This window comes from Syngnathoides biaculeatus, chromosome 14, assembly GCF_019802595.1.
Source record: "Syngnathoides biaculeatus isolate LvHL_M chromosome 14, ASM1980259v1, whole genome shotgun sequence".
NCBI lineage: Eukaryota > Metazoa > Chordata > Actinopteri > Syngnathiformes > Syngnathidae > Syngnathoides > Syngnathoides biaculeatus.
The window spans coordinates 1477886-1740245 of NC_084653.1; the positions used below are offsets into that span (position 1 = coordinate 1477886).

General features: G+C 44.3%; 3 protein-coding genes and 1 long non-coding RNA gene across 23 annotated transcripts; all 4 read left to right on the top strand.

The window, feature by feature from the left end:
* The first annotated feature begins 6593 nt into the window (after positions 1-6593).
* On the top strand, positions 6594-81578 carry LOC133512212 (interferon alpha/beta receptor 2-like). 7 transcript variants are annotated; one of them, XR_009798128.1, is made up of 10 exons: positions 6602-7088; positions 7255-7348; positions 11371-11491; positions 17889-18055; positions 20266-20331; positions 21656-21822; positions 32553-32709; positions 55931-56073; positions 78443-80664; positions 81272-81376. XR_009798128.1 is itself a non-coding variant. In XM_061841609.1 (9 exons), exons 2-9 carry the CDS (start codon positions 7300-7302, stop codon positions 81443-81445), a joined length of 1056 nt encoding a protein of 351 aa, XP_061697593.1. In that variant the 5' UTR covers positions 6594-7088; positions 7255-7299; the 3' UTR covers positions 81446-81578. The 7 variants fall into 7 exon arrangements, 6 of the variants coding, with proteins under 6 accessions (XP_061697593.1, XP_061697588.1, XP_061697589.1 ...); XM_061841609.1 differs by lacking the exon at positions 78443-80664 and having other exon boundaries at positions 6594-7088; positions 81260-81578; XM_061841604.1 differs by lacking the exon at positions 81272-81376 and having other exon boundaries at positions 78443-80835.
* A 150-nt stretch (positions 81579-81728) lies between these two features.
* Positions 81729-238971, top strand: LOC133512214 (interferon alpha/beta receptor 2-like). Of its 14 annotated transcripts, none has more exons than XM_061841619.1 (10): positions 97995-98429; positions 98624-98771; positions 110373-110502; positions 122205-122380; positions 134159-134307; positions 140504-140663; positions 146874-146989; positions 232640-232688; positions 232769-232912; positions 233529-238971. In XM_061841619.1, the coding sequence occupies exons 2-8, from the start codon at positions 98723-98725 to the stop codon at positions 232685-232687; spliced, it is 828 nt and encodes a 275-aa protein (XP_061697603.1). In that variant the 5' UTR covers positions 97995-98429; positions 98624-98722; the 3' UTR covers position 232688; positions 232769-232912; positions 233529-238971. The 14 variants fall into 14 exon arrangements, with proteins under 14 accessions (XP_061697596.1, XP_061697600.1, XP_061697598.1 ...); XM_061841618.1 differs by having other exon boundaries at positions 232808-232912; XM_061841621.1 differs by having other exon boundaries at positions 232808-232912; positions 238085-238955.
* Positions 126226-130660, top strand: LOC133512216 (uncharacterized). Its single transcript, XR_009798129.1, has 3 exons — positions 126226-129324; positions 129388-129488; positions 130405-130660. It is a non-coding gene; the product is annotated as an uncharacterized LOC133512216 (long non-coding RNA).
* On the top strand, positions 182100-187248 carry LOC133512687 (uncharacterized). Its single transcript, XM_061842536.1, has 2 exons — positions 182100-185944; positions 186027-187248. The coding sequence occupies exon 1, from the start codon at positions 184552-184554 to the stop codon at positions 185827-185829; it is 1278 nt and encodes a 425-aa protein (XP_061698520.1). The 5' UTR covers positions 182100-184551; the 3' UTR covers positions 185830-185944; positions 186027-187248.
* Positions 238972-262360: the final 23389 nt, after the last annotated feature.

The window sequence follows — 262360 nt, forward strand, 5'->3', positions numbered from 1 at the left end:
GCTACGCTGATGTCGCAACGGCGACGGACTCGCTGCTGACGCAGGTTCACGTGGCAGTTGGAACTGACCCGCTCCCGAGACACGCCCACGTGTCAGTTTCGACTGACTCTCCGCCTACTCAGGCTCACGTTGCCGTGGAAACCGACCCGCCCCCTTGCCAAGTGCACGCCGCAGTGGGAACAGACTCGCCACCTCAAGTGCACGTCGCAGTGTTGGCTGTTCCGAGCAGAGTTCACGCGGCAGTCGGAACTGACCCGCTCCCGAGACACGCCCACGTGTCAGTTTCGACTGACTCTCTGCCGACTCTCGTTCACGTTGCCCTGGAAACGGATTCGCCACCGCGCCACGCCCACGTTGCTGTTTCAACGGATGCACTGCAAGCTCACGTGGCAGGGGGGACCGACCCGATGCCGCCTCACGTTGCTGTCCAGGAGGTGGCGACGTCTCCACAGCCACTTCTCGTCCGTGCTCTGGAGTACCAGTGGCGACCGGCCCTCGGACGCTCCACACTCCTGCTTCGTCGGCGACCGGCCCTCGGACGCTCCACACTCCTGCTTCGTCGGCGACCGGCCCTCGGACGCTCCACACTCCTGCTTCGTAGGCGACCGGCCCTCGGACGCTCCACACTCCTGCTTCGTCGGCGACCGGCCCGCGGACGCTCCACACTCCTGCTTCGTCGGCGACAAGCACGTCCATACGTTCCCGTGCAGGAGGTGGCGACGGTGACACTGACGCTGCCTTCTCACGTTCCCGTCCAGGAGGCGGCGCCGGGGTCGCTGCCTTCTCACGTTGCTGTCCAGGAGGCTGCGGTACTGGGGTTGCTGCCTTCTCACGTTGCTGTCCAGGAGGCGGCGGTACTGGGGTCGCTGCCTTCTCACGTTGCTGTCCAGGAGGGGGCGGTACTGGGGTCGCTGCCTTCTCACGTTGCTGTCCAGGAGGGGGCAGTACTGGGGTCGCTGCCTTCTCACGTTGCTGTCCAGGAGGGGGCGGTACTGGGGCCGCCTTCACACGTTGCTGTCCAGGAGGGGGCGGTACTGGGGCCGCCTTCTCACGTTGCTGTCCAGGAGGGGGCGACGGTGGCGCTGCCTTCTCACGTTGCTGTCCAGGAGGGGGCGACGGTGGCGCTGCCTTCTCACGTTGCTGTCCAGGAGGGGGCGGTACTGGCGCCGCCTTCTCACGTTGCTGTCCAGGAGGGGGCGGTACTGGCGCCGCCTTCTCACGTTGCTGTCCAGGAGGGGGCGGTACTGGCGCCGCCTTCTCACGTTGCTGTCCAGGAGGGGGCGGTACTGGCGCCGCCTTCTCACGTTGCTGTCCTGGAGGGGGCGGTACTGGCGCCGCCGCCTTCTCACGTTGCTGTCCAGGAGGGGGCGATGGCGTCGCCGCCTTCTCACGTTGCTGTCCAGGTGGGGGCGATGGCGTCGCCGCCTTCTCACGTTGCTGTCCGACAAGAGCTGGGGAGTTCTGATGAGCCACCCCGGAGCTGGAGAGACTTCGGGATGGTAATGGTGGCGGTCATGGCTCTGGTCCTTCTCTCCATCATCCTATTCGCTCCAGATGGCTCCCAGCCGCTTCATGACTTGGCCTCATTGGTGACCAATCCACGGCTGCCTACTGACCAAGCCTCGGTGGCGACCAATCCCTGGTTGTTTGGCAACTACGGCGTGGGAGGTTCTCGTCCGGAGCAGTGGCCTGCCTCGTTCTGGTGCCTCCGTCTTCGTTTGATTCCTCACAGAGGTCGTCCGCCCGAATCGCCCCGTGGGGACCCTGGTGCTTGGCGTCCGGGTCGTCCTCCTGACCTGTCCACCCGGACGCCTCGTGTTTGATGGCCTGGATGGGTGTCCGCGCAGGTGCGCTGATTGGAAGGTGCACACCTGCGCCTCATGCAGCCTGATTGTGCCATGGATTTATATGACCGCGATGACAACTGGCCGGTGCCAGTTCGTAATGATCTTCATGTCCCATTCGTGTGCTCCGGTATCCCTGATTGAACCTGTGTGTACCGACTTTCGTCCGTTCTCCGACCAACCTTGTAAGCCTGACTCCTTTGATACTTCTGCCTGCGTTCATTGTTCCCCTGTGTACCAACTCCTGCCTGTCCGCTCATCTGCTCTCTTCGCCCGACGTCACAACTACCGCTGCTGTTCTGCCTGTTCGATCCCCTACCTCTGCATACAATGAACGTGTCTCTTCTTGAACTACCTTGCGTCTTCCGAGTTCCTGCATTTGGGTCCAACTCTCGTTCCGATGGGACGTGACAAAGTGAAAATAAAAATACCCATTCAATTGTAATAAACAATTACGATTACTATTATTTAACAATGTAAATCTTCCAGCATTAAGTAGCTCAATGATATCATCCATTTTAAGGACAAAATCTACAAAACGTCACGACACATTTACAACCACAAACGCTTACAGTTAAGCAACACGTAATATTGCATCATGTAAATGAGCAGGTGCAACATGATACATTTTTTATTGATTACTTAGATATACACAATAAGAGACCAGTTACATACATGCTTGTATTGTCCCCCCCGCCCCCCCAAAAAATTATGGGATCGTAGTCTTCTTGAGCAGCTTCAAATGCCTGTCCAAAGTCCTCTTCTCTGAATTGTTCAGAACAAACATCATATACTGAAGGCACCCATTGCTTCTTCGTCACTGCATCAATGTGATTGATGGCACGCACCCATAATTGCCTACAATGCTTATCTGATGGTATTCTGGAGTAATATAAAAAGTTCTCAAGATATAATTTCTGTAGCAATGTTGCATACATCAATCTATTAGTACTATCCAATAACTGTTACGAGTTACACTGGGGCTAAAAATAAAGCTGGGGCTAATAATAAAAAGTAGTCATTCACAAATTTCAGGATAAGTGATGTCACCTAAGCTTCAAGTTCAAGCCTACGGCCTAATGAAGGTTAAAGTCAAATACACTCACTGGTGAAAAGTTACTTCTTTGCGACGGTTTTGACAGCCAACAGTGCAACATGAATTAACCATATTGACACCAAAAAAGCTAAACCTAACATATTCCGTATACGTTATATTCCAACAAAATTTTATGTTATTATGTTTCACAATGTACAATTGTAAGGATGTCAAAGGATGTCAACCACTGATCTAAAAAAATAACACTGGCTGGCTCATGGGCCACCAAAACTGAAGTCACCATCTGCCATCTTGATACTCCCAAAACAACCATGCCGACCTGTGCAGTGACAGCGATTAACAATGTTAATCGCCAGTTTCGTGGCTGTGAGACAACATTCCACAGGTAATTTAGAAAGATTTACTTTGACACTGTTAAAGTTTGTTTGTAAAGGAATTTATTTTCTGATTAGCTTAATTCACTGCAAGTTTTGTTTATGGTTGTTGTTGTTCACTGTTCACTCTTTGCTTCACCTTGATAAGATGGTGTTTTTTTCATGAAAAAGCGATGTACAGTGAAGAAAGTAAGTATTTGAGCACCCTGTTATATTGCATGTTCTCCCACTTAGAAATCATGGAGGGGTCTGAAATTTTCATCGTAGGTGCATGTCTACTGTGAGAGATAATCTAAAAAGAAAAATTAGAAATCACAATGTATGATTTTTTTAACAATTTATTTGTGTGCTACAGCTGCAAATACGTATTTGAATACCTCTCTATCAGGTAGAATTCTGACCCTCAAAGACCTGTTAGTCCGCCTTTAAAAGTCCACCGCCACTACATGTATTATCCTGAATCAGATGCACCTGTGTGAGGTCGTTAGCTGCAGATAGACACATGTCCACCCCATACAATCAGTAAGACTCAAGACCATGGCCAAGACCAAAGAACTCTCCAAAGACACCAGAGACAAAATTGTACAACTCCCCACGACTGGAAAGGGCTACGGAGAAATTGCCAAACAGCTTGGTCAAAAAAGCTCCACTGTTGGACCAATCATTAGAAAATAGAAGAAGCTAAACATAATGGTCAATCTCAATTGGAGTCGAGCCCCATGCAAGACATCACCTCGTGGGGTCTCAATGATCCTTAGAAAGGTGTGGAGGAGTGGGCCAAAATCCCTCCTGCAGTGTGTGCAAACCTGGTGAACAACTACAGAAAACATTTGACCTTTGTAATTGCAAACAAAGGCTACTGTACCAAATGTTAACATTGGTTTTCTCAGGTGTTCAAATACTTTTTTGCAGTTGTATCACACAAATAAATTAAAAAGTCATACACTGAGATTTCTGGATTTTCCTTTTTAGATTATCTGTCTCACAGTGGACATGCACCTACAATGAAAATTTCAGACCCCTCTATGATTTCTAAGTGGGAGAACTTGCAATATAGCAGGGTGTTCAAATACTTATTTTCTTCAATGTAAATATTTTCCCAAACTTTATCAATCGATAAGCAAGAAAACACATTTTCTTTAAATTTTTGATAAATTGCATAATACAGAACTCTGCAAATTGAATTTGATTTCCAAATGCGAGGAAACAAGTTTAAATTTTCTGTCTAAAATAGGACGTCACAAAGACAACAAATGAACAATGCGTAGAGCATGTATTTTCCCATTGCAAGTCCTTATTTCTAAAAATATATCTAACTGATTGACTCAAAATGTAACGTTTTTATGAAAAAAAAAATGCTTAGTTTTTTGCTTTGTTATGATGATCGTGCTTCACAGCGTAATTTGGGAAAAGTTAACGTCACGGAAATCGGGCCCGAGGTAATATGCGAGGGTTTCTTGGTAGTCACAGTGTTATATGTCTTTCCTTTGCACTTAGCCTAAATTGGCTTACCTCGTTAAATCAAAAATCCTTCATGGTACCAGAACTGAAAAAATATCAAGCTCACATGACCAGTTTTAATTATACAGACCAAACTTTGAGAAAAACCCTGCCATAATCCAGCCTGTGAACTGTGTCCTCTATGCGTTTTGGGAGTACCAAGATAGTACCAAGATGGCGGCCGACTGGCTTCAACCAATTGACATACTGCTCGATGTCTGTGAGATATCTAGTCTTTTTAGGTCAGTGCCCACAGCCTCCCATACCACACTGAATTGAGATGGTTAAGCAGAGACGCTGTGCTGAGGCATTTCTATGATCTTCAAGAGGAAATCGGACAGTTCATAAAGAAAAAAGGAAAACCGGTGTTGGAATTAATATCTCAGGAATGGCTACAAGACCTTGCATTTTTGGTGGATATTACAGAACACTTGAACAATCTGAAGAAAATTTTGCAAGGCTTATTAAAGCCTTTATTAAAATTAAAAATCCTTCATGTTACCAGAACTGAAAAAATGTCAAACTCACACGACCAGTTTTAATCCTACATTGTCGATGTGTACGCGCTATACAGTCTTTTTTTTTTTTTTTTTTTAGATCAGTGATACCAACTCTATAGTGCTCGTGCACCTATGTCATAAAACCACGTTACTTGTTTACCTCGCCATATTGCCGATCAAGCTCAACATTGCTCAATGCTAAGTCGGTTGGAGATGACACAGAAATATGTCTTGTAGCACGACGCCAAGAGTCTTGTCCGAAACTCTAACGCATAGAGGACCCGTATTTAATGCCGAAATCGATGTTTTCACCGATAAGAAATTGGACTGTTAATTTGCTTCTGCTTGTCTTGGACAACTAAATATACACATGGATCTGGTGAGTAAGTCGTCGAGATTTACACGGAAAAGTTTGAAAACGTATAAAAGTCTGGATGCATACGAATACTTTGTTGGTGGATCTGTTATCATCAGGAATAAACCCCACATAGTGACGGTTTTGACAACTTGTGAAAGCGGAAGTGTGTTCGGCGACATGTTAATCTTTGCCGGAATCCATCGATCTTTTCAGCTAGTATTCAATACAAATAACAATATTTAAATAAATAACCCCAGGTTTTACACAAACTCGCATTCATTAACTATGATTGGAAAAAAAGAGTCGTATCCATGGAATGTACATGGAAGCGATTGCGGTCACACTTAACCTCCGTAAACCTCTGCAACAGACAGTTTTTTTTTTTTTAAAAACACGTGTTTTTCCTCAAATGAGCCAACTTGGCATTATAAATACTTTTGGTCATTTGAGATTGAGAAGAATAATTCCTATCTGAAATGAAGTAATCGCTACACAGGCAGACCAATGCATCATGTTTAACTGCCGAAATCCATTGATACTTTCTGGTCTTATAAACTGGAATTCCATTGAATGATCTCTTTAAATATCTGTCTCGTCTGTCATGACAACCAACAGCACAACAGGTCTCGGGTATTGTAAATATTCTCCTCCGGTTCAATGTGTCCCACAATGTCAAGCAGCTCTGTTTGACCGCCAATATGGCGCCGTAAAAATGGTGCCGTCACATGGAAGAGTTCTATTCTATTCTATTCTATTCTATTCTATTCTATTCTATTCTATTCTATTCTATTCTATTCTATTCAAAGCAATGGTTTGCCCTGACCGGAAGTTCAAGCCGAATTAAAACGTGAAAGGGGGCTGTGCGCGGTCAAGTTTTTATTCCGTGTCATTGGACACGACCGAATGCCGCATGAAAAATTCGCTGATCACCAAACCGGAAACGGGAGGGAGGGGGAAAGCAAGAGACAGTGAGCGAGAGAAAAAGAGAGATGAGATCAGACGTCTTGGGTTTTGTTTGCTTCAGTTATTGACACATTGTACCGTCCCTGTGAGCTTTTAATCATAAATGTTATATTATTTTAAAAAAGTACAATACAATTGATGTCAATAACATTGATTGCCTACCATTAAAAGAAATAGCATGAAATAAACTTTTACTTTGACCGTGTCAGAGGAAATGGTTATTTGGGACTTAATCGTCGGTTTCATTACGTAGACATTCAGTGACAAAACGTGAACACAGTTTTGCTTCTCGGAAATGACGAGATCACAAAACGGGGGTTTTCGGGCAGTGGTGACCTGCAGCTGTTATTTTCGTGAAGGTTTGTTGTCTGTTTGTCTTTAAGATAAATTGAACGGTAAAAATTCTTGAATAGTCGGAAAAGTGGTGAAGAGCAAGTTGGTGATCATGAAATTGAGCGAGTGGATATTGCTTGGATTTTAACAGACGAACAGGTATGCTTAATCTTTTAACACGTTTGGAGTTGTATTTGCAGTAATTAATAATAATACGTTATTGTTTCATTGTATGTACATAAGGAAAGTAATGCATGGCTGCTATATTCAATATCGTGGTTTACATCTAACACACACACACATTTTTTGTTTTACACGTGGAAAGTGCATTCCTTAAAGACTAACGACGATACCCTCAGCGTATGGCAGAATGAAATGGGTGTCTCGTTATCTAAATGTGATGTTCCTGCTTCACTCCGGTGAGTAAAATTTTGTTGAAGGTAATGTACCATAATTTTTACGTTATATTTCTATCCATCCATTTTCGGAGCCGGTTATGCTTTCGTGGGTCGCGGGAGTGCTGGAGCCAGCTGTCATCAGGCGGAAGTAATGTTCTTTATGTATTTGTAGCCAACTTAGTCATTTTGATAGTAGCCTAATATAGCTACATATAGCATGTGTTACCTTCCTGATGAGGCTTATACATTATTAGGTATATAGGTATTCTTTTCCTTTCGGCTTGTCCCGTTAGGGGTCGCCATAGCGTGTCATCTTTTTCCATCTAAGCCTATCTCGTGCATCTTCCTGTCTTAACACCCACTGTCCTCATGGCTTCCCTCACAACATCCATCAACCTTTTCTTTGGTCTTTCTCTTGCTCTTTTGCCTGGCAGCTCCATCCTCAGCATCCTTCTTCCAATATACCCACTCTCGCCTCAGGACATGTCCCAAACCATTGAAGTCTGCTCTCCCAAACCTTGTCACCAAAACATCCAACTTTGGCTGTCCTTCTAATTAGCTCATTTCTAATCTTATCCAACCTGCTCATGTCGAACGAGAACCTCAACATCTTCATTTCTGCCACCTCCAGTTCTGCTTCCTGTTGTCACCTTCAGTGCCACCGTCTCCAATATGTACATCATGGCCGGCCTCACCACTGTTTTATAAACTTTGCCCTTCATCCGAGCAGAGACTCTTCTGTCACATAACACACCAGACACCTTCTGCCAGCTGTCCCAACCTGCTGGGACCCGTTTCTTCACTTCCTTACCACACTCACCATTGCTCTGGATTGTTGAGTATTTGAAGTTGTCCATCCTCGCTAGCTCTTCTCCCTGGAGCCTCACTCTTTCCTCCTCCACCCCTCTCATTCATGCACATGTATTCTGTTTTACTTCGGCTAATCTTCATTCCTTTCCTTTCCAGTGCATGCCTCCATCTTTCTAATTGTTCCTCCACCTGCTTCCTGTTTTCACTGCATATCACAATATCTGCGAACATCATGGTCCATGGGGATTCTAGTCTAACCTTATCTGTCAGCCTATCCATTACCTCAGCGAACAGGAAGGGGCTCAGAGCTGATCTCTGATGCAATCCCACCTTCACCTTAAATTCTTCTGTTACGGCTATGGTAAACCTCACCAGTGTTCTCTGCCTTCATACATGTCCTGTACTATTCTAACATATTTCTCTGTCACACCAGACTTCTGCATACAGTACCACAGATCCTCTCTTGGCACTCTGTCATAGACTTTGTCTAGATCCACAAAGACACATCGTCGCTCCTTCTGACCTTCTCTGTACTTTTCAATTAGCATCCACATGGCAAATAATACATCTGTGGTACTCTTTCTAGGCATGAAACCATACTGTTGCACGCAGATAATGACTTCTGTCCTGAGTCTACCCTCACTACTCTTTCCCATAACTTCATTGTGTGTCAACTTTATTCCTCTATAGTTGCCACAGCTCTGCAAGTCCCCTTTGTTATTAAAAATGGGAACTAGCACACAAATTGCTTCCATACCTCCACCGGTTTGTCATCAGGACCAACTGCCTTTCCTTTATGTAGAGTCTCGAATTAATCAATGTTTTTTGGGATGTATGAGGAAACCGGACTGCCCGGAGAAAACCCACGCAGGCACGGGGAGAACATGCAAACTCTACACAGGCTGGGCTGGGATTTGAACCCCGGTCCTCAGAACTGTGAGGCTAATGCTCTTCAGCTGTTCCACTGTTCCACCTACTTTATGATATATCCATCCATCCACCCATTTTCTTAGATGCTTATCCTCACAAGGGTCACAGGAGTGCTGGAGCCTATCCCAGCTGTCAATGAGCCGGAGGCAGGGTACACCCTTAACTGTTTTCCAGCCAATCACAGGGCACATAGAGACAAACAGCTGCACTCACAATCACACCTAGGGGCAATTTAAAGTGTCCAATTAATGTTGCATGTTTTTTGGGTGTGGGGGGAAACCAGAGTGCCCAGAGAAAACCACCGCAGGCACGAGGAGAACATGTAAACTCCACACAGGCAGTGCTGGGATTGAATCCCAGCCATCGTGGCGGGATGGTGGAACAGCTAGAAAGCCTTGACCTCACACTTCTGAGGTCCCGGGTTCAATCCCGTACGGACTTGCCTGTATAGAGTTTGCATGTTCTCCCCGTGGCTGCGTGGGTTTTCTCTGGGCACTCTGGTTTCCTCTCACATCCCAAAAACATGGAACATTAATTGGACTCTCTAAATTGCCCCTAGGTGTGATTGTGAGTGCTGCTGTTTGTCCTTTTGTGCCCTGCGATTGGCTGGCAAACAGTTAAGGGTGTACCCTGCCTCCTGCTCATTGACAGCTGGGATAGGCTCCAGCACTCCCATGACCCTTGTGAAGATAAGCGGCTAAGAAAATGGATGGATGGATGGATATATATGTGTCTGATGTTCTTTTGCAAGATAATTTGGGTGTAAAATACCAAGAATGTCAAATTCAAACTACACTTGTTGGTCTTTACGGTTTTTAGTTGAGACAGCCTGATTTCTCAGAACAGTTTTATTCTTATTCACTATTGGACATTTCTTTCCAACCACATGTTTATCGCAATCTCACGTTTGGATCATCTGATGTCTTCGTATCATGAACCAGAATTCACAAAGTCGTGGATCGTTCATCCACTACTCAGAGAGGTTGTGAGTTAACAGAGGACAGGAAGATATTGTGATCTCGTATGTGTGTCACATTCAATCACTTTAATGTAACGGCGTGCATCTTTCGCACACATTTTGGCAACAGTATTTGCAAGCTTGACTATTTCATCCACAATCACAATCAACATTTTGAATACAGTGGAACCTTGATTGGATGTAATGGCGCGACTGGTTAGATCATTTGCATCACAATTCTTGGGACCGGGTTCCAAATCCCAATCCGGCCTGTGTGCCCCCGTGCCTTCATGGACAGTCTGGTTTCCTCCTACATCCCCAAAACATGCATTAATTGGAGACTCTAAAATGCCCTTCAGTGTGATTAGGAGTGTGACAGGTTGTTTGTCTCTATGTACCCGGTGATTGGCTGGCAATCAGTTCAGGGTGTATCCCACCTCCTGCCCGTAGATAACTGGGGTAGGCTCCAGCTCTCCCGCGCCCCTTGTGAGGATAAGCGGATCAGAAAATGGATGGATGTAACAAACATAAAGCATGTCCACAAAGTGTCAATTTCACTGTAACCGTTGTTTACAAAGTCAGTTAGTTCCAAAGTGGCCATTGTTTTATTAGCTACCGTGAATTTCAATGACCGAGCGGGCTGGCGTCACGCATTTCTTGTTTGGTACTCTTGCACAGTATGAAGACTGCATGGTCTCCATGTTGGATGTAGTGAGGTTTCATGAAAGACCATGAATGGAAATTAGCTTACCATTGCCATAGGTTTTTGGGGTTGGAAGAATTTATCCACTATTAGAATCGATTTCCAAATTCCAATGGAAAAAAGAATCTAATGAACATTTTCACACTCAGTTGAAATTATGACTGTAGTTGGAATTAAGTCATCTGACCACATCGTTGTTTACTTCAGTGTATTTGACTTAATGCGCATGTGCTGTTGTACAGTACCTGCTGCAAGTTTTGAAAGTCATATACATCTTCCTATATATCTTCTCTATGTTTTGCATTGAAACAACAAATGGCATGTAAAGGTATGTAAAAACTTAAACCAGGTCACAGGCTCATTTTGACTTGTTATGCATTTGCTTTTATTGCTTAATGACTGTGTTCTTGTTTTTATGAAGCAAAGTATATGTCTGTTGTCATACTAGAGCACCTCCAACTATCACAGACAATTTCCTTGTGCGTTATTGGAAAAACTTGTCAAACAAAGGATTCTAGTTTTTCTCATTATGAAAAGATGATTGCAATGATGCTGTAACAACAATTTAAATCAATCTGGTGCTTTGCGTGTGTGTCTGTTTCTGTAACCTGTTTGACACTGCCATTATGACGTTTTGCACAGTGGTTGGTGTAGTTCCTGTGCCATCGAATCTGTCTGTTAGCTCAGTGAACTTCCTTCACATCCTGCGTTGGGATGCTGGGCCTGCCGCCCCACCAGGAGTACAGTACAAAGTCTATTCCAGGTAAATTTCCCAATCGCCTTATTTTATCACAACTAAGAATTAGATCTTCAATGGAATGAAAATTGCTGCTTCTACTTTCCATTAGGAGGCTTTGAAACTCATTCATACATTTCAGGCACTCTCTCGCTTCCTATTGCCATTGGGAGGATTTGATGTAGCAAGTTGTTGTTTGGACGTTGTATCTTCTTCCCCCCATTCTCTTTAACTTAAATACTTTGAACATACAGTACTTTGAGAAGGATGTTAACCTTATTGTGGAACAAAAAGTTTTGTGTCTGAAAACCACATTTATGATGAAGCAACTTTGATGCAGTAGACTGCAGGAAAATATCTTATGGCTGTCAGTAACATTTATTTTAATAATTTATTAACCCTCCCCCATCCCATCCCAATCGGCTCCAACACAGCATAATTCTGGTTTTAAATGCTCAGGAATGTCTCCCAAAAATAAATGGAAGCCATTTATTCCTCAAGTCTTTTTTCTGAGTTTGGCAGGTGATCCAAAACTTTACACGTAATGCAAATGGTGGTGTCACTAGCCATTATTTCTGAGATAAGGGGACATGCATTGATATGAATACTATTACTACTAATAATAATAATTACGTCAATGCCCTGTAGCATCCTGCCATAACTGACGTTGCTATCTGGTGGCCATACTTGGGAGGTTGTGGTTTCAGTAGAAGGCAATGCATGTGGACCCTGAAATGAATTTGACAGTTCCTCATTTCTTAACCCATTTTCATGAGGGTTACTGTTGCATATGCAATCACAATATAAAATTTGGGGAAAACATTAAAGGCTAAGAGTGGGCAACCTACAAAAACTACCCCAAGACGACATTGTTGACTCATCCAGGAGGTAACAATGGAACCCAAGACAACATATAAAGAGCTGCCATCCCTGTCTCAGTTAATGGCAATGGTTGTGTATATTTATATATTTATGTATATCAGAGACTGGCCTGAAGTGGAATCAATAGTGAAAACCACTGACACCCACCTCCCCAAAATAAAACAAACAAAACGGAAAAAAAAAAGCAAAGGGCCTATCTATCTTACTTTTGCCCTCCAAAAATTCTCAAGATTTTGGGAGATTAGATGGACTGATCAGATGAAAGATGCACTTTTTGGGCAGTGTGCGTCTTGTTTCATCTTGTGAAACTGTAGCACAATATTTCAGGTGAACAACATACCAACAGTTAAATGTGTTGGTGGTCGATGTGATTATCTTGGGTGTCTTAGCTTCTTCAGGATCTGGACCACTAACTGATTGATGGAATGATTAATTTTCCTCTTTACCAGAAAGTCCTGAAGGAGAATATTCAACCATCAATTTTTGACCTCAGTCTAAAGCAGACTTGGATTCTACACCAGGATAACGATCCAAAACACACCAACATGTCAACTTTTGAATGGCTAAAAAAAAAAAAAAACCAGAATGAAGGTTTTTGGAGTGGTCTTGCCAAAGTACAGACTTTAACCAAAGTGAAATGCATTGGAATGACCTGAAAAAGAAAGTTCTTGCTCGAAAACCCTCCATTTTTGGGGAATTCAATTATTCTTCAACGAGTGGGTTAAAAGTTCTCGACAGACAATGTTTGACTTCAATTGTTCAATGAATGAATTAATGCATACCAGTGTACACCGAGACAGGAGAACTTCATATCAATGTATACATAAAAGCAAGGTAAAAATAACAATAAAAATAAATAAGTAAAAATTGGCAGCACTGTGGCACAGCTGTAGAGCGTTGGCCTCACAGTTCTGAACACCGGGTTTCAAATCCCGGCCCTGCCTGTGTCGAGTTTGTATGTTCTCCCCATGCCTGCGTGGGTTTTCTCTGGGCACTCCGGTTTCCACATCCAAAAAAATCATGGATTAATTGGAACCTCTAAATTGCCTCTCGGTATGATTGCATATGTGACTGTTGTCTGTATAAATGTGCCCTGCGATTGGCTGGCAAAAAGTTCTGGGTGTTACTTGCCCTATGACAGCTAGGATTGGCTTAAGCACTTCTGCGACCCTCGTGAGGATAAGCGGTTCAGAAAATGGATGGATGGAAATAAAAATGTGTAAAACTGAATGCATAAGATGTTGAAAATCAACGTGCCTTCACATGAATAACACAGTGAGAGGAAAAATCAGAGTTCAGGGTGGTGATGGCTTTCGGAACAAAACTAATCCTCACTCTGTTGGTCCTTGTTTTTGCGTTTCTGTACTGCCATCCAAATGGCAAGAACTCATATGCTTGAGAACTAGGGTGTGTAGTGTCCTTAATAAGGTTCTGAGCTCTGTTGAGGCATGAGTGGAGTAAATGTCTACTGTAGAGGTGAGAAGGCAACCTGGCAATATTCTGTGCTGGTTTGATTATCTAGCCATTCTCTGTCTGCCTCAGTGCAGCTCCCATACAAGATGGAGACATAGTAGATCAGCAGGCTCTCAATGGATGAGTGGTAGAAGGCCAGCCCCAACTATGCGTCCAGGTTGTTTGTCCTGAGGACTCTCACAAAGTAGAGATATTGTTGTACCTTCATGATGGCCGCTGAGATGTTGTTATTCCAGAGAGGTCCTCAGAGATCAGGACTCAATCCCAGCTGTCATCAGACAGGAGGCAGGGTACACCCTGGACTGGTTGCTAGCAGATTGCAGGGCACATGGAGACAGCCAACAGTCACACTTATAATCATATCTAGGGGCAATTTAGAGTGTCCAATTAATGCAAGATTTTTTGAATGTGGGAGGAAACCAGAGTCCCGAGAGAAAACCCACGCAGGCAGAGGTAAAACATCCAAACTCCACACAGGTGGGGCCGGGATTTGAACCTCACAACTATGATGCCAACGTTGTAGATCGGCACCACCATTCGTTTTTTTTGTCTGAGCAAACACACTAAGTCCCTGAGCAATCCCTTTGACCACTATGAGCAACATTAGATGCGTAACACGTATTACAATATTAAATAAATAATTTAACACTGTTTAACTTAAAGTTTGTGCATAAAACCTTTGTGCATAGTCCAGTTTATCCACTACATTACACAAGCTTTGCCTAAGGTTCAAAAGAAGCACCTGACCCATATCAAATCTGAAAAAGATCCATTGGTGCATTGTTGTGGAACCCATCATTGATGACTTGGTCCAGTTCCGGTGCCTCCTGCATTGCATCATGAACAGTGATCCCAGCATGTCATGCTCTGCACTATCCATGGCGTTTGTGAGGAAACGTTTTTGGAATCCCAAGAGTCATGGTTCCCTTTATTCCTCATCAATCAGGCTAGCAAATTCTCCCACTTAGAAATCATGGAGGGGTCTAAAATTGTCATCATTGGTGCATGTCCACTATGAGAGAGGTAATCTAAAAAGAAAAATCCAGAAATCACAATCCATGTTTTTTTTTAACAATTTATTTGTGTGATACAGCTGCAAATAAGTATTGGAACACCTGCGAAAACCAATGTAAATATTTGGTACAAAAGCCTTTGTTTGCAATTACAGGTTTCCTGTAGTTGTTCACCAGGTTTGCACACACTGCAGGAGGGATTCCGCCACACAGATCTTCTCTTGATAAGACAGGTTTCTGGGCTGTCGCTGAGAAACATGGAATTTCAGCACCCTCCAAAGATTTTCTTTTGGGTTTAGGTCTGAAGACTGTCTAGTCCACGCCAGAACTTATATATACTTATAGATATGCTTCTTACAGAGCCACTCCTTGGTTTTCCTGGCTGTGTGCTTCGGGTCATTGTCATGTTGAAAGACCCAGTCACGGCCCATCTTCAATGCTCTGACTGAGGGAAAGAGGTTGTTCCCTAAAATCTGACAATACATGGCCACGGTCATACTCTCCTTAATACAGTGCAGTCGTCCTGTCCCATGTGCAGAAAAAAACCCCAAAGGATGATGCTACCACCCCCTTGCTTCACAGTAGGGATGGTGTTCTTGGTATGGAAGTTATTATTCATCTTCCTCCAAACATGATGAGCGGAATTATGACTAAAACGTTCCATTTTGGTCTCATCTGACAACAAAACTTTCTCCCATGACTCCTCTGTATCATCCAAATGGTCACTGGCAAACTAACGACCTCATCCAGGGGCACTTGATTCAGGATAATACATGGAGTGGAGGTGGACTTTTAAAGGCGGACTAACAGGTCTTTGAGGGTGAGAATTCTAGCTGATAAACAGGTGCTCAAATACTTATATTTTTAGATTATCGCTCTCAGAGTGGACATGCACCTACGATGAAAATTTCAGACCCCTCCATGATTTCAAAGTGAAAGAACTTGCAATATAGCAGGGTGGTCAAATTCTTATTTTCTTCATTGTATTTACAAGATAGCTACTGGCAAGCTAATTTTTTCTATAGGAAAGCAGGGTGCATTTTGTTAGGAGTGGATTGTTCAATATTTCTGCTCTTTACACTGCGTATGTTGTTACAGTTTCACACTAGTCATATAAAAACAAAGTCCTGCCCTATCCTGGCGTCAGTGACTTATTGTGTGGAGGTGTTTTTCTCACTGGATTGCGGAAGGGTTAGTGAGGCAAGTACAAATGGTGAATGTTTAAGAATCATTGACGATTGACAGGGTGGTACCATCTCGAGTAGGGTTCTCAAACTCAATTTACATTGGGGCTACTGGAGCCAGAATCTGAATCACTTGTTTGCCCGCACAATTTAAATTAGAAATCTTTTTTAAAAATCCAATCTTCTCAAATGTGTTTCTTTTTTTTTTTTCAACACAAAATAATATGAGCAAGGACACTTCTGTAAACCACTTGTGAACAAAACTACTAATAAAATGCTCCGTTGTAGCGCTGCTGTAAATTTCACTCACTGAAACACATTTCTTTTCTTGTATCAAGACCGGTCTGTCAGGGGCGTGTCCGGGCCACTGCCCTGTGCACAGCTGGCTACGGCAACAGCTCCTCACCTGTGCTTTATTGACACTCATTAGGCCAGGCATATAAGCCTTGTGTTTGTCATTGACAGTGGAGAGTTCGTTCTGGTTGACACTGCAATATTGTGTGTGAGTATGCAAGCTTCTTGTTAGAGTACCTCCCTGGTTACAGCGTTTCTGTGCCACCTAGTCAAGTCTTGTTTATGTTTCAAGTTGTGCCTCGTAGTTATCGGACCTCATTTCTGATTTTTGGACTTTGCCTTTTTGCTATGTGTTTTTTGTGCTTCTGCCTTTTTGGATTGCTCACCTTTGCATGACCTCCCCCATAATTAAACTACCCTTGAAAATCTTGCATCAGAGTCATTCATGTGGGTCCTACCCCATGTCGCTTGCTCGGGACATGGTTGATGTTACGCCCCCGAGAGCCATTTACCCCCACCGTGATCCGTAGGTTCGTCAGCTCCCCACACAACACTGTATAAGTACCATTCGTATAAAAACCTGAGGGCCACACGAACAATAAACTTTCATATTAAGGTGGGGTCAACAGAATATTGTCTCGCGGGGCTGCAAATGGCCCCTGGGCTGCCAGTTTGAGACTCCTGATTTAGGAGCTTTTAAGGCAAGCATCGCCACTGATGGCAGGTTAATGACTTAACAGAGCACTGTCACTTGTGTGACATAACGCATTTGCAATTAAAGGACAAATCCAAACAAATTTATAATCCTTTCCACAATATTTTCTACCAGCTGCTTCACTCCTCCAGCCACTGTGACTTAGAACCATTGTAAAAATCATTTAAAACAGGCTCACACCTAAAAAATGTGAAATTAAGCACTTTTCTTCAGTATCCCATCTTACTGATGGTTATTATTCACTTTTTAAAATTCTTTATGCCTGTTTGCTGGCATGATCTTTTTTGGTGTTGTCAGGTTCACCAATCAGACATTCATTAAACAGGACAAAAAAGGAAGCAAAGACACCAGTTTAAGTCTCGCGAGGAGAGAGGAGAGGAACTGTCTCGTATAATTCACCACTGCACTCTCTGATTATCCTCTCCTCAGCAACTCTATTTAGTTTTGAGACGGCCCTTATTTACATGGATGTTACAATAAGGAGACGACAAGCAAAACGGTTTGAAACAAGGCGTACATGTTTGTTCATGTGCGTGTGCATGTGTGGAAGATTGCTGAATACATGTGTGGTCATCATTTCTTTAACAGGCAGCAGTTTTAACAGTTCTGATGATAAGATGTTTTTGTTCTTGCTATCTCCTGCTAAGAGGCTGCCACGTTATCTAGGGCAGGGCAAAGCATTTCTTTTTTGGAAGCAAATGTATGATAATTATGATCACAATTATTCCTACAGATGTTGTCCTACACTCAAGTAAAATTTCTAGCTGAGAAAGAATAAAAATTAATTTGACTCTGCCATGAATCAAAAAACTAACCCTAACCCTACCAGTACGAAGTAATATGTTGAACATGTCTTTGTGCAGATTAAGCGGAAAAAAGGAGAAACAAATGCAACGTGCCTACACAACAAATGCAACATCTTTACAGCTGAAGTTGGACAAATATAAGTATTATTTGACTGTGCAAGCATTCTATAATGGAACTTGGTCTCCAGAGTCTGAAGAAGTCCCATTCACTCCTTTTGAACAAAGTAAGTCTGCATGAATGTTTTTTGCATGTACATTTTTGCTACTCAAATCAATTGAAAAAGAACTATTCATTGAATTACTTCGTCATTATCTGAATACATTATAATTAATATAAGATAAATAATCAACAATAGTCAGGGCTTTTCTAAATCATTAAATCTATCCTCATTCGCTCATTCAGGTTAATTTAAATCTAAACCAATGGATTATGTCAGTGGTTCCCAAACTTTTTTGGAGCGCCGCCTTTTTGGAGATTAAATTATTTTAAGTGTGTGGATGGGCCTGCCTTCAGTCCAGACTTCTCTCCCATTGAAAATGTGTGGTGCTGTATGAAGCGTAAGATACGACAACAGAGGGCCCCGGACTGTTGAATAGCGGAAGCTCTATGTCAGGGGTGTCAAACTCATTCTGGCTAAGGGGCCACATGGAGGAAAATCTATTCCAAGAAGGCCGGATCAGTAAATCATGGCCTTTATACAGTGATGAAAGTCATCCGGATTTTCCCGGAATTCCAGATTTTTAAATTTTCATGAAAATTGCTCCGGAAAATTGAGGAAAAATTGCCTAAAATTAATCCGGATATTAGTTGACGGCATTGAACAAACATCCGTTTCAGTTCGTTGTTTTGCTTTCACGAGTGTAGCCATGTTGAGGCACTATCACTAGTAACAATAACGCCTCTCTCCTCGCATTCTCTCAAGACGTCGCTCATTTTGTGTGGTCTTGACATTAATTTACGTGTTTATTTCATAAACATTAACTAAACGAGCATGCTCCAAAACAACCGTTATTCACCCGGAAACAGGAAATGCAAGTTAACCGTACGGAGCATGTACGAAAGCGCGTGTTCAGAACTGCTTCACGTAATGCGAGCACATTTACGTCGAAAGTCATCAACATCATGTGCCATGTCAAAGGAAATTCAGTTACACCAAGGGTGCTCATTGCGTCGATCGCGAGGCAGTGTGACGGCGTTAAAAAAATAAAATAAATAAACGTTAAGACTATCATCCACCTCGTCGCTTGATTCAGGTGTGGTCAATACGTCGAGCGCGTGCACATAAAGGCACGTTCTAGCAAGCCGGCCTCCGATTTACGGCAGTCCCGTGATGCGTGCCCCCCCCAACAATACGTCACGATTGCCGACAGGAATGTTTGTTCCAATGTTGCCACGAACGCCGATTATGTTGAACTAAACTTTCAGCATTTTCAAAACATTGCGAGTATAGACAGTTTGTGTTAATACCTTAACAGGCCAGTGCATTTAACTTTTCTTCAGATAAAGTTTGTCAGATTTATTGATGAAAAATTTTAAATACCGTTTTATATTTCTAGTTCTATTTTAGTTATGTATTTTTTTAATTTAATTTACATTTATGTTGTATTAATCCAGTAAATTATTTTAAAGCCATCCCTAATCACACCCGCAACTTTATCTGCAAGCATGTCTGACCACACCAATACATTTTTCAAATGTGAGTGACTGTGTGTAAGTAAGTAAGTTTCTTTCGGCTTGTCCCGTTAGGGGTCACCACAGCGTGTCATCTCAGATGAAATGCTCATATTTGTTTGGCACAGTTTTTACCCCAGATGCTCTTCCTCTATATATATCTCAAAATATTAAAGGCAACTGATTATACGATTAGTATTACTAGATCTATATCTAAGATAGTGAGCAATGTGGTTGAGTGTATCAGTACAATGCGACGTAACAAGTTTGAGACTTAAACATGTTTTGCTGTACGGTGTAGAAATTCTAGGATATATTTTCATGTACATTCTATATCGATACTATAATATGTATAATGTGTGGAAAAGGACAATTTTAGATGTCTTTTTACTAAATAGTTCACTTAATTCATTTGTCTTGAGATAAACTGGCATATTTTAAGCATATTTTAATGACAAATGTGATTTTGTGCTATCCAGTGAGAGGGGGATGGGGGGCAAAAAAATCTGGGCTTGGCCCTTGGGAAATCTCTGCTCAATTTTTTTTTTTGGTCAGGACTTAGAAATTTTACTTTCAATTTTTGTCTAAATTTTGTTCACAGATATCACCAGAATGCACCACAGCCATCCATTTTTTCAAATATTTCCAAGGGGTGGGGGCATGCATTAATGCATTAATTGGAGACTCTAAATTGACCCTAGGTGTAATTGTGAATGTGACTGTTGTCTGTCTTCATGTATCCTGCGATTGACCGGCAACCAGTTCATGGTGTACATTGCCTCCTGCCCGAAGATAGATGGGATAGACTCAAGCACTCCTGCGACTCATGTGAGGATAAGTGGCTAAGAAAATGGATGGATGGATTGATTAAAACAAAAAACAAAAAAACAATTGAGTTTTTGATTTTAAGTTATAAAGTACATAACTTGTTATATAAAAGCCATGATACCGTCCGACACTCTTGGTAATAGGAAACGGTACAAAGACCATTCTCAGAGTTTGATCCGCATTGCCGGCAATAAGTCGGACTCGTTTCTGGTCAGAGTTGGACAAGGCCAAGGCTCCCCTTTGTCACCGATTTTGTTGATAACTTTTATGGACAGAATCTCTAGGCACAGCTGAGGTGTAGAGTGTGTCCGGTGTGGTGGCATCTCTTCTCTTTGCAGATGATGTGGTTTTGTCAGCTTCATGAAGGAGTGATCTCCGACTCTCACTGGAGCGGTTCACAGCTGAGTATGAAGCGGCTAGGATGAGAATGACCACTTCCAAATCTGAGACCATGTTCCTCAGTCAGAAAAGGGTGGCGTTCCCTCTCCGGGTCGGGGATGAGATCATGACCCAAGTGGAGGAGTTCAAGTATCTTGGGGTCTTGTTCACGGGTGAAGGAAGAATGGAGCGGGAGATCGACAGACGGATCGCTGCAGCGTCTGCACTGATGCGGACTTTGTATTGGTCCGTTGTGGTAAAGAGGGAGCTAAGTCGAAAGGCGAAGCTCTCAATTTACCAGTCGATCTACGTTTCTACCCTCACCAATGGGCAAGAGCTGTGGGTCGTGACCGAAGAACAAGATCCCGGATACAAGCGGCCGAAATGAGTTTCCTCCGCAGCGTGTCCGGGCTCTTCCCTTAGAGATAGGGTGAGAAGCTCGGTCATCCGGGAGGGGCTAAGTGTCGAGCCGCTGCTCCTCCGCATAGAAAGGAGCCAAATGAGGTGGCTGGGGCATCTGATTCGGATGCCTCCCGGACGCCTCCCTGGTGAGGTGTTCCGGGCAGGTCCCACCGGAAAGAGACCCCGGGGATGACCCATGACATGCTGGAGAGACTGTCTCTCAGCTGGCTTGGAAATACCTCGGGATCCCCTCTGGAAGAGCTGGAAGAAGTTGCTAGGGAAAGGGAAGACTAGACTGGGTATCCCTGCTGAAGCTACTTCCTCTGCGACCCAACCTGGAAAAGCGGTACAAAATGGATGGATAGAGGGAGGGAGGAAACCAGAGTTCCCCGAGAAAACCTACGCAGGCACAGGGAGAACATGCAACTTCTCACAGGCGAGACAGTGATTTGAACCACAGTCCTCAGAAATGTGGGGCCAACATTCTAAGAAGTTGCAACTTCGTGCCGCCCAACTAAAATATATGTTCTCTTATTGTTCACAGCTGTAATAGGTCCTCCAAAAGTAATTCTGACTGCATATGAAAATCGCATTCAAATCAACATATCACTTCCTGGGGCTGACAAAAGCTCAGGAATAACAAACAATGACATCCTGAGGTTCTACAAAGGCAAGTTCAGAATCTCGTGGAAGAAATCTAACAATAGTGAGGTAAGGGATCCAACTTACAAATTGTCAAATCTTTGCTGAGTAACTATACAGAAAATAACAGGCACAGTGAAGCTGTAACCTGTGTATGTTTTTTTTTTAATTATCCCTAAGACTGAAAAGATCAGATTGTTTAATGTAATGTGTAAACTGACGGCAGTTGTACTGGAATGGCGCATTGAGCAAAACTGTTTTTTGTAACTGTTTTTGAAAATTTGGGGGGGGGGGGGGGGGGCTTCAGGAAAACTCTGTGACTGTTCTTCAATGGCCCAATCATAGCCCTGACTTAAACCCAATTGACCATCTCTGGAAAGACCTGAAAATGGCAGTCCACCAACTTTCACCATCCTACCTGACAGAACTGGAGAGGATTCCTCAAAGAATGGTAGAGGATCCACAAATCCAGGTGTGAAAAACTTGTTGCATCATTCTCAGAAAAAAAACACCTTCAATGTTGGTGAGAATGACGTCAGGCAGGTTCTCCTGGAGTCCTTGACAAGCAAGAGCATGTGCTTCCCAGGTCACCCCCATCTTTATCAGGATTTTCAACCTCTCCATGGCACAGACAGTCATCCCACACTGAAATCTGGCAGAACCATCCCAGTACCGAAGAAAACTCCCACCACCTGCATGAATGGCTACCATCCGGTGGCCCTCGCTCTGATAATCATGAACACTTGGGAGAATGGATTTACCCGTCATAAGTTTGCAAGAGACCCGGTTCGTTGTGAAAAATGGATTGCATTGGTGCAGAGGACGGGTAGGTGTGTATCCAGCTACTAAAAAAAAATAATAGTTTGGGGTGGACCATGTAATCTGTTTCTCATAACGTAACAAAAGATCCGCGTACGAAACATGTCAATGTGCGCGTCGGACAGAGTCGGGCTGCTGCGAGGACGGCAGCGAATCTGAAGAACCCAGCCAAGAATGCCTCACTTAGCCGCGTGTAATGTAATGTGCCCTGGCTTGACGGTGTTCGAGTACTGCGGCGGCTATGAACATCCCCCTAAAAGCAGCACGGCTTGGCACCATTATATGCCACCACGGCGCCGAAAATCAGCCACACCGGCTGAGGCGCCGCGTTCGGCGTTCACCTCTTCTGCGAAGGCTGCGTGTCGGGCTTTACGGATGGGCGCGGCTCTGAAGAACCCAGCCGAGAATGCCTCACTCAGCCGTTTGCGCGCAGTAAAGCGCCCCGGCTCGACTGTGTTCTTCATTGCGTACTGCGGCGTCTTAAGAACAATCCCCAAAAGCAGCACCACTCGGCTCCATCATAAGCCACACCGGCCGGCTGCTCATCTCCGCCGCAGAAGTGGATCGGCGGTTTGACCGTGATCGCCTATCATCTGAATATGGCTCGAAACGATAGTGTAATATTGCCCTGAGGCCTTGAAACAATAGTGTAATATTGCCCCGGTAACTTCACTCAGTTGTGTGATGTTCTCCTTTTCGAAAAGTGCTTCTCTGTCAGAAGAGGCGCGTTTGTCTCCCATAGTAAGGGTGCACCGCGTGTTTTCATTGGCGAATGTCCGGGTAACATCACGGACGGAGGATGCAGCCAATATGGCGACCACTTGGATATCGTAGAATTAAACTTCTGCAACTTCGCGCAGGGATGACGTGCTCTCCGCTCACATTTTTTCGTATAGAGATTGAAGTGAATGTTATACAGTGCCCTCCAGAAATATTGGCACCCTCGATCAAGAAGTGTTAAAAGCCTTAAATTAAATTCAGTGTTTATTGCAGAAGAATACTGTCACACTGAAAATTTTAGGAAAATGTAACCTTCAACTCAAATGAATTGTACGAAAATAAAAAAATCCCTGACTAAAAAATAATTTTTTCATTAAATCACCTGTTCCACAATTATTGGCACCTTTAGCAATTCCCAGGAAATAAATATAATTGAATCATTTCTGTCATTTCTACAGTAGTTTACAAAGTTTACCAGAGTATATATGAACATTTAATTAGTAATTCACTTCCCGTTTCCCTGGGGTATAAATATGACGTGACACAGAGGCCATTTCTCTTATCCACTCTTAAACATGGGAAAGGCAAAGGAACACAGCATACAAGTGAGGCAGATGTGCGTCGACCTTCACAGGTCAGGCAGAGGCTATAAGAAGATTGCCACTCAACTGCAGCTCCCCATATCCATTGTGAGAGGAATAATTAAGAAGTTCAAAACAACTGGAACAGTGGTAAGCAAGGCTGGACGAGGACCCAAGTTTATTTTGCCACTACGCAAAGTGAGAAGGATGGTAAGAGAAATCAAAAGATCTCCAAAGCTCACTGTTACAGAATTACAACAAATGGTAGCATCCTGGGGTCACAAAGTCTCCAAATCAACCATCAGGCGCTGCCTACACGCCAACAAGCTGTTTGGGAGGCATGCACGGAGGAAACCTTTCCTCACTCACAATCATAAGCGCAAACGTCTGGAGTTCGCCAAGCGGTGTTGGGGCTTTAACTGGGACCATGTGCTGTGGTCAGAGGAGACCAAGATGGTGCTTTTTGGCAACAAACACTCTAAGTGGGTCTGGCGTGCCACGAAAGATGCTCATGCTGAAAAGAACCTCATACCCACTGTGAAGTATAGGCGTGGGTCAGTGATGCTTCCAAGGCACTGGGAACCTTGTTAGGGTGCACGGCATCATGAATGTTTTCAAATACCAGGATATTTTAAATCAAAATCTGTTGCCCTCTGCCCGAAAGCCGAAGGTGGGTCGTCACTGGGTCTTTCAGCAATTACAATGACCCTAAACATATGGTTAAATCTACACAGAAATGGTTCACCAGACACAAAATCAAGCTCCTCCCATGGCCATCTCAGTCCCCAGACCTCAACACCATTGAAAACCTGTGGGGTGAGTTGAAGAGGAGAGTACAGAGGAGAGGACCCAGGTCTCTGGATGATTTAGAGAGATTCTGCAAAGAGGAATGGCTGAAGATCCCTCTTTCTGTCTTGTGAAACATTGTATGAGATTAGGTGCTGTTTTGTTGGCAAAAGGGGGTTGTACAAAGTATTAACACCAGGGGTGCTAATAATTGTGACACACATTATTTGATGTCAAATAATTATTTCTTTATGTGGGATTTTTTTCCCCCACTGAATAAATGCACTTGTATTGAAGGTTGGATTTTTCTCTTTTTTTCCATTAAGGTCCTGTATTGTTTTGAAAAAAAAATATTAGAAGCTAAAAAACACATCTTAACCAGGGGTGCCAATAATCATGGAGGGCACTGTATGTATTTTTCATTACAATATGTATTTTAGAATGTTTATAGGGATGACACTTGGGCTTGAATGATTAAAGAACATTTGTTTGTTTTTTTTCAAAGCCATGATGGCAATGAATGCAAAGCACAACCGCTCCTGAACATCCCACAAGACACCTCTCTAACACCACTGTGGACGAGACATTTACGGGCCACGGGAGGGCTTTAAAAAAAAAAAAAAATGGACACCTTCAGATGGACTAACCGGTTGTTGGGACAAAGAAATGTTTATAGTAAGGAGGCAAAGTAATAGCAATTGGGGGACAAACTTTATAAATAAAAAAATAAATTGAAAAAACAGACAAAAAATATTTTAAAAAATCACCATCACCTTGAGATTTGGGTTACTTTTATGACACTTGAACAAAACGTATAGGATCGGAGAAGATCTGAGTAATTACAAACTATGGACTGTTCAGAATACCTAAAGGAGGCCCCTCTACAGTCTGCGACGTGTCAAGTATTCCCCTCTGAGCTGATAAAACATCACGGCTCCTACTCCTCCTCACTTGGTTGTGTGGTGTTGTCCTTTTCGAAAAGAGCTTCGGTGTCAGAAGGGGCGTCGGAAAAATCCGACTATCTCTGTTGTTCGGCTTCCATAGTAGCAGGCACTGCGCGGTTTCATCGGCGGAAGTGACGATGACGTCAAGGACAGAGGACGCGACTAATATGGTGAACACTTGGATGTCGAGGGACACTCAATTGCGCAACTTTGTGCATGGATGACGCGCTCTCCGCTCACATTTATTTTTTCGTATAGACATTGAAGTGAATACTGTTATGTATTTTTCATTACAATATCTATTTTAGAATTTTTATAGGGATGACTGTCCCACTTTAAGTCCATCATACCAAAGTTTCCATGGCATCCAATGACCCTCTCGATTGCATTGCAACACATTAGCAATGAAGCATTAAAAATAGAAAGCAAATATGAGATAACTTAATATCCAATTAATCCAACATTTCCCTCCTGTTTTTCTAAAATTTGCTTAAATTCTCACATCACCCAAAATAGACACTTTGCCAGATCACCTACTTTAATACACTCGGGAAAAATGCTTGTTTATGCATCGTCATAACAGCTGGGATCTTGAAACAGGTAAGGCAAATCAACCAGAATACACCCTCATGATTTGTCCTCAGCAAAGGATACAGCTACGCCATTCTGTTCTCCATAGGTGAGATTGCTGTGGTAATAATTCAGTTTAGGCAAGAGCGCAGACAGAATACAGCAACAACAACACAGTCAAAATAGCTGCGAAAACCACAATAGAATTAAAATAGATGAGACGAGTGCTTTGTATTTGCCGAACACACTCATCCATTTGTCCTACATGGAGGTGTCAACACAAGAGTGCTCATTCACCTTACCGCCGAGGACCCTAAAGCCTTCTATAGCCTTGGTCAGAGTACTGTCAGCAGCCATACGGTTCAGGATGAAGCTGGATCGCTTCCCAAAGAGAGCACAGACACCACCTTTTTCAGCCAGGCGCATGTCCATGGCTATTTGGTTTTGAAATGGCATTAAGTGGCTCCAAGTTGTTCATGCACAGCCTGAAAAACACTTTTGAGTCCATTTTCCTAATTTTGACATTGTGGTGGATGTACTTTATTCTCTTCATGTTCTTGTTGGTTGCACACCACCAACACAGGAAAGATTCAAATCCAGCTGCCACTTGGTCAGCCAATTTATACTCACTTGGAACACCACGGGAACGCCAATGCGCAGATGTATGTTGGATTGTTCAATCCTTGGCATTCAACTGCTCTCTTCTACGCCATTGTTCAAATAAAATTGCCTGTACAGTAGAAGTTGATTCAATAACAGACAGGATGAATAAAGTACAATAATGTTACATTCTTGGGCAACTTATTAAAAAGCCTGTCATCTCCGCACCAATACCAGATGTCACGATGTGACATTGGCTTCAATGAATTCTCAATCACCAAAATGATTTTACACATCATTACTGATAAACTTCCCAATATGTTTCCGCTTCCTGGCAAATGGACACAAGTGAAATACCCGGTGAGAATCAGAAAACAATGTTTTTCATTTTCAAAAAACTCAATAGATATACAGAATCCCATGTTTTGCATTCATTATCAGGTACTGTTTTTCCTCATAGCTTCACCGGTATAATCTGTAAAAGTGGTCTGGGATCCATGCAAATGACGCAATATTTTGATAAAGCTGTTGCTGCTTGTTCCACCAAAAAGAAGAATATTATTATTTTGTGCCAAAATGACTGTTATTGCATGAAACCACTCATCAACCTTTCGCTTTTGGATCACCCTTACCTTTTCCAATGTTGCTCTAGGAGAAAGGGTGCTAGCTGTTACCTCTGTACTTTTCGCAAAGCATCAAAGTGAAATGTGGATTGCCGGAGATGTAGACTCCATGGAAACAGCCCCAACATGGATTTGCTCCTTCATTATTTTCATCATTCACCAAAGTCTCCCAACTCGTCTGCATCTGATTATTCATCGTTTTCCACTTAATTTGACTAAACAATACTCCTTGTTCCCCAATCTGTCAGATTTGACCATGGGATTATTATAAATTAAAATTTGGAACATCATCACACGCATGAGAACCCATTTGTGGATCATTTAGGTCTTGGATTGCCATAGGTTTTTCGTGCATGGCATGACAACATTATGACAGCCCACAGATATCTCAAAAGCAGAAAGAATGTTACGATGGTTATGACCACTCCACAGCATCCCATTTCAGGACCTAAACACTATAGGGTGGGTATTTCATCTAGGTATTCCTATAGGTTCAGTGTCTTTAAATTTCTTCACTGGCCGTTGGCTATTTTGAGATACTATAAATTTCCACCCAGCTTGTTAAACAGTCTTTAGCTCAGCTCCCCAATCGGATCCCAGACTGAAATTACCTTTCTGGAATGTGCCAAATGAATCCAAGTCAACCTAATTTTTACGGCTGTGAATGTTCAACAAAACCTGAAATGGACATTCCCACTTAGGAAAATACCAGTGCTTCTTTTTGCTCCTCACCAAGATCCAGTCTCCTGGTTCCACCAATGTGATATCCTGCTGATGTCGATAAGTCAGGATGCTCTGTTGGAAAGAGTTCTACCCATTTTAAGAATGCATCTATTATGACCAAGCAATACTTTTTTTTCATATTGTGTCAGGTAAATTCAATTTGAAGTAATAAGGAGAGAATACCTTTTTTCTGTTACTTGAGCTCAAAGAGAACGAAGAAGAGTCAGGTACAATTCTTGAATGTTGTAAAGCAGTCTTCCTTGAAACCTCTCTTTTGATTAGATTTAGGCGATCCCTACCAACAGTTACAAATCTAAAGGGTGGGAGTGAGCAAAAACGTGTTTGTGTGACTATGTGTCTCCAAGTTGTTGGAAAGTTACGATATGTAAACTAACAAATATGTACGATAACGACATGTGCTGAGCAAAGCGTTCTTTGCAAGCAGAAACATTCTCTTCATTGCAGCAAATGTGTGATAAACATACAAATACATTTTGATTAATAAATCTCACTGGTTTAATTGAATAAAGTTCATGTGGACAATTTGGAGAGTGTTTATTTTAATTTTTAAATTTCTTTTGTGAATAATATTACACAACACACTTCACTTAAATTTTAACAAGACACCTTGAAATAATACTCCCAGATATTATTCAGTTGGATCAAACCGGTTGGTTTTATCAGAGGCAAACACAAGACAATATCAGGAGAACACTACAGGTAATTAATCAGATAAACAAGCCTATTGAATAAGTTGGTCAAAAACTCCACAGCCACCTCTCCAAATTGCTTGCATGCCTTCACTGGTATGTGATCAGGACCAACTGTCTTTACATTTTTCATTCCGTTCAGTGCCTTTCTAACTTCCCCTAACTAATCATTGCCACTCCCTGGTCATTCACACTTGCCTTTTCTACTCTTCTTTCTCTCCCATTTTCTTCATGCATGAACTTCTCAAAGTACTCTTTACATCTACTTAGCACACTACTGGCATCAGTCAACATATTTCCATTGCTCTCCTCAATCACCTTTACTTGCTGGACATCCCTTTCCATCTCTATATATCTCTGTCTGGCTAACCTGTAGAGATCCTTTACTCCTTCTTTCATATCCAACCTGGTGTACATGTCGTCATATGCCTTTTGTTTAGCCTTCGCCACCTCTACCTTTGTCCTCCATTATATCTCAATGTACTCCTTTCGCCTCTGTGTCCCACTTCTTCTTGGCTAATCTCTTTCCTTGAATGACTGACTGTATTTTGGGGTTCGACCACCAAGTTTCCTTCTCCCCTTTCCTACCAGAAGACACCCCAAGTACTCTCCTGCCTGCCTCTCTGAAAATCTTGGCAGTTGTATTCCAGTCTTCTGGGAGCTTTTCCTGTCCATCCAGTCTGTCTCACCTCTTTCCGAAAGGCCACACAACATTCTTCCCTTCTCAACTTTCACCACCTCATTCTCTGCTCTACCTTTGGCTTCTTAATTGTCCTACCCGCTACCAGAGTCATCCTACACACCACCATCTTATGCTGTCGAGCTACACTCTCCCCACTAAAACCTTACAGTCAGTAACTTCCTTCAAATTACATCATCTGCACAAAATATAATCCACCTGCGTGCTTCTACCTCACTTTTGTAGGTCACTCCTGTCTCTTCTGGAATAAGTGTTCACCACTGCTATTTCCATCCTTTTTGCGAAGTCCACCACCATCTGACCTTCAAAGTTTCTTTGCTGGATGCTGTACTAACCCATCACTTCTTCATCGCCCCTGTTTCCTTCGCCAACATGTCCATTGAAATCTGCACCAATCACAACTCTCTCTCTCTGACTGGGATGCTCAGGACTACTTCGTCTCGTTCCTTCCCGAATTTGTCTATCAACTTGCGGTCACATCCAACCTGTGGGGCATAGCCGCTAATCACATTATACATAATACCCTCAATTTCAAATTTCATCTTCATCACTCAATCTGATACTCTTTCACCATCATTTTTGCAGTCCTTGGAGGGGGGTGCTGGAGATCGCACCTGCTAGGGACTCCATTGTTCTGCTGGGGGACTTCAGTACTCACATGGGCAAAGACAGTGAGAGCTCACGTTCATTAAGTCCAAGTGGACCGTTTTCCACACTTCTTTTGCAGATGCAGCCAACCACAGATGTGGCCATAAGGTTGTCTGTGCCTTTCACGGCAGAAATCCCTGAACTCGTTGGTGGACAACAGCAGTGAGATATGGTGTCAAGGTGAAGAAAAAGGGAGGGATTCCTGGGGTAGCTGATGTGTACCGGCTGGCCAAGCAGAATGGAGCTTTGGTGATCACTGAAGCAAATACCCAAGCATGGGAGGAGTTTGGTGAGGCCATGGAAAAGGACTTCTCGATGGCTTTGAGCAAATTCTGGTCCACCATCCAGCATCTGAGGAGAGGGATCCAGTGCACCATCAACATTGTGTATACTGGAGATGGGGCTCTGTTGACTTCAATTCGGGATGTTGTGAGTAGGTGGGGAGAAACAAAGCAAAGTCTGGGGTCTCTGAGGCGGGCTATCCTATTTTTGCAATTGAGGTCACCAAAGTGGTTAAAAGCTCCTTGGTGGCAGGGCCCAGGGGCTGGCTGAGATTCGCCTGGAGTTCCTAAAGGCTCTGGATGGGTCGGGCTATCTTTGTGTAACGCGGATGGAATGAGAATCGGCACCTCTAAATCTGAGATCACGGTCCTCAGTCTGAGGGTGGAGTGCACTCTCCAGGTTGGAGGAGTTAGAATATCTTCGGGTGTTGTTCATGAGTGAGAGAAAAATGAAACCGGAGACCGAAAGGTGATTGGTGCTGCGTCGCAGGAATGCCGACTTCGTATCGGTGTAATGTGGTGAAGAAGGTGCTGAGACAAAAGACGAAGCTCTCTCGTTACCTGTCAATCTACATTCCTACCCTCCTATGATCACAAGCTGATGGTCATGACTGAAAAAACACAATCCCAGATGAATGTGGCCAAAATGAATTTCCTCCACAGGGTGTCTGGTCTTTTCCTTTGAGAGAGAGTGAGAAACTCAGTCACCCGGGAGGGGCTCAGAGTAGAAGCGTTGCTTTTCTGCATGGAGAAGAGCCAGATAAGATGGCCTGGGCATCTATTTAAAATGCCTCCTGGACACCATCCTGGTGAGGTGTAGTGGGCATGTCTCACCAGGAGGAGACCCCAGGGATGCCCCAGCACACACAAGAGAGACGATGTGTCTCTGTTTGTTGGGATCTCTCCAGAAAAACTGGAGGAAGTGGCTGTGGAGACTTAAGTCTGGGGTTCCCGACTAGAGTTACTGCCCCAACAACCCGACCTCAGATATGTGGAAGAAAATGGATGGATGGATGGATGGATGGATGGATGGGTGAGTGGTTGAACTTAAAATATTTTATCAAATGGCTACAATATAACGAAGAGTGAAATATTTAAGGGTGTCTGAATACTTTTTCATACCCACTGTATGTAATGTATATTTTTTAAATTCCGGATTTTGTACGTTTTATGAAATGGAAACCTAAATTATACAAACGTAAACATAAATACGTACATACATACATTTTCTTAGCCACTTATCCTCACGAGGGTCGCGGGAGTGCTGGAGCCTATCCCTGCTGTCATTGGGCAGGAGGCCGGGTACACCCTGAACTGGTTGCCAGCCAATCGCAGGGCACATCGAGACAAACAGCCGCACTCACAATGACACCTAGGGGCAATTTAGAGTGTCCAATTAATGTTGCATGTTTTTTGGGACGTGGGAGGAAACTCGAGTGCCCGGAGAAAACCCACGCAGGCACGGAGAGAGCATGCAAACTCCACACAGGCAGGGGCGGGATCAAACCCCGGACCTCAGAACTGTGAGGCCAACACTTTACAACTGAGCCCAGCGTGCCGCCATAAACAAACAAATTCTTCAAACTGTGGGCTGTGAATCTATATTTTGCTAATGTTTGTTTTCAATGGAATTATGGAAATAAACTTTCAAAATATTCATCCATCCATCCATTTTCTGAGCCGCTTATCCTCACAAGGGTGGGGGAAGTGCTGGAGCTTATACCAGCTATCTTCGGGCAGGAGTCAGGGTATACCCCGAATTCGTTATCAGCCAATCGCAGGGCACAAACACCCACAGCCACAATCACACCAAAGCCAATTTGGAGTCTACAATTAACGCATGTTTTGGCGATGTGGGAGGAAACCGGATTGGCACACAGGTACGGGGAGAACATGCAAGCTGCACACAGGTGGTTCCAGGATTCAAACCCCTAACATGATGCTCAAGCGGGCCACCTCAATATCTTTTTTTTTTTTTTGTGTATGTGAATGCTCTGCATATGACAAGCAATACAAAATTGTGCACACAGTACATCATATTATGACTAAATATGTCATTTGTACACTCATTCTATTTGTCTTTTTCATCTGCAGGACATTCACATAACTGAAGGCAGAAGTGTTACTTTTGACAACTTGGAGAAAGGGGAACAGTACTGTGTACAGATTCGAACCGAGATTACAATGAATAAAAATACTCCGCCATCAGCCTGGATATGCACCTTCACAAGAAGTGCTGATTCTCCCAGAGGTAATGTGAATAATGAAACAAAAATAAAAATCGGACATTATTTTTGTGACTGTTGCTGACCTAGTGGGACTTCCAGTCATACCCCTAAAAGTGATAAATTTTTAATGTCAAAGAACGTCAAACCTCAATTGTGTGTGACGGTAGGTGAGGTGTTGGCGTCAACATATATAAAACTTCAGTCATTTAGGATATACAGTGATGAAAGTCCTCCGGATTTCCCCGGAATTCCAGATTTAAAAATTTTCATGAAAATTGCTCCAGAAAAACTGCCTAAAATTAATCGGGATATTAGTTGACGACATTGAACGAACATGCGTTTGAGTTTGTTGTTTTGCTTTCACGAGTGTAGCCATGTTGAGGCTATTTCCAAAACAAAATACACCACTTTATAATTGCAGGACTTGTGAGGCCCTGTAGCTCAGCGGTAAGAGCACTGGTTTGATAAACCAGGGGTTGTGGGTTCGTATCCCACTGGGGCCTCCACTCCCTGAGAAGGGTTGCGTCAGGAAAGGCATCCGGCGTAAAAAAAATTATGCCAAACATAAATGTGCGTTCATCTGAGATGACACGCTGTGGCGACCCCGAAAGGGACAAGCCCAAAGATACTTACTTACTTACTTACTTTAGCCATGTTGAGGCATTATCACTAGTAACAATAACGCCCCTCCCCTCGCATTCTCTCAAGACGTCGCTGATTTTGTGTGGTCTTGACTTAAACTTACGTGTTTATTTCATAAACGTTAACTAAACGAGCATGCTCCAAAACAACAGTTATTCACCCGGAAACAGGAAATGGAAGCATGTACGGAGCATGTACGAAAGCGCATGTTCAGAACTGCTTCACGTAATGCGAGCGCATTTATGTCGAAAGTCATCAACATCATGAGCCATGTCAAAGAAAATTCAGTTACACCAGGGGTGCTCATTGCGTCGATCGCGAGGCAGTGTGATAGGGTTAAAAAAAAAAAAAAAAAGAATATTAGACTATCATCCACCTCGTTGCTTGATTCAGGTGTGGTCAATTCGTCGAGCGCGTGTATATAAAGGCACGTTCCAGCAAGCCGGCCTCCTATTTACGGCAGTCCCGTGATGCGTGACCCCCCCCCCCCCCAAACAGTACGTCATGATTGCCGACAGGGACGTTTGTTCCAATGTTGCCACGAACATCGATTATGTTGAACTAAACTTTCAGCATTTTCAAAACATTGCGAGTATAGACCGTGCATGTTTATTCCTTGACAGGCCAGTGCATTTAGCTTTTCTTTAGATAGTTTGTCAGATTTATTGATGAAAATTTTTAAATACCGTTTTATATCATGTTCTACTAATATCAGTTGAAATTGGAAATTATCATTTCTGAGTTTGAAATTTTAGTTTTCTCTTTTAGTTATGTATTTGTTTATTTAATTTTTAATTTACAGTCATGTTGTATTAATCCAGTCAGTTATTTTAAGGCCATCCCGAATCACACCCGCACCTTTATCTGCGAGCAAATTCGAGGATATATTTTTGTGTAGATTCTATATCTATAATATGTATAATGTGGGGAAAAGGACAATTTTAGATGTCTTTTTACTGAATAGTTTACTTAATTCATTTGTCTTGAGATACAATGGCATATTTTAATGACAAATGTGATTTTGTGCTATCCAGTGATAGGGGTATGGGGGGCAAAAAAATCTGGGTTTGGCCCTTGGGGAACTTCTGCCCAATTTTTTTTTTTTTTTTTTGTCTGGACTTACAAATTTTACTTTCTATTTTTGTCAGAATTTTGTTCACAGATATCACCAGAAAGCACCACAGCCATCCATTTTTTCAAACATTTCCGGGGGGGGGGCGTTTTTTTGTCCCCCCCCCGCCCACCACTCATACCTGGCTGATGTGTTTACACCAGAGTGCTCCTTCATCTTGTGGTTCAGGGTGCGGAGGCCTAGAATGGCCCTTGTGCGTGACCCATCAGGTGCTGTGATATTTGGAATAAACACTGGTCACCGAACATTGAGCAGTCGCCACCCTTCTCGGCCGGGAGCATGTCTGGAACGTCATGAGTTAGGTTGCAGCTGGTGTTTCCCTTATGGCAATAAAGCCTGCTTCCGTATAAATTACCTAGTTTCTGTACATTGTAATGTATGTAGTTGATTCTGTCAACGTTTTTATTCAGAGTTATCCATAACAAGATAGATTCCCATCCTGCAGCAATCTCGTTAACCAACTTATACTCATCTGGTATGCAGTTGGTATGCCATTTGCATCAATGTATGTCAGATCTCCATCTTTCCAAGAGGACCTTCGCCTTCGGTAGAACCCAAGGGGAGGTCCAAAGATGGATGCGGCCAATTGTATATCCTCTGCTTTGGATGGAAACACAGTCACAGATGAGAGCAGTGATACCAGTGTACACGTTCCTGCTGCATTTATTAGTGTGTCATACAACTTTTGACCAACACACCACCACAACAAATTGCTGCATGGGAGCAGTGGGGCAGTTTGTAGATGGATATCATGACACCATGTTTTGTTGAGACTTCCCACCTTAAAATCTGTCCCTGTAAAGCTAACACAGGAGAAATTAGCCAATGCAACATTAGTAGAAAATATCAGTTTATCATTTACTGCCTTAGTTGTTGGATAAACACTTTTCCATTTCTGACAAGTGGTGTTAGGAGTTGTTTTAGTCATTACCTCCAGGGTACATTGTGTTGGGATTTCTGTTGGAATTACACGCATTAGTGGCCCAGGGCCCATGCATGTGATGTAACTATAGTTTACCTTGTTAGCTGCATTCTTTAATAATAACAACCAGTTTTGTTTCCTATTTGTAAAAAATGATAATCATAATAATGAAAAAATGTTCCTCAGGCTTTTTCGGTTAAAATACTCCCTCCATAGTATATGTACTCTTTTGTATGGCATTCGGGTTTAAGGTAGCATTAAATTGGCAAATGGTGAGAAGAACGTGGGGTTTTTCATTCAGCATAAGCCCAAGGATGGAATCCCCAGCAATTAGACTCTGCCAAGGAATTGAAAAAGTGCTGAACTGATTCACTGGGAGGCACACATGGAGTCCTCCTCTCATGCCTCGGTGCCTCCCGCATAGTTGTTTACCAATGTTATTTGTCGTCCCAATCCAAATCTGGTTCTTTTTCTGTCCAATCAGGAACATTTCGTACTACCAAAACAAATTGTCCCAAACTCTCCCACACCTGTTGTAATGACGTGTGTGGTGGTGTCCATTCCTTGTGTAGTGCATTTAGTTTGTCAGTCAGTCTTGTTCCTGTCACCACGACTGATATACCATCTGAGTACAGATAATCATGATTTTGTCTGGTGTGGGCTGTTATAAGTTTACAGTATCTTATACTTCATAGTCACATGCAATGAGTCACTTCCTACGTCATTTTGTGGTTGTTCAATCACGTCTTGAGCTGTTTGCAGCAAGAAATCTCCTGTTCTTGTGGGAGGTTTGTTTGGAATATGTAAGGTGTAATAATAGAGCGCTGGGTTCCTATTTTGTAACTGTCGTCCCAGTAATTCCTTTTTTCTCTTTTTACTTCTATATTTCCTGTCAGAGAGGGAATTAAGCCCAGTCCTAGTTTCAGCAAGCCATCTCTTCCCAAAAAAAACGTATGGGACAAATTAAAAAGTTGCATTTTGGGAACATTAGTTGTGACATTTTTGATGGGGAGATGGCTGCTCTCTTCCTCATCTGCGGCCACAATTATTAAATGTTTCGCATAAAGCTCCATAAATTTCTCCTTTCTCTGACAGAAAGGTGTCCATTTTCTTTTCTCTTATTTTGTAGCACTCTTTCTGCGTGTAGTGCTTGGGTAACGTATGTTACAGGCTGCCAGTCGGTTTGTCAACCCAATGTTTTTCAATCCATTGTTTTGTAGGATTATTTGAATTTGCATGAAGAGCATTTTTTTAATTGCCCTTGATACACACTCCCTGGAGTGTGATCTTCAGGAATGCCACTGTTTTTTTAAAAACATGCATTTATTCCAAATCTGTATTCTTTAAATGGTTCATTGTTGTTTTAGTTTGCTCTTCCAATGGCAGAATATTTTTTTTTAATTTTAAATCTAGCAGAAGTGCGCGATATTAACCCTTGAACTCCTTGCTGTTGTGAGAAAGTACTCTGCTGTCATCCAAATTTGTTGTACTTCCACACTATTTAAGTGGTAAGATTTTTTTAAAGTCTTCCGTTCCCTGGACGAATTATGTTACATCAACTTTATGAGATGTGATACCTTTTATGGCCGTTTTCACATCATCTTGAGTCCAGCCTTTTTTTTTTTTTTTTTTTTTTGCGTGTGTGTGTGTGTTTCTCTTATTTTATCCTGCAGGTTAACTATATATATTTTTTGTGTGTATGTTGAGCTGGCCAGCAAAGTCATTGTCACGATGCGGGGCTCAAGGGTGGACCCAAATGCACGACTCCAGAGACAGCAGACAGTACAGAGGAAACCTTTATTCGGTCAGAGGTCTGAGATCAGGTAGACAGTCCAAACAATCCGTAGTACCAGTACGAATGGGCTTACGAGGGTGGTCAATGAACAGGCGTGGGTCGGTGCACGGAGGTCAGAAGTCGAGAAAGCAGGAATGCGGGAACGAGGCATGAAGAGCAACGATCTAGCGGAGTATCTGTTGTCCCCCGGGTCCTATATGTACTGGGTCTAATCAGTGGTCATGAGGCGCAGGTGTGCACCTTCAGATTAGCTGGCCACGCCCAGCCCTGGCTGGAATCCAGGAGCATGACAGTCATATTGTGTTATCCACAAATTTAGAGATATTTTGTTTTAGTAGGACATTTGCTTTCTACAAACTTCTAGTCCTTACACATCATTAGTATTATTTTTTTTCAGATGTTGTTTTGAAACTATTTTGCTATTTATCAACTATTTTGCTATTTGTTTTTCCCCTGTTGGAGTCAGTGGTTCACCTAGGGTGACTATACTGACTTCCCCCTGAACAGGGTGACAATTACGTTCCGTTTGAGTTAATTCTCAAGCTTCTACCACAAGTGGCGGAGAATTCTTACCTCTCCATCCTCAAACAGTTGTCAACTCAATTTCCTGTCCAAATGAGGTAGCGAACCTCCACTCACACTTTTACACATGCACATGTTTCACGGAGCTCACGTACAGGACACACCTTGCCCTTTTCTCAGTTTTATAGACTAATTAGTCTTCTCGATAGTGACTAGTATTCTTGAGGTTTGGTTCTGCCGCAGTCACCCAGATGCGCATTCACTCATTCCTCATGAGTGTGGGAGTTTCCTTCTCACCAGAGATGTCTTCACTTCCTTCGGCTTCTCGTCAACCCTCAGCCTCCAGGCGCAAAGTCGAGGCCCAGTCCCGGAAAGGGTCTCAAGTGCTGTGGCCACGGTCTTTGCCTGGACGTCGACTCGGCCCCTGGAAACCTCAGGTATCTTGAGATCCGGCTCGAAGGACCAAGTAAATGTCAGGTTCACCAATCAGACATTCATTAAACAGGACAAAAAAGGAAGCAAAGACACCAGTTCAAGTCTCGCGAGGAGAGAGGAGAGGAACTGTCTCGTACAATTCACCACTGCACTCTCTGATTATCCTCTCCTTGACACCTCTATTTATTTAGTTTTGAGACGCCCCTTATTTACATGGATGTTACAAAAAGGAGACAACAAGCAAAACAGTTTGAAACAAGGTGTAAATGTTTTTTCATGTGTGTGTGCATGTGTGGAAGATTGCTGAATACATGTGTGGTCATCATTTCTTTAACAGGCAGCAGTTCTAACAGTTCTGATGATTAGATGTTTTTGTTCTTGCTATCTCCTGCTAGGAGGCTGCCACGTTATCTAGTGCAGAGCAAAGCATTTCTTTCTTGGAAGCAAATGTATGATAATTATGATCACAATTATTCCTACAGTTATGTTGCTTCCTATATTTAAAATACAGAATTAGCTTTTTGTCCACTGTATTGTCTGTGCTATAATCCTCCATCAGGCTGTATCAAGGTGGGATTATTGACTAGTTTTGGAATCAGAAATCAAGGATAAAGGTTTTTTTAACTGTTGTTGATGTTTTGTAACATAGAAATGCTCGGATTATTTCAAAGTCATCACTTATGATATGACAGTTTGAAATTTTGGTTAAAATTTTAACAAAAATCACGGAAGTTGATACACATGATTTGCCTTCGCGGGCCATATAAAATCATGTGGCAGGCCGCATCTGACCCACGTGCCATGAGTTTGACACCTGTGCATTAAAGCATCATTACTTTTTTTTTTTTTTTTTTTTTTACTTTTACCATTATTATCGAGAGTCAACACAAGCAGCATGCTCTACGTAGCCCAGACTGTGTGGGTGGACGGTGTTTGTAATTGAGCGTGCCCCTTTAAGAGCTGAAGGGGGGCGGAGTCAGGTAAATGAGCAAGAGACCTGTGGTTCCTTGTTAAAAAAAGAGAAAAAAAGAGTCAGGCTATAGTTCACTGCGCTGGATTGGTTTTCATGTGTGCTGAGAATGTCTATGTGTCTCTACTCGTAACAAATTTTACGCACGTGATTTTTCGTGCTCGACTGTGCAGATTTGCGAAAGCACCTGAGCGCGATTGCGCTTGTCAAATGTGAGTGACTGTATAATAAACTGTTTTGTCTCTGTTGTTGAATTAAACATTGCTAAAGTGACAAAGCAAACAATGCACGAAGTGGTTTATGATGAGTCAAATTTCACTGTCACTGTCGGACGGCATCTTCGCATTGCCAAAGCTTATTTTTCAGAAAAAAACCCATCATATTTATGAGTTATTAAACATTGTATAAAAGAGAGGACAACCTATTTTCAACTCTTGCATTAGTTGATAATTAAAAAAATGGTAATTTAAAAAAAAAGATTGATTTATAAAGGGGAAAAAAATGAAACTGATCAAATTTGGACAGAGAAATGATTGTTTTTACAGTTAAAATGCATGGACAAATACAGATTGTGACCAAGTAAAGTAAAGATTTCCTAAAAGTATTTATTTGGACACAATTGTTGATTAGAGACTAAGTTAGAGGGCCCTGCCTGCATTTCACCTCAATGAGTCCATCACAGTAATGGGACAGCATGCTGTTCTGAGAACAGCTGTAAGAAACAAAATGGACCAACGGTGATTGTAAACCGCCAACAGGATAACGTAATGTTTTTAAGGAGATATGGCTGCTTCCCTCGATACAACATGGTATCCAATTACAGTATCCCTCGCTTTGTTGTGACTTGGTATTTTCTTGTTACCATTGATACCTGCCTGTCACAGACTTGTCCGAGAGACTTTGCCCCCACCGTCCCTGCTAGTCCTCCACTATCCCGCTTCTATCCCAACATAGAGTGAAGCCCCACCTCCTGAGGACACTGGCAAGGCACCAATCACCCACCCCTGTGAACATTCCCTCTAAATTTTTTATGTCTGAGCAAACACACGAAGCCGGTGAGCACTCCCTTTGAGCACTTTGAGCAACATAAGACGTGTGCGCTGTGATCAGATCAGCGTTCTCCATTGAATTTACATAGCTCATGATAAAATTCTGATTACATTTACAATCACATTAGAACACATTTAAGAACAATTGTTTGTTTTTGCAAACGTACAATGAAAATGTTTCCAAACCTGTTCTTTTAACTACACAAAAAATACATTGCTAACCAAACCAAGCCAAGTATGAACTTCAAATTTTAAAGGTCACTTCCAATTTGATTCACTGTTTTTAATTCACAATGATATCCATCCATCCATTATCTACCACTTTTCTGGTTCGGGTCACGGGGGAAGTAGCTTCAGCAGGGATACCCAGACTTCACTTTCCCCAGCCACATCTTCCAGCTCTTCCGGAGGGATCCCGAAGCGTTCCCAAGCCAGTCAGGATGTCCTGGGTCGTCCTCGGGGTCTCTTTCCGGTGGGACACACCCGGAACAGCTCACCACGGAGGCGTCCTGGAGGCATCCGAATCTTATGCCCCAGCCACCTCATCTGGCTCCTCTAAATGCGGAGGATAAGCAGCTCGACATTGAGCCCCTCCCACATGACCGAGCTTCTCACCCTATCTCTAAGGGAGAGCCCAGACACCCTGTGGAGCAAACTAATTTCGGCCGCTTGTATCTGGGATCTTGTTCTTTCGGTCAAGACCCACAGCTCATGCCCATAGGTGAGGGTAGCAACGTAGATGGACTGGTAAATTGAGAGCTTCGCCTTTCAACTTAGATCTCTCTTCACCGCAACGAACCGATACATCACTGCAGAGGCTGCACCAATCTGTCTGTCGATCTCCCGCTCCATTCTTCACTCACTCGTGAACAAGACCCCAAGATACTTAAACTCCTCCACTTGAGGAAAGATCTCCTCCCCGACCTGTAGGAGGCCATTTTCCGACTGAGGACCATAGTCTTGGATTTGGAGGTGCTGATTCTCATGCCAGCCACTTCACACTCTGCTGCGAATCACCCCAGTGAGAGCTGGAGATCACGGCTTAATGAAGCCAACAGAACCACATCTTCTGCAAAGAGCAGAGATGCGATGCTGAGGCCACCAAACCGGACACCATCTACGCTTCGGCTGCGCCTAGAAATTCTGTCCATAAAAAGTATGAACAAAATCGTTGACAAATGGCAGCCTTGGCGGAGTCCAACTCTGACCGGAAACGAGTCCGACTCGACGGTACCCCATACTCCTGAAGAACCCCCCAAAGGACTCCCCGAGGGACACAGTCGAGAATTTCCTCGAAGCCGTCCTGAAGCTGTTCTTCATGGCCTCACCAAACTCCTCCCATGCCTGGGTTTTTGCCTCAGTGACCACCGAAGCTGCATTCCGCTTGGCGAGCCGATACCTATCAGCTGCCTTGGGAGTCCCACGGGCCAGAAATGCCACATAGGAGTCCTTCTTCAGCCTGACAGCGTTCCTCACTGTAGGTGTCCACCAACGTGTTCCACCTTACAGCCACAGCTCTGGAACATTGTCCACTCGGATTCTATGTCCCCCACCTCCTCTGAGACGTGAGCAAAATTCTTTCGGTGGGAGTTGAAATTCCTTCTGACAGGGGAATCTGCCAGCTGTTCCCAGCAGACTCTCACAATACCTTTGGGCCTGCCACGTTGGACTAGTATCTTCCCCCACCATCGGAGCTAACTCACCACCAGGTGGTGATCAGTTGACAGCTCCGCCCCTCTCTTCACCCAAGTGTCCAAGACATGCGGTCACAAGTCCGATGACACCACCATAAAGTCGCACTGCGACCTAGGGTGTCCTGGTGCCAAGTTGACATGTGAACACCCTTATCCTTGAACATTGTGTTTGTTATGGACCATCCGTGATGAGCACAGAAGTCCAGTAACAGAACACCACTCGAGTTCTGATCGGGGGGGGGCGTTCTTCCCAATCACGCCCTTCCAGGTCTCACTGTCATTGCCCATGTGGGCATTGAAGTCCCCCAGCAGAATGGTGGTGTCGCCAGAGGGGGCGCTCTTCAGCATTCCCTCTAAGGACTCCAAAAAGGGTGTGTACTCTGCACTGGTGTATGGTGCATAAGCACAAACAAGAGTCAGGACCCGTCCCCCTACCTGCAGTCGGAGGGAGGCTACCGTCTCTTCCACTGCGCTAAACCCCAACGTACAGGCCCCGAGCCGGGGGGGCAATAAATATACCCACACCTGCTCGGCGTCTCTTCCTGTGGGCAACTCCAGAGTGGACCAGAGTCCAACCCCTTTCAAGAGGAGTGATGTCAGAGCCCAAGTGGTGCGTAGAGGCGAATCCGACTATATCTAGTCAGAACTTCTGGATCTCGCGCATCAACTCGGGCTCCTTCCCTGCCAAAGAGGTGACATTCCCTGTCCGTAGAGCTAGTTTCTGTAGCTGGGGATCGGATTTCCAAGGTCCCCGCCTTTGGGCACTGCCCAGCTCACATTGCACCCGACCCCTATGGCCCCTCTCACAGGTGGTGAGCCCATGGGAAGGGGTACCCATGTTACCCTTTTGGGCTGGGCCCGGCCGAGCTCGATGGGTGCAGGCCCGGCCACCAGGCGCTCGCCTTCGAGCCCTACATCCAGGCCTGCTTCCAGAGGGGGGCCCCGGTGACCTGCGTCCGGGGAAGGAAAACCAAGATCCAATTTTTGTAGTCATCATAGGGAGTTTTGGAGTTGTGCTTTGTCTGGTCCCTCACCTAGGACCTTCTTTGGCATGGGTGACCCAACCAGGGGCATGAGGCCCCAGACAATTTAGCTCCTAGGATCATCGGGACACATTATCTGTGGGTGGCGCATAAGGACGCTGTCATTGTAAAACCATTAATGGACTGTAACATCTTTAATTATGAGTGTACCCCTTGAAGAGTGGGGGGCGGGTGTAAGGTAATCTAGGCAGGAGAGTTTGTTGCTGAGCAGCAGCTCATTGTTGGAGAGAGTTCAGTGCGCTGCTGAAGTGTTCAATAAAAATCCGACAAAAATAACCCACTGGTGACTCCTTTTCCTTTTTTACAGTACGTGATGTCAATTGTGCCATTGGATGTAGCAGCGAGTCATCCCTCATTCATTGAATCACATTCCAAAATGCCACAAACTGAATAGGTGTGTGTTATACTTTAATTCAGGTTAGATTTTTTTCGTGTCCAATTAATGTTGCATGTTTTTGGGATGTGGGAGGAAACCGGACTGCCCGGAGGAATCCCAAGCAGTAACAGGCTGGGATTGAACCCGGGTCTTCAGAACTGTGAGGCCAACGCTTTCCACCTGCTCCACTGTGCCGCTTCACCTCTAACTGAAAAGCAGTTATTTAAAATACCTAAAAGCATCCAGTATATCTCTATGATGAACTTTCTGTCCCTTGTAATTACAGGGGGGAAAGATGCCATAGCTCCAAAAGTGTCTGAGTTATTCTGGAAAAGACCCTACATATATAAATCATATTCACAGTTAAAATTGTTCATTGGTGAATGAGGGCCCTGTTGCATCTTAGTGGGCAGTTGTTTCTGGTGAGGGCAGATAGGACGAGGATATTGGCATAGTGTGGCCTGGAGTCCTACATTGACAATAGTTTTCTCCCTATCCGTCAGTTTTTACAGTTTGATGCTGATTAGTGAGAATTTCCAGGATATTTTTGAGCGATATCAGACATAGTGTCCTTGGTTAAACAGTACTTTGATGTGTTTCTCACTGCAAAATCGTTTCACATCCTTGACAGCTCCATCACCAACAATTAACGTTTGGGGTCCCAATGTTTTCTTGTATGATTTAATTTCATACCTTTCAGCGGTGGTAGGAAATGAGCATTCCTGGCCAGCTATGTGTAGGTCTAATGTGAATATTTTGCAAGGACTAATGCATCATACCACGATCCAAAGAAATTCAATAAGAAATGAGGAAAATAGCCATTGAAACTCATTAGTCTGGAAAAGGTTACAAAACCATTTCCAAGGCTTTTGGGTTCCGGCGAACCACTGTCCGAGCCATTATCCTGAAATACAGAAAACTGGGAATCGTGACAAACCTTCCAAGGAGTGGATGACCAACTAAAATTACTCTAGAGAAAGAGTGCAATAGGAACCAAAGGCAGAAACCTTGGCGATCAGATCCCAGGCGACAGAAACCGGCTCTCGGGACATGGAATGTCACTTTTCTGGAAAGGGTGGAGCCCGAGCTGGTGTGTGTGAGGTCGAGATTTAGGTTTAATCTGGCTCGCCTCTATGCACTGCCTGGGCTTTGCTACCAGTCCTCTTAAGATGCGTCGAGAAGGTGTGGGTATAGTTATTGCCCCTGGCTCGGAGCCTGTAAATTGGGGTTCACCCCGGTGGATGAGAGGGTAACCTCCGCTGGGGGGATGGGTCCTGATTGTTGTTTGTGCCCATGCATCAAACAGTTCAGAGTCCTAACCCTCTTTTGAGTCCTTAGAGGTAGTGCTGGACAGCACTCCCTCTGGGGACTCCATCATTCTGGTGGGGTACTTCAAAGCTTACGTGGGCAAAAACAGTGAGGGAGTGCATGATTGGGAAGAACCCCCACCCTTGATCAGAACCAGAGTGGTGTTCTGTTATTGGACTTCTGTGATCATCACGGATTGTCCAAAACAAATACAATATTCAGGCATAAGTCTGGCTTTGTGCAAATGAAGAGGGCAAATTTTTCCAAACCCAGTCAGCAATCTGTCATAAACATGAACATTTCACCCCAGACTCTTTTACTGGAGGCCTCATGTCTGAGATGGGTTTTAAATGTAAAATAATGCTAAAACCTGGATCAGTCCCTACCATACATCCAGTTCCGACACCTGAACAGATCAGTGTTGCATAAGGGACCAAACCAGAACTTGGATCAACCACTGAACCTGGACAAGGTGCAACAAGCTCAGAGGCCCCCCCAGAGAAAGAACCAAAACTGAGAAGCTTTTGTTTAGACAAGTTGCAGAGGTATGTTTGTCATCTTTTGTGTCCTGAAAACTTTGAACACCGTCGACATGGTTGAGTTACAGCAGCATATGTCTTGGCAAAAAATACAAATTTTATTCCAGCAAAGGATTTGACCATTCTCAACTATAAAAACAGGAAAATCAATCCATTGTCTCAGATGCTTATCCTCACAAGGAGTGGCAGGAGTGCTGGACCCTATACCAGCTGTCAACAGGCAGGAGGCAGGGTACACCCTGAACTGGTTGCCAGCTGATGGCAGGGCACACAGAGCAGCACTCACAATCACACGTAAGGGCAATTTAGTGACCAATGTTGCATGTTTTTGGAATGTGGGAGGAAACCGGAGTGCCCGGAGAAAACCCACGAAATCGTGAGGAGAACATTCAAACTCCCCACTGGTGGGGCCGGGATCGAACCAGTGTCCTCACGGTGGTTCAGCTGTAAAGTGTTGGCCACACAGTTCTGAGGTCGCAGGTTTGATCCCGGACCTGCCTGTGTGGAGTTTGGATGTTCTACACGTGCCTGCATCGATTTTTTCCCGGCACTGTAAATTTTAACCAATTTTGAAAGTCCGATTACGGTTTCGGTTTTAAACAATCGAAAACTGGTTATAACCGATTAATTGTAACCGTTTGCGATCCCTAGTTCAGTCCTGTCTTCCGGATTTTCCCAGAATTCCGGATTTTCAAGTTTTCATGAAAATTCCTCCGGAAAATTGAGGAAAAATTTCCAAAAATTAATCCGGATATTAGTTGACAACATTGAACGAACATGCGTTTGAGTTTGTTGTTTTGCTTTCACGAGCAACAGTAACGCCCCTCACCTCGCATTCTCTCAAGTAAAAGTAAGTAAGTTTCTTTCGGCGTCGCCACAGCGTGTCATCTCAGATGAACGCACATATGTTTGGCACAATTTTTATGCCGGATGCCCTTCCTGACGCAACCCTTCTCAGGGAGTGGAGGCCCCAGTGGGATATGAACCCACAACCCCTGGTTTACCAAACAAGTGCTCTAAGCACTGAGCTAATGGGGCCTCGCATTCTCTCAAGACGTCCCTTATTTTGAGTAGTCTTGACATTAATTGACGTGTTTATTTCATAAACGTTAACTAAACAAGCCTGCTCCAAGTCAACCGGTATTCACCTGGAAAGAGTAAATGCAAGGTAACCGTACTGAGCATGTCCGGAAGTTAGGCTGAAAGCGCATGTTCAGAGCCGCTTCACGTAATGCGAGCGCATTTACGTCGAAAGTCATCAACATCATGAGCCACGTCAAAGAAAATTCAATTACACCAGGAGTGCTCATTGCGTCGATTGCGAGGCAGTGTGATGGCGTAAAAAAAAAAATTAAAAATTAAAAAACGTAAAGACGATCATCCACCTCGTCGCTTGAGTCAGGTGCGGCCATTACATCGCATGCACGCACATAAAGGAGCAATCTAGCAAGCTGGCCTCTTATTTACTGTTGTCCTGCGATTCATGCCCCCCCCCCCCCACACACACACACACATCACGACTGGCAACAGGAATGTTTGTTGCAACGTATCGCTAGCTTGTTGCCACAAACGCTGATGATGTTGAACTAAACTTTCAGCATTTTCAAAACATTGCGAGTATAGACCATGTTTATTCCTTGACAGGGCAGTGCATTTAACTTTTCTTCAGATATATAATATCAGTTGAAATTGGAAATTAGCATTTCTGAGTTTGAAATTTTAATTTTCTATTTTAGTTATCCATCCATCCATTTTCTTCACTGCTTATCCTCACGAGGGTCGGGGGGAGTGCTGGAGCCTATCCCAGCTGTCAATGGGCAGGAGGCGGGGTACACCCTGAACTGGTTGCCAGCCAATTGCAGGGCACATTGAGACAAACAGCCACACTCACAATCACACCTAGGGGCAATTTAGAGTGTCCAATTAATGTTGCATATTTTTGGAATGTGGGAGGAAACCGGAGGCCCTGGAGGAAACCCACAGGCACGGGGAGAACATGCAAACTCCACACAGGGGGGTCTGGGATTGAACCAGGGACCTCAGAACTGTGAGGCCAACGCTTTACCATCTGATTCACCATGCCGCCTGTAGGAATAATTGTGATCATAATTATCATACATATGCTTCCAATAAAGAAATGCTTTGCTCTGGTCGAGATAACGTGGCAGCCTCCTAGCAGGAGATAGCAAGAACAAAAACATCTAATCATTAGAACTGTTAGAACTGCTGCCTGTTAAAGAAATGATGACCGCATAGCGGTCGACATGCTCCTGGCCGAGAAGGGTGGTGACTCCTCAATGTTCAGTGACCAGTGTTGTTTATTCCAAATATCACAGCACCTGATGGGTCACACACAAGGGCCATTCAAGGCCTCCGCACCCTGAACCACAAGATGAAGGACCACTCTGGTGTAAACACATCAGGCAGGTCTGAGTGGTGGGGAAAAAAAAAAAATAATAAGTTTGGCAAATCTAAAAATTTGGTGTTCTCTGTCCTAGTTTCTATCGCTGTTTGCAGTTCTTGCATTGTGTGGATGTTGTTGTATTCCCTGCATAAAGGCATCACTTAACCAACTTATAACCACTGCGATTGCTCCGACAAATTCAAAATTGGCAGAAATATATCCACTATTGGCACAACAGAGGAATGACAGTGATATTGTTGACCACGATGATGACGTTATGACTTCTCTTCCAGACCTCTTCTCTTATCCAGAAGATTACAAGTAATTAGTGCTATATTTTCCTCCGAGTGTAAGCCGAAAGGGTGACCTATTGGATGATTTAAGGATTTGAGAAAATGTATGATAAACAGGAGGATAATGTAGAAATAATTGTAAATAGTATTAAGTAACTGCTTCTGACTGCAATGAAGAAATGCCTTGCTCTGCTCCCATTCAGTTACTGTTTCTGTCTGCAATGAAGAAATGCTTTCTTCTTCTTCTTTTCCTTTCGGCTTGTCCGGTTAGGGGTCGCCACAGCGTGTCATCTTTTGCCATCTTAGCCTATCTCCTGCATCTTCCTCTCTTACCCCAACTGCCCTCATGTCTTCCCTCACCATATCCATAAACCTTCTCTTTGATCTTCCTCTCACCTGGCAGCTCCATCCTCAGCACCCTTCTACCAATATACGCACTCTCTTGCCTCTGGACATGTCCAAACCACTGACGTCTGCTCTCTCGAACCTTGTCTCCATAACATCCAACTTTGGCTGTTCCTCTAGTTAGCTCATTTCTAATCCTATCCAACCTGCTCACTCTGAGCGAGAACCTCAACATCTTCATTTCTGCCACCTCCAGTTCTGCTTCCTGTTGTTTCTTCAGTGCCACCGTCTCTAATCCGTACATCCTGGCCGGCCTCACCACTGTTTTGTAAACTTTGCCCTTCGTCTTAGCAGAGACTCTTTTGTCACATAACACACCAGACACCTTTCGCCAGCTGTTCCAACCTGCTTGGACCCGTTTCTTCACTTCCTTATCAAACTCACCATTGCTCTGGATTGTTGACCCTAAATATTTGAAATCTTCCACCCTCGCTATCTCTTCTCCCTGTAGCCTCACTCTTCCCCCTCCACTTTTCTCATTGACGCACATATGTTCTGTTTTACATCGGCTAATCCTTTGTAGTGCCTTTCTGACTTCCCCCTTAGTAATCATTGCCACTTCCTGGTCCTTCACACTTGCCTCTTCAACTCTTCCTTCTCTCTCATTTTCTTCATTCATCAACTTCTCAAAGTATTCTTTCCATCTATTTAGCACACTACTGGAACCAGTCAACACATTTCCATCTCTATCCTTAATCACCCTTACCTGCTGCACATCCTTCCCATCTCTATCCCTCTGTCTGGCCAACCTGTAGAGATCCTTTACTCCTTCTTTCGTGTCCAACCTGGTGTACATGTCTTCATATGCCTCTTGTTTAGCCTTTGCCACCTCTACCTTTGGTCTACGTCACATCTCGATGTACTCCTTTGGCCTCTCCTCGGTCCTCTCAGTGTCCCATTTCTTCTTCGCTAATCTCTTTCCTTGTATAACTCCCTGTATTTTGGGGTTCCACCACCAAGTCTCCTTCTCCCCTTTCCTACCAAAAGACACACCAAGTACTCTCCTGCCTGTCTCTCTGATTACCTTGGCTGTTCTTGTCCAGTCTTCCGGGAGTTTCTGCTGTCCAATGAGAGCCAGTCTTACCTCTTTCCGAAAGGCCGCACAACATTCTTCCTTTCTCAGCTTCCACCACATGATTCTCTGCTCTACCTTTGTCTTCTTAATGTTCCTACCCACCACCAGAGTCATCCTACACACTACCATCCTATGCTGTCGAGCTACACTCTCCCCTACCACTACTTTACAGTCAGTAACGTCCTTCAGATTACATCGTCTGCACAAAATATAATCCACCTGCGTGCTTCTACCTCCGCTCTTGTAGGTCACTATATGTTCCTCGCGCTTCTGGAAATATGTGTTCACTACAGCCATCTCCATCCTTTTTGCAAAGTCCACCACCATCTGTCTCTCAAAGTTCCTTTCCTGGATGCCCTACTTACCCATCACTTCTTCATCGCCCCTGTTTCCTTTACCAATATGTCCATTACAATCTGCACCAATCACAACTCTCTCGCTGTCTGGGATGCTCAGAATTTCTCTTTCAACTCTAGGTCACATCCTACCTGTGGGGCATAGCCGCTAACCACATTATACATAACACCCTTAATTTCAAATTTTAGTCTCATCACTCGATCTGATACTCTTTTCACCTCCAAGACATTCGTAGCCAGCTCTCCCTTTAAATAACCCCTACTCCATTCCTCTTCCCATCTACTCTGTGGTAGAATGAATGAAGAAATGCTTTGCTCTGCTCCAATTCAGTTACTGTCTCTGCCTTCAATGAAGAATGCTTTGCTCTGCTCAAGAAAACGTGGTCGCAAATGAAGGATAAACAGGGGGGAAATGTAGGAATAATTGTGATCAGAATTATCATACATCTGCTTCCAATAAAGAAATGCTTTGCTCTACTCTAGATAACATGACAGCCTCCTAGCAGGAGATAGCAAGAACAAAAACATCTAATCATCACAACTGTTAGAACTGCTGCCTGTTAAAGAAATGATGACCACACATTCAGCAATCTTCCACACATGCACACGCACATGAACAAACATGTACACCTTGTTTCAAACTGTTTTGCTTGTCGTCTCCTTTTAGTAACATCCATGTAAATAAGGGGCGTCTTAAAACTAAATAAATAGAAGTGCTGAGGAGAGGATAATCAGAGAGTGCAGTGGTGAATTGTACGAGACAGTTCCGCTCCTCTCTCCTCACGAGACTTGAACTGGTGTCTTTGCTTCCTTTTTTGTCCTGTTTAATGAATGTCTGATTGGTGAACCTGACACCGCCCTATTTTAGTTATGTATTTGTTTGTCTTATTTTTAATTTACAGTTATGTTATATTAATCCAGTAAGTTATTGTAAGGCATCCCTAATCACACCCGCAACTTTATCTGCGAGCATGCCTGACCACACCCGTACATTTTTCAAACGTGAGTGACTGTATATGTGTGTGTGTGTGTGTGTGTGTATATATTCTTCTTTTCCTTTCGGCTTGTCCCGTTAGGGGTCGCCACAGCGTGTCATCTTTTTCCATCGTAGCCTATCTCCTGCATCTTCCTCTCTTACCCCAACTGCCATCATGTCTTCCCTCACCACATCCATAAACCTTCTCTTTGGTCTTCCTCTCGCTCTTTTGCCTGGCAGCTCCATCCTCAGCACCCTTCCACCAATATACTCACTCTCTCGCCTCTGTATATGTCCAAACCATTGAAGTCTGCTCTCTCTAACCTTGTCTCCAAAACATCCAACTTTGGCTGTCCCTCTCATGAGCTCATTTCTCATCCCATCCAACCCGCTCACTCCGAGCGAGAACCTCAACATCTTCATTTCTGCTACCTCCAGTTCTGCTTCCTGTTGTTTCTTCAGTGCCAATGTCTCTAAACCATACATCATGGCCGGACTCACCACCGTTTTATAAACTTTGCCCTTCATTCTAGCAGAGACTCTTCTGTCACATAAGACACCAGACACCTTCCGCCAGCGGTTCCAACTGCTTGGATCCGTTTCTTCACTTCCTTACAACACTCACCATTGCTCTGGATTGTTGACCCGAAATATTTGAAGTTGTCCACCGGTGCTATCTCTTCTCCCTGTAGCCTCACTCTTCCCCCTCCGCCCCTCTCATTCACACACACATATTCTGTTTTACTTCGGCTAATCTTCATTCCTCTCCTTTCCAGTGGATGTCTCCATCTTTCTAATTGTTCCTCCGCCTGCTAACTGCTTTCACTGCATATCACAATATCATCTGCGAACATCTGGTCCAAGGGGATTCCAGTCTAACCTCGTCTGTCAGCCTATCCATTATGACTGCAAACAGGAAGGGGCTCAGAGCTGATCCATGATGCAGTCCCACCTCCACCTTAAATTCTTCTGACACACCAACAACACACCTCACCATTTTTCTGCTGCCATCATACATGTCCTGTACTATTCTAACATATTTCTCTGCCACACCAGACTTATGCATGCAGTAACACAGTTCCTCTCTTGATACTCTGTCATAGGCATTCTCTAGATCCACGAAGACGCAATGTAGCTCCTTCTGACATATATATATATATATAAAAATGTTAAAAATATTAAAGGCAACTCATTATACTATAAGTATTACTAGATCTATATCTAAGATAGTGAGCAATGTGGTCGACTGTATCAGTACAACATGACGTAAGAAGTTTGGGACTTAAACCTTAATAGTAATTACTACAGATCAACTTCTTTAACATGTTTTGTTGTACAGTGTAGAAATTCTATGATATATTTTTGTATATATTCTATATCTATACTATAATATGAATAATGTGGGGGAAAGGACAATTTTAGATGTCTTTTTACTGAATAGTTCACTTAATTCATTTGTCTTGAGATATTTTAAGCATATTTTAATGAGAAATGCGATTTTGTGCTATCCAGTGATAGCGGGATGGGGGGCAAAAAAATCTGGGCTTGGCACTTGGGGAACTTCTGCCCAATTTTTTTTTTTTTTTCTCAGGACTCAGAAATTTTGTTTTCAATTTTTGTCTGGATTTTGTTCACAGATATCGCCAGAATGCACCACTGCCATCCATTTTTTCCCAAATTTTCCGGGGAGCATGCCCCCGGATACCTGTACCAGGTCATCACACCTTCAGTGCTTGCATTTGTACTTTCAGGAATTTTGACGAAAGTCCACTTACATCTCTAGTCAAGAACCAACAAGAAGTGGGCCACAATCATGAAGTGTAGTGAAATTTATTGGATGTTTAAAACCTTTTTTAACAAATAACATGAAAAGTAGGGCTTGCAATGTTATTCGGCCCCCTTGCATTAATACTTTGTAGCACCACCTTTTGCTGTTATTACAGCTGCCAGACGCTTGGGGTATGTCTCTATCAGTTTTGCACATTGGAGGACTGAAATTCTTGCCAATTTTTCCTTGCAAAACAGCACCACCTGGAGTGGAAAAGAGTCCAACCCCTCTCAAGAAGAGTGCTACCAAAGCACAAGCAGTGTGTGGAAGTGAGGTTTTATAATGAGTGATTTAACTAGACACTTGTACTGTTGTAATTTTTGTTTCAAGGATGCAAAGTATATTTGCTGTACTGTTGACATATTTTAAACATTCTGGTAGGGTTTAGTGTTAGGTTCTGGTCAGTTGAAACCAAAATCGAACATTTTGGCCACAAAGCAAAAAGATATGTTTGGCGTAAAAGCAACACAGCTCATCACCCTGAACACTCCAGCCCTACTGTCAAACATGATGATGGCAGCCTTATGGTTTGGGCCTGCTTTTCTTCAGCAGGGAGAGGGAAGATAGTTAAAATTGATGGTAAGATGAATGGAGCCAAATACAGGACTATTCTGGAAGAAAACCTGTTGGAGTCTGCAAAAGACCTGAGAGTGGGACTGAGATTTATCTTCCAAAAGGACAGTGATCCATTTTTCACTGACAAAAAGAATAAAACGTAGACATACAGTAAAGAAAATAAGTATCTGAACACCCTGCTATATTGCAAGTCCTCCCACTTAGAAATCACGGAGGGGTCTGACATTTTCATCGTAGGTGCACTGTGAGAGAGATAATCTAAAAAGTAAAATCCAGAAATCACAAAATATGATTTTTTTAAATGATTTATTTGTGTGATACAGCTGCAAAAGATGTATTTGAATTCCTGTCTATCAGCTAGAATTCTGACCCTCAAAGACCTGTTAGTCTGCCTTTAAAAATCAACCTCCACTCCATGTATTATCCTGAATCAGATGCACCTGTGTGAGGTCATTAGCTGCACAAAGACACCTGTCCACCCCATACAATCAGTAAGACTCAAACTTGTAACAAGGCCAAGACCAAAGAGCTGTCCAAAGACACCAGAGACAAAATTGTACTAGAAAATGGAGAGGCGAAACGTGACGGTCAATCTCAATCGGAGTGGAGCCCCATGCAAGCTATCACCTCGTGGGGTCTCAATGATCTTTAGAAAGGTGAGGAATCAGCTCAGGACTACACGACAGGACTTGGTCAATGACCTGAAAAGAGCTGGGACATCCCTATCCAAGGTGACTTGGTAATACGCAAAGACGTCATGATGTGAAATCATGCATGGCATGGAAGGTTCTCCTGCTTAAACCAGCACATGTCAAGGCCCGTCTTAAGTTTGCTGATAACCATTTGGATGATACAGAGGAGGCATGGGAGTAGGTTTTGTGGTCAGATGAGACCAAAATTGAACTTTTTGGTCATAATTCAACTCACTGTGTTTGGAGGAAGGCGAATGATGAGTTCCATCCCAAGAACACCATCCATACTGTGACGCATGGGGGTGGTAGCATCATGCTTTTGGGTTTTTTCTCCACATGGGACAGGACGACTGCACTGTATTAAGGAGAGGATGACCGTGGCCATGTATTGTCAGATTTTAGGGAACAACCTCTTTCCCTCAGTCAGAGCATTGAATATTGGCCGTGACTGGGTCTTTCAACATGACAATGACCCGAAGCACACAGCCAGGAAAACCAAGGAGTGGCTCTGTAAGAAGAATATCAAGGTTCAAGCATGGCCTAGCCAGTCTCCAGGCCTAAACCCAATAGAAAATCTTTGGAGGGAGCTGAAACTCCGTGTTTCTCAGCAACAGCCCAGAAACCTGTCTGATCTAGAGAAGATCTGTGTAGAGGAGTTGGCTATAATCCCTCCTGTAGTGTGTGCAAACCTGGTGAACAACTACAGGAAAGGTTTGACCACTTTCAAATATTAACATTGGTTTTCTCAGATGTTCAAATTCTTATTTGCAGCTGTATGACACAGATAAATCGTTAAAAAAAATCATATATTGTGATTTCTGGATTTTTCTTTTTAGATTATCTCTCTCACAGTGGACCTGTTCCTACGATGAAAATTTCAGACCCTCCATGATTTCTAAGTGGGAGAACTTGCAATATAGCAGGGTGTTCAGATACTTATTTTCTTTACTGTATGTCTACGTTTTATTCTTTTTGTCAGTGAAAAATGGAAAATAATTTCCCACACTCTCATAGAAAATGAATTTAGAACTATAGTTGTTTCAAATTAATCCCAAGTCATTCATTTGTCAGTCACCAGTGTTGTTCCAGGTTGTTCTGTCAGACTCCTTATCTGATGGCACAGCTGTAATACCCAAGGACCAGAGACAAATCCAGTCCGTCACATCATTATATTTTGGCCGTAAAAAACAATAGTCTGTGTTAAAATATCAGAATTGCAAATTGACTGAACACTGAATGTTGAAATATTATTTTATTACCAAATTTCCCTGTAGATTTAACCGAATAATGGTTAAATATTTTTTTTTAGTGGCTTTTGATTTCAAAAGTAATTATCCATCAATTTTTTTGTGTAAATGTTAATTTATGAGGTGACCGTTCATTTACAGTGAAGAAAATAAGTATTTGACCACCCTGCTATATTGCAAGTTTCCCCTACTTAGAAATCATGGAAGGGTCTAAAATTTTCATCGTAGGTGCATGTCCACTGTGAGAGAGAGAGAAGCTATAAAGAAAAATCCAGAAATCACAACGTATGATTTTTTTTTTTAACAATTTATTGTGTGATACAGCTGCAAATTAATCTTTGAACACCTGAGAAAACCAATGTTAATATTTGGTACAGTAGGCTTTCTTTGCAATTACAGAGGTCAAACGTTTCCAGTAGTTGTTCACCAGGTTTGCACACACTGCAGGAGGGATTTTGGCCCACTTCTCAAGACAGATCTTCTCTAGATCAGACAGGTTTCTGGGCTATCGCTAAGAAACAGGGAATTTCAATTACCTCCAAAGATTTTCTATTGGGCTTAGGACTGGAGACTGGCTCGGTCACGCCAGAACCTTGATATGCTTCTTACGGAGCCACTCCTCAGTTTTCATGTGCAGAAAAACACCCCCAAAGCATTATGCAACCACCGCCACCCCTCTTCACAGTAGGGATGGTGTTTTTGGGATGGAACTCATCATTCATCTCCCTCCAAACACAGTGTTCAAATGCCTATTTTCTTCACTGTATATGCACTCGCAGTCATAATGGGCCTCCGAGGTTAACCGAGGTAATTACGATGTGGCTCACTTAAAAAAAAAGAATTTGACACCTCAGGTCGATGGACTGGGATTCCAGAGCCAATCAAGAATTAATATTTTGATGTGCGTGCGTGTGTGTGTCTGCATGTGCCTGTGCGTGTGTGTGTGTGTGTGTTTGTGTGTACAGATTTTTCCACAGTACCTGTTTTTCTTGGGACAACTGTTGGTCTTCTGATTTTTTGCATTGGTACCCTGATGACATTGACTTATTGTCTCTACTACACTGGTCTGCTTTGCAAACTTCGAGCAACTCTCCCAAGAGCACTAATTGTAAGTATAGTATGTATTGTAAGTATGTTATCCAGTTTTTGTATCGAACAAAAATGAAACAACAAATAACACATTGGATCGATGAACAATAGACGTTATGTCAGAATCAGCTTTAATGGCCACGTATGTAACAACACAAGTAATTTGTCTCCGGCAGTCGGTGGTGCCCTCGTATGACATTCAGTGTCAGGTTTAAACAGCCTAGGACATTTAAAGTAACATTATCAAGGAAGGAACACAAGGGGAACTTCTGGCTCGCGAGGAGAACGTGGGATGTGTCTCTTTCACAATCTCCAACCTGTTGCAATCACATCTCCACTTTTTTATTCCTTGGCGTGGTCCGCATCACACAAAGCAAATTGTGACAAAGCAACGGTCAAAAATAGTCCATGTGAGTCTTTGTGATGTCTTCACCACAGCACCCAATGTAAATTAATTGCATCACATTGTTAAAGTACATCATAGCAAAGTTTCCATGGCACCTAATGTGCCCCTCGATTGCATTGCATCACATAAGCATTAAAAACCCAAGAAAGCAAATATGAGAAGTTTTTATCCAATTAATCCAACATTCAGAACAGAGAACAAACAAACTAACAAGAACAAAGAACAAGAGGCATTCAGCTAATAGGAACGATTCCTTATAAGAGTCACAGTTGTGCAAGATGCAGAGTCTTCTTCATTTAGAGCAGTTAAGAGTGCGTCAGTGCCCCACATTACGTTAAGCTTATAGAGAGTGCCCTTCGTGGTTCACGGTTCACCGTTATGACAATTGTATATATTACTAAAACTAATACTGAATGGACCACCAGGATGTGAGGGTGTTTCCCAACAACGGCACAAGGCAGAAATTAGTAGTTCGCTGATCAATAATTTAATGACTTAATTGCTAGAGGGAAAATACTGTTTATATGCTTGCTGGTTTTAATTTGCATTGATTCGTAGCGCCTACCCTGACGGAGGGAGCTGGTGTCCAGGACGTGGAGGGTCCGAAAGGATCCTGCCCGCTCTGGGCCTAGTTTCAATGGCATGCAAGTCTTCAAGGGTGGGTAGGTTGGTGCCGACAATCCGTTTAGCAGTTTTGATTGTCCGTTGTAGTCTGAGTTTTTGTGGCAGCCCCAAACCGGACTGTAATAGAGGTACACTATATTGAGTGGATGACCGCTGTGGAGAACTATCTCAGTAGCTCTTGTGACAGGCCGTGCTTCCTCAGAAGCCAGAAGAAGTACCGTATTGTTTGCACTATAAGGCGCACCTTCAATGAATGGTTTATTTTAAAATGTTTTTCATATATAAGGTGCACCGCATCATAAGGCACATAGAATAGACGGCACAGTCGAGGCTGGGGTTACGTTATGCATTCGATAGAGCTTAAGGGAATGTCAACAAAACAGTCAGATAGCTCAGTCAAACTTTATCAGTAGATTACAAACCTGCGGTCTGACAATCCCGTTCACTCCCAAAAGGTAGAGTAAGAGACGCAGTATTTTTGTGACAGTGTATCTTTTAATCACAGCAAGGTATAACGTAGTGCAACATTTATATCACATAGTGAAGGGGAACCTTTCCTCGATTCAGTAAAAATGTAAAAAAAAAAGTCTGATACTGGTCTGGTAAATCAAACAGTACAATCACAATATAGTAACACTCGAAATAGTGCAAAGCAATAACAATATAGCAATAAGTCAATATTGTTCAAATGTTAACATCCATATTCAAAATATGACCAACCTTGTTCAGCTGTAAACACACAAAAGAAACGTAAAGCTCACTTTATCAGTTCATTCCTCATCCACGAATCCCTCGAATTCTTCTTCTTATGTGTCCGAATTGAACAGTTGGGTGAATACACCATCCGCCATGCCCCCGGGTCCGTCTCGTCAAAGTCGTCATTTATTAAGTCAGCTGCTGTTGTCTGGCAGTTCAGTGACATTACCTGCCTTCCTGAAAGCTCAGACCACAGTTGAGACTGATATGTCAGCCCAGACATTTATGCTCCACTGGCAAATAGTGGTGCAGTCTCCCCGTATTGGTGAACGTGTGTTCGCCTTTTGTCATGCACTGCTGCCACGCAGCTCTCTGTCTAGCTTTGAATGCCCTTTTGACACCAATATCTAGCAGCTGGAGTTCTTTTGTCAATCCACCCACAATGATGGCGAGCATTGAATTAGTGTGCTTCACATGTTTTTTTTTTTTTATCCCATCTGTGATAGGGGAGCGCATGGATTTGTAGATCATCAGGACAGAGCTGTGTGAAAAAAGCCACCCGGTAACGTCACGTAAATTTCTCTAAACCACTCACTCATCTTTTCTTCATCCATCCGTCCATCCCTTCGAGTTAGCTTTGATGATGGCGTTGGCTGGAAGGTTTTCTTTTGGCAAGGTCTTCCTCTTGAAAATAAATGGGTGGAATACCATTAGCCTCGCAGGCGAGAATTACAGTGAAGGATGACTTCTCATTCCCTGTGGGTCGAACATTTACCATACGCGCTCCCTTTTTATCCACAGTGCGGTTTACGAAAATATCAAACGTGAGTGGAACCTCGTCCATGTTGATTATGTGTTCTGGCAGGATCTTTTTTTCCAGTAATCTTGTTTTTGCAGTATGCATGGAAAGTGGCCAGCTCTTATTGGTAGTCTTTTTGCTATTGCTGTGAAATTGTAGTTCGTGTGTGGATGGAAAGATGACGTCTTTGAATAAACTGAAAGCACCAGGAATTCTAAATTCATTGATATTAAGTTCGCATGCTAGTGCTGTTGCCTTCATTCGAATAGTGATTGTAATGACACTTCTACTTGCTGCTCTCTGTTCAGCAACCCACTGTTTGAGTTTGTCCTCCAACTGTAGCCATCTCGCTTTGTTCCCTCAGAAACTGTTTAGTCTTTTTTTACTTGGCGCAGATCATTATGTAGCTTCCTCCACTTCCGCACCATTGATTCATTCATGTTAAATTCTTTCGTTGCTGCTCTATTCCCGTGTTCCACTATGTGACTGATCGTCTTGAGTTTAAACTCTGCGCCGTAAACGTGTCTCTTAATAGGAGCCATTTTGGGGTTTTTACACAAACATACAAATGGAACTGAAACGGCACGCTTCGCGCAGTCATATATCCCAGTACGCGCTGTGCGCTACATCTTCTACAGGGGAAAATGGAACCAGCGGCTGCTTACCGTAGTTGCGAGACCTGTTGCGGCTCAATGTTAATTCATATATAAGGCGCACCGTCGGCTTTTGAGAAAATTAAAGGCTCTGAGATGCGGAAAATACGGTACATCCTTTGCTGGGCTTTTTTGAGAATCGAGTTTATGTTTGTCCCCCACATCAGGTCCTTTGAGACTGTAATGCCCAAGAACTTGAAGGTCTCGATGGTTGACACAAGACGGTTGGACAGGGTGAGGGGCAGCTGTGGTGAAGGATGACTCGTGAAGTCCACAAACATTTCTACATTATTTAGAGTGTTCAATGCCAGGTTGTGTTAGTTACAAAAGCTCAAGTGTCGCCACTTCCTGTCGATACGCAAACTTGTAGCAGTGTTTGATGAGGCCGATGACCGTGGTGTCATCTGCGAATTTCAGGAGTTTGACAGTCGAATCCCACGAGGTGCAGTCATTCATATAGAGCGAAAAGAGGAAAAGGGAGAGGATACAACCTTGGGGTGCCCTGGTGATGTAGTACACGTGGATGAGCTTGTGTCCCCCAGCTTCACCTGCTGTGTCCGGCCCGTCAAGAAGTTGTAGATCCACTGGAAGATGGCAAGCGAGACGCTGAGTTGGAGAAGTTTAATGGGAGACTTTAATTTGCTCCCTAAGTGTGATTGTGAGTGTGACTGTTGTCTGTCCCCATGTGCCCTGTGATTGACTGGCAACCAGTTCAGGGTGTACTCTGCCTCCTGCTCGATAACAGCTGGGAAAGACGCCAGCACTCCCGCGACCCCCATGAGGATAAGCAACTCAGAAAATGGATGGATGGATTTATCATACGTATCTGTTAAGGCTTTATACTCGCACATATGGTGACTGTGATGAAATTACTGTAGCTCTCCCGCGCATAGTTTAACTTTATCCTCAAGCACAACTCGTGTAGTTTTGAAAATGTGCTTCAGTTCTTCTCCAAGTTAGAAGTGTCATTTTGGCTTGGATTGGCTAGGATGTCACAGTGTGGAGTTTGCACAGTACATTTTAGTCGTTTCCAGTAGACTTTTTATTTTCCTTTCTGTAATAAGGAACAAAGCAACAACAGTGATGACTGTGGAAGAGTTTCTGCTTGAACAAATGGATCTAAAAGACCAGATGATACATTGAATTAAGATGCAAAATCGTTTGAGAAGGTGGCTGTGCTAGTGCTATGTGGACGCGGGAGGAACGGTGAGTACAGGGGTTGCCACAGTCGTCATCTTTTTCCATCTAAACCAACCTCCTGCATCTTCCTCTCTCACATCAACTGCCCTCATGTCTTCCCTCACAACATTCATCAACCTTCTCTTTGGTCTTCCTCACTCTTTTGCTTGGCAGCTCCATCCTTAGCACCCTTCTACCAATATACTCACTCTCTCGCCTCTGGACATGTCCAAACAATCGAAGTCTGCTCTCTTGTACCTTGTCTCCAAAACATCTGACTTTGGCTGTCCCTCCAATGAGCTCATTTCTAATCCTATCCAACCTGGTCACTCAGAGAAAACCTCAACATTTTCATTTCTTCCACCTCCAGCTCTGCTTCCTGTTGTTTCTTCAGTGCCAATGTCTCTAAACCATACATCATGGCCGGACTCACCACTGTTTTATAAACTTTGCTCTTCATCCTAGCAGAGACTCTTCTGTCACATAACACACCAGACACCTTCCCCCAACTGTTCCAACCTGCTTGGACCCGTTTCTTCACTTTTACTTCTTTCACTTTTTACCACTCTCACCATCGCTCTGGATTGTGGACCCCAAGTATTTGAAGTTGTCAACCTTCACTAACTCTTCTCCCTGTAGCCTCACTCTTCCCCCTCCACCCCTCTCATTCACGCACATATATTCTGGTTTACTGCGGCTAATCTTCATTCCTTTCCAGTGCATGCCTCCATCTTTCTAATTGTTCCTCCACCTGCTGCCTGCTTTCACTGCATATCACAAGATAATCTGCAAACATCATGCATGGTCCAAGGAGATTCCAGTCGAACCTAATCTCTCAGCCTATCCATTACCACAGCAAACGGGAAGGGGCTCAGAGCTGATCCATGATGCAGTCCTTCCTCCACCTTTGATTCTTCTGTCACACCTGAGGCACACCTCACCATTGTTCTGCTGCCGTCATACATGTCCTGTACTATTCTACAGACTTACGCACGCAGTACCACAGTTCCTCTCTTGGTACTCTGTCATGGGCTTTCTCTAGATCCACAAAGACACAATGTAGCTCCTTCTGTTCTTCTCTGTACTTTTCACTAGCATCCTCAAGGCAAATAATGCATCTGTCATCCTCTTCTAGGCATGAAACCATACTGTTGCTCGCAGATACTTACGTCTGTCCTGAGTCAAGTCTCCACTACTCTTTCCCATATCATTGTGTGGCTCATCAACTTTATTCCTCTTCCTCCCACAGCTCTGTAAATCACCTTTGTTCTTAAAAATGGGAACTACCACACTTTTCCTCCATTCTTCAGGTAATATCTTGCCTGCTTGTATTCTGTTGAATAAATTGGTCAAAAATTCGACACCTCTCCAAATTGTTTCCATACCTCCACAGGTATGTCACCAGGATCAGTTGCCTCTACATTTTTCATTCTTTTTAGTGCCTTTCTAACTTCTCCCTGACTAATTTTTGCCACTTCCCGGTCCTTCACACTTGCCTCTTGTACTCTTCCTCATTTTCTTCATTCATCAACTTCTCAAAGAATTCTTTCCATCGATTTAGAACACCACTGGTACTAATCAACACATTTCCATCTCCATCCTGAATCAGCCTTACCTGCTGCACATCCTTCCCAAATGTATCCCGCTGTCTGGCCATCCTGTAGAGATCCTTTTCTCCTTCTTTCGTGCCCGACGTGGTGTACATGTCATATGCCTCTTGTTTAGCCTTTGCCACCTCGACCTTTGCCCCACTTTGCATCTCAATGTGTTCCTTTTGCCTCTCTTCAGTCCTCAGTGTCCCACTTCTTCTTCACTAATCTCTTTCCTTGAATGACTCCCTGTATTTTGAGATTTCACCACCAAGTCTCCTTCTCCCATTTCCTACCAGAAGACACACCAAGTACTCTCTTGCCTGCCTCTCTGATCACGTTGACTGTAGTAGTCCAGTCTACTGGGAGCTCCTCATGTCCATCGAGAGCCTGTCTCACTTCTTTCCGAAAGGCCGCACAACATTCTTCCTTTCTCAGCTTCCACCACAGGGTTCTCTGCTTTACCTTTGTCTTCTTAATCTCCCTACCCACCATCGGAGTTATCCTACACACCACCATCCTCTGGTACTAAGCTACATTCTCCCTTACCACTACCTTACAATCAGTAACCTACTTCAGATTGCATTGTCTGCACAAAATATAATCTACCTGTGTGCTTCCACCTCCCCTCTTGTAGGTAATTCAATGTTCCTGCTTCTTCTGGGGAAAAAAAGTGTTCACTATTGCCATTTCCATTCTTTTTGCAAAGTCCACCACCATTTGTCCCTCAAAGTTCCTTTCCTGATGCCGTATTTACCCATCACTTCTTCATCACCCTTGTTTCCTTCACCAACATGTCCATTCCAATCTGCACCAATTACAACTCTCTCTCTGCCTGGGATGCTCAGAACTACTTCATCTAGTTCCTTCCAGAATTTCTCTTTCAACTCTAGGTCACATCCTACTTGTCAGGCATAGCCGCTAATCACATTATACATAATACCCTCAATTTCAATTTTCATCATCATCACTCGAGCTGATATTCTTTTCACCTCCAAGACATTCTTAGCCAGCTCTTCCTTTAAAATAAGCCCTTCTTCATTTCTCTTTCCATCTCTAATGCTTCAATGCAAACGATATAGCTCCAATTTGGGTACTAAGATTGCACAGGTGGTGATTTTAGTCCACTAAAGTCATCACCAGGAGCGTCCCACTTCAAGTATTCACAACATTCGGTCCAAATTCAGCAGGATTTATTGAATTACGATCGGGCTGGCCTGAGCCTCTTGTTTAAGCTGCTACCAGTTTGAGGACCGGAAGCAAAAGCCAAAAGGGTATGGTATTCTTTAGATGAACGCTCATATTTGTTTGGCACAGTTTTACGTCCGATGTCCTTCGTGACACAACCCTCTGCATTTATTTGGGCTTGGGACTGGCCTACAGATTGGACTACCTTGTGCCCGCATAGGGCTGCATTAGGTATCTGACTCATCTCCACTCTGAAAAAGATCCATAGCAGGTACCGTAGAACTCATCATTGATGACTTGGTCCCGTTCCGGTTCCTCGTGGATTTCCATGAACAGTGATCCCATCTTCCTCCCAAAGCATGTACGTGTGCCGTTAAGAGAAATTGCATCCAATGCATCTTCTATCCATTCTGTTATATGCAGCAGTTCGGGTTTCCTTACATTGCCAATTGCAGTGAATGTATGACTCCCCGAAGTCATCCACTCGTTCCATTTCTTCTGCATGTGCTTTTTTTAAAGGGCGATTGCACGATACGTTCATTGTCTGTAACTGCCAGAAGGAATGATCACCAAGTCTGTTCTATTTTCTTTAAGAATTTCTTTAATAGCTGGCATGCGATGGCACCGAAGGTTATCCAGCACCAGCATTTTGCTCGTGGTTACACCAGACTGAACTAATAGTCCTTAGTGAGTGTCTCATCCATGCTTTTGGTGGCATCTCACTATAACGCCCTTTTGCCACTGGCAGTTCTTGGAAAGAGTTTTTCGTCTAAAGATTATATATGGCTACATCTTAGTCCTTGTTCCATATGCGCCCAGCATTAGTGTAAAGTGTTTTTTTCCATTCCCAGTAGACTTTATCCTCACTGATTTTTCACCTTTCTGATCAATTGTATGAGTGCTTGGCAAATAAAAAATGAGGGGTGTTTGATCAGCATTTGCTACTCACCCAATTTCATACTCTTGCAATTTTCTTCGCCGAATGATGAACTGCTGGTATTTCGTCAATGCATCCTCATCGGGTGGGAGACATTGTGCAATTGTTGTTCTGTGCCTAAGAGAAAAGTAATGCCTCCTAAAAAAAACAACTTGCACCAGTTTGTAGATGCCCTGAAGTCTTGGTTCCCGATATTCCTCATTATTGTCAGCGCTTTGAGGCAAAGTTCGACAGTGGTAATAGTGCAGCCTCTTGCCCTCCCTTCGGCTACAATCTATAGCAGTTTTTCCTCCGCCTCTGGAAACTGGGCAACTTTCCCACATGCCAAAGATCTGTTTTTTGATGGCTGATTTTCTCCATCTACCTCCACACTCTCACAATATTTTCAGCCACATTGAACTGCTGCGCTGCCTCGTGATTTCCCACTTCTTCAGCAGCAGTGATTACTTTTCCTTGAAAATTGGCTGCGTAACTTGTTCTTTTAATCGACATTTTCTTAGTTCTTCTTCTTTTCCTTTCGGCTTGTCCCGTTAGGGGTCGCCACAGCGTGTCATCTTTTGCCATCTTAGCCTATCTCCTGCATCTTCCTCTCTAACCCCAACTGCCCTCATGTCTTCCCTCACCACATCCATAAACCTTCTCTTTGGTCTTCCTCTCGCTCTTTTGCCTGGCAGCTCCATCCTCAGCATCCTTCTACCAATATACTCACTCTCCCGCCTCTGAACATGTCCAAACCATCGAAGTCTGTTCTCTCGAATCTTGTCTCCAAAACATCCAGCTTTGGCTGTCCCTCTAATGAGCTCATTTCTAATCCTAGCCAACCTGGTCACTCCGAGCGAGAACCTCAACATCTTCATTTCTGCCACCTCCAGTTCAGCTTCCTGTTGTTTCTTCAGTGCCACCGTCTCTAATCCGTACATCATGGCCGGCCTCACCACTGTTTTGTAAACTTTGCCCTTCATCCTAGCAGACACTCTTCTGTCACATAACACACCAGACACCTTTCGCCAGCTGTTCCAACCTGCTTGGACCCGTTTCTTCACTTCCTGACCACACTCTTCATTGCTCTGTATTGTTGACCCCAAGTATTTGAAGTCGTCCACCCTCGCTATCTCTTCTCCCTGTAGCCTCACTCTTCCCCCTCTACTTTTCTCATTCACGCACATATATTCTGTTTTACTTCGGCTAATCTTCATTCCTCTACTTTCCAGTGCATGTCTCCATCTTTCCAATTGTTCCTCTGCATGCTCCTTGCTTTCACTGCATATGACAATATCATCTGCGAACATCATGGTCCAAGGGGATTCCAGTCTAACCTCATCTGTCAGCCTATCCATTACCACTGCAAACAGGAAGGGGCTCAGAGCTGATCCCTGATGCAGTCCCACCTCCACCTTAAATTCCTCTGTCACACCTAAGGCACACCTCACCATTGTTCTGCTGCCATCATACATGTCCTGTACTATTTTAACATACTTCTCTGCCACACCAGACTTACGCATGCAGTACCACAGTTCCTCTCTTGGTACTCTGTCATAGGCTTTCTCTAGATCCACAAAGACACAATGTAGCTCCTTCTGACCTTCTCTGTACTTTTCCACGAGCATCCTCAAGGCAAATAATGCATCTGTGGTACTCTTTCTAGGCATGAAACCATACTGTTGCTCGCAGATACTTACTTCTGTCCTGAGTCTAGCCTCCACTACTCTTTCCCATAACTTCATTGTGTGGCTCATCAACTTCATTCCTCTATAGTTCCCACAGCTCTGAATATCCCCTTTGTTCTTAAAAATGGGAACTAGAACACTTTTCCTCCATTCTTCAGGCATCTTTTCGCCCGCTAGTATTCTGTTGAATAAGTTGGTCAAAAACTCCACAGCCATCTCTCCATATTGCTTCCATACCTCTACCGGTATGTCATCAGGACCAACTGCCTTCCCATTTTTCATCCTTTGTAATGCCTTTCTGACTTCCCCCTTAGTAATCATTTCCACTTCCTGCTCCTTCACTCTTGCCTCTTCAACTCTTCCTTCTCTCTCATTTTCTTCATTCATCAACTTCTCAAAGTATTCTTTCCATCTATTTAGCACACTACCGGCACCAGTCAACACATTTCCATCTCTATCCTTAATCACCCTAACCTTCTGCACATCCTTCCCATCTCTATCCCTCTGTCTGGCCAACCTGTAGAGATCCTTTTCTCCTTCTTTCGTGTCCAACCTGGTGTACATGTCTTCATATGCCTCTTGTTTAGCCTTTGCCACCTCTACCTTTGCCCTACGTCGCATCTCGATGTACTCCTTTCGCCTCTCCTCAGTCCTCTCAGTATCCCACTTCTTCTTCGCTAATCTCTTTCCTTGTATGACTCCCTGTATTATGGGGTTCCACCACCAAGTCTCCTTCTCCCCTTTCCTACCAGATGACACACCAAGTACTCTCCTGCCTGTCTCTCTGATCACCTTGGCTGTCGTCGTCCAGTCTTCCGGGAGCTTCGGTTGTCCATCGAGAGCCTGTCTCACCTCTTTCCGGAAGGCCGCACAACATTCTTCCTTTCTCAGCTTCCACCACCTGGTTCTCTGCTCTACCTTGGTCTTCTTAATCTTCCTACCCACCACCAGAATCATCCTACATACTACCATCCTATGCTGTCGAGCTACACTCTCCCCTACCACTACTTTACAGTCAGTAACCTCCTTCAGATTACATCGTCTGCACAAAATATAATCTACCTGCGTGGTTCTACCGCCGCTCTTGTAGGTCACTATATGTTCCTCCCTCTTTTGGAAATAAGTGTTCACTACAGCCATCTCCATCCTTTTTGCAAAGTCCACCACCATCTGCCCTTCAAAGTTCCTTTCCTGGATGCCGTACTTACCCATCACTTCTTCATTGCCCCTGTTTCCTTTACCAATATGTCCATTACAATCTGCACCAATCACAACTCTCTCGCTGTCTGGGATGCTCAGAACTACTTCATCTAGTTCCTTCCAGAATTTCTCTTTCAACTCTAGGTCACATCCTACCTGTGGTGCATAGCCGCTAACCACATTATACATAACACCCTCAATTTCAAATTTTAGTCTCATCACTCGTTCTGATACTCTTTTCACCTCCAAGACATTCTTAGCCAGCTCTTCCTTTAAAATAACCCCTACTCCATTTCTCTTCCCATCTACTCCGTGGTAGAATAATTTAAACCCTGCTCCCAAACTTCTAGCCTTACTACCTTTCCACCTGCTCTCTTGGATGCACAGAATATCAACCTTTCTCCTAATCATCATGTCAACCAACTCCTGAGCTTTTCCTGTCATAGTCCCAACATTCAAAGTCCCTACACTCAGTTGTAGGCTCTGTGCATTCCTCTTTTTCTTCTGACGCTGGATCCGGTTTCCTCCGACATTTTCTTAGTTGAAGTTTAAAAAAAAAACTCACAGGCAGCCGTTTCTGATGTTTGGTGCAATAGCAACAAATAAGCTACGCTAACGATCGTAACATGGCAAACTGCCGCAAGCAGGACGGGAATCTCAGATTGGCGGCATACATTACCATAATACTTATAAATGTGTAACATGAGGCACTGAATGTCATATTCAAATGTAAAAGTGTACCTTTTTCACCACCCTGTGTACCTGTACACGACTATACAATGTGATTTTCTTTTTCTTTTTAACCTATACCTAAATATAATGGGCTCTTTTGACTTTTTAAAATATTTTAGGAAAATTTTGCACATTATTCACCAGAAATGACAGTACTTTTCAAAAAGCCAACCTCCCGCAATCTACCTTTTTTTTGGGTACACGGACCGAATAAAGGCTTTCTGTACACTACCTGCTTGCATTTGGGTCCGCCCTAGAACCTCATTCGTGACAGAACGATCTGGCCACAACATGGACCCAGCCGACTCCGAAGCCATCTGCCTCTCGTTACAGTTCCAGAGCAGACGCCTGGCTGAGCAGGAGGCTGCTCTTCAGGTGACGGATCAACGTCTCCATGAGATCTGTGCCCGGCTGGAGCCATGGCTAGCATCCCAAGCTAGCGCGGCTGCTATGCCGACAATTGTCACTCCGCCTGTCGCTCTGAGTCCACCCGTTCCGCCTGTTGTGGAGCCCTCCTGTGCCAGCATAACTCCGCTCTCAGGACCGGAACGTTTCTCAGGCGACCCAGGCAACGTCAAGCCCTTCCTTGCGCAGTGCGACCTCCATTTCGAACTGCAGGCGTCCGCTTTCCCCATGGACCGCTCCCGGATCGCCTTCGTCATTTCCCACATGACGGGAAGGGCGGAGGCCTGGGCCACAGCAGAATGAAGCCGCAACTCGGAGATCTGCTGTTCATGGACGACGTTCGTCTGTGTGCTCACCCAAGTATTCCAGTACGCAGCTCCGGAACGCAAGGGGGCGGCCTCACTCATGACAATTCGTGAGGACTGTCACAAGCAGTGTCTCGCCGCTCGGGAGGACGGAGGGATTCAAGTTGCTGAACTGAGTACCGCTTCCGAATTAGCCACGGTGCCCATTTGCTACCATGATTTAAAGGAATTTTTTTCCGAGTCCAAGGCAAAATCTCTGCTTGCCGCATCGGCCTTATGACTGTGCAATCAAACTCGTCCCTGGCACCTCACCTCCCAGAGGGAGACTGTTCTGTTTGACAGGACCGGAGCACCAGGCAATGAGGGATTACGTCGAGGAGTCGCTGGCAACCGAACTCATTCACCCGTCATCCTCACCAGCCGGTGCAGGGTTTTTTTTTGTTAAGAAGAAGGATTCCACTTTATGACCCTGCATCGACTACCGAGGATTGAATGACATCACGGTCAAGAACAGGTACCCCTTGCCCTTAATCGCTACGGTATTTGAACTCCTCCAAGGAGCCCGGAGCTTCACCAAGCTGGACTTGCACGTATCATCTGGTGCGGATTCGGGAGGGCGACGAATGGAACACAGCTTTCAACACTCCCACGGTGTATTATGAGTATCTTGTGATGCCCTTCGGACTGATCAATGCCCGGGCCGTCTTCCAAAACTTTATTAATGACGAGCTTCGGGAGTTCCTGAACAAAAACGTATTTGTGTACCTTTACGACATTCTTATCTTTTCAGCAGACCTGACCTCCCATATCCGACAGGTCAGAGAGGTGCTCCAGCGTCTCTTGCAGCACCAGCTGTTTGTGAAATGGGAAAAGTGCGAGTTCCACCGAGCATCCGTGTCCTTTCTGGGCTTCATCCTGGCAGAAGGGGAGATACAGATCGATCCCGGGAATATCAAAGTGGTGCTTCGGTGGCCCACCCCCGCCAGCAGGAGGGACGTGCAGAGGTTCATTGGCTTCGCAAATTTCTACAGAAAGTTAATTCGGAACTTCAGCGCTGTGGTCGCCCCTCTGCACGCCCTCACCTCGCCGCACAACGTTTTCGAATGGTCCAGGACCTGCCAGGAGGCCTTCAATAAACATAAGGCAAGTTTCACAACTGCATCCATCCTCATTATCCCGGATCCAGATCGCCAGTTCGTGGTGGAGGTGGACGCGTCGGACTCGGGAATCGGAGCCGTTTTGTCGCAGAGGAGTCCCAAAGACGGAAGGATCCACCCGTTCCTGTCTAGGAAGCTAACCCCAGCAGAAAGAAACTACGACGTGGGGGATCGCGAACTGCTGGCGGTCAAGATGGCTATGGAGGAGTGGCGGCACTGGCTGGAGGGCTCACAAGTACCGTTCGTGGTCCTCACCGACCACAAAAACCTAGAGTACCTGAGGACTGTGAAGCGGTTGAACGCCTGCCAGGCCAGGTGGGCTCTCTTCTTCACCCGCTTCCGCTTCACTCTGTCCTTCCGCCCAGTTCCAAGAACGGCAAGCCGGGCACCCTCTCACGGATCCACGAGGGGGAGCGCACAGAGTCAGTAGCGGCTCCTATCCTGCCAGAGGCATGCTTTGTGTCCAGCTTCACCTGGGGGGTCGAGTCGCGGGTGAAGGAGGCCCTGGGAGAGACGCCGCAGCCCGCAGATTGTCCATCTCATCGCCTGTTCCTCGTTCCATCACTTCGGGGAGACGTCGTCTCAATGAATCCTGTCTTCCAATACAAGTGGTCGCAAAGCCACTGACACGACCACAATGTCGATCATTGAAGTTTGACCTAGGATATCCTGGTGCCAAGTTCATGTGTGGATGCCCTTGTGCTTAAACCTGGTGTTCGCTATGGCCATTTTGTGACGAGCACAGAAGTTGAATACCAGAACACCACTCAGGTTCTGATCGGGGAGGTCATTCCTCCCAATCACACCCTTCCAGGTGTCACTGTCATTGTGCACATGAGCGATGAAGTCCCAAGTGGCAGTGCTCTCGAGTACACCAAACTGTTCATCATAGCCACCGTTTAGTCAATCATGAGTTTTAGACCATCGTTCCCTTTAAAAAAAAAAAACGATCACTAATCTGATCACAAGGAAAAGCAATGCGTAAATTTAAATAACTTGTTCCTTGACTGTATATTCTTATGTACTGTAAGGTCATGTATTCTAACCAATCAGGTCAAACCAACAACCCATGACAGAAATAATGGGTACAAACATACTGTAATTAAATTACTTGATTGTAAATACCTTTTATGATTTATCAATTTAAGACCTGTGGGAACTATAGATGAATTAAATTGATCAGGTTAGGGATTAGGGCTATTCCCTCCGTTGTGCTGGCCAATGTATGCTCTTGTCATGATCCTGGATTCCAGCCAGGGCTGGGCGTGGCCGTCTAATCGGAAGGGTCACACCTGCGCCTCATGACCTCCGATTAGACCCAGTACATATAGGACCCGGGGGATGACAGAGACTCTGCTAAATCGTTGCCTCTCATGCCTCGTTCCCGCACTACCGTACTCCTGACGTCTACCTCCCGTGTACCGACCAACGCCTGTCTCCCGACCTACCCCGTAAGCCTGCCGTTACTGATCTTGCTGCTTGTTTGGACTGACTCCCTGGTAACCGACATTGGAACGAATAAAGGCTTATTCCGCACTGCTTACCTCTCACCTGAGTCGTGCATTTGGGTCCACCCCCGAGTCTCGTCCGTGACAGAACGATCTAGCCAAGAACATGGACCCAGCCGACTCTGAAGCCATTCGCCGTGCGCTGCAAGTGCAGGGCAAACGCCTGGGTGAGCAAGAGGCTGCTCTCCAGGGTATGACTCACCAGATCCAGGAGCTCACCCAGCTGCAACCGTGGCTAGCCTCCCAAGCTAGCGCGGCCGCTCCTGTGCCTCCCCGTGCCACCATCACTCCCCTCTCTCGACCAGAGCGGTTCTCAGGCGACTCCGGTAACGTCAAGCCCTTCCTGGCGCAGTGCGATCTCCACTTTGAGCTGCAAGCTTCCGCTTTTCCCACGGACCGCTCCCGGATCGCCTTCGTCATTTCCCACATGACAGGGAGGGCGGAGGCATGGGCCACCGCCGAGTGGAGCCGTAACTCGGAGACCTGCCGCTCATGGGCGAGCTTCGTCTGCGCGCTCACCCAGGTGTTCCAGTATGCGGCTCCGGAACGCCAAGCGGCGTCATCACTCATGACAATTCGGCAGGGGCGTCGCCGCGTGTCCGACTACGCCATTGAGTTCCGGATTCGGGCTGCCGAGAGCCGCTGGAATGAGGAAGCCCCCCATGACGCGTTTTACGAGGGACTGTCCCCACAGATCCGTGGTCACCTCGTGGCCATGGATCTTCCGCCTTCGCTTAACTCCCTCATCGCATTGGCCCTCAAGGTGGACCAGCGCCTCACCGTGCAGAGACAGATGGAGGGCCTGAGGGAGGAGGAGAGGGAGAGTCGCAGTCTGGTTGTTTCCGCTTCCCGGCCACCCGTGTTGTCAGCTTCACCGGAAGCCATGCAAGTGGAGGGGCTTGGCAGCTCAGCGGAGGAGCGCTTACGTCGGCGACGAGAGGGACGCTGTTTTTACTGCGGGCGTTTGGGACACTTGATCGCCCGTTGCCCGACTCGACCAGGGCATTCTGACATCAGGATCGCTACTCCGGTGAGTGTGCGGTACACCGCGACGGGGTCAGGGAGGTCCCTTCTTCACCTCACCTTGGGAACGGACTCCCGTTCATGCTCTGTGACGGCTTTCATAGATTCTGGGTCGGAAGCAAACCTGATAAATCCCCGCGTGGTCGAGGAGCTGGGGGCGGCAACCTTCCCCACGCAACGGTTTCGTCACGCCTATGCCGCCAACGGCAAGTTCCTTTGTCGGGTTACACATCGTACTCAGACGCTACGTATGAGCTTTCCGGACGCTCACTCGGAGCGAATTAGCTTTCATGTCTTCGACGCACGTAGTAGCGACATCATCTTGGGCAGTCCGTGGCTCAAAGAACATAATCCGCACATAGATTGGACCACGGGTCAGATCAAGACTTGGGGTGAGGACTGTCTCAGTCGTTGTTTCGCTGTCCGGAGAGACAGGAGTATTCAAGTCGCGCCGGTTCGGCTAACAGAACCTGGTACCGCCCTGGACCTGACCGCAGTGCCCTCCTGCTATCATGACCTACGGGAGGTCTTCTCTGAATCTAAGGCAAAGTCTCTACCGCCACATCGGTCATACGACTGCGCGATTGAACTCCTGCCAGGCACCTTTCCTACCAGAGGGAAACTGTTCTCTTTAACAGGACCAGAGCATCAAGCCATGAGGGACTACATCGAGGACTCGCTGGCAGCCGGACTCATTCGCCCCTCATCTTCACCAGCCGGTGCGGGGATTTTTTTTGTCAAGAAGAAGGACTCCACGCTGCGACCCTGCATCGACTACCGAGGACTGAACGACATCACAGTCAAGAACAGGTACCCTTTGCCGCTTATCTCTACAGCATTCGAACTCCTCCAGGGAGCCCGGATCTTCACCAAGCTCGACTTGCGCAGCGCTTACCATCTGGTGCGGATTCGGGAAGGGGATGAGTGGAAGACGGCGTTCAACACCCCCACAGGGCACTATGAGTATCTTGTGATGCCCTTTGGACTGACAAACGCTCCGGCCGTCTTTCAGAACTTCATTAACGACGTGCTCCGGGAGTTCCTGAACAGATCTGTCTTTGTTTACCTGGATGACATTCTCATCTTTTCAACAGACCTAGCCTCTTACATTCAACAAGTCCGAGAGGTGCTCCGGCGTCTGCAGCAGCACCAATTATACGTGAATATGCATAAGTGTGAGTTCCATCAGGCATCCGTGTCCTTCCTGGGCTTCGTCCTGGCTGAGGGAGAGATACGGATGGATCCCGGGAAGGTCGACGCGGTGCTGCGGTGGCCTACCCCCACCAACAGGAGGGACGTGCAGAGGTTCTTGGGATTTGCCAATTTCTATAGGAAATTCATAAGGAACTTCAGTTCCGTGGCCGCTCCTCTGCATTCGCTCACTTCGCCAAATACCACCTTCGACTGGTCCGGGACCTGCCAGGAGGCCTTCGGCAGGCTCAAGGCAAGTTTCACTACTGCGCCCGTTCTCATTATTCCGGATCCCGATAACCAGTTTGTGGTGGAGGTGGATGCATCGAATTCAGGAATCGGAGCAGTCTTGTCGCAGAGGAGTCCCAGGGATGGAAGGATTCACCCGTGCGCGTTCCTGTCTAGAAAGTTGACCCCGGCAGAGAGGAACTACGACGTGGGAGATAAGGAACTGCTGGCGGTCAAGAGCGCGTTGGAGGAGTGGCGGCACTGGCTGGAGGGCTCGCAAGTACCGTTCGTTGTCTTCACGGACCATAAGAACCTTGAATACCTGAAGTCCGCGAAGAGGTTGAACGCCCGTCAGGCCAGGTGGGCTCTATTTTTCACCCGCTTCCACTTTAAGATGTTTTACCGCCCAGGCTCCAAAAACGGCAAGCCGGATGCACTCTCGCGGATCCACGAGGGATGGCGCACTGATTCAGACGCCGCTACTATCCTGCCAGCGGGGTGCTTCGTGTCAGGGTTCACCTGGTCGATCGAGTCGCGGGTGAAGGAGGCCCTGGAAGAGACACGGCCACCCGCGGATTGTCCGTCGGGCCGTCTTTTCGTTTTTCCATCTCTGCGGGGAGACGTCATCAACTGGGCCCATACCAACAAGACGGTCTGCCACCCGGGTATGGCGAAGACACGGTCAGTGGTCGAACAAAGGTTCTGGTGGCCTAACCTCAGCAAGGATGTAAGGGAGTTCGTCAACGCCTGCCCGGTGTGTGCTGCCAATAAAACTTCCCGCCTAGGGCCCGTTGGTGAGTTGCAACCCCTGTCCATCCCCTTTCGTCCGCGGTCACACATCGCGATGGACTTCGTTACCGGCCTGCCGCCTTCACAAGGGAACACAGTGGTGCTGTCCATAGTGGACCGTTTCTCCAAGATGGTCCACTTCGTGCCGCTCCCGAAGATCCCGTCGGCCAAGCAGACAGCCCAGTTGGTATTAGACGAGGTCGTCCGTTACCACGGTCTACCCCAGGACATCGTTTCGGACAGGGGTCCGCAATTCAGCGCCCGTTCCTGGAAGGAGTTCTGCAACCTCATCGGCGCTTCAGCAAGTCGGACATCGGGTCATCACCCAGAGTCTAATGGCCAGACTGAGAGGATTAACCAGGAATTAGAGACCGGTCTTCGATGTCTGGTATCCAGGGACCAGAGCACGTGGAGCCAGCACATCAAGTGGGTGGAGTATGCCCACAATTCCCTACCCTCCGCTTCAACAGGTATGGCTCCACTCCATGTCGTGCATGGGTATCCTCCGTCCCTGTTTCCTCCACTGGTCACAGAATCCACAGTTCCGTCGGCCCTGGCCGTGGTGCGACGCTGCAAACGGACCTGGGAAGCAGCTCGGAGGACACTGCTGCGCATGAGCAGCGCCTACAAGGCCGCAGCAGACCGCAAGAGGAGGGCCGCACCAGAGCTCAGAGTGGGACAGCGAGTGTGGCTCTCCACCAAAGATCTCCCGCTGCGGACGGAATCCCGCAAACTTGCTCCCAGGTTCGTTGGCCCATTCCCTGTTTCCAAGGTTATTAACCCGGTCGCCGTCTCGTTGAAACTGCCCAGGTCGATGAGGGTGCACCCTACGTTCCACGTCAGCAGACTTCGCCCGAATCGCACGTCGTCGTTGGCTCCTCCGCTCAAGTCCCCCCCGCCCCCACGCATGGTCGACGGTGGGTTGGTGTACACCGTGCGCCGGTTGCTGTCTTCCCGCCGCAGAGGGAGGGGGGTCCAGTACCTGGTGGACTGGGAGGGATATGGCCCGGAGGAGCGCTCTTGGATCCCCTCCCGCTTCGTCGTGGACCGCTCCCTCATCAGGGACTTTCACGCGGCTCACCCTGATGCGCCTGGGCCGTCCAGAGCCGGCCGTTGAGGGGTGGGTACTGTCATGATCCTGGATTCCAGCCAGGGCTGGGCGTGGCCGTCTAATCAGAAGGGTCACACCTGCGCCTCATGACCTCCGATTAGACCCAGTACATATAGGACCCGGGGGATGACAGAGACTCTGCTAGATCGTTGCCTCTCATGCCTCGTTCCCGCACTACCGTACTCCTGACGTCTACCTCCCGTGTACCGACCAACGCCTGTCTCCCGACCTACCCCGTAAGCCTGCCGTTACTGATCTTGCTGCTTGTTTGGACTGACTCCCTGGTAACCGACATTGGAACGAATAAAGGCTTATTCCGCACTGCTTACCTCTCACCTGAGTCGTGCATTTGGGTCCACCCCCGAGTCTCGTCCGTGACAGCTCTCTGAACAAAAGGATGGATTACATTGGATTGCTCTGCTCTACTTGTCAGATTGTGGGAGAGTGTTGTGTTTTCGCATTCGTTAAAAGCAGCGTTCCAGATAGCGCATAATCAGCTTCGCCGACGAGCATGCAACCGAGGCGAAACACCCCTCGCAGGACGCAAGACTTGCAGCGACAGACTATGCGTTCACATCATTGACGCCTGGTGCTGAAAGGCTATCTTGGTTCAACACCGCTCACCGCTGCTAGATTTTGTCTCTGAAATGCCAGTCATTTTTTTTATTACCAGGGAAATTCACTGCCATACATATCGTATATATTTCTCTGTAATCCAGCAAAAAGAAGAGTGACGTGGTAAATGAGCTTTACCATCATCTCAGTGAACAACTGATGGCCCACCCAGATCCTCTTCTTATCCTAGCCAAGTGAAGAAAGTGATGTCAGATGCTGTTCCAGTTGAGCAACACTGACTAAATCTGAAATATAATTTTTACTGTTTTTCCTCTTCTACTTACATTTTCACCTTTTATCTTTGTTTCACTTGCAGCCCTATGGGGGCACAAGTCAGTGCAATCTGTAGGCCGGTCCCAAGCCCGGATGAATGCAAGGGCTTGAGTCAGGAGGGCATCTCTCTTTAAACTTCACCAAACAAATATGAGAGTTCATCAAAATAATCCCATACCGGATCAGTTGTGACCCAGGTTAATAATGCCTGTGCCCGGCACCGTTAACCTACAGAAGGAAATGGAGAAAAAGTGTGGTAGTTCCCATTTTTAAGAACAATGGTGATTTGTAGAGCTGTGGCAACTATAGAGGAATAAAGCTGATGAGCCACACAATGAAGTTATAGGAAAGAGTAATGCAGGCTAGACTCAGGACAAAAGTATCTGCAAGCAACAATATGGTTTGATGCCTAGAAAAAGTACCATAGATGCATTATTTGTCTTAGTATGACGCCAGCGGAACAATGGTGAGGTGTGCTATAGGTGTGACAGAAGAATTTAAGGTGAAGGTGGAACAGCATCAGGGATCAGATCTCAGCATCTCCTTGTTTGTTGTGGTAATGGATAGGCTGACAGATGAGGTTAGACTGGAATTCCCTTGGACCATGATGTTCACAAATGACACTGTGATCTGCAGGGAAAGCAGGGAGGAGGTGGATGAACAATTAGAAAGATGGAGGGATGCACTGGAAAGGAGAGCATTGAAGATTAGCCAAAGTAAAACAGAATATATGTGCGTGAATGAGAGGGGTGGAGGGGGAAGAGTGAGGCTCCGCCTGTGTGGAGTTTACATGTTCTCCCCGTGCCATTTTCTCCAGGCACATCCCAAAAACATACATTAATTAGAAACTCTAAATTGCACCTAGGTGTGATTGTGAGTGTAACTGTTGTCTGTCTTCATCTGTCCTGCGATTGACTGGCAACCAGTTCATGGTTCATGGTACACCGCTTCCTGCCCAATGACAGCTGGGATAGGCTCCAGCACTCCTGCAACACTTGTGAGGATAAGTGGCTCAGAAAATGAATGGATTGATGGATCTTCAGTTTTAATACCTGATTTGTTATTATTATTATTAGTAGTAGTAGTAGTGTAATGACTCATTCACTAAATTGATTTATTGCTTTATATTCTGTGCTCAAGAAGTGAGGATTTCTGGATTTAAAAAATATATAAATTTAGATGTAAAAAGTATTCAGGCAATTGTATTGCTAGTAGGATATAATGCACTGGATTGCAGCATGACAAGCTTTATTTGGACATGTGTGTTGTATTTCCAAGAAAAAATATATCTAATTCTTTCCTTTGAGTTTTCAGTTACCACACAGCATTTACTACTGTCAAAGCTACTTTCTTCTTTATTTTCTTTGTTTCCTTTTCTACGGCCCACATTTCATCACTCCCTTCTCTAGAGCCCCTAGTGGATGGACAAGACACAACCGTATCAGTTTGGATTGTTTTTTTAAAGCACTTCTGATGTTGATTGTTCTGTCTGGTGGATCCCATCTGAGGAAGATAGCAAGAGTTTTTCAGATTCATTCTTATGCAATACAGAGTAGGTTTGTCATTTATTTAGCTCTCTATTAACAATATCCATCCATCCATTTTCTGAGCCGCATATCCTCACAAGGGTCGCAGGAGTGCTGGAGCCTATCCCAGCTTTTATCGGGCAGGAGCTCGGGGTACACCCCGAACTGATTACCAGCTAATCGCAGGGCACATAGAGACAGACAACAGTCCCACTCACAATCACATCTTAGAGCAATTTAGGGTGTCAAATTAATGCATGTTTTTGGGACTTGGGAGGAAAGTGGACTGTCTGGAGAGAACTCATGCAGACACGGGGAGAACATGCATACTCCACACAGGCAGGGCTGGGATTTGATTTGACTTGAAATACTTGATTAAATTTTGTCACTTGTCTGCACCAAACTGTATTGGGGGGCGATTTTTTTGTTTTGTCATTATAATGTTGGTTTGTGTCCACGATCCATGTGGTGTTCATGTTTCATTTTATACTGACCTGAAACCAGGGTTTGAGGACTATGTTTTGGTCATGAAAAAACATACTAATTACTTTCCTCCTCTCCCCCCCCCCCCCCCCCCCCCATTGTAGATGGCCCTCATCCATGCAAAATATCTTCCAGTAGAGGAAATAAGCCCTGATCTGATATCGATTGGCTCTGACATACAAAAACAAAATTACACCAGCGCATTATATCCCGCCCACAAGACCACATACTCTGGGAGTGTGGAAGAAAAGGTGGCTGAAGAGGAAGAAAATAAGGAAAGTGATATCTATATAAACAGAGGTTCTGAAAACTCCTCAGGGGAAAGTACCTGTCGTTATTCTTGGGACATATTAAGGACATTTTTGTCTGTGAGGTCACACACCGAAGCAGATACATTGGCTTTATCATCTGATAAATCGGGGACGGATCAACTCGGGACAAGAGTTGAAAATGAAGACACATCTATGTCTTGGCAGCCTGAAACTGAAATAAAGGAGCAACTCATATTTCAATTGGAAGGAGAAATGAACGAGAACACTTTCAACATGTCTGAAAGTATCAACCTGTTGTCAGTGACTCTGACTTCTTCCATCACCTGCAGGAAAGAGGAACTAGATACTGAAAAATCACTTGTTGATTCTTTGAGGCTGTCCGATAAGGAACCTTCCTTAATAGCCACAAAGCAAAATTTGTGCAACACAGATGTGCAAAATGGCTTAAATGAGTTGAGATCAAAGAAGTGTACAATCTTTGATGAGGCTTGCTCCGAGTACAGGTGTGATGATGATGAGACACAAGAGGATTTGGAAGAAGAGCAATTCTTAGGATATATAGAACGCTGATATACAACTGCAATAGTGTTACACTGTACATTGCTGTCAATGTTTGTTTTATTTTTTGTTTATTTGATGCTTGTAAACAAACTGATCTAAACACACAGGCTCTATATATCGAGCTGTAATTTCCATCGCCAGTTTCTAAATCCATCTCAGCTTGAGCCCTCTGCCTTGTCAAAATGTGCAACTCCTGTGTCTCCTTGCTTTGTGTTCAGCATCTAATATAACTTGTGTTAAACTTTCTGTTTGCCCCATGAAACCTCCCTCTTCACATCCCATGCTTGCTACTTGTAAAAACACTTATTAAAAGTTTGGAAAACACTGATGTATGTTATGATAGCATTTAGTCCTCAATAGACAACCTCAATATGGAGGCTATAAGTGGCCAAAATTACTTTTCCAGGAGAATTTTCTATGAATGAATGAATCAGTGATGAAAGTCCTCCGGATTTTCCCGGAATTCCGGATTTTTAAATTTTCATGAAAATTGCTCGGGACAATTTAGGAAAAACTGCCTAAAATTAATCTGGATACGACTTGAACGAATATGCGTTTGAGTTTGTTGTTTTGCTTTCACGAGCGTCGCCATGTTGAGGCACCATCATTAGTAACAATAACGCCCCTTCCCTCGCATTTTCTCAAGACGTTGCTTATTTTGTGTGGTCGTGACATTAATTTACGTGTTTATTTCATAAACGTTATTAACTAAACGAGCATGCTCCAAAACAACCGTTATTCAACCGGAAACAGCAAATTCAAGTTAACCGTACTGAGCGTGTACGAAAGCGCATGTCCGAACTGCTTCACGTAATGCGAGCGTATTTACGTCGGAAGTCATCAACATCATGAGCCACGTCAAAGGAAATTCAATTACACCGGGAGTGCTCATTGCGTCGATCGCGAGGCAGTGTGACGGCGTAAAAAAAATAAACAAGACTATCATCCATCTCGTCGCTTGATTCAAGTGTGGTCAATACATCGAGCGCGTGCACATAAAGGCGCGTTATAGCAAGCCGGCCTCCTATTTATGGCAGTCCCGTGATGCGTGCCCCCCCCCCAACAATACGTCACAATTGCCGACAGGAATGTTTGTTCCAATGTTGCCACGAACGCCGATTATGTAACTATAACGCCGATTTTAGTTATGTAACTAAACTTTCAGCATTTTCAAAACATTGCGAGTATAGACCATGCGTGTTTATTCCTTGACAGGCCAGCGCATTTAACTTTTCTTCAGATAAGTTTGTCAGATTTATTGATGAAAAATTTTAAATGCCGTTTTATATCATGTTCTACTAATAGTTGAAATTCGAAATTGTCATTTCTGAGTTTGAAATTTTAGTTTTTTATTTTAGTTATGTATTTGTTTTTTTAATTTTTAATTTACAGTTATGTTGTATTAATCCAGTAAGTTATTTTAAGGCCAACCCTAGTCACACCCGCAACTTTATCTGCGAGCAAGACTGACCACACCCGTACATTTTTCAAATGTGAGTGACTGTGTGTAAGTAAGTAAGTTTCTTTCGGCTTGTCCCGTTAGGGGTCACCACAGCGTGTCATCTCAGATGAAACGCTCATATTTGTTTGGCACAGTTTTTACCCCAGATGCCCTTCCTCTATATATATTTCAAAATATTAAAGGCAACTGATTATACGATTACTATTACTTGATCTATATCTAAGATAGTGAGCAATGTGGTCGAGTGTATCAGTACAACGCGACATGTTTGAGACTTAAACGTTAATAGTAATTACTACAGATCAACTTCTTTAACATGTTTTGCTGTACGGTGTAGAAATTCTAGGATATTATTTTCGTGTAGATTCTATACTATATCTATACTATAATATCTATAATGTGGGGAAAAGGACAATTTTAGATGTCTTTTTACTGAATAGTTCACTTAATTCATTTGTCTTGAGATGAGATGGCATATTTTAATGACAAATGTGATTTTGTGCTATCCAGTGATAGGAGGGTGGGGGGCAAAAAAACTGGGCTTGGCCCTTGGGGAACTTCTGCCCAATTTTTTTTTTTTTTTTTGGTCAGGACTTAGAAATTTTACTTTCAATTTTTGTCTTGAGTTTTGTTCCCAGATATCACAAGAATGCACCACAGCCATCCATTTTTTCAAAAAATTTCCGTTCCTGTCCTGGAGGACCAGTGGCGACCGGTCCACGGCCGTCCCACGCCCCTGTCTCGACGGCGACAGGAGCTGGGGAGTTCTGTTGAGCCATCCCGGAGCTGGAGAAACTTTGGGATGGCTGTGATGGTGATGGTGGCGGTCATGGCTCTGGTCCTTCTCTCCATCATCCTCTTCGGTCCTGATGGCTCCCAGCCGCTTCATGACCTGGCCTCGTTGGTGACCAGTCCACAGCTGCATCCTCGCCAAGCCTCGGTGGCGACCAATCCCTGGTCGTCTTGCAACCACAGCGTGGGAGGTCCTCGTCCGGAGCAGTTGCCTACCTTGGTCTGGTTCCTGCTTCGCCGTTTGGTTCCTCACTGAGGTCGTCCACCCAAATCGCCCCGTGGGGATCCTGGCTCTTGGCGTCCGGGTCATCCTCCTGACCTGTCCACCCGGACCAAGATGGCCACCAGACTGGGGTTGGGGGTCCTCTAATCTTTTCTTGCTGTACTTAATACTTACATCCAGGTAAGTGCTTAAATGTGCAAAGCCTTTAGTAAAATCAGTTAAAAAGTCGACCAACGAGGCAAAATTTTGAACTTCAAAGCTGCTTTGACTGCACAGACTGAAGTGTGAAATTCAATGTACATCCTAGATGAATTTACGGATATTGCTCCTGTGTATGTCAGTTTCTGGGAGGAGGTGTATGTACCAACAAAAACGTTGCATGTTCAAAAACAACAAGCCGTGGTTTGCAGGCAAACTTGGGCAACTCCGCCAGGCTAAAGAGATTGCATATCGTAGAGGGGACAGGGCACGAGAAACCAGTTGACTAAAGAAATTAACATTGCAAAGAGTGACTAGGCAGTTAAATATGAAAAACATCTTGACCCTAATGACTCCAAATCAGTTCACTAATTATAAGAAACTTCCCCCCCACCGTCCCTCAGAAAACAAGAACGGGCTAGCCGACGACCTAAATACCCTTTGCTGTAGATTCAAAATAGACACTTCCACACCACACACCCATCAAGCTGCAACACAAGCCGCACCACCTTCCACTCCACCATTTAACATCCATGAAAGGGACGGTAGACAGATCTTCAAACAACAAAAGAGCAACATAACGCCAGGCCCAGACTTTGTGTCCCCATCCTGCCTCAAATTCTGCGCAGACCAACTTGCTCCTATCTTCACAAAGATCTTCAACAGGTCTCTACAACAGTGTGAAGTACCAACCTGCTTCAAACGTTCCACCATTACACCAGTCCCCTAAAAAGCAGCAGTCTCAGGTCTTAATGACTTCAGGCCTGTTGCCTTGATATCTGTGAACATGAAGTCCTTTGAACGCCTCGTGCTGGACCACCTCAAGTGCATCACTGGTCCCCAGCTGGACCCACTGCAGTTTCCCTATCGAGCTATCAAGTCTGCGGATGATGCTGTCAACATTGGTCTGCACTTCATCCTTAAACATCTTGACAGCGAGGCTATGTGAGGATCCTGTTCATAGACTCCTGCGTTTAACACCATCATCCCTGAACTCCTCTCCTCCAACCTTCTCCAGCTCAGCGGCTCGCCTGCCATCTCTCAGTGGATCTACAACTTCTTGACGGGTAGGACACAGCAGGTGAGGCATCATTAATCATCAAAAATCAATAATAAAGTATAATGGTGAGCAATAATAAAGGATCAGGACACCACCTCTTCCACGCGCACTACCAGCACCGGGGCACCACAAGGTTGTGTTCTCTGCCCTCTGCTCTTCTCGCTCTATACAAACGACTGCACCTTGTGGCATCTGACTGTCAAACTCCTTAAGTTCACAGATGACACCACGTTCATCAGCCTCATAAAAGATGGCGACGAGTCTGCGTATTGATGGGAAGTGGTGAGAGTGGAGCTTTGGTGTGGTCAACACAACCTGGCATTGAACACTCTAAAGACTGTAGAGATGATTGTGAACTTCAGGAGGCATCCTTCACCACAGCTGCCTCTGATGTTGTCCATCTGTCGTGTGTCAACCGTTGGGACCCTCAAGTTCTTGCGAATTACAGTCTCAGAGGACCTGAAGTGGGAGACGAACATCAACTCCATCCTCAAAAAAGCCCAGTAAAGGATGTAGTTCCAGCGGCTTATGAGGAAGCATGGCCTGTCACAAGAGCTGATGAGACAGTTCTACACAGCGGTCATCCAAACAGTGCTGTGTACCTCCATCACAGTCTGGTTTGGGGCTGCCACAAAAATGGACTCAACTCCGACTGCAACGGAGAATCAAAACTGCTGAACGGATTGTCGGCACCACTCTACCCATTATTGAGGACTTGCACGCTACGCGAACTAGGTCCAGAGCAAGCAGGATCCTTTCAGATCCTCCACATCCTGGCCACCAGCTCTTCCAGCTCCTTTCGTCGGGAAAGCGCTACAGATCAATGCAAGTCAAAACTAGCAGGCATTTGAATTGTTCTTTAAGTCATTAAATTCTCGATCAGTGAACCTGCGATTTTATGCCGTGTACCATTGTTAGGACACTCACTTACATCCTGCTGGTCCAATCATTTATTAGTATTAGTAATATATTTTCTCGACTATCGCACGATGTGTCACTTTAAACTGCTCCCTTTGCACAATTGTCATTGTACTGGTCTATAATGGGAACCAGAATCGGGTAAAGGCACTCTGTACAAGCTTAACACAATGTGAGATGTTGACACATTTGTCACTTACCTGTTCGAAATGAAGAAGATTTTACATCTTACACGACTCATAAGGAATAGTTCTTACAAACACAAACGTCTTGTCTGTTGGAGTTGCTGCGCCCATTTCTACGGGATTGCTTCTCTGCAGCAGCCTTTATCAGCTTCGCTTGGCCATTGTGCTTCTCTCCACTTTGAGCGCTCATCTGCCAGGCTCTCCCAGGTCTATGGGTTATTGTTGGAGGCCTTCAGATCCCTCTTTACAACGTTACGGTAGCGTAGCTGCAGTCACCCTATAGCTCTCGTCCCAGCAACGAGGTCGCCGCACAGGATGTTTTAGTGGACGTGTCCTAGCCATACAAGTTGGCGCTGTCAGACCAGAGTATGCTTCGTAGACCACTGCAAGACAGGACCTCGCTGTTGGTCAGAGATGCTGCACTTGAATTGTGACAGCTTTCATGTCAGTGTGGAAGGACATGATCATCCTCTGCAGTCTTGGTAGTGTAGGGATTTGCGAGTTTGGACCCTACGCGTGTTCACGAGTCGAGGAGATATGACCAATGATTAGAAAAAGTTAACAGGAACAACAAAAGGAACTGTGCAGTACAGACGTCCGGGTCTTATCTAGGTATCAGCCGCACATGAGATGTGGCTTTTGGCAGGATAGCCAAAGAAAAAGACAAAAGCTACCCGGTATCACAAGGTTTTTATATGTATGGGTCCATGGTAAAAGTGGCTGCCCCCCCGCAGTCTGGTCCTGGGCCGAGATGGTAACTTTCCGCTCCTTATCTGGTGTCGTTCGTCTCCACAGCAACGCCTGGGAGAGGAGGATGGCGCCAGCCGGTTTTCTGCGTACAAAGATCAAGGACAACCACAGGCTCCACAACACATCCTTGTCTGATTAGCAAATAGGCAACACTTTATCCATTGATTAAATGTATAAGGTCAAATTTAAGCAAATAATGAAAGTGCAATAAAAGTAAAATAGTCTTCAGTAGGCAGCTAATTTTTGGCAAGATCCTCAAGAGGCCTTCTCTCCTGACGAGGTCGAATGCCTTGGTAAGATCTATGAAAGTGACATACAGGGGCATCTGCTGTTATCTGCATTTCTCAGGGAGAAGGCCATGTCTAGAAAACCACATTGTGACTCTGGGTGGACATGATTGGCAGGTCTCTGTAAGCGGGCAAGAATAATCCACACAAAGAGTTTGCATACAATGCTGAGTAGGAAGATGCCTCTGTTGTTACAGTCGCTGCATTCCCCTTTGTTCTTGTAGAGGGTAATGGTCTTGGCGTCCCTCATGTTCTGTGGTATGGTCCCTTCCTGCCAGCAATGACAGAGAACATCGTGCAGTGGGAGCAATAGGGTGGTATTTCAGTCCTTCAGCATGGCAAGGGGAATCCCATCACTGGGGCTTTGCCAGAAGCCAAGCTGTCAATGGGCTTGCTCAGCTTTTCCACGGTAGCCTCTGTGTTGATTTAGTCTGTGATGGGCAGGCATTCAGCGGCATCAGGAGCTGCAGGTGCAACAGGGTTCTGCACCGGATAGAGGTTGTATTAGTGTTCCACCCATCTCTCCATCTGGTGCCCTCTGTCTATGATGATATCCCTGGTGGAGAACTTGATGAGGGCAGACTTGTTATGCACTGTTCCCAGGGCCTTTTGATGCCACCGTACATGCCTCGTATATTCCGTGTTAATGCTGCTTTCTGGATTGCTTCACTCATCTCCGTCCAGTACTTGTCAGTGCAACGCCTGGCAGTCGGTTGGACTTTATTTCTGGTGTCTCTTTGAACTTGCAAATTCTGCTCATTGGGCAAATGTTTGTAGTCCATGAGGACATAACGGTTGGCTGAAATGAGCGCAGTTATTACGGCAGACTGGCCTCAAACCAATCCTGAGATTTAATTTTTTTTTCCCCGAAGGTGGCAAAGGCAGTCAGTGTATGATGTCCAGTAGGATCTCCCACCTTTCCATGGCAGAGTCTGTGTGCCTCGGGGCTGCCAACTTTCTCTCAACGTTCTGTGCGAACTGCTCCACAAGTGCTGTTTGACACATCTGGCTGACTTCCATGCAAAGATTCCCTTGCTTCTTGCCACAGTGGAACCTCTTTGGATACGTCTTGATCCTGCACCGCACCAATGAGTGGTCTGCATTGCAGTCTGTGCTGTGGTAAGAGTGTGTGTGAAGAACATTTTTGATGGTAGAGCGTTGGTCCAGGAGACTTTATGCTGGGGCTTAGTCTTGAAGCAGGAATTGCCGATCCACAGGTTGTGGTATGCATACAACTCACGGAGTCATTGGCTGTTCTCGTTCATCCTGCCCACACCGAATTGTCCAAGGCAGGAGCACCATGATATGTGATCTGCACCCACTCTGGCATTGACAATGCCCAGTAAGACCATCAGGTCCTTTCTAGGGATATTGCTCATGGTGGCTTTCTCATAGAACCTCTCCACAAGGACAGCATTTTGGTGTACATGCTGACGAGGGAGACGAGCCCTTTGGTGGTGTTAGGCAGAGTGTGAGAAGTTGCTTTGAGCTTTTGCTTCCCGATTCTATCATCGTCAGCAATGTGTTTCTCCCTACAAAACCCACTTTGTGTATCTGTGGCTCATTGGAAGTCTTCCCTAGCAGAAAGAAAGTGTCGAATGTCTCCCCTTTCGACAACACTAATGGGACCAGAGGAACTATTAGGTTGCTACTACTTGGGAACAGTGTCATCGCAGGAGCTCCCAGGACGGAGCTAAATACACCTGCAGACTCCCTGAGGGACTCCGACTCCAGATTTTTCCTCGAGGTTTACTCCTTACTCCTTTTCCGTGGCTGGATGTGGCCGTAAGGCTGCAAAATTTTTGAAAGTTCGAAATTGGAGTTTTCTTTCCCCTGAAATCGTGGAGGGCGGGAACATCCATTTTAACTCGCACAAGTCCAAAGGTCTTTCCCACTCCCCAGCAACTTCCATGATTCTTGCTAAAATCTGAACAAAAATTAAAAATTGTCATATGTATTGAACAACTATGTTTAGATAGGGCAGTTTTCTGCTATAAACCCCTTTTAAAGGCAAATTCATAAATAGATGAGCAATTTCTACTATTTCTAACAAAAAAAAAGTTATCCATCAATTTATTATGTATGTGAAAGAATCTTCTTCTTCTTTTCCTTTCGGCTTGTCCCGCCACAGCGTGTCATCTTTTTCCATCTTAGCCTATCTTCTGCATCTTCCTCTCTTACCCCAACTGCCCTCAAATCTTCCCTGGCCACCTTCTCTTTGGTCTTCCTCTCGGTCTTTTGCCTGGCAGCTCAATCCTCAGCACCCTTCCACCAATATACTCACTCTCTCGTCTCTGAACATGTCCAAACAATCGCAGGGCACATACAGACGAACAACCATTCACATTCACAATCAATGTTGCATGTTTTTTGGATGTGAGAGGAAACCGGAGTGCCCATAGAAAACCCAAGCAGGCACGGGGAGAACATGCAAACGCCACACAAGGAGGGCTGGGATCGAACCCGGGTCCTCAGAACTGTGAGGCTAGCACTTTCCAGCTGCGCCATTGTGCTGCCCGTGCTTATTATTCAATCAACCAATCATGAAATACCCTTTTTAAAGCGGGCTAATGCTCAATATATTTGTCCTTTACAAATTGATGAAATCAGGTAACTAATGAAATTAACATTACAAAGAAAATTCTGCAGCAAAGATGGAAAAACTGTTTCGTGCGAACGACTCCAAATCAGTCTGGCAGGGATTACGATATGTAAGTATTTACAATCAGAATCATCTATATTCGCCAAGTACGTTGGAAACATACAGGGAATTTAAGTCGCTCGAGTACGACAAACATGACAACATATAGACAGTCAATTGAAACATAAAGTCAAATCAAATGTATTTGTATAGCGCAATTCATACATGAGGTAACTTAATGTGCTATATATGATTAAAAGGATTTGAATCAAGTTTCTTTCGGCTTGTCCCTTTCGGGGTCGCCACAGCGTGTCATCTCAGATGAACGCACATATATGTTTGGCAATTTTTACGCCGGATGCCCTTCCTGACGCAACCCTTCTCAGGGAGTGGAGGCCCCAGTGGGATACGAACCCACAACGCCTGGTTTACCAAACCAGTGCTCTTTTGAATAAAAAGAGATAAAACATTTAAAACTGGATACAAACAAAAATGACAAAATATCCATGCATCCATCCATTTCTTAGACGCTTATCCTCACAAGGGTCACATGAGTGCTGGAGCCTATCCGAGCTCTCAATGGACAGGAGTCGGGGTACAGACCACTTGTTAGTGTCCAGCAAGGTGGAACTACAGACCAGAAGAACCTATCACTCAAAGAAAGCTGGCTGACCACGCATCAATACCAGGAACACGCAAAACCCAACCAAGGCTGCAGAGTTTGCCACTGCCCTGGAAAAGTGTCTACCAAGCTGGCAGAGACATGAAATCTCAGATGAACGTTCATATTTGTTTGGCACAGTTTTTACGCCGGATGCTCTTCCTGACGCAACCTCTCTCGGGCAGTGGAGTTCCCAGTGGGATACGAACTCACAACCCCTGGTTTACCAAACCAATGTCTAACCACTGAGCTATGGGGCCTCCTGGTACTTGAGGGACATTGTGTACACCTCAGCAATGTTGGTGTTTGGAAAGCAGACCAAAAAGTCAACAGAAACTTACACTGTGGATATAAAACCTGCAGTTGAAGGTGTGAAGGCTGTGACTGTCTATAAATTTAGCCACAGCAAACAGAACCTCCTGACCCGATGGTAAGCCCACATAAAAGTCTAGCAGATTGCCCGGAGGTGTGCCAATGACAGTTGCCTCCAGCTCTGCTCCAAGGTCCTGACTGCAGCTGACACTGGCACATCAAAGGGGATGTATGACAGGGTCAAGGAGCCATTTTGACCAACACGAATGAAAACAGCATCTCTAAAATCCTCTTCCAGTAACATCCTGAAGGACTGACCAAAACAAATGGAACATTTGGTTGAGCATTATTCAGACCTCTACACTAGGAGAACATTGTTTCAGAAGATGCCCTCAATCCTGTTGATCGTCTTTCTATGCTAGAGCAGCTGGACAGCAAACCAATCCTTGAAGACAACATAGATTCCCTCGCCACTGGGAAAAGCCCCAGGGAAAGACACTATCCCAGCCAAAGTCCTGATGTGCTCCAAAAATGTCCTGACTGAAGAGCTGCACCATCTCCTCTGCCTGAGCTGGAGGGAGGGGGAAGTACCACAAGACATGAGGGATGGCAACATCATCACACTATACAAAAAACAAAGGTGACATGTACAGCGAAGAAAATAAGAATTTGAACACCCTGCTATATTTCTCCCACTTAGAAATCACGGAGGGGTCTGAAATTTTCATCGTAGGTGCATGTCCACTGTGTGAGAAATAATATTTTAAAAAAATCCACAAATCACAATGTATGATTTTTTTAACAATTTATTTGTGTGATACAGCTGTAAATAAGTATTTGAACACCTGTCTATCAGCTAGAATTCTGATCCTCAAAGACCTGCAGTGGCCAGACAGAGGGAGAGAGATGGGAAGGATGTGCAGCAAGTAATGGTGATCAAGGATAGCGATGGAAATATGTTGACTGGTGCCATTAATGTGCTAAGTAGATGGAAAGAGTACTTTGAGAAGTTAATGAATGAAGAAAATTGGAGAGAATGTAGAGTAGAAGAGGCAAGCGTGAATGACAGGGAAATGGCATCGATGAGTAAGGGAGAAGTTAGAAAGGCACAGAATAGAATAAAAAATGGAGAGACGGTTGGTCCCAATGACATACCACTGGAGGTATGGAAGCAATTTGGAATGGGGAGTTTTCGACCAACTTATTCAATAGAATACTAGTGGGAGTGTAGATGCCAGAAGAATGGAATTTTAAGAATAACGGCGATGTTCATAACTGTGGAAACTAAACTAAACTAAACTAGGAATGAATATGATGATTTTCCACACAAGGAAGTTATGGGAAAGAGTGGTGGAGGCTAGACTCAGTAAGTAAGTATCTGAGAGCAACAAAATGGTTTCAAGCCAAGAAAAAGTACCACAGATGCACTATTTCCCTTGAGGATGCTCGTGGAAAAGTACAGAGAAGGTCAGACGGAGTTACATTGTGTCTTTGTAGACCTAGAGAAAGCCCATGACAGACTACCAAGAGAGGAACTGTGGTAATGCATGCCCAAGTCTGGTGTGGTGGAGGAATATGTTAGAACAGTACAGGACATGAATGAGGGCATCAGAACAGCGGTCAGATGTGCCGTTGGTGTGTCAGAAGAATTTAAGATGGAGGTGGGACTGCATCAGGGTTCCGCGCTGAGCCCCTTCCTGTTTGCAGTCGAAATGGACAGGCTGACAGATGAGGTTAGACTGGAATCCCCTTGGACCATCATGTCCACAGACGATATTGTGATCTGCAGTGAAAGCAGGGAGGAGGCGGAGGAACAATTAGAAAGATGGAGGTACGCACTGGAAATGAAGATTAGCCAAAGTAAAACAGAATATACGGTGAAGAAAATAAGTATTTGAACACCCAGATATATTGCAAGGTCTCCCACTGAGAAATCATGGAGGGGGCTGAAATTTTCATCGTAGGTGCATGTCCACTGTGAGAGAGATAATCTAAAAAGAAAAATCCACAAATCACAATGTAGAATTTTTTTAAACAATTTATTTGTGTGATACAGCTGCAAATAAGTATTTGAACACCCGTCTATCAGCTAGAATTCTGACCCTCAGTGACCTGTTAGTCCGCCTTTAAACGTCCACCTCCACTCCATGTATTATCCTGAATCAGATGCACTTGTGTGACGTCGTTCGCTGCATAACGACACGTGTCCACCCCATACAATCACTAAGACTCAAACTTGTAACATGGCCAAGACCAAAGAGCTGTCCAAAGACACCAGAGACAACTCCACACGGCTGGATAGGGCTACAGAGAAATTGCCAGGCGGCTTGGTGAAAAAAAGGTCCACTGTCGGAGCAATCATTAGAAAATGGAAGACGCTAAACATGACAGTCAATCTCAATCAGAGTGGAGCCCCATGCAAAATATCACCTCGTGGGGTCTCAAAGATCTTAAGAAAGGTGAGTAATCAGTCCAGGACTACACGAAAGGACTTGGTCAATGACCTGAAAAGAGCTGGGACCACCGTTTCGATGGTGACTGTTGGTAATACACTAAGACGTCATGGTTTGAAATCATGCATGGCACGGAAGGTTCCCCTGCTTAAACCAGCACATGTCAAGGCTCGTCTTAAGTTTGCCAGTGACCATTTGGATGATACAGTGGAGTCATGGGAGAAAGTTATGTTGTCATATGAGACCAAAATGGAACGTTTTAGTCATAATTCCACTCATCGTGTTTGGAGGAAGACGAATGATAACTTCCATCCCAAGAACACCATCCCTACTGTGAAGCGTGGTGGTGGTAGTATCATGTTTTGGGGGTGTTTTTCTGCACATGAGACAGGACGACTGCAGTGTATGTAGGAGAGGATGACTGCGGCCATGTATTGTGAGATTTGGGGGAACAACCTCTTTCCCTCAGTCAGAACATTGAAGATGGGTCGTGGCTGGGGCTTTCAACATGACATTGACCTGAAGCACACAGCCAATAAAACCAAGGAGTGGCTCCGTAAGAAGCATATCAAGATTCTGGCGTGACCTAGCCAGTCCCGAGACCTAAACCCAATAGAAAATCTTTGGAGGGAGCTGAAACTCCGTGTTTCTCAGCGACAGCCAAGAAACTTCTCTGATCTACAGAGGATCTGTGTGGAAGATTGGGCCAAAATCCCTCCTTCAGTGTGTGCAAACCTGGTGAACAACTACAGAAAACATTTGACCTTTGTAATTGCAAACAAAGGCCACTGTACCAAATATTAACATTGGTTTTCTCAGGTGTTCAAATACTTATATGCAGCTGTATCACACAAACAAATCATGAAAAAAATCATACATTGTGATTTCTGGATTTTCCTTTTGAGATTATCTCTCTCACAGTGGACATGCTTCTCCGATGAAAATTTCAGACCCCTCCATGATTTCTAAGTGGGAGAACTTGCAATATAGCAGGGTGTTCAAATACTTACTTTCTTCACTGTATGTGCATGAATGAGAAGGGCGGAGGAGGAAGACTGAAGCTCCAGGGAGAAGAGATAGCGAGGGTGGACGACTTCAAATACTTGGGGTCAACAATACAGAGCAATGGTGAGTGTGGTAAGGAAGTGAAGAAATGGGTCCAAGCGGGATGGAACAGTTGGCGGAAGGCATCTGGTGTGTTATGTGACAGAAGAGTATCAGCTAGGATGAAGGGCAAAGTTTATAAAACAGTGGTGCGGCCAGCCATGATGTATGGATTAGAGACCGTGGCTCTGAAGAAACAACAGGAAGCAGAACTGGAGGTAGCAGAAATGAAGATACTGAGTTTCTCGCTTTGTGTGAACAGGTTGGATAGGATTAGAAATTAGCTCATTAGAGAGACAGTCAAAGTTGGATGTTTTCGAGACAAGGTTCGAGAGAGCAGACTTCGATGGCTTGGATATGTTCAGAGGCGAGAGAGTAAGTATATTGGTAGAATGGTGGTGAGGATGGAGCTGGCAGGCAAAAGAGCGAGAGGAAGACCAAAGAGAAGGTTGATGGATGTTGTAAGGAAGGACATGAGGACAGTGGGTGTTAGAGAGGAGGATGCACGAGATAGGCTTCGATGGAAAAAGATGACACGCTGTGGTGACCCCTAACTGGACAAGCTGAAAGAAGAAGAAGATTCACTGACATCTGAATCTCCACCACTGTTGAGCTATCCTCGTCACAGCGTTCCTGTGCCACCACAGTCTAGTCCTGTCTTAGTTTTTGTTTGATGGTCATCGTCAAGTCCTAGTTTACGTTTCCTAGTTTGTCTCCTAGTCATCAGACCTCGCGTTACGTTTTTGGATCCTGCCTTAGCGTTTTGTGTCTCTGCCTTTTCGGACTGCTTACACCGTATATGACCCTATTTCTTGAATAAACCACGCCTAACATCGTGCTCGTATCTCGCAGTCCTGCATTTGGGTCAAGCCCTGCACTGCAGGTTCGTGACAGAACAGACTGACCATTACAGGACCCAGCAGGAAAGACGCCGCGTCGCCGGGGATGGCGCCAGGCACGCCCCCTGCCTGAAGACCAAGCATATCCTATCCAGGTGAGCTCCAAGATGTCGTCCCCTCCTTCCTTGTCACACGCACCGCCCGCGTGTCATGATTACGTCCCGACCACGACCCGCTCACCACTGTATATTTTTTTGGACTCGGATTTTTCGGATTATGAGGAAGACCTGAATTTATATGACCGGCAGCCTGATTCTGACTCGGACAACGAAGGCAAATTCTCCCTCCTTATTTGAAATCATGCATACTTCTCTGTGATTTCGTTTTGCGGTCCCGCGCCTCTTGGTTCCGAGTGCCTTTGCCCTGTGAGCCCAAGTCCTCTTCACCTAATCCGTTCCTGGGGACCCGTTTGGCCATCTATCCGGGTCCTCAACGTGGCGGCCAGAGGAGACGCCCAAGTAGGGTGCCGCCTTGCAGAGCAGTTAGAGCAGCAGAGGGCGGAACTTGTGGCCCTCACGAACCAGGTTTGGTGAAAATTAGACTACCGGCCAAACCAAGCCCACGTTGCGGTCGTGATTGACCCGCTACCAAGTCAAACTCATGTCGCGGTGGCAACTGACCCACCGCCACGCCACATCCACATTGCAGTGGCGACAGACTTCCTGGCGTACCACGTTGGCCAAACAAAAAATAAATATATTAACATTTTGTTTTTTATGATTATTGTTTCAGGCAAGCCAGCACAGCTGTATGATTCCACTAATCCAGACTGGGTTCCAACCAACAACAAGGAAATCAGTGGAATATCTAAGGCCAAACAAAAATAATTTTGTGTTTCCAGTACACAGACTAAGAAAACTCGAGTCGGTAGGTCGGTAGGGATTTTTTCCCATTTTTTATTGACTACTTTTGTGGAGGACTACGGATTGGTGAGACATAGGATGCTATTGTTGCCTTGAACTTGGAAATGAATTGATCTGAGTCTGAAAATGGTGAATGGCATTCACATTGGCACCAGCTTCAAGGTCACTATGCATTTGGAGTCTTTGTCTTTGCTGAAGTAAAGTCAATTTCACCAATTGGATGATACTCCACATCCTTTAAAAGTGTTGGCAGCTTCCAGTATGCTTTCTCTTGCGTGAAAGTCTTTGAGTCCCGTCTAAGTCTTTAATGTCAACAGATAAATTGGTAACATTCTTAGAGATTACTAGGTCTAATATGTGACTTTGAAAGAGGGTTGTGGTTTTTAAAGGTTTACATGTCTGTCTGTCTGTCTGTCTGTCTGTCTGTCTGTCTGTCTGTCTGTCTGTCTGTCTATCTATCTATCTATCTATCTATCTATCTATCTATCTATCTATCTATCTATCTATCTATCTATCTATCTATCTATCTATCTATCTATCTATCTATCTATCTATCTATCTATCTATCTATCTATCTATCTATCTATCTATCTAGTGTTTAAAGCCTCACCCTTAATACACACGCAATATTAAAGGTGCTTTGCATGAACAGTGTATTCAATAGGTCATGTAATAGGTACCCTATTTTGACAATGTGATGCTAAATCCTCTCTCATTTAATATTGTTTTGAGAAGATTTTTGTCTACAATTACGAATTTTCAGGGGCACTGCCATTTTCATGAGTCCCATGATGTGCATGGGCGTATGTGACGTGTACTGTGCCGTTCCAAACACTCAATTACATGGGACACCATTTATGCCCAGTGCTGATTTCTCGGATTTATCCTCATCTGATGAAGAAATAGCAGTATCGGTTAATCAGGAAGACGGAGGAATACTTTCATGCAGATTTGAACCTGTGGCTGCAATTAATGTTGAATATTAGGATTGGTTCTTTGGTTGTAATGACGCTGAGTCTGACTACTACTGAGGCCTACGCGTGACATAAGTGCGTAGACAAAGGCCCCCGGAAACTCCGGGCCCTCAGCTGTGGATGGTTCTTCAGACGGGAGTTACGCGGAGTCTGACGAGCGAGCTCCGGCAGCGGGTCTTTAGCTGAGCTTCGGTGGTGGCGGAGGCTTTTAGCCTAGCTTCAGCATCCGGGGCTAATGGCCTCCGCTGACGCCCGCTTTGTTAGTCCCGGATGCCGAAGCTAGGCTAAAGGCCTCTGCTGCCACCATAGCTCGGCTAAAGGCCTCCCCGGACGTCGAAGCTCTGCTCGCGGCCCGCCGCTGGAGCTCATGGCCCGCCTTTGGTGGCAGCGGAGGCCGTTAGCCCCGGACGGCGAAGCTGGGGTAAAGGCCTCAGCACCTGGAACCTCGGCTCGCGGCCGCCGCTGGAGCTCGTTCGTCAGACTCCGCGTCATTCCCGTCCGAAGAACCATCCACGGCTGCCAGCCCGGAGCTCCTGGGGGCCTTTGTCTACGCACTTATGTTGCGCGTAGGCCTCCAAGTTGTCAGACTCAGCGTCATTCCAACCGAAGAACCATCCGAATATTCAACATTCATTACAGCCACAGGTTCAAATCTGTATGGAAGTATTCCGCCGTCTTCCCGATCAACCGATATTGCTATTTCTTCATCAGATGAGGATAAATCCAAGAAATCAGCGCTGGGCATAATGGTATTCCATGTAATCCAGCATTTGGAACAGCACGGTACATGTCACATATGCCCACATAGATCATGTGACTCACGAAAATGGCAGCGCCCCTGAAAATTCGTAATTGTCGATAGAAATCTTCTAAAAACACTATTAAATGAGAGAGAATTTAACATCACATTGTCAAAATAGGGAACATATTACATGATCTATTGGATACACTGTTAATCCAAGCACTGGATTTCCTAACCCAAACCCTTTAATATTTTGTCATAATATAGTGTAGTATATAGTAATATTATATTAAGTAATAATAAGTAATATTACTAATTTTACTTTTAATTTCTAAAATAATGAGTTATAACACTTGACAAATGTTTTATTTAGCAGCTTTTATTGCGTTGAAATGTGCTGTCTGCCTCATTTCCTATTTGTGCAACCTCAACTCGCTGGGCTTTGTGGTCACATGACTGAAATAGCCAATCAGAAATTTCCCTGGCCTTAGCCAATCAGAAAATTGGATTGAATTTTGCCTGTAGTACCACAGGGGACATGTGTGTACTCATGTGTTCTGAGATTTCTAGCTCTCTGAGGACATTTTCTAAAACATTTACAGATCATTTATTAGGAGTAATGGAGCTCATCTAAGCATTATCTTTATGAGGACCAGCAGAAATGTCCTCACAAAGCAAAATATTCTCACAGAAAAGGTGTTTTGTCAAGGGTTGGCCCACACAAGGAAGCAATACAAGCACGCACAGACACACATGCACGCACACACACAATGTTAAATTTAAGTGACTTGACAGAACTTTAAACCAACTAAAGACTGACTACCAGCCATCTGTTGTTAAAAAAATACAGTACTCTTGGTAATTGTTGTTAACCAATCCGGGAAGCCCAGTTTATGGTTGATATATTTAATTTGGAGAATTGATCACGACAAATGACCGTACTAATGCAGCCCTCACTATTTAACAGCGGTTGGGACCGCCGCAAACAATACTTGGACTTACCCCCTCATGGCTGGCTAAAGCAAACATAAGACATTCATAATCATTAGATTAGAAGTCACATACGTTGATTTTGGTGGATATGTATTCCCCCCAATATATTATTGCATCTGTCGATTTTTTAGTGAGAAGCATTAACCTAAATCACTTAAAGCTCCACTGACATGAAATGCATGATTTTTAGTATAATTTTAATAATAATTAAAAAAAAGCAGCTGGAAGGGAGCCATCTGTTTTTTCCACCACAAAACCTGATTTTGACGTATATGGCTTTTTGTAAGTCCCGCCATGAAAATTCTCTCGAGGGATTTGTTTTGGAGAAGAAGCAGGAAGTGATGCTATCAACAGGTGCACACTCAGACGGTCTCGTGTGTTTATACTAGTTTTACCTGCTGGAAGGTAGCGCTTTGTTCCTTCGTGTTAGCCACAATTCCAGCTCATTGTATTGCTGAATATTGTTCCAACACGTGGGAGGAGGGATTTACTCTTCATATGTTTCCAAAAGACCCAGTTCGACATGAAAAATGGTTTGCACAGGTTCCAAATGACAGGTAGGTGTGTATAGAGCTACTAAAAAAATAATAGTTGGAGGTGGGGGACGTAAACCTCTCAGAACGTAACAAAAGATCCGCATACATAAGTCAGGGGTGCTAAATGTGTCGATGTGTGCATCGGCGCCTCGTCCGCTGGTCACGGCTTTGGCACTGCGTCTGCCAGTCACGGCTTCGGCGCCACGTCCACCAATCACGGCTTCGGCCGGGTGGCTCATCGCAATGCTGAGGTGGCTCATCGTGGCGCCGAGCCGGGCCACTTTACGGCGTTGTTGTTGCTCGAGGCTGAGTGCGCCATCGTCGGCGGCGTTGTTTGTTGCTGCCGCTGTTGGCGGCATTGTTCATCGTTGGTGGCTGACGGATGAACAACGCTGCCGACGATGGTGCACTAAGACACGAATGACGACAAAGCTGTAAAGTGGCCCATATCGTCATAATGTTGGGGAGTCTGAGTCTTGTTCGAACAGAGCTTCCGTGACAGAAGGGGTGTCGGAAAAATCTGAAAATCTCTGTTTTACCTCTCCCATAGCAGGTGTTTTCAATGGCGGATGTCCCAGTGTGACATCTGCTAATGATGTTGTAGGCAATTTGGCTACCAGTTTGATGTCAAGTGAGACTTCCGAAACTTTGCGCATGGATGACATGCTCTCCAATCATATTTATTTTTTCGTATGGACATTAAAGTGAATAATGTTATATGTATTTTTCATTACAATATCTATTTTACAATGTTTATTGACATGTCACTTGAGCTTTAAAGGCTCTTTTTGAAGCTCAGTCCATTGACTTGCATTTGGCTCCGGGCGGATGTGCCACATCCAATATGGTAGAAAGCTGAGCTAATGTCGTGACCGCCCATGCCGCTCCAAGAGGTGTTTAGGTGTGCATGTCTGTGCGGTCCTACACTGACTCGCTCATGTGATTTCCTAGTCTGGTGCTTTCACCGATTTAACATCTAAATTTACATAGTCGCAGTACAACTTAGTTAACTATTCATGTTGTTAATGTTAATGTATCTAGGCTAAAATATAAAACGATCGATAGTTTTATCTTATATTTGAAATCGGTATCCTTTTTTAAACCTCGATATCCAATTTTCTTTCCAGTCTGTAAATGCAGGGATGATACATCAATTTAAACAGAGGAACAAATCTTCATATGGAACGGTTTCAATTCCAGTTAAGGTAGCTGCAGTATGTAATATTTGAGCTAACCTTGACAACATAAACGGGCCAAAAAGGCTTCATGTTCGTTCCTCACCTTATGTCTAAACGAGTCATAACCGAGTCGTAATCTCAGTACCAGTCGACTAGTTTTATAACCACCAATTGCATCCTTGCTTAATTTAATGAGCTGTACGTTGTTTTTTCTGGCCGAGATGTGGCAACCTCAAGAGGACCCAGTCAAGTGAAAGAGTCAAGGGACATCAGGAACCTGAAAGACCAACGGAGACAGCGTTGACGGAGACAGCGTTGACATGATTTTTTTCTTTTGGACATTAACGTCCCTTCCCCATGTTCTCTTAGGTGTGTACTGTGCATTATCTACATCAAATTTCTTGTGTCTCACGAGTAATAACGTTCACGCAAATTTGAGCGAAGCAACCAAGTTGTTCACGCACTTTCGGAATCTTGCGCTATGATGTCACACCTCGGTCTTGCGTAACTCGTGCCCAAGATCCGCTGCCGGAAAGGACAAAGGTCTCATTACCTTCCAGAGCGTGGGATTTTAGTTTCTCACATGCGTCAGGTAATATCACCTACCTTATAAGCCTAGGATATTGCACGTATGTAAATAATATCTTAGTAACTGTAGAAAAATAAAACAACGTTTTACTTCAGTGCTTAAAAGTACAACCATGCAACATAATGTAGATAGATAGTTCAAAATATTACATCCAATACATTTTCACTTAGATCCACAGGGATGAGAATTTTCCGCCGATCGGCGGATATCCGACTTTTTCAGACCAAAATGACCATTCTCGAGATAAGCGCAAATCCGTTGAGAAATTTTCGGGGGGGGGGGGGGGGGGGGGGTATCGTGCGCCTGCCTCTCGGTGGTGGGCTCCGAGCTGCAAGTTCAGTTTACTGCTAGCACAAGCATGACTATCATATGCCGTTCTAACTTGCTCGGTAGTGTAAATATTTGCATTTTGCGACATAAACATTAAAACTTTGCGGCAGATTACTCGATTGGACAACAGAGTTATACAGTATAACGATCCAATCGTGTTAGTGGTTAATCGAATTTCCCCATTGCCATGTACATGTGTTCTCGGTTCTTAGAAATCGCAGTGTAACTTGTTAGTTAGCCAAGTAATGGCGCGTGGGACTTAGATAGCGCAAACTGAGCGACGGTGTGTTCAAAGTTTTACGATGGTGAAAGACTTAGAAAAAAAGGATGAAGATCGACCGAGGGCAATTGACAAGGATGCATGAATCAAAAACTGTTTCAGACGGGCATGGCTTGAAAAATGTGTAACCGTGAAGATAGGACTGAAAACAGTATCAACATGTCTAACCGAACACATACAAAAAGTGGACATTCCCGGCAAAGTGCTGTGCACTCTGTGTTCCGATAGGAGCAAAAAATATCCAGGAGGAAACTCAAACCCACCCCCATCGACAGACATTTTCAGAGTTTTTCCAAATTCGTCATTCTCATCCCTGGATCCAATGTGTTCAGAGTGTGAACATCACATCATCATGATCTAACTAATTCATCAATTTGTAAAGGACAATTATATTGAGCATTAGCCATCTTTAAAAAGGGTATTTCATGATAGGTTGATTGAATAATAAGCACGGGCGGCATGATAGCACAGCTGGAAAGCTCTGGCCTCACAGTTCTGAGGACCCGGGTTCAATCCCAGCCCTCCTTGTGTGGAGTTTGCATGTTCTCCCCGTGCCTGCGTGGGTTTTCTCCGGGCACTCCGGTTTCCCCTCACATCCCAAAAACATGCAACATTAATTGGACACTCTAAATTGTCGTAGGAGTGATTGTGAGTGCGGCTGTTTGTATCTATGTGCCCTGCGATTGGTGTACTCCGCTTCCTGCCCGTTGACAGCTGGGATAGGCTCCAGCATTCCCATGACCCTTGTGAGAGTAAGTGGCTAAGAAAATGGATGCATTGGTGGATAATAAGCACATTGCATCTAGCATATATAAGCCAAGTAGAGTCAATCTCTTTACATTAAGGTTTAGAAATCTAATTGTTTGGACATTTTCATGATATTGTTATCAGGCTTAATTAAGATGCTAACCTTTGAGATGAAGAGAATTCAATCATTGACAGAGAAATGTTGCACATCTTTCACCCATCCACACTGAATAGCTGTAGGAGTCAGGAGACATGTAAGCTTCTCGTCTTTTAATGTGTAGGCACTTGCAGTATTCACTCGAAAATTCACGATATCGGGATTCGTGATATTTGGCAAGCTTTCCTATTCGGTTGAGATCTCCTTTGTACGGATCATTTCTGTTCATCAAACTAAGTTTAGATTTGTATCAAAGACTTTTGATCTTAACCTTCCGCTTTCGTCTTCTTGACAAAACTAACAGTTGTAGATGAGTATGACATAATTAAAAGCGAAATTGATTACAATGTAAATTGAAGGTCTGAGAAGATAAGCGTAAAGACCGGCTGACACTGCACAAATGTAAAGTTTGACCCGCGAAATGGCGCCGGCCCGCAAGATCGCATGACACCAGTGAGGTCAGTGAATACTATCTACTGTATGCCTTAGTGTATTAACAACACATGAGCACTAAAGGCTGCGGTTCTCTGAGCAAATGGTTGGTTAATTGTCGAGTAGTGGCAACTGTTTTTATTGTTTGAGTGGCTGATCAGTTTTACTGTGTTTTGAAATTTGAGCCACCAATCAACACCATTGCAATGTTGCACCTTAAAGCCAATGAAAAGGCTCGCAGGCTTTCAGTCACACTGATGGTCCTCAGAAGTGCTCGACTCACACGTGGGAGGCTTCGTATTCCTCCGAAGAGAGGAAGAAGTAGAAGAAGATGATGAGAGAATGTCGGGAGAAAAGGATGATAGGGTGATAGATATGTGTCACGTCCCATCGGAACGAGAGTAGGACCCAAATGCAGGACTCGGAAGATGCAAGGTAGTTCAAGGAGACACGTTTATTATATGCAGAGGTAGGGGATCGAGCAGGCAGTCCGGTGCAGCAGCGGTAGTTGGGACGTCGGGCGAAGAGAGCAGATGAGCGGACAGGCAGGAGTCGGTACACAGGGGAACAATCAACACAGGCAGAAGTATCAAAGGAGTCAGGCTTACAAGGTTGGTCGGAGAACATGCGAAGGTCGGTACACACAGGTTCGATCAGTTCCCTGAAGCACTAAAGCAGACATGTCCAAAGTCCGGCCCCCGGGCCAATTGCGGCCCGTGGACAAATTTTTACCGGCCCGCGGCCTCTATCATGAAATCAATAATATGCGGCCCGCCAGCACTGTTGACCACAGTATAAAATACATGTGTACAAAAAGCTATTTTTCATATTTTTCATTTCACCAGAAGATGGCAGTAGCCCTGTGGCCGCACTCTGGCCGCCGTGACCCTTGACCTTGCGTGATCGTTTCAGCCCAGCCCATTTCTAACATGGCGTCTGTAAACAAAAAAAGGAAAGTTGACCGCGAGGGCCGCCGCTTCCAGGACAAGTGGAAATTTGAGTATTTTTTCACTGAAATACGAAACAACTGTGTCTGCCTAACTTGCCAAGAGACTGTGGCTGTTTTCAAGGAATTCAACATCAAGAGGCACTACCAGACGAAACATGCTAGCTACGACAAGCTAACTGGGAACAAACGCGGTGAAAAAGTGAAGCAACTGGAAGCTGTTTTAACGGCACAGCAAAGCTTTTTCACAAGAGTCCGTGAGTCAAATGAAAATGCCACAAAGGCAAGCTACGAAGTGGCAACGCTGATTGCAAAGCACTGCAAACCTTTCACTGAGGGTGAATTTATTAAAGACTGTGTAATGAAAATGGTTGAGAAAATTTGTCCCGCGAAGAAGCAAGAGTTTGCCAATATTTGCCTGGCTCGTAATACTGTGGTACGGAGAATTGAAGACGTTTCATTAGATATTAAGAGACAGTTAGAGGCAAAAGGAACTGAGTTTGACTTTTTCTCGTTAGCGTGCGATGAAAGCACGGATGCGTCCGACACCGCTCAGTTACTGATCTTTTTAAGAGGAGTGGACAATGACATGAACGTGAGTGAAGAGCTTCTGGACCTCCAGAGTCTGAAGGTCCAAACAAGAGGAACGGATTTATTTGTTTCTGTTTGTTCCACCGTAGATGACATGAAACTACAGTGGAATAAAGTCACCGGGATTATTACGGACGGCGCACCTGCCATGGCTGGCGAGCGGAGTGGATTATCAAGCCTTGTCTGTAACAAAGTCAGCGAAGAAGGAGGCAGCGCTATTAAACTCCACTGTATTATTCATCAAGAAGTTCTCTGTGCCAAATATATGAAATATGATAATGTTATGAAACCAGTGATAAAGACTGTTAATTATATTCGCTCCAAAGAGCTGTGCCACCGCCAGCTTCAACAGTTTCTTCTCGACATCCAGGCTGAATACGGAGATGTTTTGTATCACACCGACGTAAGGTGGCTCAGTTGGGGGTCTGCGCTGCAGCGCTTCTTCTCTCTCAGGGAGGAAATTGGACAATTCTTGACTAAAAAGGGACAACACATGCCACAATTAAATGATCCTGTTTGGCTGGCTCATTTGGGATTTTTAGTTGACATAACGCGACATCTGAATGCGCTGAACACAAGCCTTCAAGGGCAAAATGCAGTGGTAAGCCAACTGTATTCACACATCAAAGCCTTTCGGACCAAGCTGCTACTTTTCCAAAGACACCTGTCACAGGCGCAGCCCAATACCGCACATTTCCCGTCGCTGCAGGAAATTGTGACCAGTTTCCCACAGATCAATATCAGTGCGCAAATGACAAAGTATGCAGCAGACATCTCATCTCTGGTTGAGGAGTTTCAGCAGCGCTTTCGGGACTTTGCAGCTATTGAAAAGGAGATCACGCTTTTTTCCTTTCCTTTCTCCGTGGACCCTGATGATGCTCCAGACCACCTGCAACTGGAGCTCATTGAGCTGCAGTGTGACGCCAAGCATCGCAGTCGGCACCAACAGCTCCCTCTTGTCAACTTCTACCGCCAGCTGGATGAAGGCAGGTTCCAAGCAATTCGGACATTTGCTAAGAAAATGCTGAGCTTGTTTGGCTCCACATACATGTGCGAGAAGACATTCTCCGTTATGAACATTAACAAGAGCCGCATGAGGACGAGACTGAGTGACTCTCACCTGCATGACGTCTTGCGCATCAAAACCACTGCTCTTGAGCCAGACATGGACTACATACTGCAGTCAAGATCCCAGTATCACCCTTCACATTAGTGCAGGCAAGACCTTTGTTAAGTCCTCTGAGTTGAATAAATTCTTAAATCTCAGTTAATTAATTTTTTTGTGATGGTCAAAATCACAGTTTCAATATGCAGTGATCATTGTTTTGTTTTCAGCACTTTTCCTACAGTGAGCATATAATAGTGAATAATATGTAATGTTTCACATGAACTTAGATATCCTTTATAGTTTTCTTAATTTTTTGTGGTTTGTGATTTCGGTAAAAACCTAAATGTAAAAAAAAAAGTAAAAGTATGCCATTTGTAATTAAATTAAAAAAAATCCCAAAAAGTTAATTTGTATTTAATATTAATGGTTCAAAGAATGTCAGGCTAAATAGTCGGCCCCCACACATTTTCACCTTACCAAATCTGGCCTTCTTTGCAAAAAGTTTGGACACCCCTTAGTGACTAAAGGATCACGCCCCCCCCGAACCCCAGACTGGTGGCCATCCAGGCCACCAAACGCGAGGCGTCCGGATGGACAGGTCAGGAGGACGACCCGGACGCCAAGCACAAGGGTCCCCACGGGGCGATTCGGGCGGACGACCTCTGTGAGGAACCAAACGAAGAAGCAGGCACCAGAACGAGGCAGGCCACTGCTCCGGACGAGAACCTCCCACGCCGTAGTTGCCAGATGACCAGGGATTGGTCGCCACCGAGGCTTGGTCAGTAGGCACCCGTGGATTGGTCACTAATGAGGCCAAGTCATGAAGTGGCTGGGAGCCATCTGGAGCGAAAAGGATGATGGAGAGAAGGACCAGAGCCATGACCGCCACCATTACCATTCCGAAGTCTCTTCAGCTCCGGGTGGCTCATCAGAACTCCCCAGCTCTTGTCGGACAGGAACGTGAGAAGGTGACGACCCCATCGCCATCGCCACCTCCTGGACAGCAACGTGAGAAGGCGGCGACCCCATCGCCATCGCCACCTCCTGGACAGCAATGTGAGAAGGCGGCGACCCCATCGCCATCGCCACCTCCTGGACAGCAACGTGAGAAGGCGGCGACCCCATCGCCCCCTCCTGGACAGCAACGTGAGAAGGCGGCGACACCATCGCCCCCTCCTGGACAGGAACGTGAGAAGGCGGCGACACCATCGCCCCCTCCTGGACAGCAACGTGAGAAGGCGGCGACACCATCGCCCCCTCCTGGACAGTAACGTGAGAAGGCGGCATCAGTGTCACCATTGCCACCTCCTGGACGGGAACGTATGGGCGTGCCCGTCGCCGACAGAGCAGGAGTGTGGACCATCCACGGGCCGGTCGCCGACGAAGCAGGGGTGTGGAGCGTCCGCGGGCTGGTCGCCGGTGGTACTCCAGAGCACTGACGAGAAGCGTCTGAGGAGACGTTGCCACCTCTTGGACAGCAACGTGAGGCGGCATCGGATCGGTCCCCACTGCCACGTGAGCTTGCAGTGCATCCGTCGAAACTGACACATGGGCGTGTCTCGAGAGCGGGTCAGTTCCAACTGCCGCGTGAGCTCTGCTTGGAACAGCCAAAACCTCGACGTGGGAATGGCGAGGAGGCGGGTCAGTTTCCACAGCTACGTGCGCTTGGCGAGGTGGCGAGTCCGTTCCCACTGCGACGTGCACTTTGCAGGGTGGCGTGTCCGTTCCCACTGCGACGTGCACTTGGCAAGGGGGCGGGTTGGTTTCCACGGCAACGTGAACCTGAGTAGGCGGAGAGTCAGTCGAAACTGACACGTGGGCGTGTCTCGGGAGCGGGTCAGTTCCAACTGCCGCGTGAACCTGCATCAGGAGCGAGTCCGTCGCCGTTGCGACGTCAGCGTAGCTCGGCTGGTTCGCCAATCCTTGCCGGACCTGGGCCGTGAGAGCCGCCAATTCGGCGCTCTGCCGCTCTATCTCCGCCCGCATTTCACGGTAGAATGCATCGCGATTTGGTGGCTCCTCCTCCCTCTGGGCTGGAAGCTTCGCCACCAGCTGCGGGTCTGCGGGCTTCGCCGTTGCCGGCGAGGAGTGGGAGGACTGTGTCTTAGTTGCCGCGGAGTGGGAGGCACAAGGGAGCGCCCGGCCGGGGCGTCTCCTCTGGCCGCCACGCGGAGGTCCCGGGTAGATGGCCAAGCGGGTTCCCTCGTACAGATTGGTGTACTTGGACCTACCGGGCGTAGACGTTCGGGTGCTGGAAACGCGGGGAGGTGAAACAAAGTGACTGGGATGAAAGATCGGACGAGCAGAGTCATAATCAGAATAATCGGAGTCGTACTCCGGCAGCCGGTCATACAAATCACGGTCCTCCTCATATTCTGAAAACTCAGAGTCCAGAAGAATATGAGGAGCCGGACGGGTCGTGTTCGGGACGTATTCCTACCTCGCTGGCGGAGCGTAAGACCCGGAAGCGGGGGACGTCAAGGAGCATACCCGGATCGGACAGGCTTGGTCCTCCGGCAGACGGTCTACCTTGCGTTGGTCCCGGCGACGCCGGGTCTTTCCTGCTGGGTCCTGTTTAGGCCAGTTCATTCTGTCACGTCCCATCGGAACGAGAGTAGAACCCAAATGCAGGAACTCGGAAGACGCAAGGTTGTTCAAGAAGAAACACGTTTATTATATGCAGAGGTAGGGGATCGAGCAGGCAGTCCGGTGCAGCAGCGGTAGTTGGGACGTCGGGCGAAGAGAGCAGATGAGCGGACAGGCAGGAGTCGGTACACAGGGGAACAATCAACGCAGGCAGAAGTATCAAAGGAGTCAGGCTTACAAGGTTGGCCGGAGAACATGCGAAGGTCGGTACACACAGGTTCGATCAGGGATACCGGAGCACACGAACGGGACATGAAGATCAACGAACTGGCGCCGGCCAGTTGTCATCGGGGTCATATAAATGCACAGCATAATCAGGCTGCATGAGGCGCAGGTGTGCACCTTCCAATCAGAGCAACCGCGGACACCCGCCCAGCCCAGGCTGGAGCGGCAGGATCATGACAATATGGAGGTAGAGAGGGTGCTGTGACCAGCCTGAGCCACCGGGGCTAGCGAGGGAGGACCTGAGCAGAAAACTGCAAACAAAGCCTTGATGTCCCTTTGAATATCGGGTCTGGCCGAAGCTGGTCCTCTGGAACCCCCGTTGGCATGCTTTACGGGTGATCAAACCGAAGTCAGAGGGAAAGGGCACCACCCAAGGCAAGGTCAAGAAGTGACTTGGTTTCGTAAGGCTTCCCAGGAGGAGAGCCCCTCGCAGGACACCACGAGAAGGTACCTGATCTTTGTCCCGTCACACTGTTGGAGTTTGAAATGCTCCCCATGTTTATTTTTACATTTTGTGTTATTCCGGTGTTTATTGAAAATGCAGCCGGACAGAACAGGATTTTAGGGGACAGAGTGGGATTAAGTGAACAAGGGGACTCGGGGTAAAAACCACAACAGAACACTGAGGCAGTCAAGATCAGGGCAAGGCAAACTCTTTCCCATGGGCTACATCCGGCCCATTGACCATTTCATTCTGGCCCGCCAAAGATTGGTCCCTGAACCCAATAACAGGTTGTGCCATTGTGCCACCCTTAGCAGCAATAACTGAAATCAAACATCCGCAATAATTGTTGATGTGTGTTTTACATCGCTTTGGAGGAATTTTGTTTCACTCTCTTTGCAGAATTGTTTAAACTCCGCCATATTGGAGTTTTTTTTCTTTTTTTTTAGCATGAACTGCCCGTTTAAGGTCACACCAAAGCATCTCAATTGGATTTAAATCTGGACTTTGACTTGGCCACTCCAAAACCCTATATGATCCAAGATCACTTGAGTTTGAGGGCACGGACTGATGATAGGACATTCTCCTTCAGGATTTTCTGGTTTATAGCAGAATTTATTGTTCCATCAATCACAGAAAGTTGTCCTGGTCCTGAGGTAGCAAAACAGCCCCAGACCATCACACTGCCATCACCATGCTTCATTGTTGCCATAATGATCTTTTTTATTACATGCTGTACCATTTTTATGCCAAATGTACCGGGCCACACACTTTCCAAAATGTTCACTTTTTGACTCATCGGTCCACAGAATGTTTCTCCAAAAGTCTTGAGGATCAACAAGATGCTATTTTAGTAGAAAAAGGGCTGATTAAAAGAGTTGGCTGGAGGGCTGGATGTCATGTGATAATGAATCTGAATGGGTGTTAGTGCTACAGTATCTGCTCCCTTTTCAGTGTACTTCTTTGCTTGACGATGCAACCGACAGCGCCACCATTGGAAGCTCGCTCTCCCAATGGCAAGGGGTCTGTATGTGTGCGTACTCCCGTTCGTGCTTTATAATAATGAGAAGGCCTTCTTTCAACCACTAAAAGGACGGCCACTTCAACCACCATGTCATATATAGTGAGACTGTGTTAAGGAAGCATTAAGACTTGGACTCGCCAAAGTATGACATGAAAAATTTACTCGCATACGCTGAAAAAAGGGTCAATTATGCATTTATTTTGGTGTCAGTCTTGAACCTTGATAATAAATACTTATAATATCAGACAAGTGCCACAGTGGTGCTACTCCAGAGCATTGGCCTCCCAGTTCTTGGGACTGGGGTTCAAATCCTGGCCTCGCCTGTTGGAGATTTTGCATGTTCTCCATATGCCTCCATGGATTTTCTCCGGGAATTCTGGTTTCCTCCTACATTCCAAAAAAATGCATTAATTGGAGACTCGAAATTGTTCTTAGGTGTGATTGTGAGTGCGACTGTTGTCTGTCGCAATGTGCCCTGCGATTGGCTGGCACCCAGTTCAAGGTGTATCCCGCCTCCTGCCCAATGACACCTGCGATAAGCTCCAGCACTCCCGCGACCCTCGTGAGATAATACAAATTAGTAATAATATTCAACACAAAAATAGCTACTTTGGTAAAAGACAATAAAAAAATTGACATTTTTAGGGATGGACTGTGAGCCCCCTATGGGCCACCGATATCGACGGATGTGCACATTCTTATGAAAACTTGCTTGTCTTCTTTTCCTCTCGGCTTGTCCCGTTAGGTGTCGCCACAGCGTGTAATCTTTTTCCATCTAAGCCCATCTCCTCCATCTTCCTCTTTAACGCCAACTGCCCTCATGTCTCACAACATCCATCAACCTTCTCTTTGGTCTTCCTCTCGGTCTTTTGCCTGTCATCTCCATCCTTAGCACATTTCTACCAAGATACTTACTCTCTCATCTGTGGACATGTCCAAACCATCGAAGTCTGCTCTTTTGAACCTTGTCTCCAAAACATCCAGCTTTGGCTGTCCCTCTAATGAGCTCATTTCTAATCCTATCCATCCTGGTCACTCCGAGCGAGAACTTCAACATCTTCATTTCTGCCACCTCCAGTTCAGTTTCCTGTTGTTTCTTCAGTGCCACTGTCTCTAATCCGTACATCATGGCCGGCCTCACCACTGTTTTGTAAACTCTCTCATCTGTGGACATGTCCAAACCATCGAAGTCTGCTCTTTTGAACCTTGTCTCCAAAACATCCAACTTTGGCTGTCCCTCTAATGAGTTCATTTCTAATCCTATCCGACTTGCTTGACATTAAAAAAAATGTTTTGTCTTCTCCCAGGTTCAGTAAGATGGTCTACATATGCACGAACATAATACGTTTCTTTAGAAGTCTAAATTTTAAAGCTGAACAAATGATGTTACATTAAAAGATAATCTGAACTGTTTGATATAAAATGTAAATTTTTCAATGATAGGAGTGCATTTCTTAAACAATGTATTTTTGTAAATTAAATGACTTTGAAGTGCAATATGGTAATCCAGAAAAAATTATCAAATTTTTTATTTTTTAAGAATCAGTCCATATTAAAGCTAGCAAGGGGATGTAATTAATTTGGATCCTTCCAAACATTATAAAAGTTACTTGAAAATATTTAATCACAGTTACCACACTATTGTCCATAATATTGCAATTAACTGTAAATTCACTGAACAAATAGTACACCTGCCTCACAGTTCTGAGGGCACATGTTTCAATCTGGCCTTGGTTGTTTGGAGTTTGCATGTACTTCTTGTGTCTTTGTAGGTTTTTGTGGGTACTCTGGTTTCCTCCCATATCCACAAAGCCTGCATGGTAGTTTCCTTGAGGACTCAATTGTCCATAGATGTGTATGTTGAGTATGAATGCTGTTTTGTCTATATTTCCCCGTGATTGGCTGGCGACCAGACAGTTTGGAATGTACCTTGCCTCTTGCATGAAGTCAGCTAGTACGCACGATATTCGTGACAATAAGTGGTATGGATAATTGAATAATTTTGAATTGATTTTCTCTGGGTGGTTACATTGTATAATTACATAATGTTGAAACTTTTTATGTTTTTATAACAAAATTAGATAATTGAAATATTTTATGTAGAAATAACATTAAATAAACACAGCAAGCTTTGTTGAACTGGTGTTTGTAATAAACTTGATTTCACTGGATAATTGCAGATTTTGACACAACCTTTTGGCATAGATAGGCATGCAGGCATCACAGTTACCATGGATTGATGTAGATATGAAACAGGATATTTATTTGTTTTTTTGACAAAGTAAAAATTCGATAATAAAAAAGTACCTATACAGTCAATTAAAACAATGAACACATAGGGTGATTCACTATACCTAAAAAGGACTTCAGTATTTCAGTTGTAGAGTGATGAGGAATGCTTGGACATGTTTATTTGGAATAGATTACAGGATCCTTTGTGTTTGTTTTTCCAGCTTTGAGTGAACTTCCCCAACCAGTCAACATCTTGATCATCTCCGTTAACTTCATTCATATGGTAACGTGGGAAGCTGGACCAGGCACACCTGCGGATCTTTATTACCAAATCAGTATCAATACAGACATGTGAGTTTCTTCATTCTTGTATTTTATTGTATTTTATTCAGTCACATAAGTCACAGCTTTAGTCCAAGAAACCATGTTCTTATGTATCATTGTACCTTAAAGTATGGCCACAACCATTTCGGTGAGGCTATGCTTGTCTTCAACCACATTTGGAATAATTTGTTCCAGAGCCCAAACTTCTGCCACAAGAGCAATTAAGCATACAGACAATATTTTAAGTAAAATTTCAACTTTGTCATACTAATATGAGCAGATCTTCCATGCACGGATCCATTTTGTTTCACGTATCCATTGTTGGGGTTTGGGGGCAGCAGCCTAACCAGGGAAACCCAGACTTCCCTCTTTACAGCCACTTCATACAGCTCTTCCTTGTGACCCAGAGTCATTCAACAGGCCAGCCAAAAGCCAAAGTCAAGCCAGCACACCCTAAACTGTCCCCATGGTTTCCTCCTGGTGGGTCAGATACATGCCCATTCCACGTCAACTGGCTTCTCTTGATGTGGTAGAGGAGTGTCACGGCGCATCACACCATTTTGATAAGGGAGAGCCCAGACAAATTGCAGAGGAAATGTGGATCTGTGAGTTTGTTCTTTTTGTTCATGACCAATAACTTGTGTACACAGGCGAGGGTGGGAAAATAAGGCAGTCAGTTAATCAAAAGCTTTACCTTTGGGCTTAGTTCCTTCCTCACTACAAAAGACCAATGCAAAGCCTGTCGATCTCCCCTTCATTCTTCACTCACTTGTGAAAAAGACCCCGAGACAGGTGCAGGATCTTACCCCCAACCCAGAGCGGCACTCCACCCTTTTCCGTCTGTAGATCATAACCTCAGATTTGGAGGTGCTGATTCTCATCCCATTTCCTTCACATTTGACTGTGAACTCCTCCACCGGGAGTTAAATATCGTGGCTTGGTGGAGCCAGCAAAAAATTCCACCCATAAAGGTTATGGACAGATTGGTGAAATAGGGGACGCTCTCAACCTCCCCTGAAAGCACCTTACCAGTGAGGTTAATAAGTGTGATTCCCTGAGCAAATGTTTGTCCCGCCATTATGATTAGATTGAACACAGTAAAACAATGTTTTAACTTTATTGAACAAAACACTGTTCATCTTCACTCAGTGGTCTTCTATGTCAAACAGCACAAATAGATGGATACTGAGGTGCAGTAAAAGACAATATAATGTGAAAATGTCACATTATTGATAACTTCATTCTGTAAGGTCTTGGGCAGGGGTCGGCAACCTTTTAACACTCAAAGAGCCCTTTCAACCCGCTTTCCATGGAAAAGACAACACCTTGAGCCGCAAACACTTCTTAACATCTGAAATGAAGATGTTGGCTTATATGTATTTTTCGTGTGTCCATGCACCCTCTATAGAATTTTTATATATTTATATATATCTTTACACTTGTAAAATACTGAGTTGCTTATGAAATCCATACAGTCAGCCATGTTTCAGAAAAGAAAATTTCATCAATTAAACACATTCAGCATTTTATTTTCATCATCATAAACGCTGAGTTGAAGGTCTCTTTCAAATGAATTAAAAACCTGAACTTAAATTATCGATCTAGCATCAAGCTTTTGGGCTTTCATAGTGTGAAGCGGAGCCTTGACGTGAATTTAAAAATACTGTAAGATCTATCATTATGAATGTACCCCTTTAAGATGGCAGGGGGGGGGTAGAAAAAGGGGAAGTGAGTTTCGAGATCGTGCACCGATCATAAAATCACGTGAATTTTGTTTACGTCGCCATATTGCCGGTCAAATAAAGCATTGTTAAAAGTTAATTCCGTTGAGACGAAACGAAAATATGAAAATATGTCTTATAGCACGACACCCAGAGCTTTGTCCGATACCGTTAAACATTTAGAAGGTGATAATAAACAAAGGTACTTGGAAAAGTTAGTCATTTGGCATAGAGGCCATTATTTAATGCCGATGTCGATGTTTTCACAGATAGAAGATTTGACTTACTTCGTTTCCATGTCTTGGACAACTGGATATACACATGTATCTTTTGCATCAGTCATCGAGATTTACACAGAAGAGTTTGAAAGCGTATAAAAGTCTGGACGTTTACAAATACTTTCTTGCTGGATCTGTTCTCAATCAGGAATAAATCCTACATAATAATGGACCCACTCTGATTTTTTCAATTCAAATGCGAATATTTAAATAATTGACCGCTGGTTTTACACAAACCCGCATTCATTAATTATGATTGGGAAAAAAAAATAGCACAGGGAGTCATCTCCTCTGTACATGGAAGCGTATTGGTGCAACACGTTAACCTACGTAAACCTCTCTGTGACAGACGGTTTATTTTTTTAAATACGCATTGTTCTCAAATGACTTGACCTGGTGTTATAAATACTTCTTGATAATTTGACATTGAGAGGAATGATTCCTACCTGAAATGATGGATCCACAGACATGTATTTCGTTGGGCACCATCCATCCCATTTGATTGCAGAAATCCATCCATCTTTCCTCGTCTTTTCAGAGGGTATTCTATAGAAGGATATCTTTGAATAACTTTCTTGTCTATTGTGACAACCAACAACACAACAGGTTTCGGACCATTTAAAAAAATCTGCTTCAGTTCAATGACTCCCGCTTAGGCGAGCAGCTTTGTTTGACCGACAATATGGCGCTGTAAAAACGGTGACATCACATGGACAATCTCTATCACCAAGCAGCTTGTTGTTGTTGAAGTATTAATTGAAAAAAGCAACTAACTAACTCCTGTTAGACTCCTGTTCCTCATTGACCATTGCCGAGGGTATTAGAATACAATGGAAAAAAGAGCATCATTTCACTGAACTATGAAAACAAATAAATAATTGCCTGAATATATTTGACCTGCTCCCTGAACCTCTGCACACAGCGTCTACAAATCAGGGCTGTAGTAAGTCACTTTGACACACACACGCATGCACACAGACAGTATATCTTCTTCTTTTCCTTTCGCCTTGTCCCGTGAGGTGTCAATACAGTGTGTCATCTTAGATCAGGGGTCGGGAACCTATGGCTCTTTTGGTGGTTGCGTATGGCTCATCACGACATTCTGTATTCAGCAGGTGTGCTCAATCTGTCCAGGCAGTTTTGGTCGATAGCGTGACGGCGTGTCTAAAAGAAAAAAAAAAACGTTAGCCTGACGTCTTTTTTTTTTTTTTTTTTACATTTTGGCAGCAAAGGTAACTTTCTTTATCAACGACCTGCTACACGGCCACATACTCTTCTTCCGAGTTTACCTTGCACCGCCACCCCCAGCGCTCTTAAAGTGGTACACTCATAATTACAAATGTTACAGTCCTTACGCAGCCTATCACTGTGGTTTATAATGACAGTGTGCTTGTCTTCTTTTCCTTTCGGCTTGTCCCGTTAGGTGTCGCCACAGCGTGTCTTCTTTTTCCATCTAAGCCAATCTCGTGCTTTTCCTCTCTAACACACACTGTACTCATGTCCTCCCTCACAACATCCATCAACCTTTTCTTTGGTCTTCCTCTCGCTTTTTTGCCTGCCAGCTCCATCCTCACCACCATTCTACCAATATACTCACTCTCTCGCCTCTGAACATGTCCAAACCATCTAAGTCTGCTCTCTCTAACCTTGTTTACAAAACATCCAACTTTGGGTGTTCCTCTAATGAGCTAATTTCTAATCCTTTTCAACCTGTTTACTCCAAGCGAGAACCTCAGCATGTTAACACACCATACACCTTCCGCCAACTGTTCCACCCTGCTTGGACCTGTTTCTTAACTTCCATTGCACACTCACCATTGCTCTGTATTGTTGACCCCAAGTATTTGAAGTCGTCCACCCATGGTATCTCTTCTCCCTGGAGCTTCACTCCCCCTCCTTCGCCCCCCCCATTCATGCACATATATTCTGTTTTACTTCGGCTAATCTTCATTCCTCTCTTTTCCAGTGCCTGCCTCCATCTTTCTAATTGTTCCTGCACCTGTTCCCTGCTTTCAGTGCAGATCACAATAGGAGGAATCCAGTCTAACCTCATCTGCCAGCCTATCCTTTACGACTGCAAACAGGAAGGGGCTCAGTATGGATCCCTGATGCAGTCCCACCTCCACCTTAAATTCTTCTGACACACCTACGGCAAATCTCACCGCTGTTCTGCTGCCCTCATACATGTCCTGTACTGTTCAAACATATTTCTCCGCCACACCAGACTTGCGCATGCAGTACCACAGTTCCTCTCTTGGTACTCTGTCATAGGCTTTCTCTAGGTCCACAAAGACACAATGTAACTCCTTCTGACCTTCTCTGTACTTTTCCATGAATATCCTCGAGGCAAATAATGCATCTGTGGTACTCTTTCTAGGCATGAAACCATAGTGTTGCTTGCAGATACTTACTTCTGTCCTGAGTCGAGGCTCCACAACTCTTTCCCATAACTTCATTGTGTGGCTCATCATCTTTATTAAAAATGGGGATTAGCAAACTTTTCCTCCATTTTTCTGGCATCTTCTCTTCCACTAGTATTCTATTGAATAAGTTGGTCAAAAAATTCACAGCCACCTCTCCAAATTGTTTCCGTACCTCACTGGTATGTCATCAGGACCAACTGTCTTTCTATTTTTCATTCTGTTCAGTGCCTTTCTAACTTCCCCCTTCCTAATCATTGCCACTTCCTGGTCATTCACGCTTGCCTCTTCTACTCTACCTTCTCTCCCATTTTCTTCATATATTAACTTCTCAAAGTACTCTTGCCATCTACATAGCACACTACTGGCACCGTCAACATATTTCCATCGCCATCCTTAAAGAGATTGTGATGTGTAATTTCTAATGCAAATTATCTTATCGAGATGAAAATATATCTTCAACTGTACCATAAAATAAATGGTGTGACAATGTCACATGCAGTGAACATTTCACCTGAACCTGGATACGCTTCGACAAGCTTAGCCCCCCAACACAAAGGACCAAAACTGCAAAGAGCTTTTATTAAAAGACAAGTTGCTGAGGTATGTTGACAATCTCTTATTACCTGGAAACGTTGAACACTGTTGTAGGAAGCATCTTCTGCACAAGAGGTTGACATCGAACCAGCAGATGCTGAATCTCCATCTTTGGTCCATTCCAAAAGTTACCAGACTGAATTGCCTATTCATGACGGAACACATCTTTCCGACAGCAGAGAGAATACTGCAACATGTATTTCAATCTAAGGTGTTCTCAAAGACCAAATAATTCTCTGCTAATGTTATGTAACATATTTATTCAAAATATAAGCACACAGTTCAATAAAAATGCTATGATTCTACTTCTGTGGTGTATGTTTACTTCATGTACAAACATATACATCATCATTTACACAAAGAAAAACAAAATTAGGATGTAGACTATTTAAATCCTGTGTTCTTTTGGCCCTCTGAATCAGGAAAGGTGTCACGAATCTTTGACACACAGCAGGATGGAAGTGGCACTCGGTTATTTCTGCTAAACATTTCCCAACACCATCTTACACGCTGTTTATAAGCAGTATGTCGCATTAACCTGAAAATAAGGAAATGTGACAATTTTCCAGAATGGGACTTTGTTTGAACAAGCATTGATTGGACAAATGCTGCTTTTAGTAGAGCGACATGGAGGAGCAGCTGTCAAACGTTGGCCTCACAATGAGGATTCGGGTTCAATCCCGGCCCACCTAGGTGGAGTTTGCATGTTCTCCCCGTGCCTGCGTGCGTTTTCTCCGGGATGTCCAGTTTAGATCCCAACTTCCTTCTTCTTGATTATAGCTGGAATAGGCTCCAGCACTCCCACGACCCTTGTGAGGATAAGCGATGAAGGAAATGGATGGATGAATGTAAATGGCAAAAATATGGGCTGATTAGGAGCAATATTAATGTTTTAAAAATAGCTCTTACTTGTGTTGTGGAAAATTCAGTCACTGCCAATACTGTTCCTGGAATTGTAAATAGGCAACCTCCAGTACCCATGGGTTCAGACTGGCAATAAATCCTGGGTGCTCTGTCATGCACTGTAGTTGGTCTGGATAATCTGCCATTTTCTGGTGAATATGTTGACTCTCATGACAACAAAAACCCTCTTCTGTTGTTTGAATAGGAATGCACCATTTACATGCACCTTTGTGGATAAAATAAATACAAATCTGTTCACATTCACAATTTTCTACATGCTCAAACCCCCAAATCATTCCAGTAAACAAAACCATCCACCCCTTTTGCTTTTGAATTTTAAGCATTTAATGCCCAAACAAAACCTGATGACACCAGTTTACTATTTTCATTAAAACGTTTTACGGTTTTGCTCATGACATCTTGGAAAAATGTTGACTAAAATGGGGTTTGCACGGGTCTGGGTACTGTCTGGTTATGGCATCAGTTTACATTGATGAAAATAACTATGTGAACACTCTGCTCTATTGCAAGTTCTCCCACTTAGAAATCATGGAGGGGTCTGAAATTTTCATCGTAGATGCATGTCCACTGTGAGAGAGATAATCTAAAAAGAAAAATCCAGAAATCACAATGTATGATTTTTTTTAAACAATTCATTTGTGTGATATAGATGCAAATAAGTATTTGAACACCTGAAAAAAAAACAATGTTAGTATTTGGTCCAGTAGCCTTTGTTTGCAATTACAGAGGTCAAACGTTTCCTGTAGTTGTGCACCACTTTTGCACATACTGCAGGAGAATTTTGGCCCACTCCTCCACACAAATCTTCTCGAGATCATATAGGTTTCTGGGCTGTCGATGAGAAACACAGAGTTTCAGTTCTATTAGGTTTAGGTCTGGGGACTGGCTAGGTCACGCCAGAATCTTGATATGCTTCTTACAGAGCCACTCCTTGTTTTTTTTGGCTGTGTGGTTCAGGTCAATGCCATGTTGAAAGCCCCAGGCACGACCCATCTTCAATGTTCTGACTGAGGGAAAGAGGTTGTTCCCCCAAATCTCACAATACCCCACAAGATGATATCTTGCATGGGGCTCCACTCCCCTGAGTACACTGAGATTGAACGTCATGTTTAGCTTCTTCCATTTTCTAATGATTGCTCCAACAGTGGACCTTTATTCACCAACATGCTTGGCAATTTCTCTGTAGCCCTTTCCAGCTGTGTGGAGTTGTACAATTTTGTCTTTGTTCTCTTTGGTCAGCTCTTTGGTCTTGGCCATGTTACAAGTTTGAGTTTTCCTGATTGTATGGGGCTGACAGGTGTTTTTCTGCAGCTAACGACCTCACATAGGTGCATTTGATTCAGGATAACACATGGAGTAGAGGAGGATTTTTAAAGGGAGACTAAGAGGTCTTTGGGGGTCAGAATTTTAGCTGATGGACGTGTTCAAATACTTATTTGCAGCTGTATCACACAAATAAATAGTTAAAAAAATAATACATTGTGATTTCTGGATTTTTCCATTTGGATTATCTCTCTCACAGTGGACATGCACCTACAATGAAAATTTCAGACCCCTCCATGATTTCTAATTGGGAGAACTTGCAATATAGCAGTGTGTTCAAATACTTACTATATTCACTGTAGCATGTGAAATTACATTGATGGTGAAGCAAGTTAAGACCAGCTATTGCTCTCAAATTAACTTCACACCATTTTAAACGGATTTCGTTCATTGAAATCCGTATTTGTGAAAATACCAATGTGGACTGTGGACTACGTTATCATCATCTATTTGTTTTCGTGCGATAATAAATGAGCCGTGTACACGCAAAATTGTGACGCACATCGTACTGCTGGTAGTTTCTCATACAAGCACAGGCAGCTCCATCGTGCTGGACAATGAATGGCTGGGAAGTCTCGTCACTATTTGCTAAATATACGGCATTTTCATATTTTTAAAACTAGACCGAAAACTGCGTATATACATTCAGGATATCAAAGCCTTTACTATTTATCAGTTTATGACTAATTTAACCAAACAAAAACTTCACAAATGTTTACCAATCGTTGTTTCCAATACAAGCCATATGGTGCTCCCTGCGTCTGACTGCTTCTTCATGGCGAGCCATTTCGACTCCATTCGAAGCGTGTGCTGTCTAACTGGCTCAAACTGATAACCTTTAACTCCTTTATGAAGCTCGTATTCTTCACCGTCTTCGTTGGACCCTTCAGAATAGTGTTCATCGCTGAAAATATCGGAAAATTCATCATCGTTCTCACAATGTACTCCTATGGTCACTATGTTATCACCTGTAGTGACGTGTCGTGTTGTCGTGGTTGTCCATCTAGAGCCTGTTTCACCTCTTCCCGAAAGGCCACACAACATTCTTCCTTTCTCAACTTCTACCACCTGATTCTCTGCTCGACATTTGTCTTCTTAATCTTCTTACCCGCTACCAGAGTCATCCTACACACCACCCTATGTTGTTGAGCTACTCTCTCCCCTACCACTACCTTACAGTCAGTAACCTCCTTCAGATTACATCGTCTGCACAAAATATAATCCATCAGTGTGCTTCTACCTCTGCCCTTGTAGTTCACTCTATGTTCCTGTCTCTTCTGGAAATAAGTGTTCACCACTGCCAATTCCATTCTTTTTGCGAAGTCCATCACCATCTCACCCTCAAAGTTCCTTTGCTGAATGGCGTACTTACCCATTACTTCTTTATCGCCTCTGTTTCCTTGGCCGACATGTCCATTGAAATCTGCACCAATCACAACATGCAGATGCTGAATATGCAAACTCCACACATGGAGGGCAGTGTCATGATCCTGCCGCTTCAACACGAGCTGTGCGGGTGCCCGCGCGGCTGCGCTAATTGGGAGGCACACACCTGTACCTCATGCGGGCTGATCATCCCCCGGTGACGACTGGTCCTCCGCCAGTTCGTTGAGCTTTATGTCCCGTTCCAGCACTCTTGTATCCCTGATTGAACCGGTGTGTACCGACCTTCGTCCGTTCTCCGACCAACCCTGTAAGCCTGACACCTTGACACTTCTGCCTGCGTTGATTGTTTCCCCGTGTACCGACTCCTGCCTGTCCGCTCATCTGTTCTCGTCGCTCGACGTCCCAACTACCACTGCTGCACCGGACTGCCTGCTCGATCCCCGACCCCTGCATACAATAAACGTGTCTCTTTTTGAACTACCTTGCGTCTTCCGAGTTCCTGCATTTGGGTCCTACCTCTCGTTCCGATGGGACGTGACAGGCAGGGGTTGAACACTGGTTCTCAGTACTGTGACAGCAGCGCTTTCCAGCTTCTCACCGTGGCACCATTTGTACACATGATCCTGTTTTTCTAGTTACGAATGGTCTAAGTATCTGCGGTAATAAAATATTTTTCGCTAAGTACGATGTGTGCTTCGATCATTCAACCATGTAAACACTGTTCAACGTTTTCAGGAAATTAGATTGTCAACATACCTCCGCAATGTGTCTTTAAACAGAAGCTCTTTGGAGTTTTGGTCCTTTGTGTGTATGTATGTATGTGTGTGTGTGTGGGGGGGGTGATAAGCGTGTCGAAGCGTGTCCAGGTTCAGGGGAAATGTTCACTGCATGTGACATTGTTGACTGGGTTTGGAAAAATTAGCCCTCTTCATTTTCACAAAGCTTACCCACTGTCTTCTGAGGCTTGGGTCTTTGGGAAAATAATGCACACTGTGACCAGAATTATCCTACTTGCTACAAAACTGAACCACACACATGTTCACCATTGTTCTGGATTGGTTTTCGCTTACAATCACTGAGGAATTCTCAAAACCAGCGAGTCTCGATGCTCATGTAAATCACACTACCGGTCCACCTTGAGTGACGTCACAGGCTCCGCCCCCGGAATGAGTAATTTTTCAGTTGATGGAAACTAGGTCAAACTTTGCTGACTTTAATTCAAAAACACTTGTATTTTTGGGAAAAAATATCTCACAGAATACATATCTTATGGTACAGTTGAACATATATTTTCATCTAGATGAGATAATTTGCATTAGAATTTACACATAATCTCTTTAAGGATGGCGATGGAAATATGTTGACTGGTGCCAGTAGTGTGCCAAGTAGATGGAAAGAGTACTTTGAGAAGTTAATGAATGAAGAAAATGGGAGCGGTAGAGTAGGTAGAGAAGTAGAAGAGGCAAGTGCGAATGACCAGGAAGTGGCAATGATTAGTAAGGGGGAAGTTAGAAAGGCACTGAACCGAATGAAAAATGGAAAGACATACCAGTGGAGGTATGGAAGCAATTTGAAGAGGTGGCTGTGGAGTTCTTGACCAATTTATTCAATAGAATACAAGCGGAAGAGAAGATGCCAGAAGAATGGAGGAGGAGTGTGCTGGTCCCCATTTTTAAAAACAAGGGCGATGTTCAGAGCTGTGGAAACTATAGAGGAATAATGATGATAAGCCACATAATTAAGTTATGGAAACAGTAGTGGAGGCTAGACTCAGCTACAGTATGGTTTTATGCTTAGAAAGAGTACCACAGATGCATTATTTGCCTTGAGGATGCTCATGGAAAGGTACAGAGGAGGTCAAACGGAGCTTCATTGTGTCTTTGTGGACCTCGAGAAAGCCTATGACAGAATACCAAGAGAGGAACTGTGGAACTGCATGCGGAAGTCTGGTGTGGCGGAGAAATATGTTAGAATAATACAGGACATGGATGAGGGCAGTAGAACAGCGGTGAGATGTGCCGTAGGTGTGTCAGAAGAATTTAAGGTGGAGGTGGGACTGCATCAGGGTTCCGCTATGGGCTCCTTCCTGTTTACTGTAGAAATGGATAGGTTGACAGATGAGTTTAGACTGGTATCCCCTTTGACCATGATGTTCACAGATAATATTGTGATCTGCAGTGAAAGCAGGCAGCAGGTGGAGGAACAATTGGAAAGATGATGGCACGCACTGGAAAGGAGAGGAATGAAGATTAGCCGAAGTAAAACAGACTATATGTGCATGAATGAGAGGGGCGGAGGGGGAAGAGTGAAGCTCCAGAGAGAAGAGATAGCGAGGGTGGATGACTTCAAATACTTGGGGTCAACAATACAGAGCAATGGTGAGTGTGGTCAGGAGGTGAAGAAACGGGTCTAAGCGGGGTGGAACAGTTGGCTGAATGTGTCAGGTGTTCTATGTGACAGAAGAGTCTCCGTTAGGATGAAGGGCAAAGTTTATGAAACAGTGGTGAGACTGGCTATGATGTATGGATTAGAGACGGTGGCACTGAAGAAACTACAGGAAGCCGAACTGGTAGAAGAAATGAAGATGCTGAGGTTCTCGCTTGGAGTGAGCAGGTTGGATAGGATTAGAAATGAGCTCATTAGCGGGACAGCCAAAATTGGGTGTTTTGAAGACAAGGTTAGAGAGAGCAGACTTCGATTGTTTGGACATGATCAAAGGCGAGAGAGTGAGTATATTGGTAGAAGGGTGCTGAGGATGGAGCTGCCAGGCAAAAGAGCAAGAGGAGGACCAAAGAAAAGGTTGATGGATGTTATGAGGGAGGACCTGAGGACAGTGGGTGTTAGAGAGAAAGATGCAAGAGATAGGATTAGATGGAAAAATATGACATGCTGTGGCGACCACTAACAGGACAAGCCGAAAGGAAAAGAAGAAGAAGATACAATGTTCGTGTATCACTTCACTCTATATGCTTTATAATTGATAAGACTACACAGACCCACTATTCCTAATTGTTTCCCCAAATCAAAGAATATCTGGTTACATTATAGATGTCTTCCGTTCATATTATTTCATCCTTCAGAGGTACTACCTGGGTCTCAGTGGCTGCCTGTCAGCATGTCCAGTACCCATTGGTTTGCAACATGACAGAGGCCTTCTCCGATCCAAGGCATGTCTACATAACCCAAGTTACAGCCAAGCGGAATGGTCAGACCTCTCGACCACTGACACACTCAGGATTCCAGCCCATCAGAGACAGTCAGTGACAATTTTATTTTTATTAACTTTTTTATTCTGGCCTGTGTGTGGAATTTACATGTTCTCCACGTGCCAGTGTGGCTTTTCTCCAGGTACTCCAGTTTCCTCTCACATCGAAAAACATCTGCTAGGTTGATTGAGGGCTCTAAGTTGCCACTAGGTATCAATGTGATTGGGAATGGTTGTTTGTTTATGCAATCACTGTGATTTGGCAGGCGCATCCGCGCCCGCGCGCCATCGTACTTGCAAATCTGCAGAGTTGAGTACGAAAAATCATGTGCGTAGAATTTGTTACAAGTAGAAATACATCGACCTTCTCAGCGCACATGAAAACCAATCTAGCGCAGTGAACCACACCTCTTTTTTTTTCATTATGGAAGCACACCTGCTAGTTTACCTGACCCTGCCCCCTTCACCTCTTAAAGGGGTACGCTTATAGTTACAAACACAGCCCACCCACAGTCTGGGCAACCTAGAGCAAAGAGAGACATGCTCCTTGTGTTTTCTCTCGATAATAATGGTAAAAATAAGAACATAAATAAAAGAAGCACTGTTGCTTTAATGAATGTCAGTGTATGTGAATAATAGAAGAAAAAGTGTCAAAACTGGACAAGATTTTCTCTTTTTTGAGTGGAAAAGGTCTGATCTGAAGCCAAAGTAGAAAGTACAGAATGTTAAATGTTAACTGTTAATGTTCCACCTTGGCATCGCCTGATCGAGGATGAAAGCACAGACAATACAGTGCACAAAAAGCTAATTCTGTATTTTAAATATAGGAGGCAACAGAACATTCAAACTTAAAACTGTTTGGGAGCATCATTCAACTTTCAACATGCATTGCTAAAGATATTCTGCAAGCAATAATTTAGTTTTCCACCAAGAAAAACAGACAGGGATATCATTGTAGGTCGAAAAAAAAATGAAACAAAGTTGCAAGCGACCTTTCAAATTTATAGTTCATAGTTGACTTGCTTTAGTTATCAATTTATTTTTTTGTTTGTTGACATTTTCATTGTAGGTTTTCAAAAATACAAAATTGTTCTTAAAAATATTCTGATGGGAGTGTCAATGCTGTAATCTGAATATTTGAATGAGCCACGTAACTTCAATAGATGACCCTGACCTGACCCTAGTGCATACGTCTGATGTTGCTCACAGTGGTCACAGGGGGCGCTCGCGTGTGTGTTTGCTGAGACATGTAAAAAATAAGAGGGAACGTTGGTCTTGACATTAATTTTTGTGTTTATTTCATAAACGTTGGTAACAAAAGAAGCCTGATCCTAAACAATCAGTATTCACCTGGAAACAGGAAATGCAAGTTAACCGTACTGAGCATGTTCGGAAGTGATGCCAAAAGCCCATGTTCCGAACTTCTTCACGTACTGCGAGTGTATTTACATCAAAAGTCATCAACATCATGAGCCATGTAAAAGGAAATTCAGTTACACTGAAAACATTTCTGGGATATAACACAGGTAATGTTTCAGCATCGAACTATACTAATATGAGATTGTGATTTACTTTGACTTGATCTAAGTTCTAACATTAGACTAGTCTGTCCATATATCTAAATGTGAATGGTCATTTTCTACATGGTATGCGTTATCTTGAAGTTGAAAACCTTTCCCCTCTACATGCTTTAGGAAGATACTCTACTGCTAGCTTTCATCAATGGACTGACAATAGATACCGCCGTAAATTATTCTAGATTATAACAATACATCATGATGAAATAATATAATTTTATCATATGAATATTTGGTTTTGAAATTGAATGTCTATTGACCTCTTTAAAAATATCTGTCTCAGTGCAATGTCAATAAATTTTGATTATGGTATTAGGTAAGTTATTTTAAAGGGGTAATCCAGTGCATGCATTAACAGTGTATCCAATAGGTCAAGTAATATGTACCCTATTTTGACAAAGTGATGTTAAATCCTTTCTAATTTTATTGTGTTTTGAGAAGATTTTTATCGACAATTACGAATTTTCAGGGGCGCTGCCATTTTTGCGAGTCACATGATCTACGTATGTGACGTGTACCGTGCCTTTCCAAATGCTGGATTACATGGGACACCATTATGCCCAGCTCTGATTTCTCGGATATATCCTCATCTGATGAAGAAATATCAGTATTGGTTGATCGGGAAGACAGAGGAATACTTCCATACAGATTTTAACCTATTACTGTAATTATTGTTGAATATTCGGATGGTTCTTCGGGCGGAATGACGCTGAGTCTGACTACTCTGAGGCCTACGTGCGACATACGTGCGTAAACAAAGGCCTCTGGGAGCTTTGAAAAAAATACAGCCTTATTGGCATATTGTGGGAAGATGCATTGTTACAAGGCACGTGATTGGTCCCTGGCGAGCTGATTGGCTACGCATCATCGAAGCCTCATTCAGCAACTTCCGTTCCACCTTTTCCTTGATCCTTCCTGTCTGCCATTTTCGTCTATGCTGTTGGCTGCACGATAACCTCTCATGTTCACAATTTTGCCAAAGTGTGATGCAGATGCTAAAGCTTCCTCTGAAGCCCCGAGAGGAGGAGAAAGATGATGATGATGATCAGCAAAAAAGTGAAACTGTTGGATATGATCAAAGACGGCAGAAGTTACTGTTTTCGTGGCATGCCATGATGTGCTCTATGAAGATCTGGCAAACATCCATAAAACTCCTTCTATAACTTTTAATAAGGAAGCGAAACATGCGGTGAGTCTGCGAAATACAAAGATTGTTTGAATGGAAGCTGCGTTAGCTTTGTGAATAGCAGGATGTAGAAAAAAACGCGGTGAGTGTGGACACCCAACATAATCAGGACAAAGCCTAAGCCCTTCAAGAAGAAAGTGCTGATGAACCTCAAGCCAGCACTAGCTCTGCAAGGAGCAATTTACGGCCTCGAGGACGAGGCTTTTCGGGAGACAAAGGTTGGTTTGAAACATTTCAAAAGTGTTAGAGCCTCAGAAGCGTGCCTCTGTATGGTGAAGCTTCTTCTGCCGACAACGATGCTGCTCGTCGTTATGGGGAGGAAGAATTTGCACAAGACATTGACCAAAATATGGTATGATCTGTCGAGTTTAACAATTGTGGTGACAGAGTTATGTCCTTGTACATGGGGAATTTTGAAGCAGAACAAAAAAAAGACAACTCCCCATAACCATGTTTTTCTTGATAAAGACCTCAGTTATCCCGTCAGCACCTCTAGCAGAAGATTTTCCGAGTGGGGTATATTAATTATGTCCTTACTGTGATTACTGTGATTAATTACTGTGCAGCACAAGGTTTTGACAAATAAAGATTTAACTCGACACTTGTACTGTTGAAAATGTTTGTCTCAAATATGCAAAGTATGAAACGTACTCTCTTGTTGACAAACAGTATTTTAAACATTTAGGTACCCACGTACACTCAAAAAAACACAACTCATCTCAAAGGTAAAAAACTATCTACAACACCAGTGCCTCCAGCAGAATAGTCTTCGAGTGATGAATCGTAACTATCCAGTAATGCAGTGTTTTATCATTTATATTTCTGATAAATTTATAATACTGGGTGGCACGGTGACTCAGCTGGTAAAGCATTGGCCTCACAGTTCTGAGGTCCCAGGTTCAATCCCGGACCCGCCTGTGTGGAGTTTGCATGTTCTTCCCATGCCTTCGTGGGTTTTCTCCAGGCACTCTGGTTTCCTCCACACAGGTGGGGCCGGGATTTGAACCCCAGTCCTCAGCACTGTGAGGACAACGCTCTATCGCTGTTGCACAGTGCCATCCTCACGCAGTGAATCAAATGCTCAAATATAGAGCACACTTCGACACACATCATACTCCACTTGCACCAAAATATCCTGTGGGGGACAGCAGGAAGAAACCGTGTCAAGACCGACTGTCCGGAGTCCAAGATAGTCACCAGCAACTCCGTGTTAGGACCCAACAAGAAGATTGGAATAAAGATAGCATTGCTGGTGATTTTGCAATTTGTGAGAAACTGAAAGTCATTCACAGATGCATGGTATGCCAAAGCATTCATGCTTGATGTTGCCAATGAATTTTGACAAACCTTTGCGCATAAAGTCAAGATAATCGAACAATTAAAAGACATGCCTCTGTCGGCCAGGCGAATCAAACTGTATTACATTCACAATTATTGGATGGAAGTCTCAACACCTGCATCAGGCTTAATCTAATGACATGAAATTGACTACAAAGCCACCCACAAAAGCATTGCAGCACAAGAAGTTGCATTAATGAAAAGGAGTCCTTTTGTTAGCGTTCATTAGCAAAAGCAGAACCTTATTTAAAAGAATTCAGAGACTTATTGTACTCTAAAAGTGTTGGTCTTACATAAAAAGCTCAAATACAATAAATAAAAAAATAAAAAATAATGTATGATGCTTTTGGAAGTACATTTTAAAACATTTGCCAATATTTACACATCCCAAAAACATGCATTGATTGGAGACTCTAAATTGCTGTGATTGTGTGAGGTGTGATTGTGAGTGGACTGCTGTCTGTTTCCATGTGTTCTGCAATTGGCTGGCAACCAGTTCATGGTGTACCCTGCCTCCTGCCCAGTGACAACTGGGATTGGCTCCAGCACTCACACGACCCTCGTGAGAATAAGCGGCTCAGAAAATGGATTTCAAAACATGAGGAACAGTTCTCAAAATTTTGCAGAAGACCTGTAAAACTGACACAATAGGAACAACGACACTAAGGTGCACATTTAGAATATTTCTCCAGAATTCGTAAGGTATCGAAACGGATATTTCATCTTTAGTTAACAAACAAAGGCGAATCCACAGCTTTAATCTTGCGGTTCCTTTTAATCCCGGTGGTTGGCGCCCATAATATTAACCAAGTAGTCTTCTTGGCAGGCAGGTCACTCAACTTTTTGTCAGAGAAGGAGTCTTTCGAAGCCAGGAATCAAGATTTGATATTGAGGCCCACTTGACATCTACCAAGCATTCTCCTAGTGGCCGTCTCACAGCAAGGCAGCATGTGGGGATGGAGTTAATAAATGGTTGACAGTCCCTATCGCACCTCCAATTGTGGGACAATGTACAAGACCAAAAACTTTAAAATGTTGTGGCGATTGATCTAATACTTTAAAGGTTGAAGGAGAGATGTTCACATAAATTTTGGTGATGATGGGTCGCAATTTTCTGACATTAAACAATATTCGGCTTTTTCTCTGTAGTGAGTGCCTAGGGAAGGAAAACATTTCATGTCCATGGTGATACAGCCATTCATTTCCAGAACAGCTTATCATCGCAAGGCTTGCTAGTCTTAGTCTATCCCAGCAGTCATCGGGTTGGAGGCAGAATACACTCTGGGCACATAGAAACAGACAACAGTCGCACTCACAATCACACGTAGGGGCAATTTTAGAGTGACCAATTATTGCATGTTTTTGGGATGTTGGAGGAAACAGGAGTGTTTGGGGAAAACACACGCAGGCACATGGAGAACAAGCAGCAACAACATGAGGCCATATGGCAGCAGCATGATGGCAATGACCATCAATTTCTTGGTGAAAAAAGATGAACAAATCCACGAAGAAGTGCATATACTGTATAAGCTAACATTTTATATCACTTGAGAGGGGTTGGCCTCTGTTCCACTCTGGAGTTTCCCACAGTGAGAGATGCCGAGCAGGTGTGGATATACTTATTGCCCCACAGCTCGGGGCCTGTAACTTGGGGTTTACCCCGGTTAGTGAGAGGGTGGCTTCCCTCCGCCTGCAGGTAGGGGGACGGGTCCTGACTGTTGTTTGTGCCTATGCACCAAACAGCAGTTCAGACTACCCACCCTTTTTGGAGTCCTTAGAGGGAGTGCTGGAGAGCGCTCCCTCTGGGGACTCCATCATTCTGCTGGGGGACTTCAATGCCCACATGGACAATGACAGGGAGACCTGGAAGAGCGTGACTGGGAAGAACGGCCCCGCTGATCAGAACCCAAGTGATGTTCTGTTATTGTACTGTTATCTGTTATCCGTAACGAACAACAAGCATAAGAATGTCCACGCACACCTGGCACCAGGACACCCTAGGTTGCAGTTCGATGATGGACTTTGTGGTTGCGTCATTGGACTTCCGACCGCATGTCTTGGACACTTGGGTGAAGAGAGGGGTGAGGCCATGGAAAATGACTTCTGGTCCTCCGTCTGGCATCTCAGGAGGTGGAAGCAGTGCATCGACAACACTGTGTATAATGAGGATGGGGCACTGCTAAAGTCAACTCAGGATGTTGTGATTCGGTGGGGAAAATACTTCAAAGACCTCCTCAATTCCACCAACACGCCTCCCCATGAGGAAGCTGAGTCTGGGTTTTCTGAGGCGGGCTCTTCTATCTCTGGGGTTAAGGTCACCGAGGTGGTAAAAAAACTCCTTGGTGGCAGGGCCCCGGGAGTGGATGAGATTCGTCCGGAGTTCCTCGGGCTCTGGAGGTTTTGGGGCTGTCCTGGTTGACACGCCTCTACAACATTGCATGGACATCGTCGACAGTGCCTCTGGATTGACAGGCTGGGGTGGTGGTCCCCCTTTTTAAAGTGATTCTAATGTCTAATTTTTAATGCAAATAATCTTATCTAGATGAAAAAATATGTTCAACTGTACCATAAAATACGTATTGTGATATATGTTTTTTCCCAAAAAATATTAGTGTTTTTGAATTAAAGTCTGCGAACTTTGACCTAGTTTCCATCACCTGAAAAAAGATTCATTTTGGGGGCGGAGCCTCTGACGTCACTCAAGGTTCACCGGGTATTGTGCAACTTACATGAGCATGGAGACTTGCTGGTTTTGAGAATTCCTCAGTGATTGTAAGCTAAATCCAACCATGACAGTGGTGAACTCGTGTGTGGTTCAGTTTTGTAGCAATTTGAATAATTCTGGTCACAGTGTGCATTATTTTCCACAAGACCCACGGCTCAGAAGACAGTGGGTAAGCTTTGTGCAAACAAAGAGGGCTAATTTTTCCTGACCTGACCAACACTGTCACATGCAGTAAGCATTTCACCTGAACCTGGACACACTTCGACAAGCTTTGCCCTCCCACACAAAGGACCAAACCTGCAATGAGCTTTTGTCAAAAGACAATTTGCGGAGGTATGTTGATAATCTTTTATTTCCTGTAACGTTGAACACTGTGTACATGGTTGAATGATAGAAGCATACGTCGTACTTAGCGAAAAAGATTTTATTACCGCAAATACTTTGACCATTCGCAACTGGAAAAACAGTATAATGTGTACAAATGCTGGCATGGTGGAGCAGCATGTGTGGAGTTTGCGTGTTCTCTCCGTGCCTGCATGGGTTTCCTTCCACGTCCCAAAAACATTAATTGGCTCTAACTTGCCCCTATATGTGATTTTGAGTTTGAGTGTTTTTTTTCTTGATGTGCCTTGTAATTGGTTACACCAGTTCCGGATGTACCCTGCCTTTTGCCCGTTGAAAGCTGGGATAGCCTCCTGCAGTCCCGCAACCCTCGTGAGAAAATGGATAATGGATACAAAACTCTTTTTTTTTTTTAATACATTTTTTTGCAGGTGTTTTTTTATTTTAAAGAAATATTCCATAACATTAAAACAAGCAGTATTACATATTTGTCACTCACAAGGCCCCTTTTTGCAACTTATCAAAAACAATTTGTGAACCATTAAATAGAGTGAAATAAACCTGTGCTTCATCAATACATTCATCCATCCACTTTCTTTGCCGCTTATCCTCACGAGATTTGCGGCACAGGGAAACGGACAATAGTCGCACTCACCATCACACCCAAAGGCAATTTAGAGTCACCAATTACTGCATGTTTATGGGATGTGTCAGGACACCGGAGTGCTCGGAGAAAACCCAGACAGGCATGTGGAGAACATGCAAAAATGCAAACAAACAGTCAGGGCTGGAATCGAACTGGGTCCTCAGAATTGTGAGGCCAACGCTTTACCAGCTAGGCTACCGTTTTATCGATACATTTTTTCTCATTTATAAACTTTGAACCTTATTTTTCTATTAATTACAGATGTTGCAGGAAGCATCTTCTGCAGTAGAGGTTGACATCGAACCAGCAGATGCAGAATCTTCTTCTTTGGTCCATTCCAAAAGTTGCCAGACTGAAGTGCCTGTTCATGACGAACACATCTTTTCGACAGCAGAGAGAATACTGCAACATGTATTTCAACGTCAGGTGTTCTCAACGTACTGTTATAGAAAGACCAAATAATAATTCTGTGCTGTTATGTAACATTTATACAAAAAATAAGCATACAGTTCAATAAAAAAATGCTATGATTCTAGTTCTGTGGTGTACGTTTACTTCATATACAAACATATACATCAACATTTAAACAAAGGGGGGGGGGGAATCAGGATGTAGACCATTTAAATCCTGTGTAGTCTTGGCCTTCTGGATCAGGAAAGGTGTCACAAATCTTTGACACACAACAGGATGGAAGTGGTATGCAGTTATTTCTGCCAAAAATTTCCCAACCCCATCTCACAAGCTGTTGATAAGCAGTATGTCGCATTAACCTGAAAATAAGAAAATGTGACAATTTTCCAGAATGGGACTTTGAACAAGCATTGATTGGACAAATGTTGCTTTTAGTAGGGCAACATGGAAGGAGCAGCTGTAAAGCATTGGCCTCAGAATTATGAAGACCCCGGTTCAATCCCGGCCCCACCTGTGTGGAATTTGCATGTTCGCCCCGTGCCTGCGTGCGTTTTCTCTGGGATGTCCAGTTGGGATCTCCACTTCCTTCATCTTGATGAGAGCTGGGATAGGCGCCAGGACTCTCGTGACCATTGTGAGGATAAGCAATGAAGAAAATGGATGGATGAATATAAATGGCAAAAAGCTGGGCTGATTAGGGGAAATATTAAGTTTTTTTTCAAAAATAGTTCTTACTTGTGTTGTGGAAAATCTAGTCGCTGCCAATACTGTTCCTGGAATTGTAAGTAGGCAACCTCCAGTACCCGCGGGTTTAGACTAGCAATAAATCCTGGGTGCTCCATCATGCACTGTAGTTGGTCTGGATAATCTGCCATTTTCTGGTGAATATGTTGACTCTCATGGCAACAAAAACTCTCTTCTGTTGTTTGCATAGTAATGCAGCATTTACATGCACACCTGTGGATATAATAAATAAATAAAAAATCTGTTCACATTTACAAACTTCTACATACTGAAACACTTACATCAGTCCAGTAAACAGAATCATCTACCCTGTTTGCCTTTCTGTTTTAAGCAATGAGTGCCCAAACAAAACCACAAGATGCCGGTTTACTATTTTCATTAAAAACTTTTTTAATGAAAGACCAGCTATTGCTCTCAAATTAACTTGACACCATTTTAAACGGATTTCGTTCATTGAAATCCGTATTTGTGAAAATACCAACGTGGACTGTGGACTACGTTATCATCATTGTTAAACTTTGTATATACATTCAGGATATCGAAGCCTTTACTATTTATCAGTTTGTGACTAACTAAACCAAACAAGAATATCACAAATGCTTACCAGTCTTTGTTTCCAACACGAGGCATATTTCTCCCTGCATCCTCGGCACCTTCTTGGCCAGCCATTTCATCTCCATTCGAACGTGCGTGCTGTCTAACGGGCTCAAATTGATAACCTTTAACACCTTTATGAAACTCATATTCTCCACCGTCTTCATGGGACCCTTCAGAATAGTGTTCATTGCTCGAAATATTAGAAAATTCATCGTCGTTCTCACAATGTACTCCAATGGTCGCCATATTATCGCTTTTCGTGACATATCACGTCTAGTCGTCCAATTCCCCTGTGCAGTGTGCAATCATTTGTTGCCGATAATTGAAACATAAAATAGTTTTCTTCATAACAGATTTCAGATTCTAATTCTGAATAAAACACTACATAATAATACCAAAAAAGTGCATTGGGAGCTGACATACACTTTAAGAAGGGCCAGGGTGTGTTCCATTTATAGAGGGATCACACGCCTCAGCCTCCCTGGTAAGGTCCATTCAGTGGTGCTGGAGAGGAGGGTCCGCAGGGAAGTCGAATCTCAGATTCAGGAGGATCAATGTGGTTTTTGTCCTGGCTGTGGAACAGTGGACCAGCTCTACACCTTTGTCAGGATCCTCGAGGGTGCGTGGGAGTTCACCCAACCAGTCTAGATGTGTTTTGTGGACTTGGCATAGGTGTTCAACCGTGTCCCTCGGGGAGTCTTGTGGGGGATTCTTCGAAGTATGGAGTGTCAGAGTTAGGGCCGCATTGCCGGCAATAAGTAGGACTCGTTTCCGGTGAGTGTTGGACTCCAACAAGGCTGCCCTTTGTCACCAATTTTGTACATAACTTTTAAGGACAGAATCGCGAGGCGCAGCCGAGGCATTGAGTGTGTCCGGTTTGGTGGCCTCAGCATCGCATCTCTGCTCTTTGCAGATGATGTGGTTCTGTTGGCTTCATCAAGCTGTGATATCCAACTCTCACTGGAGTGGTCCGCAGCCGAGTGTGAAGCGGCCAGGATGAGAATCAGCACCTCCAAATCCGAGACCGTGGTCCTCATTCGGAAAAGGGTGGCATGCCCTCTCCGGAATGGGGATGAGTTCCTGCCTCAAGTGGAGGAGTTCAAGTATCCTGGGGTCTTGTCCACGAGTGAGGGAAGAATGAAGCAGGAGATCGACAGACGAATCGGAGTAGCATCTACAGTGATGTGGACTTTGTATCGGTCCGTTGTGGTAAAGAGGGAGCTAAGACGAAAGGTGAAGCTCTCAATTTATCAGTCGATCTACGTTGCTACCCTCACATATGGGCACGAGTTGTGGGTCGTGACCGAAAGAGCAAGATCTCGGTTACAAGCGGCTGAAAAGAGTTTCCTCCGCACGTTGTCCGGGCACTCCCTTAAAGAAGCTCTGGATCCGGGAGGGGCTCATTTTTGAGAGGAGCCGCATTGAGAGGAGCCAGATGAGATGGCTGGGGCATCTGATCCAGATGCCTCCTGGACACCTTCCTGGTGAGGTGTTCCTGGCTTGTCCCACCAGAAAGAGACCCCGGGGACAACCCAGGACACGTTGGAGAAATTATGTCTTTCGTCTGGTCTGGGATCGCCTCGGGATCCCTCTGGAAGAGCAGGAAGAAGTGGCTGGGGAAAGGTATCCCTGCGGAAGCTACTTCCCCTGCGACCCGAACCGTAGAAGTGGTAGAAAATGGATGGATGGAAGCTACAAAGGTGAACAATACCCCGCCTGCAATTGGCATCTTGTTAGACATGCTGTATGATTTACAAATATCTGGAACAATCAGGACTACACTCATGACGAGGTTTTAAGGGATTTTCTTCACAAAATACAGACAATCAGTAACAGCGACTTCTTGTCCAACCACAATCAAACTCACTCTATCCCCCATGGCACTATTTATCCAGATTTTTTTTTTTTATGTGTGCGTTTTTAAACAATGACAAAACGAAATGAATGAGGCTTTTTAAAGACTAGGTTCAGGATTTGAAAGTACAGATATGCAGGTGAAAATGTAAGGTGCACAGATAAAAATAGGCTGAAAAATAAATTCTACACCAAAGTATAGACACCAAAATTTGTACTTGACTAAGGTAACAAAGTATTTGGACTTTATACTTGAGACCACTCGTTAATCTGAAACATTCGCGCATAAGAAACCTCCACTCCCTCCACAAAACAAAAAACATCAGAAATGATAAAGACAGGAAATTACTTTTTCACAACAATGTTTAATTAATCAGGCTTTACTTTCTCATCAATTTATCTGATTTAGCTCATCTGGACCTACCACTGGTGGTTGTGACTCCCTGTGGAAAAAATCTGTGTTTGGACCTTCTGCCTCAACTACAGCATCTGAGGGAATTCTACAGCTCACTCAGTTACCAAATCAGGATCAAGAGCAGTGGTGCAGACAGCGCTCTGGTAAATTTCAGGACTGAAATACACAAAGTATTAAAAAAGTTTGACATTTAAATTAAATTTTTTTCCCAAAAATCTTTTACTCACACAAATGATCTAAACTTAGGTCTTTGTTTTTTGAACATGAATATGCAAAACCCAACAGTAAAATTATAGAAATCCTTAAACTCTGCATATGTATATATGAATGAAAACACACTATTGAACCCCAGCTCCTTTTTAATGCACTACACATACTCATCCCCTTTTCCTTTTAACGCACCACATACACCCATCTTTGGGGAGCGGTGGGTTGTGGGTGGTGGTGTTTGGCTGTTAGGCATATTGCATGAAAGTCTTGTTGCCCCCCTCCCCCGGCTCACTGGCCCTCCAAATTTTAAATGCACCACACCAGTTGAGTGGGGGTTGTGGGGGTTGTGGGGCTGGGGTGGGGACTGATTCACTGGGTAGGGCTAATGAATACCATTCGGGAACCGGGCAGTCATAATAACATGGGGTAGATGGGTTTTACACTTTTTGTTTGCTTGTCCTATCATACTTTGTCCCGTCCTTACTTCACACTATGTTGCACTACAGTCTCATGGAACATCCGTATTTAATGTTTCTTTGTTCTCAATACGGAACGATTTACATTTTTCATTCTATTTACAGGCAGCGCTTTGTCTTTGTCTTTGTCAAAAGAACAAAAATTTGGAAAATGTTAAGAAAAAAAATCACAAACATGGAAAAAGGGAGACAAACGAGTCAGAGGGTTGTCATAAGCAGAAGACATGAGCAAAACAAGCAAAGACACTGTATACGTAAAAGTGACTGCATAAAATGTATTGGAAAAGATATTGGGAATCAGATTGCGTACCCCGTTCCAGTTGGGAGGGGCTCAAACAGTTGAGGACCGGAATGTGTAATGTACTAAATAATGTTCCGAGCTCTGCTACAGCACCAAGTGAAATAAATGCTCCCATACCAGATGGAGACACAGCACGTCAGTAGGCTCTCGATGAATGACCAGTAGAATTTCAGCTGCAAATTTGCTTTCAGATTTTTTTTCCTCAGGACTTCCATTAAGTTGAGACGCTGTTGAACCTTCTTGGTGACGACTGTGATGTTGTCTTTCCGGGAGAGGTTGTCAGAGATTAGGACTCCCAGGCACTTGAATGTCTGGACTTTTGCCACACACTCACCATTGATGAAGAGCAGAGGTGGTTCCTCTTGAAGTTCACAATGATCGCCTTTGTTTTTGTTTCTTTGCCAAATTGCTTTCTGAACACCATCTTGTGACCTTCTGGACCTCCTCTCTTTTGATTGCCTTTGAGATCAGCCCGACCACTGTTGTGTCATCAGCAAAACTGACGATTTTGATATTATTGTGGACTGGCCTGGCAGTACAGGAGTGGGGCTCAGCACGAAGCCCTGTGCCGAGACAATGCTCAGTGTGCGGTAGAGGGAATTTGGGAGCCGATTCTCACTGTGTGAGGACTGTTGGTCAAAAACTCCTTGATCCTGGTGCATCCAGGCATCTTCTCGCCCGCTAGTATTCTGTTGAATAAGTTGGTCAAAAACTTCATTCATCAACTTCTCAAAGTATTCTTTCCATCTATTCAGCACACTACTGGCACCAGTCAACACATTTTTATCTCCATCCTTAATTACCCTTACCTGCTGCACATCCTTCCCATCTCTTTCCCTCTATCTGGCCAACGTGTAGAGATCCTTTTCTCCTTCTTTCATGTCCAACCTGCTGTACATGTGTACATGTACAACACCCAAGTTACACACATATGCCTCTTGTTTAGCCTTCGCCACCTCTACCTTTGGCCTACGTTGCATTCCAATGTATTCTTTTTGCCTCGCCTCAGTCCTCTCAGTGCCCCACTTCTTCGCTCATCTCTTTCCTTGTATGACCTCCTGTATTTTGGGGTCCACCACCAGGTCTCCTTCTGCCTTTTCCTACCACAAGACACACCAAGTACTCTCCTGCCTGTCTCTCTAATCACCTTGGCTGTAGTAGTCCAGTCTTCTGGGAGCTCCTTCTGTACATCAAGAGCCTGTCTCACTCCTTTCCAGAAGGTTGCACAGCATTCTTCCTTTGTCAGCTTCCACCACCTGGTTCTCTGCTCTACCTTTGTCTTCGAAATTTTTCTACCCACCACCAGAGTCGTCCTACACACCACCATCCTATGCTGTCGAGCTACACCCTCCCCTACCACTACGTTACAGTCAGCCTCCATCCATCCATTCTCAACCGCTTCTCCAGGTCAGGTCGCGAGGGAAGTAGCTTCAGCAGGGATACCCAGACTTCCCTTTCTCTGGCCATTTCTTCCAGCTCTTCTAGAGGAATCCCGAGGCATTCCAAGGCCAGCCGAGAGACATAGTCTCTCCAGCCTGCCCTGGGTCGTTCTCGGGGTCTCTTTCCGGTGGGACATGCCCGGAACACCTCACTAGGGAGTCAGTTACCCCAGTCAGTAACCGCCTTCAAGTTACATCATGTGCACAAAATATAATCCACCTGCGTGCTTCTACCTCTGCTGTTGTAGGTCACTCTATGTTCCTGCCTCTTCTGGAAAAAAGTGTTCAACTACAGCCATTTCCATCCTTTTTGCAAAGTCCACCACCATCTGTCCCTCAAAGTTCCTTTCCTTGATGCCATACGTACCCATCACTTCTTCATCGCCCCTGTTTCCGTCACCTACATGTCCATTACAATCTGCACCAATCACAACTCTCTCTCTGTCTGGGACGCTCAGAACTACTTCATCTAGTTCCTTCAGAATTTCTCTTTCATCTGCAAGTCACATCCTACCTGTTGGGCATACCCGCTCATCACATTATACATAATACCCCCAATTTCACATTTCAGCCTCATCACTCAATTTGATACTCTTTTCCCCTCTAAGACATTCTTAGCCAGCTCTTCCTTTAAAATAACCCGACTCCAATTCTCTTCCCATATACTCCATGATAAAACAATTTAAGCCCTGCTCCTAAACTTCTAGCCTTACTACCTTTGCATCTTCTCTCTTGGATGCACAATATATCAACCTTTCTCCTAATCATCATCTCAATTAACTCCTGATTCCTGTTATAATCCCAATATTCAAAGTCCCTACATTCAGTTGTAGGCTCTGTGCCTTCCTCGTCATCTTCTGATGACTAAGCCGCTTTCCTCCTCTTCTTTGTCTTTGACTCACAATAGCTGAATTTGCACCGACACCCTGCAGGTTGACAGTGCCGGGGGCAGGTGTTGTTAACCTGGGCCACGACCGATCTGGTATGGGATTCGTTTGATGAATCCTCATATGTGTTTGGACAGTTTTATGCTGGATGCCCTTCCTGAGACAACCCCCTGCATTTATCCGGGCTTGGGACCGGCCTACAGATTGCACTGGCTTGAGCCCCCCCATAGGGCTGCAGATAGTCAAATGAAAACAATCAAACAAACAAAGTCAACACACAATTCACACACTACCTAGGCTAAGTTAAAGTAATGGTCCAAACACATATGAAGAAAAAGAGAGATAAAAGAGATTCAAATCACAATGTCCCATCAGTGTTTCACATGGCAGGAATGAAGAAAGTTTAAGTTGAGGGTTGTGTCCACTTGTCCAGCATCCTCTAAGTCCTCACAGTCCTAATTGTAGTCTTCCTTCTTGTGGTCCTATGTATGCCTCGCTAGCGTTAGTTCGTCACTAGTGTTAGCTTGTCAGTAGCCTTAACTTGTCGTTGGTTATTTAATTTCATTCTCAATGGGTGGTAAGTGTTACCGGCCTCAGAAATGGACAAAGCCGCTCCCTGGTTGCAGGATGAGAGGATAGTAGGGGTGCGGCTTTGGATTTTGGGGAGGTAAAAGCAGCTCAGAGGGAGCGCCTGCTTCCACCCTGCACCAGTGACATCAAAGCCATAAGTATACACTACTTCTATTTTGTTATTGTTTTGTGTTGTATTGTATTGTGTGTGATTAAATTGTCTTAAATGCAATACACATACTTTGTTATATTTTGCCGGTTTGACCAAGATTTATTCAAAATTCACACGTAACATAATGCTCTAAACTATGAGACAAATTAGTCCCATACAACTATTATTTTTTTAATAGCACTATACACACACTTACCTGTCATTTAGAACCCACAAAGTTCTCGTCCTTTGCACCTGTGCAATCCATTTTTCACGAGGAACTGGGTGTTTTGGAAAAGTGTGAAGAGCCATACAGCCACACAGCCATCCTCCCAAGTGTACAAGCCAAATCCAGCAATACAATGAGCCGGCATTTTGGCTAACACCGTGAAAAAAACAGGTAATTTCTCGCCAGTAAAATAGGTATAAACCAATATAAAACACTTGACCCCGTTACTGCAAAAAACGTTTGCATAATTGACATTGCACACTTATTTGTATAGATTTTGCATCTTACACGTCTTATAAGGAATAGTCGCTATAAACAGAAATGTCTCTCATTTTTTGTTCTTGTTGCTTAGTTGTTCCTTGTTCTGTATGTTAGGACAGCACCGACTGGTGGGGAAAAATTCCTTGTGTGTTTTTACACACTTGGCCATTAAATCTGATTCAGATTCAGATTCATATTTTCAATGGGAGACAGGTCTAGACTGCAGGCAGTTCATTCTAGTAACCACACTCTTTTATTCTGAAGCCAGGCTGTTGTAACACATGCAGAATGTGGTTTGGCATTGTGTTGCTGAAATAAGATGGGGCGTCCAGGAAAAAGACATTGCCTGGATGGCATAATGTTTCTCCAAAACCTGTACGGATTCCAGACATTCCAAAACAACCCAGTCACCAACCCAGGCAGATTGGTGCCTGGAGGAGGGCACACAGTCACCCATTACAGTCAGTTCGGTTGCCTACCAGGCCACTCAAAGTGAAAAAAAAAAAAAAAATCAAAAAATAAACATGGAAAAACACAGCCATGTTGGAATATTGCAGGAAGATGCATTGGTGCAAGGCACGTGATTGTTCCCCGGCGCGACATCGACCAATGTGTGTGTAGATTTATCTCATGAGCTGATTGGTTACGCACCATCAAATTCTCACCCAGCAACTTCAGTTTTATCTTCGTCCCACCCTTTTCTTTGGTCTTACTTTCTGCCGTTTTCATGTACCCTGTTGACTCTCGGCACAATAACCTCTCGTGTTCACAAAGCCGCCGAACCGCTGTGCTTATGCAAAAGCTTCCTCCGAAGTGACGATTAGCGAAAAAGTAAAACTTTTTTATGCGATCAAAGACGTCAGAAATTATGCTTTTGTCGCACGCCGTTATGGTGTGAATGAATCCACGGTGCGCGCACAACTTAATTCCACTAAAATAATAAATTCCATAAACTGTGAATTAAAAACCAACAATAACATTAACTTTCATTGTCAATCCAAGGAAGTTTTCCTTTGATGGCTTTTAATATTCTTGTGGAAATCAGCAAGGCAAACATCATAGAAGTGAGCGATAGCTCGACTAGTTAACACATTTTCTGGATGATTCTTTTGAATAAATTCGGAAATGTCATGGAATTTCATCAAACTTCTTTTTTCTGGCTGGCGGAATAGTGGATGCCTCCACCTCTCCGCCGCCGCGTTTGCATTGCCTCCAGGTCGTTTCACTCCTCTGTCGAAAGATCCTCGTGGTGCTCCTGAACGTCGAAGGATCTACCTGTACCTGATGTACCTAAACCAACTTGTCGACGTCCTGAGCCTTTCCCAGTGAAACCATTTCCTCACTTCACGTTTAACTTCCACTTCGAGCCTCTCAAAATCCCATGGAGCAGCATGAGGCCACATGAACACATGCCTTTTTCATATTTCTCGTTTTGTTTTGATGGACAAAACAACTCTCGTTGATGAATAAATCCACGAATAAATTGTACAGTACAAGTCTCCCCGAGCGTATGACAATGGATTTGGTGAGGTAATCCCAGAAAACAAATCAGACAATAAACATTGTGTTATGATTTGCTCTTCCTATTCGGATTTTTGGCATCAGAAAGGTCAAGCCTATTGTCTCAGCTCAACTATCGCTTCTGCCTCTTTTCTTTTTTTTTTTTTTTTTTAGTTTTGCAGTTAAATGGTTGACAATTAAATCATGAGAATGATGAGCCCACTGTTTCACTCTAAAGTTTGTGAAAGTTTTTATTTTACCTTGCACTGATATTCATCTGTAACGTATCTACTTGGTCTCTGCTGGTGGGAACAGTTCTTTCAGGAAACCAAATCTCTGAAGGGAAATGTTCTGAAAGACCTTGCTCCCGGCAGGCAATACTGCATCTCCGTCCGGTTCTTTGACAGCTTCGTCCCAAGGAAGTCCAACTACAGCCACCATTATTGTGCCGTGACCCCAGGAATTTACAAATCAGGTAAATAGCCCTTCCTATTTGACATCCTCTCATTCAGTTTACATTCTAAATGTATGGACATTTTGTACAATTTATGTTTGACCTGACACTTCATAAAAATAATCTCAAGGCATGATTTGATTATAACCCCTGTCCTCAGAACTGTGAGCCCAATTTTCTACAGCTGCTCAACCGTGCCTCCATATCCATCCATCCATCCATTTTCTGAGCTGCTTATCCTCATGAGGGTCGCAGGAGTGGTGGAGCCAATCCCAGCTGTCATTGGGCAGAAGGCAGGGTACACCGTGAACTGGTTGCCAGCCAATCACAGGGCACATGGAGACAGATAACTGTCACAATCACACCTCGGAGCAGTTGAGCGTCTCCAATTAATGCATGTTTTTGGGTTGTGGGAAGAAACCGGAGTATGTATGTATTTCTTTCGGCTTGTCCCGTTAGGGGTCGCTACAGCGTGTCATCGCAGATGAACGCTCATATTTGTTTGGCACAGTTTTTACGCTGGATGCACTTCCTGACGCAACCCATCTGCACTTATCCGGGGAGAGAGTTGAGGCATTTCCGAGCTGACTTCGGGCAAAAGCAGACTACACCCTGAACTGGTCGCCAGCCAGATATCGACACCATCACTGAGTGGGAATCGATCCCACGCTGCCTGCACCAAAGGCAGGCACAGGGAAGAACATGCAAACTCCACACAAACTCTGGTCCTCAGAACTAAGAGGCTGACTCTCAATATCTGTCTTCTTCTTCTTTTCCTTTCGGCTTGTCCTGTGAGGGGTCGCCACAGCGTGTCATCTTTTTCCATCTAAGCCTATGTCGTGCATCTTCTTCTCTAATACCCACTGTCCTCATGTCCTACCTCACAGCATCCATCAATTTTTTTATTTGGTCTTCCTCTCGTTCTTTTACCTGGCAGCTCCATCCTCAGCTCCCTTCTACCAATATACTCACTCTCTCGCCTCTGAACATGTCCAAACCATCTAAGTCTGCTCTCTCTAACCTTGTCTCCAAAACATCCAACTTTCGCTGTCCCTCTTATGAGCTCATTTCTAACCCTGTCCAACCTATTCACTCCAAGCGAGAACCTCAGCATCTTCATTTCTGCTACCTCCAGTTCTGCCTCCTGTTGTTTCTTCAGTGCCACCGTCTCTAATCTTTACACCATGGCCGGCCTCACCACTGTTTTATAAACTTTGCCTTTCATCCTAGTGGAGACTCTTCCGTCGCAAAGAACACCAGACACCTTCCACCAACTGTTCCACCCCGCTCGGACCTGTTTCTTTACTTCTTTACCATACTCTCCATTGCTCTTTATTGTTGACCCCAAGTATTTGAGATCATCCACCCTCGCTATCTCTTCTCTCTGGAGCTTCACTCCTCCTCCTCCGCCCCTCACATTCATGCACATATATTCTGTTTTACTTCGGCTAATCTTCATTCCTATTCTTTCCAGTGCGTCCCTCCATCTTTCTAATTGTTCCTCCACCTGCTCCCTGCTTTCACTGCAAATCATAATATAATCTGTGAACATCATGGTCCAAGGGGATTCCAGTCTAACTTCATCTGTCAGCCTATCCATTACTAACGCAAACAGGATGGGGCTCAGCGTGCATCCCTGATGCCGTCCTACCTCCACCTTAAATTCTTCTCACACACCTACGGCATACCTTACCGCTGTTCTGCTGCCCACATACATGTCCTGTACTATTCTAACATATTTCTCCGCCACACCAGACTTGCGTATGCAGTACTACAGTTATAGGCTTTCTCTAGGTCTACAAAGACACAATGTAGCTCCTTCTGACCTTCCCAAAGCAACCGAAATTCAAACCCCAATGTCACTGCGGTGCTTCCCCAGGCAGGAATGAAGATAGGTGAAGGTGGTTTTTCCTCTGTCCAGCGTCCTCACGGTCCTCGTCCTTTTTTTCTTCCTTGAAGTCCAAACAAAGGCGTCGCTAGCCGCATTAGCTCGACGCTAGCGCCCTTGTCTTCTCCTTCGTGGTCCAACACACAGGCCTTGCCAGCAATCGTTAGCTGGTTGATGGCACCCAAGCCAAGTCCCAGGCATGCCCCTGTGGTAGCGGCTAACTCCACCACGTTACGGCGTGATTTGAGTAGTCCACTCAAACGACACACTATCCCAGTTGAACTTTCAACAGTCCTTATCAAAGACGTTGATCAATTTTTGATAAATGTCCACCGTTCACTTTATTTGTCCTTTCTCTGTCCTTTTTCTCAACCACCTCTCCCTGTCACACTGTCCAGCTCTTTCTCTCTTTCTCTCTCACTCTCTCTCTCTCTCTCTCTCGCTCTCACTCTCTCTCAAAACCCAGGTTACCACAATAAATCAACAAACAAAAGTATTTCCTTTTCACAGATGAATCAAACACATTTATATACAAATCCCTCCAAAAGAAAATAAAGTCAGCACACACATTTTAACAGATATTCCACCACATTGCATAAACAAAACCTATCACCAAATAGCTACTCCATTATACTAAACTTTGACCCGTACCAATTTTTAACCGGGTTACACATGCATTAATTAGGGACTCAAAATTGGCCTTACGTGTGATTGAGTGTGACTGTTGTCTGTCTCTATGTGCCCTGCAATTGCCCGGCAACAAGTTCAGAGCATACCACACCTCTTGCCCGATGATGCATGAGATTGGCACCAGCATCACTACAACCCTGGTGAAGAGAAGCAGTTCAGAAAATGAATGAATAAATGAAAAAAGATAAATAAAGATGCTTCTGTCAACAAGTTGTGTACAAAAGTAGTAAATGTGACATGGCAATGCTGCTGTAATTTTTACTCAGAAAAATATTTCACTGCTTGCACGTGCCTGAAAGCCAGTTAGAGCTCGTGCACCTACGTCATAAAATCATGTAACTCGCCATATTGCTGGTCAAAAAAAGCATTGTTGCAAGTTAATTTCGTTGAGACGAAATGAAAGTACGTCTTATAGTATGACATCCAGAGTTTTGTTTGATACCGTTAAACATTTAGAAAGTGATAATAAATGGAGGTACGTGGAAAAATGAGAGACACATGGCATAGAGGACCCATATTTAATGCCGAAGTCGATGTTTTCACCAAAAAGAAAGTGGACTCGCTTCTGCTTGTCTTGGCCAACTGGATATACACATGTATCTGGTGAATAAGTCGTCGAAATTTACACAAAAGTTTGAAAACTTATTTTTATAAGCACACAAATACTTGGTTCCTGGATCTGTTCTCAATCAGGAATAAATCCCACATAGTGATGGACCCACTCGGATTTTTTCAATCCAAATACCAATATTTAAATAAATGACCCCTGGATTTACACAAACGCGCGTTCATTAACTATGATTCGAAATTAAAAAAAAGAGTACGGAGACAGCTCCTCGACACACAAAACTGTATCACTGCCACACGTAAACCTTTGCAACAGACATTTATTTTCTTTTTTTAAATACGCATTGTTCTCAAATGAGTCAATTTGGCATGATAAATACTTATTGGTAATTTGAGATTGAGAAGAAGAACTCCTACCTGAAATGAAATGATCACTACACAGGCATGTGTATTTGGTTGGGCACAATCCATTACGTTTAATTGCCGAAATCCATCGATCTTTTTTGGTCTTTTCAGCAGGTATTCAATACAAATACCAATATTCAAATAAATGACCCCTGGTTTTACACAAATTGCATTCATTAACTATGATTGGAAAAAAAAAGAGGACCGGGAGTCGGGTCCGCCATACACGGAGGCGTATTGCTGTCATGACCAGAACATGGGGTTGAACACAAATGCACGTCTCGGGAGACGCAGAGGCAGTTCGGGAAAAGTGTTTATTCGGTCCAGTGTTGAGAATCAGGCAGGCAGTCAATGGGAGCAGCAGTAACAAGAACGTCAGGCATAGGAGGCAAGTCAGTGGGCAGACAGGAGTCTGTACACGGGAGATCAGGAACGGTATTACGAAGCAATGATCTGGCAAAGGCCAGACCGTATGTGTGGTTCTATATAACTGGGACATAATTACTAGAGACAAGGCGCAGGTGTGCGCCTCCGCCGATTGCGGCAGGTGCGTGCCGCCTCGAGGACCGGTACAGCCAGGACAGGTACCGGCAGGGCCATGACAGTACCCCCCCTAATGGCTGGCACTGGACGGCCCAAGCGCCTCAGGGTGAGAGGGGTGAAAGTCTTTGATGAGGGAGGGATCCACCACGAACCGGGATGGGATCATTAATCGTTCTTCGGGACCATAGACCTCCCAGTCCACCAGGTACTGGACACCCCTTCCCCGATGCGCGAGACGACAGGAGCCGCGCACAGTGTAGACTGGACCCCCATCAACCATGAGGGGGGAGGAGGGGCTTGGCAGGCGGGACCAGCAGAGACGACTGAGCTGGCTTTAGCAGACTGACAGGGCCCTCAGGGCAAGGGCGATGAGCGAATCCAGGTCTGTGGGCAGTTCCACTGCGACGAGGGGATTTTGGATGGCGGGCGAGGGACCCTGAAAGAATGCGTAGAGGAGCGCTCACACGTTCCACCAGCTCCCCATCGCATGGATACAGAACTCGATGGCATAATCCTCGACGCGGCGTTTCCTCTGCTAGAACGAGATCAAGGAAGCCGCCGCCTCATGTTCCGGAGAAGCGTATTGAAACACCTGCGTCATTTCACACAGAAAGGAGGTCCAGGAGCGGCAGGTTTCAAAACCGTGGCTCCATTCGGCTGTGGCCCAGGCCTCTCCTCTCCCTGTCATGTTGGATGTCATGAATGGTATCCGGGAGCGGAAGGCGGAGGGCTGCAACTCAAAATGGATTTCACATTGGGCGAGGAAGGGTTTAATATTAACCTTGTCTCTGGAGAACAGCTCGGGTCGGGAGAGTGGCGTACACACGGTCTGCTGGACCTCTGCGACCGGCAGGGGAGCGGGCGCGGACAGACTTGGGTTTGGGGTGCCGGCGGCTGTCAGCGGGCTGGCGTCGGGTGCGCTGGACATGGACGCAAACCACGTGTCTTGCCGAGCACACATCTCCCGTTACTGGTGATTAGTTACCTGGCGAGTGGCTTCCTGCTCGGCGATACGTCTGCCCTGGAACTGCAGGGACTGGCAGAACGCAGCTGAGTCGCGGCTGCGTCCATGTTTTGGCCAGATTCTTCTGTCACGACCAGAACACAGGGTTGGACCCAAATGCATGACTCGGGAGACACAGAGGCAATTCGAGAAAAGTGTTTATTCGGTCCAGTGTCGGGGATCGTATGTGTGGTTCTATATAACTGGGACGTAATTACTAGAGACGAGGCGCAGGTGTTACGCCTCCGCCGATTGCGGCAGGTGCGTGCTGCCTTGGGGACCGGTACAACCAGGACAGGGATCGGCAGGGCCATGACAATTGCTGCCACACGTTAACCTCTGTTAAAACTCTCTGCGACAGACGGTTTATTATTATTATTTTTTTTAAATACGGATTGTTCTCCAATGAGTCAATTTGGCATTATAAATACTTTGCAATTTGAGCTTAAGAATAATTCCCATCTGAATTAAAGTGATCGTGTGTATTTGGTTGGGCACCATCCTTCCCGTTTGATTACCGAAATCCATCGATCTTTTCTGGTCTTTTGAGCTGGTATTCCATAGAATGATCTATTTGAATATCTGTCTCATCTGTTGTGACAACCCAACAGCACAACAGGTCTCGGGCATTGTAAATATTCTCCTTCGGTTCAAGGTCTCCCTCAATGTCGAGCAGCTCTGTTTGACCAGCAATATGGTGCTGTGAAAATGGTGACGTCATGTGCACGAGCTCTATACCCCACCATGATTGGTTGGCTTTGCAGACAACACTGTAAAAGTGACATTCTTGTCAAACTCGGTGGCCACACGAACATTAAACTTTCATATTAGGGAGGGGGTCACAAAATATTACGGCCTGCGGGCCGCCAGTTTGAGACCACCATCAACACTATATTATCAGAAAAAAAAATGTTTGTGAGAGCATTTCAGGCATTTTTGAAAATTTCAGAATGTATGAAACACTTTTTCAGTCATGTACTGTTTGTGAGAGGTCATCCTATATTACATCAATGATGGCGACTCGTAATTTGTACCGATGTTTCACCAAAGAAATACATAATTTATAATTAATTCTGTTTGCTTTTTATATGGACAAAGAAAATATGTATCTCACAACCATTTATGCTCTTTTTAGACTTGCAGATCTCAGCTGTATTGTGTACTTTCTCCATTGGTGGTCTTATCATTGTGAGCCTCCTGGCCTATACTGGATTCTTCTGTCTGAGAAAGAGTCATGTGCCTGCTGTTCTGGTAAGTCAGCTTTGTTGATATTTTGTTCAAAGATACGTCTCAGATTCTGTTTGTGGATGATCAATGCAGAAGGGGAAGTCAGAGGCTTGATGTGGTCATCGATGTAGCTTGGTGTGTGTGAGGTATGAAAGTGTGCAGTGGAAGGAGTTCAAGGTGTCAGGAAGTCACCAGTTCAAGACTCGCGAAGTCTCACTTTTTCGGTTAAAATACTTCAACTCCCTCCATAGTTTATGGATATTTTTGGATGGCATCCAGGTTTAAGGTAGAATTAAATTGGCAAATTGTGAGAAGAAAGTGGGGTTTTTCATTTAGCATAAGCCCAAGGATGGAATCCCCAGCATTTAGACTGCCAAGGAATTGAAAAAGTGCTTAACTGATTCATTGGGAGGCACACATGGAGTCCTCCCCTCATGCCTCGGTGACTCCCGCATTGTTTACCAATGTTATTTGAAGAAGAGACTTCCCACCTTAACACCTGTCCCTGTAAAGCTAACACAGGAGAAATTAGCCAATGCAACATTAGTAGAAAATATCAGTTTATCATTTACTGCCTTAGTTGTTGGATGAACACTATTCATTTTTTGACAAGTGTTGTTAGGAGTTGTTTTAGTCATTATCTCCAGGGTACATTGTGTTGGAATTTCTGCTGGAATGACACATAGTAGTGGCCGAGGGCCCATGCACGTGATGCAACTATAGTTTACCCTCTTAGCTGCATTCTACATTAATAACAACCAGTTGTTTCCTATTTGTAGAAAAAAATAAAATTAAAATATTATAAAATGTTCCTCACACTTTTTTGGTTAAAATACTTCAACTCCCTCCATAGTATATGGACTCTTTTGTATGGCATTGGGGTTTAAGGTAGCATTAAATTGGCAAATGGTGAGAAGAAAATGGGGCTTTCCTTTAGCATAAGCCTATAGATGGAATCCCCAGCAACTAAACTGCCAGGTAAGTAATTGCAAGGTACTAGAAGAGCTTGGTAGACTTATTACTTATTTTATTATTTATTTGTAGTCGATGGTTCAATGTAGTCATCGAAAAGCATGCAGCATACTGCTGTTGGTGTTTCCTCACCAATGAAGCGAACAATTCTGCGAATGTAAGAGTTGAAATTCCAGCCTGCGGCACTGATATTTGCCTCAGTCTGCATCATCGATGACCTCCTGGATTGATAGCAGAATAGAATTGCCTCTCCAATGAGAAGTTAAACATAAGGAAGAACAAGTCAATAAAAAATAAGTTTATGGATTCATTGGACATTGTAATTAATACAGTACTTTGCAACCGTTTACCAATTAGACATTCATTAAACTGGACCAAAAGGAAGCAATGACACCAGTTCAAGTCTCGCGAAGTCTCACTTTTTCGGTTAAAATACTTCAACTCCCTCCATAGTTTACGGATATTTTTGTATGGCATCCAGGTTTAAGGTAGAATTAAATTGGCAAATTGTGAGAAGAAAGTGGGGTTTTTCGTTAAGCACAAGCCCAAGGATGGAATCCCCAGTGTTTAGACTGCCAAGGAATTGAAAAAGTGCTTAACTGATTAATTGGGAGGCACACATGGAGTCCTCCCCTCATGCCTCGGTGACTCCCGCATTGTTTACCAATGTTATTTGAAATGAGGTTGCACCTCTTTATCTTATGTGTGGTAGGCAGAGTTGACTGAGTATAATTATTGGTTCTGTTGTTATGTATTTTTGTCAGCTTTACAGGTGTCCAAAAGTAGCATATGAACAAAAAATATCATTACGGCTGTCAATGTTGGAGCCCAACATGCTATCATATTATTTAGCCATTTTGAAGTCATGTCGATCAAGTCACCCCTAAATGAGTCAAGTGTCTTTTAAGTCTTCACCAGCCTTCAGGCATTTTCAGATACTATAACTCTGCACCCACCGTATGCTGGACTTTGCTCACCTTTCCCTTTGGGTGACTCAGCTGAGATGACCTTTTACAGTGTGTAAGGTGTGTCCACTTGTTTCTTTCTGCTATTTTGCCCATGTCATTCAGCTCTTGCTCAGTCCATGCCAGTGTTCGGGTAAAACTGCATGTACAGTAGATGTTAATTCATAAACAGACGTAGGATTTATAGACAAATGGCAGTAATAAAGTTATTAAAGCACAGTAACTTGTTACATTTTTTTTCTTTTTTTTTTCTGATGGTGTAGTGCAGGGGTGTCAAACTCATTTCTCTTGCGGGCCACGTTGTAGTTCGGGTTTCCCTCAGAGGGACATTCTGAGTGAAGGCAGCATAGGATCGATTCCCGCTCAGTGATGGTGTCGACATCTGCACCGCGACTGGCTGGCGACGAGTTTGGGGTGTAGTCTGCCGCTACCCGAAGTTAAATGGGATTGGCTCCAGCGCTCTCTCCGAATAAATGCAGAAGGGTTGCATCAGGAAAGACATCTGGCGTAAAAAAAAAAAAATCAAAAAGATGGTTTTCCACATCAATGCTGATAAATTTCCCAATTTGTTTACAGTACTATCAAATTGATGCATGTGAAATTTCCTAGTGACATGGCTTTAGAAAACAATGTTTTTTGTTTTTCAAAAGAAGTTAATGGGTACACAGAATCCCCCAAGTTTTTTTTTTTTTTTTGCATTCGTTAATAACCCGTTCAATTAATAGCATTGGTATTATCTCTGGATCCATGCAAACAACACAATCTTTTGGACACGTTTTTTGTTTGTAGTTATCCAATTTGTTTTGTTTTTATTTATTTATTTATTTATTTGTTTGTTTGTTTGTTTATTTTAGGGGTGGGACCTTGAGTGGTTCCCACAGGTACCACTCGAACAGAAAAATTAAAATAACAGATAGCATTTTCATCCAACACCCAACAGCAAAATTTAACTGTTTAGTTACCATTATGATAGCAGTCTCACTCCCATGTGTAACCGGACTACAGCGACCTTGGCAGTAGGAATGAGAACAGCTAACTTACAAGTGGCCAGTAAAAACAAATTAGTTTTTTTTGTGTTAAGAATGGTTTCAAAAGCAATAACTTTCCTACAATCAACAAATGAACTCAAGTACCCCTTTTTGCAATTTTTCAAGATGTTTGGGGTTTTTAATAACTCCTGAAAGGGACCCATTGTGTGAGTTTTTTTTTCCCTTCATCATTTGTCTATCTCTCATTGTGTGGAAAATATTGGTAATTTGTATGGTCTCCCAAACAGTGTTTTGAATAGAATGAGACCCTTACGTGCTTGTAATGTATGTATAGTTAGACTTAATCTATCATTGGGTCCAAATTGCCCCTACGCGTGATTATGAGTGCAGCTGTTTGTCTCCATCTGCCCTGCAATTGGCTGGCAACCAGGTCAGGGTGTACCTTGCCTCCTGCCTGTTGACAGCTGGGATAGGCTCCAGCCCTCCCCACGACTCTTGTGACGATAAGCAGCTAAGAAAATGGATGGAGGAATGGATGGATGTGCAGTTTGAGGAAACCGACCACGTTTTGGATGCACATTCCCTTGTGGATTATATCGCACACAGATCAAACAAGCCCGACAAAAAATTTTTTGCATACAAGTTAAATCCATGGATCATGTAATGCCTTTGTACCAGGGCTACCATTCCTCCTGTTGAGACTTGAGACTTCCCATGGCTCAAGATTGCCGCCCACTTAACGAATGTTTTTGGTTGAATTTTTTTCGTATTTGTGCTGACATAATTCCCATTTTGTAATTTAGCACCTTATTTTTTCCACATTTTTAGTTCTGCTGGTAAACTTTGTTGTTGCATTTTGTTTAACACACCATCTGAAAGAATGTCTTCATTTGTTGCATGGTCAGCTAATCCCATAAAGGTTTTGGCTGCTACTTCTTTTGCTGTTTTATCTGTAAATCCATTTCCTAATGATTCTTTGTCTGTTTTTGATGTGTATACTGCACATTTACATATGGCCATTTCTTTTGGCAATTGAACTGCGATGAGCACATTTTCTAATAGCTCTGCATGTGTCACTGTGTTCCCTGTAGTTGTCACTATTCCTATATTTTTCCAGTATTGTCTGTGTAGATTGTAGTACCACCGTGAATACAGCAGCATCTGGTCTCAGATTGTTTAAGCCTGTCCAATAAGATATTGTCTGTACAGTTCAGTCGTCCCAATCCAAATCTGGTTCTTTTTCTGTCCAATCAGGAACATTTCGTACCACCAATACAAATTGTCCCAAACTCTCCCACTCCTGTTAAGTTTGGAATGACGTTTGTGGTGCTGTCCATTCCTTGTGTAATGCATTTAGTTTGTCAGTCAGTCTTGTTCCTGCCACCACGACTGATATACCATCTGAGTAGAGATTATCAATCATGATTTTGTCTGGTGTGGGCTGTTATAAGTTTACAGTATCTTATACTACATAGTCACATGGAATGAGTCACTTCCTACGTCATTTTGTGGTTGTTCAATCATGTCTCGAGCTGTTTGCAGCAAGAAATCTCCTGTTCTTGTGGGAGGTTTGTTTGGAACATCTAAGGTGTAATCACAGAGTGCTGGATTCCTATTTTGTAAGATATTTAACTGCCCTCCCAGTAATTCCTTTTTTCTCTTTTTACTTCTATATTTCCTGTCAGAGAGGGAATTAAGCCCAGTCCTAGTTTCAGCAAGCCATCTCTTCCCAACAAACGTATGGGGCAAATTAAAAATTTGCATTTAGGAAGCATTAGTTGTGACATTTTTGATGGGAAGATGGCTGCTCTCTTCCTCATCTGCGGCCACAATTATTAAATGTTTCGCATAAAGCTCCATAAATTTCTCCTACCTCTGTCAGAAAGGTGTCAACTTTCTTTTTCTTATTTTGTAGCACTCTTTCTGCGTGTAGTGCTTGGGTAACGTATGTTACAGGCTGCCAGTCGGTTTGTCAACCCAATGTTTTTCAATCCATTGTTTTATAGGATTATTTGAATTTGCTTGAAGAGCATTTTTTAATTGCCCTTGATGAACACTCCCTGGAGTGTGATCTTCAGGAATGCCACTCTTTGCTTTAAAACATGCAGTCATTCCAATTCTATATTCTTCAAATGGTTCATTGTTGTTTTATTTTGCTCTTCCAATGGCAGAAAAATTTGCTTTTTGTCTAAATCTAGCAGAAGTGCGCAATATTATCCCTGGTGCTGTGTGAAAGTACTTTGCTGTCATCCAAATTTGTTGTACTTTCATACCATTTAAGTGGTAAGATTTTCTCAAGTCTTCCGTTTCCTGGACGAATTATGTTACATCAACTTTATGAGATGTGATACCTTTTATGGCTGTTTTCACATCATCTTGTGCCCAGTTTTTTGTTGTTGTTATTGTTTTCTTTTGTGTGTGTTTCTCTTATTTTATCCTGCAGGTTAACTATATATACACATGTTTTTTCTCCCCAGATGTTATGTTTCAACTATTTTGCTATTTATCAACTATTTTGCGATTTGTTTTTTCCCTGTTGGAGTCAGTGGTTCACCTAGGGTGACTATACTGACTTCCCCCTGAACAGTGTGACAATTACGTTCTGTTTGAGGTAATTCTCAAGCTTCTACCACAAGTGGCGGAGGATTCTTACCTCTGCATCCTCAAACAGTTGTCACTCAATTTCCTGTTCAAATGAGGTAGCGAACCTCCACTCACACTTTTACACATGCACACGTTTCACGGAGCTCACATACAGGACACACCTTGCCCTTTTCTCAGTTTTATAGACTAATTAGTCTACTCGATAGGGACTAGTATTCTCGAGGTTTGGTTCTGCCGCGGTCACCCAGACACGCATTCACTCATTCCTCATGAGTGATTCCTACTTACCAGAGATGCCTTTACTTCCTTCGGCTTCTCGTCAACCCTCAGCCTCCAGGCGCAAAGTCGAGGCCCAGTCCCGGAAAGGGTCTCAAGTGCCGTGGCCACGGTCTTTGCCTGGACGTCGACTCGGCCCCTGGAAACCTCAGGTATCTTGAGATCCGGCTCGAAGGACCAAGTAAATGTCAGGTTCACCAATCAGACATTCATTAAACAGGACAAAAAAGGAAGCAAAGACACCAGTTCAAGTCTCGCGAGGAGAGAGGAGAGGAACTGTCTCGTACAATTCACCACTGCACTCTCTGATTATCCTCTCCTCAGCACCTCTATTTGTTTAGTTTTAAGACACCCCTTATTTATATGGATGTTACAAAAAGGAGACGGCAACAGTTGAAAACAAAGTGTACATGTTTGTTCATGTGAGTGTGCATGTGTTGAAGATTGCTGAATACATGTGTGGTCATCATTTCTTTAACAGGCAGCAGTTCTAATAGTTCTGATGATTAAACGTTGTTGTTCTTGCAATCTCCTGCTCGGAGGCTGCCACGTTATCTAGAGCAGAGCAAAGCATTTCTTTATTGGAAGCAGATGTATGATAATTCTGATCACAATTATTCCTACAGTTTCCGACGTACTTGGCGAATATAGATGATTCAGATTGTAATTACTTACAGATCGTAATCCCTGCCAGACTGATTTGGAGTCGTTAGCACGTTTTTCCATCTTTGCTGCAGAATTTTCTTTGTAATATTAATTTCATTAGTCAGCTGGTTTTTGTGTGATTGGACAGTGCAGTACAGTACAGGGCCTTATTCCCGCTACAGTATGCAACCTCTTTAGCCTGGCGAAGTTGGCAGTAAACAACGGCTTGTTGTTATTGAATGTGCGAAAAGTTTTTGTTGCTACACACACTCACAGAAACTGAGATACGATGTAACAGCATCCATAAATTAATCTAGGCTGCTACATGAATTTTCAAAGACATTTCAGTCTGCGCATTTAAAGCAGCTTTGAAGTTCTATTTATGCCTTGTTGGTCCATTTTTTTCTACTGATTTTACCAAAAGTATTGCACATTTAAGTAGTTGCGTGTATGTAGGTATTATGTAGATTAAGCAGTGATTAGATGAACCAAGGGCAGCATGGTATTTATTTTTGGTATTGCAGTCGTCTAAAGTGTTATTTTCCCTCGTTGGACAGTCTATGTGCTGCCTCTGAGAATAATTTGGGGTGAGTCTGAGTGTTTTTTCTCAATTTCGTTTACTTGTTCTGCGAACATTAGCAGTTCTGTGTGCATGCCAGCTTGTTCGGCAAGATTTAGCAGTGCTTTGTTATAAATCTTGAGGCGAAATGTCAACACCGACAAGGACAAAAGAGGCAAACTCACATGAGTAAAATAGCTTAAGGTTTGTAGGGATTTGCGAGTTTAGACCCTACGCGTGTTCACGAGTCGAGGAAGATATAACCAATGATTAGAAAAAGTTAACAGCAAATTGATTTATTACAAACGAATGTGCCGTACATCTTATCTAGGTATCTGCCGCTCACGAGACGTGTGTCTTCAGGCAGGATAGCCAAAGATGAAGAGAAAAGCTTCCTAGTAACACAAGGTTTTTATATTTATGGGTCCATGGTAAAAGTGGCCTGGTCCTGGGCCGGGATGGTAACTTTCCCCTCCTTATCGGGTGTCTTTCATCTCCACTGCAACGCCTGGGAGAGGAGGATGGCGCCAGCCGGTTTTCTGCGTACAAAGATCAAGGACAACCACCGGCTCCACAACACATCCTGATTAGAAAATGGACAACACTTTATCTGTTGATTAAATGTATGAGGTCATATTTGAGCCAATAATGAAAGTGCAATAAAAGTAAAATAGTCTTCAAGTTCAAGAACAGTGACTCTAAAAGTGGTCTGCAGTGTCTCCCGAGGTGTATGACATCTGTACACCACTTTTGATTAAAAAGAGGAAGTCCACTCGTTGAAAATAACAATGTATCAGATAGGTCATGTCATTGGTTCTGTAACTTTAAAATAAAGATTTTCATCAGATATCATTTAGGATTGTGTTGAGGATGTTTATGCCAGCAATTACGAATTTTCATGGGTGCCGCCATTTTGGCAAGTCACAAGACCTATGTGCACGGATGTGACGTGTCATGTGCTCAAACTGAGGCTCGGTTACATTCCTACACAATTATGGCCAGCGCTGATTTCTCGGATTTATCATCATCTGATGAAGAAATAGAAGTCTTGGTTGATCGAGAAGACAGAGGAATACGTCCATACAGATTTGAACATGTGGCTGTCAATAATGTTGAATATTCGGATGGTTTTTCAGATGAGAATGATGCGGACTCTGACTACTCGGAGGCCTACGCGCGAGACATGAGTGCATAAACAAAGGCCCCCGGAGCTCGCTCGCAAAGCAGCGCCGCTGGAGCCAACAATATAAGGCCTACCTTTCACTGATGGGTTCTAACATCCTTCATGGCCATGAGTGCTGTCCTCAGTGTAGTCCTCCACTAGCTGGTCTAAATGCACTCTAACATCGATAGGATGGAAGAATAGTGTGTCCTGCGCGTGGGCCTCCAGGTAGTCAGTCTGGCATCATTCCTGTTCAAAGAACCATCCGAATATTCAATATTATTTACAGCCACAGGTTCAAATCTGTATGGACATATTCCTCCGTCTTCCCCATCAACCGATACTTCTTCATCAGATGAGGATAAATCTGAAAATCAGTGCTGGCCATAATTGTGTAGGAACGTAACAAAGCCTCAGTTTGAGCACATGACAGGTCACATCCACACACGTAGGTCATGTGACTCACCAAAATGGCGACTCCCATGAAAATTCGTAATTGCCAATATACAGTAAATATCCTCAACACAACCTTAAATGATATCTGATGAAAATCTTTATTTTAAAGTTACAGGACCAATGACATGACCTGCAGTATCTCATAGAATGTTATTTTCAACGAGTGGACTTCCCCTTTAATATAGAAGCATATTCCACCGCCTTTTGTTGTCCCCGACAGCTCCACAATGCAGTCTGCTCGGTGAAGTTCAGAGCAAGGTAGCATAATGGCACAGTCACACAAATCCAAGTCTCCGTGAAGCATAGAGTGGCGAAACATCTGTAGTCTTTGTTGGTTATCAGAATGATAGCTCTTCCATTTTTTTGGGAAAGAAGCATAGATTTGTCAGGTGAATTGACAGAAATGCCAGTCTGTCTCCTCTCTTGCGAAAGTTGTAGACTCCTTGATGGTTAGCAAGTCTTCCCTTGTGTGTGTGAGTCCAGAGACGAATGAAAAACACAAAAACATAGTACTACGGCAGACCATACCGAGGCAACCAGATAGGGGCTACAAGTGATACAAGATGGCACCTACCAGTGCAGCTGCCTTTGGTACGTGTTCCTTTGTATTGTTTATTTTTGTGTGTTTTTCGGTTGTCTTGGGACTCAAGTACAGAAGAAATAGCATGCTACCCATCAGTCTTTTTTTTTTTTTTTTTTTTGAGAACCCTCACCAATTCACTGAATCTTTTCCTGGAGTTACACATCGGCGCTCTCTTCGGAGCGTCGTGGTGTAGATGGCACAGAGGCTCACGAACCTGTAGACCTTCAAGTTCTTGGGTAATACAGTGAAGAAAATAAGTATTTGAACACCCTGCTATATTGCAAGTTCTCCCACTTAGAACTCATGGGTCTGAAATTTTCATCGTAGGTGCATTTCCACTGTGAGAGAGATAATCTAAAAAGAAAAATCCAGAAATCACAATGTATGATTTTTTTTAATGATTAATTTGTGTGATACAGCTGCATATAAGTATTTGAACACCTGAGAAAACCAATGTTAATATTTGGTACAGTGGCCTTTGTTTGCAATTACAAAGGTCAAATGTTTTCTGTAGTTGTTCACCAGGTTTGCACACACGGCAGGAGGAATTTTGGCCCACTCCTCCACACAGATCTTCTCTAGATCGGACAGGTTTCTGGGTTGTCGCTGAGAAACACGGAGTTTTAGCTCCCTCCAAAGATTTTCTATTGTGTTTAGGTCTGGAGACTGGCTAGGCGACACTAGAACGTTGGTATGCTTCTTACGGAGCCACTCCTTGGTTTTCCTGGCTGTTTGCTTTGGGTCATTCTCATGTTGAAAGACCCAGCCACGACCCATCTTCAATGCTCTGACTGAGGGAAAGAGGTTTTTTCCCCAAAATCTCACAATACATGGCCGCGGTCATCCTCTCCTTAATACAGTGCAGTTATCCTGTCCCATCCGCAGAAAAACATCCCCAAAGCATTATGCTACCACCCCAATGCTTCACAGTAGGGATGGTGTTCTTGGGATGAAACTCATCATTTGTCTTCCTCCAGACATCGTGAGTAGAATTATGACCAAAAAGTTCCATTTTGGTCTCATCTGACCACAAAACCTTCTCCATGACTCCTCTATATAATCCAAATAGTCATTGGGGAATTTAAGACGGGCCTTGACATGTGCTGGTTTAAGCAGAGGAACCTTCCGGGTCATGCATAATTTCAAACCATGACGTCTTAGTGTATTACAGTCACCTTAGAAACGGTGGTCCCAGCTCTTTTATAAGGTCATTGACCAAGTCCTATCGTGTGGTCCTGGACTGATTCCTCACCTTTCTAAAGATCTTTCAGACCCCACAAGGTGATATCTTGCATGGGGCTCCACTCTGATTGAGATTGACTGTCATGTTTAGCTTCTTCCATTTTCTAATGATTGCTCCATCATTGGACCTTTTTTCACCAAGCTGCTTGTCAATTTCTCTGCAGCCCTTTCCAGCCGTGTGGAGTTGTACAATTTTGTCTCTGGTGTCTTTGATGAACACTTTGTTTTTGGCCATGTTACAAGTTTGAGTCTTACTGATTGTATGGGGTGGACACGTGTCTTTATGCAACTAACGACCTCACACAGGTGCATCTGATTCAGGATAATATATGGAGTGGAGGTGGACTAAGGCAGCACAGCCTGTCACAAGAGCTGCTGAGACAGTTCTACATAGCTGTCATTAAATTAGTACTGTGTACCCCCATAAAAGTCTGGTTTGGGGCGGCAACTAAAAAGAACAAAAGAACAAGCTCTGACTGCAACCGACAATCTAAACCGCTGAACAGATTGTTGGCACCACCCTACTCACCCTTGAAGAATTGCACATCACTGTAGTTAGGCCCAGAGTGGGCAGGATCCTTTCTGACCCTTCACATCCTGACCACCAGCTCTTCCAGCTCCTTCCGTCGGATAGGTCCGACCACTCAATGCAAATCTAAACGAGCATCATTCAAACATTTTTTTCTCTCTTGCAATTAAGTCAATAAAATTTTCATCAGCAAACCTATATTCTGCCTTGTGCCGTTTTTGGGAGACACCCTCAACACCCTGCTAATCCAATCAGTATTAGTATTAGTAATACTTACTGTTGACTGTCGCATGATTTGTCACTTTAAACTACACACTTTCCCCAACTTTCATTGCACTGGTCTATCACGAACGGGTACGGGCACACTATATAAGCTAACATAATGTGGGAGGTTGACGAACGGTCAATGCTCGACTGCATCGTTGCACAACTGTGCCTCTGGTAAGAAATAGTTCTGTACTAATTGAATGTCTATTGTTTATTCTTGTTAGTTTGTTTTTTCTTCTCCGCACTCAACATGAATGTCGTACCAGGACAGCAACGACTGCCAGAGACAAATTCCTTATGTGTTGTTACATACTTGGCCATTGAAGCTGATTCTGATTATAATCTTCTCATCAGCAGGGGAACACAATTAAAGTGCATACGCTTCATTGTCGCTGTAAGCTCAGCAAGGCTTCCCCTCCGCAAGGCACTAGTTCTTGGACAAGTTTAGATGTCCCACCTTTGAGTATTCGGGTGAAGGAGACGTATTTGCGAATGCTCGCGTCATTCTCGCCGCCCCACCGCATCTTATCCGCATTGACATTCTATGTAATCATGACACATTAAAGGCCCAAAATTCGTCCAGTAAATATGATGCATAATACTTTGAATGATTCCTAACCAGTGTCCCATGAGTGATCTTCGGGCTTCTTCTTTTCCTTTCGGCTTGTCCTGTTAGGGGTCGCCACAGTGTGTCATCTAAGCCTATCTCGTGCATCTTCCTCTCCAACACCAACTGCCCTCATGTGTTCCCTCACAACATCCAACAACCTTCTCTTTGGTCTTTGTCTTGCTCTTTTTCCTGGTCGCTCCATCCTCAACACCCTTCTACCAACATACTCACTCTCTCGTCTCTGAACATGTCCAAATCATCTACGTCTGCTCTCTCTAGCCTTGTCTCCAAAACATCCAATTTTGGCTGTTCCTCTAATGAGCTCATTTCTAATCTATCCAACCTGCTCACTACAAGCAAGAATCTCAGCATCTTCATTTCTGCTTCCTCCAGTTCTGCTTCCTATTTTATCTTTAGTGGCACTGTCTCTAATCCGTACAACATGGCCGGCCTCACCACTGTTTTATAAACTTTGCCCTTCATCCTAGCAGAGACTTTTCTGTCACATAAACACCAGACACCTTCCACCAACTGTTCCACCCCGCTTGGACCCGTTTCTTCACTTCTTTACCACACTCTCCATTGCTCTGTATTGTTGACTCCAAGTATTTGAAGTCATCCACCCTCGCTATCTCTTCTCCCTGGAGCTTCACTCCTCCTCCTCCGCCCCTCACATTCATGCACATATATTGTGTTTTACTTCAGATATTCTTCATTCTTCTCCTTCCGAGTGCGTGCCTCCATCTTTCTAACTGTTCCTCTGCCTCCTCTCTGCTTTCACTGCAGATCACAATATTATCTGCGAACATCATAGTCCAAAGGGATTCCAGTCTAACCTCATCTGTCAGCCTATTACTCCCACAAACAGGAAGGGGCTAAGCGCAGATCCCTGATGCAGTCCCACCTCCACCATAAATTCTTCTGACACACCTACGGCACATCTCACCGCTGTTCTGCTGCCCTCATACATGTCCTGTACTAGTCTAACATATTTCTCCGCCACACCAGACTTGCGCATGCAGTACCACAATTCCTCTCTTGGTACTCTGTCATAGGCTTTCTCTAGGTCCACAAAGATACAATGTAGCTCCTTCTGTCCTTCTCTGTACTTTTCCACGAGAATCCTCAAGGCAAATAATCTGTCAGAACTATCAATTACTACCGCAAACAGGAAGGGGCTCAGAGCGGATACCTGATGTAGTCCCACCTCCACCTTATATTCTTCTGACACACCGACAGCACATCACACCGCTGTTCTGCTGTCCTCATACATGTCTTGTACTATTCTAACATATTCCTCCGCCACACCAGACTTGCACATGCAGAACCGCAGTTCCTTTCTTTCTCTGTCATAGGCTTTCTCTAGGTCTACAAAGACACAATGTAGCTCCTTCTGACTTTCTCTGTACTTTTCAATTAGCATGCTCAAGGCAAATAATGCATCTGTGGTACTCTTTCTAAGCATGCAACCATAGTGTTGCTTGCATATACTTACTTCTGTTCTGAGTCCATTACTCTTTCCTATAACTTAATTGTGTGGCTCATCAACTTTATTCCTCTATAGTTTCCACAGCTCTGAACATCGCCCTTGTTTTTAAAAATGGGGACTAGCACACTTTTCCTCCATTCTTCTGGCATCTTCTCTCCTGCATATATTCTATTGAATAAGTTGGTCAAAAACTCCACAGCCACCTCTCCAAATTGCTTCCATACCTCCACTGGTATGTCATCAGGACCAACTGTCTTTCCATTTTTAACTCTGTTCAGTGTCTTTCTAACTTCCCCCTTACTAATCATTGCCTCTTCCTGGTCATTCACGCTTGCCTCTTCAACTCTACCTTTTCTCTCATTCTCTTCATTCATTAACTTCTCAAAGTACTCTTTCCATCTACTTCGCTCACTACTGTCACCAGTCAACATATTTCCATCACTGTCCTTGATCACCTTTACTTGCTGCACATCCTTTCCATCTCTATCCCTCTGTCTGGGCAACCTGTAGAAAACATTTTCTCCCTCTTTCGTATCCAACATGGTGTACATGTCATTATGTGCCTCTTGTTTAGCCTTCGCCACCTCTACCTTTTCCCTACATCACATCTCAATGTATTCCTTCCACCTCTCCTCAGTCCTCTCCATGGCCCACATCTTCTTTGCTAATCTCTTTCCTTTGTATTGTGCACCCTTCTGGCTGCAGATAGACAAAAAAAAAAAAAAAAAGCAAACAAATACACAAAGTCAACACATAAAATACACAGTTTACATATTACTTAATCTATGTTAAAGTTTTAAGTCAGATAAGAGCTATCAAATAAACACAGTCAGCACATAAGTTACACAAATCACATACTACCTTTGTGAAATTATAATGGATATGACAATTCAGAGGACATGTGGATGTAAGGGATGAGGTAAGGTTGTTAGTGTGCTAAGCTAACTTGGGCCGAGCAGCCTCTCGTCCAGTTTCACCACTTTGTCTTCAATTATTCACATACTCCAACAGGGTTACAACAGTAATTGCATCTTAAAACAACAGCATTTCTTTTTTAACTTTCGTCATTGTTCCGGAGAGTAAACATAAGCAGCATGTCTAGCTCGTCTTTGCTCTACATTGCTCAGACTGTGTTGCTAACTAAAGCATTGGTGGTGGGTGCTGTCATTATAAACCACACTGATGGACTGCGTAAGTAAATTTGTAATTTTGAGTGTACCCCTTTAAGAGTGGAGGGGGACAATGTAAGGTAAACTCGGAAAAAGAGTGTGTGGTCAAGCAGCAGGTAGTTGTTCGCGAAGGATCCGTGTGCTACCTAAAAGAAACCAGTGGCTTCTCCTTTTCATTTTTTACAGTACGTATGTGAATTCTGCCATTGGATGTAGCAGGCAATCATGGCTCACTTGTTGAATCACATTGCAAAATGCCACAAACTGAATAGCTGTATGTTATTATTTCAATTTGCATTGGATTTTTTGTTTGGCGCGCAACGCAAAACATCTGTGTGAAGAGCCCACATCAGCGGTGCACAATTGCTTAGAGAGAACTGACATTTTTTTTTTTTTTGGCGTGCCGTCCTGCGATCGACCAAAACTGCCTCCTCGCGATCGACGGATTGAGCACCCCTGAGATATCCATTTCACCTACTGATCATTATTAGTGAAAGTTTTAGGTCTATTTTTATCTTATTTGTTGCACCTTTGTTTCAATGTAGTTTCATGAGTTTCTGATGTCTTTCTTTTTGTGTGTTAGACATCCATCCATCACACTGAAGAGGACCAGGTTGTTGCGCCCCAGAATGCCTTCTTGTCTTCCCTCTCAATTGTACCAACACTGCCCTTTCCAAGTGAAGAGAAGGACTGTCAAACATCAGACCTTTGGGATGTAGAAGACTCTTCTGGATATGGTAGTGGTTACAAAATGCGTTTGGCTTCCAACGTACTCTCCTCGTTATCATCATCATCATCATCCCCAACACTTCCTCTATCATCTGAGCCTGAACCACTGCCAAGAAACACTTCAAATTCAAACTTTGGCTTTTTCTCTGTCGGTGTTTTTTGTCCACAGGCTCAAGCCTATTTAAATGATGCATCCAAACACTCAAGCATAAACACAGCCTCACTTTCTGACTGTCTCTTGAACTCAGCCCACAGTCTAGTTTCAGAACAAGTTAGTTTAACTCCAAAGAGTATACAGCCAATTGAGGTGAAAAATGTGGTGGGTGGAAAAACAGATAACGGAGATGTTAACCTCCACTCTCTAATTTTGGGTAGGTATGTGGAGGAAGAGGAGGAGAAAAATATTTTTGACCAAGATACCATCGATTGGCAGGAGCATGACAGAATGTCAGTGATTGTGCCAGAGACTTGCAACAATACTGACGAACCCGTTGAAAGAACCTCTTCCCCTGTTGATGAAAAAGACCAGCAAGTTGAACAAGTTTTATACATGAGGCGCCCATCATCTATCTTGTAGGATATACTACGTAGTGTTGGTTAATTTTGTGTTAGCTGGTAAAAGTACTGATCAAAATTCATTTTCATAAAATAGCACACTTTAAAACTCTTACAGTGCTTTAGAGTTAATTTGGGATGAATTTACAGTGATGTGAAAAAGTATTGGATTTCCTGATTTCTTAATTTTTTTTTTTTGCATATCATACAAATGGTTCAAATCATCAAACCAGTTTTAATATCACTCATAGACAACCCAAGGCAATACAGAATGCAGTTTTTAAATGAGAATTCAATTTATTAAGGCACAAATAAAACATTTCTGACCCTCCTTTAAAAAAAAGTAATTGCCTCCCCCCCTTTGTTAAAAATCACAAAGTCACTGTGACTCAGCACAAATTTAGGAAAGGTGAGTCTCGAAAAGGTTACAGAGCCATTTCCAAGGCTTTGGAACTCCAGTGAACCACTCTCAGAGCCATTATCAGCAAATAGAGAAAATTGGCAACAGTGGCAATGTCAAGACCCATCGGTACGAAGGAGGACCCAAATGCAGGACTACGGACACGCAGAGGCAGTTTGGGAAAAGTGTTCCAATGTCGGGGATCAGGCAGACAGTCAAGTAGAGCAGTGGTAATTAAGACGTCAGGCGTAGAGAGCAGGTCCACGGGCAAGCAGGGGTCACAACACGGGAGCTCGATCAGAGATAGCATGAGTATCAATTACATCAAGCCAGACCGTCCACTGGGTCCTATATTTACACAGGGGTTAATCACTGCCGATGAGGCACAGGTGTGCGCCTCCTTATCAGTGCAGCTGTGCGGGGACCCGCCATGACAGTACGCCCCCTCTAAGACGGGGATCCCAGACGTCCCTAAACAAAAGAAACATACATACAAAAATTAACATGTCCAGGGGCGGGTGGAAGGGTATCTGGGGGAGGGCCCCTCCCCTCCCCCAACCCTAGTCTCTTGTGAGCAAGGCGTCTGGCTGGACAGGTCAGGAGGACGACACGGACGACAAGCACCAGGGTCCCTACGGGTGATTCGGGTAGACGTCCTCGAGCAGGAACCCAACGGCGAAGCAGGAACCAGACAAAAGCATGCAACTGCTCCGGACGAAGGCCTCCCAAGATGCGGTTGCGAGACGACCAGGTCTCGGTCGCCACTGAGGCTCGGTCGGGAGGTGGCCAGGGGCCGGTCGCCACCGAGGCTTCATCATGAGGCGGCCGGGGATCTGTTGCTGCCGAGGCTAGGTCATGTAGCGGATGGGAATCATCAGGAGTGAGGAGGACGACGGAGAGAATGACCAAAGCCATGACCGCCACGATCACAATCATAGCAATTCCGATGCCCTTCCAGTTTCGGCGTGGCCCATCTGAACTGCCCAGCTCCTGTCGCTGTCGAGACAGGGGGGTGGGATGGCCGCGGGCCGGTCGCCGCCGGTATTGGAACGAAGGGGACTGTGATGCCATAGCCGTCTGCTGGACAGGAATGTGAGGGTGTCGATGAGCCGTCGCCACCTGCCGGACCGGAATGTGAAGCAGCTGCGGAGCCATTTACCCCTCCTGGACAGGAACGCGAGGCGGCTGTGAGCCATCGCCACGTCCTGGACAGTAACGTGAGGCGGCTGCGGAGACATCGCCACCTCCTGGACAGGAACGCGTGATTTGGAGAGTGGCTCCTGAAACACCACAGGTGGCAGAACGCTGCGTTGTTTCTCTTTCAGTGTTTGCCTTGGCACTCCTGAACTGGGCGCTTGTTCATGAATGAGAGTCGACTCCTTCAGACAGAATCCGACTGGCTCATAGTCAGGGATCCCGGAGGAGAACTGGCAGACACTAGAGGGCATGAACAGATCCTTCTTGGGAATAGCATGGAGCGACGGGAATAATAAAGTCCTCCCCCTCTTAACTGGAGGAAAATAGATCGCCTCATCTTTATCTGAATTCACTCCCTCCTCGGAATTTAAGCCCTCTGCAATTCGTTTCTGAGTCTTGTTCTTTGGGAAAACACACGTTGAAGGCACTCTAGCAGGCCTATCTTCAATCGCCAATTCCATCCTTTTCATTCGACGGTGGCCCGGAAGCCTGTCGCCACAGCGACGTCAGTGTGACGCGGCAGTGAATCTGTAGCCACCAGCGACGTGAGCTAGGTTCGTATACCATTCGGATAGTCGATGGATACTGTGGCGTGAGAATGGGTCAGCAGCGCGTCTGTCAAAACCGCGACGTAAGGATGGCGAGGTGGCGGATCTGTTTCTACTGCAACGTGAGCTCAGCTCGGTAGCGGATCAGTAGCTACCGCAGCGTGAGCTTGCAGTGAAACCGTTAAAACCGCGACGTGGGCGTGGCGAGGCGGTGGATCTGTTTCCACTGCAACGTGAGCTTGGCTTGGTAGCGGATCAGTGGCTACTGCAGCGTGATCTTGCAGTGAATCTGTCAAAACCGTGACATGGGCATGGCAAGGTTGCGGATCTGTTTCCACTGCACCGTGAGCTTGGCTCGGTAGCGGATCAGTGGCTACAGCAGCATGAGCTTGCAGTGAATCTGTTAAAACCGCAACGTGGGTGTGGTGAGGTAGCGGATCTGTTTCCACTGCAACGTGAACTTGGCTCGGTAGCGGATCAGAGGCCACCGCAGCCTGAGCTTGCAGGGAATCTGTTGCAACCACGACGTGGGAATGGCGCGGCAGTGGATCCATTGCCACAGCGACGTGAACTTTGCTCGGTAGCAGGTCCATGGCTACTGCGGTGTAAGCGTGATTTGTTGGGAAGTCTGTTGCCACCGCAATGTGGGCATGGCTCGGGAGCGGGTCAGTTGCCACTGCAACATGGGCATTAGCCATCAGTGAGTCTGTTGCAACCGCGACGTGGGCGAAGCTCAGCTGGTTATCTAATCCCCGCTGAACCTGGGCCAGTTTGGAGCTCTGCCGCTCTATTTCCGCCCGCATTTCGTGGTAGAAAACTTTGTGATCCTCGCGTCGCTGCACCTCTGGATTTGGTGACCCCTCCTCCCTCTGGGCTGGAAGTTTCGCCACCAGCTCCAGGTCTTCTGGTTTGGTCGTTGCCAGTGAGGAGTGGATAGACAACGATGGTGTCTTTGTCGCCGCACAGCGGGAGGTACAAGGGGGGCACCCTGCTTGGGCGTCTCCTCTGGCCGCCACGCGGAGGACCCGGTAAATGGCCAAGCTGGTTCCCAAAAAAGGATTGGAGGACGAGGACTTGGCCCTACCAGCCGAAGACACTCGGGAGCTGGAAACATCTTCTTTTCCTTTCGGCTTGTCCCGTTAGGGGTCGCCACAGCGTCATCTTTTGCCATCTGAGCCTATCTCCTGCATCTTCCTCTCTAACCCCAACTGCCCTCATGTCTTCCCTCACCACATCCATAAACCTTCTCTTTGGTCTTCCTCTCGCTCTTTTCCCTGGGAGCTCCATCCTCAGCATCCTTCTACCAATACACTCACTCTCTCGCCTCTGAACATGTCCAAACCATCGAAGTCTGCTGTCTCGAATCTTGTCTCCAAAACATCCAGCTTTGGCTGTCCCTCTAATGAGCTCATTTCTAATCCTATCCATCCTGGTCACTCCGAGCGAGAACTTCAACATCTTCATTTCTGCCACCTCCAGTTCAGCTTCCTGTTGTTTCTTCAGTGCCACCGTCTCTAATCCGTACATCATGGCCGGCCTCACCACTGTTTTATAAACTTTGCCCTTCATCCTAGCGGAAACGCTTCTGTCACATAACACACCAGACACCTTTCGCCAGCTGTTCCAACCTGCTTGGACCCGTTTCTTCACTTCCTGACCACACTTTCCACCAATTTCATAGAAAGAGACAATTAACATATTTATTATTTTAATGCCATCACACAATCCAGGAATATTACCAAACATGATAACATCTGGTCACTGCCAAAACACCACAAACCAAATTACTCAAATAAAAGCCACAAAAATGTCCATCGCCTTTAATATGGAACTTATAAATGTAGTCTGTGTCTCTTTTCGTATTTAGTTGTAAATTATCAAATTTTAGATCCCAAACTTGACTGATTTGACTTCAAACTTGGCTGGGTCCGGCTGCATCTACAGTTCTTAGAGAGCCATATTAGCTTCTCTATCTCTGTGTGAGATAGTGGGAGCGGAGGCAGGATACCTTCAATAACGGTGAACACACTGGCTGCCAAACCTATTTCATTTGGCCTCTGGACTTGAAGGAAGACTTTATCAAAACTAATAGGAATGGGAGCACACGTTAAAAGTTAGTAGATGAGGGTTCAGTGTTTCTTTTAATGCCAGAGTTATCCACAGATTTCCCCAAGAAACATCTCTAAATTGGAAAAGTGTTATCGAAATTCCTCTCTCGCTCAGATATTCCAATGAGCCCGGCTGGAAAACTGACAGCCAATCAAACGTTTGCCATGCCTGTGCTGCTTCCTGTTCTGACCCCCCATTGCTCGTGGACACGTTTCACCGAACGGAGAACATCCACTATCAGGCATTTTGTGGCCGATTTTTGTGAAAAAATTACAAACAAACAAAACAAAAGTAGCATAACGTACAACATTAAAGCTTTGGTGGTTGAGCCCGAATACACACAGCTGCCAGCTGACTTGTTGGAGAGGGGGCGTGGTACTAACGACGAACAATAACAGTCCCATTATATGGACCGCGGAGATTTAATGGTTTTCTGAGGAGTTGGTTTTGATGTAGAGATTATACAGCAAGCGTGGCCAGACTTTTTTCCCCCAAAATTGTACTTTTCAAGCAGTCAGCCTCTCTGGAATGACCGGCGGGGGTAGAAGTTGGTGGGTTTGGGGTGGCGAAGTTGCACGTGCGGATCCCCGTAAATAGTAACCAGGAAGTGTTGTGAGCAAGGAGCCAACAAAGTATAACAACGAGTCGATGCTCCGTGCAATTATTACCCGCCATTGAGCCAACAAAACAGAAATAACAGTGTACAATGTTCAAGAGTTTGAGCCAGAATACACACAGGCCGAAGTCGATGTAATGGGAGGAACGTGGCACTGACGACGAACAATAACAGTCCCATGAAATGGACCGCGGAGATTTGATTCTTTTCTGAGGAGTTGGTTTCAATGTAGAGAATTTTTCTTCCCCAAGTTGTATTTTTCAAGCACCCAGCTTCTCGTGTTCGACCGCGGCGGGAATGGCGGGAGGGGGGGGCAGGGGGTTTGCATTTACGCATCTCCGTAAATCGTAACCGGGAAGTGTTGTGTGCTTACACGTATATATCTATCCATCCATCTTCTTAGCTGCACGATAGTTGCAGGAATGCTGGAGCCTATCCCAGCTGTCAATGGGCAGGAGGCAAGTTTACACACACGCAGACACGGGGAGAACATGCAAACTCCACACACGGAAGTCCGGGATTGAACAGCTGCGCCACAGTGCAGCCTCATAAAATATGTTGTTTCTTATACAGTATTAGCACGAGAGGCTATAACTAAGCAGCTAATAACCAGTAATGATTAGATGCGTGCAAATTTCCCCTGCTGGTGAACAAGCCTCAACTGTGACAGCCACAGCTCTATCCTGTCAGGTTAACTCCTTGGGAGGTTAAAGAAGGAGAAATTTTGGTGCATTTTCTCAGTTTTGTTGAACAACACGTCGGCATCTTGGCTTAGCTAGAACAAAAGGTCTGTAATGCTAAGTACCGGCAACGTCAGGGGTGGAGTCAAGGATGTTTCTTCCGCGTTTGGCTGTGAAAGCTGGCACACATCCAGATTTTGCTTGGATTTAAAAAATATTCTTTATTTTCAATTTTTTTTACAATTAATGCCCAAAATATATGTAATAATAATATTACTTCACATTGGAGGGTTTATTGTCTTGTGAATTTTGGGGAGAGTCTTCCTTTAAATGCTTATCCACATCTCTCTTGTTTTGTTGACTTGTCTGTTTCTGACTACCACTGCTGTTATACTGTATATATAAGTGTGTGTGTGTGTGTGTGTGTGTGTGTGTGTGTATGTATACAGTGTATATATATATTTTTTCCCATGGTTTTATTCAACAGGAGCTTTATGTGTGAACTTTGAGGCAACACTATCTCACCTCTGAAATGACTGAAAACTTCACCAATGTTTTGTTTTTGTTTGTTGTGTCACCAATGTCTTTTACCTGCACCCTTGAATGTTTTGGTTGCTGATTTTAACAGCAGATTTCAGACGAACTTGGACACAGTTAACAACACAACTCCCTTTGAGAACTGTGGAGTAAGTACACTCAATTATCCAATAGTTTGCACAATTGAAACTCTTTAATATGACGCTGAGAATTTCAAGAAATGCGTACTTCTCCGAAATGATCGCTGACCACATAAATAACCCCCAAATTGTAAATTAATCATATCTTTAAACATCTTCCTGTTAATCCCAACAAATTATCTTCCTGAGGGATTACACAAACCACTTGTGAGTAAACATTAACAATACCAAATCTAATATATATGTGTGTGTGTGTGTGGTGTGTGTGTGTGTATATATATATATATATATGTTTGTCTTGACACCAGATAGTTTTGCCTTAGTTAATGCTATGTTAACCTTCTCTCAACGGTGAACCTTATTGTGAAATTAGATATTGACGCAAGTTTATAAATGTTTATTTACATACCTTCTTTCCAAACAATGTGACACAAACAGAAGAGTAATTGTTTTTATTTCCCCACCTCCTGTTCATCCAAACCTCTAAAGTTGTCATCTACAGTATCAGAGTTGAAGAGCCTTAGAAAGTCTTTGTCACTGTCGATAACATTTTCATCTCGGGTTGTGCCGTTCTCATATAGCAGTCCAGCATTTTGAAATACATTGGTGATTGTTGATTCTTTGCTTGCTCTTTGATGCTTTTAAGATACGAAAAAAATGGTTAGCCATTTTTTGTGAAAGTTTTTAAATTAATTAAATAAAAAATATAAACCACATTTTCCACACTGTAAAGCGCTCTGCATTATAAGGCACACCTTAAATGAATGGGCTATTTTAAAACTTTTTTTTCATAAACAGTATAATGTGCACTGCATTATAAGGCACAAAGATTAGATGCTACAGTAGAGGCTGGGTTAGCCATCTCGCTTTATTCCCTTGGAAACTGTTTAGTCTTTACTTGGCGCAGATCATCTTGTTGTTTCCTCCACTTCCGCACCATTGATTTGTTAATGTTAAATTCTCTCACTGCTGCTCTATTCCCCTGTTCTTGTGTGACTGATCGCCTTGAGTTTAAACTCTGCGTCGTAAGCGTCTTTACATAAACACACAAATGCAAATCAAATGGCAAGCTTCGCGCAGTCATATATCCCAGCATGCACCGCGTGCTGCTACTTTTACAGGGGAAAATAGATTTTGCATCCATGTGTGTCGTGCTGCGTTATGCTTTGAGCGCACTAAACCTAGTTCTGCATTTGACACGCTCTGGGTAGCTTCAATGTCTTCTGCAGGCAATTGAGGTAGATTCTTCTACGCTCAGTGGAAGTCGATTCTTTTTCTCCACACACTTGAGATAGATTTTTCTTCTTCTATGTGCACTGAGGATAGTCTTCTTCTTCTACACATTGGAGGCATCTGCATATGCTCGAACCTGCATTATCGTGCATTTTATAGTGTGACATCTTTGTCATGGTCTATGTGATAGTTGGGTTGGTTTTGTTTTATGTTTTCCTGTGTTCCATGTTTTCCATGTCCCATGTACTCATTTTGCTAACTCTTTAGCTGTTAGCTGTGTCAACCTGTTCGAATTAACCTCCTCATTTGTGGTGACCTTTGTTTTCCTCGTTTCGTCAATCTGTGTATTTTGAAGAAGTCCGGTCGTTTGGATTAACAATGTATCCAATCGGCCATGTCATATGTACTTTACCTTGAAAATTTGAGGTTAATCCTCTATCATTTAATGGTGTTTTGAGAAGATTTTCATCAGCAATTATGAATTTTCATGGGTGCCGCAATTTTGGCGTGTCACATGACCTACATGAGCAGATGTGACGTGTTACATGCACAAAGAAAGAAATCATTGCCGGTTTGTAGTGTCTTTACATGTGGTACTACCACGATCGGACACAGTAAAATACCTTACAGTACCTCGAAATTTTGCCATAATTCGGATAGAAATAATCTGCGAAATGTTCGGTGTCATGTTCTGCCCAGAAAGAAAAAGAATCATTTAAAGGCCGGAAACCGGAGTGCCCGGAGAAAACCTACACAGGCACGGGGCGAACATGCAAACTCCACAATTCTCCACACCCACACCTACACACACACACACACACACAAAACTCCACCAAAAATCTCCACAATAATCAAACCCCGGTCCTCAGAACCGTAAGACCAATGCTTTATCAGCTGAGCTACCGTGCCGATGTTGTGGAGGCAGTATTAAATGCCACCAAGCCAAAGATAATTTCATTATCAATTAGACCCCGGCCACCTTGTTGGCTAAAACAACCTTTCCCACAATATAAGGCCGACCTTTCACAGATCCGAACCATCCGAATATTCAACAATATTTACAGCTACAGGTTCAAATCTTTATGGATGTATTCCTCCGTCTTCCCGATTAACCTGTACTGCTATTTCTTCATCACATGAGGAAAAATTCAAGAAATCAGCGCTGGCCATAATTGTTTCCCAATGTAAGCGAGCATTTGTTGGGGCATGTAATATGTCACATCCACACACGTAGGTCATGTAACTCGCCAAAATGGCAGCGCCCATGAAAATTCCTAATTGCCGATAAACATCTTCTCAAAACACTGTTAACTGATAGAGGATTAACCTCAATTTTTCAAGGTACAGTACAAATGACATGACCTATTGGATACATTGTTAATCCAAACGGACTTCTTTAACTCCCTTGGTTTCTTTTAGATCTTGTCGGTCCATTGGTTGTTGATATCATCTTTGTCCATGCCCCTGCCATTATCCTTTTCTCCCACGTCTGGTCTGGTCTAAAGGTTTTCTTTGTTACTTTGATTATTGGTTGTTTGACTCTTCAGTTTATTGTTTTCGGATATTAAATATCATTTTTTAAGATTCTGGACTCCTGCATTGCCATTTGGGTCCTCCATATCTGTGCCTTCCCTTCCTTGCTGTCACTCAAACCGTGACCTAATTGACCAATCAAATCTGGAGCCAGCGGGAAGAGCGTGGTGTCTCCCGTCACGTCGCCAGTCTGCCTCTCAGCACCCTCACCCTGCCAGCAATACCTACCTGACTCCGACACCGGTTTTGATTTGAGTGTGTGTCCTAACAATAGCACAAGGCAGAAAATAGTAGGCTTGCTGATCAAGAATTTAATGACTTAATTGGCAGAGGGAAAAAAACTGTTCAAATGCCTGTTAGTTTTACTTGCATTGATTTGTTGCACTTTCCCGATGGAAGAAGCTGGAAGAGCAGGTGGCCAGGATGTGGAGGTTCAGAAAGGATCCTGCCCACTCTGTACTTAGTTCAAGTGTGTGCAAGTCTTCAAGGGTGGGAAGGTTAGTGTCGAAAATCCATTTTGATTGTCCGTTGCAGTTGGATTTTGTACTTTTGTGTGGCGGCCCCAAACCAGACTGTGATGGAGATACACAGTATTGATTGGATGACCACTGTGAACAACTGTCTCAGCAGCTTTTGTGACAAGCTTCCTCAGAAGCCGCAAGTACATCCTTTGCTGAGGTTTTTTGAGGATGTAGTTAATGTTCTTCTTCCACATTAGGTCCTCTGAAACTGTAATTCCCAAGAACTTGAAGGTCTTCACGGTTGACACGACAGTTGGACAGGGTCAGGGGCAGCTGTGGTGAAGGATGCCTCCTGAAGTTCACAATAATCTCTCTCTCTCTCTCTCTCTCTATATATATATATATATATATATATATATATATATATATATATATATAAAACCCTCCTACCTGTGTACAATGCCAACCAACAATTTGCTGCTACCTATATGCTCAAAATATTGGGAATTATCTGTATTTATATTATGAAAGATTGTACTTGAATTGTTTTTCAAAAAACTGTCTGTACAACAATCATTAATAAAAAAAATCATTGTGCATGTGCTGATGTGCTGATGTAGTGGTAATATAATCTCGGGACAGGCCACAGGACACGCTTGTCCTGGTCCCTGTAATTGTCAGAACAGAATCCCTCAACAAGCTAAAATAAATGCTAAATGGTGGTATAACTTTTTATTAATACTGTAATACTACTTTTGTACTAATTGTCAGCTTCACCAATCAGACATTCATTAAACAGGACAAAAAAGGAAGCAAAGACACCAGTTCAAGTCTCGCGAGGAGAGAGGAGAGGAACTGTCTCGTACAATTCACCACTGCACTCTCTGATTATCCTCTCCTCAGCACCTCTATTTATTTAGTTTTAAGACGCCCCTTATTTACATGGATGTTACAAAAAGGAGACGACACGCAAAACAGTTTGAAACAAAGTGTACATGTTTGTTCATGTGCGTATGCATGTGTGGAAAATTGCTGAATACATGTGTGGTCATCATTTCTTTAACAGGCAGCAGTTCTAACAGTTCTGATGATTAGATGTTTTTGTTCTTGCTATCTCCTGCGAGGAGGCTGCCACGTTATCTAGGGCAGAGCAAAGCATTTCTTTATTGGAAGCAAATGTATGATAATTATGATCACAATTATTCCTACATTTCCCCCCTGTTTATCCTACATTTGCTCCCACGTTTTCTAGAGCAGAGCAAAGCATTCTTCATTGCAGGCAGAGACAGTAACTGAATTGGAGCAGAGCAAAGCATTCTTCATTGCAGGCAGAGACAGTAACTGAATTGGAGCAGAGCAAAGCATTTCTTCATTGCAGGCAGAAACAGTAACTGAATTGGAGCAGAGCAAAGCATTTCTTCATTGCAGGCAAAAACAGAAACTGAATTGGAGCAGAGCAAAGCATTTCTTCATTGCAGTCAGAAGCAGTTACTTAATACTATTTACAATTATTTCTACATTATCCTCCTGTTTATCCTACATTTGCTCAAATCCTTAAATCATCCAATAGATCACCCTTTCGGCTTACACTCGGAGGAAAATATAGCACTAATTACTTGTAATCTTCTGGATCAGAGTACAGGTCTGGAAGAGAAGTCATAACGTCATCATCGTGGTCAAGAATATCACTGTCATTACTCTGTTGTGCAAATAGTGGATATATTTCTGCCAATTTTGAATTTGTCGGGGCAATAGCAGTGGTTATAAGTTGGTTAAGTGATGCCTTTATGCAGGGAATACAACAACATCCACACAATGCAAGAATAGCTGCAAACAGCTATAGAAACTAGGACAGAGAACACCAAATTTTTAGATTTGCTAATTTTTTTTTTTTTTCTTCCACCACTCAGACCTGGCTGATGTATTTACACCAGAGTGCTCCTTCATCTTGTGGTTCAGGGTGCGGAGGCCTTGAATGGCCCTTGTGCATGACCCATCAGGTGCTGTGATATTTGGAATAAACAACACTGGTCACCGAACATTGAGCAGTAACCACCCTTCTCGGCCAGGAGCATGTCGACCGCTATGCGGTGCTGGAACGTCATGAGTGAGGTTGCAGCTGGTTGTTCCCTTATGGGAATAAAGCCTGCTTCCGTATAATTACCTAGTTTCTGTACATTGTAATGTATGCAGTTGATTCTGTCAACATTTTTATTCGGGGTTATCCATAACAAGATGGATTCCCATCCTGCAGCAATCTCGTTAACCAACTTATACTCATCTGGTATGCCGATGGGATGCCATTTATATCAATATATGTCAGATCTCCATCTTTCCAAGAGGACCTTTGCCTTCGGGAGAACCCAAGGGGAGGTCCAAAGATGGATGCGGCCAATTGTATATCCTCTGCTTTTGATGGAAACACAGTCACAGATAAGAGCAGTGATACCAGTGCACACGTTCCTGCTGCATTTATCAGTGTGTCATACAACTTTTGACCAACACACCACCACAACAAATCGCTGCATGGGAGCAGTGGGGCAGTTTGCAGATGGATATCATGACACCATGTTTTGTTGAGACTTCCCACCTTAAAATCTGTCCCTGTAAATCTAACACAGGAGAAATTAGCCAATGCAACATTAGTAGAAAATATCAGTTTATCATTTACTGCCTTAGTCGTTGGATAAACACTTTTCCATTTCTGAGAAGTGGTGTTAGGAGTTGTTTTAGTCATTGCCTCCAGGGTACATTGTTTTGGGATTTCTGTTGGAATTACACGCATTAGTGGCCCAGGGCCCATGCATGTGATGTAACTATAGTTTACCTTGGTAGCTGCATTCTTTATTAATAACAATGAGTTTTGTTTCCTATTTGTAAAAAAGATAATTATAATAATGAAAAAGTGTTCCTCAGGTTTTTCAGTTAAAAAAACTCCCTCCTTTGTATACGTACTCTTTTGTATGGCATCCGGGTCTAAGGTAGCATTAAATTGGCAAATGGTGAGAAGAAAGTGGGGGTTTCATTTAGCATAAGCCCAAAGATGGAATCCCCAGCAATTAGTCTCTGCTAAGGAATTGAATAAGTGCTGAAGTGATTCACTGGGAGGCCCACATGGAGTCCTCTTCTCATGCCTCGGTGACTCCCGCATAGTTGTTTACCAAGGTTATTTGAAATGAGGTTGCGCCTCTTTATCTTATGTGTGGTAGCCATAGTTGACTGAGTATAATTATTGGTTCTGTTGTTATGTATTTTTGTCAGCTTTACAGGTGTCCAAAAGTAGCATATGAACAAAAATATCATTACGGCTGTCAATGTTGCAGCCCAACATGCTTTCATATTATTTAGCCATTTTGAAGTCATGTCGACCAAGTCACCCCTAAATGAGTCAAGTGTCTTTTAAATCTTCACCAGCCTTCAGGTATTTTCAGATACTATAAATCTGCACCCACCATATGCTGGTCTTTGCTCACCTTTCCCCTTGGGTGACTCAGCTGTGATGACCTTTTACAGTGTGTAAGGTGTATCCACGTGTTTCTGCTATTTTGTCCATGTCATTCAGCTCTTGCTCAGTCTATGCCAGTGTTCGGATAAAACTGCATGTACAGTAGATGTTAATTCATAAACAGACATAGGATGAATAAACAAATGGCAGTAATAAGGTTATTAAAGCACAGTAACTTGTTCCTTTTTTTTTTTTTTGATGGTGTAGTGCAGGGATGTCGAACTCATTTCTCTTCAGGGACATTTCGAGTGAAGGCAGCGTGAGATCGATTCATGCTCAGTGATGGTGTCGACATCTGCACTGCAACTGGCTGGCGACCAGTTCGGGGTGGAGTCTGACGCTGCCTGAAGTTAGCTGGGATTGGCTTCAGCTCTCTCTCCGAATAAATGCAGAAGTGTTGCGTCAGGAAAGGCATCCGGCGTAAAAAAAAAATCAAAAAGACAGTTACTGCCGCACCACCATGACAGTGGCACAAAAATGGCTTCACACATCAATGCTGATAAAATTCCCAATTTGTTTCTAGTCCTATCAAATTGTGCTTGTGAAATTTCCTCGTGACACGCCATTGGAAAACAATGTTTTTTTAGTTTTTCAAAAGAAGTTAATGGATACACAGAATCCCCCAACTTTTTTATTTATTTTTTTTGCATTCGTTATCAATTAATAGCATTGGTATTATCTCTGGATCTGTGCAAACACGACAATCTTTTGGACACGTTTTTTGTATGTAGTTATCCAATTTGTTTTTTTTTTAATTTTATTTTATTTATTTTTTGGGGGTGGGACCTTGAGTGGTTCCCACAGGTACCACTCGAACAGAAAAATGAAAATAACGGATAGCGTTTTCATCCAACACCCAACAGCAAAATTTCACTGTTTAGTCACCATTATGACAGCAGTCTCACTCCCATGTGTAACCGGACTATAGCGACCTTGGCAGTGGGAATGAGAACAGCTATCTTCCAAGTGGCCAATAAAAGCAAATTAGTTTTGTTTGTGTTAACAATGGTTTCAAAAGCAAAAACTTTCCTACAATGAACAAATGAACTCAAGTACCCCTTTTTGCAATTTTTTAAGCTGTTTGGGGTTCTTAATAACTCCTGAAAGGGACCCACTTGTGTGTGTTTTTTTTCCCTTCATTATTCGTCTATCTCTCATTGTGTGGAAATTATTGGTAATTTGTATGGTCTCCCAAACAGTGTTTTGAATGGAATGAGACCCTTACATGCTTGTAATGTATGTATAGTTAGACTAAATCTATCAATGTGTCCAAATTGCCCCTACGTGTCATTGTGAGTCCGGCTGTTTGTCTCCATGTGACCTGCAATTGGCTGGCAACCAGGTCAGGGTGTACCTTGCCTCCTGCCCGTTGACAGCTGGGATAGGCTCCAGCCCTCTGCGTGACCCTTGTGAGGATAAGCGGCGAAGAAAATGGATGGAGGGATGAATGGATGTGTAGCTTGAGGAAACTGACCACATTTTGTATACACATTCCCTTGTGGATTATGCCGCACGCAGATCAAACAAGCCCTACAAAAAAGTTTTTTGCATACAAGGTAAATCCATGGATCATGTAATGAATTTGTACCAGAGCTACCATTCCCCCTGTTGAGACCTGAGACTTCCCATGGCTCAAGATTGCCGCCCACTTGAAAAATGTTTTTGGTAGAATTTTTTTGTATCTGTGCTGACATAATTCCCATTTTGTAATGTTGTACCTTATTTTTTCCACATTTTTAGTTCTGCTGGTAAGCTTTGTTGTTGCATTTTGTTTAACACATCATCTCAAAGTACGTCTTCATTTGTTACATGGTCAACTAATCCCATGAAGGTTTTGCTGCTTCTTTTGCTGTTTTATCTGTAAATCCATTTCCTAATGATTCTTTGTCTGTTTTTGATGTGTGTACTGCACATTTACATATAGCTATTTCTTTTGGTAATTGAACTGCTATGAGCAAATTTTGTAGTAGCTCTGCATGTGTCACTGTGTTCCCTGTCGTTGTCGCTATTCCTCTATTTTTCCAGTATTGTCTGTGTAGATTGTGATACCACCGTGAATACAGCAGCATCTGGTCTCAGATTGTTTAAGACTGTCCAATAAAATATTGTCTGTACAGTTCAGTCATCCCAATCCAAATCTGGTTCTTTTTCTGTCCAATCAGGAACATTTCGTACTACCAAAACAAATTGTCCCAAACTCTCCCACTCCTGTTGTAATGACGTGTGTGGTGGTGTCCATTCCTTGTGTAGTGCATTTAGTTTGTCAGTCAGTCTTGTTCCTGTCACCATGACTGATATACCATCTGAGTACAGATAATCATGATTTTGTCTGGTGTGGGCTGTTATAAGTTTATCTTATACTACATTGTCACATGCAATGAGTCACTTCCTACGTCATTTTGTGGTTCAATCACGTCTTGAGCTGTTTGCAGCAACAAATCGCCTGTTCTTATGGGAGGTTTGTTTGGACTATGTTAGGTGTAATAATAGAGCGCTGGGTTCCTATTTTGTAATTGTCTTCCCAGTAATTCCTTTTTTTCATTTTTTGCTTTTATATTTCCTGTCAGAGAGGGAATTAAGCCCAGTCCTAGTTTCAGCAAGCCATCTCTTCCCAAAAACGGACGGGGCAAATTAAAGTTGCATTTTGGGAGCATGAGTTGTGACATTTTTGATGGGGAGATGGCTGCTCTCTTCCTCATCTGCGGCCACAATTATTAAATGTTTCGCATAAAGCTCCATAAATTTCTCCTTTCTCTGTCAGAAAGGTGTCAATTTTCTTTTTCTTATTTTGTAGCACTCTTTCTGCGTGTAGTGCTTGGTTAACGTATTGTTACAGGCTGCCAGTCGGTTTTTCAATCCAATGTTTTTCAATCCATTGTTTTATAGGATTATTTGAATTTGCATGAAGAGCATTTTTTTAATTGCCCTTGATACACACTCCCTGGAGTGTGATTTTCAGGAATGCCACTGACTTTTTTTTTTAAACATGCATTTATTCCAAATCTGTATTCTTCAAATGGTTCATTGATGTTTTATTTTGCTCTTCCAATGGCAGAATTTTTTTTTTTTAAATCTCGCAGAAGTGCGCGATATTAACCCTTGAACTCCCTGCTGTTGTGAGAAAGTACTTTGCTGTCATCCAAATTTGTTGTACTTCCACACCATTTAAGTGGTAAGATTTTCTCAAGTCTTCCGTTCCCTGGACGAATTATGTTACATCAACTTTATGAGATGTGATACCTTTTATGGCCGTTTTCACATCATCTTGAGTCCAGCTTTTTTGGGGTTTTTTTTTTGTTTTTGGTTGTTTTTTTTTGGTTTTTGTGTGTGTGTGTTTCTCTTATTTTATCCTGCAGGTTAACTATATATATTTTTTGTGTGTATGTTTAGCTGGCAAGCAAAGTCATATTGTGTTATCCACAAATTTAGATGTTTTGTTTTAGTAGGACATTTGGTTTCTACAAACTTCTTGTCCTTACACATCATTATTATTATTATTTTTTTAGATGTTGTGTTTCAACTATTTTGCTATTTGTTTTTCCCCTGTTGGAGTCAGTGGTTCATCTAGGGTGACTATACTGACTTCCCCCTGAACAGGGTGACAAATACGTTCCGTTTGATGTAATTCTCAAGCTTCTACCACAAGTGGCGGAGAATTCTTACCTCTGCATCCTCAAACAGTTGTCACTCAATTTCCTGTTCAAATGAGGTAGCGAACCTCCACTCACACTTTTACACATGCACACGTTTCACGGAGCTCACGTACAGGGCACACCTTGCCCTTTTCTCAGTTTTATAGACTGATTAGTCTACTCGATAGTGACTAGTATTCTCGATGTTTGGTTCTGCCGCAGTCACCCAGACGCGCGTTCACTCATTCCTCATGAGTGTGGGAGTTTCCTACTCACCAGAGATGTCTTCACTTCCTTCGGCTTCTCGTCAACCCTCAGCCTCCGGGCGCTAAGTCGAGGCCCAGTCCTGGAAAGGGTCTCAAGTGCCATGGCCACGGTCTTTGCCTGGACGTCGACTCGGCCCCTGGAAATCTCAGGTATCTTGAGATCCGGCTGAAGCCAATGAGGCAAGCTATCGTTGCTTTGGACTGCGGCGCTACTTCCGGGTTGTCGGCGTCATTGGCATGAGTGATGACACTTTTTTTTTTTTTTAAAAGCAAACTCACAGGCAGTCGTTTTTGATCTTTGCTACAGTAGCTACAAACATGCTATGATAACGATCGTAAAATGCAAGCTCCCTGAGAGGTCATAGAGCTCAGGTTGGGGGCACACATTACCATAATATATAAACTGTAAATCAGGGGTGCTCAATGCGTCAATCGCGAGGCAGTGTGACCAAAAAAAAAAAAACGTCAGCCAATGTTCCCTCTAAACTGCACGCGTGTGCGATTGTGCACTGCTGATGCAGTCTCTTCGCAGATATTCTGCGTTGCACGCAAAAAAAAATCCAATGCAAATTAAAAGTATAACGATTCAATGAGTGAGGGATGACTGGTTGTTTCATCTAATGGCACAATTCACATACATACTGTAAAAAAATGAAAAGAAAAAGCCACTGGTTTCTTTTAGGCAGCACACGGAACTTTCTCTAACAATGACCGCTGCTCCGCCAAACTTTCTTTTTCCTAGTTTACCATACAAATCCCCCCCCCCCGCCCCCATCCCCGCTCTTAAAGACGTACACTCATAATTACAAATGTTACAGTACTTACGCAGCCCATCAATGTGTTTTATAATGACAGCGTCCACCACTGCTGCATTAGTTCGCAACACAGTCTGGGCAAAGTAGAGCAAAGATGAGCTAGACATGGTGTTGCTTATGTTTACTTTTGATATTAATGGAGAAAGTTTAAAAAGAAATGCTGTTAAGATGTCCTGACTGTCGGAGTATGTGAATAATCGAAGAAAAAGTGGTTAAACTGGACGAGATTTTCTCTGTTTGAGTGGGAAAGGTCTGGTCTGAAGCCAAAGTAGAAAGTGCAGGATCAGATGGTGTGTAATTTTAAAATTGCACCTTGGCACAGCCTGATGTAAGAAAGCACAGACAGTACAGTGCTAAGTACTTATTTGTCCTTATTCAATGTGCCTTATTTTCCGTATAGTGTATATTAATTGACACTTTAAAGGGCCACTGTCATGAAATGCATGATTTTTAGAATGTTATTAATGAAAAAACGGCAGCCGACATGGACCCATGCGTTTTTTTCACCACAAAACATGCTTTTGACGTACACAGCTTTTTGTAACTCCCGCCATGAAAATCCTCTCGAGGGATTTGTTTTCGAGAAGAAGCAGGAAGTGACGTACATGGCGGGACCTCCCTCAAGTGGACTTTTGGTTTCTATTAGTTTTACCTCCGGGAAGGTAGCTCGTTGTTCCTTTGTATCAGCCAAAATGCTGGCTCGTTGCAATGCATCATTGCTTGAACACTCGGGAGGATGATAACCCTAACCCTAACCCTATTTACCCTTCATAAATTTGCAAGAGACCGACTTCGTCGTGAAAAATGGAATGCACGGGTGCAGAGGACGAGAGCTTTGTGGGTTCCAAATGACAGGTAGGTGTGTATACAGCTACTGAAAAACAGAATAGTTTGGGGCAGACTACATAATCGGTCTCTCATAACGTAACAGAAGATCCGTGTACGTATGACAGGCGTGCTAAATGTGTCGATGTGCGCGTCGGACGACGTCGGGCTTGCTGGCGAACACTGCTGCGTTGCTTCGCCAGCGAAGGCTTCAGGCTCGCGGACGATGGCGGCGCATTCAGCTGCATGCGACGACAACACCGTAAAGCGCCCCGGCTCGACGGTGTTGTTCATCGCGGACTGCGGCGGCAATGAACAACGCCCTAAAACAGCCCAGCTCGGCTCCGTGATAAGCCACCTCGGCACCGAAAATCAACCACACCAGCTGAGGCGCCGCGTCCGCTGGTCACGACTTCGGCAAAGGCTGCGCGTTGGTCTTGCGGATGGCGGCGGCTCTGAAGAACGCTGCCGACTGTGCCTCACTCACCCGCTTGCGACGACAACGTAATAAAGCGCCCCGGCTCGACAGTGTTGTTCATTGTGTACTACGGCGGTTATGAACAACGCCCTAAAGCAGCCTGGCTCGGCTCTGTGATAAGCCACCTCAGCGCCGAAATGGAGCCTTACCGGCCGGCTGCGATGAACCGCGATGGCTCATCTCTGCCGTGGAAGTAGATCGGACGGGGAGGTGGTTTGGCTGTGATCGCATATCATCTGAATATAGCTTGAAATAATCGGGGAATATTGCCACGGTAACTTCACTCGGTTGTGTGATGTTCTCTTCTTCGAAAAGAGCTTCCATGTCAGAAGGGGCGTGTTCATCTCCCACAGTAGGGTCCACCACGTGTTTTCATTGGCGAATGTCCGTGTGACGTCACGGACGTGATGCAGCCAATATGGCAACCACTTGGATGTCGTAGAATGACACTTCTGTAACTTTGCGCATGGATGACGTACTCTCCGCTCATATTTATTTTTTCGTATGGACATTGAAGTGAATAATATTATATGTATTTTTCATTACAATTTCTATTTTAGAATGTTTATAGGGATGACACTTGACCTTTAAGTTAGTATACTTCTTTTGTTTCTTTAGTTTGGCAACAAGACATGCTGACACAAAACACACACACACAAACACATGCAACATAACTTTACCCGCTTTAAGTATCTTACAAAAGTTTACAAAATAATGTGGACAATATTGGAAGTTCATTGGAAACTGGTGGAATGAATGGCCATTTATTTGATAGTGTTGGATACATTTTAATTGGACCATATACCTGCCTCCGTTTCTGCCATATTGCCTTCACCTATCCCAGGGGTTGTCAACCTTTAACACTCGCAAAGAGCCATTTTGACCCGGTTTCCACAGAAAAGACTGAGCCGCAAACACTTTTTGACATCTAAAAGGAAGATGTTAGTCTATGTTTCAGAAAACTAAACTTAATTCATTAAATGAACACATTTCGAAAAATCGTAAAGTTGAAAGTCTCTTTCAAATTAATTAAAACACTGAACTTGAAATTATCGATCTAGCAAACAAAAATGACGTGAGCGATCATCCTTTGGGCTTTTGTAGCAAATAGCAGAGCCATAACACGAATTTAAAAAGTAAGATCTGTAATTATGAGTGTACTCCTTGAAGAATGCAGTAGGGCGGAGTAAGGTTGACAAGGGAGTAGAGTGAGTGTGACTGTCATGGTATTAAACCACTGCAAATCTACCAACACCCGGCTGTCTCTCTAAACTTTTACCTCGAACAAGGAGAGGACTGATCAGATATGCAGCCAAGAGGCCCATGATCACTCTTGATGAACTGCAGAGATCTACAGCTGAGGTGGAAGAGTCTGTCCATTGAACAACAATCAGTCACTGCACAAATCTGGCCTTTATAGAAGAGTGGCAAGAAGAAGATATCCCTAAAAAGTCTCATTTAAATTTCACCACAAGCCACCTGGGAGCCACACCGAACATGTGGAAGAAGGTGCTCTGGTCAGATGAAACCAAAATTGAACTTTTTGGCCACAATGCAAAACGATATGTTTGGCGTAAAAGCAACACAGCTCATCACCCTGAACACACCATCCCCACTGTCAAAGATGGTGGTGGCAGCCTCATGGTTTGGGCCTGCTTTTCTTCAGCAGGGACAGGGAAGATTGTTAAAATTGATGGGAAGATGAATGGAGCCAAATACAGGACCATTCTGGAAGAAAACCTGTTGGAGTCTGCAAAAGACCTGACACTGGGACGGACAATGATCCAAAACATCAAGCCAAATCTACAATGGAATGGTTCACAAATAAAGGTATCCAGGTGTTACAATGGCCAAGTCAAAGTCCAGACCTGAATCCAATCGAGAATCTGTAGGCAGAGCTTAAGACTGCTGTTCCCCAAGGACAGCGAGAACGCTCAATCAAGATGTATGCCATCCTCGACGACCAGAGCAATTGATCACTGGCCAGGTCTGAATTTTTTAAGCTGTTTGACATCCAAGGGGACCATACACCTTACCTGATGAGGACCTGTGCTGGAACCACGGAAATGACTGGGAGAAAGGCTGTTGGTTTTCAGATCGAAGCATTGAATGGTGAAGTGTGTTTGGAGTTGCCTCCGCTCATTGAATGTAATGAAGTTACAAGCAACAGATCGGAAATCCCTTCTCCAGAGATCACTCACTCCCATGCTCACTTGAGATCCATGGCACCTCACATCCCAAAGATCGATCCTAAAGCACAGATCTTAATCCTACTGGGGACAGACCTCATACAAGTTCACAAGATGAGAGATCAAATCAATGGACCCCACAACGCTCCCTTTGCCCAGCGTTTGGATTTAGGATGGGTTATAGTAGGGGAGGTTTGCATCGATAGTACATACAGGTCCACTGTATCAGTCCTTAAAACCCATGTCCTACAGAATGGACGCTCATCTTTTCTAATGCCCTGCCAGAATCACATCAGTGTGAGAGAGAGAGTAGGCTACGGCGGGGAGCACAGACAGTCTACCTCCACACAGCTGACAACATATCCTGCGTCTGGTGTTACTTCAAAAGATAAACTCGGACGAGATGTGTTTGTGAGAACGGAAGATGATAACAAACCTGCCTTGTCCTTCGAAGATGAGACCTTTCTGGAGATCATGCAAGCAGAGTTCAAGAGAGATGAGCAAAACAGTTAGATCGCTCCTCTACCATTCAGAACACCCAGACCACGCCTTCCAAACAACCGTGCTCAAGCTCTCTCCCGTCTTCATTCATTGCAACGCACATTGAACAAAAATCCTACAATGAAAGAACAGTTTGTCGACTTCATGGAGAAACTCTTCAACAATAAACATGCAGAGGAAGCCCCCCCTCTCTCTGAGGATGAAGAATGCTGGTACCTACCCATATTCGGGGTCTACCATCCCCGAAACCCGGGTGCCATACGAGTGGTGTTGGACTCGAGTGCACAAGAAGATGGCATCTCTCTCAACAGTGTCTTGCTCTCAGGGCCTGATCTGAACAACTCCTTATTGGGAGTACTGCTTAGGTTCCGAAAGGAGGTTGTTGCGCTAACAGTCGACATCCAGCAAATGTTTTATGGTTTCCTAGTGAGAGAAGACCACAAGAATTTCCTAAGATTCCTCTGGCGCGAGAACAATGACTTGACCAAGGAGATAACAGAGTATCAAATCCGAGTTCATGTATTCTGTAACAGCCCCTCCCCTGCAGTGGCGATATATGTCCTTCGGAGAGCAGCCCAAGCAGGTGAGCAGAAGTACGGAGCGGACACACGGCAGTTCGTTGACAAACACTTTTATGTAGATGATGGACTCATTGCTGTCCCAACTGAGGCCGAAGCAATTGATCTGCTCAAACGCACTCAAGCTTCCCTGCCAGAGTCTAACGTGAAACTACACAAACTCGCCTCAAACAGCATCACAGTGATGCAAGCCTTCGCACCTGGTGATCTGGCGGCTGGTCTCAAAGACTTAGGCCTCGGCGAAGAAGATCTCCCTGTGCAAAGAAGCCTTGGTTTGTGCTGGAACATAGACTGTGACGCCTTTACATTCCGAGTAGCAGTCAGCGACAAGCCATTCACTCGACGTGGGGTGTTATCCACAGTCAATAGCCTTTTTGACCCGCTAGGCTTGGTCGCACCAGTGACTATCCGAGGGCGAGTCCCACTCAGAGAACTTTCAGCTGATGTTTACGACTGGGACACAGAGCTTCCTGCAGAACAGTTTATCAAGTGGGTGACATGGAAAAAATCACTACAGGATCTGAGCAGCCTCCATCTTCCTCGCTCATATCTGCATCAGTCCCTCTCCAGTGCTGCATCAACTGAGCTGTGCTTGTTCTCTGATGCTTCCAATTGGGCCATAGGAGCAGTAGCGTACCTGAGGGTCGTTACTACAGACGGACAATGTGAAGTCGGCTTTGTGCTTGGGAAAGCGAAACTAGCCCCTCAGTCAGGGCCCACTATCCCACGCCTCAAACTCTGTGGAGCTGTGTTGGCCGTTGAGATGGCTGAGCTGATACTCGACGAGCTTGACCACAAACCAGATGCTGTTAGGTTTTAGTGTGACAGTAAAGTTCCTTGGATATATCTACAACGAGTCCAAGCGATTCTTCGTGTACGTGCACAATCGTGTCCAGCGTATACGACAGACAACTTCTCCACAACAGTGGTACTACGTGCGTACAAATCAGAATCCAGCTGATTTAGCCACCAGATCTGTACCTGTGTCACGGCTCACAGACACTATGTGCTTTACAGGGCCAGAATTCCTTCACAAACCACACCAACCAGAAACACCCAGATCCTTTGAGCTGGTGGATCCTGAGGAAGACGTGGATGTGAGGCCTCAGCTGACCACTCTTGCTACTTCGATCAGAGAAAGTGAACTCACCTCAGAACGATTCCAACGGTTCTCGACCTGGGAGTCCTTGTTGAGAGCAGTTTCCTTCTTGATCCATCAGATTCGCTCACACAGGACAAACTCAACAGTTACATGTAAAGGATGGCATCAGTGCAACCAACCTCGCACTCCAGAAGAGTTAGAAGCGGCAAAGATCGTCATAATCAAAGCTGCCAAGAGAGATGCTTATCCAGAAGAGTGTGTCGCACTACGAGAGAACAGGGCCATACCAAAATCCAGCACAATTCTGAATCTTGACCCTTTCGTGTGTGATGGTCTCCTGCAAATAGGAGGACGTCTGAGACATGCTTCAGTCAATCCTGAGGTCAAAAACCCAATCATTCTCCCGAAACAAAGTCACGTCACAAGATTGCTTGTGAGTCATCACCATGCGAAGGTGAAACACCAAGGACGGCAGTTCACAGAGGGAGCAAACAGGGGCTGCTGATCTGTGGATTGTTGCTGGCAAAAGATTAATAGGCTCAGTTCTTCATCGCTGTGTCACATGCTGCAAGCTCAGAGGAAAACTTGAGACACAAAAGATGGCTGACCTCCCTTCAGAACGTCTGAGCTCATCTCCACCATTCACGTATGTAGGGTTAGATGTTTTTGGACCCTGGAATGTGATCAGTCGACGCACAAGAGGCGGAATGGCTCAAAGTAAACGATGGGCTATACTTTTTACATGTATGAGCACCAGCACCAGGGAAGTTATAGAGTCCATGGATACTGCCAATTGTATCAATTCCCTGCGAAGGTTCTTCGCCTTAAGAGGGCCAGCTAAGTAGCTGAGATCGGACAGAGGCACGAACTTTGTGGGAGCCAGCTCTGAGCTGTGTATGGAACGAGCTGATCCAGGTCAAGCCTGCACTCTTAAGTTCCTCCACGAGAATGGTTGTACCTGGGAATTCAATCCCCCACACGCCTCCCACATGGGAGGAGTCTGGGAGCGCGTGATCGGCATAACCCAAAGAATTCTTGACTCCATGTTGCAGCAAACCAGACATACTCACCTGACCCATAAAGTGCTTTGCACCCTCTTGGCAGAGGTATCTGCTATCATCAACACAAGGCCTTTGATCCCAGTCTCTTCTGATCCCACTTCTCCAATGATGTTGACCCCTGCTATGCTCTCGACCCAAAAACCGGGGATACCTGCTCCACCTGGAGGCTTCAATGAAAAGGATCTCTTCAAGTGTCAGTGGAAACAAGTGCAAGCATTGGCAAATGAATTCTGGTCTCAATGGAGGGATGAATATCTCCACACCCTTCATCCAAGATGCAAATGGCACACACCACGTAATAACCTGCAGGTTGGAGACATAGTGCTGCTGAACCAGAGCCAGACACATCGCAACGAGTGGCCGATGGGGCTTGTCGTCTCCACCTTCCCAAGCAGTGACGGACAGCTCCGCAAAATTGAAGTCAGGACGTCGCAAGACAAAATAAAGACTTTCTTGAGGCCTATCTCTGATGTTGTCTTGCTCCTGGCAAAAGAAAATCAAAGTTAAAGTACAGATGCTTTAGTGGCATTAGTGCCAGACGGGGAGTGTTCTGCCCCAAGTGTTTAATATGTTAAGAAGATCGATTTTATTAGAAAAGATCTGTTTGTGTTGTTAATTTTGAGAGTGCATTGCTGAGCTCTTATTTTGAAACTGTAGAATACAGGAAGTAGGAAGCGCTGAGCAGAGCGAAAAAACGGTAAAAAGCATGTCAACAGTTGAAAGATGTAGCACGTTGAAATCAGCTTATTCCTGTGCATGAATCCGTCAGAAAGCAATGGCTGTGAGTAATTTATGTTCTTTACATGTTTCAGAAGTATTGTTAGTAACTTTAACAGTATCTTCGTGCATATTTGTGAGCTGCACGGATTTAGTAACTTTACATGTTGTGTTCATTCTCATGAGATAGCTAGCATCAGTATGTGTCTCTGCTACTCACTTCACTAGAATGCTGTTGCTGTTTGTGCTTAGACTTACTGAATGTGAATGTTTAATTCATATAGTAATGGAAGATGTTTATACTCCATACTGATTTGACATTGCAGTCTATTTAGTATGTTTTGTATTTCTTTTTCTAGTTTCACTCCATTTTCATTGTGTCACCCGACTTGACCTGTTAAGAAGTCATTAAAGGAGCAAGCACGCTCACTTCCTGGCTCTTGAAAAGGAGTTTGGCTGGCTGTTTATTCATGTTAGCACTTTGGAAGTAAAACACATGAAGAGAACAGTACAGAGATCACAATAATCTTACAAATTTACAACTTGCTGGGCTTTCTGTGTCAAATCTGCCTGTGCTGTCGAAGGTCTTTGAAGAAGGCAAAGATGGAAACTTTCTTTTGGGCCTCCAGCTTGGGAACACACAAATTTCTATTGGCCTATTAAAGTTATTATTTGCCATAGGTTGGACTAAGTAATTATTTTCCAAGTTACTCTCAAGTCCCAGGTTGAGACAAGCAAATCCTGAGCCAAAATGCGTGCAAACTACAACAGGATATTAGTTAAGACTTCCTTGATATTTGACCACAAGTAACGTTACAAGTAGGAAATAGCCAGCAGGAACACCCATGAACAACTAACCAAGAGAGACAAGGTGAGGACTGGAAAGGAAGTGGTCAATGAGGAAGGCAGTGTTTTTGATGAGTGGTGCAGTGGGATTCTTTTTTAGTGTCTAAGCAGCTGTAACAACCTATGAGTTAATACTGTATGTTAGTATAAACCGTGTTTTTTAATGATGTGCCCGTACAAGCAATTAAAGCCTATAGAGTTTCTATCAAAGTGAGTGAATGACCACCATATCACATGCATGTATGTGAACTGCTTTACGGCATTGCCACCACATAAAGTGTGACAATTACCCTTCTTATGTCATTTTAACACATTTTAATCATCTCAAACCAATGTACACATTCAAATTAAGAAAATTCAAAGGACTCTTTTTTTCTGTCTCCCGTGTATTAAAATAAAGTGAGTAATAAACATTTTTTAATCTTTTTCATTATCCATACTTTCATATGCTGATGTGTTTGTATTTGAAATTTTAAAAATCATTATAAATACCAGACAATATATATTCATGAACCTTTTTTTCATAGGGCTGAGTATAGATTACTTCATGAACACATTTATTGTGACTGGGGTAATCAGAGTCAACCACATGCGAAAGGCGTGTCACCCATGATTCCAGGGACTCTCCTCGAACAGGGTGGGACCCTCCGTGCTGGTTCTTTCACCTTATCTGTCCACATTTTGGCGGTGGGCAGCTGTCGTCTGATTCACATCCACCTTAATGTCTGATCACTTTTTTTCAGCGTCTGTCTCCCTTTGCCCCATTCACTCCTTTTTCACTTGTTGTTTATGCTGGAGGACAATGTGCCTCGGAAGCCCCAGAAACTATATCCTCTGCTGGGCCTTTTTGAGGATGGAGTTGATGTATGTCTCCCACGTCAGGTCCTAATACAGTTGGACAGCGTGAGGGGTAACTGTAGTGAAGCATGCCTCCTGAAGTCCACAATCATCTCGAAAGTCTTTTGTGTGTTCAGCTCCAGGTTGTGTCAGCCACACCAAAGCTCCAGGTTCGCCACTTCCTGTCGATACACAGACTCATCGCCATCTTTGATGATGCAGATTTCTGTGGTGTCATATGCAAACATCAAGAATTGTGAACTGGGTGCGTTGAGGAGCAGTCGTTCGTGTAGAGGGAGAAGAGCAGCGAGGAGAGGACACAAACTTTGGGTGCCCCACTGCTGATGGTGCGTGTGGATGCAGTGCGTCCCCCAGCCTCACCTGCTGTGTCCTGCCCATCAGGTATTTGTGGATCCATTGGCAGATGGCAGGCGACATGATGAGCTGGCGAAGCTTGGAGGAGAGGAGATCGGGGATGATGGTATTGAATGAAGAGCTCAAGTCCATGAACGGGATCCTCGCATAGGTTCCCATGCTGTTGAAGTATTCAAGAATAAACTGCAGACCCATGTTCAATGCATCATCACAGACCTGTTTGCTCAGAAGTCAAAAAGCGACACTCTTGAGGTGGTCCAGCACAAGGTATTCAAAGGACTTCTTGAAGACAGGTGTCAAGGCTATACAGGCCTGTCGTCATTCAGACCTGGGGTCCAAGGTTACTTGGGGACCAGGATGATGGTGGAGCTTTTGAACGAGGCTGGCACAGTTCCAGTAACCTGGGTAAACTCTTTGTGAAGACTGGAGCAAGTTGCTCTGCGTAGATTTTGAGGTAGAATGGAGACACACTTTGCCACTGCCAATTTGTTAATCTTTTGCTGTTTGAAGATACATCCCACATTCTGTGATTCATTCTATGATGATGGTCAATGCAGAAATCAGAGGTGTTATGGTGGTCTTTGGTGCAGTTAGTGCTGTGTGGGGATCGGAAGAGCCCACTGGGGATCATATGCATGATTTACTGTGGTGTATCAGTGGTCTAAAATGTTATTTTCCCCACAGCCGATACGCTGGTTGTATTTAGGGAGTTCATGGGCTTAGCTTTGCTAAAGTCTCTGAGTAATGAGGGGTAATTTGGGGTGTTTATTTCTCAATTTTGTTGACTTGTTTAACAACCGTTACCAGTCCTGTGTTCGTGTTAGCTTGAGGTGAAATGTACACACTGGCAAGGATAAAGGAGGCAAACACGCAGAGATTAGTATTGATTACAGTTTAAAAAAAAAACAGCAACTCTAATAAAAGAAGGCTGCAGTGTTTGCTGAGCTCCGTTACCTCAATGCACAATTTTACATTGACCCCAAATCAATCGGGGACCCCACACAAGGGACAGAGGGGTGACAACCACAGCAGAGAGGATCCAGGGAGAGACAAGGACTCAGACACAGCAGCATGGCTCACAAGCCCTTACTCCAGAACCAAAACAAGAGGCTTTTTTTTCTCTGCTTTGTGCGAACCTGCTCCGGGGAGCAGGCTTCCCACCTATGCCATGTTTACGCTGATTATCTGTCACATATATTGCCACGCATTTTACCTTGTCCTGTGCCAGATTGTTGTACCTCATTTTCGCATTCCCATAGTACCTTGTGTCATGTTAAGTACCTCTCGGATGCTAAACCCTGCTTCGCATTTGACCTTGTCTCTTTGGCTGCCGATTCTGTTACTTTTGCTTTCTTGAAATGCCTGTCATTGTATAGACCCTGGACCGAATAAACCTCCTGCTGCAACTGAATCTGGTACGCGGAATGGAGACGCTGCTCAGGAGAACTCACTGAACTTGTTAGAGTATCCAGACTTGTCTCTCTGCCCTCTTGCTATCATGTCATTAAGGCAGTATTTTCAAATTACAGGGTCAAATCACTTCCCCCACACAGAGCATATGATTGTGCGATTGATTTACTGCCCGGTACCTCACCTATTCAAGGAAGGCTCATCTCTCTTTCAGGCACGGAATACCAAGCCATGAGGCAATACATGGAGGAATTGTTGGCAGCCGGACTGATTCAAATAAAAAAAAAAAAAACTACAATACATTAAAAGTCAAGTGTCATCCCTATAAACATTCTAAAATAGCTATTGTAATGAAAAATACATATAACATTATTCACTTCATTGTCTATATGAAAAAATAAATATGAGGGAAGAGCGCGTCATCCATGTGCATAGTTGCGGAAGTCTCATTCGATATCCAAGCCGCCGCCATATAGGCTGCATCTTCTGTCCGTGATGTCACACTGGGGCATTCGGCATTGAAAACACGCTGTGCCACCTACTATGGGAGACGAACACACCCCTCCTGACACGGAAGCTCTTTTCGAAGAAGAGAACATCTCACAACCGAGTGAAGTGACCGGGGCAATATTACCTTATCGTTTCAAGGCATATTTATATGATATGCTGATCACGGCCAAACCATATGTGGCCAAACCACCGCTGCGCCTGACCCACCTCCGCGTGGCGGTGATAAAAATAACGCCGCCCGCAAGCGACGATGATGCCACGGCTAAACTGCCTCCCCATCCGATCCACCTCCGCAGCGGAGATGAGCCACCGCGGCCCAGTGCCGCGATGAGCCACCCCGGCGGCGCCACGTCCGCTGATCACGGCTTCGTCCGGGGTGGCACATCGACACATTTAGCACCCCTGATTTACGGATTATGTCCTCCCCCAACAATTATTTTTTTTAGTAGCTGTATACACACCTACCTGTCATTTGGAACCCACGAAGCTCTCGTCCTTTTCACCAGTGCAATCCATTTTTCACGACGAACCAGGTCTTTTGGAAAAGTATGAGGAGCCAATCCAGTGAGTGTTCGAGCAATATCCAGCTTTACAACGAGCCGGCATTTTCGCTAACACGAAGGAACAACGAGCTACCTTCCAGCAGGCACCTAAAACTAGTATAAACACACGAGACCGCTTGAGTGTGCTACTGCCCTGTATGTAACTTCCTGCTTCTTCTCGAAAAAAATCCCTCGAGAGGATTTTCATGGCGGGAGTTACAAAAAGCCATATACGTCAAAATCATGTTTTGTGGTGAAAAAACAGATGGGCCCAATCCATACCGGCTGCCGTTTTTTTCATTAATAACGTACTAAAAATCATCAATTTCTTCATAACAGTGGACCTTTAAAGTAAAAAATATAATGTGCTTCACTTACTATTAGGGAAGGGAGACTGGGATGGTGACGAATTAAGTCAGACTGCGTTCAGCTATTGCTAAGTAAGCAAGTGCTGGTAGCCATTGTTAGCGGTAAATTCCTCCTCGGCGTCCTCTCCTTTCTGCTCTTTCACACTTGGGAAAATACGCCATGCCTTTTCCCTAAATGAACATGAGGCTGATATTAAGCCTACGTTGATTTGCATCCTTGGTCCATAACGTAAGTAATCCTTCCATCTTGGGAACGATCGAAACGTCGCTTCATTTTTTTCTCCACAAAAAAGTTCCTTCGTGATCACTGTATCCCTAATAGGGACGAAACCCTTCATGTGCGGGCTTTGTCCTTCATAATAATCGCCATGGTCATCCAACTGAAGCCCAAGTCTCTATGTCCGTTGGTGTTAATCCTTTCTCCATTTTTGTTTTTATTTTATTATGTTAACCTTTGGTTCCATGGTAAAAAAAAAAAAAATAGCTTTCTTCTTTTCGGCCATAATGTGTAAAAAGGTGGGCGAACAGGGGAAATCAACTCCCAACCCACAAACACAGATTAGCCATATGCATGAGCTAAGCAGAAACACTGTGGTGCTGGGGCCATAATGGCGGACAAGACTCGGGTGTCGTAAAGTTGAAACGTTTTAGGTCTAGACTGTCTTAAACCGAGAACTCCCTGTACACTGGGCCCACACCAACAAAACAGTTTGTTACCTGGACATAGCAAAAACACAGTGCGTTATAGAGCAACGCTACTGGTGGCCCAACATAAAAATTCATGTAAATGATTATGTGAGCTTGTGTCAGGTACATGCCGCCAATAAAACCTTCCTGCTTCATCCTTCGAGAGAATTGCAACCTCTCCATTCCTCGTCGCCCCTGGTCCAGTATCTCGATTAACTTCTTGACCAGGCTGCCGAACTCACAGGACAACATAACCGTTCTGACTGGGGTGGATCGGTTCTCAAAAATGGTACACTTTTTTGGACTATTCAAAGCACACAGCAGAACTCATGGTTTGTTGTTTGGTCATGCATTGATGTCATTTTGTATTGTTACGCCATTTTTCTTAATGCCATACTAAGTAATCTTATACAATGCGGTTAGCACATGCTACGCTGTTCACATGCATGTGCATCTTCCAGACACACGAGCATCTTCCAGTGGCTTAGCAGAGTCGCAACTCACTCTAATCACATCAAAACATGATGTCCCCAACATCACAACCCACCATCCTACAAATTCAACTGCTGCATCGAGATCAGCCGGTCAACACTATGGTTTGCTTAAGCATTCTCTGCAAAGCCACGATGCTCCTCCGCCATGCTGGGTGGTAGCAAGAGTAGAGTCTGCATACCTGTTTGTCCTTGCTTAGTGGTTCTGTTTCTAACTTCCCTTGTCATTTCATTGTTATTTTATACCTAATGGGTACTCACCAAATCGCTATGTAGTTATTATGGTCATATCACTCAGAATATACGTTCACATTTTGCCGGCTTGTATTTCCCCCGAGGGGTGCCATTGTGCCAATTAGGGATCTCGCTTCGTAGCTTAACTTTGCTTGCATCTGGTCTACATAATTCCCTGGACCATGAGAGGTGTTCACAACTGTGACTTCCTCTTCAACTACTGGTCGACCGTGAAGTTAGTATGTTGTTATTATACATCTGCAAAATTATCCCTCAAGGCCCCCCAAATGCATGCGGGGCATTTCTTCAAAGGACCACATTTATGCCAAACTTTTGCCTCTTACTCATGCAAAGGCCCATCAGCTAACTCATGCACCCATGTAACACGTACAAGATGAAGACTGGCCATCTTGACTGAGCTTCTTCACGTGACCCCATCAGTGGCGAACACATAATAGCCGTGCTTAGAGTTCCAACACAAGCTGGACAAACTCACCAGTTAGACAAGACCAGCTGTAACGCATGACACCTCACTTGAGACTCCCCAACTCTGCGGAACCCTTATACAGATAACTCATGCAACCACCCTCTGTTAAAACACACTCCCCACTTCATCTCCAAAGCCTGCAGCCATCTCGCTACCACAGACGGCTCACAAGAGACCACCCTCCTCAGTCTGGCCAGGGAGCTTTCATCCTCCACATAACCTATGTCGCATCATTCCCCCTTCCTTGCACCGGGATGTCTGTGGGCCTTGCATACATGGGCGCCATAAACAAACGAGAGCAGATTTGTGATCAGAATCCCTGGTGATAACCCCAGGTGGTAACCTATGAGGTGGCTGAATGTAAAAGCACCAAATGGGCCATAGAATAGGCCTTTGGAGTAGACTTACACAGAGAATTTGTCTCTCTTACGTTCTAAGCTCAGACCCCAAGTCTCCTCACTGAGGTTTTATATTATATAATGCCAAAATACACTACAACATCAAGCAAGGGTCCATCTGCCGCCCTTGGTAGTGTTGCATGAACTTGTTTCCCAACATCACAGAGCAAGTTAGTCAAAGAATTGCAATACCTGATCATGCAGTCCAACATTTGGAGGGCATGCAAACAGGATCTCAAACGAGGACAGATTGTGCCTCGGATGCATGCGCATCCTCATATACATCTAGACAATTGGCAGACACTTCTTCACAACATTTACTCAATTTAGCTTTTAGAATCCCATTTTCTTTTTCTACTGCAACACCGTAATGGGAATAATAACTAAAATGTGTTTTCAGGTAAATTTGTAGTCTATCTAAAAGCTGAGTCATCACCTTATTTACAAAGTGCTTCAAAGTGTTTGAAAGTGCATTGTCTGACGAACGTTTTTCAAGAAATCCCCATCTTTAAATAATTTCAATCAACAACACTTTTGCCATTATAGATATTGAAGCATGCGTACCCTGAGTCAGATCTCGGAAGCTAAGCGGGTTTGACCCTGGTTAGTACTTGAACAGGAGACCGCCTGGGAATACCAGGTGGTATAAGCTTCTCTCCTTGGCTAAAATGCAGAGTGGGTGCGTCAGGAAGGGCATCTGGCGTAAAACTGTGCCAAACAATTATGCACTCATCTGAGATGACACGCTGTGCACTAACGAGACAAGCCAAAAGGAAAAGAAGAAGAAGATGCTAAAGCTTGCGTCGCTGGAAATACTTCACTCCATTTTAGAAACATGTCTACCATAACTAGAGAATATTCCTTGCGTTCACAGGGTATTAATTTTATAAACTCCATCATTACATGTTGGAATGGCCATGTAGGTGGTGGATGTGCCCCCTGTTGGGTAAGCCGGAATGGTTTACCAGAATGGAACCGAGCATGTGGGGCAAGATTTGCAAAAACTGGTGGAAAAACCAATGACATTGCATGCAGAAACCATCACCCCTTTTGAAACGTGGTCCAACCCATGCGTCATTTTAGCGTACCAATAGAAAAGATGTCCGGGGAGATAAGGCTTACCATGAGGACCCAACCAAATGCCATTCTCGAAAGTTTCCCCGCACAGTCGCCACGCAGCAATTTCAGCGGGAGTAGATAGCGAGTGAAGGTCAGCGAGAGTAAATGGGAAGAGAAATGGTGTAGGGGTTATTCTAAAGGAAGAGCTGGCTAAGAATGTGTTGGAGGTGAAAAGAGTATCAGATCGAGTGATGAGGCTGAAATTTGAATTTGAGGGTATTATGTATAATGTGATTAGCGGCTGTACCTCACAGGTTGTATGTGACCCCGAGTTGAAAGAGAAATTCTGTAAGGAACTAGACGAAGTAGTCCTGAGCATCCCAGTCAGAGAGAGAGTTGTAATTGGTGCAGATTTCAATGGACATATTGACGAATAAGAAGGGGGGATGAAGAAGGGATGGGTAAGTATGGCATCCAGCAAATGAACTTTGAGGGACAGATGGTGGTGGCCTTCGCAAAAAGGATGGAATTGACAGTGGTGAACACTTATTTCCAGAAGAGACAGGAACATAGAGTGACCTACAAGAGCGGAGGTAGAAGCACGCAGGTGGATTGTATTTTGTGCAGACGATGGAATTTGAAGGAGATTACTGACTGTAAATAAGTGGTAGAGGAGACTGTAGCTCGAAAGCATAGGATGGTGGTGTGTAGGATCACTCTGGTGGTGGGTAGGAAAATTAAGAAGACAAAGGTAGAGCAGAGAACCATGTGGTGGAAGCTGAGAAAGGAAGAATTTTGTGTGGCCTTTCAGAAAGAGGTGAGACAGACAGACAGTAAGACCTCCCAGAAGAATAGAATACTATTGCCAAGGTTTTCAAAGAGGCAGGCAGGATAGTACTTGGGGTGTCTTCTGGTAGAAAGTGGAGAAGGAAACTTGGTGGTCGAACCCTAAAATACAGGAAGACATTCAAGGAAAGAGATTAGCGAAGAAGTGGGACACAGAGACGACTGAGGCGAGGCGAAAGGAGTACATTGAGATGCGATGCAGGGCAAAGATAGGGGTGGCGAAGGCAAAACAAGAGGCATATGACTACATGTACACCAGGTTGGATAGGAAAGAAGGAGAAAAGGATCTCTACAGGTTGGCCAGACAGAGAGATAGAGATGGGAAGGATATGCAGCAAGTAAAGGTGATTAAGGATAGGAATGGAAATATGTTGACTGAGGCCATAGTGTGCTAAGTAGATGGAAAGAGTACTTTGAGAAGTTAATGAATGAAGAAACACAGTTGGTCCTGATGACATCACAGTGGAGGTATGGAAGCAATTTGGAGAGGTGGCTGTGGAGTTTTTGACCAACTTATTCAATAGAATATATGCGGGAGAGAAGATGGCAGAAGAATGGAGGAAAAGTGTACTAGTTCCCATTTTTAAGAACAAAGGCGATGTTCAGAACTGTGGAAACTATAGAGGAATAAAGTTGATGAGCCACACAATTAAGTTATAGGAAAGAGTAATGGACTCAGAACAGAAGTAAGTATATGCAAGCAACACTATGGTTGCATGCTTAGAAAGAGTACCACAGATGCATTATTTGCCTTGAGCATGCTAATTGAAAAGTACAGAGAAAGTCAGAAGGAGCTACATTGTGTCTTTGTAGACCTAGAGAAAGCCTATGACAGAGAAAGAAAGGAACTGCGGTTCTGCATGTGCAAGTCTGGTGTGGCGGAGGAATATGTTAGAATAGTACAAGACATGTATGAGGACAGCAGAACAGCGGTGTGATGTGCTGTAGGTGTGTCAGAAGAATATAAGGTGGAGGTGGGACTACATCAGGTATCCGCTCTGAGCCCCTTCCTGTTTGCGGTAGTAATTGATACTTCTGACAGATGAGGTTAGACTGGATTCCCCTTGGACCATGATGTTCGCAGATGATATTGTGATCTGAGGTGAAAGCAGGGAGCAGGTGGAGGAACAATTAGAAAGATGGAGGCACGCACTGGAAAGGAGAGGAATTAAGATTAGCCGAAGTAAAACAGAGGATATGTACATGAATGAGAGAGGTGGTCGGGGAAGAGTGAAGCTCCAGGGAGAAGAGATAGCAAGGGTGTACGACTTCAAATATTTGGGGTCAACAATACAGAGCAATGGAGAGTCTGATAAGGAAGTGATGAAACGGGTACAAGAGGGGTGGAACAGTTGGTGGAAGGTGCCCGGTGTTCTATGTGACAGAAGAGTTTCCGCTAGGATGAAGGGCAAAGTCTATAAAACAGTGATGAGGCCGGCCATGATGTACGGATTAGAGACGGTGGCACTGAAGAAACAATAGGAAGCAGAATTTGAGGTAGCAAAAATCAAGATGTTGAGGTTCTCGCTCGGAGTGAGCAGGTTGGATAGGATTAGAAAGCTCATTAGAGGGAGAGCCAAAGTTGGATGTTTTGGAGACAAGGTTCGATAAAGCAGATTTTGATGGTTTGGACATGGAAGACGCACGAGGTAGGCTTAGATGGAAATATATGACACGCTGTGGCGACCCCTACAAAGCCGAAAGGAAAGAAGGAGATGTATGTGGGCATAAGGGTGACGCAGACATGATCGGATCCAGCAAAATGGGGGCCGGGGGATGCCCTGTATGTATGATTAATGTTGGAGTAAACATGGTCCAGGTTTTTGTCTCCTCTCGTGGGACACGTCAAACACTGGACATATTTGGCAAGAGAGTCCTAAAACACGCTTGGTTGAAGTCACCAGCAACAATCAATAGGGTAGGCGAGCTGCTGTTTGTTTCCAGTCACAAGCAGACAGCTAAGTGCTGCGCTAACGTTACCCTACGGCAGGATATAAACAGCTACCACTGTTAACTCCCTTGGTAGATAAAATGGTCTGCACGAGACTGCAAGGACCTCTAAATCAGGAGAACCGTGATGATCCTGCTGTTAGAACACCATTAATTGTGCACAAAGACACAAAGTCCTCCCACTCTGGATTTACTAGAGTCTTTGGTTCTATCTTGTCGATGTAGCATGTGGTCTGCTAGTAAAATTAGCCACGTCGCCGTGATGAAAATCATACTGTAATTATGGACAAAGCTGCTTGTGGCGAGTCATAATTCCAATTCGTCCATTTTGTGGGTGATGGATCTTGCATTGGTCAAAAAGATGCTTGGAGGCGCAGACCTGTGAGGTTGCTTTCTTAGCTGACCTGCCCGACATCCTCGTTTTTGTTTACGCTCCCTGCGCCTTCTTCATTGCTTGCTGAGAGTGGCTATCCATGGATCCCAGTGGTCTCATGAAGGCCTCCGGAATATTGTTTTCCTTTTGTTATTCCTTTGTTGTTGATAAGTTACGCTTCAGCCCCAGATCGATCAGGTCCCGGAAGCTAGATGTAACCATGGCTTTACAATAATCCACAAGTAGCGGCAAAATATTAAGAAAGAAAAAGCACCAAGTACCATGGGCATGGCCTGGCCACTGCTGTAGGCGGCGCTTCCTGTGAGGGGCGTGGCCAGGTCACTGCCCTGGGGGGGTTCCACCTCTGACAGCTGTCACAGCTGTGTTGCATTTTGGACACTAATGGACGAAGTATTTAAAGGTACACTGTCATGAAATGCATGATTTTTAGTATGTTATTAATGAAAAAAAGGCAGCCGGAAAGGACCCATTTGTTTTTTTCACCACACAACATGATTTTGACATATATGGCTTTTTGTCACTCCCGCCATCAAAATCCTCTTGATGGATTTGTTTTTGAGAAGAAGCAGGAAGCGAAGTTAGTAGCAGACGCCCACTCAGGCGGCTTCATGTGTTTATACCAATTTTACTTCATACTTTTACAAAAGACCCAGTTCGTCGTGAAAAATGGATTGCACAGGTGCAAAGGACGAGAGCTTCATGGGTTCCAAATGACAGGTAGGTGTGTATACCACAATAAAAAAACTAATAATAGTTGGGGAGGACTACGTAATCTGTCTCTCATAACCTAACACAAGATCCGTGTGCATAAGACAGGGATGCTGAATGTGTCGATGTGCGCATCGGACGGCTTCCGCGTCGGCCTCCTCTTCCTCATGTCGCGGCGGCGCCTGACACCCAGCCGCCTCTTGCTCCTGTCGCAGTGGCGACCCGCTGCCGGGCCACCCCCACATCACGGTGGCGACCGACCCGCTGCTGGGCCATCCCCACGCTTTGGTGGCGACTGGGCAGCTGCCGAGCAATGCCCACACTTGGGTGGCGGCCGAGCAGCTGCCGAGCCATGGCCACCTGGACGGCGATCAGACTGACTGGGGTGGGAGGGTTTCAAAGTCCATGGGAGTCTGCCAGGGCCCGCGATCCATAGCATAGTCTATGCACCATTCCGAAATCCAAATCCATACACGTGTCGCCCCGAACAGCTCCAGAATGAGTACACCGAGAAAACCAAATATCTGCCAATATTTTGCAAGAAACCAAGCATACAGTGAGGAAAATAAGTATTTGAACACCCTGCTGTATTCCAAGTTCTCCCACTTAGAAATCATGGAGGGGTCTGAAATTTTCATTGTATTTGCATGTCCACTGTGAGAGAGATAATGGAAAAAGAAAAATCCAGAAATCACAATGTATAATTTTTTAATGATTTATTTGTGTGATACAGCTGCAAATAAGTATTTGAACACCTGAGAAAGATTGACCGTCATGTTTAGCTTCTTCCATTTTCTAATGATTGCTTCAACAGTGGACCTTTTTTCAACAAGCTGCTTGGCAATTTCTCCATAGCCCTTTCCACCCGTGTGAAGTTGTACAATTTTGTCTCTGGTGTCTCTGGACAGCTCTTTGCTCTTGGCCATGTTACAAGTTTGAGTCTTACTGATTGTATGGGGTGGACAGGTGTCTTTATGCAGCTAATGACCTCACACAGGTGCATTTGATTCAGGATAATATATGGAGTGGAGGTGGACTTTTAAAGGCGCACTGACAGGTCTTTGAGGGTCAGAATTCTAGCTGATAGACAGGGCCTACATGGATTTTCTCCTGGCACTCCGGTTTCCTCCCTCATTCCAAAAACATGCAACATTAATTGAACACTCTAAATTGGCCCAACGAGTGATTGTGAGTGTGGATGTTTGTCTTTATTTGCCCTGCGATTGGCTGGCAACCAGTTCAGGGTTTACCCCTCCTCCTGCCCATTGACAGGCTTCCTGCGACCTTCATGAGGATAAGCGGCAAAGAAAATGGATGGATGGATAAAAAAGGAAGCCGCAATCATCACACCAAATGCATATTTGCCTTTTATCACCGGTTCATCTGAGGGCTACTTTTAACTCCGGACAGGAGGGGGCGTTCAAGGTTTGTAAGTACAATAACTCTCTTGTAGAGGTGAGACGTAGAGATTTCCCCGTTTGTGCATTATAAAATCAACTTCACTCTAAAGTAACGTCGTTGTTATTGAGATTCCAAAAAATTATAATCAAATAAATTATACATAAACCCGTCTAACTTTTTCTTTCAAGGGTTGCACACAAAAGGTTTTGAAGTGTACACCATGAACTGGGTAACAGGCAATCGCAGGGCACATCGAGATAAACAGCCGCACACACAATCACACCTCGGGGCAATTTAGAGTCTCCAATTAATGTTGCATGTTTTTGGGATGTGGGAGGAGACCAGAGTGCCTGGACAAAACCCACACAGGCACGGGGAGAACATGCAAACTCCACACAGGCGGGTCTGGGATTGAACCTGGGACCTCAGAAGTGTGAGGCCAACGCTTTTCAGCTGCTCCACCGTGCCCCCTGTTCATTTACAGTATATGATTTTTTTAAAAAAAAGTTTCCACATCATCACACATTTCCACATCAGTGATATTGACGCAAGGAAGCAAGATGATGTAGAGGTTCACGTGCCTGACTTTGCTGCAGGCACCAAGGGTTCATTACTCACTGAGTGACGGTGATATGTACCTTGCGTCGCACTAGTGACCAGTTGAGAGTGGAGTCTGCCTTTCACCCAGAGTTGGCTGAGATAGGCTCCAGCACTCCTGTGACCCTTGTGAGGATAGGCAGCTTGGAAAATTGATGGATGGATGGATGGATATTGAAGCATGACTGGTATAGTATTTTGTACTGTTTTGTAATTAAATCCTCATAACGTTCTTGACAAAAGACAGACCCTTGACCTTTCGCCATACTGAACCCATCTGAGAAAATTGAGCCAAACTGAAGCAATTTAATGACACCTGGGGAAACCTCCGCAGGTGATTAATGTGTGACACTCAGTTTAAAAGAGTTGTGGCCTGCATATTTGGGTTGAGTTCTGCACAACACTAACACTTTTTGAATTCCTGATTTTGTGAGTTTTATGACCTGGAGGCCCAAATCATGTAAAAGTAATAAAAAAAAAAAAATACTCGTACTTGAAATTGTATGACTTGTGGCCCTGAATCTATCATCAAAAAGTGAAAATAATTGTTGAAATAAAGTTTCTATGAGATTAAAATTTTCTGGAAACGGCCTGTAAAGGTTTGACCATGTAATTTACTATTTGCTCTTTCTTCTTTACTTCTTTTAGATAGAAGAACATTGGGAGGTAACATGCTAATGAACTGGCATTTTTACTCCATTTTACAAGGTGGTTACTTCAGAAGTGTATATGTGCCTCTTTTACTATACCACACAATACAGCTGCACACCCCCTCATTGCCTGTTTTCACACATGTGAATTCCCACCCAGTTTCAGTTTCCACAGTATCACAGAAGATTCTTCATCACTCCTCCACAAAGGAATTGCAATAACAAAATTAAAGGGCAAAAACAAGAACAGCATATTTTCCTTGGCTTGCCCCCTTTCCTCTCCATTTCAAAACAAAGAGGAGCCAGAGCAAATGCCCCCCTCCCCCGCCTGGCTCCCACTTCTTCAATGTTATGGCAGTGTAACTTAGGTGTGGTAGTGTGGGGCTGTGTGTAAAGTGAATGAGGAGTGGTCAAGATATTCTAGCCCAAGGGTCAGATCTCTTTATATACACCCCTCCAACCCCACCACTTCCCTCCAGGAATTGCATCACCCAAAGGCCCCAAACAGTCAGGGGGGAGCAGGCTGATGAAGGCAACCAAAATAGGGAGACTGCTCACAGGAAGGGTGCCAGGTAATTAGTAATGCAGGGATTTAGTTTGATGGGGAAACAAAGAAAGCGCTACAAAATACACCTTTACCCTCCAAATTTACTCAGTATTTAAATTGACTCAATATTTTGTTCTCTTTAAAGGTGCTTTTTATTCTTTTTATTCTGAATTTTTATACATGAGTTATTGTCTCCATATTCCCTGTGATTGGCTGGCAACCAGTTTAGGGTGTAGCCTCCCTCCACCCCGATGACAGCTGGGATTGGCGCCGACACTCCTGAGACCCTTGTGAGGATAAGCAGCTCAGAAAATGGATGGATGGATGTGGGCAATTCTAAACATTTATTTGGGAGAGGGTCTACTTTTCTTTTTGCTCAATTTTTACTATTTATGGCAGGTCATGGTCCCAAACCCCAGTGAATAGCGAGGTTTGACTGAATGTTGTAATGAAAAGATTTCACAGAATTAAGCCTGAAATAAATCAAAGCAGAAATCATGTCACGTCATCACTATGACTTGACCCCTCGTTAGGGTCATGGATATAACCTGGACTGCTGGCCAGCCACTCACACTCAAGTTCACACCTACAGTATGCACAATTTTGAGTCTTCAATTAATCCAACATGCATGTTTCTGGAATGTGGGGAGAGGCAGAAGTACCCAAAGAAAAGAAAAAAGGTAGAGAAAACATAAAAACACCACACAGGAAAATATATAACCACTAGTGCTGGCAAAACAAATCCAGAAAATCTAAATTATAGTCATGGTCCCCTGCACACCTGTGTTGATTAGGTGGCGCACACCTGGGCCTCATCAGCTATAATGAACCCTCTAGACCCAGCGGACGGTTCCTACCTCAGTCCAGGTCGCTCCGAGTACCGCGCCAGTCGCGGAGTTTCAGTGGTTCAGGGCCACACCTCTCTCAGAGCAGTGATGTCATTTTCGGCAGTCCCTGGCTTAAAAGACACAACCCACACATTGGTTGGACCACCGGTCAAATCAGGGCATGGGGCGAAGAATTGTAGTAAGGTGTGTTTTGGGGCTCTAGAAGAGAGGAGTTTACAGATCGCGCCAGTCGACTTACAGGAATTGAAGTCTGTGCCGGAGTTACCAGCAGTGCCATCCCATTATCAGGACCTCAAGGAAGTTTTCTCAGAGGCAAAGGCCAAATCACTTCCGCCCCACCGCCCATACAGTTGTGCTATCGAGTTGTTGCCCGGCACCTCACCCCCTTGAGGGAGGTTCTTTTCATTAACAGGACCGGAACACCAAGCCATGAAGGAGTACGTGGAGGAGTAGCTAGCGGCAGGATTCATCCGACCATCATCATCACCGGTTGGAGCAGGATTCTTCTTTGTCAAGAAGAAGGACACCTCGTTACGGCCCTGTATTGATTACAGGGGACTCAATGACATCACCATCAAGAACACATACCCTCTTTCCCTAATTGCTACCGCATTCGAACTGCTGCAAGGGGGCCGGATTTTCACCAAGTTGGATTTACGAAATGCGAACCATCTGGCACGCATCAAAGAAGGGGACGGGTGGAGACAGCCTTTAATACACCAACAGGCCACTACGAGTACCTGGTTTGGCCTGACGAACGTGCCAGCGGTGTTTCAGAATTTTATTAGTGATGTGCTACGGGAGAGACGGAACAAGAACGTGTTTGTCTACCTTGAGGACATTATGATCTTTTCCCCGAATGAAGCTTCCCACATCGAGCACGTCAGGGAGGTGCTGCAGCAATTGCACAATCTATATGTCAAGATGGAAAAGTGCAAGTTCCACCGACCTTCCCTCACATTCCTGGGATTCATCTTGGCTGAGGGACAGATTCGCATGGATCCCAGTAAGGTCGACTGAGTTTTCCAAAGGCCCACTCCCACCAATCGCAGGGAGGTGCAAAGGTTCATCGGATTCGCCAACTTCTGCCGCAAGTTCATCAGGAACTTCAGTTCCATTGCTGCCCCCTTGCACGCCCTCACTTCACCCTGCAACTCAATCGAGTAGGATGTGACCTGCCAGGAGGCCTTCGAGAGACTTAGGTCGAGTTTCACCACAGCTCCTGTCCTCGTCATGCCAGATCCAGAGAGGCAGTTTGTGGTGGAGCTGGATGCATCGGACTCGGGAATGGGAGCAGTACTCTCCCAGAGGTGTGCAAGGGATGGAAGAGTTCACCCGTGCGCCTTCCTGTCTAAGAGACTGACTCCGGAGGAGCGGAATTATGATGTGGGCGATCGCGAATTACTGCCGGTCAAAACGGCGGTGGAGGAATGGAGACACTGGCTGGAGGGATCACAAGTACCATTTCTGGTTCTTATGAACCAGAAGAACTTGGGGTACCTGAGGACCGCCAAGAGACTGAATGCTTGCCAGCCCAGGTGGGCAGTCTTTTTCACTCGCTTTCGGTTCACTCTGTCCTTTCGTCTAAGCTCAAAGAATGGCAAACCAGACGCACTATTTCGGATCCATGAAGGGGAGCAAACGGAGCCCGTCAGTGTTCCGATACTTCCGGAGGCTTGCTTCGTGTCCGGGTTCACCTGGGAGATCGAGACACGGGTAAATGAGGCTTTAAGGAATTCTCCGGGGCCAGCCGAATGTCCTCCCACCCGTCTGTTCGTGGTTCCTTCACTACAAGGAGACGTCATTGAGTGGGCCCACACAAACAAGACCGTCTGTCACCCCTGGCATGGTGAAGACCCGCTCAGTAGTGGAACAACGGTTTTGCTGACCAAACCTATGCGTGCCCGATCTGTATGGCCAATAAGACCTTTAATCTGCGACCTATGGGTGTGCTACAGCCACTACCAATTCCCTCTCGTCCCTGGTCACACATTACTCTAGAGTTTGTTACAGGTCTACCCTGCTCCCAGGGAAACACAGTGGTACTCTCAGTCATCAATCGGTTTTCTAAGATGGTCCATTTTGTGCCACCTCGGAAGATTCCGTAAACCAAGCAGACGGCGCAGCTACTACCAGACAAAGTCGTCCGCTATCATGGCCTGCCAGTGGATGTAGTATCGAACAAAGGACCGCAATTCGTATCCCAGTTCTGGAAGGAGTTCTGTACCCTCATCAGGGCAAAGGTAAGCCTCACTTCAGGTCACCACTCGGAGTCCAATGGCCAAACAGAAAGAATAAATCAGGACCTGGAGACCGGTCTACCCTGTCTGGCATCGCATGATCACAGCACTTGGAGCCAACACCTTGGTTGGGTGGAGTGTGCCCACAACTCTCTGCCTTCCACCTCCACAGGTATGGCTCCGTTCCACATCGTTCATGGTTACCCTCCCTCTGTGTTTCCATCTGTGGCCACCGACTCCGCAGTGCCATCCGCATTGGCAGTGGTGAGACGCTGCAAGCAGACCTGGGAAATAGCCCAAAAGACACTAATACGCATGGGCAGCTCCTACAAATCCGCAGCGGACCTCAAGAGAAGAAGGGCACTGGCATTCAAGGTGGGACACAAAGTCCACAAAGGATCTTCCGCTGCGGACAGAGTCTCGCAAGCTAGCTCCCAGGTTTGTGGGTCTCTTTCCTATCACTAAGATCATTAACCCTGTCGCTGTTTCTTTGAAACTTCCCAGATCGATGAGGGTTCATCCCACATTCCATGTAAGACGGCTTCGACCAACTCGTCCATCGCCATTAGTCCCCACCATTAAGTGAATTCGTAACCATTTACAGAATTTGTTCTTTTTCAGTTTCCCCATTCGTATCGAAGGACCCCATGCTGAGCATGGCGCTTATTTAAGAATTAGTATCACATACACTACTTCAGTGTCAGGCGTCCGTATGTATATATGACATTTTTTTCTAGCTTTATTGAGGTCGCATCTCAACATTTCTTAAAATCTTTGATATCCTTTTATTGTATCTACAAGATGATTTGGGTTGAAAATAATCCCTTTTCAAACCTTTTCACCAGCGAGTTCAGATGGTTGGATATTAATACTTGACAAAAACTGTAAATATGATTTGCTCTGTATTGCTCATCTTCTAAATCTAACATATTCACTATGATTGGTGTTATCTTGACTGCCAAGTGATGAATCATTCGATATCCTCCTGTTATTGAGAAGCAGAATTCACAAAACATTGGATTGTTCGGCCCCCTATGTGGGAAGGTAAAGGGTGACTCACAACCCCACAAAGGAGTGGAAGTGGGTAAAAATTAAAGAGAAGGATTTTTTGAAAGCCTTGTCCTGTAATACCATGTGATCACTTCATCACAAGCTCACATCTTTCATTTCTCACCTTCATTTTCACGATAAACACAACAAGCTTTTACTATTTCAACCACAGTTACATTACAAATTATGAATATAGTTGAATAATTAGTAATAATAATAAAAATAAATAATTAGTTTTAAAACACAAAGCATATTTTTTTATGTGCTTTACAGTATTGGATGGCTTGGTGGTTAATCGCTTTGTCCAAACCTAGAAATGCACTTCCAGCTGTGTTTGAAAAATTATTTTACGAAGTCACCCGCCACAAAATAGGCCTGAACACAGGTCACAAGTCGGTTACGAAACTCTTGGGACTTTCTTCCAAAGAATTATAGCCATTTATTCCTCACCTGAGTTTTTGCTGATGATAATGAAGTTTAAGCTTTGCACAAGATGCAGTTGCATCGTCGCTAAGATAGTTTTTTCTTTAGATGGTTAGGTACTGAAACAATATTAATTGACTAAACTGTACGTGATTTCAAAGTCACCCATTTTGCAAAATGTTTGGTAAATAGATGTTAAACTTAAAAGAGCCAAGTCATTTTGATATGATTTATAGTTAGTAACATCCATCCATCTTCTACCGCTTTTCAGGGTCGGATCATGAGGGCAGTAGCTTTAGCAGGGTTGCCTAGACTTCCCTTTCCCCAGGCACTTCATCCAGCTCTTTCAAGGGGATCCCGAGGTGTTCCTCGGCCAGACGAAAGACGTACCATGTCCTGGAACATCCCTGAAATACCACACCAGGAGGTGTCTGGGAGGCATCTCATTCAGATGCCCCAACCACGTCATCTGACTCTTCTCAATATGGAGGAGCAGCGGCTTGACATTGAGCCCCTCCCGGATAACCAAGCTTCTCACCCTATCTCTAAGGGAGAGCCCGAACACCCTGCGGAGAAACTCATTTCATCCGCTTGTATCGGGGATCTTGTTCTTTCGGTCATGACCCATAGCTCGTGACCATTGGTGAGGGTAGTAATGTAGATCGACTGGTAAATTGAGAGTTTCGCCTTTTGACATAGCTCCCTCTTTACCACAACAGATCGATATAAAGTCCGCATCACTGCAGATGCTGCACTGATCCGCCTGTCGATCACCCGCTCCATTCTTCCCTCACTCGTGAACAAGACCCCAAGATACTTGAACTCCTCCAGTTGGGGTAGGATCTCATCCCCGACCTGTAGAGGGCACGCCACCCTTTTCCAACTGAGGATCATGGTCTCAGATTTGGAGGTGGTGATTCTCATCTCAGCCACTTGACCCAGCAGCAAACCACTCCAGTGAGCATTGGAGATTATGGCTTGATGAACTCAACACAACCACATCATCTGCAAAAAGCAGAGATGCATTACTGAGGCCACCAAACCGAACCCCGTCTACGCCTTGGCTTTTCCTAGAGATTCTGTCCATAAAATCTAAGAATAGAACTGGTGACAAAGGGCACCCTTGGTGGAATCCAACTCTCTCCGTAAATTAGTCCGATTTACTGCTGGCGATGCGGACCAAACGCTGACATAGATCATACAGGGACCGAACAGCCTGATTGCAGGTCGTCGTCATGTCCCTTAGTAAGATACTGACCTCACATTGCCTACAAATTACTGTGGTTAAATGTTTGGTGATGGTTGTAGGGACAATAGGCGCAGGATGACAGCTGCACATCAACTAGATAGCCCTAGGGGGGTTGTGGTTTACCATTACAAGGGTGTCACTGTGGACTGAGTGAATAATGCATGAAATAGTAAAGCATCTTTGAGTGCCAAGAAAAGCACTATACATTGTAAGTGTAATTATTATTATTATTATTTTATTATTATTATTATTATTATTATGATAAAACAACACTGGGATTTTGATGTCATGGGACATTAGAAAGCTTTTCAGTGTGTGAGAAATTAGGTTGGATTTAGTCATATGATATCCTGCAAGAAGGAAATGATGATAACTGAAAAATAAAGCGTGAGGAAGGGGAAAGAATGCGGTTGAGGTTGGTAAAAGGAGAACATTTAGAATTGGGTAAGATGATAAGATGAGAAAGGAAGGAAATTAGAATATGAGGTGTGCGTAGGTGAGAGGAGATAAAAATGGCTGAAATCAACTCAAACTGGGTAAACAGTCCATTCCCAAGATAGATTCACTGATAGATAGCTGGATAGATAACAGGACAGTGGCTCCAACAGGCCTGGGAAAAAGCAGGCTTGCTCGTGTGTGTTTTACTTTTGGCCTGAAAACCTTTTGTGCTTTGTTGATCCCACACTGATAATGTCTGCCTGGACAGGAAGCAACACAATGCCAGGCAGGCCCTAAGGAAAGGCTGAATCAGATCCACTCAAACACAAACACATGTTCCCTGGCTCAGACATAAACAAGGCAAAATACATTCACATTTTTTAATTTACAGTGCATCAGGAAGATTTGCTTCCATGCATTAATCTGTAGCAGTTGGTTCATGCATTCATATAAAAAATACATAAATACATACTTACATAAATACATACATACATAAATACATACATAAATACATCTGTCATGTTTGCCAACATAGACACATACTGTAATGTTACAGTGGAACCTTGGTAGACAAATTTAATTTGTTCCATGACTTTGTGTACTGAAATCTTCACAAAGCGAGGTAGTGGTTTCCATTGAAATGAATGGCAATGCAATTAATATGTTGCAACCCTGTAATTACGTTTACCTTGTTTTTGTCATGTATGAAGTTAAACAAATAAAATAATAAAATAAGGGTCAGTGTTGCAGTATTCATGATATCACAATATTGTGGGATTTAAAGTGCCTCAATATTTTTGTGGTTTTGGTATAAAATAATGAACCCTATTACTTAAAATTTAGTTTTGGGCTGGACATATGGAGGCATGCTGCTTAGCCGGGCTTTCTTATTAGAAAGTGAAGCACAGCCTTACCTGTCTGTGGTTCACTGCTTTAGCTTTAGAACAGGTTTTGTAACACTTTACAGATGCATCAATGTCAATTACTTTGTGTTTTCAGCCTGTATATGCAACTTTAAGTAATTTTTTTTCTGAACCATGTTAATGCAAATGACCATAATTCAATTGAGGTGCCGTGTCACAGTCTAAATCACATAAATAACTGGATGAACCAAAACTTCCTCTAATTAAACCGCAACAAAACAGAGGCAATTCTTTTTGTGAGTCAAGACAAAAAAAATGTTTGCTGTGACTAAATACTTGGAGCGGGTCTCTTTAAAAACCAAAGACCAAGTCCAAAACTTTGGTCTGCTAATAGATTCCGACCTGACTTTCACCTGAAGAAAATATCCAGAGTGAAAGCTTGCATGTACCAAGCAAACCAGGCGAAGCTCACCCATGCTTTTATCTCGCGTCGGCTTTACAACTGTAATGGTCCTCTGCCTGGATTCCCCCAAAAGAGCATCAAACAACTGCAACTCATTCAGAACGCTGCAGCTCGGGTTTTCATTTATTCTGCACACATGTAGATGTTTTTAGTATGTTATTAATGAAAAAAACGGCAGCCGATGTGGACCCATGCATTTTTTCACCACAAAACACGATTTTGACGTATACAGCTTTTTGTAACTCCCGCCATGAAAATCCTCTCGAGGGATTTGTTTTTGAGAAGAAGCAGGAAGTGACGTACGTGGCAGGACCGCCTTCAAGTAGACTTGTTTCTTTCTACTAGTTTTACCTCCAGGATGGTAGCTTGTTGTTCCTTCGTGTTAGCCAAAATGGCAGCTCGTTGCATTACTGGACATAGCTTGAACACTCCGGAGGATGGATTTACCCTTTATAAGCTTGCAAGAGACCCGGTTCGTCGTGAAAAATGGATTGCACGGGTGAAATGGACGAGAGCTCTGTGGGTTCCACATGACAGGTAGGTGTATATACAGCTACTGAAAAAGAAAAATAGTTTGGGGCGGACCACATAATCGGTCTCTCATAACGTAGCAAAAGATCCGCGTACGTATGACAGGCGTGCTAAATGTGTCGAGGTGCGTGTGGGACGGCATCAGGCTCGCCGGCGAAGGCTGCTGCGTCGCCTTGCCAGCGAAGGCTGCGCGTTGGGCTCGCGGATGGCGGCGGCTCTGAATAACACTGCCGACAATGCCGCACTCAGCCAGATGCGACAACAATGCCGTAAAGCAGCCCAGCTCGGCTCCGTGATAAGCCACTTCGGTGTCGAAAATGAGGCGCTCCGTCCGTCGGTCACAGCTTCAAAAAATCGTCCCTGTCACAGAGAGGTTTAGAGGTTAACGTGTGGCAGCAATACGCTTCCATGTACGGAGGAGCCGACTAACCGTCCTCTTTTTTTTTTTCAATCATAGTTAATAAATGTGAGTTTGTGTAAAACAAGGGGGCCTTTTTTTAAATATTGGTATCTGGATTGAAAAAATCTGAGTGGGTCCATCACTATGTGGGATTTATTCCTGATTGAGAACAGATCCAGCAACGAAGTATTTGTATGCGTCCAGACATTTATATGCTTAAAAACTTTTCCATGTAAATCTTGACAACTTACTCACCAGATACATGTGTATATCCAGTTGTCCAAGACAAGCGGAAGCAAATTAAGAGTACAATATCTTATCGGCGAAAAAATCGACTGAGATTAAATATGGGTCCTCTATGCCAAGTGTCTAATTTTTCCATGTACCTTCATTTATTATCAACTAAATGTTTAATGGTATCAAACAAAACTCTGGATGTCGTGCTATAAGCAAAGCAAAGCAAAGCAAATTTATTTGTATGGTGGACTTCATCCACGAGGGAACTCAATGTGCTTTACATGACTAAAGGCATTTGACAAAGAGATAAAACATTTAAAATGAGATAAAAACAATACAAATGACAAACAAAAATTTCCTTAAAAAAAAAGGCCGTTAAAACCACATACAATAGAAGTAATATGATCAAAAAGTGGATATTTTCTAAAAAGCATGAGAAAAAAAGAAGAGTTTTCAACCTGGATTCAAAAACATTCACACTTGGGGCTGACCTCAGCTCTGTTGCCAACTATTCCATTTGTGTGCAGCATAATAGCTAAATGCTGCTTCTCGATGTTTGCTTTGGACTCTGCACTCCACAATTTGACCTGAGTCAGTCAATCTCAGCTCGACTGGGTTTGTATTCCGTAAGCATTTCTTTCATGTATTCAGGACCTAAATCAATTAGTGATTTATAGACCAGTAGCAGAACTTTAAAATCTATTCTAAAGCTGACTAGAAGACTTTAGGATTGGAGTTATATGCTCTGACTGCTTTGTTTTGCTCAGAACGCGAGCTGCAGCATTCTGAATGAGCTGCAGCTGTTTAATACTCTCTTTTTTTTTTTTTTTTGGAGTCGAGTCAGAAGACTATTACAGTAGTCAAGTCTACTTGAGATAAAAGCATGGATGTGTTTTTCCTGGTCTGCTTGACACATACAAGACTTCACTCTAGATATGTTCTTCAGAGGGTAGAAGACAGTTTTTGTGATTGATTTGATATGATTGTTGAAAGTCAGGTCGGAATCAATCTGAACACCATGTTTTCGGACTTGGTCTTTGGTTTTTAAAGATAAAAAGTCCAGGTGTTTATTTACAGCAATTCTCTTTTCTTTATTGCCAAAAACAATTGTTTCAGTTTTGTTGTGATTTAGTTGAAGAAAATTTTGGCTCATCCAGTTATTTATCTGATTGAGACAGTGGCACAATACCTCAATTGAACTGTAGTCATCTGGAGACACTGATAAATATAACTGTGTGTCATCTGCATAGCTATAGTAGTCAAAATTAAAGTTTTGAAGAATTTGACCCGAGGGTAGCAGATACAGGCTGAACAGGAGAGTTGCGTTCTACACACTGAGCACGTTAACAGGAGAGGTCCAAGAACTGACCCTTGAGGGACCCCATAGGTCATTGCCATTCGCTGAGACTGAGCACCTCCAATGGTCACAAAGTAGCTCCTTACCTCAAGGTAGGACCCAAACCATTTAAAGACCATTCCATTTAGTCCAACCCACGTTTCCAACCTGTTTAGCAGTATATTGTGATCTACCGTATCAAAAGCCGCGCTGAGATCCAACAAGATTGATTCAGTATTCAACCTTATATCATTTAGCACTTTGATAAGAGAAAAATCTGTAGTGTGATGAGTTCAGAAAGAGAAACAACTCGTAAATCAAGCCTCGCCTTCTTTTCCTTCATACGGCGGTTCACTAATGGCTATACAGATACACATACAGATTCTGCACACAAGTGTGATATGTAACACGAAAATAGGAAACTGTCAATGATGAATTCGTCTTTGGGTTATAATATATTATATTATGTGGCTTCTTGGTCTTCCTCTGACTCTGGAAAGATCTCGCGCTATCAATGGTTTCTCCGTCGATATGCATTTAAATACCATTGAAATACCCCTCGCTGAAATACCTGAAGCCCTGCTGTCTGCTTTTCAACGATATTTTACTGTTAGCTAAGAATGCGAGTGAGAAATCAACTGGTAAATCGGACAGTTTCGCTCTCGTCTTTTCTTGCTACGCCGCCATTTTTGCTAATTGTTTGTCTGAGGTTAGCACATGTGGGGTGACGTAACTTCAGGAGGTGTGGTTAAGTGCCCTGTACGGAGGGATCAATTAGTATGTGTTGACGCTATCATCACAAACACACCCACATGCATGCGCACACACGTGCAGAAGTCTTCAGTACCCAATGCCACAGCACCGATCAAATCAATCAAAGCCAATGTCATTCTATTCAACGAAATGACGAGTACTTCTCCACAAGGCGCATGCGCGACTAAAATAGAATAAAAAGAGAAGAATGTTTTGGGTAAAAATAACAGATGAAATACATACATCAAGGCACAGTTATTGCTAAAATAAATAAATAATTGCATGCAGTGTAGTTTTCAGTCTTATTATCCCTTTCCAGGCTTTGGTAAGATTATTAAAACCAAGAAGAGCAGACAAAAGTTCAGATGCATATTACATTACATTACACTAGTGTTAGGTTCAGTGGTTTTGAGTTCAAGGACTTGATGGCTGTGGGGAAAAAGCTGTCTTTGAATCTGGCTGTCCGTGTTTTGTGGGACCTGTCCCGTCTGCCAGAGGGCAGCAGGTTAAATAGGTGGTGACCAGGATGTTAAGAGTCCTTTCCAATGTTAGTGGCTCTGCTGTGATAGTGGCAGTTGGCAATGTCCTCTAGGGAGGGTAGAGAGCAGCCAATGATCTTCTGGGCACTGTTGATCACTCTTTGCAGAGCTTTCCTGTCCACTACTGTGGATCCAGCATGCCACACTGTGAGGCAGTTTGTGAGGATGCTCTCCACGGTGGTTCTGTTGAAAGCCAGCAGTAACTTAGCTTCCAAGTTGGTCTTCCTGAACACTCTCAGGAAGTGGAATCGCTGCTGGAAATTTTCTAACCTTGTTTCTGCAGGCAGACTCATCTCCTTTTAAGATGAGCCCGATCACAGTGGTATCATCAGCAAACCTGATGATGAAGTTGCTGTGATGGGCTGGTATGCAGTCATATCTGTACAGAGAGTATAGCAGATGGCTCAGTACACAACCTTGGGGGGACCCGGTGCTGAGGGTAATTGAGGAAGAGATGTGTGGACCAAGTCTGACAGACTCTGCAGCAGATGGAAGGAGGTTGTCCAAGGAGGGTGAGTTTGTCAACCAAAATGCCTGGGATGATGGTATTAAAGGCTGAACTAAAGTCTATGAAAAGAATCCTGACGTAGTTCTCTTGGCATTCCAGGTGGCTCAGTGCAGCATGGAACGCTATTGCAATAGCATCCTTGGTGGACCGGTTTCCTCTGTCGGCAAACTGGTAGGGGTCGAGTGAGGGTGGAAGTGAGCCCCTTATGTGGCGTGCAACAAGCCTCTCAAAGTACTTCATGATGGCAGATGTGAGTGCAACAGGCCTGTAATCATTTAGACTATCAATGACTGATTTTGGGGGAATGGGGATGATCGTTACAGATTTCAGGGAGAAGGGAATGGTTGATTGTTGCAGGGAGCTGTTGAAGATTTTTGTGAAAACACTGATGAGCACAGCCTTTCAGTACCTTCCCCGGCACTACTTCTGGGCCAGCACCTTTCCTGTTTTACAATCCTGCAATCAGCACACCTCTCACTTCATGTTCTTGAAACATCAGTGTGCTGCTGATGGTAGGTGGTTGTGATGAGCCTGGATTTGATCTGTCCGTCTCAAAACGGGCAAAGAGGTTTAGTTCCTCTGCCAATGAGGCACCTGTCTTTCTGGCACACATCTTTTTATTTCTATTGTAGTTTGTGATGTGCTGTTATCCCTCCCACATCTTTTTTGAATTATTTTCTATGACGCACTCCTCAATATTTCTTTTGTAGACTGCCTTGGCCACTCTGGTGCCTCTCTTTAAGTTGGCTCTGCCAGCACTGTATGTGCTTGTCCCCTGACCTGAAGGCGTCGGCTCAGGAGTGCCTTAGTCTCTCGGGTCATCCAAGGTCTTTGGTTGGGGAAAACCCAGATCCATCTATTACAGTCGCAGTGTCTATGAAGTTTTTGATATAAGACAGAACAGTATCTGTGTGTTCCTGGAGGTTCTGGTGTTCAAATAATTCCCAAACACTGCAGGAAAAAGTCCTGCACCTGAGAGAGTGCATTCTAAGGCCATGTTGTAATTGTCTTTGTTTGAGGCCTTGTTTGTTTTTGTAGGGGGATGTATGTGGGTGTAAGGGTGACACAGACATGATCGGATCCAGCAAGATGGGGGAGGGAGGAGGCCCTGTATGCATCTTTAATGTTGAAGTAAACATGGTCCAGGGTTTTGTCTCCTTTGGTGGGACACGTCACATACTGTACAGACTTTAAACATGCTTGATTGAAGTCACCAGTAACAATAAATACTCCGTCGGGGTGGGCGAGTTGCTGTTTATTTACGGTCACGAGCAGACGGCTAAGTGCTGCGCTAACGTTAGCATCACCGGGATAAAGACAGCTACCACAATGACCTCTGTTAGCTCCCGAGGTAGATAAAAGTGCACGACACTGCAAGGACCTCTAAATGAGGAGAACAGTGCATGTCGATGATCCTGCTGTTACAACACTTGTCATTGTGCACATCAGAATCAGAATCAGATTTAATGGCCCAGTGTGTAAAAACACAAGAAATTTTTCTCGAGCAGTCGGTGCTGCCCTGGTACAACATACAGAACAAGGAACAACAGAGCAAAAAGAACAAAGAACAAGAGATGTTTGATGCAAGATGTAAAATCTAGACAAATAAGTGTGTTAACGATGTAAATTGTGCAAAGGGAGCAGTTTAAGTGACGAATCGTGCGTTCTACAAAATATATATATATCTATTACTGATTGGACCAGCAGGATGTGAGTGTACAAACATGGCACAAGGCAGAAAACAGTAAATTTGCTGATGAAGAAATCCATTACTCAATTGCCAGAGGGCAAAAACTGTTCGAATGCCTGCTACTTTTGAGTTTCATTGATCTGTAACGCTTTCGTGATGGATTGAGCTGGAAGAGCTGGTGGCCAGGATGTGGGGGAACCGAAAGAATCCTGCCTCCTCTGGACCTAGTTCGCTTTGCGTGTAAATCCTTAATAGTGGGTAGAGTGGTGCTGATAATCCGTTCAGCCGTTTTGATTGTCTGTTGCAGTCTCAGCTTGTCCTTTTTTGTGGTGGCCCCAAACCAGACTCTGATGGAGGTACACAGTACTGATTGGATGACCGCTGTGTAGAACTGACAAAGCAGCTTACGTGACAGACCGTGCTTCCTCAGAAGCCACAGGAACTACATCCTTTGCTGGGCTTTTTTGTGGATGGAGTTGATGTTCGTCTCTCACCTCAGGTCCTTTGAGACTGTAATTCCCAAGAACTTGAAGGGCTCGACAGTTGGACAGCGTCAGGGGCAGCTGTGAAGTTTGCCTCCTGAAGTCCACAATCGGAAACCTGATTGAAATTTGTCAAGAAGTCCATTTAAACTCAAGAAATTGCTGAGTTGATTAAAAATAACTTTCTCAAGAATCTTGGCTATGAATGGGAGATTTGAGATGGGTCTATAGCTTGCTAACATGGAATTGTCCAGTGCTGTTTTTTAGAAGAGAATTAACAGAAGCTCCTTTCAGAGCTGTGGGAAACTCGCCAGACTGAAGTGAGCAATTCATTATTTGCTGCAAATCAGGTAGCACTGACTTCACAATAGTTTTGAAAAAGTCAGATCCTATTTAGTTGAGACAGCTCGTTGATGGTTTCAACTAGTGAAGAGTTTTCTCTACGGTTTTTTGATCAACTGTATCAAATTCTGACAAGTAAATAGAGTTTTCTCTGGGTGGCTTCAGATGTGACATCATTCTATCTTTTTGCTGATTTGTGCTGACATTTGACCTGTTGGATTGTATTTTTTTCACTAAAATAACAGGCAAACTCATTCCATTTGTCAGCTGTTACGAGTTCTGGATCGATCTGATTCGCGGGGGTTGTAAGCTTGTCAACCACAGCAAATAGAGCATGAGTAATGTTGAGGTTCTTACTGATTATTTCAGAAAAGTGTTGCTGTCTAGCTCTTACTAACTTTTGATTAAAATTACAAAGACACTATTAAGGTCATAGTCAATTTGGAGTTTAGTTTTCCTCCACTTGCGTTACACTTTCCTCCACTCCGATTTAGATCTCTTGACCATCATTGTGCTCCTCCACGGTGTTCTAGGTCGCCTCAGGATGGTCTTAGTTTTAACAGGAGCGACAGCATTCATGGCATTTGTGATTTTCAAGGTGAAATTGTCCAAACGTTCATCAACTGTCTCAGCATTCACAGTCTGTGGCACAGCCAGTCTTTATAAACTTAGTGGCAGTACTCTCATTTATGTATCTTTTCCTAATAGAGAGAGAGGTTTCTGAACTTTTGGAAGAATCTGTAATTCAAAAAATACACAAAAATGGTCAGAAATAGCCATATCCTTAAAGGAAGACTTTGTCGGAACTAATAGATTGAACAGCTGTGGCACCGTGCAGCCTCATAATATATGTGGTTGCAAATACAGTATTAGCACGAGAGGCTATAACTAAGTTGCTAATAACCAGTAATGATTAGATGCGTGCAAATTTCCCCTGCTGGTGAACGAGTCTCAACTGTGACAGCCACAGCTTTATCCTGTCAGGTTAACACCATGGTAGGTTAAAGAATGAGAAATTTGGGTGCGTTTTCTCACTTTTGTTGCACAGCACATCGGCATCTTGGCTTAGCCAGAACGACTGGTCTGTAATGCTAAGCACCGGCGACGTCAGGGGCAGAGTCAAGAATGTTTCTTCCGCATTTGGCTGTGAAAGCTGGCACACATCCAGATTTTGCTTGGATTTCAAAAATATTCTTGATTTTCATTTTTTTTCAGGAAATGTCCAAAATATTCTTCTTTTCCTTTCGGCTTGTCCCGTTAGGGGTCGCCACAGCGTGTAATCTTTTTCCATCTAAGCCCATCTCCTGCATCTTCTTCTTTAACACCCACTGTCTTCATGTCCTCCCTCACAACATCCATCAACCTTTTCTTTGGTCTTCCTCTTGCTCTTTTGCCTGGCAGCTTCATCCTCAGCACCCTTCTACCAATATACTCACTCTCTCGGCTCTGAACATGTCTGCTCTCTCTAACCTTGTCTCCAAAACATCCAACTTTGGCTGTCCCTCTAATGAGCTTGTTTCTAATCCTATCCAACCTGTTCACTCCACTCGAGAACCTCAGCATCTTCATTTCTGCTCCCTCAAGTTCTGCTTCCTGTTGTTTCTTCAGTGCCTCCGTCTTTAATCCGTATATCATGGCCAGCCTCACCACTGTTTTATAAACTTTGCCCCTCATCTTAGCGGAGAGTCTTCTGTCGCATAGAACCCCAGACACCTCCATCTTTCTAATTGTTCCTCCGCCTTCTCCCTGCTTTCGCTGCAGATCACAATATTATCTGTGAAGATCATATGCCAAGGGGATTCCAATCTAACCTCATCTGTTAGCCTATCCATTACTACCGCAAACAGGAAGGGGCTCAGCGTGCATCCCTGATGCAGTCCCACCTCCACCTTCAATTCTTCTGACACACCAACGGTACACCTCACCGCTGTTCTGCTGCCCTCATACATGTCCTGTACTACACATACAACAACATATTTCCCCTCCACATCAGACGTGCGCATGCAGTACCACAGTTCCTCTCTTGGTTCTCTGTCATGGGCTTTCTCTAGGTCTACAAAAACACAATGTAGCTCCTTCTGACCTTCTCTGTACTTTATCACAAGCATCCTCAAGGCAAATAATGCATCTTTACTTGCTGTACATCCTTCCAATCTCTATTCCTTTGTCTGGCCAACCTGTAGAGATGCTTTTCTCCCTCTTTCGTATCCAACCTGGTGTACATGTCGTCATATGCCTCTTGTTTAGCCTTCACCATCTCTACTTTTGCCCTACGTCGCATCTCAATGTATTCCTTCCACCTCTCCTCCGTCCTCTTCATGTCCCATTTCTTCTTCACTAATCTCTTTCCTTGAATGATGAAAGGAGTGTTAATTAGTGATGCTTCCATAACCGTTGAGTACCCGAATGTATTGTGCAACCATGGTTATATAAGTTGTTTTTCACACTAACTTGTTTTTCTGGTCAAGACGTCTTGACCGTTTCACTATCTTGTTTTTCACTCACTTGTTTTTCGCATATAAGTTGTTTTTCACTCACTTGTTTTTCTGGTCGAGACGTCTTGACTATCTTGTTCGCGTGCATACCGAAGACGAACATTGTTGTGGGATGTCTTGACAGTTATGGCTGCGTAAGATGTTTTTCAGAGCCTGAAGGACACACTTAGGTGTCAATAGTAAATCAGGAAACAAACGTTAAGGGCGCCAGGGGGGACAAGTAGGCCACCCGCCCTTCCTCTCGCACACAACTGAAAAGTATAATAGAGAGATGCAGAGTACAAACAGGTAGAGTCTGCTGCGGGTTTCGTACGGACGCCCAGCTGGTTGACAAGCGGAGCTCTACCTGGGTGTTAGGCTCTCCAACTTCTCGGCATAGGTAAGGGGCTCATATGATTGATTTCACGCAGTGTCAACTGTGTTTTGAGAAGTTGCATTTGGTCAAAATAAATATGCGTTATTGAGGCTAAATAGCATTTGGGAACGTTGGTCTTTTGTTGAGTTTCGTCTTTGTCTCCTGAGCGCCGATCAGCACCGATCCTTTCAATAAAACAGATGACTTTTTGTATTTTGGGGTTCTACCACCAAGTCTCATTCTCCCCTTTCCTACCAGAAGGCACCCCAAGTACTCTCCTGCCTGCCTCTATGAGTACCTTGGCAGTAGTATTCCAGTCTTCTGGGAGCTCTTCCTGTCCATCTAGAGCCTGTCTCACCTCTTTCCGAAAGGCTGCATGGCATTCTTCCTTCCTCAACTTCCACCACCTGATTCTCTGCTCCACCTTTGTCTTCTTAATCTTCCTCCTCGATACCAGAGTCATCCGACACACCACCATCCTATGCTGTCGAGCTACACTCTCTCCCACCACAAATTTACAATCAGTAATCTCCTTCAGATTACATCGTCTGCACAAAATATAATCCATCTGTGTGCTCCTACCTCCGCTCTTGTCGGTCACTCTATGTTCCTGTCTCTTCTGGAAATAAGTGTTCACTACAGCCATTTCCATCCTTTTTGTGAAGTCCACCACCATCTGACCCTCAAGGTTCCTTTGCTGAATGCCATACTTACCCATCACTTCTTCATCACCCCTGTTTCCTTCGCCAACATGTCCATTGAAAGCTGTGGCAATCATAACTCCCTCTCTCTCTCTCTCTCTGGGATGCTCAGGACCACTTCGTCGAGTTCCTTCCAAAATTTCTCTTTCAACTCAAGGTCACATCCTACTTGTGGGGCATAGCCACTAATGACATCATATACAATACCCTCAATTTCAAATTTCAGCCTCGTCACTCGATCTGATCTTCTTTTCACCTCCAAGACATTCTTACCCAGCTCTTCCTTTAAAATAACCTCTACTCCATTTCTCTTCCCATCTACTCCATGGTAAACGAATGTAAACTCTGGTCCTAAGCTTCTAGCCTTACTCCCTTTCCACTTGCTCTCTTGGATGCAAAATACATCAACCTTTGTCCTAATCATCATGTCAACTAACTCCTGAGCTTTTCCTGTTATAGTCCCAACATTAAAAGTCCCAACACACAGTTGTAGGGACTGTGCATGCCTTTTCTTCTTCTGCCGACTAAGTCGCTTTCGTCCTTTTTTTGTCTTCGACCTACATTACCTGAATTTCTACCTACACCTTGCAAATTAACAGTCCTGGGGGCGGGCGTATTTAGCCCGGGCCACGACCTATCAGTTATGGAAGTCATTTGATGAACGCTCATATATGTTTGGCACAGTTTTACGCCGGATGCCCTTCCTCCTGCAACCCTCTGCATTTATTTGGGCTTGGGACCGGCCGACAGGTAGCACAATAATGTGCTGCCCAACGGGCTGCAAATAGACAAAAACAAGCAATCAAATAAACAAAGTCAGCACATAAGATACAGAATTCACACACTACTTAGTCTATGTTATAGTTAAAGTCAGATAAAAACAATCAAATTTACAAAGTCAACACATAAGATGCACAATTTACATACTACTTAATCTATGTTAAAGTTTAAGTCAGATAAAAGCTATCAAATAAACACAGTCAGCACACAAGGAACACAAATCACATACTACCTGCGTGAAAATATCATGGAAATAGCGATTCAAAGGATATGTGGATGTAAGAGATGAGGTAAAGTTGTTAGCGCGCTAGGCTAAACTTGGGCCGAGCAGTTTCAATGCGAACAATACAGCTCGTATTTGGGTCCTCACATAAGACTTGTTAAATTTCCTCATGTCCCTTGTTGTACCCGTTGTTTAGGTTGTACACGTTATGAAGGTAAACACGCTTCTTCAACAACACTGTTTGATTGCAAATGATAATCGTTGTTAGCCAGCTAAGCTCAGGCGGTCTGGGCCTATAAGCATGTTTAAATTGGTATAAGTAGGTAAGTAAGGACTCACGGTCCTCGTTGTAAACAAAACGCAGGTTTTGCAGGTCGTGTAGGTACTCACTCTTGAATGTTTGCCTCTTCAGCAGATATTTGATTACAAACATTGCTTGATTTTCCGGAGCTAGGCTAGGCTATGCTTGGCCGCACAGCTTCAACACGAACACAAACTCCTCCAATTTGGGTACTAAAATTATACAGATGATGATTTTAGTCCACTGAAGTCGTCATCAGGGGCATCCCACGTCAAGTCCTCACAACATTCGGTCCAAATTTAGCAGGATTTAGTTATTGAACGGTCTCACAGGTCGGAGCCTCTTCGAATTGTTGTCACCAGTTGGGAAACCGGAAGCCGGAGCCTAACGTCCAAAATATGTGTCATAATAATATTTCTTCACATTGGATGGTTTATTGTACATTTTGGGGTGAGTCTTCCTTTAATGTCAATAGATAGAATTTCATCATCCTAAGAAATTACCAGGTCTAAGATGTGACCTTGAGTGTGATTTGGACTCTTAATATGTTGTGAGAGGTCAAATGTGTCTAGTATAGTAGAAAGTTCTTTGGATGTTATTGTCAACATGAATGTTAAAGTGCCCTGTTATGACAAAATAGTTGAACTCAGGTCAAATAACTGACAGCAGTTCTGAAAAATCCTCTATAAATTTTCCATTGTATCTTGGAGGTCTATAAATTATTAAAACGATCACCTTTAGGTCACACTTAACTAACAAAACACAGATATTCCAAAGAGCTAAAATCACCCAGTATAATTTCTTTAGATTGAAATAATTATTTAAAAATACCAGCAATTCCGCCACCTTTTTTCCCGTTCAACACTTCTTCATAAAATTAAATTCTGATGGTGTTTTACAAAGTTTAATGTTGACCAGCTTTTACATTTCATCTCTTCGTTAAATTGCTAATTGTTTACTATTTGAACATTTCTTAGCTAGCAGCTAGTCCCAGAGACCACCTTTGATTTAATTTGTTCTGTCATGTCTTCTTAAATGCTGATTTATTTCTTGGTACATGTATTAGTAAGGGCGCCACGGTGGATCAGCTGGAAATCGTTGGCCTCACAGTTCTGAGGTCCTGGGTTCAATCCCGGACCCACCTGTGTTGAGTTTGCGTGTTCTCCTTGTACCTGCGTGGGCTTTCTCCGGTCACTCCGGTTTCCTCCGACATCCCGAAAACATGCAACATTAATTGGACACTAAATTGACCCGAGGTGTAATTATGAGTGCGTCTGTCTGTCTCTATGTCTAAAATACCTCTTTTTCTGAAGAGGAAATTATACAAGGGAAGGGGATGACAAAAGAGAGAGGTCAAGAGGGTGAGAAAGGACATTCAATCTTCCATTAAGGTTACAAACAGCATGGTCAGTGGGGCAGCTGGTCAAGAGGGGACGCTAGGGTCACACCCATGACTGACTTTGCCACCATATTTTCCTATAAGACAAAAAAGTAAGATAAATAAATTTATTTAAAAATCAAGGAGAAATGTTTATATATATATATATATATATATATATATATATATATATATATATATATATAGTAAATGATGATGACAAAAGTCGTTTCCTTTCCATTTCTTCTTGTCTTGATCCTGCTGCTCCAGCGGCCGCGTTAATTGGGAGGCACACACCTGCACCTCATGCGGGCTGATTATCCCCTGTGTATGTATAGGACCCCGATGACGACTGGTTCTCGGTCAGATCGTTGAGGTTCATTTCCCATTCCAGCACTCTCGTATCCCTGATCGTCTACCCGTGTGTACCAACCTTCACCTGTTCTCCGACCGACCCCATAAGCCTGACTCCTTTGGACACTTCTGCCTGCTTTGATCGTTCTCCCGTGTACCGACTCCTGCCTGCCCGCTCACCTGCTCTCTTCACCCGACGTCCCAACTTCCGCTGCTGCACCTGACTGCCTGCCCGATCCCCGACCATTGAATAATAAATGTTTTTCCCCGAACTACCTTGCATCTCCCGAGTCCTGCATTTGGGTCCTACCTCCGTTCAGATGGGTTGTGACAGTTCTCTGATTTTAGCATGTATTTATGGTCTGGGGTGCACAAATGTTTAAACATCATCTATTGTTTCAAATTTGATGTACAGTGAAGAAAATAAGTATTCGAAGACTCTGCTGTATTCCAAGTACTCCCACTTAGAAATCATGGAGGGGTCTAAAATTTTCATCTTCGGTGCATGTCCACTGTGAGAGAGACAATCTATAAAGAAAAATCCAGAAATCACAATGTATGATTTGTTTAAATGATTTATTTGTGTGATACAGCTGAAAATGAGTACTTGAACACTTGTTTATCAGCTATGACTCTGACCCACAAAGATCGGTTAGTGCGCCTTTAAAAGTGCACCTCCACTCCATGTATTATCCTGAATCAGATGCACCTGTGTGAGGTCATTAGCTGCACAAAGACACCTGTCCACGCCATACAATCAGTAAGACTCAAACTTGTAACATGGCCAAGACCAAAGAGCTGTCCAAAGACACCAGAGACAAAATTGGACAACTCCACACGGCCGGAAAGGGCTGCGGAGAAATTGCAAAGCAGCTTGGTGAAAAAAGGTCCACTGTTGGAGCAATCTTTAGAAAATGGAAGAAGCTAAACATGATGGTCAATCTCAATCGGAGTGGAGCCTCATGCAAGATATCACCTCGTGGGGTCTCAATGTTCCTAAGAAAGGTGAGGAATCAGCCCAGGACTACACGACAGGACTTGGTCAATGACCTGAAAAGAACTGGGACCACTGTTACACTAAGACGTCATGGTTTGAAATCATGCATGGCACGGAAGGTTCCCCTGCTTAAACCAGCACATGTCAAGGCTCGTCTTATGTTTGTCAGTGACCATTTGGATGATACAGAGGAGTCATGGGAGAAAGGTTTGTGGTCAGATGAGACCAAAATGGAACTTTTTGGTCATAATTCCACTAGCCGTGTTTGGAGGAAGACGAATGATGAGTTCCATCCCAAGAACACTATCCCGACTGTGAAGCATGGGGGTGGTAGCATCATGTGTGTTTGGGGGTGTTTTTCTGCACATGGGACAGGACGACTGCACTGTATTAAGGAGAGGATGACCGCGGCCATGTATTGTGAGATTTTGGGGCCAAAATCCTTCCTGGAGAGTGTGCAAACCTGGTAAACAACTACGGGAAATGTTTGACCTCCGTAATTGCAAACAAAGGCTACTGTACCAAATATTAACATTGGTTTTCTCAGGTGTTCAAATACTTATTTGCGGCTGTATCACACAAATGAATGGTTAAAAAATCATACATTGTGATTTCTGGATTTTTCTTTTTAAATTATCTCTCTCACATGGACATGCACCTAAGATGAAAATTTCAGACCCCTCCATGATTTCTAAGTGTGAGAACTTGCTATATAGTAGGGTGTTCAAATACTTATTTTCTTCACTGTGTATATATATATTTTTATTGTACACTTGTAAAATAGTGTGTTCCATATGAAATCCATGCAGTTATCCATTTTTCAGAAAACTACATCACCAACTCCAAGGCTTGGCTGACCTGGCAATTTTGTACCGAGTGGGTGCATGAGGTGATTGCCGCAACTGTGAAAGCTTACTTGGAGAAGAAAAACATGCCCTTCCATTCCCTTCTGCTTATGCCCACACTCCAGGTTTGGAGGACGACTTAACTGATAAATTTGAATTCATCAAAGTCAAATGTCTTCCTCCTAACACGACACACTTGATTCAGCCCATGGACCAGCAGGTCATCGCCAATTTCAAGAAGCTCTATACAAATTTTTTGTTCCAAATATGCTTCGAAGTGACAAGTGACACTCAGCTAAGCCTTTCTGATTTTTGGAAAAATCACTTCAACATTTACCACTGCATCACCATTGTCGACAAAGCTTGGAGCCAGGTGACACTTGGACGATGAACTCTGCATGGAAGAAGTTGTGGCCTGAATGTGTTGCTGAGCGGGACTTCGAAGGTCTTGCAGCTGTTGCAGGTCCTTCAGCAGCTGCTGGTGGCGACACAGGGTCTCCACAGGATTGTCAAATCATTCATGAAATCGTGACAGTTGGACAAAATCGCAGTTTGGAGATGGACACCGATGATGTTGAGGACCTGCTGGAGGAGCATCGTGCCTAGCTCACAACTGAGAAACTCCTGTACCTTCAGGAGGAGCAGAAGAAGACGTTGAGGAGGATATGTCATCTGATGAGGCTGAAGGCAGGAAGAATGTCTCAAGTGTCGATATGAAGTTATCTGCGCTAAATGGAACGACATCCATAATTTTGTAGAACTTCATCACCCAAATAAAGCTGAATGTTGCAGAGCACTGCTGAATTTTAATTATGTTGTTATGAGCCACTTCAGAAAAGTGCTTAAAAGACGGCAGAAACAAACATTAGATTCGTTCTTTGTGAAAAAGAGGTGAGTCAACCCCACCAAAGACATCTGAAACTTTTGTTTTGCATTGCTTTTTTCTTTTGTTCCATTCACCCTACCTCTAGTTGCAAGTTTTTTTTTTTTTACACGTTACATACTTTCTGTGCAAATCAAAAAAGTCATTTTTTCCCCCTGATTATTGCTTGTCTAAGGTTATTCTGCACTTTTCTTCATAAAAAAAAAGGTTTACAAGGCTGTGGGGTGAGTCGCTACAGATACGGCAATCCACTCCCAGTCTGGAGTACTCTACTAGGCTAAAGCATACATTTTAAGCAAAAAATTTACATCTTTCTCAAATGATTTAATTATATAAAGTATTTACACTATACGTGTATTTCTACTGTGCAGTTTATTATCAGGAAAAGCTAAAAAAGATCGCTTAAAAAAAACAATATTTTTTTAGGCTTGGATTATTTCATTTTAATGAGAAAACATGCTTCGGTTTTTGAGCGTTTTGATTTTCAACCAGCCTTCTGGAACGGATTGTGTTCGAGAACCGAGGCACCACTGTATCTCCATCCATCCATCCATCTATTTATTTTATTAGCCTCACAAGTTTCACAGGAGTGCTGGAGCCTATCCCAGCTGTCAACAGGCAGGAGGCAGGGTTCACCCTGAACTGGTTTGACTGGGAATCAAAGGGCACATAGAGACAAACAGCCGCACTCACAATCACACCTCGGGGCAATTTAGAGTCTCCAATTAATGTTGCATGTTTTTGGGATGTGGGAGGAAACCGGAGTGCCAGGAGAAAACTCACACAAGCATGGGGAAAACATGCAAACTATACAAAGGCGGGGCCGGGATCAAACGTGGCCCGCGCGCACACACACACACACACACATGAAGTGTCAGCCTCACAGTTCTGAAATCCCAGATTTGATCCCGGACCTTCCCGTGCCTGCGTTGGTTTTCTCCGGGCACTCAGTTTCCTCCCACATCCGAAAAAATTAATTGTACACTCTAAATTCCCCCTAGGTGTGATTGTCAGTGCGGCTGTTTGTCTCAATGTTCCCTGCAATTGGCTGGCAACCAGTTCAGGGTGTACCCCCCCTCCTGCCCGTTGACAGCGGGGTTGGCTCCAGCACTCCCGCGACCCTCGTGAGGACAAGCGGCTAAGAAAATTCTTTTGAGGGTGTATGGACACACAAAAAATATATATAAGCTATCATCTTCATTTCAGATGTCAAGAAGTGTTTGCGGCTCCCAGTGTTCTTTTCCTTGGAAACCTGGTTGAAATTGCTCTTTATGTTCAAGGTTGCTGACCCTTTGCTCTATATAGTATATAAATTCAGTATTGTTAGGCCCTCTTGCGTCACCTGCAGAATGCAATGTGGTAACCACATGCTAAGGTATTTTGGTATTTTATGGCAAAACAGTACCTTGTATCTGGAAGCATTGTTTTTTTTTTACACTATAGTATAGGCAATTTCACCGGTTCCTTTTATAGGTAATTTGTTCCTGTCTCATGTCTGGATGAGTGGCCACTTCTCCACATTGGCCTCAGACAGCAGGAAACACGGGACTGGGCGTTGATCCTTGTAAAAGAGATGGACAGGCCATTTGTATTCTTTTTCCCAGAGACTGCTATATTTATGTCTATTGTTTATAAAACCCTGTGTGTTCAGTGTTTGTGTGTGCGTGCATGTGTGTGTGTGCATGCGTGCGAGAGTGCGTGCGTACGTGCGTGTTGTTTAGCTCCTTTGCTTGCTTGCCAATTGGAGTTACTCCAATGATGAAAATAACATCCATCCATTTCCTATACTGCTTATCCTCATTAGGACACGGGTGAGCTGGAGCCTATCCCAGCTGACTTTGTGCAAAAGGCAAGGTAGGCCTTGGACTGGTTTCCAGCCAATTGCAGTGCACATACAAAGTAACAAGCATTCACACCTCAGGACAAATTAGTGCAGGGGTGTCACACTCATTTTTGTATTGGGACACATTGTTGGTATGGTTTACCTCAGAGGGTTGTTATGACTGTTAAACCATATAAATGTTTCATCACCTTATCATATTACGGTGAACCCCCATATATATGGTTTTGTAGCGCCGGAGAAAAGGAGTCGGAGGCGGAGTGTCGGACACAGGAACAGAACTTGCTTTATTGTTCGACATCAAAACACTACTCGCATAACGGCGGGAACTCTGTTAACCTTTCCTCCGGAAGCGCAACAACAAAAACAGTCCGTGCGGAACCCCGCACCCCAACTCGTGGTCCCGCGGGTGAATTATGTAAACACCACAGTTTGACACTTGCGGGTTTACTTATGAGCAGATACTCATTCGATTGTGCAAAAGGTGCAGATCCTACTCAGGCACATGAGTGGCAAGTATTGCTCAACAACACATATGCAAACAGTGCAGTATGGTGAGACTACTATAGTGAGTGCGCGGATAATGTATAATTGCCCTGACAGAAATGTGACAAACTCAAGACGAAAAAAATTGGCATGTTTCAGTTTAATTTTAAGTTGGCTCCTGAAGAAGTTCATGTCATGTTCTTTGTTTTGATTGGGTTGGGTTGGTTTTGTTTACCGAGCTCCATGTCTCATGTGCTTATTTTGTTGGTTTTGTCCACCTTTTCTCATTTACCATCCTCCCTTGTGGTGGCCAATCAGCCACAATCCACCCACTTGTGTCCTGTTCAAATGTTTCTCATTGCAGTGATGAAAGTCCTCCAGATTTTTAAATTTTCATGAATTTTGCTCCGGAAAATTGAGGAAAAAGTGCCTAAAATTAATCCGGATATTAGTGACAACATTGAACGAACATGCGTTTGAGTTCGTTGTTTTGCTTTCACGAGGGTAGCCATGATGAGGCACTATCACTAGTAACAATAACGCCCCTCCCCTTGAATTCTCTAAAGATGTTGCTTTTGCTTTGTGCGGTCTTGACATTAATTTACGTGTTTATTTCATAAACGTTGTTAACTAAACGAGCATGCTCCAAAACAACCGTTATTCATCCGGAAACAGGAAATGCAAGTTAACCGTTCTGAGCATGTACGAAAGCGCATGTTTAGAACTGCTTCACGTTATGCGAGCGCATTTACGTTGAAAGTCATCAACATCATGAGCCATGTCAAAGGAAATTCAGTTACACCAGGGGTGCTCATTGCATCGATCACGAGGCAGTGTGACGGCGTAAAAAAAATATTTGACTATCATCCACCTCGTCGCTTGATTCAGGTGTGGTCAATACGTCGAGCGCGTGAACATAAAGGCACGTTCTAACAAGCCGGCCTCCTATTTACGACAGTCCCGTGATGCGTGCCCCCCCAACAATACGTCACAACTGGCGACAGGAATGTTTGTTCCAATGTTGCCACGAACGCCGATTATGTTGAACTACACTTTCAGCGTTTTCAAAACATTGCGAGTATAGACCATTCGTGTTAATACCTTGACAGGCCAGTGCATTTAACTTTTCTTCAGAAAAATTTTAACTACCGTTTTATATCATGTTCTACTAATATCCGTTGAAATGGGAAATTATCATTTCTGAGTTTGAAATTTTAGTTTTCTGTTTTAGTTATGTATTTGTTTATTTAATTTTTAATTTAAAGTTATGTTGTACTAATCCAGTAAGTTATTTTAAGGCCATCCATAATGACACCCGCAACTTTATCTGCGAGCATGTCTGACCACACCAGTACATTTTTCAAATGTGAGTGACTGTGTGTAAGTAAGTAAGTTTCTTTCGGCTTGTCCCGTTAGGGGTCACCACAGCGTGTCATCTCAGATGCAACGCTTGTATTTGTTTGCCACAGTTTTTACCCCGGATGCCGTTCCTTTATATAAATATTAAAGGCATATCTAAGACTGTTAGCAATGTGGTCGAGTGTATCAGTACAACGCGACGTAACAAGTTTGAGACTTAAACGGCAATAGTAATTACTACAGATCAACTTCTTTTACATGTTTTGCTGTACGGTGTAGAAATTCTAGGATATATTTTCGTGTAGATTCGATATCTATACTATAATATGTATAATGTGGGGAAAAGGAAATTTTTAGATGTATTTTTACTGAATAATTCACTTAATTCATTTGTCTTGAGATAAGATGGCATATTTTAAGCATATTTTAATGACAAATGTGATTTAGTGCTATCCAGTGATAGGGGGATGGGGGGCAAAAAAATCTGGTCTTGGCCATTGGGGAACTTCTGCCCAATTTTTTTTTTTGATCAGTACTTGGAAATTTTACTTTCAATTTTTGTCTGAATTTTGTTCACAGATATCACCAGAATGCACCACAGCCATCAATTTTTTAAAAAATTTCCAGGGGGGCCATGCCCCCAGAACCCTCTAGTGCTCGCATTTGTATTTTCAGGAATTTTCACCAAAGTCCACTTTCATCTCTATCATTGTCACTTTAGTTTCTGTGTACTTAACTCCGTGTTTTCTTTCAGTTCTTGTTGGTCCATTGTCCTTGTCACTGGTTGTTTGTTATTTTGTTGCCCATTGTGTTTTTGAAAGTCATGTCAGGTTTCTAGTTTAGATTTAAGTCATACTGGGGGAAGATACAAGCAGGGAATCAAGTCGAGTGACTACCTGCTTCAACATGATGTCCTGCTGCTGCTGCAACTGCCGGCCAAATGTAATAAAATGGTTCTAATGTTGGGCAAGGTGAAGACCTTGAGTCTGGATAGCCTTGCGAACAAGAACATGTTGTGGCCAAATTATTCTGTCATGAACAGAACTTGAGGCTGAACCCAAGATGCACAGCTCTGGAGACCAGGTATCGTTTTAGCCAGGGGTGCTCAATACGTCAGTATACCAGTCAACCGTGAGGCAGTGGTCAATCGCGGAATGGCGTGGCATAAAAAAAAAAGACGTCAGCCAATGTTCCCTTCAAGCTGCACGCGTGCGCAATGGTGCATGGCTGATGTGGTCTCTTCGCACAGATAATTGCCCAATTTGCATACGTACTGTAAAAAAATGAAAAGAAGCCTTTTGGTTTCTTTTAGTCAGCACACAAAACTTTCTCTAACAACGACCTGCTGCTCCACCACACTCTTTTTCCTAGTTTACCTTACTCCGCTCTTAAAGGGGTACACTCATAATTACAAATCTTACAGTATTTACGCAGCCCATCAATGTGGTTTAAAATGACAGCGTCCTTATGCTCCGCCCCGTCGGTAGCTCGCGAGAGGCTGGCTGCTTGAAAAGTAGATTTTGGAGTAAAGTCTGGGTACCCCTGGTTTTAGCAGATTTATTCACTCCAGGGTCAGCGCACAGGAAGGCAGTCCAGAAAAGTAACAGGATCAGAATCGCTAGGCGAAATGGCAAGGTCAAACACCGAGCAGGGTCAATCATCCGAGAAGTCAGTTACATGAGACAAGGAAATGCGGAAACATTACAATAAAATAGAACGTTCTGGCGAAAACCCAGACCACTTGCGTGACAATATACATAGATGGTAATTAGTGCGAACGAGGACCTCTCCAGAACAGGTGCACCTGAGGTCGGGGAAGGACAGTGTGATAAGTAAAAGAAATAGGCCTACTTAAAATAGCTCAATGCTATCATTTATTACATCTGACAATATGAAATGTTGGGACAGATTTAGTAAGAATCATAGAAATTACTGCAAATAATGATGGGGCCTGGAAATGGTCCTCAGGCTTTGTGTTTTACAGATGTGATTAAGAGTCTGCTCTTTTTACATGCATGCCTTAGGAATATAAGAGGAAGTTGGAGTACCTTGAGAAATGGGGACAGAAATGAGGTAACTTATGTATTTCTAGCAGTGGGAATACTGCATATCGTCTCTGGTAATGAAGCTGACTGAACTATTCATGGACAAAGGAAGAACCATTACTACAGACTTTCCCACATCATTGTCAGATGCACAAGAGCACACTTCTTGGCACAGCCAGTAACTATCCTGGGCGATACCAGAATCAGCTAAGAAGACTATGAACTATGAACCGCAATGAAAGCAGCACTCAGGTATGTTACATATGTTTTGTTTTATGTTGTGCTACAATTTCTTGTCCTTGTTTTACATCAAGGGCTAAAATGACATCATGGTGCATGTATTGTCATGACGGTGCCATGCAGCTCTGGTGTGAAGAGTTGGGCACTTTGTGCCCCCTTGCTTCTGTGATGGACTAGATGATTTTGCAGAAAGAAAAGAGGATCATAGACCCTACAACTGAGTGTAGGTAGTTTGAATGTTGGGTCCTTGACAGGAAAAGCTTGGGAGTTGGTTGACATGATGATTCGGAGAAAGGTTGATATACAGTTTTGTGCAAGAGACTGGGCAGAAACACAGTAAGGCTGGAAGTTTAGTGGCAGTGTTTAAATTATTTTTCCATGGAGTAGAGACCAGAGAAATGGAGTAGGGTTTTTTTTTTAATAAAAGCAGAGTTGGCTAAAAATACAAATCCAAGATGGTGCCTACCAGTGTGGCAGCCTTTGGCACATTCTCCCTGGTACTGTTTACTTTTGTGTGTTTCTGGGCGTCTCGGGACTCAAGTACACAAGAGAGAACTGGCCAAACATAAGAGAGTCTTCTCCGGACTTTTTTCAACAACTCCCGCCAATTCGTTGAATCTTTTTCCAGACTTGCTTGTTGGCACACTCTTCAAAGCCTCGCAACGAAGAGGGATGCGAGCTGGTACACAAGTTCGCCTGCGAAAGAGAGGACATCGACTAACGCTTCCGACGATCCTTTTTGTGAACCTACTCTCTCTAGCCAACAAAATGGATGAACTTCAGCTTATGATCAAGACCTGCAAAGACTTTGGACATTCTGCTGCCTTGGGCTTCACGGAGACTTGGCTTTGTGGACACGTCCGTTGTCCTGCCATCATGTAGACCATGTCGCTGAGCTAACACAGAAATCGAATGGCGGTGGAATATTCTTTTATATCAATGGAAAATGGTGCACTGACGTTACATAGCTCAGTACACAGTGCAGCCTGCTTTGAGAGTCATTATTTTTTAATTGTAAGCCGTTTTATTTGCAACATGAATTCACATCATTCATTCTCGTAGGTGTTTACATTCCGCCGCAAGCTAGCATGAACACAGCACTGCTAACGCTCAACGAGCAGGTCAGTGAGATTGAGAAAAAACGCCCAGTTTTACCGCTCATTATTCTAGGAGTTTTTAACACAGTGAAACTTAAACATGAACTCTCTAAAAATAAGCAGCACATGAAATGTCCAACGAGGGCAAATAACACTCTAAACCACTGTTACACTCCATTAAAAACGCATAACGTGCAATCCCCTGCTCACCCATTGGCTCCTCTGATCACTGCTTGCTGTACGTAATACCAACATACAGGCAAGCACTTAAGTGTGCGAAGCCTTGAGTAAAATCAGTTAAAAAGTGGACCAACGAGGCAAAATTATAACTTCAAAGCTGCTTCGACGACACAGACCGGAGTGTTTTTGAAAATTTGGCACGCAGCCTAGATGAATTCATGGATATTGTTAACGTGTATGTCATTTTCTGTGAGAAAGTGTGTGTACCAACAAAAACTTTTTGCACATTCAATAACAGCAAGCCGTGGTTTTCAGCCAGACTTAGACAACTCCGCCAGGGTAAAGAGATTGCATATCATAGTGAGGACAGGGCCTTCTACAATTGCACTAGAAACCAGCTGACTAAGATATTAACATTGCAAAGAGGGACTATGCAGTTAAACTGGAAAATCATCTAATAACTCCAAATCAGTTTGGCACATATTACAATCGCTCACAATTACAAGCGACGTTCCCCCCCAGTAGAAAACTAAAGTGGGCGAGCGGGCAACCGAAATAGCTTTTACTACAGATTTGAAATAGACACTTACACACCACGCTCCCACCAAGCCGCACCACAAGTCACACCACCTTCCACTCCACCATTTAACATCCATGAAAGCGACGTTAGACAGATCTTCAAACAACAAAAGATCAACAAAGTGCTGGGCTCAGACCTTGTGTCCCCATCCTGCCTCAAATTCTGTGCAGACCAACTTTCTCCTGCCTTCACAAAGATCTTCAGCAGGTCTCTATAACTGTGTGAAGTACCAACCTGCTTAAAATGCGCCATCGTACCGGTCCCAAAAAAAGCAGCAGTCTCAGGTCTTAAGGACTACAGGCCTGTTACCTTGACATCAGTGGTCATGAAGTCCTGTGAACGCCTTGTGCTGGACCACCTCAAGAACGTCACAGGTCCACAGCTGGACCCGCTGCAGTTTGGCTATCGAGCTAACAGGTCTGCTGATGATGCCAAAGTAAGAATTAATTCTGAACATCCCAAACACACAGAGAGTTGTGCTTGGTGCAGATTTTAATTGACATGTTGGGAAAGGAAACAGGGGTGATGAAGACGTTATGGGTAAGTACGGTATCCAAGAAAGGATATATGGTGGTAGACTTTGTAAAAAGGATGGAAATGGCATTAATAACACTTTTTTTTGTTCAAAAAAGGTAGTAACATAGGGTGTCCCACAAGAGTGGATGTAAAAGCATGCAGGGGGATTAAGTTTTGTTCTGACGATGTAATCTAGAGGAGGTTATTGACTGTAAAGTAGTGTTAGGGGAGAATGTAGGTAGATGGGGTAGGATTTTAATGTGTCAGATGACTGGTGGTGGGGAGTAAGATTAAGAGGTCAAAGGTAGAGCAGGGAACCATGTGGTGGAAGCTGAGAAAGGAAGTGTTTTGCAGCCTTTAGAAAATAGGTGAGACAGGCTCTTGGTGGACGGGAGGGGCACCCAGAAGACTGAACTACTACAGCTAAGATGATCAGAGAGATAGGCAGAAGAGTACTTGGTGTACCTTCTGGTGGGAAAGAGGAGAAGGAGATTTAGTGGTGAAACCCCAAAGTACAGGAAGTCATACAACAAAAGAGATTGGCGATCTCCTGATGAGAGGGGAGGTGAAAGGAATAGCTTGAGATACAACGTAGGGCGAAGGTAGAGGTGGTGAGGGCTAAACAAGAGGCATATGACAAAAGGTACAACCGGTTGGATATGAAAGAAGGAGAAAAAAATCTATCCTTGTTGCCCAGAAAGAGGGATAAAGATGGGAAGGATGTGCAGCAGGTTGGGGTGATTAATGATAGGGATGGAAATGTGTTGACTGGTGCCACTTGTGTGTATAAAAAAAAAAGAACTTTGAAAAGTTGATGAATGAAGAAAATGAGAAAGAAGGAAGAGTAGAAGAGACAAGTTTGGTGGACGAGGAAGTAACAGTGATTAGTCAGGAGAAAGTTAGAAAGGCGCTGAATAGGGTGAAAAAGGGAAAGGCAGTTCGTCCTGATGACATACTTGTGGCGGTATGGAAGCAATTTGGAAAGGTGACTGTGGACTTTTTCGAACAGAATACTAGTGGGGGAGAAGATACCTGGATAATGGAGGAAAAGTGTGCTTGTTATTATTATTATGGCCAAGGGCGATACCAGAGTTGTGGGAACTATAGAGGAATAAAATTGATGAGCCACACAATGAAGTCAGTGGAAAGAGGAATGGAGGCCAGACTCATGGCAGAAGTATTTACGAGCAGCCGTATGGTATGTGACAGAAGAATCTCTGCTAGGGTGAAGGGGAAAGTTTATAAAACAGTGGTGAGGCCAGCCATGATGTATGTATTAGAGACAGTGGCAGCCTATATTTGATTAAATACACTACAAAGATGAGATGTTTAATGTTAAAATATAAACCTTGTTTTTCATAAAAAATCATTAAGTTTGAATTTTATGGTTGCAACACATTCTAAAAAAAGGTGGGACAGGGTCATTGTTTACCACAATGTTACATCACCTTTTCATTTGCCAACATTCAGTAAACGTTTAGGAACTGAGGACACAATTTTTTTTAAGCTTTGGTGGTAAGATTCTTTGTTGTTTGATGTACTGCTTCATCTGCTTAACAGTCCGGGTTCTCCATTGTTGTGTTTTATAATTCATGGTGTGCCACACATTTTCAATGAGCAACAGATCAGGACTGCAGGCAGGCCAGTCGAGTACCTGCTGTCCTTAACTCTGAAGTCACACTGTTGTAACACATGCAAAATGTGGTTTGGCATCGTCTTGCAATTAGCAGCGGCATCCATGAAAAATTTGTTGCTTGGATGGCAGGATATGTTTTTCCAAAATCTGTATCATTCAGCAGAATGGTGCCTCTACAGATGTGTAAGTTACCATTGCCAATGGCCCTAACACAGCCCCATGACATTACAGACATAACAGTCTGGTTGGTTCTTTTCCTCTTTGGAACAGAGGAAACGACATCCAAATTTTCCAACATTTATCTGAAATGTGGACTTGTCACACCACGGAACACTTTTCCACTTTTCATCCATCCATTTTAGATGAGCTTGGGCCCAGAGAAGCCGCCGGCATTTCTGGGTGTTGTTGAAAAATGGCTTTTCCTTTGCATAGGAGAGTTTTAAGATGCACTTATGGATGTAGTGCCGAACTGTATGTAATGATAACACAAATAAAGAAAATTGGGCATGTGGAAATTAAAATAGGGCATCAAGTTTGGCTGCTGGGTTAGGTTAAATGTGTATTCGTGTTTAATACAATCCGTTACTATGAGAGGGCCAATGTTGGTACTTAGTGTGACCCTAGTATAGTAATTTCCCCATAATTATTAGCTGCTGATGTAAGTCCGGTGAATGCTTGCCATGCTGACTCATGACTGGAGGTAAGCTGGTCTCCGGGAGTGGTCTTTCTCTGGACCTCAGGAGCAAGAAGGCAGATTTGATTGAAGCAGGAAAAATAATGTAAAAATTAGAGCAAAACAAAAATGACAGAAGAGGAAAGTTGTTGTCCTGTTTGGACGCTGTTATGGTCCTGCTGGTCCCTGTCCTGGCCATACCGGTCCCCAAGGCGGCACGCACCTCCCGCAATCAGCGGAGACGCACACCTGCGCCTCATCTCTAGTAATTACGTTCCAGTTATATAGAACCACACATACGGTGTGGCTTTTGCCAGATTGTTGCTTAATGCCTCGTTCCCGCACTCTCGCAATCCTGTTCCTGATCTCCCGTGTACCCATCCCTGCCTGCCCACTGACCGACCTTCTACGTCTGATGTCCTGGTTACCGCTGCTCCCGTTGACTGCCTGGCTGATTCCCGACCTCGGACTGAATAAACATACTGCCTCTACGCCTCCCAAGTCGTGCATTTGGGTCCAACCCTATGCTACCAATGGCAAGTTTTTGTGCTAGATTACTCACTGCACTCAGACCTTAGACATGACGATCTCAGACGCACACACTGAAAGCTCAAGTTTTCACGTTTTCCATTCACGAAGCAGTGACATCATCTTGGGCGGTCCCTGGCTCAGGCAACATAACCCTGTCAGTGACTGGCCATCCGAACAGATCAATGCGTGGGGTCCAAAATGCGGAGGCACGTGCTTCATACCCTTCATGAAGAGGGTTCGGAGGTCACTTCGGAACCTCCATGGGACTCTATGCAACCACTGGAATTCACCTCGTTCCCTGCCTGCAATTCTGATCTTAAGGAGATATGAAAAAGTACAGTTTGAGCTCAGAATAAAGACAACCTTCTTTGGAAAACGCTTACCACAAGTGGCCAAGGGAAAAGAGCTATGGACCAGGTGAAGTTTCGATGCAAGAACAGTCACGCAACTGTGCGCTGTGTTGATTGCTAAAAGTACACTTAACAGATGCAGAAAGAAGATGGCATGGTATTCCCAAATATGTTCAAACAATATAGAAGGTCGAAAAGATGACTTTATCCACATGCTGCACCGAATCGTGTTTGTATATTTGATTGCAGACATTTATAACTGAACTCTTGTTTTGCAATAAATCTAGACAAAAAATGGAAAACCAAACTGTCGACCTCTTACTAAGAAGGGAGGGGAAAATGTTTTTTGTTGTGATCACACAAATGGAAACATCATTACTCATTGAAGCCTGTTGAAATCTCTCTCGTTACAACATACTGATTCTGCAAGAAACGACTGCCTTCATGCTTGGACAACAGTGCATACACTTTTTGATTTATACATCTCATTACAGATACACACCCAGATCTCCTTATAAACACGTAGTTGCATTGCACTTTGTTGCAAGGGCACAACAAAAACATAAAACATCAACACAGGCTACATTCAAAAGTCTGATGCGCTCTACATGCACTGAGATCGTGGTACTCAAAAACAGAGGATGTTCCAATTTCTGTAACTTCTATTTAAGGATGTTATATAAACTATAACTAATGAATGCCCTTCCTCAAGTCGTTAGGAGCTAAGTTGTCTGGGGCTTCATGTCCCTGGTAGGGTCACCCTTGGCAAACAGATTCTAGGTGTCCTCACCAGACAAAGTATGGCTCCATAAACCCTATGATGAGTAAAACAAAGGGATTCAGGATTCCCTTGTCTGCACGTGAGTCACGCCCCCCCCCCCACCCCACCCACGCTCCATGGAGCGAGGCCCGGAGATGGGCCTCGAACGCGAGCACCTAGTGTCCGAGCAGGTGTGGGAAGGGTAGCCTCTCTCCTCCCTCGGGTGGGGGGATGGGTCCTTACTATTGTTTGTGCCTCTGCACCAAACAACAGTTCAAAGTACCCACCCTTTTTGGAGCCCTTAGAGGAAGTGCTGGAGATGTGTTCAGGCATAAGGGTGTCCACATGTGCACTTAGCACCAGGACTAGGTTGTAGTTCTATAATCCTCTTTGTGGTTGTGTCATCGGAATTGTGGGCACATGTCTTAGACACTCAGGTGAAGCGAGGGGCGGATCTGGCAACTAATCACCACCTGGTGGTGAGTTGGCTTCAATGGTGGGAGAATATGCCGGTCCAGTGTGGCAAGCCCAAACGTATAGTGAGGGTCTGCTGGAAATGGCTGGCAGATTCCCTTGTCAGAAGAAATTAAACTCCTACCTCTGCAAGGACTTTGCTTATGTTCTGGGAAAAGCGGTGGATATTGTGTCCAAGTGGTTGATGTTCCGCGCCTCGATTGCAGAGGTGGCTGACCGGAGCTGAGGCCATAAGGAGATTGGTGGGACACTGCTGACCTCAACTCAAGATGTGAGTCGGCGGGGAGAATACTTTGAAGACCTCCTCAATTCCACCAACAGCTCTTCCCAAGAGGATGCAGAGTCTGGGTTCTCTATCTCTGGGGACGAGGTCACAGAGGTTGTCAAAAAGCTCCTCGGTGGAAGGGACATGGGGGTGGCTGAGATTTGCCCAGAGTTCCGAAAGGCTGGGATGCTGTGGGGCTGACCTGGTTAACACGCCTCTGCAACTTTGCGTGGAAATTGGGGACAGTGCCTCTTGATTGGCAGACTAGGTTGGTGGTCCCCCTTTTTCAGAAGGGGGACTGGAGAGTGTGTTCCAGACAGATGGACAGAATTTCTAGGCACAGTCGTAGTGTAGTGTGTGTCCGGTTTGGTGGCCTCAGCATTGCATCTCTGCTCTTTGCTGTTAGCTTCATCAAGCCATGATGTCCAACCCTCACTGGAGCGGTTGGCAGCCAAGTGTGAAGTGCTGGGGATGACAATCCATACCTCTAAATCTGAGACCGTAATCCTCAGTAGGAAAAGGGTGGCGTGCCTTTCCCGGGTCGGGGATGTGTTTCTGCCCCAGGTGGAGGGTTCCTGTATCTTGGGGTCTTGTTCATGGGTGGGTGGGTGGGGGGTGGATGAAGTCCCTCCGGAAGAGCTGGATGAAGTGGCTGGTTAAAGGGAAGTCTGGATTTCCCTGCTAAAGCTACTGCCATCACGACCCGAACCGGAAAAGCAGTCGAAGTTGGATGGATGGATGAATGGATGAATAAAAAAATGTTTTCCTCTGCTTTAGATAACGTGGCAGGCACTTAACATGAGATAGCATAAGAACAAGAACATCTAATAATCAGAACTGCTAGAACCAGGAGCACCTTTTGTCTGTTAAAGAATTGATAAGGACACATGTACTCAGCAATCTTCCACACACATACCCATACACACATGAACAAACAAGTACACTTTGTTTTCAACTATGTTTTGCTCACAGAGGTAAGAATTCTCCACAACTTGTGGTAGAAGCTCGAGGATGACCTCAAACAGAAAGTAAATCTCAATTTGTGGATAACACAATATGGCTTTGCTGGCCAGCTCAACACACACAAAAAAATAGTTGACCTGCTTGATAAAATAAGAATCACACAAAAATGATTTAAAAAAAAAGAACTAGACTCAAGACGATGTGAAAACAGTCATAAAAAGTGTCACATCTCATTAAGTGTATGTAACAGAATTCGTCCAGGGAATGGAAGACTTGAGAAAGTCTTACCACTTAAATGGTGTGGAAGTACAACAAATTTGGATAACAGCAATGGGGGGAGATTGGCATAGCATCAGGGGAGATTGGAATCCAAAAGATAAAAACGAAGTACTTTCTCACAGCAGCAGGGAACTTAATCATTGAGTTCAAGGGTTAATATAGTGCACTTCTGCTAGATTAAGACAAAGAGCAAATTATACTGTCATTGGAAGAGCAAAACAATGATGAACCATTTGAAGAATATAGAATCAGATTGATTGCATGTTTTAAAGCAAACAGTTGCATTCCTTTAGATCACACGAGAGCATGTGTGTATCAAGAGCAATTAAAAAATGCTCTTCATGTGAATTCAAACAATCCTTCAAAACAATGGATTGAAAAACATTGGGTTGACAAACCAACTGGCAGCCTGTAACAATATGTGAACCAAGCACTTAGATGCAGAAAAAGTGCTACAAAATAAGAAAAAAAAGTTGACACCTTTCTGACCGAGGAAATTTATGGAGCTTTTGGCAAAACATTTAATAATCGTGGCGGCAGATGAGGAGGAGGCAGGGGAAGCGTAATGGGGAGGGCACATGAATTTGATCAAAAAGAAATTATTTGCTGGTGTTGTGGAGAAAAAGGTCACATTTCACGTGACTGCCTTAAAACAAAACACCCACCACCATATGACTTAGAGCAGCCATCTTCACATCAAAAATATCACAACCAATACTCTTTATTTGCCCCATACGTTTGTTGGGAAGAGATGGCTTGCTAAAACGAGAACTGGGCTTAGTTCCTTCTCCGACAGGAAATATAGAAGTAAAAAGAAAAAGGGAATTACTGTGAGGACAGTTGAATGTCTTACAAAATGGAAACCCACCACTCTATTATTATACCTTTGATATTTCAAACAAACCTCCCACATGAGGAAGAGATCTCTTGCTGCAAACAGCTTGAAACATGATTGAACAACCACAAGATGAAATAGGAAGTGACTCACTCCATGTGACTATGTAGTATAAGATAAATTTATCACAGCCCACACCAGCCAAAATCATGATTGATTATCTGTACTCAGATGGTATATCTGTCGTGGTGACAGGAACAAGACTGGCTGACAAACTAAATGCATTTCACAAGGAATGGACACCACCACACACATCATCGTACAAAGAAACTGAACAGGAGTGGAAAAGTTTGGGACAGTTTGTATCGCACAATGTTGTTTCAGATTGGACAGAAAAAGAACCAGATTTGGATTGGGACAACTGAACTGTACAGAAAATCACCTTATTATTCTTCTTTTCCTTTCGGCTTGTCCTGTTCGCGCTTGCCGCAGCGTGTCACCTTTTTCCGTCTAAACCTATCGCGCAGAATATAATCCACCTGCGTGCTTCTACCTCCCCTCTTGTAGGTCACGATAGGTTCCTTCCTCTTCTGGGAAAAAAAGTGTACACTACTGCAATTTCCATCCTTTTTGTGAAATCCACCACCATATGTCCCTCAAAGTTCCTTTCATGGATGTTGTGCTTACCCATCACTTCTTCATCGCTCCTGTTTCCTTCACCAACAATTTCATTACAATCTGCAACGATCACAACTCTCTCGGTCTCTCTGTTACTAGTTCCTTTCAGTATTTCTCTTTCAACTCTCGGTCACATCCTACCTGTGGAGCATAGCCACTATTCACATTATACATAATGTGTATCAATTTAAAATTTCAGTCTCATCACTCTATCTGATACTCTTTTCACTTCCAAGACGTTTGTAGCCAGCTCTTCTTTTAAAATGACCCCCACTCCATTACTCTTCCCATCTACTCAATGGTATAATAATTTAAACCCTGCTCCTAAATTTCTAGCCTGACTACCTTCCCACCTGGTCTCTTGGATGCACAACATATCAATTTTTCTCTTAATCATCATGTCAACCAACCCCTGAGCTTTTCTTGTCATAGTCCCAACATTCAAAGTCTCTACATTCAGTTGGAGGCTCTGTGCCTTCCTCTTCTTCTTCTGCCGATTAAGCCACTTTCCTCCTCTTCTTTGTCCTCCACCCACAATAGCTGAATTTCCACCGATGCCCTGCAGGTTAACGGTGCTGGGGCCGGACGTTGTTAACCCGGGCCACAACCAATCCAGTATGGGATTAATTTGATGAACCACAAAACATGATTTTTATGTAGATCGCTTTTCGTAACTCCTTTTTGTTTATCACCGCTGCAGAGGTGGATCAGACGGGGAGGCGGTATGGGCGCGGCGACCCCCAGCTGCCTCTTGTTCCTGTCTCGGTGGAGCCTGATCTGCAGCTCCTTTTTGCTCATGTCTTGGCAGAGCCTGAACACCAGCTGACTCCTGCTTATGCCTTTGTGGAGACTGACCCCCAGCCACCTCTTGCTCATACCTCGGTGGAACCTGACCCCATGCCGCCTCTCTCTTACGCCTCGGCGGCGCCAGACCCGAGAGTTTCCTCTCGCTTATGCCTTGGTGAAGCCTGACCCTGAGCCACCACTTGTTTTTGCCTCAGCGGTACCCAACTGCAACCTGCCTCTCGTCCATGCTTCAGCTGTGCTCAACCACAAGCCAACGCTCGCCCATGCCTCAGCGGTGCACGACCAAGTGTTGCCTCTCGCCCATGTCTCAGCAATGCTTGACCCTGAGCCACCTCTCGCCCATGCCTCGGCGTTGCTCGACCAGTAGCAGCCGGTGGCTCTCGACCATTCCTCGGCGGTGCTCAACCAACAGCAGCCGCTGCCTCTCGACCATGCCTTGGTGGTCCTAGACCAGCAACAGCTGCCGCCTGTAGGTTCTTGGGCAGAAGAAGCCACTGCCACTGCTGCCGCCTATCGACCATGCCTCGATGGTGCTCCATCAGCAGCAGCAGCACTCCAACTTGAGGAATTGCCTCTACATGGGGTTGGAGACATTGAAGTTTTCCTGGCAACAACAAGAGGACGCTGATTCATTCCTTCGTCTACCATTTGAGCTACTCGCTATTTCTCTCGTTACAACAACAATAGCAGCAGCAGCTGTGGCTCCACCTCCACCAATCAACAATGCCTCGGCGGTGGTCGACCACCACCAGCCGCTGCCTCTTGACCATGCCTCACTGGTGTTCGACCAGCAACAGCAGCAATTGCCTCTTGACCATGCCTTGACGCTGCTCGACCACCAAGAGCAGCCGCCACCTTTCGACCATGCCCTGGGGGTGCTCGACCACTAACAGCTGCCGCCTCTTGACCTTGGTGGTGTCCATCAGCAGCGGCAGCAGCAGCGGCTGCCTATTGACGATGCCTTGGTGTTGTTCGACCAGCAGCAGCCCTCCCTATAAATTATACCTCGGTGGTTCTCGACCAGCAGCAGCCACCACCCCTCGACCTTACCTCGACAGTGCATGACCACCAGCACCCGCTGCCTCTCGACCATGCTTTGGCTGTCCTTGACCACCAGCACCGACCGCCTCTTGACCATAGCTCGGTGGTGCTCGACCAGCAGCAGCCATCTCTGGACCAGGCCTCGACTGTGCTCAACCAGCAACAGCAGTCGCCGCCTATCATACATGCCTTGGCATTGCTCGACCAGCAGTAACAGCCCCTGCCTAATGACCATACCTCGTTGATGGTCGACCAGCAGTTGTTACCTATCCACTATGCCTCGACAGTGCTCGACCAGCAGCACTAGCCGCCACTGCCTATCAACTATGCCTCGGTGGTGCTTGACCAGCAGCAGCGGCCACCGCCTGTTGACTACGACTCAGCGTTGCTCCACCAGCAGCAGAAGCAGGCGCTGCCTCTTGATCATGACTCGGCGTTGCTTGACCAGCACCAGCAGCAACTGCCACATCACCATCCCTTGATGGTGCACGACCAGCAAAATCAGCCGCCACCTCTTGACCATGCCTCGGGGGTGTTTGACCAGCAGCAGCCGCCACCTATCCACAATGTCTCAGAGGTGTTCGAACAGCAGTAACCGCCGCCTCTTGACCATGCCATGGCTCCTCGGCCATCTCATGTTCCTGACCAAAGCGGTGGTGATGGCTCGTCGGCCGCCTCACGTTCCCACCCCGGCAACGACGACATCACGGTCCCCTTCATTCTGGTGCCGGCGGCGACAGGTATTCGGCCATTTCACATTCCTGTCTAGATGGCGTCCAGCCCGCTGCCGCTCCCCGCTCCTACTTCGACAGCGACTGGCACGCGGCCGCCTCACACTCCTGCTTCAACGGCGAGTGTGACAGTTTTGCGGCAACCTCACGTTCCTGTCTCGACAGCAACAGGTATACGGCCGCCTCACGTCCCGTCGGCTACCACCCTGCAGCATCCTCAGGCCACTGTCTCGACGGCTGCCACCTCCCTCTCCTGCTTCAATGGCGACCAATCCGTGGTCATTTGAGGACCACGCCACGGCGGCAACCAAACCCCGGCCGCCTCATGAACTAGCCTTGGTGGCGACCGGCACCCAACCGCCTCACGACCTTGCCTTGGTGGGGACCAATCTACGGCCATCTCACAACCACGTCCTGGGAGGTCTTCGTCCGGAGCATTCGCATTCCCGTCTGGTTCCTGCTCCGCCCTTGGGTTCCTCCTCGAGGACGTCCGCCCGAATCACCCCGTAGGGACCCGGGTGCTTGGCGTCCGGGCTGACCTCCTTATCTGCCCGGCCAGACGCCTCGCTTTTGGTGGCCTGGACAGCCACCAGACAGACTGGGGTTGGGGTGCCCTCCATCGGACCCCCTTCCACCCACCCCTGGACATGTTTTTTTGTGTGTGTTTCTACTGTCTAGGTACATCTGGGATCCGCACCTTCAAGGGAGGGTTCTGTCATGAGCCAGGCTTGACCATGGCCAAGAGGGGCGTGGCCACTGCCCTGGCCGGTGACACCTGTCACTGCTTACAGCTGTTGCACATTGGGACTGTAATGAGATAGTGTATTAAGTTGGAGTTTTGGTCACTGGCATTTACCAGTTCGTTGTTTGTTGTGCTCTGAGTCTGTGAGTGTGCTTTGTGTTATTGAGAATAAAACCCACTGATCACCATTTCCTCACTTTGGAGTCATGCATTTGGGTCCTTCCCCGCACCGAAGGCACCTGACGAAATCTTGATTTGCCATTGGGACCCTCCTCGTGGACTTCTGCCTGAGTGGCCCCGTAGAGACCCTGGTGCTTGGTGTCCTAGCCAACCTCCTCCTGAACTGCTCAGCCAAGCTCCTCAATTTGGGTGCCCTGGACGGCCACTGTACAGACTGGGGTGGGGTTTTGTGCCCTCCTCTTGGCCCTCTTCCACCTTCTCCTGGTAGGTGTTTTCTTTTTTGTTTGTTTTCTTGCATCTGAGTTGCACACCTTGGGAAAGGGTTCTGTCAGGGGCGTGGCCACGCCACTTCCCTGTGTGTAGGCAGGCCACTACCCTGTGCCTGGCTGGCACCCAGAGTCAGCGCCTCACATGCGCCTCATTGGCTCTAACTATGTCCAATGCTTTCATTGTTGCTGGGTCCATATTGGCCAGTTTTCTGTCGCGACTGGTAATCATATGATGTAGGAATGGACCCTAAAGCACACATTTAAATATATAAATAATAATTTTTGTATGGATAAACATACATGTACTGTATATCCATACATATATACAGTACGTATGTATATATGTATGTATGTTACATACGTTTCATTTATTTTCTTTCTGTGTTTTTAACCACAATTTTATTGTTCAGTATCCTTGTTTTTTTAAATGGTTGAAATAAAATGAATTATTATTTATGATTATTAATAATAATTTTAATTATAATTAATATTATTTTTCAGAAATTGCTAAAGTGAGCCTTGTATTCCATCTAAGGTTGTTTGCAATGACAAAAAATAATGGAAAAAAATCACATATGGATATGAATCAGCTTTTGGGTTTCAGAAAATCTCAAGTGAGTTTTCATTGTTGACTGTTGCTCCTTCCTATTCACTAGTTTATGGGCTTTCACACAGCAGATGCTCATTGCTCATAATGTCACCATGAAACTGGTCATCAGGAAACACCTATTGTTAAGAACTCGGGGAAATAAAGGATTTTGACTGTGAATTATGTGTGTGTGTGTGTCGGTGTGTGTGTGTGTGGTGACAGTACACAGCAAAAGGGGTGTGTGTGCTAGTGATATGTTTCTCTTCCTGTTTGTAGGTTCTCAGGAGTGCTCATTTTTCCCATGCAGTGAATTTCACACGCATACACTGGCAGGCTTTCCTGTCTGGACACTTTGGAAAACTTTAGATGATGGGAGAAAGAAAATGTATTAAAAAGCTGAAAGGGCTACAAGAAATTCCAGCTCCTGAGGACCAATCATCAGGGAAAAGAGGCGGCACAGTGGATCAGCTGGTAAAGCGTAGGCCTCACAGTTTTGTGGTCTCGGTTTCATTCCCGGACCCGCCTGTGTGGGGTTTGCATGTTCACCCAGTACCTGTGTGGGTTTTCTCCGGGCACTCCGGTTTCCTCCCACATTCCAAAAACATGCAACATTAATTGGACACTCTAATTTGCCCCTCGGTGGGATTGTGAGTGTGACTGTTGTCTGTCTCCATGTGCCCTGCAATTGTCTGGCAACCAGTTTAGAGTGTACCCCACCTCCTGCCCGTTGACAGCTGGGATAGGCTCCGGCACTCCCTGCGACCCTCGTGAGGTTAAGCAGCAAAGAAAATGGATGGATGGATAGATGGATGGAAAAGCTAAGAGGAGCTATAGCATTGCAGGCTGCACATATGATCCCAGAGAACAAACATAACAACAAAATATAGAAATCCAAGATAAAAGAATATAGTGTACACGCAGGAAATAAGTGAGGAAAACGAATACAAAAGTTCACAATTGTTTCCTTAAAATGTAAAACGTTTTTAAAAAAAAGGGAAACATATATAAAAATATACCTGGTTACATTTTATTAAATTCCAAGGGTGTAATGTCAATAACCAATAAATAATATAAACAATAATATAATCATGAACTTCATTAAAATGAGAAATATTGAATGGCTCATGTCCAAGGCTAATGAAAAGAGAAAAGTGCAACAACAGACCTCTGTAGCCCGCCTGTCCTGAGGAGCAAAAGCTGATTCCTCATATTTTTTGCTTATATAGGTTGCACGACGGCGTCGAACATTACCTCATTGAGCACAAGACAGTCCAAAAATCATAAATGTTTTGCATAACCATCTATTCTCATTTCATTTTTCTAAGGGCGATAATCACCCCTTTCTGTTCGTCATCACCGCATATGTCCCCCTGTAGTATGACTGTTTTGGTCATTTCGCTTTTCCTAGGGCTAAAATATTCACTTTCTGTTAGTCATCACTGCTTATGTACTCTCTAATAATATTAGACTGTTTTGCTTTACTTCCAACCATCTATACAACTGGAGAATACTTTCCGAGTAGAAACTGAATTAAGCGTATGGATTACATTCATCTGTCCATTTTTTGAGCCACTCATCCTCACAAGGGTCACGGGAGTCCTGGAGACTATGCCAGGTTTCAACGGGCAGGAGGCTGGTTACACCCTGAACTGCAGGGCACGTCGAGACAAACAGCCTCACTCACAATCACACCTGTGTGCAATTTAGAGTGTCCAATTAATGGCGCATGGTTTTGGGATGTGGGAGGAAACTGGAGTGCCCGGAGAAAATCCACGTAGGCATGGGAAGAATATACAAACTCCACACAGGATCCGGGATCTCAGAACTGTGAGGCCAACGCTTTCCAGCTGAGCCACCGTGCCGTGTATACAAAAATACAATGTAAAAATTTCAGTGGCATTTTTTTATTAAAATCCTAGTGGCACATATTTACAGTACTTCCATAGTGAAGCACCAGACAACTTAGCTCCTAAGATCATGCGGACACACAAACCGCTCGAGAACGATAAGGTGACGGCTCGAGGAGGAGCTAAATACTGTACATGAAGGGTTTTTAGTAATTTTAGTTTCTTAGTGTTAATGGTCTCTGTAACTGCCTTTTACTTTCCTGTACTTTGTTTTTCTTAATTATTTTTGCTCTTTCTTTCAAAATCTTTTTAATAATTGAAGTAAATTGAGTTATCCATCCATCCATTTTCTTAGCCGCTTATCCTCACAAGGGTCGCGGGGGAGTGGTGGTGCCTATCCCAGCTGTCAACGGGCAGGACGCCTCCTACACCATGAATTGGTTGCCAGCCTATCGCGGGGCACATACAGACAAACAGCCGCACTCACAATCATAGCTAGGGAAAATTTAGTGTCCATTTTGATGGCGCATGTTTTTGGGATGTAGGAGGAAACTGGAGTGCCCAGAGGAAACCCACACAGACACAGGGAAAACATGCAAACTCCACACAGGCCAGTCCAGGACCGAACTCGGGACCTCAGAACTGTGAGGCCAACGCTTTCCAGCTGATACCCTATGTTCATTATTTTTCTGGTTGTTTTGTGTTTGCTAGTTTTGTTTTTGTTCTTTACCCACAACAAGATATATCTGAAGTCATTTTGATGTAAACCAGCTACCTGCAAATTTACATTGGTATGTTTATATATCAAACTTTCGATTATCTGCAGCCCGTTGGGCAGCACATTATTGTGCTCATGTCGGCTGGTTTAAGCCCGGATAAATGCAGAGGGTTGCGTCAGGAAGGGCATCCGGCGTAAAACTGTGCCAAACATAAATGAGAGTTCATCGTACATATTCTACAACAGTTAGGTCATGGCATGGGCTTCCTACACCCGCACCCGGAAATGTTAATCTACAAGGCGTAGGTAGAAATTCAGGTAATATAGGTCGAAAACAAATAAGAGGAGGAAAGCAGCTGAGTCGGAAGAAGAAGAAGAGGAATGCACAAACCCTACAGCTTTATGTAGGGACTTTGAATGTTGGGACTATGGCAGGAAAAGTTCAGGAGTTAGTTGGCATGATGATTAGGAGAAAGGTTGAAATATTGTGCATCCAAGAGAGCAAGTGGAAAGGGAGTAAAGCTAGAAGTTTAGGTGCAGGGTTTAAATTATTTATCCATATATCATGGAGTAAATGGGAAGAGAAATTGAGTAGGGGTTATTTTAAAAGAAGAGCTGGCTAAGAATGTCTTGGAGGTGGAAAGAGTATCAGATCGAGTGATGAGGCTGAAATTTGAAATTGAGGGTATTGTGTATAATGTGATTAGCGGCTATGCCCCACAGGTAGGATGTGACCTTGAGTTGAAAGAGAAATTCTGGAAGGAACGAGACGAAGTAGACCTGAGCATTCTAGAGAGAGAGAGAGTTGTGATTGGCGCAGATTTCAATGGACATTTTGGCAAAGGAAACACGGGCGATGAAGTGATGGGTAAGTACGGCATTCAGCAAAGGAACTTTGAGGGACAGATGGTGGTGGACTTCGCAAAAAGGATGGAATTGGCAGTAGTGAACACTTATTTCCAGAAGAGAGTGAAACATAGAGTGACCTACAAGAGTGGAGGTAGAAGCACGCAGGTGGATTATATTTTGTGCACAGTGTAATCTGAAGGAGGTTACTGACTGGAAGGTTGTGGTGGGGGAGAGTGTAGCTCAACAGCATAGGATGGTGGTGTGTAGGAAGACTCTGGGAGTGACTAGGAAGACTAAGAAGACAGAGGTAGAGCAGAGAATCAGGTGGTGGAAGTTGAGAAAGGAAGACTGTTGTGTGGCCTTCCGGAAAGAGTTGAGACAGGCTCTAGATGGAGAGGAAGAGCTCCCAGAAGACAGGAATACTGCCAAGGTATTCAGAGAGGCAGGCAGGAGAGTGCTTGGGGTGTCTTCTGGTAGAAAAGGGGAGAAGGAGACTTGGTGGTGGAACCCCAAAATACAAGAAGTTATCCAAGGTAAGAGATTAGCGAAGAAGTGAGACATGGAGAGGACTGAGGAGAGGGGAAAGGAATACATTGAGATGCGATGTAGGACAAAGGTAGAGGTGGCGAAGGCTAAACAAGAGGCATATGACAACATGTACTCCGGGTTGGAAATGAAAGGAGAAAAGGAGCTCTACAAGTTGGCCAGACAGAGGGATAGAGATGGGATGGATGTGCAGCAAGTAAAGGTGATTAAGGATAGCGATGGAAATATGTTGACTGGTGCCAGTAGTGTACTAAGTAGATGGAAAGAGTACTTTGAGAAATTAATGAATGAAGAAAATGGGAGAGAAGGTAGATTGGAGGAGGCAAGCATGAATGACCGGGAAGTGGCTTTGAGAAAGTAAGGGAGAAGTTAGAAAGAACAGAATGAAAAATGGAAAGACAGTGGCTCCTGATGACATACCAGTGGAGGTATGGAAGCAATTTGGTGAGGTGGCTGCAGAGTTTTTGACGAACTTATTCAATAGAATACAAGCGGGAGAGAAGATGTCAGAAGAATGGAGGAGAGGTGTGCTAGTCCCCATTTTTAAGAACAAAGGCGATGTTCAGAACTGTGGAAACTACAGCGGAATAAAGATGATGAGCCACGCAATGAAGTTATGGGAAAGAGTAGTGGAGGCTAGACTCAGGACAGAAGTATCTGCGAGCAACAGTATCCTTTCATGCCTCGTAAGAGTACCACAGATGCACTATTCACCTTGAGGATGCTTGTGGAAAAGGACAGAGAAGGTCGGAAGGGGCTACATTGTATCTTTGTAGACTTTGAGAAAGCCTATGACAGAGTACCAAGAGAGGAACTGTGGTACTGCATGCGCAAGTCTGGTGTGGCCGAAAAATATGTTAGAATAGTACAGGACATTTATGAGGGCAACAGAACAGTGGTGAGGTGTGCCGTTTATGTGGCAGAAGAATTTAAGGTGGGGGTGGGACTGCATCAGGGTTCCGCGCTGAGCCCCTTCCTGGTTGCGGTAAATGGATAGGCTGGCAGATGAGGTTAGACTGGATTCCTCCTATTGTGATCTGCACTGAAAGCAGGGAACAGGCGCAAGGACAATGAGAAAGATGGAGGCAAGCACTGGAAAGGAGAGGAATGAAGATTAGCCGAAGTAAAACAGAATATTTGTACATGAATGAGCGGGGCGAAGGAGGGGGAGTGAAGCTCCAGGGAGAAGAGATAGCGAGGGTAGATGACTTCAAATACTTGTGGTCAACAATACAGAGCAATGGTGAGTGTGGTATGGAAGTGAAGAAACAGGTCCAAGCGGGGTGGAACAGTTGGCGGAAGGTGTCTGGTGTGTTAAGATGCTGAGGTTCTCGCTTGGAGTGAACAGGTTGATTCCCCTTGGACCATGATGTTCACAGATGATATTGTAATCTGCAGTGAAAGCAGGGAGCAGGTGGAGGGACAATTAGAAAGATGGAGGCACGCACTGGAAAGGAGAGGAATGAAGATTAGCCGAAGTAAAACAGAATATATGCGCGTGAATGAGAGGGGGAGGAGGAAGAAGAGTGAAGCTCCAGGGAGAATAGGTAGTGAAGGTGGACGACTTCAATTACTTGGGGTCAACAATACAGAGCAATGGAGAGTGTGGTAAGGAAATGAAGAAACGGGTCCAACTGGGGTGGAACAGTTGGCGGAAGGTGTCTGGTGTTTGATGTGACAGAAGAGTATCCGCCAGGATGAAGGGCAAAATTTATAAAATAGTGGTGAAGCTGGCCATAATGTAGGGATTAGAGATGGAAACAAGTCCGACTTATTGCCGGAAATGCGGACCAAACTCCGACAGCGGTCGTTCAGGGACCGAGCAGCCCGTATCAGGGGATTTGGTACCCCATGCTCCCGAAGAACCTCCCACAGGACTCCTCGAGGGACACGGTCAAGTGCCTTCTCTAGGTCCACAAAACACATGTAGACTGGTTGGGCGAACTCCCATGCATCCACGAGGATCCTGCCGAGGGTATAGAGCTGGTCCACTATTCCACAGCCAGGACAAAAACCACATTGCTCCTCCTGAATCTGAGAATCGGCCTCCGACAGACCCTTCTCTCCAGTACCCCTGGGTAGACCTTACTAGGGAAGCTGAGGAGTTTGATCCCTCTATATTTGGAACACTCCCTCAGTCACCCTTCTAGAAAAGGGGGACCACTACCCCAGTCTGCCAATCCAGAGGCACTGTCCCCGATGTCCACATGATGTTGCAGAGGTATGTCAACCAGTCAGCCCGACAACATCCAGATCCTTTAGGAACTCCGGGTGAATCTCATCCACCCCCAGGCCCCTGCCGCCAAGGAGCTTTTTAACCACCACGGTGACCTCGACCCCAGAGATAGAAGAGCCCACCTCAGAGAGCCCAGTCTCAGCTTCCTCATGGGAAGGCGTGTTGGTGGAATTGAGGAGGTCTTTGAAGTATTCTCCCCACCGACTCACAACATCCTGAGTTGAAGTCAGCAGCGCTCTGTCCCCATTATACACAGTGTTGGCGGTGCACTGCTTCCCCCTCCTGAGACGCCAGACGGTGGACCAGAATTTCCTCAAATTCGTCCTGAAGTTGTTCCCCATGGCCTCACCGAACTCCCACTTCTGGGCTTTTGCCTCAGTGACCACTGAAGCTGCATTCTGCTTGGGCAGTCGATACCTATCAGCTGCCTCGGGAGTCCCACAGGCTAGAAATGCCCGATAGGACTCATCAGGTGGTGATGAGTTGACAGCTCTGCCCATCTCTTCACCCGAGTGTCCAAGACATGTGGTCGCAATTCCGGTGACATGACCACAAAGTCGATCATCAAACTGCGACCTCGGCTGCCCTGGTGCCAAGTTGACGTGTGAACACCCTTATGCCTGAACATTGTGTTTGTTATGGACAATCCGTGATGAGCACAGAAGTCCAGTAACAGAACACCACTTCTGATCGGGGGGCGTTTTTCCCAATCACGCTCTTCGAGGTCTCACTGTCATTGCCCATGTGGGCATTGAAGTCCCCCAGTAGAATAATGGAATTGCCAGAGGGGGCGCTCTCCAGCACTCCCTCTAAGGACTCCAAAAAAAGGCGGGTACTTTGTAGTACTGTTTGGTGCATAAGCACAAACAACAATAAGGACCCATCCCCCTACCTGCAGGCGGAGGGAGGCTACCCTCTCATACACCGAGGTAAACCCCAATGTACAGGCCCTGAGTCGAGGGGCAATAAGTATACCCACACCTGCTCAGCGTCTCTCCGTGTTGGCAACTCCAGAGTGGAACAGAGTCCAACCCCTCTCAAGAGGAGTGGTTCCAGAGCCCAAGAGGTTTGTAGAGGCGAGTCCGACTATATCTAGTCGGAACTTCTCGACGTCACGCACCAACTCGGACTTCCCTGCCAAAGAGGTGACATTCCATGTCCCTAGAGCTAGTTTCTGGGGCTAGGGATCGGATTGCCAAGGTCCCCGCCTTTGGCAACCGCCCAGCTCACTTTGCACCCGACCCCTGCGGCCCCTCTCACAGGTGGTGACCCCATAGGAAGGGGGTCCCATGTTACCCTTTTGGGCTGTGCCCAGCCGAGCCCCATGGGTGCAGGCCCGGCCACCAGACGCTCGCTTTCGAGCCCCACCTCCAGGCCTGGCTCCAGAGGGAGGCCCTCGTGACCCGCGTCCGGGCAAGGGAAACCAAGATCTAATTTTTGTAGTCATCATAGGGGAGTTTGGAGTTGTACTTTGTCTGGTCCCTCACCTAAACACAATCACAATCATGCCTAGGGGCAATTTAGAGTCTCCTATTCATGCATCTTTTGGGGATTTGGGTGAAAACTGAAGTGCCCAGAGAAAACCCATGCACCTAACACCTAGCACCTCAGAACTGTGAGGCCAATGCTCTCCAGCTGCGCCACTATGCCGCCCAAATGTATTTGTACAGCACATTTCATCCACAGGGTAATTCAATGTGCTTCACATGATTAAAAGCTTTTGGATACAAAGAAATAAAACATTTAAAACAAGGGGGGGGATAAAAATGACAAAAAAATAAATACAAAATGGAAAACAAAAGTACAATTAAACTAGCGTACAGTGCAAGAAATATTAAAAAGTGGAAATACTCTAAAAAGCATGAGGAATAAAAGTTTTCAACCTGGATTTAAAACATTCCCACTTGGGGCTGATGTCACCGCAGCTCGCAACGTACTTCTGTGCAGCATAATAGCTAACTGCTGTTTCACCATGTATGCTTTCGACTTTGTACTCCTGTGTGTTGACCTGAATCTGTCTTGTTCAGAGCCCTACTGGGTTTATATTTTGTGAGCATTTCTCTTATTTATTCAGGGCCTAAACCATTTAGTGATCTACAAACAAGTACCAGAACTTTAAAATCTATTCTAAAGGTGACTGTAAGCCAGTGTGAAGACTTTAGAATTGCAGTCCTATGCTCCGACCTGGGGGCACGGTGGAGTTACTAGTTAGAGCATTATTAACTCTGGATATTCTGGTTTCCTCCCACATCTCAAAAAACAGATTAATTGGAGACTTTAAATTGCCCTTTGGTGTGATTGTGAGTGCAAATGCTTGTTTTTTTTTTCTATGTGCCCTGCGATTAGCGGGGAACTGGTTCAGGGTTGTACCCCGCTTCATGCCCAATGACAGCTGGGATAGGCACCAGCAGTCCCACGACCCTTGTGATGATAAGTGGCTTCAGAGATGAATGAATGGATGCTGTGACCTCTTTGTTCTGGTCAGAACCTTAGCTGCAGCTTTCTGAATCAGCTGCAACTGTTTAATGCACTATTTAGGGAGTCCAGTCAAAAACCAAGTCAAGTCTGATAGAGAGAAAAGCATGGATGAGCTTTTCCTGGTCTGCTTTACACATCCAAGCCTTCACTCTAGATATGTGTTTCTGATGGTAAAATGCTGTTTTTGTAATTAATTTGATAAGACTGTTGAAAGACAGGCTGAAATAGAACAGACAGAACACCAAAGTTTCAGACTTTAAGTCTTAATTTTTAAAGAGAGTTGAGTCCAGGTATTTATGAACAGAAATAATATTTTTTTATGCCCCCCAAAATTATCTCAGCTTTTTTTGTGGTTCCGCTGAAGAAAATTTTGGTTCATATAGCTATTTATCTGCTTTCGACAGTGGCACAACACCTTAATTTAACTATAGTCATCTGGAGACAATCATAAATATAACAGTGTCATCTGCATCGCTAGGATATGCAAAATTGAAGTTCTGAAAAATTTTACCCTAATTTAGGAAATACAGGCTGAACAGGAGGGGTCCAAGAAGTGACTCTTGAGGGACCCCAAAGGTCATTGCTATCTTTTGAGCACTTCCAATAGTTATAAAGTAGCTCCTTTTCTCCAGGTAGAACCTAAGTCTACGCTTGGTAACATGACAACGTCCCCTGCTCTTTTTCTTTTAGAAGAGGCTCAGCAGCTACTTTATGAGCTTTCAGAAACTTGGCAGTCTGAAGTGAGCAATTCATTATTTGCTGCAAATCAGCTAGCATTGACATCACAGTAGTTTCGAAAGTCAGATGGCATTGAGTCAAGAAAGCTCAGCGGTGGTTTCAACTGCTAAACCAAGTGTGCCCAATGCGTCAATCGCAATTGACTGGTCGTTTTTTTCTGACCTTTAGCTTACCGCGCATGTGCAAAGAACGACAGAACAGGAAAACAGACTAGTCAGCAAGTTCCCCCCCATTTTAAGCCCTCCCTTAAGAAATCTTATCGAACATGAGTATGGATACTGGAGTAACTAAGACAAAAAAAGTGTCACTTTCATTCGGAATATGAAGTGTACTTTTTTTCACTATGTCATTTTCGAAGCGCCTTTGCCTCATCTGCCAGTGTAGTGAAATGTGGAATGGCATTTTCAAACTGTTTATAGAAACTACGACACAGACATTCTGGAGAAAAGCAAGCTGAGAATGACAAAAGTGAACGAACTAAAATCACAATTGGCCGCACAGTGTCACTTTTCACACAATATAGTTCTACAGCGAAAGCTGTCACCGAAGCATTGTTCCGGGTTTGTCACATCATCGTTAATAACAAGAAGTCCTTCCAAGACAGAGAGATGGTAAAAGGGGCATAGCTGACTCGTTGTTCCGATCTTTTTAAAATAAGGAGGAAATATTATCTTCAATAAAATCTCTGCAGCTGTAAAGGAGTACAGTTACACGGTGCTGTGAAGCCATGGCCATGGTGTGGAAGGACACTTGAAATTGTGAGTGTTTCTCACTGCAGTTGGATGAATCCACTCACGGGAGTGACACAGCCCAAGTGTGCATTTTCATGCGTATGGTGGTGATGATTATCAATGTGAAACTGATGTGTTCTTGGTAGTCTCAAGACGGTCTTGGTTTTAACAGGGACAACAGCATTCATGACATTTGAGATATTCCAGGTGAAATTGTCCAAAAGTTCATCAACTTTCTCAGCATTCAGTTTTTGGCATAGCTACAGTCTCCAAAAAATTTGTGGCAGGTATCAGGTCCAAGATGTGACCTTCAGTGAGTTGGACACTTAATATGTTGAGAGAGGTCAAATGTTTTGAGTATGTCAGAGTTCTTTGGATAATTTTCCATGTTATTGTCAGCATGGATCTGGAGACAATCAAGACTTTATAGATTCCCCCGCCTCTAGTCCAGAGTAAACTGAGATTGGCTCCAGCACTCCAGCAAACGCTATTGAAGATAAGCGGGAGACAAAGTTAATTTGACTAGGATGATAAAACACACAGGCATGGGGAGAACATCCACACTCTACACAGGCGAGGCTAGGTTCTGAAACCCGGTCCCAATGACGTAGAATAAAAACTAGGGCGTGCACAGGGCCCTTTCACGTGGTAATTTGGCTTCAACTTCTGATCAGGGCAAAACATTGCTTTGGGTACTATTTCACTTGAAAACTGACATCCTTTGACATCATTACAATCGTACATTATGAAACATAATAACATCAAATTTTGTTGAAATTCATTAGGTTTAGCTTTTTTTGTGTCAATTATATGGTTAATTATTGTTGCGCTGTTGGCTGTCAAAACCGTACAGGCGGTCGTAAAGAAGTAACTTTACACTGGTAATTGTGTTTCAGGTTAGCCTACATTAGGCTGTAGGCTTGAACTTGAAGCTTAAAGGGCTACTGTCATGAAATGGATGATTTTTAGAATGTTATTAATAAAAAAAAACGGCAGCCAATATGGGCCCATGTGTTTTTTTTACCACACAACATGATTTTGACGTATACATCTATTTGTAACTCCCGCCATGAAAATCCTCTCAAGGGATTTTTTGAGAAGAAGCAGGACATGTCGTAAAGGACAGTGGCACCCCCAAGTGGATTCGTTTGTTTCCATGCGTTTTACCTCCGGGAAAGTAGCTTGTTGTTCCTTCGTGTTAGCCAAAATGCCGGTCATTGCATTGCTGGACATTGCTTGAACACTCGGGAGAATGGATTTACCCTTTATAAGTTTGCAAGCGACCCGGTTCGTTGTGAAAAATGGATTGCACGGGTGCAGAGGACGAGAGCTTCATGGGTTCCAAATAACAGGTAGGTGTGTATACAGCTACTAAAAAAATAATAGTTTTGGGACGGACCACGTAATCAGTCTCTCATAACATAACAAAAGATCTGCGTACGAAATATGTCAATGTGCACGTCGGACGGTGTTGGGCTGCTGCGTTGCTTCGCCAGCAAAGGCTGCGCTTCGAGCTCGCGGACAGCGACGGCTCTGAAGAACGCAGCACCAATGCCTCACTCAGCCGCGTGCACGCAGTAAAGCGCCCCGGCTCGACTGCTTTGTTCATCGCGTACTGCGGCGGCTGTGAACAACCCCCTAAAGCAGCACGGCTCGGCCCCATTATATGCCAGCACGGCGCCGTAAATCAGCCACACCGGCTGAGGCGCCGTGTTCGCTGGTCACGGCTTCTGCGAAGGCTGCGCGTCGGGCTTTGTGGACGGGGGTGGCTCTGGAGAACCCAGCCGAGAATGCCTCATTCAGCCGTGTGCGTGCAGTAAAGCCCCCCGGCTCGACTGTGTTGTTCATCGCGTACTATGGCGTCTATGAACAACCCCCTAAAGCAGCACCGCTCGGCTCTGTCATGAGCCACACTGGCCGGCTGCGATGAGCCGCGATGGCTCATCTCTGCCGCGGAAGTGGATTGGACGGGGATGCGGTTTGGCCGTGATTGCATATCATCTGAATATGGCTCGAAACAATAGTGTAATATTGCCCCGGTAACTTCACTTGGTTGTGTGGTGTTCTCCTTTTCGAAAAGAGCTTCCGTGTCAGAAGGGGCGCGTTTGTCTCCCATAGTTATTGTGCACCGCGTCCTTTCATTGGCGAATGTCCGGGTTGTCACGAACGAGACTAGAGGGCGGACCCAAATGCACGACTCCAGAGGCAAGCAGGTAGTGTACAGAAAGCCTTTATTCGGTCCGTGGTCAATGATCAGTGAGTCAGTCAGGAAAAGCACCAGTATCAGAAGAGGCAGGTTTATTAGGATGGTCAGGTATACGGGAGTGCAGGAACAAGGCATGATAATTAACGATCTGGCGGAGGACTAGTTGTCCCCCGTGTCCTATAAGTACCGGGTGTAATCAGCCGAAACAGGGTGCAGGTGTGTGCCAACTAATTAGCTGGCCACGCCCAGCCTGGGGAGGATGACAGGAGCATAACACGGGTGACCTCTCGGACGGGATGCAGCCAATATGGCGACCACTTGGATGTCGTAGAATGACACTTTTGCAACTTTGCGCATGGATGACGCGCTCTCCGCTCACATTTATTTTTTGGTACAGACATTGAAGTGAATAATATTATATGTATTTTTCATTACAATATCTATTTTATAATGTTTATAGCGATGACACTTGGGTTTTAAGTAACATTACTTATTCTGAAATTTACGAATGACTACTTCTTCAGAACTTTTTATATTACTCCAGAATACCATCATATAAGCATTGTAGGCAATTATGGATGTATGCCATCAATCGCATTGATGCAGTGACGAAAAAGCAATGAGTGCCGTCAAGACAAGATATGATGTTGTTTGTTGTGAACACTTCAGAGAAGACTTGAACAAATGTTATTTCCAGCGAATGTTCCAGGAAAGCAGTGTGGCCGATAGCCGGTGTCCCACGTAGGTGGGTAGACGGGGATGTGGGCGGCCGCGTGGGAAGAGGAGAAAGGAGCAAACAGCCACCGGTGTCTGCGGACCCCTGACGGACTTACTTCACCCAGCATGGGTCCTATTGAGTATGCTACATACACAAGACTTGTAAAAGGGTTAGGAAATCGAAAAATTATGGGCCAGTCATTTTAAATATTTGATCGGGTTCCTTTACCTCCTCGTCTGTCTGTCGGGGAGTCTGTTGTGAGTTAGAAGTGATCCGCATATCGTCTAATATGACTCGAAACGATAGGGTAATATGGCCCCTGTCACTGCACTTGCTTCTGAGGTGTTCTCTTCTTCAGAAAGAGCTTCAGTCTCAGAAGGGCCATCAGAAAAATCAGAAAAGCTTTCTTTTTCCATCTGCCATAGCAGGTGGCACAGCGTGTTTTCTATTGTGATTGTCCTAGTGTGACATCTGTAAATGACGTCTCGGGCAATATGGCCGCCACTGGGATGTCGAGAGAGACTTCCACAACTATGCACAATAACGACACACTCTCCGCTCACTTTTTTTTTAATTATTGACATCGAAGTGACTAATATTATATGTAGTTTTCACAACAATACCTAATTTAAAATATATATTTTTGTGTCAGTTGCTCTTTAAGGATTCATTCATTTATTTGCACAATATTGTATATCAATGTGAGTTTAGACAAAGCATGCATTTACACTGAATTTTTAATAATGTCTAAGTATTATTAATACAGTAACTCAGTTCTTGATTGTTTCACTGCAATATATGCAGGGTTTTTCGTGTATTTGTGGAATTCCTCCACCAGGGGCCATAACTTGAGGGTTTTCTAAGATTTTTTTTTTTTTTACGTTGGACACAGGTATATTGTGGTTGATTCATATAAGTTGTTGTTGTAAATGTGTCGTAACGTTTTGTATATTTTATATGTCCTTCAAATGGATGATATCATTGAGGTACTTAATACTGGAAATTTTACATTGTTAAATGATAGTATTCGGAATTGTTTGTTACAAGTGAATGCGTATATTGTGACTATTTTTATATTCACCTTCAGATACTTATAACACTGAAAGAATAATAGATTTTGGTGTACAATAAAAGTTTCCTGTTGTATTTTATTACTATAAAATAATAAAAGTGGGCAGCAAGCGTTGACCGCACAGTTCTGAGGTCCTGGGTTCAATCCTGGACCCGCATGTGTGGAGTTTGCATCTTCTCCCCATGCCTGTTTGGGTATTCTCCGGGCACTCTGGTTTCCTCCCAGATCCCAAAAACATGTAACATTAATAGGAAAATCCAAATTTCCCCGAGGTGTTATTGTGAGTGGAGCTGTTTGTCTCTGTGTGCCCTGCGATTGGGTGGCAACCAGTTCATGATTTACCCTGCCTCTTGCCCGTTGACAGCTGGGATAGGCTCCAGCACGCCCGCGACCCTCATGAAGATAAGCAGCTAAGAAAAAGGATGGATAATAAAAGTGAAAGGTGTAAGGCAAACTAAGAAAACATGAGTGTTGCGGAGCACCGGACATCGTTAGACAAAGTTCCGTGTGCTGCCCTAAAAGAAACCAGTGGCTTCTCCTTTTCATTTTTTATAGTACGTATGTGAATTGTGCCATTGGATGTAACAACGAGTCATCCCTCACTCATTGAATCACATTGCAAAATACCAAACTGAATAGCTGTATGTTATACTTTCAATTTGCATCGGATTATTTATTTATTGTTGCGCGCAACGCAGAATATCTGCAAAGAGACTGCATCAGCGGTGCACAAATGTGCACGCGCGCAGTTTAGAGGAAACATTGGCTGACGTCTTCTTTTTTTATTGGCACGCCGTCCCGCGATCGACCAAGACTGTCTCGCGATCGACACATTGAGCAGCCCTCCCTTAGATGATTGCTTTATAAATCTGAGAGCGATACTGTGGAATTTATTGATAACATTTCCGAGATTGTTCATCCTCTTGTACAAAAAGTGCCCAAAAAATTCCTTATAATCTGTGAAATATATCAATTGAAATGCATGCTACACTAAGACGAGAGGTGGGCGGGGCAGTTGACATGTTTCCCATGGGGAATATTAAAGGTCTGTACCTCCCATAGAGCTCGTGCACATGATGTCACTGTTTTCACGGCGGCATATTGCCGGTCAAACAGAGCTGGTTGACACTGTGAGAGACATTGAA

Bases quoted from the DNA above. Each gene is read 5' to 3' on its own strand.
- LOC133512212 (XM_061841604.1), top strand. From the start codon at position 7,300: ATGAAATGGGTGTCTCGTTATCTAAATGTGATGTTCCTGCTTCACTCC. The intron at 11,492-17,888 runs GTAAATTTCCCA...GTCTTTGTGCAG, and splicing joins CAGTACAAAGTCTATTCCAG to ATTAAGCGGAAAAAAGGAGA. The intron at 32,710-55,930 runs GTAATGTGAATA...TTGTGTGTACAG, and splicing joins AAGTGCTGATTCTCCCAGAG to ATTTTTCCACAGTACCTGTT.
- LOC133512214 (XM_061841612.1), top strand. From the start codon at position 98,723: ATGATTTTTTTCTTTTGGACATTAACGTCCCTTCCCCATGTTCTCTTA. The intron at 110,503-122,204 runs GTGAGTTTCTTC...TTCATCCTTCAG, and splicing joins ATCAGTATCAATACAGACAT to AGGTACTACCTGGGTCTCAG. The intron at 122,381-134,158 runs GTCAGTGACAAT...TATCTGATTTAG, and splicing joins ATTCCAGCCCATCAGAGACA to CTCATCTGGACCTACCACTG.
- LOC133512687 (XM_061842536.1), top strand. From the start codon at position 184,552: ATGAAAGAACAGTTTGTCGACTTCATGGAGAAACTCTTCAACAATAAA.